The following is a 288,358-nucleotide window of genomic DNA, read 5'->3' as shown; positions in this document are numbered from 1 at the left end:
TCAGAGCTGGTGTCTCTGGAAGCAGAAGAGCCGCTCACCTTCCTCATCTATCACTGTTTGTCACATTTCCTAAAGAAGATCTCTGTAGATCATGCGCCAGTTTGTTGGGGGCAGCTATCCATCAAGGTGGAACCTGGGTCATTCATCTTTACACCTGGCAGCTGCCACCGACACAAAGCAGATGCTGCCTGAAGGGCTAAGAAGTGACAGGAACAGCTCCTCTGGGAGGGAGCCACAGCTCCCCGTGACTCGTAGTGTGTACGTTTCGGGAAGAAATTCCAAAGAGAGGATGTGTGTTTGAAATTATTGCCCTCCCAAACCCCTGTCCTGTTTCATGTGTTTCTTGCCCACATCTGACACCCAAGAAGGAAGGAATGGTCTCAGGAGACTCTGGTTCCATTTCCAGGTATCTTCATGTTGACATTACGATTAGTATTCAGTTCACAGAATGTATGGAAAGGTCAGGTGAGACCTTTGTGGCCACTCACACTTTGAGGAATTAGACATCATTTGTGCAGTGAATATCTGAGCTTGCGCTCTGCTCCAGGAGTACAATCATGAGCAAGCCAGACGGAGCCTTTGTTCCCGAGATCTGACAGTCTGGGGGAGGACAGGATGACCGGTAACAGGCAGTCACTGTGTAATGTGACATGGAGATGTAGGGGGGCTCGAGGGGCCTCTGGCGAGGCGACTCTCTGGACATGGAGCCTCAGGGAAGCTGCATAGATGTTAACCAGGTTGGGTGGGAACTGTGGAGGCAGAATAGGGTTCAGGGCAATGGGAGAGCAGGTGTAAGGCCCAAAGTGGAGGGGAGGCTGCACTAGAGCAGCGGTCCAGGACCAGCATCACGAGCATCACCTGGGAACTTGTTAGAAATGCGAAGTCTTGGGCCCCATCAAAGGCCTACATAATCAGAAACTCTCTGGGTGGGGCCCAGAAGCTGTTTTTTTTTTTTTTTTTTTTTTTTTTTTTGCAGTACGCGGGCCTCTCACTGTTGTGACCTCTCCCATTGCGGAGCACAGGCTCCGGATGCGCAGGCTCAGCAGCCATGGCTCACGGGCCCAGCCGCTCCGCGGCATGTGGGATCTTCCCAGACCAGGGCACGAACCCGTGTCCCCTGCATCGGCAGGCGGACTCTCAACCACTGCACCACCAGGGAAGCCCCAGAAGCCCATTTTAACAAGTTCTCAGTGATCCTGAGGCACATCCTAGTCTGAGAATCACCATGTTAGAGGAACTGTGAAGTGTTTAGACCAGAATTTAGCCCAACTGAGCATCTTTCCTTCTGGAGGAGACATTACCTCCATCTTTGGCAGTATGGTGGGGCCCCTCCTGGCACCCTGCTCTCCTGTAGACTCTCAAGCCACTGCCCTTCCCTGACATGGTCAACTATGGGGTTTTATTCTCAGCTTCTGGTGGGAGTGGTACTCAACCTTCTCACCTCCACATCCCCCTCCCCCAAAGAAGTACAGAGAGAAATAGACATCCACAGTTACAGTTAGCAATTTCATCAGCCATCTCTCAATTACTGAAAGAAGAAGAAAAAACAGAAAATCAATAAGGATATAAAAGACTTGCACAACAATATCACGCTGCTTGACCTAGTTGACTTTTATAAAACATTCTACCCCCAAACAGGAAAATACACATTTTTTTTCAAGTATGCAAGGAAAATTTACCAAGATAGACTACATTCTGAGTTACAAAACGGGCCTCAATAAATGCAAAAGGATTCAAGTCACACAAAGTATCTCTCTGACCACAGTGAAATTAAATTAGAAATCAATTACAGACCTATATCTGGAAAATTCCAAAATATTTGGAAACTAAATAATACACATCTAAATATCATATGACCAGGAAGAAATCAAAAGGAAAATTAGAAAATACTTTGAACTGAATGAAAATGAAAACACAATGTACCAAAATTTGTGGAATACAGCTAACGTGGTATTTAAAAGGACACTTTTAGCATGAAACGCCTATATATGAGAAGAAGAAAAAAATCTAAAATAAGTGACCTTAGTTTCCACCCTAAGGAACTAGAAAAAGAAAATCAAATTAAACCAAAAGTAAGCAAAAGAAATGAAATAAAGACCAAAGTGAAAATCAGTGAGGTAGGAAACAAAATAGAAAGACTGGACTAAAGCCAAAATCTAGTTCTTTGAGAACGTCAGTAAAATTAATAAGCCTCCAGCCAGATTAATCAGGAAAAGAGAAAGAGAGAGAAAAGACACAAATTACTAATATCAGGAATGAGAGAGGTAATTTTACCACAGATTCTACAGATATTGCAAGAATAGCAGGGTATAATGTGAACAAATTCATGCCAATAAATGGAACACCTTTATGCCAATAAATGTAAAATCTTGGATGAATGGACACATTTCTTGAAAGACACAAACTGCAAAAGCTCAGTCAAGAAGAAATAGGTAACCTGCATAACCTTATAGCTTTAAAAAAAACTGAATTCATTTAAATTTTAAATAACTTTAAAACGTACCCATAAAACCAAACCAAACAAAACTCCAGACCAAGATGGCTTCACTGGTGAATTACAACTGAACATTTAAGGAACAAATGATATCAATTCTATACAAACTCTCCCAGATAATGGAAGTGGATGGAATACTTCCCAAGTCTTTCTGTGAGACCAGCATTACTCTGATACCAAAACTAGACACATATTGCAAGGAAACAACAGACCAATATCCCTCATGAACATATATGTAAAAATTCTTAACAAAATTTTAGCAAATAGAATTAAACAGTATATCAAAAGAAAAATACACCATAACAAGTGGGGTTTATACTAGGAGTACAAGACTGGTTTAACATTCAAAAATCAATCAATTTATTTCACTTTAACAGAATAAAAGAGAAAAATGATACAGTCCTCTCAATAGATGCAAAAAGAGAGAAAGAAAGAAAAGGAAGGAGGAAGAAAGGAAAAGAAAGGAAAGAAGGAAAAAAGGAAGAAAAAAAAGTATTTGACAAAATCAGTATCTATTCCTAGTAGAAGATGTTGGCAAACTAGGTAGATAAAGCCATCTGAAAAACACAGCTCCTGGTGTGTTCTGAGACTCAGTTTCAGCACTGGGGTGGGGTAGATTTCCCCACACATACAACAAGCAATTCTTAGATACTAGTAGGGTATCCTAGAATGCAACTAAATTCTGACACTGTCTACCAGGAGACAGCATCAGATTCCATAGGTCAAGGGTTCAGTCCTACCAGACTGCTGCCTCAGACCCCCACCCACTTCAGAAGCTAGTCGCAGGCTCAAGCTGTTATCTGTGTTTCTGACTAACTGGCTATAAATCAGAGGTTCCCATGACCCCCTCCTCAGGTCTGATTAACTTGTTAGAGTGGCTCACAGACTCAGAGAAACGTTATACTTCCTAGATCTCCATTTTATTATAAAAGGCTATGACTCAGGGACAGCCAGATGGAAGAACTACATAGGGCAAGGCATGAGGAAGGGGCTTGGAGCTCCCATGGCCTCTCCGGGTGCATCACTCTCCCAGCACCTCCAAGTGATCACCAACCTGGAAGCTCTTCAAGCCCTCTCCTTTGGGGTTTTTATAGAGGCCTCATTACATAGGCATGATTGATTAAACCATTGCCCATTGGTGATTGAACTCAATCTCCAGCCCGTCTCCCCTCCCTAGAGGTCTGGGGGTGGGACTGGACGTTTCAATTCTCTAATCACATGGTTGGCTCCCCTGACAATCAGTCCTCTTCCTTTGGTTATACCTATGGCTTTCCAAAACTCACTTCACTAACACAACAAAAGACACTTCTATAGCTCTCTTCATCAAGGAAATCCCAAGGGTTTTGGAATTCTGTGCCAGAAAAGGGGAGGAAGATCAAACGTATATTTCTTATTATACATCAGAATATCACAACAGTTAACATCATATAAAACAGTGACAGATTGCTTTGCACCTAACATCTGAACAAGGCAAAGATTTCTGCTCTCAGCACTTCTACTCAAAACTGGGAGATGCTAGCCAGTGCAATAATGCAAGAAAAAAGTATAAAAGACATCCAGATTGGAAATAAAGAAGTGAAACACTCTTTATTCACAGTCAATGTCATTGTCTGCATAAGAAATCTACCAAAACAAAGACAAAACTGAAAATCTATAAGAACCAATAAGTTACTATAGCAAGGTTGCAGAAGGCAAGATCAATATAAAAAAATCAGTTTTATTTTTAATTACCAGAAACAAACAATTGAAAATTGAAACAAAAATATCACTTAAAATAGCATCCCAAAATATGAAACATAGGGGTTGATCTAACAAAAAGATAGCTGTTCTTAGGGCAGCTGGTGAAAGATTAAGTGGGTCTGTGGATTGGATTATAATGTGGAAACCATAATTCCCCACTGGGAGGTTATATGCTGGTTCCCTGGAATAGTGTCCCTGTTTTGGGTATAACACTCTGGAGTATTTTGTGTGAAGTGGCAAGCACAATCAAGCAAAGATGTGTACACTGAAAATCCAGACATTGCTAAGAGAAATTAAAGAAATCCTAAGGAAAAGGAGAGGTTCTCTGTTGCTTTCCTGAGGCCATGAACTGACTGTTAGCCTAGAACACTAGCTCCTCATAGTTCTGGAGGCCAGAAGTCCAAAATGGAGGTGTCAGCAGGGTCATACTCCCGCTGAAGGCTCTAGGGGAGGGTCCTTCCATGCCCATTCTAGCTGCTGGTGCTTGCCAGCAATCCTTGGTGCTCCCTGGCTTGTGGTAGCACAATTCCCAGTTCCTGCCTCCTTCACATGGCTGCCGTCCCTCTGTATGTATCTGTGTCTCCACATAGCTCTTTTATGAGAACACCAGTCATTGGATCAGGGTCCACTCTAATCCAGTATGACTTTGTCTTATTGAATTACATCTGCAAAGACTCTATTTTCAAATAAGGTCACATTCTGATGTTCTGGAAAGAAGCGAATTTGGGGTGGGGGGACACTAACCTGTCCAGGCTCTGTAAAGGGTGCATCAAAGAAATGAGAGTATAGCAAGTGATAAAGCTGGAATTTTAATTTAGTGCTCAATCATGCAGATTTATGAAGAAAGTTTTGGAATTATTCTAAAGGCAATGGGTTGGCTTTCAATGCTTCTGAAGAGGTGATAGAGGGGGGTCAGATCACTGCCTTTAGACACTGTGTGGTATCCACATAGTAGAGAATTTCAGAGGGAAGAGCTTATACAAAGCATCCTAAATCCAGGGCTATTATGATTTTTCTCCTTATCTGCAAAGAGAAGAGCCCACAGAGAGGGGCAGGAGCATGACTGAATTATGGGGAAGGGCACCGGTTGGATGCAGTAAAATAAAGGAAAAGAAGAATTGCAGGGGAACATGAGGTTTTCAGCCTGGAAAGAAGGAAACCTTTACAGAAGGAATTACAGAACACTGACAGGAGGAATAGTGACAACATTAACCAACAGAGATGACAGAGGAGCAGCTAGTTGTTTCAGGGGCCGTGGGCTCAGAAGGTGGGAGTTGAGTTTGGTTGTAAAAATGGAATCCTAGCATGAGTCATGTGGATCAACCCAATAGATGAACAGTTTCAGAAAGGTTAGGAGACGACACTTCTCCTGAATGCCAGCCCATGGCTTTTCCCGAGGCACCCAGCTGGGACTTCTGTAAGCAGCTGGAAACAGGGATGGGGTGCCTAGGAGAGACATGGTGACTGAAAATGTAGCAGGGATGTCTTCTTTCACCAGGGTGGAGATTTGGACACTTCTGCTAAACAGAGGAAGGAAAGTCCTTCTTCCAAACGTTTCTCTTTCCCTCAAATTGTGTCGGCTTGGATTGGGCTGCAAGCCGATGCCTACATCAGTCAACAGCAAGGGGAACGGAATCAGCTGTCTTGAACCAATCATTTTGAATGGGGGAGAGGGGTTGGAATAATTGTCTGGATGTCAACCAATCTGCCCAGAGCGTGAAAGCACTAATGGGGCTGGTGGGTCTCCAAGAGAAGGTGCATACTTCCCCACTCTGATGTAAACACAGAACCATTTTTCTACACCCAGTTTGAGGAAGGCTGTCCTACAGAGCAGTAGCAGAAGAGTCTCCACATAAAGACTGAGCAGGAATAGCCAGACAGGTAGGAGAAGAACAGGCACCCAAGGCCTCAGGCACATCAGGCCCGGAGGAGTTTCTAGAAGGTAAACACTTTCTCTAAAGATTATCTTAACCTTCACCCAAAAGGTAGTTTGCCTGTGTTGGCCTCAGGTAATAAACATCCATGTTTCGAAAAACCCTCTTCCACTTCTCGCCCCCCATCTCCCACCGAGGCCCCATCTGTTCTGCTCTAACAGATTCCACAAGCCAAGAGATTCCACTCAGTGTGTTGTCAAGATGGAGAGCAGCTCCCATGGTCCAGAGCAGCAAATGTCCCAGCGACCGATGACCGTTTTCTGGAGCAGGACTGGGTGTGCTTCCCATCACAGATGTCATTCTTCTGAAGAAAAAGAGAGAGTAAAGATTTCCAACCAGAAAGTTAATGGCCAAGGCCGTGCCATTGCCCCTCCCCGCCGCACACACACACGCTACCAGAGTTCGGCAAGTTCACAGATGGAGCCCACTTAAGGCAAACGGTACCTCTTAAGAACCACTGTGGCGTCCACATTAATTGCTAGTGCAGGAGTGGTGGGTGTTACACAGCAGAAGGGATCCATGGTCTCTCGACTGAATGAAAGCTGCTTCCGGTCTGTCCTGCTCCACTCAACTATAGACACATGCCGAGGAGGAAGGTGCTCCCTGGGGCATTCAGCATCCAGTCCTCGGGCCTGATGCACCCTGTCCGTTGCTCACTGACCCTGGTGGCCCAGTTACACAGGCTCATTTGTGTGCTCACCCAGCTGTCTCGGTTTAGAAACCTGAGGGAGTTCATGATGGGAAAATGAACTTGGTGCATGCACTCCTGATAGGTGTGGTGTCTGCTGCCTGCAGATACACGAACTGCATTGTTGCTAGCTGGGTTTTCTCCCGGTGAGACAGAGATTAATTACAGGAGGTGAGCGAAGACTCCCATTCATGAATATGGGAGCGTGCAGCAGTAAAGACAGAGACAAATTAGGAGTGCCTGCACCCCTGGTGCCTGTCAGAGGAGGACTCCCACAGACGGGCTTTAGGTACAAGTACTTCAGAGGATTGTTTCCTCCTTCATGGCAGCAGAAGCTTTCTAAGGAGGGTATCCGGATACAGAACAATAATGTCCGCCATCTGCATTTCACAATCAGTGCAGACATGCAGATGATGGCTCAGAGATTGAAAGAGACGTTTGAATAACTACCTCACGGAAGTCACTTTTAATCATTGCTCTTGGAGGCTGGCTCATCAGTCAAAGCAACAACTGCTGCTGACAAGCAGCTTTCATACATCTGATACTAAGGTGTAGCCAAGAGACCCCAATCGCTTTGAATTCTCTTCAGCCCATTAAGCTACTCCCCGTGAGTCAGAACTGGTGACCTTGAATGGAGAAAATGATGAGTCTAATGAAGGATCTGCAGTGAACTTGTCAAAGTGGGGCATTGGAACAGTGGTGGGGCTGTGACTTTCTGAGAGAAGTTTCCTCCCCGATAGGTAGGTGTGTGTTGACAAAGGTCTACTCCTTTCCAAGGCATCTATCTCTAAAGAATGCTGGGATTGTGGAGTCTGAGGTTCCTGTTCTCTGCGACTCCCACAGCAAGATGATGGCGGGGCCAAAGGGCCGAGCACATCCCCTGTCCCCTCTCGGGTCAGGGGCTTAGCTCCTATGGGCCACCTGAGCCAAGTCCAGCCCTTCTCTGGGGAGGAAGGTCCTATAGTAAGCCTAGGTGGGGTGCGGGATAGAGTCAAGCAGGGTGAGTGGGAAAGGGGAAACCAGCCACGCTTTAAAATACTTTCTTTCCAATAAATCTTAAATTCTGCATCTGGTTGGTTTATCACTCTTTCCCTGGCACCCAGAGCAGAGACTGGCTCACAGTAGGTTGTTTCATGAACACTCTTGCTTATCTCCCCAAAGTCTTTCCACGTGACGCAGGAGATAGATGGGTCCCAGGCTGAGCAGCTGGAGTTCGTCCCCTGTGGACAGATACTCCAAGATATCAGGAGGGAGGAGAAGCTAAGCCCTGCCCAGAGCACATATGTCTCATTCTTGAGGTCAAGGAGGCCTTCCTGACTGCGCACACGCACAAAGCCTCCTTGAAGGTCAAAAGGGGGGGGGGGCGCCACCCCATAGTAGGTGATGTCAACCTACTCATAAAACTCTTCGCTAGAATCCATTTTGGCTAAGAGATGCACGTGCACACAGGGGAGAACCCTGAGATATACCGAATAGGGACTCAGAACCAGGCAAAGCAAGATGACTGGCCAAAGGAAACCCACGTGTCTATCCACACATAGCCTTCTTCCTCCCAATAAACACTTGACTTGTTTCACTACTTTCTGTCTCTATGCGGAAATTCATTTCTGCACAGCTGATGGACCAGGGCCTTGTCACTGGCCATTGGTCCCTAGTGGTCTAGTGGCTTGGATTCAGCACGCTCACTGCTGCTGCCTGACTTCCATCTCTGGCTGGAAACCAAAATCCTGCTTCAAGCCACTGTAGGCTGAGGCCACCCGAGATCACACAGAGGGCTGGGTCTTAAAATTTAGTGCTGATTTTATGGACCTTACCGCCAACCTACTGGACTGGAATCTGAGGGTGGGGTTGGGATGGGATGAAAATCTGCATGTGCGCAAATTCCAAGCCCCACAGGGTGGTGTGCCTTGTGTAGGATCTTGAAAGACAGCCTTTGCTTGTGGAATTCAAATGTAACGAGACCCTTGGGAGCAGGGACCTTCTCAGAGTCCTGCAAGCAGAGCATCTTTTTCTTGGTTTTGATCTGTCTCATCCATAAGCCCGTCCGTCATTATTTACTCATCAGAACAGACAGAAGGAAGGGAGGCATTAGACTGTCTCTGTCTTGTACTGTGAATAAGCTCTTGTATATCCTAGTTTTGACTCTAACTGAAATTAATCAAAGACAGGACGTCCTGTTTGATTATAGAAGCCTTCCTCGAATGCGATCCCTTGCACGAAACATTGACTCCAAGCAGTGCTGTGCTCTGGCCGGCTCAGCGCGGCCGATGGTGCCCACCTCTTCCCAATCCCTGCTCAGAAGTCCTATCGGTAGCTTAAAATTAAATATGCAGGGAGCCCACTGACTCTGGGCCAGCCAGTCATATCCAGTCTGAAGATACAAAATCTTACTTTTGAATTCAAGGGAGTGTGAAAGAAGGAACACCTGCCAGAATGAGAGCCACGTGTAGCCCTACAGGGCGCCACACTGGGAGGGCCAATGTGACCTCTGGACTATACTGTAGAGCCCTCTGGGCACCCCTTCCCCACACCCTTCTGCCTACAATGGTTCTCTGTTCTGACCCCACCCACACTTGCCTTCTTGTTTATCCTGCTGGTCAGTAACACTAACCAACGTGCATTTCCTGAGCATTTAATGTGACTATCCCTGTGCCTGGCACTGAGGGGCATGCAGAGGTGTTTGAGGCCCTGCCCCAAAAGAAATTAGGATGGAAGAGGGGCTGTGGAAGAGAGGTAGAACCTGTGAACACATTCATGAATGATGAAGTGAAAAGCCGGCAGTGAACTGAAGTTCAGAGACTACAGAAATGGGGGTGTGCTGGGGGCTTCCGAATGAGGTCCTAGCTTCCCTATGATCCTGCAGGTGACTGTGCCTAGGGAGGCACAGCTTGTGCTGTGACCTCACTGCCTTTGAACGCCTGCTTACACCTGTCTTCCCTGCCCCCCGCCCTTGGGTGCCCCACAGGACACGGCTGTGGTCTGCTGTCTTAATAGCCGGGCTGTACATGGCAGTGTCCGGCAGATGCCTGACACCCAGCAAGCAATAGTGGGTGGAGGGTGAGTGGATGGACTTGAACCTGAAGAATGGGCGGGGTTCGAAATCTAGGGATTGTTGAGATTCCAGGCAGGGGTGCAGCATACCCAAAACACCTGAAAAAGACTTAACCAGGGGTCCTGAGATGTCAGCCGTCCTGAGGATGGAAGTGCCCACCATTGTAGGAGCAAAGGGAATGAGGTTGAAGGGGAAAGTGAAATGCGTGTGAGCTTGGCCCTGACTGAGTAGGTCAGAGGTTTTCTAATTCTGCTCTTCCAAGAAGCCCCAAGGCAAGCAGAGGTGCTCTTGGAGCTCTGAAAATAATTTAAATTTAATTTTCCAAATTACATATTTTAAACAGTAATACAATTACGTCGGCACACACAAATTTGGTTTACCCTAAATTTTAACACGTTGTTGACCTCCAGTCAATTAACTTATGCTACTGATCAATTCTCTGAATAAAATTCTGGCCATCGCTATTTAATTGAAGATTATTCTGAGATTGCCATGTGCTATTAAGCTGTAAAGGGTGTTGGTTTTACTGATGCGAATCAAGATTTTCTCCATTTTATGCAACTTAAATCACATACAGAAATAAATTACATGCTGAGGCTGATATAAAATTACTGTTTTCTTCCATAAACCCAGATTTTAAATTTCTATGTTGCTCAAAACAGTTTCATTATTGTCACTCATTGAGTGACTTCATTGTATTCACAAATGTTTAATCATTTAGACTTATGAAATAAATTTATATTAATGTTGCAGGGTACCTAAGCAGAGAAGTAGACCTTAAGATTTTTGAAATCTTATTGAGCAGAAGCTAAAAAAAAGCAACCAGGAAAACCCAACCTGCCTTTTAACAAACTAAAACTGATCATCTTATAAGTGGTGATGTCAGACCTCCTTTGGGGTAAATGGTTTCTTTGTTTTGAGAAAAACATCCAACTGGGGTGTTTAATTATGGAAACGTAGAAAAGACCCTTTTCTAAATAGAGGTATTTGAGATTCAAGGCATGGCTCTAAGAAGCTAAAAACTGCTGTGGGAGTGGGGAGGGAAGTTAGCTAATGTTGAGGGACAGAAGCAAAGACGATGGGTTGAATTGTGTCCCCAAAAAAGGGTGTGTTGCGTTCCTAACCTACAGTAATTCAGAATGTAGGTTACAGAATGTAGGGGCCACATTACTCAATTTGGAGACAGGGTCTTGGCAGAGGTAATCAAGTTCAAATGAGTTTATTAGGGCGGGCCCTAATCCAATATGACTGGTGTCCTTATAAAAAAAGGGAAATTACGGTCACAGAGACAGGCTCCCACACAGGGAGAATGCCATGTCACCACAAGCCAGAGAACTACAGAAGCTAGAAGAGAGGCCTGGAACAGAGCATCCTCTACGAGCCTTCAGACAGACCATGGCCCTGCAGCACCTTGATCTCAGACCGCTGGCTTCCAGAGCTGTGAGAGAATACGTTTCTATTGTTTAAGCCACTCAGTTTGTGGTACTTGTTATGGCGGCCCTAGGAAACTGTACAGCAGGCTAGGGCTTCTCTTGCAGAAGATGATGGAGTATATCATGGCATCTGCTGCTCACCTACCCCCTATAGGAGTTGAGCCCCTGTGGCTAAAAGGAGAAAGACGGTCAGCACCTGAGGGGACCTTCTGAAGAACATAGCACAAGGCCAATACCTCAGGGCCCAATTCCATCATATACTGGGATTCAACATGAAGCTGTTTGAAAAGGGAATTCTGGTATTAAAAAGAATTCATGTGGTAGACCATAGAGAAAATTTGAGCTCAGGGTGGCAAAACAAAAGAGGTATTTTTAGGAAATCTATTTATTGGTGTTATTTAATGTCACCTAACAGCTGCAGCCCACCAGGACATGGGGAGACATTCCAGGCAGCTCAAGTCTCCCAACCCAGACCAAGGTGGGGACACCTCCAGCCACTTGGTGTGTGCCCTTGCTCAGAGCACAAAATCGCCTAGAAAGGTGACTGGACTCCAAGCAGGAGCTCTCAGGAGCCACAGGTTATCATCCAGGGTCAAGTCTGAACCTTTTTCTGAGCTCTTGCACACTCACTAGTGAGCGGATGGGAGGCGGTGACCAGACGGGGCTTCTGACCAGAGCTAGTAAGGCTTTCTACACCAGCTTCTCTCTGGCTGCTGACCTGGTCAAAGGGAAACCATGCTGCTCTGAGTACCTTGTTCCTGACTTAGTCTGTTCCCTTTAATCTATAAATTGAGAGGGAAGGGGCAAGGAAGACAGAGCAGGGCAGGCTGGACATCTGGTCTGAAGAGGTAGGTTGCTCTAATGGCCTTTGGAAGACCTCTCCCCAAGCATCTGGGTCCCCCTGAGCCTTTGGGGACGGTTCGGAGAGTCACCGTTTAACAAGTTCACCCACCCTCAGACATGAGGTCACCTGACTCCTCATCAGGGCTGCTGCCTGGGCAGATGGCCACGTGATACGCCGTGGCATCATTGCACACCATTTAATGAGTTGAGTTTAACTTGGTCGCTTTGCTTGATTTGAGCATTTGGTTACTTCACGTCCTCCTGGTCTTTGTAGTTGATTGCTGGTGAGGCACTATTGTTCGTTCAGAAGTTGTATAAATTCAAGAGACCCCCCAAAGAAGGAAAGTGATGCTTAAGCTGCTAGATATGGAGCAGGATGAATGCCTACCTGATGGCCTAGCAGGGCCGCTCAGAGTAGCAGACCGTGGGACGGGACTGGAGTGTCTTCCTGGCCCCAAACATCTCACCCACAGACCTATGCTAGAGCCAAAGTTCCCAGTAATGTGATGAGCTTGGGTTAATTAGTGGGCTGTCACTTTTGTAGAGGGGGCTCATCCTGCTGAGGGCAAATATATTTTCTTATATCTGGGGTAGCTGCCGAAGTCATTGGTCCTTCAAACTACACTGCCAAGGACGCGACCCAGCGTGGGGCTGGGACAGGTGAGTCTTGGTCAAAGGAGAGAGGATGGCAAGGGGCTCCCAACACAAGTAGCTTTTCCCTGCCTCTCCCCACAAACCTCAGAGGTGAAATTTCCTGGAGTCCTGCAGCCCTACCTGATCCCACCCTCTACTGGCTACAGCCCTCTGCTTTGACCAAGCTTAATTAGAGATTGATTGTTTCATGTGTAAAGAATGTTGGCCTTGGGCTCTCTTTCCTCCCTTAACTAAGTCCCTTCCCTTCTCCAGCTCTATTTTTTTTATGTCTTTAATAGAAATGTCCACAGTTCTTTAACTCTGTCATCCAATAGTCTGAAAGTTTCTTGCAGGAAGGGATGGCAGATTTTCCTGGCATAGATATACTTTGCCCTGTAAGACCCAGCTGGGGGCGAAGCACATGAGGGGAGCCTTGTAAGTCCTTGCAGGCTGACTTCTGGGTGGGTGGGCTTCACCTTGTCTCAGTGCAGCCAGAATCACAAAGGAAGAAAGTCTTGACTCCACTGGCCACATTTCCCTGAGTAGATGTGTTAATGACATCATAGTGACCAGCATTTATTGACCGCTCTCTATGTGTCTGGGCTTGTGTTGGCTTATTTAACTCCCAGAGCCCCACTGTCCTGCATGTATGACTACTGAGCTCTTGAAAAGTGGCCAGTCTGAGCTGAATGGGCTGTAAGTATAAAATGCACACTGGATTTAACAGACTTAGTGTGACAAAAAGATTATAAAACATCTCATTAACACCATTAATATTTTATATTGATTATTTATATTGATTATATGTTGCAAAGCTACTATTTCAGATCTACTAGATTAAATAAAAAATAGTTAAAATTAATTCCACCTGTTTTCTTTTTACTTATTTTTAAGTAGCTACTAGAAAATTTTGAATCATATCCGTGGCTTGTATCTGTGGCTCTCAGTAGATTTCTGCTGGACAGCACTGCATCAGAGGTACGATCACAAGGGCTATTATTTTCATTTTCACGTGAGGACAGTAGGGCTCATAAAGGTTAATAAATGACTCAAGGTCACATGGGCAGTAATTGAAGGAGCTCGGTTTTGACCCCAGGTCTGTCTGGCTTTAAACACTGTACACGTGACCGTTTCATTTTACTGTCTCCCGAATTCATGACTCACTAAGTGTATTTTGATTCTCAGTAAGAGATTAAAGCCCACCCATGGGCTAATGAAAGAAGAAGTGTTTATGTGTTTTGCACACCAGCATCACATTTGATGAAAGTCTCATCACTCCTTGGACCATTCTAAGCTGGCAGCCCATGGTGTTCAAGTTCAACCACTGAGCCCCAGCCTGCATGCTCTCCGGAACTTGGCTGGCTTGTTCAGTGTTGTCTTTTAGGAGCATGGCATAGTCCTAACTCTGCATGGGTTTGTTGATTGATGAAGGACTGGCGGAGTGAATTTTGCTCTGATATAATCTTGAGGTCAGACAGAGGTCGGAGCGACAACTGTCCTGGGCAGACAGAACAACAAAACCAGGGACACACTCGGATTTGTGAATCCTATCCAGACCTTCCGACCTGTCACTCTGCTCTATCAGCATTTAATAAAAGGCATTTCCTTCTCCCTGACAGCTAGAAGAGCAATATTATATATCTGTGGTTTGGGATCTGACGGGAAATTAGAATTTACCCAGGGAGGCTGGGCAGGGGGAGGGGAGAGAGAACCAGAACAGCACCTGGAATTTGTGAGCGTTTTCTAGGAGTTTTTTTCAAGAACACTTTTATTTCAAGAGAAGGCAAGAACAAAGCAGCCTTGAAAGACAGAGCTTTTGTTTCTCATCTCAAAAAATATCCAAACGCAGTGGGGTTGTACAAGTGTCACAAAAGAAATTAGGTTTCTCCTTTTTCCTGCAAGAACAAATGTTTATATGTGCGTCACTTGCTGGGTCTCACGGTAAGGAACATAAATAAACGATTTTGCTTTGCTTTCCAATCAGAGCAAAAGCAAGTGAAGATTGTGAGCGTGTGTGTTTTGGGGGTTGGGACCTAGAGGCTGGAAGTAGCTTATAGGAGAAAATAAAAAATTTAAAAAAAGGCAAAAAAGCTTTCTTTCCCCTTTTTTTCTGCCCAGCTAAAATCCCAAGTAAAACTTTCCTGTCCATTTGTGGGACTGCGACTGCAGGTTCCACGTCCCTGAACTTTGGCTGCTGTCCTGCTCCCACAAAATAATATGAGATTTCTAAACTGGCCTCAGTGTTAATCAGGGCCTCAGGGGATAAAGCTGTACAGACTGCTAGGGGCTCTGATCCAGTGTGTTCATTCATTTATCTTGCTTTTCCCTGACATGTTTGCTGTCAGCTGCAGAGCTAAATACTGAGGCATTCTGAGGTGGTTAACTTCTGCTGAAGCTAAGAAAATAGCTTTCAGAGCCCTTTATCACCAAATCAATCTATCTGGTAAACCCCTGCAACTAAAGTAATACGTTTTCGCAAATTTTCTTCTGGTGTTTGACGGCCCGAGAAGTTTTTTTTTTCAATTTAATTTAATTTCTGTCTCTCCCCCTCTCTCTTCTATTTTTGCGAATTGAGTTTTTATTTCCCCTGCTCATTATTTAAAACTCCTTTGGAGGCAAAGTTCGTAAGAGCCTCATGTGGATTTTTCTGGGTTTTAACCCAATGCTGCCCTGCCCCTGGCTCCCCTCTGGTCCTGTGTGCTGACTGGGAAACAGCGAAGCCAAGTGTGCCTAGAGGCTGACCCCAGAGGGCACTTCTGGGCATCTCCCTGGCTCTAGGGACCTGTCACCTGGCAGTCTGTGCCCTTGAGCTCCCAAGGGAGGGGGTGGCCTAAGTCAGAGCTGTCCAGCTGAAAAATAACATGAGCCACCTATGAAATGATAACTTTTTAAAGAGCTACATGAAAAAAAGTAAAAAAGAAATAGATGAAATTATTTTAATAATGTATTTTATTTTACTTGACATATTCAAAATGTTATTTCAACGTGGAATAAATACAAACAAATTATTAATGGATCGTTTTCAGTGCTAAGGCTGGGAAATCCCGTGTACCTGGCACAGCACGCCTCAGTTCAGCCAGGCCGCATCTCAGGTGCTCAAAAGCCACATGTGGCTGGTGGTACCATAATGGGCAGCTCAGGTCTAAGTTAACAGGCTCCGCCCTCTCAGTGCCTGCCAGCTGTTTGGGAACAGCCATGTGATGGTTTACGGAAGACTGTGCCAAGTCAGCGTGGGAAGTGGGCACCATGCCTCTGTACTGAGTTACTAGGAAGAAATGAATGGGGGTGGGGGACGGGGACTGGAATCTCCAAGAAAGCCTCTAGAGGAGGCAGGACACAGGAGATGCCATGATGCCAAGGACAGAGGAACCTGTAAGCTGGGCTGAGAGCATCCGCATCTCCAGAGGCAGAGAAGCTGAGGCAGGACTTTTCCCTTCCCTCTCCCAAACCCCCTTCCCTGAGTCAACCTCCTGGCAGCCCAGGGACACATGGTCGGAGGGCAGTCTCTCCATTCGCAGTGTTGCGGAGGACATGGACCATGTGGCAACGGCCCTCAGAGACACTCCCCGTACGTGGCACAGCAAGGTGGATCGAGCAGGGGCTTCCATGCCAGCCATCCTGGCTTTGTCACTTAGCAGCTGTGGGCTTGGGGCAAATGGTTTATCCTCTCTGAGTCCGTTTACCTCATCTGGAAGATGAGAACAATGGGAGCACCTACGTCATAGGGTAGTTGACAGAGTTAAGTGGAGTCCTTGGCTCAGGGGCTGGTACCCCCAAAGGTAGCTCTTCTATGTTGTTCAGAACTGTAAAAAGTTGGTCAAGTGTGGGTTTGTGTTACAAGCAGCATCAGCAGGAACCATGTGTGTCTGGTCACAGGTCATGGGCTTTCAAGACTCGGATGATAGGACAGAAGGAGGAGGCCAGGTTCCGGGTGGCTCCATTGCTTCCTGTTGGTCGTTCGCATGTACTAACGCTCTACCTGGTACATTAAGCTGAGACATGACTTTCTTCCTTTCAAACTCCAACATGTTGTACCACATTTTTGATCACTTGTGTTCTGATCAGGAAGTCCCTTTGTCACATTGCCCTCTTCGAACATCGAGGAAATGTATTTCCTCTTTTTGGAAGGGGAAAGGGGTGTTGGGAATGATCATTCTGGTATGATCGGTGTACATGTGTGCACGTGTGTGTATGTGTGTGTGTTTCTGACTCTAAAACAAGAGCCCACCCCTAGGGTCCTGATATCTGCCACAATCCTCATGTTTCTTTTGTATTTCTTTGAATTAATTTTCCATTTGTGTGTGTGGCCTCTGACTGCACTGCAAGCTTCATCTGGCCTCATGTCTCCACCTGCAACATCACCTACTCCCAGTCCCTGGGTGGGAAGAGGATTGGGGCAGGTCCCGTCTCCTCTGGATCTTCTTTCCATGGCTTGGCCGCTGCTCCCAGGACTGTGGCCCAATGTCCATGAGGCAGGCTTGGCACAACCCCTCAAAGCCAGGGTCTACTTCTCCAGAGCCATAGGCCAAAAAGGCCCTGACCACTCCATTGCCAAGTCTCTGGAAGCTTCACTGTCATTGTCATCTCCACCATTTATTAAGCTTTTATTATGCTCCAAGCAGTTACATGCATTTTCTCTAATCGTCAGAATAGTTGTACAAGGTGGGGAGAGTTAAGCCGTTTACCCACGTCTCGGACACAAGACCAACTCATCGTCCTCCAGGGCCACTCGCTTCTAAGCCTTTGAGTTACACTTACCCCCAAGAGAAATAAGTTTTGTTAAGACACAGTCCTGTGGGGGAATTGACTGCTTCCATGCTTTTATCTGCTCTGGGCACTATAATTTTGACTGCAAAGTCAGGCAGGGTGTGCTCAGTTAAGATAATTATCTGTAAGTATCTTAATTGTTCTTTCACTCGGGGACTTTATAAAGACAGCCAACAAATTAGTTGACAACAACTGAAAACACAGTGTGGAGGGAAAACTATACACATGTTACCATAGTCAACTGGGTTATTTACTTCAACTACTATTCTTAGTTTCTCCTTTTTCTCCACCTTACTATTAGTAGTAGTAGTAGTAGTAGCAGTAGTTAGTATTTAGTGAGGTTCTGATTCATTTCTAGTTCTTTTTTTTTTTTTTTAACTGAACAACTAGTAAACCTTTCAGTAAAAATGGGTAAAAAGAGGAGAGACTTCATGGTCCAAGAGCGATACGGCTTTTCAGGCATTGTCCAAATCGTCAGATTCTCTCTATGCACGTCACCCTGCCCTTCTGTTTTCCTACCTGGCACTCAGATTTTTCTTCATCACACTAAGCACCTTTCACTCAGTCTGTGCTTTTGGACTTGCTCATACTGAAGCACAGACCTATCAATTCCATTGCACAAGAGACTGTGTTTTCTTCTAAACACCCACCAAAATGCTGCTGCCTGCTTTGCTCAGAACCCCAAGCCCAGCTTCTCACTCTCTTGGCTTGATGCGCAAATCTGGGTCCTCTTGGGTTGCAGTTTTGTTTACATGCAGTACAATGCCATGATTGGTGGAGTGTATTAAACAATGTTTGGGGTTTAAACTGAAAAGGAAGCCTGCCATTGGACAAAAATATAAAGACCATACGTGACACGAGTCACCATTTTTCGCCCTAGACATAGAAGCTCAGGGAAGTCTTCTCATCTTAGCATTTCATGCTCATTTACACATCGTCGTGGTCGGTGTGAATTGAAGTGTGAGCATATGGTCTCACTGTGGTCATCTGTTCACTGCGCAGCTGTCCCGTAACTGTGCTCTGATTGTGGATTATGAGTAAGGCATTGGAAGAGCTGGAGGTGGGGGAAAAGGAGTAGGACAAAATGTTTTAATCAAGATTTCACAATCTAGAAGTCTAGGAGTCTAGATGAACCCAGAGGACACCATTTCTTCAAGAGCAGAGCTTCACTGGGCACCAGAGCGTGCACCACAGGTGAAGTCTTCTGGGACCTGAGCAAGGAAGACAGCACTGTTGACTGGACCAATAGTAAAACTCCTGGGAGAAAGCGGGATGGAGGTTGGACCTGGAGTGATGGGTAGGCTTTGATAAGTAGAGGAGTGTAGGAATGGCAGTCAGAGCAAAGGATGAAAATCTTCAGTGACATAACCCATTCAAAAGAGACCAGCCTGGGCTTCCCTGGTGGCGCAGTGGTTGAGAGTCTGCCTGCCGATGCAGGGGACACGGGTTCATGTCCCTGTCCGGGAAGATCCCACATGCCGTGGAGCGGCTGGGCCCGTGAGCCATGGCCGCTGAGCCTGCGCATCCGGAGCCTGTGCTCTGCAATGAGAGAGGCCACAACAGTGAGAGGCCCGTGTACCACCAAAAAAAAAAAAAAAAAGAGACCAGCCTGGCTGGGGAAAATAAAAGTTCATGTTGGGGACAAGCAGGAGAAATGGTAGGAAGGAAAGACCAGTGTTCAACAGATGGTCTAGGACTGTGCTGTCCACTACGCTTGTCAGTAGCCATGTGTGGCTACTTAAAGTCTAAATTAATTAAAGTGAAAGACATGAAAAATTAAGTTCATTGGTTGCACTAGTCACATTGCAAATGCCCGACAGTCACATATGTCTAGTGGCTACTGTATTGGACAGTGCAATTATAGAACAGCCATTTCCATCCCTATAGAAAGTTCTAATGGACATTCTAGGATACTAAATACGAAGCTGAAGAATATGGATTTTTTCACGAGGGCATCGGGGAATCGTTTATGGTATTTAAGCAGCTTACATGAGGGAAAATTAGCTTAATTTTTAAAAAATGAACACACATTGAAGATTTTATTTAACTCATTAATTAATGAGGGAACCAGTATGATGTTTCAACAGTTCAGTAATTGAATTTTTTTTAATTGAGGTGAAATTCACATAGCCTAAAATGAACCATTTTAAAGCGAGTACCTTAATTTCTAGTTGTGGTTGGGAAAGAGCTTTTTACATATTAATGTGGTGGCCGTATGAAGGACATATTAGTAGGGCAAGAGATAGGAGACCGGGAGGCCAGTTGGAAGTCTGGGCAGGGCACTGGGTTCGAGGAGCTGAGGCTTGTACCAGGGAATCGGGAGTGGAGAGAGTGGGCGAGGAAGAGAAAGCAACATTTACAGGCAGAGCTGGTCAGATTGCTGACTGGATAAATAGATGAGAACTAACAATACAAAATTCCTGAAAATTGGAGAGGTTACTGGCTTGGAGGAGCAGATAAGTTCAGACCAGCTCTTACTCTGAATTGAAGAGCCATCCAAGGAATGGCTTCTACAAAGCACTGGAGGTGGAGCTGTAGAGGGACCAACATGCGGGGCCAGCACATCCCTGGTTACGTTGGGGAAAGGTGTGCAGATGTCTTGCCATAGAGAAGGGCAGAAGGGCAAAGCCTGAGCACTGAGGAATATCCACAGTGAGGGATATTCTGCAGAAGAAACGGAGCAGGTGGTTAAGTAGGAGGGGGAAGGAGGGCTTGGTTCTTTTAGCAAGTATTCATTGAGCACCTGCTGTATGCAAAGCATCTTGCTGACACCGAGGATGTTGTGGTGACGATGATGCTCAAAACCCAAACATCTCCCAGACTCATGGGACATACGGTCCAGTGAGGGAAGAAGAAGATAGAAGTTCAGAAACAGGGACGTGGTCATTGCCGAATGCTGCCAGGAAGTCAGTGAGGGAAGGGAGCCCTGAATAAAGCTTTTGGGTTTGGCAAGAAGGCAGCTGTCACCAGGGGCTTGGAGAGACAGCAGCTGCAGGAGATCAAGAGAGCAGAAGCCAGATTGCAGGAGACTGTGCAGTGACTGGCAGGTGAGGAAATGGAGACAGCAGCCAACACCACCACTTCAGGAAGCTTATCAGTGAGAGGAAGACGAGAAAGCCCATCTCTAGAGGAGGGAGCAGGTCTGAGTAGAGGCTTTTGTGGGGAACGGTGCTCTTCTGAGGGCAGGTGACAAGAAGCTGGTGAGGAGCAAGCTGGGGAAATTACTAGAGGGAGGTGCTAAGTGTGGGAAGAAGGCTCCTCAGGAGCTGTGAAAGCATGAAATCTACAGTGCAGGTGACAATTTTTTTAAATTAACTCTTCTTAAATGAAAAAGCTATGCATGCTCCTGGTAAAAATTCAGAGAATGAGGGCTTCCCTGGTGGCGCAGCGGTTGGGAGTATCCCACATGCTGCGGAGCGACTGGGCCCGTGAGCCACAACTACTGAGCCTGCGCGTCTGGAGCCTGTGCTCGGCAGCATGAGGGGCCCGCGCACTGCGATGAAGAGTGGCCCCCGCTCGCCGCAACTGGAGAAAGCCCTCGCACAGAAACGAAGACCCAACGCAGCCAAATAAATAATAATGAAAAATGAATATCTGGTAAAAAAAAAAAAATTCTTTTTTTAAATTCAGAGAATGAAAAAGTGTCTCTCCCACCCTTCCCAGAGGTAACTGGTACCAGTTCCTTATGTATCCTTGTAGATAACGTTTCCACATGCAGCTATGTGTGTGTCCAAGTTTGTGTGTAAAATCCCAGCCCCTCTTTTTAATTTATATAATTGGGAGGGAGCACACACTATTTTCTTGATTTTTTCCCCTTTTACAAGGAAGGTTTGGAGATCATCTGCTATCATATAGAGAGCCATCTAATTACTTTTAATGGCTACATTTTCTTAAATGTGATTTTATTTTGTACTAGGTCCCAATTCACAGGCACTTAGGTTGTTGCTGGTATTTTGCTGTTATATACAACATTGCAGGGAATATCTTATATTAACATTTTTTTCTATTTTTATTATGATAAAATATACGTAAAATAAAAATTTTAAATGTGCAGTTCAGTGGTATTAAGTACATTCACATTGTTGTGCAAACATCATCATTCATCTCCAAAACTTTTGATCTTATAAAGCTAAAATTCCGCACCCATTAAACAGTAATTTCCCCTTCTCTGTCCCAGTCCCACCGCACTACACCCTTGCCTCCTCCTATCCTCTTGACAACCACCATTCTATTGATACTTTCGGTCTCTATGAATTTAACTACTCTAAGTATCTCATATAAGTGGAATCAGACAGTATTTGTCCTTTTTGTGACTGGCTTATTTCACTTAGCCTACTGTCCTCAAGGCTCATCCATGTTGTGGCATGTGTCAGAATTTCCTTCCTTTTTAGGGTTGAATAATATTCCACTGTGTGTATACATACCACATTTTGTTTATCCATTCATCCATCAGTGGACATTTGGGTTGCGTCTACCTTGGCTATTGTGAATAATGCTGCTGTGAACATGAGTGTACAAATATCTGTTTGAGTCCTTGCTTTTCGTTCTTTTAGGTATATACCCAGAAATGGAATTGCTGGATCGTACAGTAATTCTATGTTTAGTTTGTTGAGGAACTGCCATCCTATTTTCCAGGGACTGTTCCATTTTACATTCTCATCAGCAACGAACAAGGGCTCTAATTTCTCCATATCCTTGCCAACACTTGTTATTTTCTTTTTTTTTTTTTTTTGGTTTGGTTTTCTTCATAATAGCCATCCCAGTGGGAGTGAAATAGTATCTTATTATAGTTTTGATTTGCATTTTCCTAATCTTGAGCGATGTGGAGCTGCTTCTCATGTGCTAATTGGCCGTCTGTATATCTTCTTTGGACAGATAGCTATTTAAGTCCTTTGCCCATTTTTAAATTAGGTTGTTTGTATACTAATATCTTATAGACATTTATAAGATAAATTCATATTTGTAGAGTTGTCAGAGTAAAGGGTAGGTGCATTTGAATACTTTCACATATTGCAAGTTGCTGTCCAAAGAGGTGGTATGGACTGAATGTAGTGGTGGTATGCATGCATTCTCAAAAATTTGAAATGAGTAGAATCATACAGTAGGCACTCTTGATTTTCTGTCTCCTTTTGCTCAGCATAACTATTCTGAGATTCATCTATGTTGTATGCATCAATAGTTCATTCCTTTTTATTAATGGTAGTATCCCATTGGATAGCTATACCACAATTTGATGGACATTTGGTTTATTTCCAGTTTGGGACTATTACAAATAAAGCTGCCATAAACATTAATTTACAGGTCTGTATGTAAACACATGCTTACATTTCTCTTGAATAAATACCTAGCAGTGGAATGACTGGGTCGTATGGTAGCTGTACACTTTAATTTTAAAGAAAGGGTCAAACTATTCTCCAAAGTGGTTGTACTATTTTACATTCCAGAGAGCAGCATATCTGAGTTCTAGTTGCTCCCCATCCTGGCCAATACTTGCTTTGGTCAGGCTTTGTAATTTTAATCATTCCAGTTAGTGTATAATTGTATATCAATGTGGTTTTAATTTGTATTTCCTAATAACTAATAATGTCGAGTATCTTTCCATGAGCTTATTTGCCGTCTGTATATATTCTCTGATGAAGTAGCTTGCTTGTATTATTATTGTGTTGTAAGAGATTCTATATAATCTATTGATAAGTCTTTTTTAGGGTATATGTTTTACAAATATTCTCTACCATGCTGTGGTTTGCATTTCTGTATTCATAATAGTGCCTTTTAAATAGAGTTTAGATGCGATAAAGCCCAATTTATTGATTTTGTTTCTTTATTACTTTGTGTCCTATTTAATAAACCTCTGTGAAATCCAGGATGGATTAGATTTTTTCCCCTATATTTTCCCCTAAAAGTCTTATAGTTTTAACATTTACATTTAAGTCTATGATCCATTCTGAGTTAATTTTTGCATATCACATGAGGTAAGGGTTGAGGTACTTTTTCTTCTTTCAATCCAATTATTCTTTTTGACTTTATTTAGTTATTTATTTATTGGCTATTCAGTTATTCCAGCACCATTTGTTTAAAAGACTGTACAATTTTCACTGAATTGCTTTGGCACCTTTGTCATAATCAAAAAGACCAAAGTAGGCGTATGTGTGGACTCTATCCTTTTACAATGATATATATGTTTACCTTACACCAATGCAATACTGTCGTAATCACTGTAACTTTGTAATATCATGAAATCATTTAGTGCAAGCCCTCCAAATTTGTTCTTTTTATTCACGTTTGTTTGGGCTTTCTAGGTTCTTTGCTTTTCCATATGACTTTTGGAGATAGCTTGTCAATTTTGGATAAAGAAAAACATGCTGGGATTTTCGTTGGGATTGTGTTGTGTCAAACCTATAGATCAACTTGAGGAGAATTGACAGTTGCCTTTCCAAGTTTATTTCCTCAACTTCAAAAGTAGAAAACAGGGCTTCCCTGGTGGCACAGTGGTTATGAATCCGCCTGCCAATGCTAGGGGACATGGGTTCAAGCCCTGGTTTGGGAAGATCCCACGTGCCACAGAGCAACTAAGCCAATGTGCCACAACTACTGAGCCTGTGCTCTAGAGCCCACGAGTCACAACTACTGAGCCCATGTGCCACAACTACTGAAGCCCACGTGCCTAGAGCCCGTGCTCCGCAACAAGAGAAGCCACCACAATGAGAAGCCCACGCACCGCAATGGAGAGCAGCCCCCACTCGCCACAACTAGAGAAAGCCCATGTGCAGCAATGAAGACCCAACACAGCCAAAAATAAATAAATTAATAAATAAATTTATATTAAAAAAAAAAGTAGAAAACAGTTGTGAAGCCAGAAAATGTAAGATGATGAGCTGACTTAGCTTCTCATCTTCATTTTTGGGAGATACTTTTTCTGGCTGTAGAATTCTAGGTTGAGAGCCTAAACCCTCCCCCACAAAAAACCAAAAACCAACCAAACAAAAACCCTTTAACAATGTCACACCACTATGTTCTAGCTTGCATTACTTCTGAGAAGAAATTTTCTGTCATTCTTATCTTTATGCCTCTGTACAATTTTTCCTCTGCCTGGTTTTAAGGGTTTTCTTTTTGTTACTTGTCTTAAACAACCTGATTATGATGTATCTTGGTGTAGTTTATATATGTATTTCTTGTGCTTGAGGGTCCTTGAGATTCTTTGGTCTGTGGATTTATAGTTTTCATCAAGTTTGGGAAAAATTTAGCCGTTATTTTTAAAATATTTTATCTGCCCCTTCCTCCCCATCAAGAGGACCTGATGTTGGCTCATGGACCACTGTTTTTTGTTTTGTTTCCTTTTTAGTCTTTTTTCTCCCCCTCTCTGTGCTTCATTTTGGGTATTTTTTATTGCTCTGTCTTCATGTTCAATTTTCTTTTGTATTGTCTTATATGCTGTTAATACTATCCAGTGTATTTTCCATCTCTTTTAACTTTCATCTCTAGAAGCTTGGTTTGAGTCTTTTTTACTATCTTCCATGTCATGGAATATAGTTATAAATGCTTTAATGTCCTTGCCTGCTAATTCTAGCATCTGTGTCGTTTCTTGGTCCGTTTCTATTACTGACTTTTCTCCTCTTCCTGGGTTGTTTCTTCCTGGTTCTTTACATGCCTGGTAATTTTTGATTAGATGCCAAACATTGCGAATTTTACATTGTCTGGTGCTGGCTCTTTTGTGCACCTTCCACAGCATCCTAGTCTTTACCCTCTGTGGCCCCCATCGTGGTTATAACGGCTTGTTTGATGGTCACGGCTATCTCTGCTGCTGAGCTGGAGGCTCCAAGGGTTCAGAAATCGGGTATGTCCTGGCCCTGCTGATTCTCCAGCAACTAAAAGCGTGCCTGGTATATTTCAGGTACTCAGCAAGTATGTGTCAAATAGACAAATACACGAATGAACCAATGGCTGGATGAAAAAACAACACTCAGATGTCCTTGTGTTTCAGTTTTTCATTGTTGTGTAACAAATAACCCCTAAAGTTAGCAGCTTAAAATGACAACCATTTTATTATGTCTCACAGTTCTGTGGGTTGAGTGGGTTCAACCTGGAAAATCTTTGGGTGGTCTTCCTTGAGTCTTGCAGGAGACTGCCATAAAATGGGGCTGGAGTCATCCGGAGGCCGACTGGGAGGCCAGAATGTCTGGGCCTCTCTCCCTTTCCATGTAGCCTCAGGACCTCCTTCTGTGTAGTCTCTTGCTATGTTCTCTCCAGCAGGGTAGCCAAATTTCGTGCTTCGGGGCTCAGTCTCCCTGAGACATATGTATTCCAGGAGGAAGAAATCTGAGGCTGCCAGTCCTCTGAAAGGCCAGGTTCAGAAATTGCTCAGTGTCACTTCCACAGCCTTCTGCTGGCTAAGCAGCCACAGAACCAGCCCCGACGCAGGCAAAGAAATTGAACTTCACCTTCTGATGTAGCACCTTAAACGCACCTGCTCCGTGAAGAGGTCCTAATGTCACATGTTCTTTTCCTCTGAAGGACTTGTCTGACTTAGATTTAGCTGCAGCCCCAGTGGGAAGGCCAGGAGGTCCCCTGGTCTCAGTTCTTTCTCCTCTGAGACCCTTAACCTGCTGGAGGAATGTCCTCAGGGACAGCTTCAGATCTAGACACAGAGTTGCTGGTCAACGTATCAGCCTAGTCCTGATTTTATCTAGTATTCTGAGTGGAGGGCAGGTTTACTGCAAACCCGGGACAGTGATTTGTTTTCTTACCACCACTTTTTTTTTTTTTCCGTGCCACTACTTTTAGAATTCCTAATATTCGGAACTAATTTCTTTCTTTCTTCTTTGAACTTTCATTTGCCTCTTGAATTTGCCTTGGACCTGGAATAGTTTTCATTTTTGCCAAAAATGGCCTTTTCTTTTTGACTAGTGTTTGCTTCTTAAATCCTAACACGATTTGGAGAGTAGGCCAATTGAGAAAAAAGTGGCAAGTATCGGTCTTGTAGGATTGGAAGAGTCTTTCCCTCGCTCTTTGCCAAATCTTAATTCAGGGAAAAATAAACTCCAGTGAAAACCCCAGTAGGTGTTTTTCTAACACTATAATCTCCAAGAGGGCAGGAATGAAAGCCATGAAGTTCTGTTTTCACAGCACCTCGTTCCATAGGCATTTAAGAACTTGAGACATGCTTGTCAGAGCTGATGTTAAACAGAGGCTTGACAACCTCCAGGAGTTTTGATTCTCTGGTTTTATTTCCTCATTGGCTGCCCCTGAAGATCACAGTCCCCTCAGACCCAGATGTTATGACGATCCTGACCCGCGGCCTTTCTCTCTGAGGTCACCAGAAGTTCAGCTGAACTGAACATCACACATTTCCAAGTTTTAGATTCCACAGCAGACATTCTTACGAAGAGCTGGACTTTTCAAGTTATATTTCTCTACCTGGAACTTCTGACTCCCTCCGTCGGCAATGGAAATGCATGTTTATTTTCCACTAGAAGAAAGGAGAAAAGCTGCTTGCTCCCGTGCACAGATTTATACACCGTCAGTCAAGCCCTCTTCCCTGGAGATTATCTGATGAATAAATTAGCCTTCTATAAATATACTTTGCAAGCACTCTTGTACCATTCAGAACCATTATTGTAATTCATCAAAGCAAACCTATAAATGGCACAACTACATCCAGGAGGGAAGAATTAGAACATAAGGATTTACTCATATTTTTGAGCAGATCTGTGCCTTCAATTTGGTATCCACATTATTGGGACCTTACCAATATCCTTGGAAAACAAGCAGCCCCATACCTGGCCACCTTCCCACCTTTTTGACCTTTTCACTTGGGATACAACACTTTGCAAACGATGTCTGATATTTTCTGCTAGATAATACTTTGGGCTATTTTTTAAGCCAAGCACCTGAGCTGATAAGAGTCATATTTTTCCCATCTGTATTTCCAACATATTGCCAGAGGTTCTGGGCAATAGATATGTTTTTGAGTAAATAGAATACTAAATCGAAGCAATGGATCATAAGTTTAAGGCAACAAGGCTCTCCCTTCACCATCCAATAAAAAAGGTCACTAGACAATGAGAAAGAAATGGAATGATGGGAGATAGAAAGTTTTAATAATGCTGTCATCAGAAAGATCAGTCAAGCTTTTCTTCCTCTTCCTGGACCTAAGAAGATAAAGTCCTCATCAGAGCACAGGAAACACACCTGTCTTCCATCCCAAAGATGGGTGGTTCTGGGGAATCGATCACAGCAGTCCCTGCTCTAATCTCCGGAAAATTCATCAAACTTGTCTCTCCTGGGTTTGGGGTTGAGATATTGCCCTGAGGAGGTACAGGGAGGCACTCATTTATTGGCCTTTTGTGTGATTTTTAAAGGAAATAGGAGCCACTTCATCTCTCCCAGGCAGGCTGGGCTTTCCTTCAGTTTTGAGACCTTTACTTCTAAGTGCCCTCTTGTCATTGGTGGAAGTGGGAGCAGAACGGGGTAAAAGAAATGCCCTCTCCTTTAGTGGCTGCTTAGCTGAAAGTGTGTGTGTAGAAGCTAGAGGCTAGAAAGCCTCTCACCTCGCTTCCATCCAACCCCACGCCAAAGCCTTTGCTATGGTGCATGTTTAGACTGCCCTGGAGAGCAGGAGGGGTGACGGGTTAGTGGGGGATGAAAGGATAAAGCTGACACCTGGTGTTCTCTACTCTCTACCCTTCCCTCTTTGAGGAGCCATTATCACCCCATCTCAAAGGCTTGCAATGCTGAACCTTGGCCTTGTTTTCTCAGAAGAAGTTGACAAAAGGAGTTGACTTATTTTAATGTTTAATAAATTCGGCAACAGTGCCAAGTGATGGTCGATTGTGAATTACCTCTTGCAGAGCAGCTGCTGCTGTTGGAGAGTTCTGCTGGGCACATAAACAAATCACTTTTTCCTATAATCGTTCCTAGCTCTATGGTGGCTGAATTGCTTGTGTTGTTTATGCATTGTTTTAGAAGCAATAGGCCGTCATACAGTGTTTTGGGAAGGGAGCTTCTGTCCTGGGTTTAACTGGCATCTGTGACTCTGCTAAATTTTTTCAAACGTTTTTTTCTCCCTCCTACTTCTTCTAAGCCGTATGTGATGTTTTATTTAATATGGCATGCAAGATATTGGTCTTCAGTCCAAATTGCAATTTCACATCAAAACCGATTCTCCTGACAATTGGATGTGGATGGTCCATTTCTGAAGTTTACATGTGCCCTGATTCTTGAGGGAAAAATAGAACAGTTCATCTAGCCTGAGACTTTGTCCACAATAAAACAAAGATTCCCCCCACCCGCCTCAGCCAGCGTGATGTCATTTACAGTCTCCTGCAGCTGCTTTGGTGCAATAAGGGATCGTGGTAAAATACTGCAGCCATTTCCCAAGAAACAGTCCCATGAGCACTTTAAATCTGCACTGGCATGCACCTCTAACATTAGCAAGAATCTGGGGTGACTGAGGCAATTATCTATGAATTTTTGAGTTTCTCCTTCACAAGATCTAGGCACTGCCTGGCCTTCCATCTCTTGTGGAACGTACAACGTGATCACAAGCTTTTATAGACCAATCTTGTTAATGACAGTTGGGCCAAAGCCCCTGAAAGAAAAACTTTAAACTCATGTGCTTAATATTTTTCAGTTCTAGTAGCCTAGACAATGCATTCAAAATGGTTGCCTATGAAAAATAAGATTGCAATTTACACAGTACATTAATCATTGTTCTTAAGGTTGAGATGAACAGAAATGCCCTAATTCTCTACCGAATGCTGTAGGGTGGCATTCAGCTCTCTCTAAAGAATGACCCCAATTAGCCTCCGTGTTTTATCTCCCACTGCTTCCCTGTTTGGTGATTAATTTATTCAGTCTGTGCAACCAATGTTCATGGAGTATCTTCTATGTGCCAGGCACCGCCCTTTTTCTCTAGACCTATAGGACTCCTGCTATCCTTCAAGGTCAAAGAACGTTTCCACTTCCTCCTATACCTTCTCAAGTGCTCCCAGGCCACAGGGATCTCTCCTGACTCCTTTACATTCTCCTTTAGCTCATTTTGCATTATTCTCTCGTTTCCCCCAGGAATTCTTCCATGATTCTGTGTCCTGAGTCGCCAGTGGGTGTGTTTCTTCCTGCAAGGCTGGGATTGCCTCTTGATGTTTCTCCCTTGGCTGCACAGCTCACAGGAGGTGCTCAGCGTGTGTTTGAGTGAGTGAGTGGTCATAGGGTCCCACTGTCCTGCCTTCTCTAACCGCAGTCCTGCCGTCCTTCTCTGATGTTCCTCCGAGCACACTGCTGCTCAGAGGCTTGGCGCTCACTGTTCCCAACTGTCTGGAACACGCTGCTCTCCGTCATCTGCCTGACTTTCTCCCTCACTCCCTCCAGGCCTTTGCTCAGTGTCTCCTCCTCAGAGAGGACCTCTCTGACCACTTTGTATGAAATACCACCACCCCCCCAGTCGACTTTGTTTTTTGTTATCACTAACCACTGGCCATATTCTTTGCTCATTGGTCTGTCTCTCACTCCTCACTAGAATATAAGCTTCTTGACTTAATGGAATTTCCTTTTTTTTTTCACTGCTATATCTTGAGTATCCAGAGCAGTGTCTAGTTCATGGGAGATGCTCATATCTTTATAGAGTCAATGAATGGAATAGTATGTTTTTCAGGGCAACTCTGCCCTTGGGGTGGGTCCCTCCTGAAGGATTTGTACAGCACAGTGGTGGGTGTCAGTACCACACTAGGAGCCCAACTTCAGGTGGATTTGACAATATGAGCTCTGGGGTTTACTACCCTGCCAGTCTCAGGCCTGGTCTACCTATGTGCTTCCTTGGTTTCCTCGCCTGTAAAATGGGAATCTTTACTGTTGTAAAGAAAAACTACCTTAATTCAGCAAAGTTGCTAGCACAGTGCCTGGCACAGTAAGAGACTGGGCAATGTCAGTTATCACTGAACCAGATAGGATGGCTCTGGTCAGCTCCCTTAAGTGTTAGCCACGAGAAAGACAGTGTAGACAAGGAGGTTAGTGTGGGCTCTATGAATGTCCTTCATTCATGAATCGTTGAGAATGCAGATGTCAGCGGCTGCGCTGAATGGGAATGGGCTTGCTTTCTTTTCTTTTTTTTTAGCTGTGCCACACGGCTCACGGGATCTTAGTTCCCCAACCAGAGATTGAACCTGGGCCCTCGGCAGTGAAAGTGCAGAGTCCTAACCACTGGACGGCCAGGGAATTCTCAGGAATGGGCTTTTCAATGACAAGTCTAGAGGGTGTTAGTCAGCTGCCCTGATGAGACGTGCTCGGGCCATAAACTTGGCTGTGCCCTTCACTGAAGCCCCTCCATCTGGTTGCCCCACAAAATCCAGGCTCTAAGTGAGGGTGGTGGATCTGGTTTTGCCATTGGTTGGTACTGGTCTGACATAGAGATAATAGAAGGAAAGAAAGAAGAAAATGGGAGAAAATTCTGATGTCAGAACCTAGGTGAATCTTGATGATTGTCTTTGGGGAGTTCTCTCCAAGTGTTTTAAATACACAGACAGTTTGACTTTCTTTTTTTTTTTTTAAGTGTTCCTTTCATACCTTTGTTCAGACGAGGAGAAGGAGATAAGAGCTTCTAGATGGCTTTTTGTCTTGTCCCCGTGGTAAGCACAAGTGTGTTTCTTGCAACCTAACCTAACAGGTTTATTGTAACCTGAAAATACCCCAGGGCTTTGGTCTAGCACCTTCCGCATGTGTGTGTCAGAAACTTGGCATTGACCATCATCAGTGCCAAAGCAGAACTAACTCACAGTCCACTGCCTGCCCATCTCAAACGGTGTGTGTCTATCTTCACACAGTGCACATCTTTCTTACTACCTAAGTTTGGCATTTGGTGAATTCTCATAACTCGACAAAGGGGCCGGAGTTCTCTTTCTATTACCTGTCATTAGGATGCCTAAGAGTAATTTTCCTTCACTGATCCTAAGTATTCTTCAAAGGCTAATTTGACCTTGAGAAGAAGAGTCGTTTTCATAGGCAATTTGACAGCAGAGTTGAAAAATTACCTCTATGCACCCTAACAGGCGCTCTTTTTGGGAAAAGCCACGGAAAGCTGAGAAATGATGTGTAGATGCTCTTCAATCATGTTTTCTCAAAAGGCATAGCTGATCCTGAAATGATGGAGTCTGGAAGAGAAGATCAAGTTTAAAAAAAACTGAAGGTGTTTCATTTTTCTAATACAGCTGAGACATAGTGGTCAGACTATTTTTCCATCCTGCTACCACAATTTTAAATTTCTTACTTACCATAAATTTAAACACAAAGAAAGAAAATAATTACCTATCCGTTTCTTGCAAACATCCCCTCTTACTGACAGCACCTCTACTCTTTTCTTGAAAAATGCAGATCGGCCAAGGCCACAGCCTTCAGGAGGGACAGACAATTGGTTGAATAGGTTGTGCGTCAGCGACCTCCGCGGTCTTGGCTCAGGAGATCTGGACTTGGGCCTCGCAGTGGATTTCACATTTCAGAGCACCTGATGAGGGGAGAGCACTGAGTGATAGAAAATTTGAGGCATTTATAACACTTGTGATGGTTACCAGGGCAGGTTCTGGACCTGAGTTCACATCCAGGTTCTTCCATGTACAAGGGGTTAACTCTCTGTGCCTCAGCTTCTGCATCTTTAAAAAGGGACTAACGACCCCGCCCTGGGAGTGATGGCGGCTGGGATGAGATAATTCCAGCTAAGGACCTAGAGCAGGGCCTGCCCCCGTACAGCTCAGACGTTGTTGCTGCAGCTGCAGGTCTAAGTGTTTCTATAATAGATTGAGTCTCTGCATCCGGGAGGTTAAGATTTCCTGGAAGCAGGGCTTGGGAGACTTTTAAGGCATAGAATTCAAAGACGCACACGTTGTTTTGCTTCTGCTTTTCCCATTTCGATGCCAAAATCGAAGTCCGGATTGTAATTTTGAGGACCACGTGTTGACAACCCTGGCAACGCGAACAGGTGTTGTTTTTAAGCCCACTAGAGACCACTGACATATCTGAATTCAGAAGGCCTAACATGGCGTCATTTTAATTCACCGTGTGTAGGCTTGGTATGTGTGGCTATTTAATTTTTGGCCTAAGAATTTCACCAGTTGTAAAATTCCCTGATATCTGTTTATGGGATTACCTTTGCAGAATCATAATTCAGCAACCCTTTATCACCAATGAGATTTGTAGAACCTGCCCAGAAACTTATAGGATTTATTCTGCAAAGTGTCACCCTGCTCCACTTACATGTCTGTTGCAAGTGATCTGCTTACCAACATATTAAGAAATTCCCCTTAGGAAACAGCAGTGGTCTCAGGCCAACACACGTAGGCCTGCTACTGCTGGAACGCCCTTTGTTCCTACCTACTTACACACCATTGTCTGAGATTGCTGCAGCCATCCTTGTGTTAGTTACTGTGGGACTTCTCTCCTCAAGCTTTATGAAAACCTTCACTTATTCTTCCTTGAATGACAGGTCTGTCTTGTCTGTCATGGGAACAGTTCTGCCAATTCAAATGTGAATATGGTAATAAACAGTAAAATGATTAAAAAAAAAAGTGTTGAGTGTCCAAAAGTTGAGTGTTGGACACATGCAATCTAAACACCCTCCCACCATCCCAGCTCTGTCTCCCAGGGAAAGGAGTGAGGACTTCCTTTTTTTATGTTTGGGGAGAAACAAAGTTTCACAGCAGTGGTTTCCAAACCTCAGTCATTCTCCAACCATCTTCATGTCTCCTGCCATGTCTAAGTAATGCCTGTCTTATAATTTACTTATTGTTATTTGCATTTACCTAAACATACTGACTTTTGTTACTTTGCCTCATTCTGAGTAATCCTACCTCTGAAATTACATTTGGGTGTGCTGATTGTATTTTCAATAATACACAGGAAAGTAACTACATAGATATTAAAATGAAATCTACATCTGTCTCGCCTAAAATGATTTCATCCACCAACTTTGGAACACAAAGCATCCTCTGGGGAATACGGCCCCAAGAGTCTGGTGGAAGAGTGAGTTTCTAAGGAGGGAATATTTATTTGAGGCAGAACCATGACCAAAGGCCCCTGCAAAACTGTGGCCCTGGGCCCTCAATGGCTTGCTCAACTGTCAGCCCAAAGCCGAGGACTGCAGAAGGACAGACACAGAGGAGCCGTTTTCTGTCAGTGACAAGGGAATATGTCTCAGACAGCTGTCACTGAACAATTAATCTTCAAAATGAGATCTCAATTACCAAACATGTGTTCTCATGAGCAAGACCCTCGTCTCATCATCCGAAGCTGCTATTAGACACAAATAATATATATTTTTTCCATTCATAATTATCTCCTCTTACCGCAGTCTCGATGATTATGATGGATGTTATAACTGGTTGACTCCTCGCTGTTGGAATTGTTAACATATTGGGAAAATATGCACAAAATCATTCTTTCCAAGCTGACTTTTGCCGTTAAAATTAGAAAGACTAATATGAGTTTAAACAGCATGAAGAGGAAGAGTAGGTGATCAATTCTTGTGCTTGGAAATGCAATTGCCTCTCTGGAGCCAGGATTTCTTGCTTTTGTGTCTTATTTCTTCTTGTGCTTACTATAATAAAGACAATAAAGTAAAGGGAAAGGGGGTGGAAGCTGAGAGGGAATAATGGGATATTTTAGTATAAAGTGATTTTGATTTTCATATTTTTCTATTTGTATTGACAGACTTAGCTATTAGAATTTTGACACAAATAAAATGCACTTGGTTTTTCGAGGGGTTTTGCAGTAAATTTTTTATTCTAATATCTCTTGATTTGCTGTTCATCCAGAAGAGAGAAAAAGTATTGAAAATTAGAAGGAAAAATCCAGATAATAAACATATTTTTAAAGCATTTGTCACTAAAATTACACACACATCTATTGAACTGACAAAAACCAAGCCGACTTGTTCAGATCTGAAATGGCAATGGTGTCTCCAAAGAGAACAATGAATCCTTTGATTTTTTTTAATGGCAATTGTGATTTTTGTTTTATTAGTCATAACTGGATGAAAAATACTTTCTTGCTCCATTAGGAAAATAACTTTCCATTCTTTCTTCCATCCCCTTTGAGAATATCACTTGTTTCCTGCCCAGGATTGGTTTTCCTTCTGCCAATGTTCCATGGGTGTTTTGTTGCATGAAACCATTGGGAGAAACAGGTCAGTCACTCACGGAAGCTGAAGTTAATTGTGTTTTTGGCCTTTCATTCCAGAAACATTCTGTGAGCTGCAAGTCCCAGAACTGAGGTCCAAAACTCACTCCCCAACCCCACCCTCTCACCAAAACAACCGTGTCATTTTTCCCTGAGCCTACAAAGACCTTCCCTTACTCTGGGTCACAACAGTGCCATCTTCCTTGGGGTGGCGGGGGGGGGGGGGGGGGCGGGACTCCAGCATGTGTAGGAGAGCCCCTTGTCCTGGGCATCTAGTGGGTCTGACATCTAGAAACCAGAAGCCTGCCTTGGTGAACCCCCCAAACTTGTTTTGAAATATCAACACTTTCCCTGTTTTGAATAGTAAGCACAGATTTGTTCAACAAAGAGCTGTCTGTCCCTCCTGCCTCAAAGGATTATTTCAAAACTTGAGTATTTTCCTCACACCCAGCACTAATGAGAAGTGGAGGGTGATGGGAAGAGAGTAAGTTCTTATAGACACATATTATGAAAAATTAATGTCATCCCAAAGCAGACCACCCAGACAGAAAACACATCTCCTGTACAAAATGAGGGGTGAGGGACACACTTCTAATTAAAGTTTCAGTCTTCATCCAGATCTGTGTTAAAGCACAGAGTAATTTTTTTGCAATGTTTGGTGTCACTGTGGATAGTTTGCAAAGACAACATGAGATTTAGCTTAGCACCAGAATCTCAATTAATATTTATTTCCACACAGTCTGTGTTCGGGGCCTAGATCTCTTTGTGGGAAAGGAGCTACCAAAATCCCAGCTACAACGTTCTCTTTGGATAACGTCTTAAATTGTACATAAAAGTTTATTATTCAAAATTGCACAGGGTGCTTTAAGGAAGCATACTTTCAAAGTTAGGATAACCTGATAATAAACATTTGCAAAATAGCACATATGTTTTAAGGAAACACACCTTCGAAGTTAGGATGACCTGGTTATAAACATCTGTTTCTGTGTTTTATCAGAAATCTCTGGAGCTTCAAATTTTAGGGAGTGAGAAGAGTGAAGGTCTGCAACTTTCTTGAGAGAGCCTTGGTCGGGTTGATGGGTAAGTCATCTTTGCTTAAGCATTTCCCTTGGTGGGGTATCGATCAGAAGCTGCATATATGGTTTTACTTGATGTCCTGACCATTCCAATAGATTAAATGTATTTCAAATAGATAAGCTAGGAGACGGGTTTAAATATGCCGAACAGCAGAGCAGGAAGTCCATATGGCATGGAATAAAGACACATACACTTCTGAAAACTTCAAAGTCTGTCATCTGCTAAGCCTGCCCGTAATAGCCACTCTCAAAGATAATTGCCACCCATGTGTCCTTGATGAAAAGTGCACCATACTACTTAGGAAATTGGCTTAAACTGCAACAAGGAAGAGGTAGATTAGCTGAGGCAGGACTTCCTGCCTGAGCAACCCTGGGTTATGAGAATAAAAGGCTGGAAGTGGACTCTGAGATGGGCCTTTATGTCCTCGGACTTCCATCCCATCTCCTTCTCTTTGGACTTCGAACTTCTCCTTGAGCTGCAGAGTAGACAGGTTGTAAGTGTCTCCAGCATAATTGGAAATGTGGGAGAGTGAATTTTAAGAAACTTAGCTTGTTTCCTCACTTCCCATGTGCGCGACTGTGATGGATTCTGATGGAGCTAACCTGCGAAGGATGACTGAGACCAGCTTCATGATCTTGGGCACTGCTCTGGGTGCTGGGTGGCTGCCCTCAACATCTTATCATCTGGCCAATGAGGCAAGCCATGGGCACTCAGCAACCTCACCCACAGGCAGAGCTGCAGGAAAGTGAGAAAGGAGAAAGGGCAGGGAGTGGGGACCATCCAGGAAACGGTTTCACCCACAGAGTCGGACAACTTCAAAGCTGGGAGGCAGGGGAACCAAGGGGAAGCTAGGGCAGTGGATCAGTGGGAGAGTAGCCAGACTTGAATTCATGAGCTCCCCATACAAGTCTGCATGGATGGGGACTGGCGACAGGAAAAGCCAAAGAGGGAAACAGCCCACGTGCAAGAGCTCACATCCTGAGCGTGGTGGGAGGTGCCACTAGCCTGGCAGACCCACGGGATTACCGGGAAAACCAGTGATTTGTATTCCATTCGAGGTTGAAGCTTTCGAGTCTTAAGTTTTCTTGAATCTCTTGCAACTGTGAAAGTCAAGAACATGCTGGCCACCAATGGGTTTGCACTTCTGTACACAGTTAATTAAACCTACTGTGGGATCCCTTGAACATATGAAGGGACAGAGCAGATGCCGGTGACTTGTTGATGCCTCCGAGTCCACGTCTATGGGGTCACTTCTGACTCTAGAGCACGTTCATCCTGGGAGCACTCTCATCTGTCGCAGCAGCTCACAGAGGCCCGAGAGGGGCTGCTGGGGCCGGGAGGGGGTGGCCAGCACTGGAACTTGCAGGTCTGGAACGGACACAGTAGCGCGTCTCCTCTCATGAGCCACAGGGGCTTCTCGTGCTGCACGTTCCTCGGTGCCTGCCCACGTCTTCTGTGGTGGGCGGGAGGTGGGGACAGCCCTGGCATCTGCTCCTCCCTGGCCCTATTTCCACACGCGCAGGCAGGGAATGCAGACGGAACCCGGGCAAGACTCCCGCCGTCCAGGCATCAGGAGTCAGGCCCTACACCCGCCCGCGCCTGTGTGCCGGGCTTGGGTACATCTGGTTAGTCCTGGAAATGCCCTTGAGCTGCTTAATTTGCACTCCTGCTTCAGAGACAGAGTATTAGAGAGAATCACAAACACTCTTTTCTTTGGATTCCAGGTTATTTTGGGGTAATAATTCTCATTATGCTTTGTGGTCCTTTTTAATAAAAATGACATTCCCCTTATCTTTAAAGGTTGAAATCTCAGCCTAATGTATGACCCACACTATCCTTGGAGAGTTATAAAAATTAGATTGTATAACCTCACATTTCCTGATAATGAACATGGTAATGCTCTTTGCCCAACGAGAGGGAGACAAGAGATGGGGATTTATGCTTTAATAATCCTGTTTAGATTGGTGTGTATGGCTGTAGGCAGTGGGCCACTGTAGGGCGCAGCAGGCATGCAGCTTTGCTGGCCAGCAGGGCAATGTTTTTATGGCCGTCAATCTCTCTCGAGTAAGGGCTTTGTATGCTGTATCAGGGGATGGCTCTGGCAGTGGCTTAGTATATGCAATTGCTCTGAAAATAAGACTATTCTTATCATCTAGAAAAATACTACTTAGAACTGTTGCTCTTTGGTTCTTAATTTGTCGATGCCGCTCTGGGCACCCGCTGCTGCCAGACATGGTGCTGGTTGCCACACATACCATTTTTCCAGTTATTCTTCACGCTCTTCCTATGAGGTAGGCAGTGAGAATGTCCCTGTTTTACACTGTGACCTTTCTGAGGGCAGGGACCATGTCTTCATTTCTGTACCCGCAGTGCCTGTGGCAGCTCGTAAGAGGTAGGTAGTCAGTGTTACTAAACAAGGAATGACAAACCTGTGATAGTTAATTTTATGTGTCAACTACGCCAGGCCACTGTACTGAGGTATTTGATTCAACATTATTTAGATGTTTCTGTGAAGGTATTGTTTTGGATGAGATTAATGTTTATATTGGTAGACTCTGAGTAAAGCAGATTATCTGCTATAATGTTGGTGGGCCTCATCTAATCAGTTGAAGGTCTTAATAGAAAAAGCCTGATCTCCCCAAACAAAAGAAATTCTGCCAGCAGACTGCCTTTGGACTAGAACTGCAACTCTTCCCTGGGCCTCCAGCCTGCTGGCTTACCCTGCAGATGGTGGATTTGCCAAGCCTCTGCAATCATGGGAGCCAATTCTTTAAAATAAATCTCTCGGACGGATGAAGGTCAAGGGGGGAAAGTGGCGGGGGGGCCGGGGTGGTGGTGTGATGAATTGGGAGATTGGGATTGACATGTATACATTAATATGTATAAAATGGATGACTAATAAGAACCTGCTGTATAAACAATAAATAAATTAAATTTAAAAGATAATAAATCTTTTGGATAGATAGACAGACATCTGACTATATCTATTATCTATCTCTATCTCTGTCTCTATCTGTATATCTCCTGTTGGTTATGTCTCTCTGGAGAACCTTAACTAATACAAGACCCAACAGATTTTCAAACATGAACCTCATGAGAAGCCTTAAGGACTTTAAAAAAATACTGATTTTCTGGGCCCCATCATCAGATATTCTGATTTAATTGGTCAGGGTATAGATAGGAAATCAGTATTCATGCAACACTATACACAATAGCCAAATGTAGAAACAACACAAATGCATATCGGCTGATGAAGGGATAAATAAAATGTGGTATATCCTGCAATGGACTATCATTTGGCAACAAAAAGAAATGAAGTGGGCTTCCCTGGTGGCGCAGTCGTTGAGAGTCCGCCTGCCGATGCAGGGGACACGGGTTCGTGCCCTGGTCTGGGAAGATCCCACATGCCGCGGAGCGGCTAAGGCAGTGAGCCATGGCCGCTGAGCCTGCGCATCCGGAGCCTGTGCTCCGCAACGGGAGAGGCCACAACAGTGAGAGGCCCGCGTACCGCAAAAAATAAAAATAAAAAAAAAAGAAATGAAGTATCGTTATATGCTACAACATGGCTGACCTTTAGAAACGTTATGCTTAGAAGCCAGATACAAAGGACACACATTGTATGATTCCATTTATGTGAAATGGCCAGAAGAGGAAAATCTAGAGAGGCAGAAAGTAGATTAGTGGTTGTCTAAGGCTTGGGGGAGATGGGGGAGAACTGAGAAATGACTATTTAATGGATATGGGGGTTCTTTTTGGTAAGATGAAAATGTTCTAAAATCAATTAGGTGTTGGTTGCATAACACTGTGAATATAACAAAACCACCGAATCGTACGCTTTAAATGGGCGAATTGTATAGTGTGTGAATTATGGCTCAACATGTTTAAAAAATTCCCCAGGTGATTCTCCTGTGGCCTCGATTTGAGAAACACATGCCACTTGAAGAATGGTCCAGAGAGGCAGCACGGGTCTCACCTGGAGCTTCTTAGAAGTACAGATCCTCAGCCACCCCCCCAGACCTGCTGGATCAGAGGCTGCATTTTGACGAGTGTCATTGGCTTCCTGCGCACATTCAAGTTTGGGAAGCAGCTGCTGTAATAGACCTCCCCAGGCCTCTGGAGTCACCCACAGCCTCTGACCTCTCTGAGAGCCTCATCCTGCAGCTTCCTGGGTCTGTTGGGAAGGTTCTCCAAGACAGAAGTCTCTGCAGCAGCTTCCCTGGAGTATCATTTGCAGGAAAGATTTATATTGTACTTGGGCAATTTTCATTCATAAAAAGTCATGACCCTTCTGCCAGTTTTCAAGTTTTGAGTGGATGAACAGTGAGGGAACAAAGGCGAAAGACAGCGAAGGAGGCACCCCCACACGAGGGCGGCGTCTGTTCTTCCTGCTTCGGGAGCGAGGACAGCTCAGGCTTGAATTTACAGGATGGCCTTCCTTGGGCGTCGCTGAGGTGTAGGAGCTCTTCCTAAATCAGCTGCTCTGTGACTCATTTATTCATTCGTTCATTCACTCAGAGGAATCCTTCAGGAGCCGCACCTGATATGCCCCCTAACTCTGGCCCACAGCGGATGCCCGGTGGGTATTCGAGCACTGAAAATGACAGCTGCTCTCACAGAGGCTGAGTTTCCTCTGTGCCGGGCCCTGTGCCGAGCGCATGCCCTCAGTTGTCCTGTTCAGTCCTCACCTCAGCCCCAGGGGGTGGAGGGAGCGCCATCTTCAGATCCATGGGGCAGATGGGGAAAACAGGAGAGTAACTTGCCCGGTGTCACTCGGCTAATATCTGGCAGGGCCAGGATTCAAAGCCAGTGTGTCTGACTCCAGTGGAGGGCCTGGTATCCGGTACATGTGGTTGATTGGGGGTTCTTGGTGTCTGGGAGTGGGGCGGTGTTATGATGGAGGGGATCCCCACGGGGCTGGCTGTCCACGAGGGGATTCGGGGAGCTGGGAAGCTGAGGCTGGTACCCGTGGAAGGTTAGCTAACCCCACTCTCCGTACTTCCAGCCCCAGCAGCCACTGGCTGGGGACAAGTGAGGGACCTGGGGGGGGGGGTCTTTCCACCTGCTCGTCAGGGCTGTACCTGTTCACCACCTCGCCCTCTAACTCCTGACTGACCCAGCCTACTGCCTGCACTAAATCATAAATACATTGCAAGTTCAATGCCATTCCGATGCTTCTTTTTTGTAACCCCTTTTGTTGGAATGCTGGGCCCCTGAGAAGAACACCTGCAAAGGGCAGACCTCCTTCTCGATCCAGCTGATTGTTAGTAGCACATTTCCGTTTCACTAATTGCAGGAAAAGTGTCCCCAGGTGAGTGGCTGGCGGTGCCCCCGGCTCTCTGCAGGAGCTTAGTGAAGACACTTTGCAGGCCCTTGGCCCAGGGTTTGGATCTGATCTGAGTCTGCGTCCAGGGCGTCAAGTCTGAGTCGGCTGCCTCTGGCACATCTGGAAAGCCTGCCCACCCCCCTCTGGGGCCCCCATCCATATCGTCCCCTGTTTCCTGTGCCAAGTACTCTTATTTCCTGAGCATTACAGACCGGCATGAGAGCTGGGTCTGTGTATCTCGGAGAGGCCCTCAGCTCCCCCAAGTCCCTCCGGTTGGAAGAAATGTGCCCCCGACACTGCTCTTCCCTGCACCTCCGCAGAACCGTCAGCCGCAGGGCTGTGTGCCCAGCCTCACGCAGGGCCTCAGTCTGTGCCTGACCTGCTTGCCTTCAGCCTGGCCCAGGCTTCCCGGCCACTGCTGCACTCACCCATTTCCCAGCCTGGTTCACCGCTAACCCAATCGGACAGCTCTTGCTGTGTTACAATCCGCTCCACAGTTGTAGCTGAAAACAACCACAATTTACTGATCTTCCTCGACTTATGATGGGGATAAACCCATCGTAAGTTGAAATTATCATGTCAAAAATGCCAAGGGCTTCCCTGGTGGCGCAGTGGTTGAGAGTCCGCCTGCCGATGCAGGGGACATGCGTTCGTGCCCCGGTCCGGGAAGATCCCACATGCCGCGGAGCGGCTGGGCCTGTGAGCCATGGCCGCTGAGCCTGCGCATCACGGAGCCTGTGCTCCGCAACGGGAGAGGCCACAACAGTGAGAGGCCCGCGTACCACCACCACCACCACCACCACAACAACAAAAAATGCCTTAAATACACTTAACCTACTGAACATCATTGTTTAGCCTCACCTACCTTAAATATCCTCAGAACAGTTACATGAGCCCACAGTTGGGCAAAATCATCTAACACAAAGCCTGTTTTATGCTAAAGTGTTGAAGGTCTAGTGTAATTTACGGAGTACTGTACTGAAAATGAAAAGCAGCATGGTTGCCTGGGAGCAGAATGGCCGTCAGTGTGGGTCGTTCACCCTCGTGATTGCAGGGCTGACTGGGAGCTGGGGCTTCTGCCCAGCATCATGAGAGAGCGTCCCAGGGAATCTTACTAGCCCAGGAAAAAATTAAAATTTGAAGTTTGGTTTCTACTGAGCCCATATAGCTTTCACGCCATTGTAAAGTCGAAAAGTCCCGAGTCAAACCATGGTCAGGTAGAGGCCATCGGGATACGGGTCACAATTCTAGGAGCTGATCATTTGGGCTGGTCCGGACCGTATGGCTCTGGTCTCGGCTGGGCCCACCCATGCAGTGAGATGCCGGGCCGGCTGGGGCCTCGCTGGTCTAAGGGGGCCTCAGCTAGGACGACTGGGCTCTGCTCACACGGTGTCTCACCTGCCATCTGGCCAGCTGAGCTCACTCACAGGGCGGTGCCAGGGTTCTGGGACAGGGGAAGGGCTCAAGGCCTCTAGAAACCCGGGCTCAGGACTGGCCTCACTGGCAGATCACTCCCACTGTGCTCTGCTGGGCAAAGCAGGTCACAAGCCAGTCCCAATTCACGGGTGGAAAAATAGATGCCATTCCTTGAGGGAGGAGACGCAAAGGCACTTGACAAAGGGCATAGGTACAGGGAGCCATGGGGCCATTCCTGAAATCAATCTATGCCACTAGACCCCACCTCTGTGTTGGCCCTACCCTTAACCTTCAAAGCTCAAAACGGATACAGCCCTTATAAATTTTGTCTGCCCCCAAAAGACAGAATTTTACACCCACTCTCTGGCTCAATCCACTTCAAGCTGCCACTAACTGTGCCAGGGCTCCTTGCTACACTGGACCTGGCCATCTGGGAGCGACAGGGTCCTGGAGTGGTGGAAAGCAAACCTAAATAGGTACCAGTTTAATATTAGTCTTTAAGAATATCTCTAAGTTGTCTTAAAAAGAAAAAACAAACAAAAAACACCCCAGGGGTAGGAATCTGAAAACACATTCTGGAATAGTAAAATTTCAGGCATAGTGTAGAACTCAAAAGCATGAGCTCTAGAGTCAGCGTGTCTGGATTCAGATGCCACGTTCACCACTGCTTAGCCACGAGCACCTTACTTCACCTCTCTGTGCCTCAGCTTCCACACGTGTAGATAGTTACAAGAATAGTGTCCAGCTCCTAGGGCTGTTTTAACGGTTGCATGAGTTAGTATTTGTAAATTGCTTCGGACAGTTTGGGGCACATAGCACATCCTCAAATGGGAGCTACGGTTAGGCATAGGGTAGGGGATTTCTTAGGGAAGGGCGATGGAAGGAGGGGCAGTTTTCCCAGGAATCCTCAAATCTGACCCTGCATTGCACTCACGTGGTAATTATTTCAGCTGCCCATGGTGAGAGACTCATCAATAAAGGCACAAACCTGCCCAGTGGGACCTTCTCTCACAGGAGGATCAGAGGCCTCCTGAAAAGTACCCTACGTGGCCGGCCCCATCCTCCGCGCCCGTGTGCTGAGATCAGGGGAAGGAAACTTCTGGACTCTCTGGCTGGTCATCTGCTGGCGGTTTGTCCCTGCAGACTGTGTGGTTTGTTCTGCTCTGGCCCAGCTGCCACCTCACTCACTTGCCCCCAGGATCCAGACGGAGGTTAGGCAGGTTCTTTCCTTAAGTCCCTGAAGGTGGTGAAGATTCTGAAGAACTAAGTGTGCAGCCCTGGGGCTTTATTTAGCCCTCCACCACCAGCCCGCTCTGCTCTGGCTACAGTGACCATCCCTCTGTGTCATAAGCACACCAAGGCCCGGCTTTGGGTCTCGGCACAAGTTGTCCTCCCTGCCTGGGATGCCCTTCCTCCAGAACTTCTTGTCACTCAGGTCTCGGCTCAAATGTCGCCTCCTCAGGGAAGTCATCCAAGCCAAAGTAGTCCTCCAGTTTCCCCAGCACTGCTCCCTGTTTTAAGATTCTACATAGCACTTACCATAATCTTATTTCTCTTTTTTTTTGTTGCTTGTTTATTCATGTATCTGTTTGTTTGCATCTCTACCACTTTTCCCACTCTGCCATTGGAATGTCAGTATCGAGATGACAGGGACATTTTCTCATTCACTACTGTATTCCTGGTGCCTAGTTCGATTAGCATAGTAGGTGCTTAATAAATATCTTTTGGGTGGGTAGATGGATAGAAGGATGGATGGATGGATAATCCAGAGTATTTGTTAGCAGGGCAAGGCATCCTGTTTTCCTGTTTTTGAAACCAGGATGAGGATTACTTAGTCTCTCTGTGTCTCAGCTTCCACACCTGTAAATTGGAATGGGGTGAAGTCAGATCAAATTATGCATATAAAATACTCAGCTCTGTGGTTGGCACATTACAAATAAGTGTTCAGGAAATCTTAGATGATGATATATTTGTTATTTACATACACATCGTACCTTTCTTATTCAATTGTAAACTTAACCCAGAAAATGTGTAAGCGAGTGCGTATTATGGGGCCTGACACATAAGTGTTTGCTCAGTGAGAATATTGACTCCCTATATAGTTTTATAGAATTGTGGCTTTGGGCTTCTAGATCATTATTTCCTAAAGTGTGGGTCAGAGACCATCTGTATCAGAATAAACCTGAGTGTATGCAGATACCTAGACCTTATTTCAGACTTACTGGGGGGCAGAGCCCAGGAATATGCATTTCAACATAATCATCTAGGGATTCTTAAGCGCCCTTCAGAGAACTGCTGTTGTGGGTGTTGAAGGCTTGCCTCTGGTTCTATCTTAGGCTCACCAGACCTCTGTCAGCTTTGAGACAGTAATTCTTTGATCCCAATTCCATCAGTCCATGTGTATCAACATTTAATTTTATTTCAGAATCCTCCTCCTGTCTCATACTGTCATATAATCAGCCCCATGCCAGAAATATTGACTTCAACACAAGAAATTCTCTTTTTTTATAAACTTATTTATTTATTTATTTATTTATTTTGGCGTGTTGAGTCTCCGTTTCTGTGCGAGGGCTTTTTCTAGTTGCGGCGAGCGGGGACCACTCTTCATCGCGGTGCGCGGGCCTCTCACTATCGCGGCCTCTCCTGTTGCAGAGCACAGGCTCCAGACGCGCAGGCTCAGTAGTTGTGGCTCATGGACCCAGTTGCTCCGCGGCATGTGGGAACTTCCCAGACTAGGGCTCGAACCTGTATCCCCTGCATTGGCAGGCAGATTCTCAACCACTGCGCCACCAGGGAAGCCCAACACAAGAAATTCTTGCAAAGTTATTTCTCCTCCGGCTTAAGTCAAGATACCATTTTGGGGGGATTGGGTCTTTTTGAGTGGCTAGGTCCCGCTGTTTAGCAGTTCACTAATAACAGCAGAAGGCTCTTCATTTCTCTTTCATTTACCTCTATGGTAAAGACTTATTTTGGTTTCATGGAGGCAACTAATTAATTACTTAATGTTCTTTTTCATTTTTACCAACATTAGGCCAAATTGACATCGTGGAACAAGCCATCCATACAATATGTGTCATAATTACTGCTTTGCAATTTCACAGCAGCAAAAATTTATTAAAACTTCACGACTCATTAATAGTAAGCCATCATAATTGCTTAATAGAAAAGGAAACTGTGCTAATGATGACGGCTTTGATTAACATATTTGACCTTAAGTCATGAAGTCAAGTGAAATTAATATCGCTGAGTGTTGAACGTAAGGTTTTTTACAGTGTGCATCATTTCAATCATCATAAAAGGCAAATAAACTAGTTTTCAGTTTGACTAGATTTGAAACTCTTTTAACTCTTCACAAAAGATTAAGGGAACATCAATGAACTCTTATATAATGTCAATTAAGTGACAGGAAATGAGTAGATGCACAAGTGGCTCTTTTCTGTCAAGTCCTGGAGCAATGCCATCCAACTGGCTGGGTAAACGTGCAGACACATCACTAGGGTAGGACCCTGTCTCAGAAGAATCTAGCGTATGGTAGGAAAGGACTCAGATGTCCTTTGAAGACTTCACCCTCTCTTAGCAAGATAAATGGAGGGGGTATATGAGGCATTGTAACCCAGAAGACTCTAAATCCCATTAATAAGAACCAGCTGTCCTGTTGGATGTCATAGACTCTGTTGTGAGTTCCAAATGTAGATCTGATGGAATGGCCTCTCTGGTGTGAACCAGGCTCTCTCCTGCCTCTGTGAAGTCTGCATGCTTCAGGCCAGGACAGAGGGAAGAAAGAAAAGAACCTAAACACCCAGGAGGGGAGGGATTATATTTCTTTGTTTCCCAAAGATAGTGTCCACCACATGGCAGGCTTTCAGAATTTGATAAGTAAGGGTAGGAAGGAAGGAGCCTGGGGGAAACTCAGTTCATACATCCTTTCAAGACCAAGTCTACATGGGCTCAGATCCCCACTGTGTGCCTAGCCTGGGTCCCAGTGTCACCTTCATTTTTGACTGTCAGTGTCATCACTAATTTTTGTTGTCATTATCTTTATGGCAGGAGCCATTGTCAACACGGGAACTTGACAGCAACCCCCTGAGGTAGGTTCTATTATTTATCCCACTTGACAGCTGGGGAAACCAAGGCTCAGAGAGGTCAAGAACTTTAGTTCTAGAGTTTATACTCTCCAGCACCCATTCGTGATACAAGAGGAGCCTATCCTCACTTTTGGGGGGTGTTTAAAGCCTTGCTGGGGAGGGGAGGTTCATGTACACAGAACTAAGAGACCATGCAAGGTCACACGTGAGCACAGGAGTGAGTGAGGTGGGCTGTGAGAGCTGTGGGCGCCCCAAAGGTGGAGAACTCCTTGTAAATTGAAGTGACTTGGAAGGCTTCCCGGGGCAGCGGCGGGATGGGTAAGAGGCAGCAGTAGGTGCAGGTGGGAGGTGGAGGGATAGAAGGCAGTGAGGGGGCTCTGCTTAATCAGGACAGCAGGGGAGAAAATTGAGAGGTAGCTGGAGCCAGTGGCTGGTTACAGTGGAGTTTCGGAGAAACTGTCCAGGCTGGACAGGGAACCTCTGGAGGCTCAAGGCAAGTGAGATCCCTCCCCCGCGGTGGGGGGGGGGGGGAGGCAGCAGGAACAGAACAGCAGGGTGGACAAAGGGAAGGCAAAGCCGGGCTGGCCAATCAGGTATGGAGGCCGGCGGGGAAGGAGAGGGACGGCCATCACCGAGAGTGCTGGGCTTTGAGGCCAGTCACCACACATAACAGGAGAAGTTTGGATGCCTTTCTCCCCCCCCTCTGGGAACCTGTGACTCCCTCACACGTCCTCTGCAAAGGGGCCGCCATTCACCCCACTGCTTAAGCCCAACCTGGGAGCTATGCTTGTTCACCTTTCATTACAGGTATCGAGTCCCATCACTCCTACCTCCCAATCCCTTCCACTCCTCTTACCCACTGAACGTGCCCCACCCTCTCTTGCACAGGCCCTGTACCGTCCCTGACTGTTCTCTCTGTCCCTTTGCTGGCCGCGTGGGTATGCGGAGCCCTCCTGCCTACAGCGCTGTGCCCTCTCCCGGTGCATGGGTCCCTACCCCCTCCAGCCTCCCCATCTCTCCACAGTCCCTCCACGCCAGCCTCCAGCCTCCCTGGACTGACTTTTCTTTCTTGAATGAATGCACCACATTCATCCCCACCTCCCGACCTTGACACCGCTGTCCCCCTGCCTGGTGCACTCCTTCCACACTTCTGGTGCCTTCTTAACATTTAGGCTTTATATCTGAGGACACCTCCTCAAAGAGCCATCCTCTGGGGCTTCCCTGGTGGCACAGTGGTTGAGAGTCTGCCTGCCGATGCAGGGGACACGGGTTCGTGCCCCGGTCCGGGAAGATCCCACATGCCGCGGAGCGACTGGGCCCGTGAGCCACGGCCGCTGAGCCTGCGCGTCTGGAGCCTGTGCTCTGCAATGCGAGAGGCCACAACAGTGAGAGGCCCGCGTACCGCAAAAAAAAAAAAAAAAAAAAAAGAGCCATCCTCTGGTCACCCAGGTTAAAGCCACGCCCCAGTCCCTTTCATCATCACACCCTATTTATTTCAAAGTAATAACCACTTCCCATGTATTTAGTGCTTTACTGCGTGCCCACACCATAGGCACCTTGCCTGAATTAGCTCACATGATCCTCAGACCCACCCTGTGACACACGTGCCGTTATCATCCTCATTTCACAGATGAGTAGACCGAGAGCACTGGCCAGCTCACATTTTATTTGTTCACCGTCATAAATTCTCCTCCCACGACTGTGTAAGCCCAATGAGAAGAAAGGCATGTCCTCTCCCATCCCCCACCCCATCCCCTCTGCCGAGAAGGATGCTTGGCACAGAGTAAGTGCTGACCTATGTTAGGAAACCCAGTGGGTCAGAGGAGGTGGAGGGAGGAGGACTCCTTTGTGGGCAGGCTGGCTGAGGAGGGGGCTGGCTCTTCCCAGGGAGGTGGGAAATACTGGAAGCGAGTGGGGATGTAGGGAAGACAGCCCTGGGTCATCACTCCAGGTGGCAACTGAAGCCTGGCAATGAAGGAGCTCTCCAAAGAAGGCAGGGCAGCAAGAAAGAGCAGAGGAACAGAGACCGAGCCTTCCCCAGCAGGGAAGCCACCATCCTCTGCCTCTGCTGCATTTGTTGGTCCATCACAGCTGAGGCTTCTGAACCAGTGAACAGCACAGAGCAAGGCCGCCCAGCAGACAGGCGCGAAGGATCTGGATCTGGCTATCCCTAGATTACAGAAGGCATTATTCAAAGAACACTTAATACCCTCTAAAAACTGCCTTGAAAAACTCAGTGGAATTAAAAAAAAAAGACACTCTAGATGCACTCGGCAAAAGCTGAGAGTCCATTAAAATAGTTTGCAATTTCCCAGTGAGCAGGAAGATGCCGGCAAAGAGACAGGAAGCTAAGGAGAAGGTCACACGGTGGGGGGATGAGTGAGAGCTGCCGAGCTGCAGGGGCTCCTCTGCCACTCACCCGATAAGGGCCTTCCTGGGCCTCCATTTCCACATCCATAAAATGGGGGTGATCAACTAGTTCCCCACCCGCCAGTGGGAGAATGGAAGGAGAACGTGTGTGAAGGAGCTTGGCAAACTGTAAAGCCCTTGCAAGTTAAGGAGATATTGTCTGAATACCCTAAGGATCTTCCAGGGACAGAAATGTTTTGGAAGAATGAAAACAAAGGGGCTTTGCATCAAAGTGTGGTCGCTTTCCTGTTCTGATACTGGTACCCACAGACAGAGGGAGGGGGTCAGGGATTTATCCTCAATGGACTGGAAGGGAAGCAAACTTAGATGAGGAACATGCATTGCAGGAAACACCCTTTTCTTTCTGCCTGTTGTCCATTTTCTTCTCAATTTGGTAACATTTTCTTTCTGAAGATCCTTTCCCGGAGTTTGGAATGAAATCCTGGCAAACCAAGGAATAAAACACACTTTCCATCACCGATCTTGGTCTGGCCACTTCAAAAGTAGTTGCCCCGGTCCTGAGATAAGATGAGAGCAACAGTTTGACAGAAGTTCTCCAGGTGAGGGCTGCCAAAGCGATGTGCTCTCTTCCCCTACATCTTCCAGCTGTCGGGCAGAAGTGGGAGAGGTCAGCATTTAGGGCAAGATGGGTACGAAGGACTAAATGGTTTTCCTGAGCCAACCCCCCTGCCAGGGGTCTGCTTCCTGCCCTCACCACGTCCCCAGTGGCAAGAGTTCCGGTTCTCTGGGGCCACCATCATTGTACTGAAGACAGAGGAGGCCCAGGAGTGACAGCTGCCAGGGCGGGGGGAGGTTCTGAGGAGGGTGACGGGACACCCCTCAGAGTTGGAGCTGAGTCAAGTGCTTCCAAAGTTGCACAGTAACAGGCCAGCCATGTTTTTCTGGGCACAGTCTGTGGGTAAATTAGATCTTTAAAGCAGTTAGGCAGGCTTTTGTCACTTGGTGTTAACTGTGTATGTTGCAACGACTTTAATTGGTTTCATGTCTAGAGTGAGGGACTGAGATGGAAGTGGGACTCTCAGGGGAGCGGTCCTGGCACTCAGATGGCTTGTCACATTTCTTTTTTAATCTGCTGTTCTTTTCCTTAAGGCAAGGGAGGTAATGTAATTATCTTTTGAAGACAAACGCACGCTGCAATATGTCAGCTTGGGCTGCTCTCATAACACAGCCCCAAGTGTGGGTAGAGGGAAATGAAGTGGGGATGCGGGTGGGTCTGTGAGCTTTCCAACTCAGAAGCCAGGAGAGTTTTCCCCATAAGGCTGCAGGGCAGAGTTTGAATGGGCACTGGCATCAAAAAACTGAATTCCAGTCCCGCTCTGCCGCCCTTAGCTGTGTGACTTTGCATCAGTCACTTGCCCTCTCTGCCCTCTCTTGCCTCAGTTGCTTTCATTGCAAAATTAGATTAATTCTACCTGGGAGTTGTGAGGGCTGAATGAGATCATGTACGCAGAGCCCATCCATCCTGGTGTGGGGGGCATGTGGTGAGCACCCCGTACTACCAGCTCTTATGGTCATGAGTGTTCTGAGGGCGCAATCCACAGGGTGGGCTAACCCTTGACACACCTGCCACCAAAGGAGCTGACCCAGTCTCCCCTTGGGCTGTGTGGGCCCTGCGTAGAGAGGACTCATCCTGTGTCACCAGCCACAGAGTAAGCAATTATTTAAAAATCCTCCTATGCACACAGTGCACACAGAGCCCGTGAGGTGCTTCTTCCCCAAATTGCAGCAATTCATCTCTGAAGAGGTTCTGCGGGGCAGACAGTTACTCTGCGGGGCTTTGCTGGACTCAGTAGGAACCTTTAGTCCTGCGCGTGCACTGAGCCATGGCCACATCTGCCTCTTTCTTCCAAAGAGCAGGGGCCAAACCCTGAGCTGGGTTCCAGCCATTGCACAGTTCAGCTTACTTTATTTTTTATTCTCTAAAATGATTGGTAAAAAAAAAAAGTTGCATAATATTCCCTTATCCAGATGCACCATGAGTTCTTTCACCAGTTCACTGTGGATGGACATTCAAGTCGTTTCAAGTGTTTTGCTATTGCAAACTATTCCGCCATGAAAATCCTTTTGCATGGATCTTGCCACACTGTGTAAGAATGCAGGGTAAATTCCTTACAGTGGAATTGTTGGCTCAAAAGGGATGAAGATTTAAAATTATGATACATATTGTCGAACAGTTTTCTAAAAAAGATTGCCCTTTTTTTTTTGCGGTACGCGGGGCTCTCACTGCTGTGGCCTCTCCCGTTGTGGAGCACAGGTTCCGGACGCGCAGGCCCAGTGGCCATGGCTCACGGGCCCAGCCGCTCCGCGGCATGTGGGATCTTCCCAGACCGGGGCACGAACCCGCGTCCCCTGCATCGGCAGACAGACTCCCAACCACTGCGCCATCAGGGAAGCCCAAGATTGCCGTTTTTAATGTACCCGCCCAAGGTTTTCTCAGGCCAAGCGCTCACTTTATCTTTGAAAAATGGTGAATTCTTTGCCTACCAGCCTGGATGGGAGAACTCGTCACGAGGATAAAACCCATCAGTGCAGCCAGCGCTGCCAGTTTATGTGACTTTTATGGGTACTCCTGCTCGTATCTTTCACATCATTGTGTTTTCGTTTATGCTTTATTTATATCATCACACACAAGCAGTCCTGTATCTGGTTTCTGCCACAGTTTTTATTCACTTTCTTGGCATTCCTCTCAGGGTTTTATTAGTCATTTCTTGTTCCAGCTCCTAAAATTTCTATCACCTGCATGCTGAGATTTGGTTGTATTAGGGAGGCGATCAGAATACTGAGGACTGTGGGAGGAAATTCCAGGTCCCCAGAGTACTACTCCCTCCCCCTTTCTGTTTGATGGTTCAGGGGACATCAGAGTCCTTCCCTTCCTGGGGCCAGCCCACTGCTGTTGGCAGGAGACGTTCACTTCCCTGCGACTAAGCTTAGAGATTTCTGCTCAGCGACCCAGAGCCGGGTAAGATGTTGGGATCTAGGGTTTTGCTATACCTTTGAAATACCAAGCTCAGTTCCAAAGGCTCACAAACTTTGGATCCAAGCTGTGGAGTTTGGCAGAAGTCATCCTAAACTTGGTCAACTGAAAGCAGCTCAGAAAGCAAGGGAGTAGGAAAACCCAGTTGAATGAAAAAGAACAAAAGTGTTCTACAGAATCTCAAGTGAAACACAAGCTTCTGTCCTACAAAACAGCAAGGTCTTCTTGGGGTTGAGTGGGCTGCGATTTTCAGACTGAAGCAAACGACAATGGTGAAGTTAATTACTGCGATTTGGGTTTTAATAATTCGCCTTAAAGATCCTGGAGGTGATAAGGTGCCAGAAATGATAACTTCCACAGGGAAGTGGGGGAGTCATATTTTGAGCAACCATGATTATGATGCTAATTCTAAAAGAGAAAATCTGGCCTCATGTGATATAAAGTGATTCTTCCTTTTTTTTTTTTTATTGGAGTATAATTGCTTTACAATGGTATGTTAGTTTCAGCTTCACAACAAAATGGATCAGTTATATATATACATATGTTCCCATATCTCTTCCCGCTTGCGTCTCCCTCCCTCCCACCCTCCCTATTCCACCCCTCCAGGCGGTCACAAAGCACCGAGCTGATCTCCCTGTGCTATGCGGCTGCTTCCCACTAGCTATCTACCTTACGTTTGGTAGTGTATATATGTCCATGCCTCTTTATTGCTTTGTCACCGTTTACCCTTCCCCCTCCCCATAGCCTCAAGTCCATTCTCTAGTAAGTCTGTGTCTTTATTCCTGTTTCACCCCTAGGTTTTTCATGACATTTTTTTTTCCTTAAATTCCATATATATGTGTTAGCATACGGTATTTGTCTCTCTCTTTCTGACTTACTTCACTCTGTATGACAGACTCTAGGTCTATCCACCTCATTACAAATAGCTCAATTTCGTCTCTTTTTATGGCTGAGTAATATTCCATTGTATATATGTGCCTTGCCAGCCACTGAGCTGGATGCTGGAAGTAAGAAAATGGCTCACTCTGTCTTTACTTTTGATCAAAACACTTACTATTTCTAAGTTTATACAAATAATTCAATACACATATGAGAGTAACGAGAGAACCCACCCACTCTATCCTCTCAATATAAAACTGCATGCTGAAGACATGAGATAGCTATCAGCCGTGGCCCTACACTAGAACCTAGTTCCTTTTGGTATTGCACGTATGGGCTGTTCGGCTGGGTCTAAACAGTGGCCTCAACAAGGCGGGCCTCGTTGCTGCCTCCCCCTCCTAGGGATTTGACATTGTCTTTGGCAGAGGGGAGACGTTGCCACTGGCATCTAGTGGGTAGGGACCAGGGACCCACAGGACCAGACACCCCTCAGTGTCTTGACACTGGGGATTTCTAGTATTTGGAGATCTCAATATCACTTTCCAGTGAATTAAGATAAAAGAAGAAGACACAATAATCATTTTTTTTAAGAAAGAAAACAACGTTTATTAGGATATTCTGGGGTGAGGGAGACGGCTGAAGGGACTACGTACATACATTCTGCAATGCTTAGGCAATATGCTAACAGAAAATTTAAACCTCACAAAACTACTTCCAAAGTCCAAAGAACAAAACGTGTACTTCTGCGTGGAGATGGTCTTCCGTGGGTGACGGCAAAACAGCTGTGTGAGGAAGCCGCGAGGGAAGGACCCCAGGAGAACATCCAGGTTCCTCAGGAAGCAGGTACACGAGACGGTGAAATAAACGCGTTATCTTCTACATGTGGAAAACTCAGGCAACACACAATATAAAATGGCGACCGGAAAGAAAGCTGCTCACCCGTATCCTCTCCTAACTGGGGGCTTCAGCGGGGCTCCCTCCACCCCTCACCCCAGCTCTGGCGAGGCTGAGGGTCTGAACCCCTCGCCCGGGACAGAATTCTAAAAAGATCCTAAACACCAGAATCCTTCTTCTCTTCCACCTGTGTTGTGAACTTGCATGAAACAGAACGAACGCAACTGAGACGTACCCTCGGGTTAAGAGTAAGAATGCAACACCGTCCAAAAGATACAGCAAAACAATCCCACTTCCTACAGCTCACACAGCTTCTCAGCAGGAGCTGGATTAAACAAGAGAAAATAATTTCAATATCAAGGGAAAAGGCACAGAGGATGAGAAAACTCTTTAAAGCAAACTCTGGTAAAAAGCGTTTCCCCACCTCCTCTGGGGGAGAGAAGGGAGAAAAAGAGAAAAGACAGATAATTAGGAGAACTGTAAGGCCCTGCATTTCAGGTTTCTGAAATCATTTCTTCAACCCTCTGAGGACAATCTGCTATTTCTGAATCCAGAAAAGCGCATCAGAAGTGTCTGATTACTGGGAGACCACACCAAATAAGGCAGGGCAATCTGTGATTTGGTTCTATGGCTTCCATTCTCCTTCCCCCCGCCCCGCCCCCATTTCAGAAATGCCTTCAGCTAAAGCTAAAAGATAGAAAAACCAAATTCCGGATCAAGCATGCTTTGCGTGCCAGGAAGGTAAAGCTGGATCACACAGCCCTGCAGCAGCTGCGGCACAGAAAGAGAGAGGGAGCTTTATCGATAGAGCTTTAAGCGCCACTGGTGTCAAGAAAGCCGAGTACCTTCCCCTGGACCTGCAGACGCCCGGCCGGCTGGCTGACAGATGACAGGCCTTTACCGACTCCTAACAGCCTGCGTTTCCTACACCCGGGCATCTACTGGGTGTTCCAATTCCTCATCCTACTTTACTCTGGTTCTAAGATCTGTGTTATGTTTGGCGGACAGCTCTGGTGTCTCCCATTCCCACCAGCACCATGGCTGGTCCCTGACAGCTGGGACTTCCACTGGCCTACAGGCCTGGCCGTGCTCACGGCCCTCTGAGGATCAGAGGGGTGACCCCACTGGGCTCTCCATGGCGGCCTTGCGGGCACAGGCTGAGGGTGGGTGTATCTGCCTGCTTCACGATGGGTAGGCTGGGTGGGTTGTACGCATGTGGACTGGGACTTACCTCTTAGAGACTGAGTCTGAAAAACAGCTTCACGGACTATATATAAAGAGAATTTAGATTCTCCGAAGGATATCAAAGTGAAGGATTCTGCCAATCTGGAAACGACGGTTGTTCCCCTAAGCTGCTGTCAAAGGGCCCTAGATTCTCAAGTTACTCGTGCGGGAGCTTCGGCTCCAAATGAAGCTTCATTCAAGTACAGTAGATGTTCCCTAAGTGTGCTGAATTGTTAAGCACCTGAGTTCACTTCTCAGGATGCTGGCGGAGGCTGCATCTCTGGGGTTGGTCAGGACTGGCAGGGTGGTCCATCTTTCTTGCCAGCATCCTGCACTTGAGGCAGATTAAAACATCATCAGACTCACCGGCTAATTTCCCACAAAGTCTACCCCATTTGGGGTCCTGTCCTTCCTGGTGGACGCCGTGAGCCTGCTGGGACTGGCTGGTCATGCTCAGCTCTTCTGGGGACAAATGCTAGTTTTCCACCTCTCGGCAGGGAATGCATCAGACAAAGCCGCTTTGATCCTAACGCTTTTTTTCACCCTTTCTCCCAAGTCACCCTCAATAACCTCAGGAGGACACCTTCAGCACCAATGCATAACAGCTCAGTGCCATGAGATGATGCAAATGGGCCAGTCCTTGCTACTGGATTTCAGAATGAAACCCTTCAATGTCCTAAAGTTTTTCATTCACCCAGAAGTGTTTAATTTCCTACTATGGGTCATGCTTTCTGCTAGGGAAGCTGTTAGGGTGAGCGGGAAGAGAGGTTCAAAAGAAGAAAGGGACTGATGGTCTCCGGCCAGTCTTTTGGCACGTCCTGCAAAACGAAAAGTGGGGATTGGTAAGACAGCCGGACCTGGGATGAAGAGAAGAAAATCAGAGAAAACCTTCTATTGATGCTGGTGCTGGGTTTGGCAGCTGCCCTTGAGCAAAAATAAATTCCCTGTGGCAGTGGAACAAGATGCTGCTATGGGCACCTGCCAGAGGCAGACCGCCGAAGTCGCAGCTGCGCTGGTCAAATGAGCCTGGGGACCTCAGGGGGCTGGGAGCTCGATGACTGTTACAGGCTGCGGTTCTCTGCAGGCAGTTTATTGAAACAGGGCTGGCGTGCCTTCCCCACCCCTCTGGGCTGGGTCTCAGAACAATCAGGAGTGCAGGTGGTGCATCCCGCTGAAAGACCCAGGCTGTCTCCGGGAGGGAGGAGAAGCTCGTCAGAGAGCTCTGGGAACTACAAAGGGATGCTTGGCGAGGAGGCAGGAGACAAGACAATCCCAGAGCTAAGAAGGGGGAGCTCAGGGGAGGGCTGGATGGATGAACTTTCTACTCTGGGATTAGCATCCTCTTCAGATCGCCTGGCTCCTTGGAGACTTCTCTGTCTTCAAAAAGCCAGGGTTGCGTGCAGGATGGGCATCTGACAGAACAAGAATGAATTTGGGTAGGACTAAATTTAGAATGATTACGATGGAGAATTGATGGGAAGGGACTCCGTTAAATACTTGGGCAACAAGAAACAAGGGTGGGGACCGGGGTTATCAATAATCGATACGCGAGAGAAGGGAATCCGCCAATGTCTTAAGATAATGACCCTTGGGAAATGAAAGTGTCCCACTGAATACATCCCAGGATGGAGGCGGTGGCAAAACCCACAGATTTAAGGCCTCTGCAGTGAGAATATATTTCAGAGGTACAGTCGTCTTGAAGAATTCTAGACAACAGAATTCAAATAAATGGTCACTTGAGAATAAAAGCTGTGTCAAAGTCAAGAGGTATCAGATCTACACACGAGATGCTTATCTCAGGGATGAGCGAAAAACATAGCTTGTAAGGATATCTAACCAAATTCCCAGCTGCTTTGCTGTTTTAGAATTTCTGAAAAGAAACTCCTTCCTCTGCCCTCCAGATATTAGCTCTGGCATGCTTCCTACAAAGGCGCTGCTGTCTAATTCAAGGAACTCTGGGTGTTTTGTTGGGACAAGTTTTCTGTTTGGACCAGACTGCATGCTCCATTCACCAAGGGCACGTGGTCTCTTGCGGTACCTTGATTTTGCTTCATCTCTTCAAACTCCCCGAACTCAGTGCAGACAGGCACTTTGGCCAACAACATGTTCAGGCCATTGGTAACTGACTCTTGTGTGTTGTCATTGCTTTTCGGTCTTTCTTGAAACGATGGGTCTGACATGGTCTCGTTTGTTTTATCAAAGAGCAGAAGCAACAAAGATCGCGGGGGTATGAATCCAAGAGCTCAAGAACAGCTTGAAAGAGAATGAGAAAATGTGCATTCATTTAAGCAGGTCATTTTCTGGCCCGCAGTTTATTGACTCAAATAAGTCGTGCATGCCTGACGACATGAATGAAAACTTATTTTCCAAAAGACAGCTCCTCCGAGGCCACTGTTTTGTAAATAATAACAACAGAAATACATTTTTGCTGGATTCTAAGAACAGAATTTGCTAATTATATAAACTCTCACTGCTCTTACATGTCTTTTTCCCAAGCACTTAACACTGATTTAGAAATGCTTCCTCTCTCCCACTTTCCTAGCTCAGCAGATGGAGTGTTTGGGAGTGTCTGATTCAGAGTACAAAGAGGCAGGTGGGAAATGGGGATGCAGCTGGAGACAACCCATCCTCGGAGCATGTGCAAGATAGAAACAATCTTAACATAGACTAGATCAAAGGCCACAGCAGCTCTGGAGGAGCCCTGTCCTATATTTGTTTTCCTTGAAGAAGTAGCTTCTAAAACATTTTTTACTACAGAATAAAGAATCGTTTAAAAAAATTTTTTTAATGGAAAACCACGCTCCTTTCACACTTTGCATACAGTTTGCTATACTTAATGTAAAATAATCTATGTCATTCTCAACTTACACTTTTTTTTTACTAGAGGCTTGAAAAAAACGAGATATGGAAAAATATATTCAGGTGGCATTCTGAATTCCCTCTCTTTACTGTGCCCTTCTTCCTTCGTGTGCTCTATTTAAAAAGATCCTCAAACACCTCTCGGTCAAATATTCAACATCAAGGGGACTGAAAATGTGCTTCTAATCAGTTTGGCAATCTTGCCTTTTTTTCTCTGAAATGGGTAGAGCATAGCCAGACTTGATTTGGGAGCCACGGTCTCCAGGGATGTGAGTTACTGTTTTTGTTTGCCAGAATCAACTACAAGGAGATGCCTTCTCCAACAGGCCCAAACCTCAGCAGGCAGCCCTTGTATTTTGGTGACACTTTCCATGCAGGGCCTGCAGGACCGGAAGTAGTGAACCATTTTTTGCTTTTAGCACTGCCAGAGGAAGCTGGGTAGGTAAAAGGTTTTGCCTGCTCCAGTACTGGGGCAAATGATGGTGTTTCTGGGGCACCGTGTTCAACTGAGATCACCCCAAATGGCAGAAACACTTGCTTGGCATGATTTTATAAGAATCTCTCTAACAAGTTGTCATGGAACATCCTTCCCTCTGTTTACTTAAGCAGTAATTTATTTTCAAATGGACGATTTGGTCACTCTCCTATGCTTCTATCTCTGAAGAAAAATGAGATCTGTGTTGGTGAAAAGATGAGGCTTTTCACAATTTAATTTATGTGCTGCACATCCATGGTTCTTCACTGAAAGCCACTCTTGTTAGCTCTGATAACTCCTATTTCCTCTTTGGTCATCTGAAGCTAATTAGAGCTGCTGTTTATTACAGAAGTAATCAATAGCTTTCTACAGTAGATTACATAGAATCAGACCTCTATGCAGTTAGTCCAATGTAGATACATAGAGATACCTTAATTAAAACAAAATATGCTCTGTAAGAGATATGCTTTCACAGATGACTGGAATTCCAAGTATTTCGACATGTTGAATGTGTTTATTCAAAGGAAGAGTCTTTAGGAAACCTTTCACTAATTGAATTTGTTTGATGAGTTCCCCTTGAAAACATTTTGAAGTGAAAAAACTCGGTACTTAGTATATACATTTATGTTTATTAACATTTGGGTATAAATGTACTTCAAACACCAATAGAGCTGAAAGGCTATGCCTTCATCTTGGGTTTAATAGATTTCCCACCCTAGTAATCTGATTAATTCTTACAAGGCAAACATCCGTGGGCAAAGGGAATCAGGATGAAATGTGCACTGTGGGTCTCCCCCCTCCACCCCTCTATTGATATGGGAAGAAAGCGAACGCTTCCAATACTCTATTGGGTGGAATCTCCTCGCCTCTATTCAGTTTCAAAGAAACATGGCTACTAGCACTCGATCCTTGTAGATTTCGAATCTCACCATTTCAACCAGACTTCAAAAGTGCACTTTTGAGTCTATTCGTTTAAGGAAAAGAACGATAGAAGAGGACGTGCAGCAACAAGCCAAATGCCTTATATCCAGAGTCCTGTTCTGTTCTGTGTCTCTGTGCCAATCAACTCAGCTCCACAGACCTTATTCGTGACCCTCTGGATCCACAAACCTTTTTTCTTTGTTGCAGAATCAGTCACAGTCTGTCATGGAGGACACAGAACACAGTGCAAGCAGACTCCCCATGACCTTCAGACCAAATTGCTCTACGCAGCGGCCAAGCCATGACAGATGGGAGTCAAGACAATCCTTAGGAAAAGAACCGTGTACCCTGGCATGGATCTGCTTCCGAAGAAAGGGCAGCAAGTCCCAACCCCCGTCCCAGTCAAGTAACATGAACACCAAGGTACCGGTCTGTGTCAACTGGCAAGGGTGCCCCTGGACAATGTAGAACATTTACGAGTGGCTGCTGGTTTCCTCACAGGTATGCACGCTTGCGTTTCAAGAAATGATAAGACAACGCTTGGCTGCTCTGTGTCCTCCTGCCTGTCCACAATCACGTGATGCAGAGCCCGCTTTTGAAGAGCTGTCTTCGTGAACATCGGAGTTAACGCTACTTATGAGAGGAAAACAAGCTCCGTGTATTTTGTATTAAACCACCAGTAAAAAAAATGAAGACTATGTCATTACTTTCAAAATACAGAAAGCCAGTAGTTGAAATCATTTAGTAGTAAAATTTTTTTCTACATATAACCTGATATGTGTAAAGAGTATTGGAATGGTGCTTCAGCTGTATTTGACTCTTGTTAGTTTAAGGGCTTCTCACTCAGGTAAGGCTTAGGAAAATGTCTCAGTGGTCAAGGTTCTGTGAAGTCTCATGCCCACTCTCACTCTCTATTTTGACTAGAAGACAGACACTACACTGGGATGTGACAGGTATTTTTTGTTTTTGTAGGAGAGTGCAGAACTGTTTACAGCACATAAACTTAGCACGGAAAATACTAGTACATATAGAAAAGTGAACATTGGTACAAGCCTGTTTGCACAAAGTCCATCAAGATTGTCTTGATGAGGATCTTCACTTTGTGACCAAAAAACCCTGGCATCCATGTACCGCTGCAGTCATGTCATCAGAAATAAAACCTATTACATGAGATATGGAAGATTCTTTAGAAATACTAACTCCTTCTCTAGCTAGTGAAGGCCAGAGTTAAATTGTTAAAATCACCATCCTCATCGTCCTCTTGAAAAACATGGCCCCAGTTTGCTTTACAGCCAAATCAACAAACTGTCCCCTTACAATACAGCATGCCCCAAAGCCTTCTGAGTTTGGAATGTAGCACTGTATCGGGGATCCCATATAAGCCCTAAGGATCACAAGAAGCTTTCTTAGAAAAAAAAAAGAAAAAAGAAAGAAAAAAGTTCCAGTTGGATGAAACTGTTTTAGCAGTGTCTCAACTGAGTTCCTAAAACTGGAATTTCAGATATACAAGAGGACAGGAAACAGATAACTTGGTTTTTGTCTTTTTACATGTCCATATTGTTTTTTAAATGCAGCTACGATGTGTCAGCCAAAGATAAAGATAATAGGGTGGACAGGGCAGTTACCACCAGGACCAGCAGTGGGCTCAGACTGCAGCTTGGAGAGGCAGCCATTGATTTTGTGGTTATGTGGCTGGAAGCCCCAGCAAGACCATCCTTTTCGTAATCACGCTGTAAGAAAGAATGTTTTCATTATCACCCACTGCACGTGTTCGTTCCATCAAGGCATATTTTAACCGCACTCTTTCTCTCTCACTGCTCACCAAAGCTGACCCGAGATTTTACCCCCACTCCCAAGGTCCCCCAGCAACTGTGCAACATGGAACCATTCTCCTTCTGGGTACCAGGGACCGAGGAGGGATGCTTGCTGTCTCTCTCCATCATGAAGGAGGGCAGGAAGAATCATCTTGGGAAACTTGCCCAAGCAAGTATGAGTTCATGCAGAGATGGGTCACAAATCGCATTGGAGACTGGCAGAGAAGGCAGTAGCCTTTCCCTCCACTGGCTGGTTCAACCACGGACTTCATAGATGAAGGATCTCGCCCTGCTTTTCAGAGAGTCCCGACCAAAGCCCAGGCTCCCAAATTCCCAGTCAGCACAGCTGTCCTTCCCCAGGATTGATTCCTTCATCCCCATCCCTAGCACCTGCTCAATCCCATAATGCCACATCCCGCCACAATGAGCTATGATTGTGACAGAATCAACCACCCTCTCACTTGTAGATCGGGGAGTGTAATGCGGCCCGCCTTGGCTACTTCTGGGTTGCTGTGGAGGTCAAAGGACATCTGGTAAGGAGTGAGAGTTGTTATGTATCTTCTCTGTGCCAGATGAATTTATGTGACTGTGACCACAGAGATTATCATGGTACTGGGACAATGGTATTTGTGCTGGTCCAGTTCTGAGATTAGGATCCTGGGGTCCACACTTGGTTCTCACTTTGGGCACTAGGATCTGAAGACTGCACCTGGCTCAAACGGCAGAGGGACATTGAGGGTGACTTAGATTTTTTCTGGACCTGAAACCTTGTTGTCTTTGAGCCCTTCACATCATATCCTGTTCCAGGGTCCCAAAGGCTCTGTTTCTATAAATGCAGGGAGACTCAGAAAGAAACAACTTACATCAGAAAGACAGAGGTGTGGACTTCCCGACATATTGGATTTCAGCTTCTGTGCCTGGAAAGAGACAAAAACGCACACACACAAAATCACTCATACATACTATGGAAGAGTAATTACTGATGATTAACTGTCTAGGACCGTGCCGTTTACAGAAATATGTGAGCCACAACTGTGAGCCCATATATAACTTAAATTTTTCTCCTAACCACGTAAGTGATAACAGGTGAAGAAAATTTTAATCACATTTTCTTTAACTCAATATATTACCATTTCAACATGTAATCAATATAAAAGATGATTAATGAGATACTTTACATTCTTTTATTTTCATACTAAATCTTCCAAATTTGGTGTGTTTGACATAGTACATCTCAGTTTGTACCCACCTCATTTCAAAGTCACTGCACAAAGTCATTTACATTTTGAACTCATTTATAGTTCTGAAAGTTAATGTTTAGGAACTGCCTTCTAGGTAAAAATGGTGCAATAAAAATCCACATTTATTAATAATATAAAGATAGGTCTTCCTGAAGCTTGTGTGCTTGTTCATTTGTTTATTAGTTGTTCCAGTCCACAAACACTTACCGAGCTATTTTCCAGCGCTGGGCATACGGTGATATGACAAAAACGGATGTGGTCCTGGGCTCATGTGGCTGCCCTCTAGTGGGAAAACCACTCAGTGCTTGGGGGCTAAGGCACAGGGCAGGGACTCTTTCAGACAGGTCCCCTTCAGGAATCGTGAAGGGCATTACGGACCCCAGATCCATCCATCTTAAAACTGCTTTAGGTGGTCACAAAGCACCGAGCTGATCTCCCTGTGCTATGTGGCTGCTTCCCACTGGCTATCTATTTTACGTTTGGTAGTGTATATATGTCCATGCCACTCTCTCACTTTGTCCCAGCTTACCCTTCCCCCTCCCCGTACCCTCAAGTCCATTCTCTAGTAGGTCTGTGTCTTTATTCCTGTCTTGCCCCTAGGTTCTTCATGACCTTTTTTTTTTAGATTCCGTATATATGTGTTAGCATATGGTATTTGTTTCTCTCTTTCTGACTTACTTCACTCTGTAGGACAGACTCTAGGTCCATCTACCTCACTACAAATAACTCAATTTCGTTTCTTTTTATGGCTGAGTAATACTCCATTGTATGTATGTGCCACATCTTCTTTATCCATTCATCTGTTGATGGACACTTAGGTTGCTTCCATGTCCTGGCTATTGTAAATAGAGCTGCAATGAACATTTTGGTACATGACTCTTTTTGAATTATGGTTTTCTCAGGATATATGCCCAGTAGTGGGATTGCTGGGTCATATGGTAGTTCTATTTTTAGTTTTTTAAGGAACCTCCATACTGTTCACCTAAAGGGGTGGGATAGGGAGGGTGGGAGGGAGGGAGATGCAAGAGGGAAGAGATATGGGGACATATGTATATGTATAACTGTTTCACTTTGTTATAAAGCAGAAACTAACACACCATTGTAAAGCAATTATACTCCAATAAAGATGTTTTAAAAAAATAAAAAAATACAATTATACTCCAATAAAGATGTTTTAAAAAAATACATGTACATTACCTATGCAATACAAATAAATACATATTTTATTGAAAACTGCTTTAGGGCAGTTACAAGTTCCTGAGCTGTGAGGGCTTTAAGACCCCTATTTCCTCACAAATGAAGCAAGTTTCCACTGGGTTTCTACCTGAGAACTGAGGTGGAGGGAAGGTTCCATTGCTCAAACAATTACAATAAAAACTGCTAACCCAGTGCAGCTCTCTTGTTTTGTAAAGGAAAACAAATTAGAGTGCAGAGAGGTTAAGTGACTTATCCAAGGGCACACAGTGAACTACTTTAGAGTCAAGATTTAGATAAGTCTCTGAAACTCCTGAATGGAACTGTGCTCTTTCCTGCTTTACAGTTTCTCCCAGGCAACCCTGGCATGCTTGGGTCTTCATGCTCCCCCTGCCCCCAAAAGCCACACAAAGAATCCCTCCCATAGCCCCCTCCCCCTGAAACTAGGAGCCCTTTGGCGTCGAAAGACCAAGAACTCATTTGTCGACAGGATGACCCTGGTTAAGCAAAACACCTGAATCTAGGAGTATCTGGGCAACCAGCTCTGTGGGAATGCCCTGGCAGGCTGCCTACTGCGGGACAACGTTTGCAACTTGTTGAAGACGTGCTAGCCTGAAATGATAGCATGTTCACCCAAGGAGTAATTTATTGACCATAATGCTACGTGGGAGGTGTCATAACCTTTACCTCTATTTGCATATGCCCGCTGTGAATATGAAATAGAAACCTTTAAACAGGCGTCAAGAAAAAGACACTGTGAAGCATCCCTGGGCTATTCAAAGGTCACTAAATGTTATGTATAAGAAGATCAGAGGGCAAATCAGAAGAGGAATTGAGCCTTACTCAAAAGCCTACTTTTAATCCATATTAATAGCAAATCTGGTCCATTGCATTGTAACCTGTAGAGAATAATATGTAGAACTTTGCACGTTTTATTTCTGTTCAAGGTTGGAATTGTGCCAGACACCAAAATGGCCCTAAAACATCACATTCTGTCGTTTCTAGGCGGTAATCTACAAAAGACAACCCTCATTAAGGGCTTTTGCATAACTAAGAAGTTCACTAAAACGTGCAGAGAAGGCAGCCTGACTTCTAGTCTGGGCCACATTATTTCTTCAGGTTGTTTCTGTTCTGTGCTGTGGTCACAGCTAAGCTCCACCTCAGTGTCCTAGACTGCAGTGCCCTCTAAGAGATCCAAGGGCTGGTAGGCCTCCTCCTCCTTTGTTCTATATGATTAGCACCAGCATGCAGTGTATCACTCATCACCTATAGCATCTGAGAGACTCACTAGCTACACTTAGTCACTTCAGGGACCTGTTAATGTACTAGTAAAATGCCCATCTATTACATGATTGTAAAGGGGGCTTCCACCAATGGACTAGAAAAGGTCTCTATCTTAACCAATTTTCTTAACTGGACTCTACCTCAACATAGGTGGATTCTGGTCCTCAGTGGTCACTGAGAGCTCGACTTTGTACAGGATTAGAGTCATACAACCGGGTAGACATGCTCTTGCCTCCCATCTGAGAATGGCTGGGATGACTGTTTGATCACACAAGAAAATACATTGAGACCAGCTCCAAGTCTGTGAAGGCTCTGGGATCTTCTTCCCCCAAAGCAGGCATCTTGTTGGCCTGTATCTAAAGCAAATAATCAACCTCTGGCTTTGTCTCCCTGTATCTCCACTGGCTTTACTTAAGGTGGAGGCAGCAGCTCCAAGCTCATCTGGCCTTGAGAGCCATTCTGGTGGGCAGAACAGGACGAACCGCTGAGTGAATATAACCGTGCGCCACCAGGCCTCTGCAAAGGCTCTGAGAAAATGCCTTCTCTCCTGTCCAACCTTTTCCTAACCCAGCAGAAGCACCTAGCGCTCCAGAGGCTTAGCGGTCCACGCACACTGGCCTCAACAGCCTCTGCCTACATAGCGTATTAACACTGCTTCCCATTGAGAGGTCTGGGGGGCCGGGAACCCCCCAGAACTGCAGAGGCAAAGAAGAGCAGCCCCCCAGTTCCGCCAGAACTTTGCATGAACCACACTAACACCTGTGAGTGTGATTAGAAGGCAAAGAACAGATGTTAGTGGTTGTTGGACTAGCAGGCAGCACCTGGGTAGAATAATCGAAGGGCTGCACATAGACATGAGATCTTTAAAAATCCTACACCAAACCTGGGGTATATATTACAGAGGGCCAGTGGGTCTGCTGCTTGGACTGAGTGGCATCAACTGGGCGTCCAGTGACTCTAAGGGCTCGTAAGCTGCAGATGGAGGGGCAGAGCCTGGGGATTCAGACCTACGTATGTCTAGCTGGCGGCATGCTTATAAGTCCTGTATTCAGTCTGAACCCCTCGGGTGACCACCGAGGGTCAGAAATCTACCTATGCAGATCCAAAGTCCACTTAGGAAAATCTGGCTCTTAAAGCCCCTTGTAGAAGCCTGAACAACCTGCTGTTTCCACATTTTAAAGGCTTTTATCCTGAGCCTTTTTTAAAACATCAAGCTATCGCTGTCTTGCTAGTCAGGTTTGATAAACGCAAGAAGATAAAATTATAGGGCATCTCTCACCTTCAACTATTGCAAAGAGTATTTACATATTTTAAACATTGCCTCCGTTGATGAAAATTGGGACCGTCCCAGGAAAATTAAAGAAACAAAAAGAAAACCAAAACTTCTGAGATCTTGCAAGTTAGAAACTGGAAGAGCACCATTGCCGAGCCCTAAACGGGTAAAACCAGGGATGTAATAATGGAACAAGTCCTGTCTGCAAGCTCGACAGCCCTGCTCATTAAGAGGATAGGCAGGGGCCCAACATAGAGCCTGGCCAGCCCAGACCTATCTAGGCACCAAACCTTACAGTTTGTGGCTTTAAAATATCGTATCTCTTAAAAAGGAGACAGGGATAAAGAAGAAAAGAGAATGGATTTCAATTTTTCTAAAAGTCAATTTTAACCATTGTTACAGCATGTTGAAAAACGAATTATTTAATCCCTTTTATGAAAGCGGGTTTCGTAACAGCTCACTCATAGTTATGCGGTTATGGGAGAAGCTGCCTGACTCGGAGTTTGGGGAAACAACACCACCAAAACACAGTACCACGAGGTTTTCATCGTGAGAAGGTGAAGAGGATACTGGAGACACCATCCACAAACCAGTAGCTTTGCTGTCGTTCTGGAAAACCAGGGGACTTGCTCTTTAGGCTCTTCATAAGCCTTGTCCCTGCAGCAGTCTCATAAAACTGTCGCTGGCAGTAATCCCCAAGTCCAGGAATGTCGCATAATAGAATCTCCATGGCACCGTAATTGTGGCCAGACCTCCCCAGGCCCTGGCACTAAAGGGTTAATAAATGCATCAGATGCCGTTAACCTCTGTTACTCCCTTGCTTTTTACCCCTGTGATTAGCATTTGGAAAGCCTGCCTGGTGCCGACTGCTCTCCGGTACAGGATGCCCAGGCACACATACAGTTCATAGCTCTCAGTCAAGCCAGCTCGTCGGGCACCGTGTACACAACACGTTCTGCCCGCGGTGGGTTCTCCCCGAGCCTCGGGTCAGATCAGGCTTTGGAGCTGCACGCTTGCTCTGCTTATGGAATTGGAGACTTAATAGCATACCCACTTGCAGTCTGGCCTTTGCTGCCCCAGGACTCCATTTCTGTAGAGAAGCCAGTGTTTAATCTTGGGTTTTTAGGCAGCTGTCAGCCAGCAGGGCATGGAACATTTCTCTACTCTCCTCCATGTATAAGAAAAGCCAGTTTCTGCTCTACCTCCAGAAAATAAAACCAGAGGAAGTTGCTCAATCCAATAGCAACAGATTGTCCAGGCCGCAGCCAAATGGTCATAATTAATGATGCTTCTGCTTCTCTTTTCCCTTGCTTTACTGATTAGAGAGATTTGCTATATTAAGAACCTGTTTGCTTAATGACAGAATACAAGCAATAAACAGAAATACACAGACTGTAAAACGCCATCAACATTGCTCTCCAGTACTAAGTACCGAGCTGCATCTATCACCCTTGTCAATATCAGTTTATCAGCATACCAGCCTCTTCTGCAGCATAAATTGGACCTTTGCTAGGGAAAACCATTGCATGAGTTCTTTCCAAAATAGTCCAGGACTCAAAGCCATTTCTCCGTTTAAATCTACGCATCTTACATTTTCTTGTAAGGCAAAACATAAGAAGGCTGTCTACCTAATTTGAAGGATAACTTATTACTTTCTCATTTTTCACTTTGCATTTTAATCGAATGGATTCACCAGATTATAGACTTTTATGAGTAGAACTTACTACATAACAATTCTGTTGTGCACTAGACACATATTTGCCCAAATTAATTTCTACGCACACAAAAAAGACAGAAAAAAGAAGTTGCCTGCTTAGTGAATCCAAGCTAAGGAATGGTCGTATGCTCAGTGCGCTGTAGTCTTATACTCTTTTCAGCTTTTTGGATTTCGCCTGTTGGATTTGGGAGAGCCAGGGGAGGTTTTATTTCTGGTCTGGTCACAAGCAATTGGCCAGTCCTTCTAAAATCCTTGTCACTGTCTATTTTGAAACTCACCTTCCCGGTGAGTTCTGCTTTCCTATGAACTTGGTAGCAACCACTGGTCTGAATAATGTGTAGTCAAGTCAGTGCTTAAAACAAGTGGACACATAAATAAGGTCTACTCTGAGCTGCTGGGCGTGGGCGTTTGTCTCTCAGAGCCTGTGTTCAGCTCTGTTTCCTCTAAGCCGATTTCTGCCAGCCCCATGGGCTCTGGCACAGGTTGGGGAGGGGCTGAGGGGCTATGAGGAGGGACAGAGCGAGATGTGGGTGGTGATAATTCTTGGGCAGCTTTCCTACCATGTCTCATCTACCTTCTCCCACCAAGACACTGTGTCTACATATTACCTGAACCTCAGCCCAAAGGCTTTCATTACATTAAGCTCTAAGAAGACCTTGTAAAGATGTTTCACCCTGCACAGGTTTAGGAAGGCCCACTGGGTGCCAAGTTTAGTTAGTCTGGCAGGCTCTGGGCAGGTCGAGCCTGGTCATAAAAAGGGGTGGGGAGAGGACTGGAGGCCTGAAGTCACGCTTCCTTAGCCCAAGGAAGCACAGGCTCAGATCCCAGATGTGCTGTTTAGACAAGGCCCCCATGAAGTGAGGCCAGATTGTGTGTGTGTGTGTATATGTGTGTGTGTGTGTGTGTGTGTGTGTGTGTGGTGGTCGTAGCCTTAAAGGTGATATGGTTTCCTGTCTTAGGGCCAAGCCTAGAGTAGAAACTCTTTTACCTGATGGCACTGGGGGCTGGGGGTTGGGCCCTTAGGTCATTGGTCAATTGAGAAATGACGTTAAAGAGCAAAATCATTAAATCACTTAAAAATTACACATTTGTATCTAATTTTTTAATTTAGAAGCTTTTTTTTTTTTTTTTTTTGCGGTACGCGGGCCTCTCACTGCCGCGGCCCCTCCCGTTGCGGAACACAGGCTCCGGACGCGCAGGCTCGGCGGCCATGGCTCACGGGCCCAGCCGCTCCGCGGCATGTGGGATCCTCCCGGACCGGGGCACGAACCGGCGTCCCCTGCATCGGCAGGCAGAGTCTCAACCACTGCGCCACCAGGAAAGCCCCAAGAAGCTTCTTTTTTTAATGATTGTGGTAAGAATACTTAACATGAGGTCTACCCTCTTAAATTTTGAAGTGTACAACACAGCACTATTATCTACGGGCACAATGTTGTACAGCAGACCCAGCACTTACTCATCTTGCATAACTGAACCTACATACCTGTTGAACAGCAACTCCTCGTGTCCCCCTCCCCCAGCCCCTGGAAACCAAAATTCTGTTCTTTGCTTCCACGAGTTTGACTATTTTAAATACCTCATATGAACGGAATCATGCAGTGTTTGTCCTTCTGACTGGATTACTTCACTAAACATAATGTCCTCCAGATTCATTCATGTTGTTGCATATTACAGCATTTTCTCCTTTTCAAGGTGAATGATATTCCCTTGTATGTATTGTATCAAACGTTTTAATTTAGAATTTGAATGTCATTCACTGATTTTTGGATACATGATCAAGGCCACTTTCTTAAAAAGGTTTTTTAAAGGAAGAGTTTGCTGATTGGAATTCCCTGGCTTACGTTCTGCACAAGCTACGCCTATCATTTACAAGCTACAATTTCCAGTTTTCGTTTCATTAAAACAGGAATGGCATTTGTTTGACACCCACCGAGGGATCTCAGTGCAGAACCTTTCTACATTTTTACAATTTTTCTCAGTCTTTTAGAATTGTCTGGGCCACACCTAATCAAAGGCATTTTTTAAAGGAATTTGAACTTTTCTAATGTATTCAACCTAGTTTTCATTGAAACAATTTTCTTTCTTTTGTGCTCCTATTTCAATCATTCATGTAATATTTAATTAAATTATGTAAGCAAAATACCAAATACAGCAGCACCCAAAGGTTTGAGAACAAATGCTCCTGAATCTTTTAAACCTGCGCCTCCACTGGAGAGAGCAAGGGGCCCAGGTAAGCAGAAGGAGAGAATGCCCACTAGCTTGGGGCATTCAGCCTGCCTTGGGCATTGGATGTTTACAGGAGAATGGCAGAGAGGTTGGCTTCTGTGGTGAGTTGGTGAAATGAGGGTCAGTTAAGAGAGCTTCTACTATGATTTAGAACTTGCTCTTGGTACCAGATTGACTGATAAGGTATGCTAAAAAGAGCACAGGTTAGGAAGGTCCTGGTCCTAGCTTTTCAACCATCACCTCTAATGACAATAACCCCCGCCCTACTACGGCCTACCTCACGAGTTGTTGTGCGAATCAAACGTGATACTCGGGGTGGAAATCCTTTTAAAATCCAAGTTGCTGTTGATGATCTCTTAGCCTCTCTGCGGTCCCTATACTGGATGTTCTTGGATTCAAGCAGGGGTGTGAAAAATACAAAGGATTAAGCTAATTTGGCTTGTGATAATGTGATACTGAATAGAACTGGCTCATGATCTTCTTTCCTCGGATTTAAAAATGAATGCAATGAAAGAGATACAGTCCTGTAAGATATATCAACGGTCCTCCATTAGCTAAGCAGTCCCTCGGGCTTGCCTGTCAGTCTCCCGCACACCATAAAAGGATGTCTGCAGCCCTGCGCTTGTAATTTAACACTAATGGCAGGATGGCAAGCAGCGCTGTGCGCAGACACTGTCTACAGCAGGGAGCTTACCAGGGCGCTTGGGCTGGCCTTTCTTCCTTCCCTTTACTCCACAGGATCATCTTACATCTATTTTGCTTTTCCCCAAGTTGGGGCGAACACAGGTTGCCAACTACATTAGAGAACTGTGTGTTTTTGTTCATGGTTAACTTGCTTGATTAGTAAACTATTCAGACAAGAAGCAATTACGAGCTGCATTTTAGAAAATTATGCCCAATTAACAATAAGATTATGCCAAACACTGTGTGAAAGATGTTTTAGTTTGGGGTGGGGGAGGGGTTTTGTAGAGCAAGCATTCAGTGATCATGGTGTAATGGTAACTAGGGGGATGGCCCTAAAAGGAAACATTTGTTTTCTCAAAACGTGCATTTGGAAACGCAAGTGTGCAGAGAGCAGCAGCAAAGATTCATCGTGGTCCCTGACGAGAAGTGCATGAAGCCGATCTCATCAGACACGTGCCCTCATCACCATCAGATAATATTTATTAAGCCTCTCATTCTCTTGTGCATTTATGTGCAGCTGAGAGCAGCCCTGTAATGGCTCTGTGACTTATGGTGGTAACTAAGGTTTGATATAAAATGCCAGGTCTGGAGACAGCACGGACCCAGGGCTTTTGTTCACTCTCTGGGTGGGAAGACGGAGCACTGGTGGTGCTGCAAGAAACAAGGGGAAAGCAAAAAATTTAAAAACTTCAAAAAAATGTACTTTTAGTAGACAGAGAAAAATATTGAAGAAAATAGAGGAAAACCAAATAGACTAATAGTGATAATGACTGTGACGATTACTCTTAAGAAAAGCCTCCATTGGTAATGATCTCATCCGCATTTTACTGCATACTCCCCAAGGACTCATATGACTTTCGGAGGGGGGCTACTCCCCTTTTGTACAGATCAGGAAGCAGAGGTTTCAGAGAGGTCGGGACCTGCCCAAGTTTCCACAGCCCCGAGTGGCTGCGCTGAGATTTGAATCTCTTTGACTTCAGCCTCTTCGACTCTCAAGCCCACGCATACTGGCTCTGCCAGACACGGTACCATTATCTCTCGTAATCCTTAGATCAACCCTTAGCATAATAAGGGTGCTAAGCCCGGGGTCACACAGCCAGCACGCACAGAGCCAGCGCGGCAGCCTAGAATCAACCCAAGGAGTCAGAGGTCAGGCCAGCGCTGGTGATTTTCACTCCCCCGACAGCCTCCACAGAGGAGCACCCCGCGTGTCATATCTGAGGTCCCTGCAGCCCTCAGGGTGGCAGGGGACAGCCACCCTGGGGAAAATTCCCACAACGTCTTCCCAGTGCCCCCCATCCTGCGTTTCCCCTCTAGCCTTGTCCACGACGTGACTCCTCTTGGGCCTTGAATCTGAGGAGCACACGGGAGGGGAGCCCTTCACTGAACCTCACCCCCAAGAGAACCAGAGCCATTTTCCTCCCACAATTGTGCTCCACGGCTCAAGCGCACGGCAGAGTCTATTATGCAGGGAAGCACGGTTGGTTAGAAGTCCTAAGGATAAAAGGTCAGTAGGGGATACAAGAAATTGGATTTATTTATAGTATATGATCTAAGTGTGCTCAGAGGTATTCTCGTAGGTTGCCCAGAACGAGAGCATGTTTATAGCCAAGATGGTGCAGACGTCCTATTCCTTTTTATTAAGCATGTTTATTATGCAGCAATTGGGTTACACAATTGTCTGACTGCTGAATTACTATCCTTCTGATGGGCCAGCCTCACTACCCTCTGGACCACAGGGGCGGGTGGACTAATGGCTTTTCCCGAAATGCACTGAGGGGGCCTGGTCTTCCCGTCCCTATCCTTAAGTGGTTATTCTCACTTTTTGAGAAAAGTAGAAGAAAAAAAAAAAAGTTTAGGAGAAGACATCAAAAAAGGGTGACAATAAAAATTGTTTCAACCACAGGGTCCACACCCTATACAGAACCCAAGTTCATTTTCCAGATGAATTTTGGGATAAAAGTCACCAAATTGTCCCTCAGTGCTCAGGCTCCTTCTGTCTCACGGTCAGCAGAGACGAACCAGGAGGATAAAATAATGATAAAAAGTTACTGTGCTGGAGGCTCAGTTACTATGCTGCAGAATTTTAATTTGTTTAATTATCACAACCCTCCCAGGTGGCTGTGCTCATTATTCCCACATTACAGACAACAAACCCAAGGATTAAGGAGATGCGACTACTCTCCATTGTAGACCACAGGAAGGCTTGATTTTATTGTAGAGAGAAGCCTGGTCCTTCAGTATTTTCCACTCTTAAGCACAACAGCCTTTTTCCTGAAAAAGCAACTTTGAGCAATTACCATGCCACTGTTTGCCTACTGTCTGCACGATCCCTTGTCAAGAATCGGAACAGCAAGGCTTGAGTTACATTACCTGAAAGTGAGCTTGGTTTTGGAGTAAAACAAATGATGGCGCTGCCTTGAGTCTCCAAAGGAACTCAGAATCACTAAGTGCTACCCTCACCCTGATATAACGTAGGGGGTGCCGTGTGCTGGGGCCGGAAACAGCTGAAGCCTGGAGCAAATGCCTGTCCCTGGGCAGCAAGAATACCCTCCAGCTGTGGCCTCATGGCTGAGATGACCGTGACCTGGCAAAAGATACCCAAATGCTGTTGGGATGCACAGCCTTATGTTGTTCTCAAGCAACACCAAACTTCAGCTAGAAATTCTCTGGAGCTGACTAAGACGGGTGAGGCAACTAGAACACTGAGTGGGAGACAGAAAAGGAGGGAAACTCGTGTCATCTCGGGGTGATGCAGGAGAGGGGCTGCAGCCCCTGCCGGTGACCTCTCCCGTGCTTCCTTCTCAGGCGGCCAGCTCAGAGCCAGCCTCCCCGCCACCCGCATCACAGACACAGCTGCATGTAACACAAAGCAGAAATGGACTGTGGGCCCCGAGTCCCTGGACTGCACCTTAAAGAGGAAGGAGCCCAGCCACATGGGACTTCCTCTGACTGTTGCCATTCCTCTGTAACAGAAACAGGGCTCCGAGCCAGGGCCGGCTCGCTCAAGAATCTCACTGCACCCAAGGATCCTGGGACCGCATCCCCAAGGTATGCTCCGTAAGTTCCATGGTTACTGTGTTTGTGTACCTGGCTCAGGGCCTCCTATTTATCGACTTTAGTGGTCTGACAATACACCCCGGAAAATCCCAGAAATATAATAACGTGAATTACAATTCCAGTGACAAGATGACACAGTGCCTTCTCCCTGATGCTATCTGCCAACACTTTTATTAAGCGTAATGATAGTGTACAATTATATGATAATGTAGGCCTCCCCATTTTGCCACTTACTTCACAGAATGGTGAAGTAGGGGTTATTTGGAGGCATAGATAAGAGACCTGATTAGAGTTAAGAGTTGGGGTTGAAGTGGTGAGATCAAGGGGCCATTTGTAAAATAAAGAACCTTCTTAAGAGAAAACCAATTCACTCCCTGTTCCTACTGAAGCTCTTCTGACCCGGCTGCTGTTCACCCTGTGGGGGCAATAGGCTTATTCCAGCTCTAGGAGATTAGGGATAAAAGAGGAAAAAAGAAAAATTATAACTCAGAGATACTGCACTCTACGTGCTTAATTTGCAGGGCTTTGTGGTTGAGAAAAATAGATGCCGCGATCTGCCTTTGTTGAAAAGGTGACATTTGGGTTCATTAAAGGTGTACAATAGATTTTCAGAAAGGCTATTTTTCTAAGTCACTAAATTGGTTTTTAGGAACTTTACACTCTCCTTCATTTGAACAATTATTAAACTATATAATAGAATTGTACAATTGCTAAAATTTTACAGCCGGGTATAAAATGCTGTATTATTAAACTATAATGAAGATGCTCAAGCCCATTACAACTTTTTAAATGAATTATAAAACCCTTTGCTGCTGGTAAAATATCTTAAATTACAGTATTGTGTATTCTAACAATATGTTGAACCAAAGTTTGCTACAATGCAAATATGCCACTCACAAAGAAACCATTACTTGAATTAAGTTTGCAGAAGCCCGAAATCTGATAGCATCTGATTCAGCAAAGCAGACAACACCTGATGTTTGCAGGCTGGGTGAGATAGCTGGTCCCCTGAGGGAGGTGCCTTTCGTCACATTCCTTTGACCACAGAACCAGCCAACAGTCAGAGCCTCTCATATTCAAAGGCTGTACAGGTGACACTTAGCAGGGCCCTGGGGATTGAGGAAATGCTTGTGGTAATAGCAGTCTTCTCCCCTTAAAGTCACCCCATAGGTGAGATTTTTTAAATGTCAGATGTTTAGTTGCTGAGTACCTGCCACTTACATGTATGTTACGGGCTGTATGGTGTCCCTCAAAAATTCATATGTTGAAGTCCTAACCTTTAGTACCGCAGGGTGTGACCGACTATGGATGGAGACAGGGTCTTTAAAGAGGTGATTAAGTTATAATGAGGTCATTAGGGCGGGCCCTCATCCAATCTGACTGGTATCCTTATACAGAGAGGAAATTTGGACACACAGACACCAGGGTGCACACACACAGAAGAAAGGCCATGTGAGGACACAGCAAGAAGGCAGCCATCTGCAAGCCAGGGAGAGAGGCCTCAGGAGAAACCAGACCTGTTGACACCTTGACCTTGGATTTCCAGCCTCCCAAACTGTGAGAAATACATTTCTGTCGTTTCAGCCACCCAGTCTATGGTCCTTTGTTACGGCAGCCCCAGCAAACGAATATGATGTATGACACTGCACTCTGTGATATAGGGTGATATGCATATGTACCTGCCAGGAAGCTGGGCCTCCGAGATGAAATTCCTGTTTTTTGGTACCAGTTATACCCTGCAAGTTTCCATTTCCAATAGGGTTTGAATACACAGCTGAAAATGCCTTTTGCATCCTGGATTGTATGGCAGCCTTAACAGAGTAATACCCAATTTTGAGCTCTGAATTCAAGCACTCTCCTGGATGAAGGGCTTTGAAAACACTCTATAAGCAGTTATTTCAAAAAGTGTTTTTACAACAGCCTATTTCCTCCCAGGGCTACCATGGGTGGATGCTGGGCTGTAGCTTCCCTCTGAGCTCATCCGCTGGCACCTGAAGCCAGGAAGATTAAATCCCAGGAGGCCACTGTCAGCCTCTCCATTGCTGCGAGTAGCCGGGCCCATCACACAGGGCCCCAGGGCCGCTTGGCAGGCTGGTCCTGAGCTCCGTCAGGAGGCTGCCAGGGGAGCCCAGAAGCAGCCTGGGTGGTGTGCCCTGTGGCTTCACACTTCTGCTAACGTAAGACCCTCCCACAGCTCATTTCTCCCAGGACTTAAACTCGCTCTAAGCAGGAGAGCATTATGCGAAGGAAATGCTAGGTAGAGCCAAGATTTGGAATTTTCTTTATGAAACGAAAACAACAGTGGGTGCTAGAAAACACTGTGGATTACACAGAAATGATGGCAACTCACAGAAACCATAAACCAAATGCCACAAACAACATGCTGCACCAAGACCGTTTTCTTCAACAAAAGGCCCAGGAAATGGCACCTAGAAGCCACAATCATTTAGATTCAGTGCACGTGCTGAAGGCTCAGTGCTGACCTGTCTGGTCAGCAGTCAATGTCAGCCCCTCCTAAAACTCCCCCATCCTCAAAGTCCATGCATGAGAACCCCAGCTGTGGTTTGGTATAAGCACTTCCATCTACTGTGGTGGTCCAGCGAAAGTCTCCTTTGACATGTCACCTGCAGGGTACTCATCTGGGATGCTGGATGGGGGAAAGCATCACTCAGACAGGGTGAGGGTGGGAGGTCCTAAAGGCCGCGGACTCCTGCGGGCCCCTGGATGATGGGAACCTGGTCAAGAGCCTCGGTTAACACCACATGAGTCTACCCCGGGGGTCACTCTGAGGGGAGTGCTGCCTTGGGGAAATTAATTTAAGTGTCCCCAGTTGGGCATCACGTGGTCACCAGAGCCCCGTTTCATTGTTCGCGCTGGCACGGATTAGGAAAGATTTGGTCCAATGCACCCGTCTACTCTTCGATCTCCTGAAGCCCCTCACCACACAAGGAGAAGGAAACCTGAAAAGACTCTTACATGCCTCCATTTTCCATGTTGACAGAAAGAAAAGGGGGTTTTTGAGGCAGCCCTCATTTCCCAGGCAGTGGTCTTCAACCAGGGGCGATTTTGTCCTGCAGGGGACGTTTGCTGTGTGGCGGGACATCTTTGGTTATCACAGTCGGGGAAAGGGGCTCCTGGCATCTAGAGGGCAGAGGCCGGGGCGCTGATCAACATCCTACAAGGCACAGGGCAGCCCCACAACAAAGAATCACCAGGCCAAAGGGCAGTGGGGCTGCGGTTGAGGAAGCCTGACCTGGAGAACCGTTCAGTTCATAGCCGAGAAGTCACTAAACAACCTTTATTGAAGTTTCCACGATGGGTAGTGAGGTGTGTAGCCCATCTTCAGCAAAGATGCCAGGGAAGCAAGTGACTTCCCCTGGAGAGGCATTTGACACTAAACCATATTTCAAAACCATCACTGTGACAAGGCCTCACATTTTCTCATTTACTCTACAGGTGCAAAGCCCCACAGGCCACCAATATCAAAAAAAGCCACTGGAAAACAGGACCCACAAGCAATGCATAGTTTAGCCTGGCCCCTTGGAGCACTTCTCTGCTACTAAAGACGGGACAAAGGGGGCCAGTGATACCCAAGTGCTAAAAGTCCTTTGAAGCTTACAGCTCATAAAAACTTCCTTAGGGCAGAGCACTGCCCTGAGAACGCATGACAAGTAGGATCACATATAATCCTCATAATACCCGAGGAGGCACTCTTACTGCCGTCCTCATTGCACAGGCGATAAAACTGAGGCAGAGAGGATAAGTGATTTGCCCAAGGTTTCATGGCTGGTAAGTGGTGAAGGGAGCCCATGCTCAAAATTTCAACTCCAGCTTCCTTGTGAGAAGTTTCACAGTGTGTCCCTAGAATTAAAATTAAAATTCTGCTAACTTTTATTCCCGGTTCCTAGGAGATAAGTTCTAAATCCTTGGAAGTTCATGAATGATAGGAGTGTTTTGACTATGGTGATGGTTATGGCTCTGTTTAGACCAACCGTGGGTCAGGGGGTTGGGGTTTTGAGCCACATGAGGTCAGCCTGATCTCCTGACCTCCAGGGAGCAAACAGGAATCAAATACTGCGTTCAATCCCATGCCCAGTGGATCAGTCAACCATGCCTATATAATGAACCCCAATAAAAACTGGTCACTGAGGCTCAGTGGGGCACCCTGGATGATGAACACACTGATGTGCTGGGAGGGTGGCATGCCTGAATTCCACAGGCATTTCACAGGGAGAGGGCATGGAAGCTCTCCTCGCAGGCTCCAGCTTAAGTGTCTCTTCATTTGGCATATCCTGATTTGTACCCTTTCAAATAAAACTGTACTTGTAAGTATAGTGCTTTCCTGAGTTCTGAGTCATTCTAGTGAATTGAACCTGAGGGCATCACGGGAACACCTAAGTTTGTAGCCAGTTCGTCAGAAGAGCCTGGGAACTCCTGAAGTACGGTTGGCCTCTGCAGTGGGCAGTCTTGTTGGGGACCGTGCCCTTAACCTGCGGTATCTGTGCTAACCGGGGGCCGGTGTCAGAAGTGAGTTGTACTGCAGGATGCCAGCTGGTGTTAGACTAGGCATCATTCGTTTCCTTTATGCTCGTTTATGAACCGGCCTGGCACCTCAATTTGCCAGATGGTCGACAAGAATTTAGGGACTGATTTAGTCTCTACTGAATGAATAATGTTATCCAGAAACAAAAAGGTCAATTGCTCCGTTTTAGGTATTACAGTGTAGCCAGTTAAAATGCATAGAGGAGAAACATGCTGCTGTTCTATTTCTCTTCTGATCAAGCCTCTCTGTGTCTCAGGTCTATTGTCGGAGAAATGGGAATAATAATAGTACTGACCTCATGAAGTTACTGTCAAAATTAGTTTATATATATACGTATATATGCACACATACATATATGTATGTATTTATATAATGTGCTTAGAATAGCACTTGACCCATGGAAAGTACTATTTGCATATTTGCTTTATTAATACAAAACCACAAAAAGCAGAGGTGATGCAAGTTACCGCAGAAAATAGCTCTAGGATCCGTCATACGATTAGATCGTTTGTAATGTTTCCCAAAGTGGGGTTTGGGAACCAGTGGTGTATATGACTTTATTTAGGTGGCATAAAAACATTTTTATTGCTTTCATTTTAATATTTATATAATGACTTTTTAATATAGAGAGAGCTATTGCATTGATTCACGTTTCACAAATGTTATTAACAGTATATTTCGATACTGAGTTTAAAGATGAATATTAAGCAAACAATAGCACTGGTGGAATGCAGTATGGGAAAGCCTGCGAATTCCTGGTCTTTGAGGCTAAGAGGCAGGGCTAGCTCTCAAATACCATCTTTTCTGCAAATAAGAGTGTTTCCTGTTTACAATTGTGTCACCTCTTCCCACTGTCAGCACTAGTTAAAGAGATATGGCAATGGCCTCTGGCAGGTGGTCATACTCTAACACCCAGGCTGGACCAAGACCTGACTACTGTCACAGCTCCAAGTTCACAGCACCAAGAATCTGATGGTTAGGAGGATCTCTTGAGAGACTCCTGCGCATGGAGAGATGGAATCTGAAACAGTTCTAAGCCCAGTTCAAGACCTGATCCTTTCTTTATTGTCTTGTGGTTTCCTTCTCTTCCTGGCCTGGTGTCCATAGAATATCCCACACCTTCCCCTCCTTCCTTGGGACTTTCTACAATGACCGCATCTTAGAACCAGCAGGATATCACTCGGTTCAAAGCCTTCTTACAAATGAAGGAAGCAAAACCTAAAGAGCTCCATCTTTTTCCATCCATGTGCCCCTACCCCCACCCCAATCCCTGGGAACAACCTTCCTATATGGCCCCAGGGTCCACAGTTAAAGCTCTAACATGTGTCACCAACCACGATAACGGTGGTGTCCACTTCCAAGGGCAGAGGGTTGGCCAGTCGTGCTAGGCCCTCTGCATACTGGCACTAGTTCTTTAATCCTCACAACAAACCCCAGAGGTGGGTGATAGCTTAAAGGAGACATTCAGAGACGGTAAGAAACATGACCCAGGTCATGACAGAGCAATAGGAAGTGAGCTGGGAACCTCGCTCCAGTTCAACCAACTCCAAAGCTCATGCTCCCCCCCAGCAAAGCAACTCCTAGGCTGTCAGCCACAGGGTGAAATGGAGGTACCGGAGGGGGGCTTTAACCACTGGCAAGGGTGGCGTGAGTACAGGGGATGAGTGTCCCCGCGCTAGGGGCCTGGTGTGGAAATAAGCGCCTCTCTCCATCTCCTTCCAGCTTCCCACCTTCCCACCAGTCAGCCTGTGCAAAATCCCACCACCCTGGCCTTGCTCTCAAGTATTCTTCTCCGGAAGATTAACAGGACGCCAAAGCTCCCCATTGCTCTGCTAGCATCAATTGCAAGAAAAACATTTAGAATATTGATTAAGTGCTTCATGCTAGAAGATTTAAATTTACCTCCTGTATTTCCAGGATTAGCTGACACATGGGGTCAGCCTGCTGGCACAAATGATTTACAAAACACCCATTGGCAGCTTTCCTTTTTAAACTCAACACTTAAAATGTTCACTTGGTCACAGCCAGTGGAGTCCTGGGTGTTCAGCAGGTTTGGATAATCACCTTCTTGCCACATTGAGACTTGTGGGGTTTGGCCCTGGGAAGAGCTTCAAAATCATTTCCAGTCTGGTCTGGCCCTATCCAGTACAGATGGACTCCGTTTAGGTCTGAAGAGGTACCGGGGCAGTGAGGGGGTAACACATACTGTTCCTCCGGGATGGAAGGTCTTGTTTCAGAGAGAGATTTTTGCAGTATTCTAATATCCAGTGTTCTAATCCAATATTCAAATATTCTTCACATGTAGGAGTTAAACGGGTTATAAGCAGGTGTTAAGGAGGCAAAGTGCATCTGCCCCCTGCCCCTACTACCAATCTGTAAACGTTGTGCTGCAACATACAAGCGCCCAGTGCGTTTCTATAGCTTCAGACTGTACTTGGCCAAGAGAGGGATTGTACTGAGGCTTTCCTGGGAGGCCAGGGAGGTACAGACCTAGACTGAAATCCACTGAATCCAGGTTCTCTGCTCCAGGAAAGATGCCCACCTCAAGGCGTTTGCCCCCATGGCCCACGGACGGCCAGCCCTGTTCCTCTTAGGGCTAGCATAGTCTGACTGCCAAAGTAGGTGACACGATTGCTAAGGCGGGTAAAGGGACAGGGAGCCTTTGCATTGCTCACTTTAGCAGTAAGCATTCTTGCAAAAGCTATTCATTTGGACCCTGCTCACATCTCTTTTATGAATGAGAAAGCTGCTTTGCGAAGTCCTTTTTCTATAGAACGCTGCTTAAAAGTTCCATTAAGATGAGGGGAGGAGACTTGAGATCCACAATTGCTGTACCTCCATGTCTCACTCATAGATATGTTTTATTCGGTTCCCAAAAAAACTGACTTTGGATGTGGCTCGCCCTGTTCCCTGGAGCCCCGAGTAAGTGTTCACAGCTTCCTACACCCTTCTGCCTGCCCTGCTCTGAGTGTGCGCCCCCCGTCCATCAGACTTTCTCCTCTCGGTCACACGTCACGTCTCTTCCTGAGGAAAAGCACAGAGACAGTGAAAACTTCTCAGGGGTCCTCAGCCTTAGTCCCAAGGCTGTATTCCCCAAGTTTCTACAACCCTATTTGACCATGGAAATCAAGGGCCTAAAGTCCACTTTAAGAGGTCTTCACTTCAAGCCACCAGAGTTTAGTGATGTATAATAATGCAAAACAGAGATTTTTCCAACACCTACACTTCCCAAATTTACTTTAAATAAGTGACAAGTACAGTCCATTTGATTTAAACATTCTGAGCTTTTCCAGCTACCAGACCACTCAAGTGCACAGAAGATGAAATAATTGGTAGGATTCTTAATGTTTCTTTGTCACGTGACCACTTTGTGCAAGTCAAAGGGATATGCCAGCAACAGCACAGCCTGCGTCATGCTCGTTGCTAATATGCCTGCCAATTAATCCTGACATGGGAGCTTGGCTGGTTACCCAAAACCTGGTATTTTATCATCTCAGGGGGTTAGCGCTTGGACTTTTCTATGACATTTTATACTAATCAACCAACTTTCCTTTTTTTAAAGCTGAGCCTTTCATAGGAACTGCAGATGAGTCCTATATACACCACACGCAAGGCCACTCATTTTCCCCAAACAGAATTGTGTTTGGTTTGTTGATAATTACACTCTGAAGCCGATTTTTGAAAATGTTTATTCTTCCCTTCCGAGGGGAAATCTATCTCAAATGTTAAGACAGAAACCCAAGTCCCTCAGAGTTTTCTCATATTATTGTATATTTAAAAATATTACAAGAGGGTGCTTCTCGAGGGTAGTGAACTTTAGAGCTGCCAAAGATAGTTGACTTGCTCCAAATCTGTTACCAATGGATCCCAAGCTGGTTTAACTCAGTTCTATTCTGAGTAATGACACATATGGCTGGGACAAACGCCACTCTAAGATATTTCTAGGACCCCCGGCAAGTGGTAATTTATCTGAAGATAGCCAGGCAAAGGAAGGACAGATGGGAAGAATAAGTCTCCTGGGAGCCCTACGTGGAAGCAAGAGTCCTAAATCAACGCCAGGGACCACGTTCTCATAGGCTAAGTCCCCTCTCATCATTCACCCACTCACCCCCAATCCTCTGGCTTCCAGTGATTCTTTCAACCATTCTTAATATAGGTCATTCTAAAGAGATAATCGAGCTACAACAAGTTTTAGTGGCAAACTTTCAGTCTTTCCCCTGTACCCTGTCTGCTGGGATTTCAGCATGAAGCATCCCAGCCTACAAGCTTTCTGTTTTTCCCATCATTCGAAGCACCCCCTTCAGGAAGCACTGGGACATATGGGTCTCTCAAATCCAGCTTCTCCCTTCCTCTTTTACTATTATTCACCGCCCCCAGATTTATTGAGGTATAATTGACAAATAAAAATTGTATTTACTTCAGGCATACAACTTGATGATTTGATATATGTATACATTGTGACAGGTTTATGGCAATCAAGCTAATTAACATATTCATCACCTCACACAGTTACCATTTTGGGGGGTGGGGTGAGAACAGCTAAGATGTACTCTCTTGGCGAATTTCAAGTATATAATATGGTACTGCTAACTATAGTCACCGTGCTCTATGTATCCAGATCTTGTTCAACTTGCATGTCTGAAAGTTTGTACCCTATAACCAACAACTCCCCATTTCCCCACCCCCAGCCCCTGGTAACCACAATTCTAGTCTCTGCTTTAACAAGTTCAACTTTTTGAGAATCCACATATAAATAACATCACAAACCTGGAGGACATTATACAAAGTGAAATAAGCCAGACACAGAAAGACAAATACTGCATGACCTCCTTTACTATTTTTTTTTTGGTATGCGGGCCTCTCACTGTTGTGGCCTCTCCCGTTATGGAGCACAGGCTCCGGACGCGCAGGCTCAGCGGCCCTGGCTCACGGGCCCAGCCGCTCCATGGCATGTGGGATCCTCCCGGACCGGGGCACGGACCCGTGTCCCCTGCATCGGCAGGCGGACTCTCAACCACTGGCGCCACCAGGGAAGCCCTCCTTTACTATTTTTTTACTTCTTACTCTCTGCCAATTCCTAATTCAAAGAAAGAGCCCAGGTTGTCCAAGGTCATGGAACAAGGCAAAAAGTACACTGGGCTCAGAGTCGGAAATCCTAGCCCCACTACAGAATTACTGTGTGATCTCAGTTATGTTCCTAGCCTGTCCCTGCCTCATTTGCCTCATCTGTAAAAGAGAAGGATGTTTATCATACCTGACTCATGGGCTGTTGTGAGGACTAGAGGGCACAATGCATGCAAAATGTTTTGCAAAATGAGACACACTATATACCTGTTAGTGCAACTCACACCAATGTTCCCTAGTGTAACACCCCAAGCAAGGCACAACGCCACCATCCATCTCTTGCAAAGGGCCAAATGGCCAACTGACTTGGGATTAAGCATCGCATGTGGCATTCTGGAGCATTCACTCTGCCCCAGGCACTGAAACATTACCCCCATTTAATCCTCTTAATCTAGCAGCTGGGCAGTCGTAACATTTTGTAGCTGAGGAAGCAGAGGCTTGGAGAGGTCATGATGCTGGTAAGGGCAAGAGCCTGGGTCTGCACACAGGCTTGGCTGTAAAACCCAAGCCCTCACCCCCTGCCTCATGGGTGCAAAAATGGGCTCAGACAGGTAGTCGTCGCAGGAGGTAAGGTGAGGTTTTGTGGAACCCTTAAGAGCTCCCTAGAAGTAAAATGCTGTTTAGCTCCAAGATGTGTGGATTGCGTGTGTGTCATCGGGGAGAGAGGTGTGGCCGCCCCTCCTTCCTTGGTGTTCCCACGTCTCCATTCCCCCCTCTGCTGAGAAGTTAAATGGCAGCCCTGAGAGAAACATCATGCTTTCATTTTTACTTTAATTTTACTTTGTCCCGCTGTTTATGAGGCAGAGTTCCTATCACTAATACAGCAGAAGGAAAGGCTGTTTCTTGGGAAAAGAGCTCATGTCTCCCCTGACATTGCCAGGGTGACCTTGCAGTGGCACAGAGTCCCCCTGACGGGGAGGGGTGGTCGGGCAGATCTTGCTGGAGGTAAACACCATGTGGCCAAGCCAAGCACTGTACCCCGAGAAGCAGAAGCCAGGTGATTTGGTGGGGCCGGGGGAAGGGAGACGGGGAGAACACCTCCGCATGGCTGTCAGACTCCTCTCTCATGGGGGAAACTAATTTCACGGAGTTTCCAGTGATGAGTATTCTTCTGAGTTGCCATCTATTAACTTAGTCTGACCTTCCAAAAATGCTGACGAGCTGCATCTTGCCCGCTATTTGTACGTTCACTGAGGACGGCATTTGTTTTGAATGCCCATCTCCATGAAGTTTCCAGAACACAAAAGGAGCTCAATAAACAGGGTGAACACTGCCTCTGCCATCATGCTCTGTGCACTTAGACACGAGCAGAGAAGAAACCGGTTTTGCTGCAGCCAAAGCTTGCCTCTTCTTGTGGTCAGGAACCACCTCTGGCCACTGTCATCACCTCATCCTAACAGGGTCCTACCCTCCTCTGGCCACCTGTCTTTACAGATGCTGGAAGCTGAGCGGACCCGACAAGAACAGAAGGCTGACCTGAGAGGAAGCAGGACGCTGAGGCCTGGCCAGAGATAAAAAAGAAACTGTGCTCCGTGGTGCTGTGTCTGCGTCTAGACCCACCTCTAACCAGCTGGGGGACTTAGTGCAAGTCACTTCCCCTCCCTGAACCGCAGGGCTGTACTGCAGGATGGGGCAGTTAGATGCCATAATATTCCCCAAGCTTCCTCCTAGTTCTGGCATTTCCTGCACAGTGCACTGGAGATGGGAAGGGCTCAGGAAACACTTTAGAAGTATGAAGAACATCTGGTTGACCTTAGCTTGTGTCTTCCCTCCCCGCCTTCTCCTCAGGCTTGTGTGTGGGTGTAGATGATGGTGTGTGTTGGTAGGGACCCAGGAGGACGAAGACAGAGACTAAAGCTCAGCTGAACGGCAGGTAGATATCTAAGAAAAAGAGGGGAGTGTTGGGGGTGAGAAGAGAGCAAGCAAGTCACAAGTGGAAAAACTGCCCGAGTACGTTCTAGGACACAGACTGGGTTGTGAGTCAAGAAGGTATTTGGCAGAGAAGTTTCCGGTGAGTGTTCTGGTGAGGATGATCTCGGCAGGGCCTGGGCTGGGGGTGGTGGGGAGATGGGAGGATGGATTCCTGTGACAAGTGTGAACACACACAGTGCCTGGCACAGGTCCCCTCCCCTGGCACGGCAGCAGGCGGAAGTCACCACGTGGTCACTGCTGCCTCTCATATCGAGGAAGAACTGTGGAGAGAACACAAGCCTCTAGATTCCAGGGCTGGTTCTGTGACTCGCTAGTTCTGCAGGCTCAAGCCAAAGCGTCCCCTTGCTGAGCCCCACGTCCTCCAAGGCTCCAGTAACAACACAATCAAGGCATCTCTCTAGCAGCTGTCAGGAGGGTAACATCCAAAGAGGTGAAGTGTGTGAAAATACTTGGTGAGTATATGAAGATGTTCCAAAATAGCTGAATACTCATTATGATGAAAAAAATCAACAAAAAGGCAGAATCAACACTCTGCTTTGACTAAAGTTAGGAAATGACTATTTGTAAGTCATTGTGGTTCTTTCCCTTGGAGATCTGAATCAACTCCAAAGAATTCTTTGGGCCGTTCTCACTGGACTCTATTCACACGAGGGGTTTTCAGTGCAGTGCCTCACAGCTCCTCAAACCACGAAAGAGCATCTCCTTCTGCTTCCTGAAGAATGAACCCAAGTAGGACGCTACAGTTGCCTTAACACTTTGATAGGAACACTGTCTCTGGCTTACCTTTAGATAGAGTTAAATATTCCACATTCAGTCTAAATGGCAATGATGTTGACAAAGCCAAGAGCCCCCAAGACAACCCACTGAATGGGAGAAAATGTTTGCAAATGATATGACTGATAAGGGATTCATATCCAACATATATAAACAGCTCATACAACTCAACATCAAAGAAACCGACAGTCCGATCAAAAAATGGGCAGAAGAGGGAGAACTGGTTCAAGATGGCAGAGTAGAAGGACGTGCTCTCACTCCCTCTTGAGAGAACACCAGAATCACAACTAACTGCTGAACAATCATCGACACAAAGACACTGGAATTCACCAAAAAAGATACCCCACATCCAAAGACAAAAGAGAAGCCACAATGAGATGGTAGGAGGGGCACAATCACAATAAAATCAAGTCCCATAACTGCTGGGTGGGTGACTCACAAACTGGAGAACACTTATACCACAGAAGTCCACCCACTGGAGTGAAGGTTCTCAGCCCCACGTCAGGCTTCCAACCCTGGGGGTCCGGAAACAGGACGAGGAATTCCTAGAGAATCAGACTTTGAAGGCTAATGGGATTTGATTGCAGGACTTTGACAGGACTGGGGGAAACAGAGACTCCACTCTTGGAGTGCACACACAAAGTAGTGTGCGCATCAGGACCCAGGGGAAGGAGCAGTGACCCCATAGGAGACTGAACCTACCAAAGCCCCAGCCCTCGTCAATGGCAGAGTCAGTTCCAGAGCCCATCCTTCTCTCCACTCTAGAGAACATCACGGTCTCCATCTCTCATGGTTAAAATGCACTTTTGAGACTCAAACCTGAGCAGCATTCTATCATTCTCCCTCCATCTCTAAATGCATTTCAGAAAATGCATCTGTGTTCCCCTCAGAAGTAAAGCACCGACAGGGCGTTCAAGCCCCTGCTCTTACCTGTAAATTTGCACAAGGTGGTAAAACATGAGTGGGGATTTCGTTCTCAGAGCCTGCTGGCCCCAGGGGCTTGTTCTTGACCCGGAAGGCTGTGGTGGTGGTGGCAGTGGTGGTCTGAACTGGGAGGGCTGGCTGCCACACGGTCACATCTGAGCCATTGCCAAAGGCTTGAATTGCATTTTCTGCAGTAAAACAGGAGGAAATCCAATTTTAAAATCAAGCAGCAAATGTAACAGACAGTCTACATGAAGGCAGAGAGGCACACTAGAAATTCTGATGAGAGCACTGGACTTCTGTGAACCAACCCCATCTATCCATCCACCCTCCATACGCTGAAAGCCAGCCGTGGGTCAGGTGCTCAAAAATTAATTCATTCATTAGACCCTGAGCTGGACACTTAGCTATGCTCTAAGTGCAACAAATATGTATTGTGTCCCTATTCACGTATCAGGTGTGGAGCAAGATCCTTGCCCTGAAACACCCATCAGTCGAGCCTTTTGAAAGCCAGGCTCAGACCTGTTATTTGGGATCACAGTCACTGTTCCATCTTCCAAGAAAATGCTTGTGTCAAAATTCTATACTAAAAGCAAACTATTTAGTGTTTTTGTTTGTTTTTTGTATTTTCTTTTTAAAATTTAATTTATTCTTTTATACAGCAGGCTCTTATTATTCATCCATTTTATACACATCAGTGTATACATGTCACTCCCAATCTCCCAATTCATCAAACCACCACCCCCACCCCCGCCGCTTTCACCCCCTGGCGTCCATACGTTTTTTTCTCTACTTCTGTGTCTCAATTTCTGCTCTGCAAACCGGTTCATCTGTACCATTTTCTTGGTTCCACATATATGTGTTAATATCTTTGTTTTTCTCTTTCTGACTTACTTCATTCTGTATGACACTCTATAGATGCATCCACGTCTTTACAAATGACCCAATTTCGTTCCTTCTTATGGCTAAGTAATATTCCATTGTATATATGTACCACATCTTCTTTATCCATTCATCTGTCGATGGGCATTAGGTTGCTCCCATGACCTGGCTATTGTAAATAGCGCTGCAATGAACATTGGGCTGCATGTGTCTTTTTGAATTATGGTTTTCTCTGGGTATATGCCCAGTAGTGGGATTGCTGGGTCATATGGTAGTTCTATTTTTAGTTTTTTAAGGAACCTCCATACTGTTCTCCATTGTTGCTGTATCCATTTACATTCCCACCAACAGTGCAAGAAGGTTCCCGTTTCTCCACACCCTCTCCAGCATTTGTTTGTAGAATTTCTGATGATGCCCATTCTAACTTGTGGAGGTGATACCTCATTGTAGTTTTGATTTGCATTTCTCTAACAATTAGTGATATTGAGCATCTTTTCATTTGCCTCTTGGCCATCTGTATGTCTTCTTTGGAGAAATGTCTATTTAGGACTTCTGCCCATTTTTGGATTCGGTTGTTTGTTTTTTTAATATTGAGCTACATGAGCTGTTTATATATTTTGGAGACTAATCCTTTGTCCATTGATTCCTTTGCAAATATTTTCTCCCATTCTGAGGGTTTTCCTTTTGTCTTGTTTATGTTTTCCTTTGCTGTGCAAAATCTTTTAAGTTTCATTAGGTTCCATTTGTTTATTTTTGTTTTTATTTCCATTACTCTAGGAGGTGGATCAAAAAAGATCTTGCTGTGATTTATGACAAAGAGTGTTCTTCCTATGTTTTCCTCTAAGAGTTTTATAGTGCCCAGTCTTACATTTAGGTCTCTAATCCATTTTGAGTTTATTTTTGTATATGGTGCTGGGGAGTGTTCTAATTTCATTCTTTTACATGTAGCTGTCCAGTTTTCCCAGCACCACTTATTGAAGAGACTGTCTTTTCTCCACTGTATACCCTTGTCTCCTTTGTCATAGATTAGTTGACCACAGGTGCGTGGGTTTATCTCTGGGCTTTGTATCCTGCTCTATTGAACTATATTTCTGTTTTTGTGCCAGCATCATATTGCCTTGATTACTGTAGATTTGTAGTATAGTCTGAAGTCAGGGAGTCTGATTCCTCCACCTCCGTTTTTTCCCTCAAAACTGCTTTGGCTATTCGGGGTCTTTTTTGTCTCCATACAAATTTTAAGATTTTTTGTTCTAGTTCTGTAAAAAATGCCATTGGTAATTTGATAGGGATTGCATTGAATCTGTAGATTGCTTTGGGTAGTAGAGTCATTTTCACAATATTAATTCTTCCAATCCAAGAACATAGTATATCCCTCCATCTGTTGGTATCATCTTTAATTTCTTTCATCAGTGTCTTATAGTTTTCTGCATACAGGTCTTTTATCTCCCTAGGTAGGTTTATTCCTAGGTATTTTATTCTTTTTGTTGCAATGGTAAATGGGAGTGTTTCCTTAATTTCTCTTTCAGATTTTTCATCATTAGTGTATAGGAATGCAAGAGATTTCTGTGCATTAATTTTGTATCCTGCAACTTCACCAAATTCTTTGATTAGCTCTAGTAGTTTTCTGGTGGCATCTTTAGGATTCTCTACGTATAGTATCATGTCATCTGGAAGCAGTGACAGTTTTACTTCTTCTTTTCCTATCTGGATTCCTTTTATTTCTTTTTCTTCTCTGATTGCCGTGGCTAGGACTTCCAAAACTATGTTGAATAATAGTGGTGAAAGTGAACATCCTTGTCTTGTTCCTGATCTTCGAGGAAATGCTTTCAGTTTTTCACCATTGAGAATGATGTTTGCTGTGAGTTTGTCATATATGGCCTTTATTATGTTGAGGTAGCTTCCCTCTATGCCCACTTTCTGGAGACTTTTTATCATAAATGGGTGTTGAATTTTGTCAAAAGCTTTTTCTGCATTTTTTGAGATAATCATATGGCTTTTCTCCTTCAGTTTATTAATATGTTGTATCACATTGATTGATTTGCATATATTGAAGCATCCTTGCATTCCTGGAATAAACCCCACTTGATCATGGTGTATAATCCTTTTAATGTGCTGTTAGATTCTGTTTACTAGTATTTTGTTGAGGATTTTTGCATCTATGTTCATCAGTGATATTGGCCTGTAGTTTTCTTTCTTTGTGACATCCTTGTCTGGTTTTGGTATCAAGGTGATGGTGGCCTCGTAGAATGAGTTTGGGAGTGTTCCTCCCTCTGCTATATTTTGGAAGAGTTTGAGAAGGATAGGTGTTAGCTTTTCTCTAAATATTTGATAGAATTCGCCTGTGAAGCCAGCTGGTCCTGGACTTTTGTTTGTTGGAAACTTTTAAATCACAGTTTCAATTTCATTACTTGTGACTGGTCTGTTCATATTTTCTATTTCTTCCTGGTTCAGTCTTGGAAGTTTATACCTTTCTAAGAATTTGTCCATTTCTTCCAGGTTGTCCATTTTATTGGCATAGAGTTGCTTCTGCAGTGTCTGTTGTAACTTCTCCTTTTTCATTTCTAATTGTATTGAGTCCTCTTCCTCTTTTTCTTGATGAGTTTGGCTAATGGTTTATCACTTTTGTTTATCTTCTCAAAGAAACAGCTTTTAGTTTTATTGATCTTTGCTATTGTTTTCTTTGTTTCTATTTCATTTATTTCTGCTCTGATCTTGATGATTTCTTTCCTTCTGCTAACTTTGGGTTTTGTTTATTCATCTTTCTCTAGTTCCTTTAGGTGTAACATTAGATTGTTTATTTGAGATTTTTCTTGTTTCTTGAAGTAGGCTTGAATAGCTATAAGCTTCCCTCTTTGAACTGATTTTGCTGCATCCCATAGGTTTTGGATCATCGTGTTTTCATTATCATTTGTCTCTAGGTATTTTTTGATTTCCTCTTTGATTTCTTCAGTGATCTCTTGGTTATTTAGTAACGTATTGTTTAGCCTCCATGTGTTTGTGTTTTTTACATTTTTTTCCCCAGTAATTGATTTCTAATCTCATAGCATTGTGGTCAGAAAAGGTGCCTGATATGATTTCAATTTTCTTAAATTTACCGAGGCTTGATTTGTGACCCAAGATGTGATCTATCCTGGAGAATGTGCTGTGTGCACTGGAGAAGAAAGTATAATCTGTTGTTTCTGGATGGAGTCTCCTATAAATATCAATTAAATCTATCTGGTCTATTGTGTTATTTAAAGCTTGTGTTTCCTTATTTATTTTCATCTTGGATGAGCTGTCCATTGGTGTAAGTGAGGTATTAAAGTCCCCCACTATTATTGTGCTACTGTCGATTTCCTCTTTTAGAGCTGTTAGCAGTTGCCTTATGTATTGAGGTGCTCCTATGTTGGGTGCATATATATTTATAATTGTTATGTCTTCTTCTTGGATTGATCCCTTGATCATTACACAGTGTCCTTCCTTGTCTCTTGTAATAGTCTTTATTTTAAAGTCTATTTTATCTGATATGAGTATTGCTACTCCAGGTTTCTTTTGATTTCCATTTGCATGGAATATCTTTTTCCATCCCCTCACTTTCAGTCTGTATGTATCCCTAGGTCTGAAGTGGGTCTCTTGTAGATAGCATATATGTGGGTCTTGTTTTTGTATCCATTCAGCAAGCCTGTGTCTTGTGGTTGTGGCATTTAATCCATTCACGGTTAAGGTAATTATCGATATGTATGTTCCTATTACCATTTTCTTAATTGTTTTGGGTTTGTTTTTGAAGGTCCTTTTCTTCTCTTGTGTTTCCCACTTAGAGAAGTTCCTTTAGCATTTGTTGTAGAGCTGGTTTGGTGGTGCTGAATTCTCTTAGGTTTTGCTTTTCTGTAAAGCTTTTGATTTCTCCGTCAAATCTGAGTGATATCCTTGCTGGGTAATTTGGTTGTAGGTTCTTCCCTTTCATCGCTTTAAGTATATCATGCCACTCCCTTCTGGCTTGCAGAGTTTCTACTGAGAAATCAGCCGTTAGCCTTATGGGAGTTCCCTTGTATGTTATTTGTCATTTTTCCCTTGCTGCTTTCAATAATTTTTCTTTGTCTAATTTTTGCCAATTTGATTACTATGTGTCTTGGCGTGTTTCTTCTTGGGTTTATCCTGTATGGGACTCTCTGTGCTTCTTGGACTTGGGTGGCTATTTCCTTTCCATGTTAGGGAAGTTTTTGACTATAATATCTTCAAATATTTTCTTGGGTCCTTTCTCTCTCTCTTCTCCTACTGGGACCCCTATAACGTGAATGTTGTTGCGTTTAAGATTGTCCCAGAGGTCTCTTAGGCTGTCTTCATTTCTTTTCATTCTTTTTTCTTTATTCTGTTTGGTGGCAGTGAATTCCACCATTCTGTCTTCCAGGTCACTTATCCGTTCTTCTTCCTCAGTTATTCTGCTATTGATTCCTTCTAGTGTATTTTTCATTTCAGTTATTGTATTGCTCATCTCTGTTTGTTTGTTCTTTAATTCTTCTAGATCTTTGTTAAACATTTCTTGCATCTTCTCGATCTTTGCTTCCATTTTTTTTTCGAGGTCCTGGGTCATCTTCACTATCATTGTTCTGAATTCTCTTTCTGGAAGATTGCCTATGTCCACTTCATTCAGTTGTTTTTCTGGGGTTTTATCTTGTTCCTTCATGTGGTGCATAGCCCTCTGCCTTTTCATCTTGTCTATCTTTCTGTGAATGTGGTTTTTGTTCCACAGGCTGCAGGACTGTAGTTCTTCTTGCTTCGCTTTTTGCTCTCTGGTGGATGAGGCTGTCTAAGAGGCTTGTGGAAGGTTCCTGATGGGAGGGACTGGTGGTGGGTAGAGCTGGCTGTTGCTCTGGTGGGCAGAGCTCAGTAAAACTTTAATCCACTTGTCTACTGATGGGTGGGGCTGGGTTCCCTCCCTGTTGGTTGTTTGGCCTGAGGCGACCCAACACTGGAGCCTACCCAGGCTCTTTGGTGGGGCTAATGGTGGACTCTGGGAGGGCTCACATGAAGGAGTACTTCCCAGAACTTTTGCTGCCAGTGTCCTTGTTTTAATGGTGAGGCACAGCCACCCCCCACCTCTGCAGTAGACCCTCCAACACTAGCAGGTAGGTCTGCTTCAGTCTCCGATGGGATCAATGTTCCTTCCCCTGGGTCCCAATGCACACACTACTTAGTGTGTGCCCCCCAAGCATGGAGTCTCTGTTTCCCCCAGTCCTGTCGAAGTTCTGCAATCAAAGCCCACTAGCCTTCAAAGTCTGATTCTCTAGGAATTCCTCGTCCTGTTTCCGGACCCCCAGGGTTGGAAGCCTGACGTGGGGCTGAGAACCTTCACTCCAGTGGGCGGACTTCTGTGGTATAAGTGTTCTGCAGTTTGTGAGTCACCCACCCAGCAGTTATGGGAGTTGATTTTATTGTGATTGCACCCCTCCTACCGTCTCATTGTGGCTTCTCCTTTGTCTTTGGATGTGGGGTTTCTATTTTGGTGAATTCCAGTGTCTTCGTGTCGATGATTGTTCAGCAGTTAGTTGTGATTCTGGTGTTCTCAAAAGAGGGAGTCTATTTAGTGTTTTTTTTAAGTACCACATCCGTAATTATGATACTGGGGCAACTCAGTGGCATTCATAGAAATTTGGCAGCCAGTAAAATCAAACAGCAAAAAAGTGTGATTCGCTACCACAGAGCACCTACTATGAGCCCAGCATTGCTCAAGGTACAAACGCAACCAGTTTCTTTAAAAGAAAAATCTATCCCAAACCTCATCAATAATATATAGTGAAAATTTAAGTAAGATTATTTTTTCCCTTTTTGCTCCCAGTTGTCCAAACAAAATCTGCATAATTAGGAAGGAGCAGCCCTGTTAAATGAAAAGTTTAAAATGTAAAACTTTAAAATCCTATTACAATTTCATGGGATTAGATTGTTTTTATGTCACAAGTAAATTGGATGTGTGTTGTTCTCCTCCCTAAGATGAATAAAAAACAGTTTTTAATCAGGTCCTTGGGGATTTGGCGTGGATTTAGGAATTTTTTATTTCATATTCATTGTATAAGATATCAAACTCTTCCATTTGGGACCTGAATGTGTAAATTTTTAATATATGACTCTTAGCTGGCATTTTTCGATATACAAGACAGAATAATTTAAGCCTAGTCTTCCTCTTAGAAGGGACATTTTGTTCTAAAATTGTTGTCCTTTAAGTTTAGCAAATTGGAAGCCTGTTCTCTAAAACGACATTTTTTAGGCCTAAGAAACCGCTTCAAATTAATATCAATGCTTCTAATGCTCCCATCCATGTGACATGGCTTAACGGGTGGGAGGAAGGTAAAGAAAGAGGTACTTGGGGGACCAGTTTCCTTAAATGACCCAGGATAACAACAAGAAAACAGCAAAACCTTCCTTTTTCTTGTTAAGGCATGTAGATTCAGGAAACCCATGTCACTTGTTGAAACTGTCTGTGATTTCTAGCGTGTTTGCCTTGCCATTTGGGAAGACCGTTTGTCCACCTGCTCATTCATTCATTCAAGTGTCAATGGAACATCTATTGAGTGCCAGTCACCGCTCTGTGCTGGGTATCGGCAGGGGACAACAATGACAGCAACAAGAGACAAAAGTCCCTGTCCTTGTGGAGGTCACATTCTGGTTGGGGAGGCAAATAAGTAAAGTATATAATACATTAGGTGGTGAGAAATGCTTGGAGGAAGATGACACAGAGGTGGGGTTCAGGGAGCACCAGGATGGGAACGGGGAGCTGGAGTTTCGATGGCGTGGCCCAGGAAGGCGAAGGTGGCACCTGAAAAAGGACTTGAGTGACAGTAACTGATGTCTCATCTCTGCCCCCAGACCATTCCGCTCTCTTCCCTTCACCTCGGCCATGTACTTTGGCTTGAAAATAACTGTCTCCTCCCCAATTACCAGAAGTACACAACAGGCTGGAATCACGCTCACGATAAGAGAACTGGAGGGTTTTGGTTAATTTGCAGGGAGCAGAATTGGGTTATTGCGTTTGGGTTGGAATCTACATATTCCAATTCCTTCTACTCTAGGGCCTGTTGCAAGAGACTGAATTTACAGCCCTGTGTCTTTGATAGGCTGTGCTCCATCTAATCAAAGTATAAATGGAATGACTATGAAAAATTCTGGCTGGCTTTGGTCACCGGTGAAGACCAAACGCATTTATTTTTATTGAAAAGTCATTAACAATAAGATACCATTATCCCCTTCACCAAAATATTATTAAGCAGGGACAACTTTAATTTCTCTATGAGGCAGTGGTTTTCCAGCCCAAGTGAGTATAATCTTTTTTGTCACACTGACCTCTGTTGTCATTGCTTTATCTTCATTAAAACTTGGATTCTGCCAGAACAGTGTGCAGGATGTGAAAAAGAGGATGTGTGTGTGTGTGTGTGTGTGTGTGTGTGTGTGTGTGCACGCGCTTATATATATTTATTTTTTTTTAGTCAAGACCAAATAAAAGGCTTAAGGTGTAGTTCCCCGGTGTGCCCAATGTCTTGGCAAATGTCTCCATACTTTCGACTAGTTTTATGGGTTTTAATTTCACTTTAGTGTCCAAAAGCTTGTTTTAGTTTTAAGATGATCAAAGCATTGGGTTATAGCCAAGCACCTACTGAGCAAATCACTAAGATTTGTCTTTTCAACAGAAGAAACAATTGAGGAGGTTTTAGAAGTAACACTTAAAAGCTTTCCCACGCGTGCAGTAAATAGTTTGCTAATTCTTTAGAAATCACTCAGAGCACCATGGAGAAATTGTCACCTGAGGGCACAGTGCTCAGAGGGGTAGGTGAAGCTTGGTCCGCACTTCCCACTGGGAAGTCATACCTGGTCCCCGACGTGCAGGCACGAGTTCTTGTCCATCAGGCCCTTCAATATCAGGCCTGACACAGAAGCCCTCAGGTCACAGTGGGCCGCAGAGGAAGGAACTCGGGCTTTGGATCCTATCTCTGGCATGGCTGGTTTAGGTGAATACCAGCCATTTATTCAACTGTGAAATGGAGGTAACACCCGCATCTCCTAGGTGCAGGTTACAGTCAGTGCGACAATGTATACGGTACAATTCTCACAGACTGAATTTGCACATAGAGCAGGCACCCGATAAGTTAATGGTGGCTGCACCGCAAAATGCGAATAAGGTATTCAAGCATCTCAGCTGGATCATCGCCTAGAGCGTGCACATCTCGGTGGACAGAAGGGAGACCTGGCACAGTGCTTACAGAGTTCATCTGATGAGGCCCATCGCTCACACCCATACATTTCTCTCTATCCCTCTCCCTTTGGGAAACATGCTTCCAAGTTGCCTAAAGGACCCTGCAATAATAACCAGTACTGTTCCCAAGCAGAGCCCACCGCCCGCCCCCCATCCCCGGCTCAGCTCATCTCCAGAGATAACCGACCTCCTGAAGCTCCTGGCTGCATCACCAGCCGATCTCGCTCAAGAACCGTTGCTTCTCCTCGGAGCCAACCCTGAACATCCAGGGGGCTATTGATGTTAACATTCTAATTTTTCTCAGAAAGCCCTTGGAGGCCTACCCCCATCTAACTCGTCTGAGCGTCTCACATTGTATATTCTGACCAGGTTTTAAGAACTGCTGGAACTGACTTGGGGTTGGTTGCCAAGATCAAAATCTCAACTGTGGGTAGAAATGTTCTTTCCCACACAATGTACCCTTGGTTATTTGCATCTCTCACTCTCCCGGGCCTCTGGACTCGCCGTCTTAGCAGCACCTAGTTCATCACTTGCTCCGGCCCCGCTGCATTACGTAGTGAGGCCAAAAGGAGCTGGATTCACTGGCAGCGATCAGGAAAAAAAGGGACACAGAGACAGAGAGAGAGAGAGAGAGAGAGAGAGAGAGAGAGAGAGAGAGAGAAGGCAGACACAAGAAACACAAAGGGCCAGCTTAAACTTAGAGGGGAAAACACGTTTGTGTGTTTGTTGCCTGTTGTTTTTGAAACTCACTAAGACATGTGTTGTCCTTGAAGAAATTCAGAAATTTCAAGCACTCCTCCAGGTCGTTTCCACTGTTGTTGCAGTCACACCAGGGGGCCACGCTGAGGCTACTGGAGTCTATGTAGTTGGGGGTCATGACTGTACCTAGAAGAGTAAAAAACAAGGCGTTTTATTCTTGTGTGATGGTATAACCTTTCCTAGAGCCTAAAAAGAAACAAATGTTTCTCTGACAGTGGATGCACCCGTGGAGAATTACAGACATTGTGTTTGCTGAGTGGAAAACTAGGTTAAACAGTGCATTTTCTTGGCAATTTATCTTGAGCACGTAAAATAATTTACACATTTACTTAAAAAATTCTAACGGAACTCCTTGAGCTGCGCTTAGGGTGTGTTTCGCCGCACAAACGGTGCGGATGCCATGGAGTAGCGGAGAAGTAACTTAGAACGCGTGAGCTGCCAAGTCCCTTGCATTTTCTTGAAAATGTCATTAATCTTCATAAATAGATAGAGCTGGTCTGACACATCTTAAAAAACCCTTTCAGGACTTTGCCTCTACCTCCCTCGGAAGCAATAGGTTCCTTCAGAGTAACCCAGAGAAGCTTAGAAGCTACCCTTATGGGTTACCCCACATGCTGGATGTATACAAGGCAGCCTCTGCTCACTAGACTCTCAACTGATTCAGCGTTCCACGTTGTGATGGAATTGGAACTAAACAAAGGAAATTCTCTAAGCCAATGGCTCCTCGAGTATTGTGTTAGGAGTCCTCAAAGAAATGCTGGGTGGTCACTCTTGCCTACCTCTTCCTGTGTATTCATTGTTCTTCTGATGAGTTCTGTACTGGTACAAATAAACAATGTGTGTATACTTAGCATGACCCAAGTGTCTTCTCCTGGGTGGCTCACACCAGGCAAGGCCTACTCATGCCAAGAAGCCTTCTGTTTTTATACAGTTTGTGGAATTAAGAAGTAGTAGGCAGTCCAGTGAGCCACAGGATATATTTGGTTCAGAAACAGAAAAAAAATTCTTTTTAAGCTCTTCTGGGTCAAGGGCATATCTTCTTTGCCCTACATTCCTTACTGACTTGAACTAAATAATGTCCCATTATACCTTGGGATGAAAACGTCAACCCACAGCAGAGAGAAGCTTCTAACTTTGGGTGAGAAAGGAACGGGCACCCCAAACGCTGAGTGAAGAGGCTAGAGTATGTCTACTAAGCATCTGCTGTATGCCTGGCACCAGAATGGATCCCTGCCATTTGGAAGAAGTAGGAACAAGCTTTGTCCTGAGAGAAGTTAGAACCCAATGACCAGAGTGGAGGGAAAGAGTTGGACCCAAGAGAGAAATAAATTTTGGTGCACAGAATGCATTGTCTCAACCAGTTATTCCCTTAAATAATGAGGATTTCATCATCCTCAGGCCAGAAACACCTGGCAGCCCTGAGGCTTGGCGCCGTATGGAGTATTTCATGAGCGTGTGCACCTAGAAGGTACGGACTGAGGTGTAAAGAGTGATTATATCCTGGAGTGGGGCTGTACGTCTTTAACATTGTCTCCTTTGCGTTCTCTGTATTTAAAAAAAAAAAACTCTTTACAATGAGCACTCCTTACTTAATTCAGTTATTTCTTAAACCTGTAATTCCATAGTTGATAAATAATCCTACTAGGGACTACTTCATTTAAGAAAAGGGGAGAGTGGATGCGAATTTGGAGAGCTGACTTAAGGGAGATAAGCTCATGGGACCTATCCATGAGAATGGTCAATAGCTGGTGAATGGTATTACCCAAGAGAGCACAGGTATCCTTGCAAAAAAAAAGTTGGGATGAGTGTGCAGGCACCTGCAATATCCCTGCATTAAGTACAGTCAGTGATTTTCCCAGTGGCTCTTGCTGAAGACACTCTGGTGACAAAGAATTTGGTCTGTGCTGTCACTCTTGGTGGGACTTTCTTTCTGCCTGGTGACATGTGTGATCCTGGCAGGCGCTCGCACCCTGGCTGAGCCGTCAGGCTCTGACAACCGTGATTTCCCTCATCCTTCCCCAGCCTTCATTACCTGTTGCTTCTCAAACGACAATCGTGAGCGAGTCCTGCCACCAAGGCTTCTGCAGCCCTGGCACCCAGAGCCCTTCCTTTTCTCCTGCTGCCCCTGTTTATCCTTGGGTACAGATCTGCCTCTTTCTGTCCCTCTTCCGACTCGCACTGGTGCCTCATTTATTTGCACTGTTCCCCTGAATGCCAAGAACCTGGTTCCTCTAACGCCTTAGGTCTTGAAGGACAGAAAACACTATTTATGCTATGTCTGTTCTCAGGGGAAAAAATTAGGCAAAACACCCCCTACCCACCAGGAGCTGAATTACCCAGAATATTAATGGCGAGCAGGACCCCCAGTATTCAGGGATTTTCTTTCCAAAGGGCCATTTCTGGAAAACAGCCTTTCTGACTTCCCCAGACTGAATGACTTCCAAGTTCCCTCTCTCCAAAGTTCCCCAATTCAATTAACTTGGTTTGACTTGCTCTCCTCTTCCATAACCACGCTTTCCCCCCTACTTTTTTTTTTTTTTTTTGCAGTACGCGGGCCTGTCACTGTTGTGGCCTCTCCCTTTGTGGAGCACAAGCTCTGGACCTGCAGGCCCAGTGGCCAGGGCTCACGGGCCCAGCCGCTCCGCGACATGTGGGATCTTCCCGGACCAGGGCACGAACCCGTGTCCCCTGCATCGGCAGGCGGACTCTCAACCACTGCGCCACCAGGGAAGCCCTCCCCCCTACTTTTGTTTTGTGCGGTCAGTTCTCCAACTGAGACGCTTCCCAGGTCTTCACACTGGCTGCCTTCCAGTTCTTTAATAATCCCTGCTTCCTGCCTTTGCGCATCCATTGCATGCATTTTCCTCCTTTTTCTTCCCCCCTTCTTCAGAGGCGAGTCCTGAAGGACCCAACATCAAAACACCAGCACAGAGCATTCCTAGGAGATTTTTACATCCATGGGGAGCGGCAGGCTACAATGGAAGGAGTCTGAGTATTTGTAAACCAGCATTTTCTCCCATCCCATGTCTCCCCAGTCTTACCAATAAGCCCCGAGTAGGCGAGGAGGCAGTCAGCGTAGTTTTCCTTTAGGCAGCTGCTGACAGACCTTGACTCCGGCTGGCAGTTGGTAAAAAAATCCGCCAGGCGAGATCTGCAACAGGAAGAAAGCAGGGGGTGGGGAATAGGCTTTAAAATAGCCTAAGCTTCTGGACAGACATAACTTTTCTTTACTCCTTCCTTGATAGGCCTTTTTCCACACCAAAAAATACAGAGAACGTGAACTCTTACAATATTAGCATCCTCTCTTATGCGCGCCCCTAACCGTCCCCTCGCCCTCCTGTGTGGGCGCCTTGCAGAGAAGACTTCAGGGCCTATAACTGGAGAAATCTAGATGCTTTGAAGTTTCCATTCAATATTTATTTCTGACTAGACTTATTTGCATCTTTAGGAAATGTGCTTCTCCACACACTCACCGGAGGTCCACACTGGGAAAATATTTACTTTATACAGAAACATATCCCTGGCATCAAAACAGGATCCTATAGCCCAACTGCTCCTGTAATTACTAGTGGCTTTAAAAATACGTGTATCTGTCATCTAAGTCATCTCTCAGCCACCACCCCAGGGAGGGGGCAGTGGTTTATTCCAGCCAAGTGATACTGAGGAAGAGCTCGCCTTTCCAGAACTGAAGGGAAAGGCAAAAGGGACAGGGCGATGCTGGCTCAGGGTGCAATTTCACTGTCTGACTGGGAGTAGGGGGTCCACTGATCAAAGCGAAGCATCTGTCTGCAGTTTGCTAAGCCTCCAGGGGCCAGCGCAGTCCACCCAGAAGACCTGGGTGGTGGTGAAGGTGCAGAAGTGAAGACAGGGCCGTAGACAACACCGGTCTGGGGAGGAAAAGGGCTCTTTGTGGCCAACTGGCTCTTTTTCAGTCTAAAGGGGATATTGTTGCAGAAATCCTGAATGAAAGCTGGGGCACCTCTGAGGTCATCCGAGCAGACCACAGCTCTGTTTCTATGTGAATAACACAATGGACTTCAAGAGAATTTAAATTATCTGATAATTATGGGACACAATGGACGTTTGTCTTAGCTTTCTTCCCTTCAGCTCACCCGAGTTGCCAGCCAACATACCCAGAGCTGTTTTTACTTCTATCCACCCAAGAAACTGTATTTACTTAGCATCCTTGATGATATAAGCAAGCTTGCCTGGGTGGAGCTGAACAAGGGAGGATGTCTGGAGAACACAGAGGTTTGTAAAAGGCCTGTAGGATGCACATTCCGGGTCCCTTTCCTACAACTTTAACTGGAAGGGGATTAAAAGGCCTGATGAAATTATCTAAGTTCACAGCACATTGAAAAGGATGGTTCATATGGGATTGGTCTCTCCTTGAACCCTTGTAAACAAGGCGTGTCTGAGCTTCCCTACCTGTGCCAATCTGTACATCCCGTATGTCGTGTGCCTGGTTCCATCACGGTGACTCCCCGGGGCAGGTGTTGAAGCTCTGCTTCATTTTCTTTGCACAGCACCTGACACTCCTCAGACAGGCCCTTTAGAACGCTTCCCAAGCAGGGCCATGTGCTGAAGCTAAGTGGCTTGGTAAACTCCTCCAGATGAGGCTCGTGCGTATGCCTGTGTACGCGCCTGGATCTCTCTCACGGTCTAAGCCTAGTTGGCGTTTTCTGACTCGAACTGAACACACTGAAAGGCATAAAACCTGTCCATTTTCTGTAGCCTGGTTAAAGGATTTATCTTTCAGAGGAAATCCCTGAAGGTGACTCAGGCTTACTCAACTGGCACCGATGGCATCCAGCTTGGATTGAGTGTTAATTTCAGAAGAGTTTCCCTGGTCATGAAAGTTAATGATCTCATGGCATTGGGCTACTAACTTTGCAAAGGCCAACTGTGGTTCAGGCAGCTGCGACTCCAGTTCTGCACACAACCTGATCAGCTCTCTGACCTGGCAGCCTCGCGCTCCCAGCTGCCCCGCAGAGACGGTGGAAAGGTCTCACTCTCTCCGAGTCTCCTGTTTCTCGTAGCCTCTTGAGCAGACTATTAACTGAACAGCACCGTGATGCGGAATACTATCCTCCAGCGCAAGGCTAATGCCACCAGATTCATTTTACTTAACAACCTCAGAACGGACTCACAATTGGACTCTGGAATGAAAGGCTAATTGAGTCAGTCTGCTGCAGAGAACATCACCCTGATTGGGAGGATAAAACTAGATATACTGCTCTGAGCATCACCCCAGACAGGGTGGTTTTGGAGAGAAGATCGTCAGCACAGATCCCGGTCCTAAGACAAAACCAAGCCAGTGGACAGCAAGAGTTTCAAAATAATCGTGAGCACATGCAGCACAGCTAAAGCACGAACATTTCCCTGTCTCCTTCACCTTTGACCCACCTCCCCTGCCATTTACACTTGGAGACAGGATGGCCACTTTCTGTGATTCACATTTTACAGATAGAAAAACTGACGTCAGAAGAAGTTTATACAGTGGCTCCTGGAGTCAGCTCATTACGGGCAGACTGGTACCTTTTCGCGAATTTTGCGAGTTGGTTAACATCACAGTGGTAGCTTGAAAGTGGCCTTGGTGGGAATATTTACACAATGGTAATCAGCAAGTGCTACAAATCAGGGTCTTGTGCTGTTCTTGGAGAACCAGTTGCTACATATTTACTGGCACAGTGCTCTTTAAAAGCCAGCATGATGTAGTCAATCGCAGAGATGAAGGATGTGTCAGGTCTTGGGAGTTGAGTCCCAGCTCTTCCAGGACAGGCTTCCTCTCCCTTTGTGTCAAATGGCATGTGAAATGGTGTCGTAAATTAACCTCCAGTCTCCAGTATTTTCCAAAGAGAGAAAACAGTCCTCCCCAAAGATCCTCACATCCCAGCAGCACAGTCCTCTGAAATCTCTCAAAGCAACGTGTGCAAATGATTACATGTATTGACAAAGGCTCTGACTTCCTGCCCGTTCCATTCACTGAATGACGGGTCAAGTGCTCGTGATAATAACGATGAATAAGTTCCCTGTCCCTGAACTCAAATAACCTGCCATCTAGAAGCTAAGAGAAACAAGTAAAAAGATTATAATACTACAGTGGCTAGCTCTTGATAAAAGGTAAGAAAAGCTGCTAATAAAAATAACACAACGTGAATGAAGTATTTAGTATATATTAGGTATGCCTTCATACACTTTGTATTTTTCCCTGACAACTCTAATAAGGTAAGGGCTATTACTTCATTTTCCTAATTTTACAGAGGGGGAAACCACAGCCTGAGAGGCTGTAATATTGAGACTGAGACTTGGAGGATAGCTAGGATCCTTCAGGAAAAGGTGGAAGAGGGTACTCCGGGCAGAAGGAAGCAGTATGTGATAAAGTAACCATATTCTTAATAATTACGGAGTGTTTCTACCTGCCAGGCACTGATCTAAGTGTCTGGCATGTATTCACATATTTAATTTTCACAACAACCTTAGTAGGTGATACTATCAGCCCCATTTAACAGATGGAGACACTGAGGGAAAGAGAGGTTAAGTAACTCCTTCCAGGTTGTAGAGCTCTGTGCCGGAGCTGGAATGTGACCACAATCAGTGGGACTCCGGAGCTGGAGGACATTCTCAACCACTACACCTAACACATGCATCATCCAGAAAATTGTCAGTCGATCACTTGAGATGGTGGGACCATGGGAGGCAAACGGCTGAGTGACAGAGATGGTGCTGGCAAGATCACCAAGGGCCTTGAATGACCTAAGAGTTTGGATTTTATCCTGAAAGCAGTGGGAGTCACAGAAGGATTTTAAACAGAGAAGTAACATGAGCAGATCTGCAGAGGAGGAAGACTCTTGGGTGTCTCAGTTATTAAGCAAAGATTTGCTTGAGACCTCTTCTGTGTCCCCCCTGCTCTAACAGCGATGAGAAGAGCAGGATCAGGAAACTGGCCAAAGGCAGGAGGGACAATGGTGCTGGAGGCTGCAGCCAGCGGAGAATTGAGGGCCAGAAGGGGAGGAGGGAAGGAGGATGCCCTGAACGGTGGGTGTTGCTAGAATGAAGGTCAAGACTGCAAAAAGGAGGGGGCAGAATCAGGGTGTGAACAGCTCAGTAGACAGTGGTGCCATGGAATGTGGAGGGGGACCCAGGAGAGGACAGTCTGCAAGGAAGACAGTGAGGTGGGCTGTGGGCGTGCTAAGGTCATGGCGCCTTGGGAGTCAAGCGTCTAGTAGGTTGTGCGAGCCCCGGACCTTCATCTGTCCAGTAGCCAACCAGCCCCAGCATCCCAGGACCGCCCCCTGCCCACGACCTCCTGCCCACCCTGGGTTAAGAATCACGCCGTAACCTTTTTCAGTGGCTTCCTCCGCCTGGGCTGCAGTGATGCAAACAGAAAAGCTTACATGGCCAGTGTGGGATTAACAAAGAAATTCCACAACTGCATTTCTTCTGGAGACATGAAATCTCCATGACGACAGCAGTGATGAACCTGATTGTTTTTCTCTAAGAAAATGAATAGGCACTAAAGTAGAAATGTATCTCCCTGCGAAAGAGAAATTTCCCACCCTTAAAGGGAAGGAAAAGGCCGGCAAATGCCAAGTTGGCCTTAGGAAATCTGCTGAAGAGAAAACAGTGGTTTATGCAGAAAATATCATATTAAAGGAAGCATGCTGTTAACTGGAAATAGAAAAATGATTATAATGATAAAATCTAGGCGCGTCTTAAACAGCAGATGGTCTTTTGACAGTGGGGGGAAAATCATTTACCTACTTTTTCTGTTACCATTTTTAGGAAAATAGTGTCATGGCGAACAGGTAAAAAACATACTAGGGATACCCAGTTTCACTCATCGTGGATTATTCTAATCCTTTAAATGTTTGTTTGTTTGTTTTTTTCCCCCAGGGAAAATCCCATACTTGGACACAAGCTGTGTGGTTGCTGGAATGGAGACCTGGACAAAGAATTGTGAGATCCTGAAAGAGATCCAGGCTCTGACACTAATAAGCCAGAGTTCCTGAACACGATGCTTGACTACTTAGCTCTTGGATTTCCCTTCCACTTCAGAAAGACAGTCTATTGGACACTTGAAGCTACTTGCGGGAAAAAAATCCACTTGTTTCTGAAGCATTCTTATTTTCATCCATGGTCCCGTTCCACCATTACACATGATTTAGTGCCAAGGCATTTGGTTTCCTTTGAGTACAGAGACCAGATCTTTTTAGTGGATCCCCTCGTGTCACATGCGAGAAAGCTGAGGGCCAAAGAGGTTAAGGTCCTGTTCACTGTCACATGGTAAGTGGTGGCAGAGGGGCCTTCACTGGAAGAGGAATCGCCAACTGCCTGTAACAGCCCTGGAAGGAGAGAGTGAGGAGGGTGCTGGACTTTACCCTGGGATTGAATGAAAGTCGTCAAGTGTCTAATTGCTCCGTGCCTCCCACTGTCTGACCAGCTTTTCTTCAGAGCCTTCTTCCTAAGGTTCCACTGATTTCACAGCCTCAGTGAGTGCTTTGCCTGCAGTGCTGGGGCTCAGGAGGGGCCAGAGGGTGCAGACAGACTCTGCCCAAGAGGGTGGTGAGTTTCTCAATGAATGAGGCTCCCCTTCCTTAAGGAGCCTTTGGGACAACACCACTGCCCATACAGGACTGCAAGACTTGCCGATCCACTAGCAACTCAAACTTGGAACAGGATCCATTGATTAATCTGCTCAGGTAAGAAATCACTGGCATTTTTCTCTGAATCCAACGTGAATGTTAGGGCTTTAAAGTCTTGGTTTTCAACTCAAGCCATTTAGTTTCTGAAAGCTTTCTCAATGGGTCAGTTTAGAGGAGCCCCAAAATGACAGGCCTGGGAGTGACACGCATCTGTTTCTAATCCCAGCCCTACCTTCCATGGTTAAATACCTTAGTAAGGTACTTAACATCTCCAATCCTCAGTTTTTTCACCTGGAAAATGGGGCCAATGGTATCTAGAGGTGCCTTAAATGGTTGCTGTGACACCTAAGTGACAATTATATAAAGCACCTCGCTCAGAACCTGGAATACACGTTGCCCAATACACTTTTACTTCACATCCCTTCATCTTTTCTCCCCCATTTCTGGTCCATTCTAATGTGAAGCCCTTGCAACGAAAACATCTAGCAAGCTCGACACAGAGAAACATATATCTTTATCTTCTGCTGGCCCTTATATTACATACAGGCAGACCTCCTCTGAGACATTGCGGGTTCGGTTCCAGACCACTGCAATAAAGTGGATATTGCTTTAAAGCAAGTCACATGAAATTTTTGGTTTCCCGGAGCGTAAAAAAGTTATGCTTCACTAAATCACAGTCCATTAAGTGAGCAATAGCATTATGCCTAAAAAAATGTATGTACCTTAATTAAAAATACCTTATTGCTAAAAATGCCAAAACAATTGCAATAATAACATCACAGATCACAGTAACAAATACAGCAATAATTTAAAAGTTTTAAATATTACAAGGATTACCAAAATGTGACACAGAGACGCAAAGTGAGCAAATACTGTTGGAAAAATGGTGCTGATAGACTTGCTCAATGCAGGGTTGTCGCAAACCTTCAATTTGTACAAAACACAGTTTCTGCAAAGTGCAATAAAATGAAGTATGTATTTAGAACAGGTTAATCAGTGTAACTGAGGGCTGTAAGTCTGACCAAAACAAATTTGATGAGTCCGAAGCCAGGAATCCTGAGGTGTTACTTAAAACCTCTCAGTCATATGAGCTTATAGAATAAAAGCATTTTAAGAAAAGCTACGTTTTCCCAGGCATTTATAGGGGGAAAAAACCTATTTTTTTAAATGACTCAATATCAGTAAGTTTGTTAATACTGCTAACGTTTTATGCAGAATAAAATCAATTAGAAAAACATGCTGCCCAAGTCAGCCCTGGGATGACAAAGCAAGAGCACTGGAATGGTAATTTTCTGGAACAGCGACACAAAACAGATTTTTCCTCTTTCTGTTTTTAGAAAATTACCTTAGCCCTGCTTCTCCGGCAACCTACTGGAGAGCACATCTGGAAAGCATCCTTCAGCAAATCAGAGCCTATGTTAAACATATTTTGCAGGGGGTGTCTTCTTGCTTTGCTGTTTCCCACTTTGGATTGTACATTCTGGCTTCCCAAAGCAGAGGCCCAGTGTTTGCCAGGGGCAGGCTGTGAAGCCGGGGGGCTCGGGCTGCTCTTCAGAAAGATCAGGTCCTCCCGCTGCCTGGGAGCAAATGTGACCTCTCTGGAGCACCGGCCCTGGGGCAGGTTTGCATGCCCCAGGCACAGATGCTCAAAGCTCCACTGTGTTCCTCAGTCCCTTAATGTGGGTCCCCACTCCTGGCGGCATGAGGAAAGCCTCAGCCAACGATGTGCTTCTTGGTGACTTAGCCAGACCGTGGCCACAAGTTGTTGGGAAATAGAGCCGTGAGGTCCTAGAAGCCCTCAAGACTTGCCTAATGCTTTTGTTTCCTGGGACAGGAAGGCCCCTGTGACCAAGGCGAAATCAATGCGTGTTCCCCCCAGATCCCTGCTCAGCCTCATTCAGATTCTTAGGGAGGTTGCAGCCCGTTTAACCAAATGCCCCACACCTGTGCCCCTCCCCCTGGGGAGTCCCGGCTCATCTGGCTCCTTGGCAGCTCCCGGCTTAGCACGTGGGTCACAGGAGGCTGCGGTCACTGTCCTCTGAGCTTGACCCACAGGAAGATGGAATGCAGGTGGAGCCACGCCTCAGTTTAGCCCATGTGTCCTGCTTGGGGTCTATCTCTAAGGGTGAGGGCTCAATGAAAGCAAGCTGCAGGGCAGAGATGCGATGCCTCCTTAGCCTTTCTGATCACATCAAACTGCAGCAGCCCCGCCCCCCCCCCCACCACCACCAAGGGAAGCCCAGGTCAGCATCAGATCAATCTCAGCATCCCTCAGGAAGTCACCTTGCATGAACACTGACAGCCATCAATCAACATCTGCAGAGCAGCTGACACAGCTTGACAACTAACCTCTACGTGGCAAATCTGGAAAGCAAGTTATGGTAGTTGGCAACGGAATCCATCCCAACCTAGCAGAGGCTCTCTGCAGCGCCTGATGGGATGCCCCAGAGCTGCCCTTCAGCTGGGACTCCTCCCTTCCCCTCCCTCAGCAAATTTCTCCAATGCACACACTGATGGCCACACTCTAAGCAGACTGTAAGTCATCATGGGAGCACAGACACATTGCGAACAACCCTATGCTTCGTGGCCAAGTCAAATAAGTTGTTTTGTATTATCTGTGCTACAGCACGTCTCTAGCGCAGAAAATGTAGCTTTGGTGGTACTTGCTTTTACAGGAAGAAACTGAGGGAGAAGAGAAATAGGGGGTTTTTCTGGGTGATGAAATTATCATTAAGCTTTCAGGTATCCAACAGCTGTCTGTGACAAAGATGCTAAAACTCTTTGAGTAAATCGTATCCAATAAGTTTTCTATATTTCTGCAGGGAATCTTAATAATCAGTTTTGTGACTTTTGGCCATGAGGAGAAAAAGAAATAGAAATCTAGATGTTCAACCAATCCTTCGCCAGTAGAACCACACCTTAAAACTCCAGACCAACACCTTGTGAATTTACTTCATGTAGAATTGTGCAGGTACCTCCACCTTCAGGAGTGAATTACAGAAGTTGCCTTACATTCATCCTGAAATCTAAGAAGCTCTAAGTCAACTGCTCAGGTACCCAGGGCAGGAAAGGTCACCCACCATGCTTCCATTTACTTATGCCCACTCTTGCTTCAGAAAAAATCTTGAGATGAATTCGAATGTAGCTTTGATGCAACAGAATAAATGTAAAAATTAGAGAGGGTATTTGGGGCCAAAGAAAGGTAAGACAGAGGTAGAGGTGCAGTCAGTACAAAACGCACACATACACCTGGCTAGATGAAAGCTAAGTACTTGGCTCTGTGCTTTCTAAAAACCACTGGGAAGAGGAGGGAAGTAACTAGTTCCACAATTCACGATATACCGAAAATCAGAAACAAGATAGATTCTCAGAAGAAAATCTACTGTGGGAGGCGGAACAATGACCCATGAAGGTGTGTACACTCTAGGCCCTGGAACCTGAGACCTAAGGCTATGTCACCTGACATGGTAATAGCACCTTTGCAGATGTGATTAAAGTTGTGGGCCTTGAGGGGGGTAGATTATCCTGCACTATCCAGGTGGGCCCAATGTAATCCCAAGGGTCCTTAAAAGTGGAAGCGGGAGACAGATAAGGAGGTGAGAGCAATACAACGGGAGAAAGACTGGACCAGCTTTTGCTGATTTGGAAGATGGAGGGAGGGGCCATGAGCCAAGGAATGAGGGCAAAAGACAATAAAGTATATTTGCCCCTAAAGCTTCTGGAAGGAACTCAGCCCTGCGGATGCCTTGAGTTCAGCTCAGTGGAATTGGGGCAGTACTCCTGACTTCCAGAACTGGAAGAGAATATGTCTGTGTCACTTAAAGCCACCACGTTTGTGGTAATCTGTTACAGCAGCAACAGAAAATGAAAACACTATGAAACGGCAGTAAAGGTTTTGCAGATGCAATCTGAAAATGGGCCAGGACTTAAATTTCAATTCAACCATTTACTAACCATGACATTTTGGGCACGTACCTTAACTTTTCTGAAGCTTAATTTACTCTGGTAGAATGACAGGAAGTCCTTCCAATGGTTCCTGAAGGATTATGCACGTGTACCTGGCACCTAGCACCTGTTTACAACTGTTCCAGATTCCTAGATGAGGACAGAGCTCATCAGTGCTGTTGTTTCCCGTTCTGCTCTGACCTTGAGACCTCTATGAAGCCCTAGGGTAGAGATGAAATACACTGGTATTTTCCTTAGAATCCATCTGCTAATAACTTGACAGATGAAATGCTTTTGTCCTGCGGTCACTAATTCACCTATTCAAGGTCTGTATGTGCTCAATAATCTCACAATTAACATCGGGCTTACACCTTCCATTAGGACCGAAGAGAGATTTCTCCTGTGAGTCCTCTACATCTTCAAGCAGAAAAATGAGTTTTACAGGACAATGGACTCAAACCCATGGAAAAACAGTTCAAGGCAATTCTACAGGTCACTACATATGATCCCTATACGATGTCCTCTGCTGGCCTGGCTGGCATCAAGCCTGTGTAAATTTAAGGAGGTGCTGTCTGCAGCCTCAGAAGCAAATGTCAAACCATGATGTTTATAGCTCGAGAAATTGAACTCTAATTACTTCAGGGAAACACAGGTAAATTCTAGAAATTATCCCAAATGCTGCCTGGCCTCCTTCAGTCAAACCTTGCTTCTTCAAGGGTTCCCAGAAGATGAAAAATTAAAATTACACAGGCTCTCTTGACTTTACTAATTTGCAAAACTCCCCCCTTTGCCCCTACCCTCAAAGGACAGCCCTGTGGTACCTGAGCCCCAAGCTTCAAGCTCTGCTCAGCCGAATATTAATTTATCTTCCACACATTGAAGGAGCCTAGTTTCTGTGCCCTGGGAGGGGGGGTGGGGATGGCGGAAGACACATGGATGTCTGAATGGTAACAGCCTGCACTTGCACAAACAGACTTCAAGCAGAAACATATGAAAAGAAGATCTCCTATTAATCCTTAATAGGGTTTCAGGCTTCCTAAGGAAAATTATGTTCAATAGTAAATACACACTAGGTCATTTTTCTTCCAGGCAAGTTGTTTTAAGGTCAACAGAGACTTTGAGCTCAGCAAATAACTAGTCCCTAATATCTTCCTTCCTAGATGGGGCATCGCTCGGGAGATGGAATTGTGGTGTTACATGTCAAAAGAATAAATCACTTATTCCACCGCTATCAGATGATAATTCCCCCCTTTTTTCAGAAAATCCCTACTCTTGGTAGTGATCCATTCTCATGTTTAACATCCTCTTGTCCACAGTACCCTTCCACCCCACTCCATACCCCATTGCACCCCACCATCCCAGTTTCTACATTTTACCTAAAGCTCTCAGCTACATTTAAAACTACATTCCTCCTTTTTTTTCCCTGTAGGGCAGAGCAGCTGTTTTCCATGGCTCGCATAAGCCATTTTCTAATAAACTGTCCCCTCAACCACTCCACTCAAACAGGGCTTATTTTGACCCATTCACAGTGAACTCAAGGGTCTCCTCTGAGCCCTCCCACCAATCCCCTCCCTGGCTCTGAGCCCCATGGAGGGCGTGGCTTTGGCCTTTCGGCCCACACCTCCCCTCCATCACTTTCTTTTTCCCATCTTCACTTTGATGATACACTGCTTGCACCATAAGAAGGTGAGCACCTGGGATTATGCCTGGCACAGAGCAGATGTTCAGAAAATATGTGTTGAATGAGTGAGTGAATAAATGAATGAATGAATCCAGTGCCACACACTATGGCTCCAATCACCTAGAGACCAATACTCATCATGGACATCTTGGCGTTACACTTGGGCACAGGTGAGCAGAAACAGCAGCCCCCGTCTAATTCCTCCAGACACTGCACTAACAGCTATGTTCGTCTAGAGCCGGTCACTGTGCCTGACGCTTCATAAGCCTGGGTCACTTAATACCCAATAACCTGACCAGCCAGGTTAGTCTTATTTTACAGTGGAGGACCCTGGGGTTCAGAAAGGCCAACATCCAGCCAAAATCACGGAGCTGGTAAGAGTTAGAGCCCGATTTTGAAGAGAAGACCACAGACTCTCCAGCTCACGCTCACCCCCACAGCAATGAAAGAATTGATGCTCCGTCTTTTATTTTAGTTCTGGGGCATTTGCCGCCATTTTGCTGTGAACCGTGCACACAAGAAGCCGAAATCTGATTTAGGGGGATATAAGGGATCTTTACTAGGCCCAGTAAAGTGTAATGACAGAATCAGTGGGCATTCTTTCGGTTTAATAGTGCTTGCAGTTTAAAAGCATAAAAAAAATAATATCTGTTGTTACTGTTCAGTAAGGCCCAAATGCAATCCTACGACACAGCCGTGTTCATCTCGGCCCAGGCTGGGCATCCCACCTCCCCAGGCTGTGTACACCATCACCCCTCATCGAGAAGTGAGGGGGGCAAAAAGTGGGGCTCCCCAGACCCACAGGGAGAAGCCAGCAGCCCCTCAAGCACCCTTTCCTGGCTGCAGGGACCGCTCCTAAGGCTGGGGACAGGAGGCACCAGGCAGCAGCTGGCCTGGCCAGGATCATCTCCTCAAGTGCCTTCCCACTGTGCCCGGCACCCATCGGCTCCGGGAAGGGCAGACACACATGTGGGCCCCTTCCCGGAGCTGATGGGTGCCGGGCACAGTGGGAAAGGGAGTGAGCCCTGAAGTCAGACCAGGGGTTCCAATCCCAAGAGCCCCTGCTGCTGTTTCAGCTCTGCATTTCCCCAAGTATGAAACACAAGCACCAACAGCAGGGCTGTGGGCAGATTAAGGCCCAGAACCCAGTGCCTGGCACAGAGTTCAGTGCTCAATGAAGGGCCGATATGAGTGTTGCCATTACTACTCTCAGGGTGCTCTCAACGCCGGCCCTCTCTCTCCAATCATAGCTTTGTGAGGCAGGTAATGGGGCAGGTCATGTCTCTCCTCTTTCACACGAAGGGACAGGTGTATGGGAAGCAAGTGCCAAGGAGGGTCACAACTTCAGCTGGGCTCTGGAGGCACCTGAGGCCAGCACACCCTGCCCCAATGTGGACAAGGACACTACGCCTGGCTCCCTCAAGAGGGCGCTCTCCCACGCAGCCTGGAATAGAGTCCCGTGGACAGGCAGCATTTCGTGGCACCTCTTGTATACCCAGAAAACACCCCTTCCTGCTTCCTCTGAGCCGAGGGATGTTGGGGAGCAGCCTAGAGAGAGCCCCGGGCCTGAGGCTTGTGGAGTGGACTCGTAAAGGTGCCTCGGCAACCAGTCGCCCGGGACCAAGGGTGCTGACCTCCAACTTGGTCATCCAGCACCTAGCTCAGTGCCTGGAGCACTGGGTTCAACAAGGACACCAACCTTCCAAGGACCAGGGTCACTAAGCACCTACAATGCAAGATGCTGTGTGGGGGGCTTCCCTGGTGGCGCAGGGGTTGGGAGTCGGCCTGCCGATGCAGGGGACACGGGTTCGTGCCCCGGTCCGGGAAGATCCCACATGCTGCGGAGCGGCTGGGCCCGTGAGCCATGGCCGCTGAGCCTGCGTGTCCGGAGCCTGTGCTCCTCAACGGGAGAGGCCGCAGCAGTGAGAGGCCCGCGTACCACAAAAAAACAAACAAACAACAAAACAAAACAAAACAAAACAACAAACAAGATGCTGTGTGTGAAGCAGTGGCTGTAGCGGGACAAGGACAAAGATGGAGATGCAGCCCCGCTGGGACACTGCATCTGACCTCCCACCAGCTGCACCCATCACCTGCCCTCTCCTGCGACCAGCAATGAGCTGGGAGTGAAACAGCCTCTGCATATGTATTTGTGCAGGTCAAGGCTCACGGTGATCTTGGCTCACGGGATCACAGCACTTCTGAATCTTGAACGTCCGTGTGCGGTTGAGTAACCCACATCATAGCCCCACCATAGGCGCTGCCCGTCCCACACTCCCTCCTGAGAACCCAAGATGCTTCCACTTGGAAAAAGTGACAAGAAAAGCAGAGTAAAGCATGTCAGCTTTCCTTATTTGAATAGCTCAGGTCAAAGATTGCTCCGAAGGTCATTTTAGAAGGAGGATTTCTATTCAAATAATTGCTTTAAAACACTGCTTTGCTTTGCATTTTTTTCCAGCATAACTCAGACAAATGAATTCCAATCTCAGGCCAAGCTCAGCCTATGGACAACAGGCTGTCTACTTCCTCTGCACACTGAGGGCGAGGTTCCGCCCGGCAGTGGGGCCAGTAAATAGATACATGCTGGTCATGGCTCAGCAGCCTCTGTTTCTGAGGAGCTATCACCTGGGCAGACCTTAAGAGTCCTTCACAGTGGATCCCACAGCCCTCCCAACAGAGCCCGACCTTAGTGCAGCCGAGAAACTGCCCAGGTGTTTTCTTCTCCCCTTCCCCAACCTGGGCTAACAGTCACCTGTCACAGCTGTGAGGCCTCTCCTAGGTCCCCTGCTGAGTCTCAGTGCCCCACAGGGCCCACCTGGCTGCTCACTCCTCATCCTCAGCTTGCAGAGCCCTCAAGCAGGGCGAAGCTCAATAGCCTAGGTCATCACCTGGTCAACATACCTTAAGGCGGTGGGTTTCCAGGTGTGGACCCCAGACCAGCAGCAGCATCACTGGGACTGATCTAGAAATGCAAATTATCCAGCCCCACCCGGACCTCATAGATCAGAAACTGATCTTGACTGCAGGCTAAAATTGGAGAACCACTGCCCTGGAGCAACGGCACCTGGGAGAAGTCCGGAACCCCCTCTTCCAGGAGGTGTGCGCATACACTCCATGTTGATGCCCTGGGCCCTGCAAAGCCCCCGGCACTCCAGTCCTGCTGAGCCAGTGAACGGACCAACCACCCACCAGAACGCTGAGCAGAAAACTTTCTCAAACCATATCTGTAGCTAAAAATGTTTCACCTCGATTTTTTTTTTTTTTTTTTTTGCGGTACGCAGGCCTCTCACTGTTGTGGCCTCTCCCGTTGCGGAGCACAGGCTCCGGACGCGCAGGCTCAGTGGCCATGGCTCACGGGCCCAGCCGCCCCGTGGCATGTGGGATCTTCCCGGACCGGGGCACGAACCCATGTCCCCTGCATCGGCAGGCAGACTCTCAACCGCTGCGCCACCAGGGAAGCCCTCAACTCGAATTTTTGAACTTGGAACATGGAAGAGGCATTTCCCATTTGCTTTGGTCTACTTCCACAGAAAGGTTTTCTAGCATGACAATATCAAGATCCTTTGCTGGAGTGAACATCCACAGAGAGATGACATTCTCTCTCCCCAGCCCCCATCCTAAGAAGTTTAAGGCTGTTAGATGGAGCCAGCTAGCCGTCCAATAGGAATTCCAACTGCTGGATGCTCACAGAACTCTCCATGCTTCCCGGCATTTCCGATTCTAAGGGTTATCCCAGGCCCGAGGTCACTACAATGTTTTAGTTTCCGTCATGGCAAATGATGATGGAGTTGGGAGAGCAGAGAGGGGCTGCACTGAGATGGCCCACATTCCAAGGACCAGACATTTACCTGTGACACTCTGACCAAGCCCCTACCACGGAGTCTTGGGCACAAAGTGCTTTTACAAGTCATTACAGAGTTCTGCCTGAGCTGAATACGAGGCTGAAATGCTTTGTTGAGCTAGAAACCAGAAGGAAGGTGTTGTCAGGAGGGCATCTCTCAGGGCAGGAAACCAAGCTGAGCCAGATCCCCTTGCCACACAGGCCCAGGGTGACAGCTGATGGGAAGCTCAGCAGCTTTCTGGTTACTGATACCCATTTCCAACTGGAAGGGCTATGGCCCCGGCTCCCATCCCCACCTCCCCCAGCCTCACCATCCTGACATACTGCAGTGAACAGGTTGGGCACGAGGCAGCCACACACCCACCCAGACTGTCTTAGTTCCAGGAGGCCACGGAGACGCTTGTGCACACACGTCTTCCAGCCCAAGATGATTCTGGTCCTAGGGTAGCAGTTCTCAAAGAGAGGTCTGGGGACCCTGGCAATCTCAGAGAGCCTTTTAGGGTCTTGAGGTCAAAACTGCCTTCCCAGCCATACTGAGTTCTGATTTATCTTTCTAACTCTCAGGCTCTCAAGAGAGTACCATGGAGTTTTTCCAGAGGCCACGTGACGTGGGATACTGCAAAAGTCTGAGGCAGGTAGAAGAATCAAGGCGTCTTCCGGTCCGACATTAGATTTATAAAAGTGTAAAATGATGCCATGCCTCTCCCTAAATTTTTTTGTTCTGGAAAAGGTAATGATTTTTAAAAATAAAACGATGTTGTTATTTATGGTAACATGTAACGGGCATCTTGGTGTTACTTTTAAATGAAGTGATAAATACGTAAACACTTCTTCAGCTTTGATTCCCAGTATGATAAGTATAGATAGACTTAGCCCACAGATGCAAAAGTCCTTTGGGATCCTCAGTAATTTTAACAATACAAAGGAGTTCTGAAACTGAAAGGTTTGAAAACTACTGTTCTAAACAGAAGTGAAATACTTTTTTTTTTTTTAATTTGCGGTACGCGGGCCTCTCACTGTTGTGGCCTCTCCCGTTGTGGAGCACAGGCTCCGGACGCGCAGGCTCAGCGGCCATGGCTCACGGGCCCAGCCACTCTGTGGCATGTGGGATCTTCCCAGACCGGGGCACGAACCCGTGTCCCCTGCATCAGAGGCGGACTCTCAGCCACTGCGCCACCAGGGAAGCCCTGAGAAGTGAAATACTTTTGATGAGGGGCACTTAAGTCTTACTTTGACAAGATCCAAAGTTCTCTTACTTACAATTTTTGTTTTAAAATGAATAAATAGAGAGTTAAAAACAAAATCACCTCCAGTCTCCAATTCCACACACTCTGAGGAAGGTGATGTGGGTGGTTTTCAAGAGACGCACACATTGCATCTGAAGCAGGGGCACAGCGGACAGAAGCCGGGCTCTGCAGCCCTGCAGACTCTCCGGGTGCTCGTTCCAGCGGCACCACGTGGGTGACTGCAGAAGTTGCTCAAGATTGCACCTCCTCATCTGCGAACGGGGGACGAGGACAGCCCTCACTTCCGGGGTCGCTGTGAAGTGCTCAGCACAGTGCCTGGCGCACTGCGAATGTCACATAAATGTTACCCTCTTCGTCATCATGTTCATCACCATCATTGTCACCCACAGCTTCCTGCAATAATGTCCCTGGCTCTGCAGATTCTGGGCCCCTGAGTCCTGTACAACGAGCCACCCTGCCCCCCCCTTGTGGCTTGCTTCCTAACAGGATGATCGGATGATTCATGGCACAGAACCACCCAGACGAGAGGAAGGTTCAGACTCAGCGGCACTGAGTCAGTGACTGCCCTTTGCTGGATGGCTCACATCACTGACTCAGACACAAGCACCTCTAAGGACCCTTTATTCACAGTTACTCTGGGTCACTGAAGCAGCACGTGTCCCCATGAGGCTGCCAGGGGTGCCCCCACTGCGTATTCAGTTTAAACAATAGTGAATCTAGGACTCCAGGCCCAACAAACTCGTGGCCAGCTCCATCCACGTCTCAGTGGGTATCTTTGTATGCTGATAACTGTTTATTCTAGACAGAAATGCTCTTGAGATGACACACGGTCCAAACACCTCTGGACTTTGTCTACCACCGCCTCTGCCCCCCACTTTTCCCTAATGGTGCCGACTGAAAAGATGGTGATGTACAAAGCTTAGCAACACAGCTTCACATAATGGAGTTGGAATTTCCATGCGCCGCTTAATGCTGTGGGTGCATAAAAGTGTAAAGCAGTAAAAATCTACCGCTTCCACCCACAAATCCTGCCTTAAAGGTCTCTGTCTGCTACTGGAGCAGGGATGGCGGGGGGATGCTGTATTTGGAATCATAAGCTTTCTTTGTCCTCTGTGATCAAAACTTGTGGAAGGTGTGAGGGAGAAAGAAAAGCATTTATTGAGTCTTTGCTTTGTTAGGTGGCTAGCACTGTGATGATGCTGTTGCAGAGACATTGCATTTAATCCTCATGGCTGCCCTGTGAAGATGGAGTCGTTACCTCCCTTTGTAGATGCAAAACTGAGGCCACGAGCTGCCCATGTTCTACAACTATCATAACCAGGATGCGAGCCCAGGGTCGCCTCACTCACAAACACATCGACAGTTACTGGGGAAGGAAAAAAAAAGTCCCAACTCCAGCTTGGTGTGGTACTTTTCACATTGATGGTTCTTTTAAATTCTTGTTTTCCTTGGATGTAAAATTTTCTGCGTAATTAATTGCTTTCGGAAATCACAGAGCAATTTCCCATTCACTGAGGTGGAAATGCCTCGTAGAAATATAAGTGTCAACGTGACTGCAGGATATCTAACTTGGGGTAGTGCCTGAGTGGGGATCTGGGGTTTCCTTGGGTGGAGCAGGACCCCAAGGCTGGCTGTGAGACCCGGGCTCTAGTCATACACGACAGCCACCCGGTGACGGGGGGCAGATTTCCCCGCACAAAAATGAGACAGCTCTGGGTCACAGGCTATGGGAACTTATGTCAACTGCAAACCATGCATGATCAAAAGAAGTCTTGTGTCCTGTGGAGGCCGGGACAGTGAGGTAACAGCCTCAGCTTAAGGGGTCATCATGCCAGCCAGCATGGGATGCCCTTGGACCCCAAAGGATGTTGATCTGGATAAGGGGGCAGCCCTCTAGGAATACTGGGGTCTCCCTTTCCCCCACTCTTTGCTCCGTGGATAAAGCACATTTGAAAAAGAGAACGATATAAAACGGAGGCATCCCCTTCCCTTGAAAGAAAAAAAAGAGACTGTAAATCTGTATGGTTGGGTTTCGGTCCAGACTTGAGCGGGGAGCTAGTTTACGCTGCCTAGGAACTTCACAGGTCCTAGTGCGTGAAATGCTCACTGGGCAGAGCAGAAGGGTCCCCTTTGAAGAGGAACAGGCTGCACAAAGCAGCAGAGGGGATCAATTGGGTTCTTAGACAAAGTGGCCTGAAATCTGGGTTCCAGAAACTCCCTTCAAGTCCCCACCCACTCCCACTTCAGCATATCTGGGAACAATTCCAGGCTTCTCCGCCCCACCCCCCCACCCCCACCACCCGCACGTTTTATCAGCACTGCATTCAAGATGCAATCACAGAATGGAAGTTCTCCTATGATAATGAAATGGCCAGAGGGCAAGGAGAAGGCAGGAAGGCAAACACCTGGATGACCCCCCCCCCCCCCCCCCGCCCCACCCTGGTGACATAACCATGGGTTGTTTAGAGCTGGTTGTAGCTCTGTGACAGCAGAGAATTCATCACCCATGAGATACACAGCCAGGTCCCTGACATCTGCTGCCTGGGGGGAAGTGAGGGTCAAGGACTCTAAACTCCAGTGACACTTCAGCAGGGAGTTAAGAGTCCAAGCAACCAGGTCCCTGGGAGCTCCTGGGTGACGGTCACATGACTTACACACCTAGGACCCTCGGGTCAGACAGACTGTGCTCAGTGAAGAAGAAAACCAGTGTGGTCTGGAAAGATTTTTTTCCTGTTTGTAGAAATGATTTGCAATCAGTAAGCCGTCACAGAGAAAGCACTCTATAATAAGCAATGAATGCTCAAAAGGAAATTAAAGTGAGAACTTAATGACCACATATTACCTGAGTAGCTTCTTTTCTTTTGTAATGTTTTAAGTGATGCTAGGAGGCTGTGATGGACATTATGTCCTAACGCTCTGTGAAAACTATCTTTAAAACTGATGCTGTCTTAGTTACTGAGCCATAAAGAGCATCCAGACCCGAGGCTGGATGGGATTATCATTCTGCCCGTCTGGAACTAAAGGTGGTAAGGCTGAATGGTATAAGAACATTGTATTCTTGTCATGAAAGACAATCATTTGGAAAGAATGACAGAAGCCAGATTTTGGAGTTGGCAAGATCAGGCTGGTTCCTAGCTCCTCCACGTGGGCTGAGATCATGGGGCCCAGTGCCTCTCATCGTTAAAACCCAGTAAACGGGTTGTTGTTCCCACATCTTCCTCAAATCCACAGCCCTGGGCCTCTGTCCCGTTTCTACCCCTGGTGGTCTCTCCCGTGCCTCTCGTCCTTCCAGCCCAGCTCAGATGACAGCTTCTCCAGGAAGCCTTGCTGACCCTCCAGGCCAAGGCCAAGTTGGCTGTTCCTACCTCTGTCCTCCCGCAGCACTTTGCACCTTCCTGACCACAGACTCCACGCCAGGCTGTAATGATCGTATGTGCACCTGCCTTCTTTTCCGCACGGCCAGTGAGGAGCCAGGTCTTTACTCCTGGCACAGTAACTGCAGACCAGCTGGTTGGATGGATGGATGGGTGGGTGGGGGGGTGGATGGATGAATGGACAGATTTCCTATGTGCTGACTCTATCCTCCTGGTCACCCCTCATCTGGTCCACTGCAAGCACATCCTATCTGGCCTCCTGGCCTCTCCCCACCCCAATCCTTGCCCCACACTGCCACCTGGGCACTCTCTGAAGTCCAGCTGATCATATCTTACTTCCCCTGCCCCTTGTAGGATAAAATCCAACACTTCAACATGGCACCGGAGGCCCTCAACCTCTTGCCTTTGTATCACACTAATTTTTCTCCCTCCGCCTCCAGGACAGACCCTAGACCGCCTCCCACTCCCTTCACTATGTCCTCCCAAACCCGAGTGCCTTCTTTCTGCTTGATGTTCCCTACTTCTCACCTGCTGAGGCCCAGTCTGAATATGGGTCCTGAGACCCTCCACTATGACACCTCCTCCCCCAAAGAAATATGGGGCTCTCTTTGGGCTTTCTGGGTGGATACAGTTCCATTCCTTTTCCCTCCACTTTCATACTCAAAGGCAGCAAAAGACAGTCCTGCGGTCAAAATTCCATCTGTCCATGTGGTTCTAATAACTGGCAGAATGTACAAATGTAAAGGAGTGTCTGAATCTCTCTGTCTCAGGGCTAAGAGTGGCCAATGTGACTCTGGTGAGGACGTGGGCAGGTGAGGGAAGGGGTGAGGGGAAGCAAGTGGAGCCCCTGAGCTTGGGCAGGCACCGGGAGGGGCTGGCTGGGGAGAGTGAGAACGCTGAGTAAATCTGGACGGGCGTTTTTTAGCAACAGGCTCCAGCAGGAACAGACAAATGGCTTCACACCCGTCCCTGCCAAAGGAGAGATAAGGAAAGAGATAGAAGGCAACAAGATAGAGCAAATTGCAGCGGTTTCCCGCCTGATTCACAGCTCAGGTTACCCCTGTTAGCCAGGGATGCAGTGAGCTCAGACCCTGCTTAGCCAGCGCTGCGTGGATGCACAGGCTGGGGGTGGAGGTTTGGAAGATCCACCAGGAGGTGTGTTCCTCCCCGCATCCAGCAGGTGCTGGAGGACGTCCGTGCTTTTTGCTTAATAAATCACCGTACACACACAGGAGCCCCCTACCTCACCAGGAGTCCAGGGGGCCTCCAGCCAAGAGATGGGGGGGCCGGAGCGGGGCAGGCAGCTCGCGCAGGTGGGGCGCATTAAAAAACAAGCTATTCTAGGCTTCCCTGGTGGCACAGTGGTTGAGAATCCGCCTGCCGATGCAGGGGACACGGGTTCGTGCCCCGGTCCGGGAAGATCCCACATGCCGTGGAGCGGCTGGGCCCGTGAGCCATGGCCACTGAGCCTGCGCGTCCGGAGCCTGTGCTCCACAACGGGAGAGGCCACAACAGTGAGAGGCCCGCGTACCACCAAAAAAAAAAAAACAAAAAAAAAACGAGTGATTCGGCACTCTGCATCGCTAAAGACACCCATGTAATCATTTGAAATGAAAACTGCTCAAATGAACTAGAAAATGTTCTACTTGTATTTTCTCATATTCCCGAACCTTTCTTTCCATGGTTCAGAAGTTTGCATTGTCTAACTGCTGATTTCCATTTGTGAATGAATCAGCGTAAAATAAAATTGAGTGCCAAATTAATCTACCCTTCTAGTTTTAGGCATTAATTATCCTCTGAGCCATTTTCTCCTGCACTTTGCCACATGTCAAGACAGGCCCGGATACAGTGGTGTAGAATCCAGTTTTCAGCTCAGGAATGTGGCCCAAACAGCAGAGGATGTCCCTGATTTCTAAGAGCCACAGTTTACTGTGCAAAACAGGACTGATTCCAAGCAAAGGAAATACATTCCTCACCTTTCAAAGGTGCACTAACACTGTCAGACCAAGTAAGTTACTGGAGAAGAAATCTGCTGCATGGTCTTGTGACATGTTTCCCCAGTTGTCCCAGTTAACAAATTAACAACATATTTCCTCTAAGTATAACAGGGTCAGCCTCAGTGTGGAAAATGCGGTGCTGGCTAGGGCAGAATTTTGAAAATTACATATGCTGTTCTTCTGGAGCTATACCAAGGGAGATCTTCTTGGCTGTGCTAAAAACAAACAAAAAAACCCCCCAAAAACCAAACAAACAAAAAAGAAAACCAAAAAACCCACCACCAACAACGAAAAAAACAGGTCTCCAGGATACAATTATAGGATCCTTAGTCCCTGGGGAAAGGTAGAACCATATGTACTTGGTCACTTGGTAAAAGCTACCGCTCTTGGGAACAATGAGGATACAGAGCCTGGGCACCGGGAAGAGCAAGTATATCTTGGTGGGGGAGGGGCTAGGCAAAAAGCCTTGGAGACAGAGGGCAGAGGTCCTGATCCCTTCCCTTCTGAAGTTCAGCATTATCAGAATCTTTCCAAAAGCTATGAGGTACCCTTGACCAAGCACTGTTGAAGCCTTAAAAAGGCAATGTGGAACAACATGGATTGACCTGAAGGACATTATGTTAAGTGAAATAAAACAGTCACAGAAGGACAAATACTGCATGATTCCACTTTACATGAGGTATCTAAAATCATCAAACTCGTGGAAGCAAAGAACAGAATTGTAGCTGCCAGGAACTAGGGGGAGGGGTAAGCAGGTAGTTTCTTTTTTTTTTTTTTTCATTTTTATTGGAGTAGAGTTGATTTATAATATTGTGTTAGTTTCAGGTGTACAGCAAATGAATCAGTTATACAGGTACATATATCCACTCTTTTTTAGATTCTTTTCTCATATAGGCCATTACAGAATACTGAGTAGAGTTCCCTGTGCTATACGGCAGGTTCTTATTAATTATCTATTTTATATATAGTAGTATGCATATGTCAGTCCCAATCTCCCAACTTATTCCTCCCCCCCCTCCTTATCCCCTGGTAAGGTAGTTTCTGATGAGTGGGAATAAAACTTTAGTTATACAAGATGAATAAGTCCTAGAGATCTACTGTACAATATTGTGCCTATAGATAATACCATATCGTGCACTTAGAAACCTGTTAAAAGAGTAGACTTCACGTTGTGTTCTTACCACAATAAAACAAGAAAAGAGAGAAAATGCAAATACAACACTCAAATCCATCTAGGCTACATTGCCAGGAAAGGGAGAGTTTGAGATACTGTGTGCTCAAGTTGGAGGGCTGGCTCTGGTGGGAACCCCTTAGGACCCAGCCCCCAGGGCAATATGTCACGCTTTGGGAAATAGTGGCTGCATGCTGAGTATGAACTAAGAGTTGTTACTCTGCACCCAAGATGCAGCACCTCTGCTGCAGGTGCAGAATGACCAAGAAGGGCACAGTCACCAAACCACAAAGCAACCTCTGGGCTGTCCACAACAGCGACACCGTGTGGCAGCAGCTAAACCCACAGGTCAGGCCGGCTGGCCAGTAGCCTCAGACTCCCTCTTTTCCTGGCATTGGAAGCAGAACAGGTTTTGGAAAATAACTGTATAATTCTTAGATGAAAACAGGAGGGGGCATGCTCAAGAGAAAGATGCTAGCCCTTTGGGTAATGAAGAGCAGCAGAGGCGCCTGAGTGATTAATGAGAAAAATTAAAGAGCTATGAACATATTTGTAGCACCCTGAGTCAGAGACCAAGGGCTGAGCTTAGCTTGGAGGTCAGAATTTGAGGGAAAGGAGGAGAGGCACAACTTTAAACTTTGTATATATAACCGCTTTCATCGGGAATAAAGGAATATGCTTCCTTTAGGACCAAACCCCAACCTGACATCCTTCCAGGCACTAAGGAAAGCAACCGGAGGACAATGAGTATGGGAGACACTGTGCTTCAGGGGAAGAACTGGAGGCTCTTAATCTCATCACATCCTTCTAATAACACCTCCGCGTTTGCTTTTCTGCAGGCAAGCTTGGAGGCCTAAACAGTCAAGCTCTCGCCTGTCCCCAACCACCCTAAGAGGAAAGAAACCTGTCAGCTTCCCTAAAAGGGAAAAGGAGAAAAGAAAACAAAGTCAAAAGGAAAAGCTAAAGTTGCATCTCCTCTGTTTGAAGGCAAAACGCAGGAGAGAGGTTTTGCACAGAGGCACCGCTGGACCCTGGGGAAGGAAACCTGTGTGCTTCGAGTTGGAAATCATTAAGCGCAGGGAGGTTTCAATGAGCTTCAGCAGCTCTTTGATAGTCCCTGATGTTGAGATGGCAATGGAGCATTTGCAATGTGAGCTTTCAAAGAATATGCTTTTTAGGAAGCGATTTTCCCTCTTGCTATCCCTTCGCTTTGGGGATATTCAAATTAGGCCTTTAGTCATCCCATTGGGGGTACCTCCATTCCTCCAAACGGGTCTGGGTCAGAGCAGCTTTAACATGAAACCCTGCCGAAGCCCCAGCTGCTGTTCCACGTAGTAGTAACTCCAAGGGCTTTGCCGAGATGGATTGAGATGAGATGCAATAAAAGGCATAAAATTAAAGACAAGACTAATAAAACCTGATGAAAGAAAACACCGCTAGCCTACCTAGCAGCTTAAATTACATTTACCACATCTGACAGGGAGGGGGTAATCATGAGTAATAAGCTCAGGCTCTGGAAAGAAATTACGGGATAAATAACTTAAGGACAGGTAACACCAGGGGAAGTCACTGATTCACCTTCCCAGAGAAGACTCGAGACGGTTTAAAACCCACCAATCACATGCAGGCAAATTTCACTTGGGAGGGCCCTAGAGAGTCTAGGATTTGGATTCCCAAACATCCCAGAGCCAGGAACCTGGCAGCAGCACCGAGACTGCTTCTGGTTGCAGTTTCCAGTCCAGCCCGACTTCACCCCACTGCCTGGTGGCTGTTGTCAGCACAGCCCGACCTCGGTGTGACCAGGCACAGTCAGTCATTAGGTGAGGGCTGTCCCATTGTCCCCTGTTCCTTTCTGCCCCATCAGCTGAGGCCACGCTATGCTACTTGGGCTGCCTCAACACAACCAGTTCCTGGAACCAGGCTGGTCCCCAGACAGGACCCAAACCATCCCATTATCTGCAGATTCCTCCTGCCACCTCCTTGGAACACAACAAGTTCCCAAACTTCCAGCTGTTTCTCACCACAGCTTAGCAGGGAAGCAATCTGATTCACACCAACTAACTGACTAATTCACACCAACTCTCCGAGGATTCTCTCTTTTTAGAGAGCAGGCCAGGTAATGCAAATGGACCCCTCACGGTGGGCTTTGAGCCTGCACAGGAGGTGTCAGGAGCCTCCTCTGGACCTCACGTGCAAGACAGACCGCGTGAGAAGAGAAGGAAAGGCTCCATCACCATGCTCTCTCCGCCTGCCAGCCATGGTCCAGTGGACGGAAGGCTCATGCACTGCTCCATTCCCTCCCCTGACAGCAGCCTCCCATCTCCAGGCTTCCTGGCTTGGACCCATCAGTGAACAGGATAATGTCTCCTGTAGAGACAGGGAGGGGCTGTCTGGCTTCAAGCCAAGGAAGACCCTGGAAAGTCCTGCTTTTAGCAGAGGGATTCCTCTGCTCAAAGACTAAAGGGACACAGGAACTTGGGATCTTCAGAGGACAGGTCTTCAGATTCTCTGTCCCCTGGCATCCTAATGCCAGGCTGAGCTCCCACAGCTTCTCCCTTGGTCCTGTCCTCACCACATTCATCTCGAGCAGGGCGTTCTTAGAGTCCCTGGCTGATTGCCTTCCCCAGGTTATAGCTGCGAGGAGGTCCTGCCTCTTCCTCAGGATCCTTAGAGCACAGTGATCCCTGATCCTAGCCCTCAGTTAAGAGGGTCTCAATGGAAGAGGGGCGTGAAGGTGAGGAAGAGTCTTTGGAGAAGTTGCATTGCCTGAGCACCTGACTCCTCCCAAGACAAGCTCGGCCATCTGAGTTCTTCCTCAGATAGCTTCCAACTTGGAAAAAAATGGAGGGATATTACTCCCCGAAAGTCTTCAGCATGAGGGAGTTCTACAGATAACAAGGACTTTTATTTTTCCTTGGTCACTATTAGAGCTAGTCTAAGGAAAGAATGGGACTCCATTCTATCAGAATAAAACTTAAACTGACAAAACTCAGCTTACCAGAATCCTCAAACTATCAGTTTTTTCCCTGCCCTCTGCTCTAGAAACGGGAAACTTACAAGAAAACAAACACAAAGTCACACCCTCATCTACTTGTCCACCTGTGAACATTTATCAAGTGCACAGGATTTTGTCAGCGGTGGCATTTGAAGATTCCTGGCTCTATCCTGGGGGCAAAGTACAGGTGTTGTCCGATGATGCCCCGTCTGCATCTCTATCCTGTGCTCTGAATCTAGCACCAGCATTGCCTCAGGCGGCAAAGAGTCAAGTCTCTGCTTATCAAAATCTACTTGCTTTCTGATCAGCAATGAATTCAACCCAAAGTTCTGGAAGGACTCACATCAAATTGTTGACAGTGATGGCTGGGAGCAAGAGGAAACTTCCCTTTCCCTCTACTAATTCTATATTGCTTTTTTGCTTTAAAAACACACACACACACACACACATAGAATATATTCATGGAGTCCTTCAAACATTAAAATAAATTAATAAATGGCCAAAAAGGAAAAGGAAGTGACTCTTCAACAACACTGCCAGGTTTCGATGGGGGCTGAGATCCGGAAGCACGGAAGGCATCTATTCTCAGCCACATCGTTGACTGAATGGCCCAGAGCAGACCCAGGCATTCTGGAAGTTCTCCTCTTAGGGGCTGGACACGGCTCCATCCCTCCCTCTCGCTGCTCTCTTCCAGTTTTCTGACCTTGATGACAAGAGCCCCCGTATTTCCAGCACCTGCTACCCCACTTACTTAACGCTTTTGACCCCTGGCAGCTCTCAGGTCTAACAGAGGGGGCACATGCCTTCAAGCTCACCTGGGCTCAGGTGACCCTCTGCGCTTACGAAGTCCTATTGACCTCATTCCAGCACCTCTCAAAGCTTCCCTCAGGTTAAAGACGGGAACCTTCCTCAGCACAAAAGGCTGATCAGCTGCTGAAGAACCTCGTGCTGGAGGCAGAGGTCAGGTTTTGGCCCATCCATCCCAATGACTCCCCTCCCCCACCCCCCTGCAGAAATTCAGAAAATAGAAGCCTGGCCACTGAAGCAGCATAAAGGTTCTCTCCACCACCTCCTTAATCACCAGGCTGCTGGCATGCGCTTACCTGCAGATGTAATTCGTCTTGCAGGAGTCCTGCAAATTCAGGCAGTTGGGCTTCTCCCTCTCCTCGTAGGAGCACACCGGCACGATGGTCTGCCGTCTCCTCTCGGTGCAGGCGATGTCCCGGCAGGAGCAGAAGAGCATCCCGTAGCTATGCTTGGCCGGGACTTTGTCGAAGAACTGCCGGAGGGCCTTGTGGCATTTGCGCCGGTTGCAGACATCGTTGGACATGCTGGTGGTGCACGGCGTGATGTACGCGGACCTGTACTTCTTACAGGTGTCGTCTAGGTTGCAGGCCTTGGCGGCGTCCAGGCAGTTGTTCCCTTTCGGGATGTGCTCCACTGCAAAAGGAGAGAAAGGCGGGCATGATCACAGGGCTGTGTGCTGGGGCTGCTCTGCTTTCCTTGAGATCTGGCCATTCACCTGGCAGTGCTGGCAGCTCTGATCAACTCTGTGTCTTGAAGCTAATAACTTAATGAGTTCATGACAATGAGGAAGTATCAGGGGCACAGAGGCTGGGAGCCCACGGCAGCACACAAGCTCCTAGCGTTGTCTCAGATATATGATTAGGAGGTGTTGAGTAAGGCCAAAGGAGCTCAGGCACCTGCCTGACTACATACAAACAAGGCAACAGAAGAACAAGTTTCCAGCTCCTGGTTGGTAAATTGAAATTAGGATAAAAGAAAAAAGCAACAAATTATATACTTGTTTATTACATAATATATAAAATGATATACTGAATGTAAGTATAATTGCCATGCAATCCTCCAGGAATATAATTATGTAATAAATGCCCATAGTACATGTTAATTACTATATGATTACAGAGTAATTGCATGGTTATTTGAGCCCAGAAGACAGAATATTATGCTAGCTCTCTAAACAGGAAGAAGCAACTACATCGAAGCTGTAGTTCTAGCTCACAGGCCACTGGAAGAGAACCAGAATAAATTACATAAAAATTTGCAAACCTCAATTACCATTTAACTTACCGCATAGAAAATTTGGGATCTATGAGTACTGAGGTTGCAGATTAGAAAAATTCAGTTAGTATTTTGGATAGAATTTCAATGGGCTTACAAACCATACGCCTTAGGCATCTCACAAAACATATGTTGCCTTCTGTCCAAGCCCTCTGTGCTCATGCTGTCAGAGAAACCAGTGCTGTCCACTGCCAGGCTGCCCACTGAGAGGCCTGGAGAGAAAGCACGGAAGAGGCAGGGCTCACTGGGGTGGGCTGGCAGCGCCAAGGCTAATGGGAAAAGTTAAAAGATGAATGGACAAGGGAAATTAAGCTCATTTCCCATAATATAGGTCTTCGCCAAGCAAGGCGAAGTGATGGAAAAACCTCCTAGAGCCAGGTTATGAGATGGTCCATGGAAAATTGATGATTAGGTGTAGCAGGGACCCTCCAGAGACAGCAAGAAGGCAGCAGACAAGCACCACACAATCGTGGGATTCAATCCCCAGCAAGTTCCTGCTCAGGCCTCAGCCCCTTCATGGGTTCTGAAACCCCCTTTCATTCTCTTTATGCACCCAGTTGGTGGGGACCATGAAAGCCTTTGCGAATTAGCAAAAGAGGAGACAGAGTCTAGCTGGGTTGGGTGGGACCAAAAGACAGGGCAGTGCATTTGGTATCTAAAAGGCACATGGGATATTCAGCCTTAAATAAAAGAAGGAAACCTGCCATGGGGAACAACATGGATGAGCCTTGAGGACATTATGCTAAGTGAGATAAGCCAGTCCCAGGAGGACAAATACTGAGTGGTTCCACGTATGTGAGGCATCTAAAACTCCCAAACTCACAGAAGCAGAGAGTTGAATGGTAGTTGCCAGAGGCTGAGGTGAGGGAGAAATGGGGAGTTGTTATTCAAGAGGTATAACGTTTCAGTGATGCAAGATGAATAAGTTCTAGAGATAGGCCTTACAACATCACACCTACACTTAACAATACTGTATTGTGCACTTAAAAATCTGTTAAGTGGCATCATTTCACTCTTTTGGATGGCTGAGTAATATTCCATTGTATATATAAACCACATCTTCTTTATCCATTAATCTGTCAATGGACATTTAGGTTGTTTCCAGTCTTGGCTATTGTAAACAGTGTTGCTATGAACATAGGGGCGCATGCATCTTTTCAAATTATAGTTCTGTCTGGGTATATGCCCAGGAGTGGGATCACTGGACCATATGGCAGGTCTATTTTTAGTTTTTTGAAGAACCTCCATACTGTTTTCCACAGTGGCTGCACCAATTGACATTCCCACCAATGGTGTAAGAGGCTTCCCTTTTCTCCACACCCTCTCCAGCATTTGTTATTCATAGACTTTTTAATGATGGCCATTCTGTCTGGTATGAGGTGGTACCTCATTATATAGTTGCAAATTCTGATTTGCATTTCTCTGATTTGCATATATAGTTGCAAATTCTGATTTGCATTTCTCTAATACTTAGCCATGTTGAGCATCTTTTTATGTGCCTCTTGGCCATCTGTATGTCTTCTTTGGAGAAATGCCTATTTAGGTCTTCTGCCCACTGGGACCTAGAGATTATCATACTAAGTGAACTAAGTCAGAAAGAGAAAGACAAATACCACATGATATCACTTATATGTGGAATCTAAAATATAATACAAATCAACATATCTACAAAACAAAATCAGACTCACAGATATAGAGAACAGATTTGTGGTTGCCAAGGGGGAGCGGGGGTAGGGGAGAGAAGATATGGGAGTTCGGGATCAGCAGATGAAAACTATTATCATATAGGATGGATAAACAACAAGGTCCTACTGTACAGCACAGGGAACTATATTCAGTATCCTGTGACAAACCATGGTGGAGAAGAATATGGAAAAGAATGTACATACGTGTAAGGCTGAGTCACTTTTCCATACAGAGGAAATAGACACAACATTGTAAATCAACTATACTTCAATAAAATTAAAAAAGAAACCTGTTAAGAATGTAGATCTCACGTTAAACGTTCTACTAAAATAAAATAAAATTTTGTACAAGAAAAGAAGAACAGACACAAGTTCAACATTTCAGGAAATGAAAAACTCTCCCTGGTCTAGTGATGGTGTGTCTTGCTTTAAGAAAACCCAACATGCTGGAATCACAAAGATATACCCTGGTACCATAAGCAGTATTTTATGATGCCCCAGGTCTGTGCTTCTGCCTATGACATCTGAATTCAACAATTTCATGGGGAAGGCAATAAACAAGACATTCAGCCCTTCTTAGGTGAGCAGTGCAGGAAGCCAGAAGCTGCACGTACATCCTGCTGGTTTAACAAGCACCCCTGGTGCATTTTCTCCAACATGACTTTCCCAAAGTGGCTTCTCTCCTCTGTTTTCCCACTCAGGCACTTCAGGACTCAAGGAGTGAAATATTCACCATGTGTCCTGACAGATCACCAGGGCCTCCACCAGGCTTTGGTGACACTTCTAGCCTTTTTCTCTTTTGAGACTTTCTAATGATGTGCTGTTGGGCCCACTGGCAACAGTGATTGATATTCCTGAAGGTCTACAGCTAGCTAGGAGATTTCTAAATTATGCATTTGGGGATGATAATCTAAAATAAATTAATATGACCAGATTCTGGATCATCTGGATTAGGCCCTTAAGGTTGGACATCCGAACACAATTTCCAATAACTTGCATTGGTGTTCAATGGTATTTTATGATCTCTGGCTAAAAAGAAAATAGAGGCACACGGGTTGACTTAATACTTAAATGATGTAGCCAGGGATATATGAACAAACAGCTCATGTAAGTTCAAATGGAGAAAAATGTCAGAAAAATTAAGTCATCCCATGGCACACAGTAATGTAGGCCTGTCAAACTCAAAAGAACTCATGCTGAAACAGAGAACTACATCCTGACTGTAAGCACCAATTTAGTTTCAGCGAAACAATACCATTCCTCATATTAAATCTGTTATTGATTTGTATTTCATTGTTTTAAAAGTTTTGCTCATATCTAATTGGTGTGTGTTGCCTTTATAATTGTATAAAAGTAAAGAAGAGCTGATAGTTTTATGTTTATAAACTTCAAATAAAATTATAATAAGAATAAACTTAACACATGAGGTCCAGAACATTTATTTCTCTCTGAAAGTTCTCCGTATAATACATAAGTTTTAAAAAATTGGCCTGGAACAAAGCTCCTTGACATGGGTCTTGGCAATGACTTTTTGGATATGACACAAGCAATAACAACAAAAAATAAACAAGCAGAATTACGTCAAACTAGAGAGCTTCTGCACAGCAAAGCAAACCATCAACAGAAGGAAAAGGTGACGAATGGAATAGGAGAAAATATTGCAAATCATGTTCTGATAAGGGGTTAATTTCCAAAATATATAAAGAACTCATACAACTCAATAGTAAAAGTAACAGTAATGATAATAACCTAAGTAAAAAAATGGGCAAAGGACCTGAAGAGACATTTTACCAAAGAAGGTATATGAAAGGCCAACAGGTACATGAAAAGATGCTGATTGGTAGGGAAATGCAAATCAAACCACAATGAGGTATCACTTCAGGCCTGTTAGAACAATTGTCATCAAAGGAGACAATAAATGCTGGTGAGATGGTGGAGAAAAGGGAATCCTTGTGCACAGCTGCTGGGATTGTAAATTGGTACAGTCACTATAGAAAACAGTATGGAGGTTCCTCAAAAAATTAAAAACAGAGCTACCATATGATCCAGCAATTCCGCTCCTGGGTTTTTGTTTTCAAAGGAAACAAAATCACTTTATCAAAGAAATATCTGCACTCCCATGTTCATTAAAGCATTATTTACAATAGCCAAGTATTCACCAAGGAATAAACAAGGAAAATGTGGTATATATTTTTCAATGGAACACTATTCAGCCATAAAAGGAAGGAAATACTGGCGTTTGCAACAACATGGATGGACTCGGAGGGCATTATGCTAAGTAAAGTAAGTCAGACAGAGGAACACAAATACTGTATGATCTTACTTATATGTGAAACCCCCAAAAACAAAAATAAAAAACAAACTCATAGGAAAAAAAGCCTCATATTTGTGGTTATCAGAGGCAAGGGGAGAGGGTGGGGGAATTGGATGAAGGTAGTTAAAATGTACAAACTTCCAGTTATAAGATAATTAAGTACTGGGGATGTAATGTACAACATATAACTATAGTTAACACTGCTGTATGATATATTTGAAAATTGCTGAGAGAGTAAACCCTAAAAGTTCTCATCACAAGGAAAAAGACATTTTTTTCTTCTTTTTCTGTATCTGTATAAGGTGATGGATGTAAACTTATCGTGGTAATCATTTCAAAATATATATAAGTCAAGTCATTATGCTGTATACCTTAAACTTATACAGTGCTGTATGCCAATTATATCTCAAGAAAACTGAAAGAAAAAAAATTGACCTAGTGTATGCCTGCTTTGTTAAATAATGTTTACTTCCTTTTCAAAGTTGTTAAAACTCCATAAAATACTAAATAATTGTTTTCCTCTTGGTATTATCAAAAAAGAAAAGCAACATATCAAAGGAAAAGTTTTGCATGAAGTGGGAATAGGCTGAACGATTTAATGTCCAAACCAATTGCTCTGAGTTCGCTCCATTTAGCACCTGGTGTACCTCAGCCTCACTTTGAGTTGATTCTGTTTTCATCAATAAATGACGCTGCCAGAGCACCATCTCTTTATCATGATTTCCGAGCCTGTGACAAATTCCAGAATGCACGACCTGGCACATTCAGAGAGGCGAGAAACGACGAACTGATTCCCAGATTACAGGGAAATGTGTGACTTCCTTTTTGCTTACGATTCTCATTCACACACAACATTGTCATAACCATTCCCAACTTGATATACGAGGCCAGCATTACCCAAATAGCAGAATATGATGAAGAAAAAAGAAGAAAATTACAGACTAATATTCCTTACAAATATAGATTCAAAAAGTTTAGTAAATAGAATTTAGCAATATGTTAAAAGGATAATGTACGACGACCAATTAAGGTTTATCCCAAAATGCAAGGTTGGTTTAATATTTAAAAATCAGGGGATTCCCTGGTGGCGCAGTGGTTGAGAGTCCGCCTGTCGATGCAGGGGACGCGGGTTCGTGCCCCGGTCCGGGAGGATCCCACGTGCCGCGGAGCGGCTGGGCCCGTGAGCCATGGCCGCTGAGCCTGCGCGTCCGGAGCCTGTGCTCCGCAACGGGAGAGGCCACAGCAGTGAGAGGCCCGCGTAACGCAAAAAAAAAAAAAAAAAAAAAAAAAAAAGTCTCACATGCACAGAATATATAAAACCACTCTTAGCACCAATTTCACCTCCCTTCTTAGTGTCCTCACAAATTCACCTCCAACTCTCTCTCAGGTATCCTGCTTAATGAAGTTCAAAATAAACACTCCTGAAATCACAGGACAGATAAATTAGAGTTGAGTTTTTACTTGGTAAGAAGATTGATCCCCCGTATGTATTAAATGCGTCCGCCAGTGCACAAAACTGCTACGTCAGTGACTTGAGGGCAGAGGGAGGAATGGGCAGAAGGATTCAGTTTAGGCCACTGAGTCACACCCAACTCCCCATCAACTCACACACGGCCTGGAGGAGAGCTCTCATGCCCCTGGTTTATGGTCTGGGCACGCAAGCCTTCTGGGCTGCGTGGGAAGGCTTCTGAACAGCTTTACCGTAACTCTGAGTGCCATCCTCTCCACAGCTCATTTTAGAGCTCAGCATTAAAATGCTGCCCCCCCCCCCCACCTCCTCCACCTGTAATCTCTCCCTCCATCTGTTGTTATGTTTTTGTTTTTTTTTGCGGTACGCGGGCCTCTCACTGTTGTGGCCTTTCCCGTTGCCGAGCACAGGCTCCAGACGGGCAGGCCCAGCGGCCATGGCTCACGGGCCTAGCCGCTCCGCGGCATGTGGGATCTTCCCGGACCGGGGCACGAACCCATGTCCTCTGCATCGGCAGGCGGACTCTCGACCACGGCGCCACCAGGGAAGCCCACCTCAAGGTTTTTGATTTGATGATTACAATGTAAACTGCCTTTTCTGATTATAAAATCAAGTATTTAGGATAAAACTTGATCAGGGACAGAATGTAAAAAACAAAAAGCAAGAACAACCCAGGGCTCGATGGCGCTGACCTCTCAGCTGTTTGCTGCTCCAAAGAGTATACACGGACCAACGATCTCAACCCTGACCTACAGGCAGAGCAAATGTAAAACATCCCTCCAACGACAGGGAGACGTGGAGGTGTCAAGGATGAGTTATGCACTGGGAGAAGCTTTCACATTCTAAATTCCTCTGCAGCAAGGAACTGCCTTTATCCCAAGTACAATCCTCACACTGTCCCAAATCAAAGAGGCTATCGCTGTGGCTGGCAGCCCCTCATTATTTACACTTAGTAAACGCCACTGTTATTGGCAAATGCCGGGGCCAGCTAACCAGTCAAAATGATTTAGGATGAAACACAGATGCAAGGGTCTAGAAATCCATTTCTACAGATTAGGAGGTAGAATAGAACAGTAACTATATTAAAATTTGCATGGCCCACATGAAGATGTGCTTCATTAAGCAGAAAGTTCACAAGAGACAGTGAGAGACCATTGTTTACAAATGCTTGCCAATTTCCGGGTATCTTTCTGTCTTTCTTTTTAGGGCTGCAGAATTGAGTTCACAACCCATTTTCCCTTTCTTTCTGACTTGATTAATTGCCATGTTAACATAACTACTGTTCTTCTCCTAATAGGCTCCCTCTAACGTGTTATCCCAGCAAATAAAAAAATGGATAAAAAGCTCCAAGATCTTCACAGGGGGTAGGTAGGGCAAGCTTTTCTGGAAGGTCACATTTACAGTCTGGTCTTCTGCTATCCATGTGGATCAGATGGCAAATCTGATCATACAGGTTGTGACCCTTGTAATCGATCCTTCAAGAGCTTGGCCTTTTCCAGCCGGGGTGCTAAAAATTACATTTAAAAGGCACATGTTGGCTCTTTGGAGCCCATTTTGTCATTCATACACCATTTCAGACACATTGTATTACACGATGATGAATTTCCTCCTCACCGTTTTTTTTTATACCTTCCACAACTACATTAAGCCTCAAGCCGTACCCAAGTTTTCTCTGGGGTTCACAGTGACTGAATTATTTTGAATACCTGTGAATCTGGAAAAAATTCTTCTGTCTGGTGAAGACAGCATCCAGTGTTCACCACAAGTCATGGGCTCACCCCATGCTCACTCACCCCAAGTTCACCCATGAGAGCTTCCGTTTCCATAAAGTACACACTGTGCCCCCCCACCCCCCCACCATCCATACCTTAAAAAATGAGATGCCTCCTATAAGTGGTAAGTCACATGCTTGCTGCTGCAAAATGATTAATAGTGCTGTCTCAGCAAATGGGATCATTACATTTTTAATTAACCTTTCCAACCTCCTCTACCTTTTCCTTTTGTTATACATTGGATCTCTGAAGTTTCCTACTTGTTTATGTTCATCTAGGTTTGAAACAAAGGCATGAAAAATGATAGCAGGTGATGCAGGAGCTGGTGCCCAGGTGAGATGCCTGGTGAGGTGCGGTACCTCACTGTACACAGGATAAAGGGACAGGCGCTCAGAACTCGATGGCTGGGTTCCCACCTAATTTTTGTCTTGGGAGCTTAGCGTTGTTTAATGGCCTTGGCTACCAAGAGCCTGGCTTTTTAAAATCTCTTTCAACCTAATTATAATTACTGTGTATAAATCATACAATGATCAATTATAAAAATGCCGGGTTCATAAATATTTAACTTAGCATTTAAATCCACACTGCAGGAGTGAATGAAATTTCCAAGCTCATCTCTTTGCAAACAACTGCTTTATTGCAGTTCCAATGCCAGTTACTGAGAACTGAACCAAGTCTGTCTTGCAGCACACTCGGGCTCATAATTGAGCATAATGCCTTTCCGTGTATTAAGACAGCACAATTTAGTTATTTCTAAAATAGGCATGCCTCTCATTAAAAAGATATTTTGCAAAGTCTTCTATCGCCATCTTTTAATTCCTCAAGTATGGAGAGGCACAATTACAATATTAGACACAAAAACACTCATTAAAATATATTTTATCTCATGTAAGATTGATTCAAGATAATTGAGGTCAGATTTGTTTGGAAAATATATTGTGACAAGTGCAAATGCTGATGCAAAGAGGAAATGATCTTCTACGAAGACTCAAGCAAAACAGCTAAATATTTTCCAGCAAAATCATAAAGCCATAATTAGATTTCAATTTAGTAATATTCAGCCTAAGACAGGCCATTTTTAATAATCTAATTATGTGTTCGGGGGCCTACCCCAGAACTCAACCACTGCTTCAGAACTATTAATTGTACCCCATGCTGTCGCATCTTCAAGCATGAAATGTGCCATTACATGTAGGACTGACTCTCATTTATGAGTATTTTTTTCCCAGTCTCAGATCATCTTTAAAACATCCCCAAATGCCTACTCCTTTAATTTTCCAAAAGCGAAATCTTTTAATGACTTTCTCTGGACCAGAACACTTGATCCTAACTAGCTCAGATTTGTGGCCCTCCTACAGACAAAAGTTACAATGAGATAGATCTACAAACTATCTTTATGAAGACACAAAGAGCAGCCCTCGCTTTTGTCTGATTTTCATTAATTAAAGGTATTTAATTACTAACATCTCATTAGCAATAAAATAAATGAGTACTTCAACTACAGGAAAAGATCTGCATGATAATGTAAACCTCATTCATTTTATGGGGTACAAACTAATCCACTAATATTCAGCCTGTGCAAGCTTCACTGATATTTAGTCATTTCAACAGTACTGTGCTAAACACATCTTCAAAACGGATACTCCTTCTTCCCAGAGAAAACAATAAAGGTGGGCCAACCAAGTAACCAAGAACCTAAGTTCCCTGTCACTTTTCCACCAACATATCACCAACTGGAAGGGAAATATGGAGTGGTTTGTTTTTAACAGTTTTCTAAGTTACCATAAAGATTAAAAGGTAGCTTTAAAATAATGTGCCTGAACTTTTAAACTAGCATACCTAAATTTAGAAATTTCTAAGTGTGTGCCATGCAAAGTCATTGCTCTGAGAAGCTGGACACTTATCCCAAAGAGGCTGCCAACACTCTAGACGTTTCATGGAACTCTTCCCTAGAAGCCCAAGGCATGTTCTTTGGAATACTCTGAACAGCAGCAAACCTCTGTATCAGGGATGGATTTTCAAAGTCAAATGTCATTTAGCACTAAGTGTGGTCATGAAAAAGGCAATGATGTTGGGCAGTGTTTAGGGGTAGAAAATAAGTGATGAATATACATAAGGATTTTTTCATATGGGGCACCTACAAATTGGCCCTGAAAGTAACCAATGAAGTGGTTCTCCTAAAAAGGTTTTGAGCCAATGATCTCTCTGGAATAAGCGTTTAGTTTCTCAAGGTGACTACTTTGAAGGACAATATGCATTTGGATGTATGTGCTCTTGGTAGTCTTATTATCCATACTCATACTGTACATGTGCTGTGTTTCTCCAATGAGCCAGAGCACAAGGATGCTACCAGAAGGCAGGATACAGGCTGAAGTGTCACCTCCACTATACAGTCTACAAAAATTGTTCTGACCCATGATATATATATACAGAGAAGAAGTATGCATTCTAAAGCCAAAGAATCAGCTGAAACAATGAAAAATGAAGAGGTTGAAGATCCTATTAAGTAGCCTGGCTGATGCTGAGATAATAATGAATCATTGATGATGTTGACGGTTGTCAGGGCCCTCACAGTGCAGGATTTCAGCAAAGATAAGCTAAATATCAGGCCTTTATTTTTAGTTAAAGAGCATAAAATTCAATGCCTTTCTTCCCACGAGCCTATTTACATACCTGCTGTGCTACCTATTTGCCTTCACCTGCTTCCCAATTAATACCCCATTAAGCCACTCCACCTGCAGTGGCTTTTACCTTCGCCATAGCCCTGCAACCATCACTCATCTGCTACAGCTCAATTGTTTCTTTTGGGAAGATAAACAAAAGCTGCATAAATAATAATGGCAGGGCTTTGTATTTACAGCGTGCGCATTCTCAAAAGACAGTAGCCAGAAGCTGGGGCAGATTTCAGGGCGAGAAAGCCACCAGCTGGGCAGAATGTCTACAGTGAGTGTAGCCACGTTCCAGAAGATGAGGGGGAGAAGGAATGCGCATCTTAATTAGCCAGATTTGTGAATCTGGATTTTATATATATGTATATATTTTTTAAATGATGTGTCTGCTTCATGCAAGAAGGTATTTCATATCAAGTTGGGTTAATAAAATTTTGTTTGGTTAAAGGTTCTTAGGTGACCTATTTTAATGAAGATTCGCATATTATTTCTCTATTTTTGCAAACAGGTTTTTTTTTTAACATCTTTATTGGAGTATAATTGCTTTACAATGGTGTGTTAGTTTCTGCTTTATAACAAAGTGAATCAGCTATACATATACATATATCCCCATATCTCCTCCCTCTTGCATCTCCGTCCCACCCTCCCTATCCCACCCCTCTAGGTGGTCACAAAGCAAGGAGCTGATCTCCCTGTGCTATGCGGCTTGCAAACAGGTTTTAAGTGTTTGAAAAGTTGGTTCCTTCGAGCAGTGACCAAACCCAGGGGGCATCAGAATCCCTTGGAGAAGAAAGTTTTAAAACGTAAATAAAAACCCAAAAAACACAGATTCCTGGGTTCTTTCTGTCCTACCCTCTGAGAATCTGTATTTTTACAAAGCTCCCAGGTACTACCAATGATAAGACTTGGAATTCCCGGGTCTTCAGTCAGTTAAGTCATTCTTTTTACTATCTACCTGCACACCCACTTATCTTCCTGATAAATCTAGGCTTTCTGGTCACATTTTCTGGAGTGCAGTCCCTAAGAGGTGCCTTCTGGTGGGTGGTTCATTCCGGCCTCACTCCATGAAGATCTTGCTGAGAAGAAGACTTTCTTCGCCTGTGTTCCCAGTGCAACTTCATAATTCAGCCCAGACTAGATCTGCCAGGTAGTCCCAGCCCAGGCTCTTCTGAGGTGGGCTAAGACAAGGCCCCTCCCCCATCAACCTGCCATGGCCTCCTGTGAGCTGCAGAGGAAGCAGACGGCAGGACAGGCGTGTGTGCGCCCCTCAACGTGCACCTCAGTGAACCTCTGGGTTTTATTTTAATGGTGTGTTGCCAAGTATCCCTGCTCATTTCATCTCTAGCTTTAAGTTTGTTTCAAATGCATTCGCACATTTACCCTCCTGAGCCCCAGTATAACTCTAGTTAGATCCCCATCTGAAGGACTACACCAGTTAGCTCAAGGATTAAGTTTAAAACCCCAGAATTTTTACATTAAAATTCCTTAGCCAGGACCTCCATTGTGTCTGTGCAACTTAATCTGCGGCTGTGTCTCCGGCAGGATTTGCAGTGTAAATATAGCTATCTCCGCATGGTGTTCGGTGGGCACCAAGCCACATCTCCTCCCCGGAGGCGTTCTCCCACCTGGCTCCTGTCCACCGGATGCTCTAAGGCTGCTGAAGCAGGCTGAGGCAGTGGGTAACCCAGCACTCTTAAGACTGCTTCTGGAATGTTTCTTTCCTCAGTTTCTCACAGAAGCATATCAGCTACAAAGTGGTTGTGTCACTGATGTACGTGGTGTGTCCCTGAAGTACACATAAATTAAGAACCCTGGGCTAAATGAGAACAATCCCAGCTCCTAGAGCCTGATATTTCCACTTAGCTATTTGCTTAATAAAAACAGGTATAGTTTAGGCAAAATGTATGTGTTCTACCCCAAAACTTCTTCAAACTTCAGAGTGCCTTTTCTGTTAGAGATCTGGACTTGCACGTTAGCTAGTTTCTTTGAGAAATGGCCACTTGACCGGTTACATTAAACCATTGGCTGAAGCTGGATATGAGCGTTGGGGGTCAAGACGATTCCATCAGCTTTATGCCTAGCGAGATCAGAATGACATTCAGCACAAGTGCCAGGACGCAGGCCAGCTGCTAATGCTACTCTCAGCACCCCTGGACATGCCAGAGGTACAGAGTCACCGTTTTGCTAGGGCATTCAGGGACAACAGAAGTGAGCAAGCTAGCCTCAGAATGGCCAGCCACGCTGCCCTTGGGTGGGGAAGGGATGGAGGGGAAAAAAGCAGCTATGAATTTCTGCCCTACAGGAAGAAGACCCGGGTCCCCAAACACCCCTGCATTCGTGCAAGAGGCTCTATGTTGCAGAAAATCCTGTTTCAAGACACAGGAAGAACCACAGAAAGCCAGACCTTATGTCTCTGTGATTTAGCCTTCGTACCATGATATTGTCAAACACAGGTATTAGCCTTTGACTCTTTGGGCTTAAAAAATGAATAATGAACAGCTCCTAAGAATTTCCCTTGATGTGTCTAGAGCTGCCTCTCTTACCAGGAAAGACTGGATGGTCTCCTCTCTGTGGTGTTAGCTAATGAAAGGCCCCAGAGAGTTGAGAACGTTCCTAAGGCAAAAAGTATGGTAGAACTATAGTTCCTAGAGTAGAAATGGGGACTGCTTTGAATCAGTGAGAAAGCTGGCATCCCCAGGGCCATAGGGTACCCTCCAAGGAGCTCTTGAAAGAAAACAAAACAAAATGGAAGCTCACTTGGCCGTCTGTTGGGGAACAAGTTTCTCCCAGTTCCTACTTTATTTATTACATGGGACGGATGTTAGATTTAAGAGCTATTAGTTTTAACTGAAAGGAGACCCATCGCCTAGAGTCTTCTATGAGCCCTTCAAGGATTTCACATAAGAAGTTCTGTTCAATATTAAAAGTGGGAACATATTTAGTGATGTTTGAGGGTTATAGTGGTGGGTTATGCAGTTCAGAGATTTGACTTAGAAATACATTTGTAAAAAGAAAAGCAAAAATTAAACGTAGCTTTAAGAAAGATAGGTCAAATAGCATAATAACAGAGAATCAAAGTTTTGGAAGTCTAACCTATACCCTGAAATTGGGAATTAATTTCTAGTATGGTGTCTGCATACTAGGAAGTTAAAAGAAAAGCAGCTGTCTACATCTATTTCTGGACACCAATGAGAGGTCCTCTTAGTGTGGTGAAGACTTTTTTAAAGTACCAATAACTCAGGAGTGCTTCTCACTGGAGAGAGAATAGAAATTATAAATGTGACTACGAACCCCACACAGTCTTCTGAGGAAAGTGATCACAATCGTCTGCTAAAACTGAACATCACAGAGGGGAAAAGGTATCCGCAAGAGACGTGTGTGTCAGTAAATACATAAAGTACAGAAGTCTCACATATTTGACATTTGAAGAACAAAGCTATCCATCAATGTCCTGGCACAGATCGATCACACAGAATGCTACTGCTGAAAACCTAATCGTATGATGGTGATAATGTAGCCACAAAACCTCTGGTCTATAATTGACTGCTTCCACTTGAAGCTAACATGTCTAAAGCAGTGACTAATGTTCAACTGAAGATTTCCCTTGCGTTGAATGACAATCAGTTACACCTAACACTAGTCTGGTGGATGACTTGTGCTGGATAATGGCCCAGGTGCAAGCGCCAAGGGGCGGGGGGAGAGCATATCCCCAAACAAGCAATGCAGGTACGTGATGCTTAAATGTGGATCTCATATCTAAATGCCGCCTCCTTTAGATCTGATGAAGCTGCCACTTTCTGACAAAGTCATTAGAAATGTACGAGGCTGTAGCATCCAGTCCCATTATAGCAAGTTCCTCAGGGCATCCAGGTCTTAGCTGTTGAGTTTTGGTTAGTGAGCATATTACTGTAAATCCCATTCCTGGACCATAAGGGCTTATGCTCCGTCTCTCTCCTTGAAATAGGTAACCAGATGCACAGAACCCAAGTGTGGGGGACTGAGCGGGGGGGGGAGGACAGCATTCACATTTGGCCTTCTCTTTTTCTTTAAGCTCCTGGACCGTCTGTGATTCTGGGGTCGGTCTGATAAATAGTTTGGTTAAATGAGTCTTCTCAGACGAGAGATGTGGCTGGGCTGTTGGCAAGTGAGAACTGAAGTTTGAAAGGAAAGCTTATTGGTATTGCTGGATGACAGAACAAAAGATTATTTACCTCTCGGCACAAATTCAGAGCCTTCCATTAGTACAAATAGCTATTGAAGGGGCAGAGACCATGCAGTGGGGATCATTCATTGTGGGCTTCTACCACAACCAGATTGATCAAGTTCAACGATGCCCAGCCACACAGCAGGATCAGAAAGGGCTGTATTAGACACGTCTTAGTGTTTTGTTTCGTCTTTAAACTCCAGTGAAGTTTTTCCTGCACCACTACCACTTTGGTAACGCTTAATTTCAAATTATGAGAATTTCTCCCTTCCCCTCAACACACACACACAGGAGAGAAGCCTGCATCTTCCCATTCACAGTCCTGAGTAATAGCCCTTTATATGTTGGATTCAAGTAAGATAAAGTCATCCCAGACTTTATTTTCAAAAAACCCCAAGACGCTCCCATGTCCCCAAATAGATTTGCAAGCTTCAGCTTCTCGGTTAGCCTGTAACCATTTGTCACCCAAAGCAGAAATCTTTATGCACACTGTGAAGTTCATTGTAACTAGAAATTTTAATTAATATGCCTGGCAACTTCTAATGGACTTTTAGTATACGTCAGATTGCTTTGTGCCCTTTGATAGATACTTAAAGGTAATTGGGTAGTCCTACTGATGTATTTTTAAACAGCAAAATATTGATTAATAATGTTTCAGTATTAATATAACCACTTTGTGTGGATCAAGAAACGTCAATGGTAGAAAACGCGTATGTATCTACAAATTAACAAGTCTATATAGATCTGTTACTTTAAGCTAAATGGGGGGCAGCCACTCATTACATTCCAACAGGGACTAGCCTCCTCATAATAAAGATTAAAGCGGAAGTTGGCCTTATTTTCCCACTGCATGAAATGAATGCTTTTCACCACTTCATGCCCTGGTGCAGCTGAAGAATAGCTGCAGTAAAGCACGGGTCCGCTGCCCCCTCTGACAGGCCGATATTTTTAATGCCTGACTTGATGAAAACATTTCATACTTTGGGAGCTTTAATTGCCACCACTGCCGAGCAGAATGACATAATAAATGATTGTACCATTCAGGCTGGAGGTGGGGATGATCCCAGCTTTATCTCTGCTTAAAACCAGTTGTACGGTTCATATACTCCGAGTGTATGTTCATTCAAACTGAATTACTGCAAAGAGAAAAAGCTGGAGAACTTTGGAGACTGGTGAGGAACCAGTTCCTGAGGCTGGATTTTAGGACACTGGGCAAAGCACTTCTCAAACAAACAGGAACTGTCAGTTCTCTTTTATTTATTCTTTTAATACCTAGAAGTCCTAATGACTCTACTAAAAAGGCTGGTTTGAATAAAATTCTTCAGTTGTCTTTAGCATAGCATGACGGGTCCACCAACCCTCAGGCAGTCTGTGTAAACAGTTGTTTGAGTGGCCGACAACCTACAAATGGCAGTGACGGCAGTTTCCAGGCTGGGACCCCAAAGCCAAATTTCAGAAAGGGTCACTTTGCTCTGAGCTGATGACACAATATCTGTACATTGCAACTGCTACCTGGATGCTATTCAGATTTATGGGGAGAGAACAAGAGAGCTGCTGGCAGGGCTTCTGGTCTGGGTTTAATTCTCTCTCTCTCCCCTACCAACGAACATGGCCAATTTAATTGTACCTCTCCAACAAGCAGGAAGAGCCACAGATGGGGAAATTAATACACAAGGAAGTAAAAACATGCACGAGGAGGTCACATGACCTCCAAAGAAGCCTGGAATATGGGACTCCAGGATCCAATCCCAGGCCAATGTTCTCTCCCCTCTAATGTGTTTTGACCTGCAAGTGTGATGGCTTTGCTAGAAGAGGTGAGGCAGCCTACATGACACTGCTCTGCTGGGTACAACACCTGAATAGGGGCTCTGAATGACATTTCATTAAACCGGTGACTCTTAAATTTTGATGAGCATAAGAATCTCCTGGAGAGCTCAGATCTCACTCCCACAGTGTCTGATTCAGTGGATCTGGGGTAAGATCCAGGAATCTGCATTTTAATACACTTCCCATGTGATTCTGCTAGACCACATTTTGAGAAATACTGCTCTGCTAAAAGAAAATGGCTTCCTAGAAAGCTAAATCCATTAATGAGATCAATTTCCTGCATCCTACAGGACAAGATAAGCCAGTAATAATCTAAGCTATAACAAGCATCCTTCAACAATTCTATCACATAACTCATTCATCAATTCATTCATTCATTCACTCATATTTTAACATTAAGATTTATAGTGTTTACTATGAGGCTAAGCCATATAAATTTTGCCAAGACAAACCTATCCACTCACATTCAGGTCAAGTTTGTGAAATATTAACTAAACAAATTGCGTGGGTATAACTGTAGTGCTGGTTACCAGTGAGGTATACATAATAATGTAAGCTAAGCAAAAAAAGCCCCTGCTTGTTCAAAATCTCAAGGAACAAGTACACGCAAGGAATAAAATAGAGCTAGGTAGATACAGGAATCCGGCAGAAACCATCAGCTGGCAAAGGATGAACTACCTAGAAACAGTCCTATGACAACTGGGTATTCCCGTGGAAAAAAAATAAAATTAGATTTCTCTAAGACATCCATACACAAAAATAAATTCTAAACAAATGAAAGAAATATGAATACAAAACTTTGTATTGAAAACAAAACTTTAAAATATGAAACAAACATGAAACTTTATGAAAACAAAACTTTAAAACCTTTGGGAGAAAACATAGGAGATTATCTTTATGACTTTAAGATAAGAAAGAAAATTTTAAACAAGACACACAAACCCCCAAGCCATAAAGGAAATATTAATAAATTGCATTAAAATTAAAAACCTAGTACAACAAAAAACATCCAAAAACACAGAACAAAGATAAGCCACAACTAGTAAAAGATACTAAACTCACAAAACAGGAGCATGATATCCAGAAATCACTTAGAACTCCTCTGAATCAGTAAGAGAGAAATTTGATGAGATTATCAATAAAAGACTGTCAAGCATAAAAATATATTGCATTAAGATAAAATTCTGAGAATGGAAAAGAACATAATTTCAAGTTCAAAGGGCAAAGGGAGTAATATAAACTATTAAGGAATATCTTAGTAGTATATTCTTTAAATGGATGCCAGTGAGAGTCAAATCACTATAGTATTTTCATTTCACTGAATTCTTTTTCAATCTTCAGTTTTATCTTTAAATATCTATATTACAATGTATGCAAATTAAATCCTTTCCAACTACATAAACTTGGGTTGAAATAGTTTAGATGCCAATTAAAGAATGTATGAAGATGTACACAGTTTTTCAAAATTCTTTCAGGGAATACCTGAGCAAAAAGAGTTTGCAGACCACAGCTATAAAGAATCTCTCACTCAGATGAATAAGATTTTCACTCTATGCTGTTCACTTCCATTTAGTCATTATTATAACCCAGCGTCCACTGACAGAGGATGGGACAAATAAATTATGGCACGGTCACACCATGAAATACTATAAATGGCAATGAAAATGAATAAACAAGAGCTACATGCATCAAAACGGATAAATCTCAAAACAACTTCTGAAAATAAGGCAAGTTGTAGAAGTACATGTACTGAATTAATAACAGTTATATAAAGAAATAGCTAGAAAACAAGTGTACACACACACATATGGTAAAAACAACATGCAAGAGAATGAGAAACACCAAATCAAGAGGGGAACAGAATCCAATATCTAAGCAGGCCCCAGGTTTGTGGGGTCACAGCAGATACAATAGGAGGCGCTCTGTGAAACATGAACACAGAGTTTTGAACAGAAAATACTATGTGTTTATCACTGCACATGCTACATTATCAAGTATATTCCTAATAGGAGAGCACTTCCAATTTGAGTTGGGGTTGATAAGAGTAGAATAAATTGCTTATAATTTTACTTGTTGAATGACGTGACATTTTTTCCATAGACTAGTTTCTGGCTCTATACCTTTCAAACTGTTTCTCCTCTACCACCCACTGACATCACGTGTGGGCACCACAGGACACATCCATGTTACTCCATGACCTCCGGTCCTGTGCCTGTGTGTCATGTTGCTGGTGAGCGGGAACAGTGGGCGGGGAGGGTGTTCCTGGAAGCTGTGCCTCCACCGGGACGTCTAGCGGTAACTTAAAAATACAGTGAAGTAACTGGGAGGCATGTAAATGTATCCTGCTAAACCCAACCTAAATGCATGCCCAATGTCAGCCTCCCCTTATCCAGATGCTCGAGTATCTGAGGACAGTCCAATCCTCTGGACACAGGCGGGAACGTGTGATGGAAGAAAGGTCAGAGTGGAAAGAGATGGTGATTTCACCAATTGCAGCTAAAATCTCTTACTTTTGCGCATTTTACAAATTTTTACTAAAACACATAATCATGGAAACACTTTGCTAGGGCCTCTCCTAGGGATTGTGGAAGGAAGGGACCAACATCTTAAGTTTCATTAGCTTCACAGTAAACCCATCCCTGGGGAACTGGGAATGATGAGGGGGTCTGCAATGATTTATTTATCTGCGTGTGTGTGTGTGTGTGTGTGTGTGTGTGTGTGTGTGAGAGAGAGAGAGAGAGAGAGAGAGAGAGAGACAGAGACAGAGATCAGATGCAAATACGGCAAAATGTTAAGATTTGATCAAGTTGGGTTGGTGGGTGCTTGTATGTATATCTATGTTACTGTTTACATTTGTTCGTATATTCGAAATGTTCCATTAAGAGATAGAAACAGGGAACACAGAACCCGCTGAGCGCGCCCGCATCCTCAAGTCTCCCGGGAAACAGCGGTGGAGGGTTCTGTAGATATGGTTGTGAGAGAGCTGCTTGGCTGCAGGGGCAGGGACAGCCCGACAGATTTTGTGACAGCTGTCAATCACCAAAGGTCAAGCTCATGTGCACAACTGGCTGGAGGTGGTGGTTCACACCACACCTTTGCCTCTAAAAACACATGCGGTGACACATCCTTTCTTCCAGAAGAGGCCAGCCCATGCCCCCGCTCCTGACTCTCCACAGAAAGGCTACCTGTTTTATCAGCACAAAAGCAAGCGCTGGCCCCCAGCGTGACTCTGTCACCACATGTCACTTCACATCAGCTGGCACATGTCAAAGATTGACACAAGAAGCTGCCACATGCCATCCTCTCACAGAGCACATCGAACCTCTTTTTGTAAAACACGTCAACAGCAACCAAGAGAAAATTTCCTTTATGAACCACGATGCCACGTCGGTGAATGAGAGCGAAGTGAAATCTCATTTCCTACCACTGAAGACAACAGAGGAGGAAGCAACTCTACAAAGGGTCTCAAGTTAAAAACAGACCCTCCACTCTCCCCCTGACGAACGTTCCTCCCCCCAGATACCCGTTTCCTGGGGACCACCGTGGAGGTGTCAAAAAGCCACACAGAGCCTTTTTTGGAATATGAGTGGTAACCAATTCTTCATGAAACGATGGATATTATTGGATGTGACTGCTGGAATTCTTTCCATTGTGCTCTCATCGAGTGTGATAACAATGAAAATTATTTGGTGGGAGGAGGGACGGAGGATGTTTTGAGAATTTTGCCTTTTGTCTGCTGGCATAAACTTCAAACACTTTATTACAATTACGAAGAATTATAAAACTTTAGGGCTAAATGTGAACTCAGAGATGATCTAGTCCAATATTCTAGTTTAAAGGTGAGAAAAAGCCACACAGCTAAGCTATGAGCACTCAATCTTCCCACAGCAAGTACATGAGCGGCTATGGGCACAGACCCTCAAACCAGACCCCTACAGTCATGGGACTTTGGACACGTTACTTAACCTCTATTCTTCTTCATCTGTTAAATGGGGATATGGTATCATAGTAAGAATCTCATAGAGTTGTTATGACGATTAAATGAGATAATATATGCCTCACACATAGACGGGCCAACAGTGTTGGTTGTTTTAGTTTTATGATTAACCAGTTCACTTCTTCCATACTGCCATGATTCCACTATCACAGGACTTGTTCCAGAAAGAGCTTTACTGGGGGGTCCTACTGACAGCCTAATAAACAGAAAATGAGCACTTCCATACGGTGACTTCTGTAAAATAATTGGCTTTGATCTTAAGAAAAGAATATTAACCACGAGGAGGCAGCTTATTCAGGACATGGAGGAAAGAGGATGAGAGAACGAGGAGGTGGGTGAACTAGAAATAAGACACATGAGAAAAATGCATTTGAATATTCTCATGGGGTCAATTTTTAGCTTGATTCCAATTTAATCTCAAACACAGTATTTTTTTAAAGGAAAGAAATTGCTCTAATAACAAGAGCACACCGGGTCTAAGGGTGGCTACACACATCTGGACAAGGGACTGGCTGGGCACTGTCACCACGCAAGCTCCCCACAAGCCTGGGGGGTCACCAGTAAATTATATGGATTAACTGTCTCCAACGTTATGTGTATCTTTAAAATATGCTTCCAGGATGTTCCTGGAAAACAGTCACTGTCACATTGGAGAAGTTATAGCACATTAACAAGGATCTCAACATGCTTGAGAATACCACTGCGCCACCAGGGAAGCCCTACTGGAATAGTTAATATTTATTGAGGGTTTAGTATATGTCTAGCATGGCGCCAACTAAGTGCCTTACCCACATTATCTTACTCTGTTCTCCCCATTTTAGAGCTGAGGAAATGGAAGCCCAGAAAGGCTAAGTGGTGGGGCTGGGCTTTGAATTCAGGCAGATGCCTGACCTCTGGGTCCACTGCATTCCTGAAGGCCTGCTATTCCTCCCGTCTCCCTGACTCGCTCTCCCCGGCCCAGGCCACCACGTTCCAAGTCCTCCTCCTCCCTCCACCCTGGTGGGCAAGATTACTCTAACCTTCTTAGCTATCCCACTGCTCTTCATTAAAGAAAAACCCTGGTGCCGTGGTTGAGAGTCCGCCTGCCGATGCAGGAGACACGGGTTCGTGCCCTGGTCCGGGAAGATCCCACATGCCATGGAGCGGCTGGACCCGTGAGCCATGGCCGCTGAGCCTGCGTGTCCGGAACCTGTGCTCCGCAACGGGAGAGGCCACAACAGTGAGAGGCCCACGTACAGCAAAAAAAGAAAAAGAAAAAGAAAAAGAAAAACCCTGGCCATACTGCATTTCCTCCAGGAAGCTTCCCAGATCGGGGCTGATCAGCCTTTCCTGACATGTGATCTCCTAGGCAAGGGACAGGGAAATGTCTCTGAGGGGTTCCAGCGTAGGGGTCCCCCCTGGGTGTCTGCACAGTCCACATCTCCATAAGAACTGTTCTTACATTCAAAAAGCACCCCCCTGGAAGTTCCCCACCCTGACCACATCTGATTGAACCAGAGGTCACCACCTGGATCAATCAAAGAGTGTCTCCCAGAAATCTGGTGCTGGTGCTCTCTGCTGACCTCTTAAACCAAGAAAGAATATCAAGGTAAGGCCCCTTATAAGCCCCGAATATGCTTTTGGCGCCTAGGTTTCCATAAGACACATCTGAGTTCTTATTTCCCTCTGTGAATTCAGCAGGTTGAGTTGGTTTCTGTTATCCCCAATCAAGAGACCACTGACTGAGAAACATTCCAAAGGGGAGCCTTGACAGTTTATGCTACTGATGAGGAAGTGCCTCCCCAGGCAGGGATGCTATGAACTCCCACACCTGCCACAAGGCCAAACGCGGAGTTGGGAGGGGGGCGGGCACCCATTACTTCAAAACCACTAACTCTTCAGGGGGAGGTAGCCGATGATCATTAACAGGGGATTGGAGTAGTAACTTGTCACTGCATAAAATGGGATTTAAGAATATACTTGAATGGAACCGATGAATCTGCCAGGCAGGTGAGAGGTTGCAAGCTCCTCTGGCAAGATGGAAGGAAAAGGGCCCATCTGGAATCTGTTAATGACACTGAAGGGGGAAAAGAGCAGGCCTGGTGGTGGGTGAGGGGAGCATGCAGGAAAATAAATATATGATGAAGACCTGGCAGGCTGGTGTGGTGGTCTTAAAATCCAGGATGTGGAGAGGCTGGTAACAAATGGTCATTCACTTATTTATTTGATTATTGAGCATCTACTGTGTTCCAGAAGTGAACCACAGCTTCGATTCCAGTGAGGGAGAGAAGCAAGAAAAATAAACAAATAAACAAGACATGTATTATGGAGGGAATAATATCATGGTTAAGATGAAGAGTCAATTCTACCACCTACTTTTAGGGGGAGAAGTCAAGGAAGAGCTTTCCCAGAAGTTGAGGGTTGAGCCAAGCCTGGTGATTTGGAGACACCAGGAAGGAGACTATTGTGTCTAGAACACAATGTGAGAGGGAGAAGTGGCAGGAAATAAGATAGAAAAGCTGGCAAGAGTCAGGTATGCACCGATTCATAAGCATGGAGAAACCTGTGGATATTGTCCTAAGTGCAGTGAGAAATCACTGAAGGGTTCTCAGCAGGGAAGTGACAAGACCCAATTCACAGTGGATGGGCATGGTGGTGTCAGGTGGACCAGAGAGGAAGCAGGAATACCAGTTTGGAGGCTATTGCAATAATTCAGTACCCCACGCTGTGTAATATCACAACATCTTCTTCATGACCACCATTTAAAAATCACCCAAAGGACCTCTCTAATAGCATATTCACCTACTCAGTAGCAGTCAGGTACACTCCTATTTAAACACTTTAAGGCAGTGTCTTTTATGTATTTATTTATTCGGATATTATTTCAAAATCACACACATTTGCTACAATGATCGTATGGCAAAGCTGCACTGCGGACTTCTTAACATAATTTAAACTTGTTTTAGTGTCTGCTGCACTAGATTAGCTAAGCTGATGACATTTTACTATTTAGCAAATAATTATTGCTGAAGTTAGGCAGGGAGTAGAAGACAAATCCTTTTATTGAATGCTGAACTGTGTGTCCACACTGGACTGAGTACTTTATAAACCTAGTCTTATTTAATGGACAGCACAATAGATCAACCAACCATCCATCCATCCATCCATCCAACCAACAAATAAATACTCTAAGTGGTCCCAATTTTACAAATCAAGAAACAGACTCAGGACAGTTAAGTGATTTGTTTAACACTACAAAGCCAGCAATCTATGGGGTTCCTGAGCCAGGAGAGCTGGTTAGAAGGTGGACACAAGGATTTTCAAAGGATGCAGAGACAGGGTGAGGAAGGGAAGTTCTGAAAAGAGGATGAAGCCTTTCTCAGAGCCCCCAGGGCTACCATTTCACCATGCCGCCTCCCTTTATACATCTCTCTGGAACTTCTAGAACAGAAGCAGGTTACTACATAGGAGGACTAGGATATTTGTGAAAAGTGAGCAATGTCCTATGACTACCTGGTCAGGGTCAGGCCCTTCGTGGAGCAACAGGGCTTTGTCAAATCCATCCCAACTAAACAACGCTAGAGGTCCTGCCAAGTTGGGTGTTATCTGCTGCTTTGGAAATTCAACAGCCATCACCTTAAGACATCACTTTGGATAGCTTCCTATTATTTGAGAGTTCTTTAAAAAGTAGCCACTCTACTACCTGTGAAAGTAAAACAACTTCTAGAGAATAGGAAAATATATTAATGACTTGAGACGGGCAAAGATTTCTTAAACAAAACACAAAGAGCACTTACCATAGAGAAAACTATGTTGGACTACACGAAATAAACAAACTTCTATTCATCAATCGATACCATTTCAAAAATGGGAGGCAATCTACAGTGTGGACTGCAATATATTTATCTGACAAAGGGCTGGTATCAGGATTTTATAAGTACTCTACAAATGAATCACAAAATGACAACCTAGTAGAAAAACGGGCAAAGCACTCAAACATGCATTCACAAAAGAGAATAAATACGGCAAGTGCTCAACATCATTAGTCATCAGGGAAATGCAAAATAAAACCGTAATGAGATCACACTGCACACCCACCAAGATGACTAAAATGAAGGGACAAAATTTAAGAAAAGTACGTGAGGGAGAATATGGAGCTTCTAGTACTCTTTTTTTTTGTTTTTTTGGGGGTACGCAGGCCTCTCACTGTTGTGGCCTCTCCCGTTGCGGAGCACAGGCTCCGGACGCGCAGGCTCAGCGGCCATGACTCACGGGCCCAGCCGCTCCGCGGCATGTGGGATCTTCCCGGACCGGGGCACGAACCCGCGTCCCCTGCATGGGCAGGTGGACTCTCAACCACTGCGCCACCAGGGAAACCCTCTAGTACTCTTATAGTCTGCTGGTGGGAGTGTCAACTGGTACAACCACTTCGGAAAAAGAAACGGGTAGTGTTAAGCTGAATGTAAGCATTCTCTTAGGACCTAACAATTTTACTCAGCAGAAATGTACATACATGTTCACCAAAAGAAACGTACAAGAATTTTCACTGGAGAATTATCTGCAGCCCCAAACTGGATATGACCAAATGTCTAACAACTATAGAGCAGATAAACTGTGATACAGTCACAGGATGGAATACTATACAGCAATGAAATGTACAGACTGTCACTCCATGCAGCAACATGGATAAATCTCATGAACATAATAAACTTGTGCAAAAGAAAGCAGCCTCCAAAAGTGCATATCACTTCCATTTATGAAACGTGCGAATGGGCAAACCTAATGCATGCTGACGGGATGCAGAATGGGGTGGCTGCCTCTGGGGGGGAGAGTGACTAGGAGGGGAAAGGAGGGTGTTCCTGGATCCTGGCAACGCCGTATTTCTCCATCGGTGGTGCTTCCATGGCTGTGTTCACTCTGTAAAGCTGCATCTGGCTGTAGAGTTATGGTTCGTTCACTCCTCCGCTAACTTCAATAAAACGTTAACTTCAAAAATACCGACTCCTGACACCTGCATCGCAAACACTTATTAAGCACCTACAATATACGAGGTCCTGGCCTGAGGCAGAGGGGAGAGGGGATCTGCCCATGCATAAGACCAGGTTCCCACCCAAGTGGCCCTCCAGCTTTGAAGTCCCTGGGCCCCTCCCCCTCCCCCTGGCTGCTGCTGAGTAATCGGTAGAGACTATTAAATCCATAGATTATAAATAGACACTAATCAGGGGAGACCCTATAGAAAGTCACTCTACCAGTTCTTCAGAAAATGGAATCACCTTGAGTAACACAATCAACAGTGCAGGACCTTACCTGTGTTCCGGGTGGGAATTTATATACCAGATATAGTAATGCTGAAAATACTTGTTATTTTCAGCCTCCTCTTAAAGTTATACTATTGTAAGAGCTTCTCAGAACTCTTACATGTCAAGAACTTGATGTCATTTAATCCTCACAGTAATCCTATGAGCTATATCTTACTATTCCCATATTTAAAATACGGAAATAGACTTAAAGCAGGTTAAGTAACTTGCCCCAGGTCACAAAGCTGGGGACTGGAAGAGCAAAACGAATTAAATGCACCCTTTAAGAACTGGTGATGCTGTTCCCAACACAGTGACACACTCTCCCTCTAAATCCTCCACCCTCTAGTGGAGGGAGGGAAGAGGTAAACAACAGAGGCCACCTGTCACCTGCCTGTCACTCACGGAGTGCAGACAGGCAGCCCCAAGATGAGAGTGATTTGCTCCGAGTCACCTGCAAACATCTAGAGAAGGCCCCGATGGGCTTTCTTCCAGAGCCCAGAAATTGATAAAACATTAATGGAATATAAAATGATAAAATATGATTATATTTCACCCCCAGATTCACTGATTTGCTGGGAAATTTTTATCAACAGTCAGATTCAAGGAAACACGGTTAACAAAGGCAAGCTCTGAAGGCAATGTGCTGGGGAAAATGCGGGAAGGCACAATTAGTCCTCTAGCACCTAATGAAAAATTTAAGGTTTGGCTATCAGGGTGTAAACAGCCCTGCTTCTGTGCCACCAAGTCATCACGCTAGATGCATGCTGGAGTCGCGGGCAGTGCCAGCGCCATAGAGCTTTATGGACTTCGTAAAAAATAGATGGTTGTAAAGACCAGCTCTGCTCTGGGTTATGAATCTGGCCGGGTAGAAAGGGAGAAGCCCTCTGTGAACAGGAAAGAAAATGCTAGAAAACCAAGAAGGCCACCATTCCACGCAGGCCTGGGTGGCCCAGGCAAATCGGTTTCTCGTGAAGCAGGTACTGAATGAGACTATTTCCATCTACAAATGGGTCTCTTCAGTCACCCAAGGAAGCAGTGGAGGGCTCCACAACAAACCAAAGTGCGGGGTGGAAACATAGCTTTCTGAACTGTTCCTGGTTCGAGGATTTAGATGGTAGATGGGAAAGGGCCACAAAAGAATATTCCTTTTAATGAGAATAATCTATCACCACTACATCAATCGGATTAATGTAATGGGACCATTTCAAAAGGAGGAAATTACAGGTCATTAGGAGTAATTTCAAATTAAGTTACGGGTTTAAATGATTCCCTTCAGTTTTCTGAAGAATTTACCAAAAATTTTATCTTGCAGGTTTCATTCAGAAGACAAATAATATTTACATGACTTTATAAACCTTTCATGTGCAAAGAACCGTGTGGAGGCCTGAATGCTGAAATACAACCAAAATTGTCTCAGATCTCTGTCTTGCTCCCACCCACCCCCCGTGCAGTGTTTTTCTGGTTCAATCGATCATGCATTCCATCCCAACCTATTCTTTATTTATTTTATTCAGTGATAAAACAAACACCTCAATTTCAGGTTGTTTACAAAACGGTTTGATAATCTGCTCCCAATTAAACGGCTAAGAACTACAATAAGAACAAAAATATAAATCATGTTAACCATCTGTCTTTGGCTGACAAAGGCGGCAAATGGAAAGGTTACGTTGATACCGTGCATTTAATCTGTGCTATTGTGGAAGGAAACCCCAATTAGGGATGATATTTCATTGCAGGCTTTACACTGTTTCCCTTTTGTTCTTTAATTTGAGTTGTACCAATTGTGTTACCAAACTAGGGGAGGGTTCATTATCTCCTCCTCCGACATGTTGCACTGGGCTGCCCTCATTTATAAATTTAATGTCGCCAATGCCGGCTAATTATAACCAGCAACTCTCAACCGCCAAATGACTCCTTGGCAGAGTTTAGCAGCAGGACTGTCTTCAAACCATCAGACAACAACAGACTCGACTGCAACCCGCGTTGCTCTCTCAGGTAGAATGAATAAGGCGGGAACTCAATGAAAAGGTGCTTTCAAAGATTACAAATTTAAGGCGAAGATTAATCCAAACATTTCCCCTGGCGTTAGCTCTCTGGGCGCCATTTGTGAGTGGACAGGGAAATCTGGAGGTGGAACATTCCGAAGTTTTTTGTTTTGGTTTGTTTTTTTTTTTTGCGGTACGCAGGCCTCTTACTGTTGTGGCCTCTCCCGTTGCGGAACACAGGCTCCGGACGCGCAGGCTCAGCAGCCGTGGCTCACGGGCCCCGCCTCGCCGCGGCATGTGGGATCTTCCCAGACCGGGGCACGAACCCGTGTCCCCTGCATCGGCAGGCGGACTCTCAACCACTGCGCCACCAGGGAAGCCCATTCCGAAGTATTTTATCGAGGAAATCCTGCTGCCTGACCTGAATGCAAACTGCTCTCCCTGTGGATTCTAAAGTAGGGTTTTAGTGACTTCTTCTGAAGGTCCGATACTCAAAAGCTGCGAGATCGGGGTGTCAAACGCCCAGGAGGGACAGAGATGCTGTTTCTTGCATGTTTCTGAACTAGCCACCTGGGGAATACCCAGCACTCCAGCATCTGGTCACTAATGGCAATGGAAGGCGCCACCGGAGTCACCACTCTCCCTAGAATCTAGAGTTCTGCTCGGCCAAGCCTTCATTCTTCTGAACACACTGCTCCTATGCCTTGAGCATCTCCTTTTCCTCCTGCCGATTTCCTCCTTGTCCCTGAAGAAAAAGCCTTCCCCGCCAACCTCACCATCCTGCCTTTGCCTCCAAGGAGGCTCGTCTTCCTCCTGGCCCTGCCACACCCTCACAGAGTCAATGACACTTGTCCCAGCACCTGTTTGCATGTCTGTCTGTCCTGCTACATTGGGAGTTCTTTACTACAAAACTACCTTAATAAGCTTTGTATTCCCAGAACCATATACAATGCTGATTCCTGATGAAGGACTGAATGAACTGACGGACTGCCACACACACAGTCCGGTTCTTCTTTGTGTTTTCTTTAACATCTTTATTGGAGTATAATTGCTTTACAATGGTGTGTTAGTTTCTGCTTTATAACAAAGTGAATCAGCTATACATATACATATGTTCCCATATCTCTTTCCTCTTGTGTCTCCCTCCCTTCCACCCTCCCTATCCCACCCCTATAGGTGGTCACAGAGCACTGAGCTGATCTCCCTGTGCTATGCGGCTGCTTCCCACTAGCTCTCTGTCTTACATTTGGTAGTGTATATATGTCCATGCCACTCTCTCAGTTTGTCCCAGCTTAAGTCCAGTTCTTGTCTTGAATCTCAGGGGTGGTGATGAGGGGCATCTCTGCTGTGCTCTGATGTTCTCCTGGCTTTGCACAAGCACAGCGGTTTGAACAGACCCGAGCCTTCCATTCCTCACTGGGTAAGCTTGGCAGGTCTGAAAACCTCCGTAATAGGAAGGTCCCCAATCTCTGGGTTACTCTCACTGACTAGTCCTGGTGGTGTATGACTTGTCATTCCCACTTCACTAGGGACTGTCCCTGAGTTGTGTTGATGCAGAATTCCTATCAGATCCATCTGCCGCCCACCCCCCAACCACCAGTGGAGGCAGTAAGTATACTCTGCAAGGAGTCAATGGCCATGGGCTGGAAGGTGAGATCATCCCTCCCGGTCAGCCTGCTGCCCAGAGAGCAATGGAGTGAGAGTGACCCCATGACTGAAGAGCTCCTTTGTGCCAGTGATCAAGTGCATTCAGAAATTCCATGACCAGACTGCTGGAATGTAAGCTCCACAAGGGCTGCGACCAATGATAGGCATGGTGCCAGGCTTGAAAGATGCTTGTTGGAGGAATGATTCAGGCAAAAACTTGGATGGTGGGCAAAACAGGTGGTTTTCTCTCCATTTTATTCATGAGGAAATTCTCAGACCCGAAGAGGTTGCTCTGTACGAGTTAGAGTTGAACTTGAGGCTTCCAATGCAAGGCAGGCGCGTGGCTTAAGGTCCTGCAGTGGGACCAGGCCACCAGACAGGAGACCATTACTTCTAGAGGAGAAGCCAGAAGTGCTGGGAGGACAGAGTCAGCATGAAGACAGTGGTGTCTAGCCAATGCTCAGCGGATGCTGGGGGCACCAAAAGCAAGGGAGGGAAGAGAAATCTGCTCCTCTTGCCCCCAGGGAGAACCTAAAAAAGAGGGTTCCCATACAAAGCTGGAGCCCAGAGTCCAGGGGGCTACCCTGGTGCAAAGGCAGTGGGTGCCCTGGGGCGAGCTCACAGGCGTGCAGGGAGCCCCAAGCTTGGTACTAGTGCTGAAGGCCCCCCACTGACACACAGGCTCGGGCCCTGTGTGTCGGGCGATGCACGTGGTCCTTCCAAACAGGCACATACCTTGGACACCTTGATACCACCAAACACAGCGGCTGCCCGTCCTCCACACCAGAACATTGCACTTGAAGGAAACAGTGCACTGCATACCCTGAGATACGGAGTATGATACAGCTAGTTCAAAACCAACGCCAACATGTATCCTGACTGTATTCAACTATGGACGATGTAGCCGTGGACCCACATCGGTAAGTGTAGGTCAAAATGGTGCCGGGGACTTCCCTGGTGGCGCAGTAGTTGTGAGTCCGCCTGCCGACGCAGGGGCCACGGGTTCGTGCCCCGGTCCGGGAGGATCCCACGTGCCGCGGTGCGGCTGGGCCCGTGAGCCAGGGCCGCTGAGCTTGCGCGTCCGGAGCCTGTGCTCCACAATGGGAGAGGCCACAACAGTGAGAGGCCCATGCATCGCAAAAAAAAAAAAAAAATGGTGCCGGAAAAATAAATCTGTCTCCATCATGACCTCAAGTCACTAAAATCAGGGCCCCAGGTTACCTTCTGACCCAGCCTCTCTGCAGAGGGCAGAGTAACCTGGAACCCCACTCCACCTGGCTCCTTCTAGCCCCACGGATCTTCCAACACAGCACTTCCCAAATGTGCTCCTCAGAACTGGAGGAAGGGGCACATGAAGAAGCTTTCCTCAGTCCAATAAACTCGGACCATCCTGCTTTAAAAGAAGTGGAGCACGATTGTTTTTGTTTGTTTTTGCCACATTGGGAGTTCTTTACTACAAAGCTACCTTAATAAGCTTTGTATTCCCAGAACCATATACAATGCTGATTCCTGATGAAGGACAGGAAACTTCCCCACAGGACCGTGCTCCTTTCAGGGTCTAAAGCTCCACATTGCCTGGGCCCTCGGTCTGGCTGGCGGGAAGCGAGAGCTCGGAAAGCTCACTTGAGCTTGCCCTGCTTTTGTGTGGTTCACCTTCTCCACGGACAAGTGAGGTGAGAGAGCGTGGCTGCCGGGGAGGCTGGGGCTCCAAGCCCGCTCTGCTGACCACCAGGTGCCCCCCTGCAGCACGCGGGCCACAGGTGACCACATACAGAGGGCCAGAGGGTAGCACGTCCACCCCCCACCCCACCACCCCCAGAGCTGCTCTTAGACAGAGTCAGAAAGCAAAAAGTGAAGAGCACCAATAATTTTGCAATTTCCAAATCATATGTAATTAATCCCACCTCCCACTGATAACTGAACCCTAAAGATTTCAATATGCAGAATCGTTTTCTTTACCAAACAGAATGGGGTGAATGTTTTTTTTTCACCAGCCAGTATATCAAGGACACCTTTCCTGGTCGACACAAGGAACCTCCTCATCTATGCCATCAACTTCACTTTACACACCTGTAAGAACTGTCACTTATTCCCCAGTCCCCTGGGGCTGAACATAAAAGACTTTCCGTTTCTTTTTCTTTTGGCTTTTATTATTTGTTGCTACAAATAATACTGCAGTAAGTATGCTGGAATTTATGTCTTTATGTACCACGTTTGTACCCTAAATTCCTAGAGACGGGATTGCAGAGTCAAAGGAAAGGATATTTTTAATTTTAAAAGTCTGTCAAATTATTCTCCCCAGACTGCTGTAACCATTTTACATTCCTGCCTACACTAAAGAAGGGTGCTTAGCACTTTCCCATGATAGTTATTTGGGTATATGTCTTATTTTCACAACCAGTCAGAAAATGCCTGGATGGCAGCAAACATCACTTATCCATCTCTGTGTAGCACATGCTTGGTGTTTCATTTCACTCACAGTAGATGCTCAAGGAACATTTGCTGGATGAATGTCAGTAAGAAATCATTAGACATCATTCAAGTGCCTGGGATGAAACCATAATCCACAAGCAATAAACTAAGACCTAGTGTTATACAACATGACAAAGGCATGCAATTATCTGTAAGAGTAACTGGCCTAAATGGGCCGGAGATCAATGACCAATTAATGGGCAATATAAGTTTCACAAAAGGATGTATTGCCTTTAACAAATCATGCCTTTAGACAACCCCCAAGTGGCAGGGACCACCAGGCACACAGCCATGAACAGATCGGAATCTCCACTCACATGCCACATTCAATGCTACGCAAGCCACCGTGGGTTCCTGAACTACTTGGAAAGGAGGACACCTGTCAATAACAACAATGAACGATTAATTCTACGGTTGCAGAATCTTAATTTACTGCTCACTTCCTCATAGGAAATCCATGCAAGAGTAGAAACCAGGACGTACCCGGGACAGTGTCTCCTCAGCAGGTAAGCAGAGAGACAGGCTGGTTTTCAGCCTGTAGGATGGACCTGGGAGGGAGAACTCAGAATTGGCATGAGAGCTGTGATGCCAACTGGGAGAAGAGAGGTGACCCCCAGTGCCCCGTGTTCATCCATAAGACTATCCAGATTGGGCGGGGGGGTGGGGGTGGGGGGTGCATCTCTCAGCACAGTCTGGGAAACTTTCTACTAGAAAACACACTGTCCATGGGCTTCTGAAACTCTAAGTTTTCTTCAGTGAGGTCACTGGAAGATCAATTTTCTAACCTGATGCTTCTGCCCCGACTCACAGCATCTGATGTGCTGTATTTCCTGTTGGTTCTGAATCCAAGACTCTCACCTTCTAACTCCCAAACATGCAGATTCTCATTTATGATGAATCCCACCATCTTTTACAAGAATAAATGTGGAAGTAGTGGCATTTCTGTAATACAGCCTGGAAACTTCCTGTGTCAAGAAGGAAGCTGGGGCTTCCTTGGTGGCACAGTGGTTGAGAGTCCGCCTGCCGATGCAGGGGACACGGGTTCATGCCCCGGTCTGGGAAGATCCCACATGCCGTGGAGCGGCTGGGCCCATGAGCCATGGCCGCTAAGCCTGCGCATCCGGAGCCTGTGCTCCGCAATGGGAGAGGCGACAACAGTGAGAGGCCCACATACCACAAAAAAAAAAAAAACCTAGCAAACAGAATCCAACAGCACATTAAAAGGACCATACACCATGATCAAGTGGGGTTTATCCCAGGAATGCAAGGAGTCTTCAATATACACAAATCAATCAATGTGATACACCATATTAAGAAATTGAAGGATAAAAAGCATATGATCATCTCAACAGATGCAGAAAAAGCTTTTGACATAATTCAACACCCATTTCTGATAAAAACTCTCCAGAAAGTGGGCATAGAGGGAACCTACCTCAACATAATAAAGGCCATATATGACAAACCCACAGCCAACATCGTTCTCAATGGTGAAAAACTGAAACCATTTCCTCTAAGATCAGGAACAAGACAAGGTTGCCCACTCTCACCACTATTATTCAACATAGTTTTGGAAGTTTTAGCTACAGCAGTCAGAGAAGATAAAGAAATAAAAGGAATCCAAATCGGAAAAGAAGAAGTAAAGCTGTCACTGTTTGCAGATGATGTGATACTACATATAGAGAGTCCTAAAGATGCCACCAGAAGATTACTAGAGCTAATCAATGAATTTGGTAAAGTTGCAGGATACAAAATTAATGCACAAAAATCTCTTGCATTCCGATACACTAATGATGAAAAACCTGAAAGAGAAATTAAGGAAACACTCCCACTTACCACCGCAACAAAAAGAATAAAAATACATAGGAATAAACCTACCTAAGGAGAAAAAAGACCTGTGTGCAGAAAATTATAAGACACTGATGAAAGAAATTAAAGATGACACAAACAGATGGAGAGATATACTATGTTCTTGGATTGGAAGAATCAATATTGTGAAAATGACTCTACTACCCAAAGCAATCTACAGATTCAGTGCAATCCCTACCAAACTACCAATGGCATTTTTCACAGAACTAGAACAAAAAATTGCACAATTTGTATGGAAACACAAAAGACCCCGAATAGCCAAAACAATCTTGAGAAAGAAAAATGGAGCTGGAGGAATCAGGCTTCCTGACTTCAGACTATACTACAAAGCTACAGTAATCAAGACAGTATGGTACTGGCACAAAAACAGAAATATGGATCAATGGAACAGGATAAATAGCCCAGAGATAAACCCATGCACATATGGTCACCTTATCTTTGCTAAAGTAGGAAAGAGTATACAATGGAAAAAAGATAGTCTCTTCAGTAAGTGGTGCTGGGAAAACTGGACAGCTGCATGTAAAAGAATGAAATTACAACACTTCCTAACACCATACACAAAAATTAAGTCAAGATGGATTAAAGACCTAAATGTAAGGCCAGACACTATAAAACTCTTAGAGGAAAACATAGGCAGAACACTCTATGACATAAATCACATCAAGATCCTTTTTGACCCACCTCCTAGAGAAATGGAAATAAAAACAAAAATAAACAAATGGGACCTAATGAAACTTAAAAGCTTTGGCACAGCAAAAGAAAACATAAAGAAGACAAAAAGACAACCCTCAGAATGGGAGAAAATATTTGCAAATGAAGTAACTGACAAAGCATTCATCTCGAAAATTTACAAGCAGCTCATGCAGCTCAATAGCAAAAAAAACAAACAACACAATCCAAAAATGGGCAGAAGACCTAAATAGACATTTCTCCAAAGAAAATATACAGACTGCCAACAAACACATGAAAGGATGCTCAACATCACTAATCATTAGAGAAATGCAACTCAAAACTACAATGAGGTATCACCTCACGCCGGTCAGAATGGCCATCATCAAAAAATCTACAAACAATAAATGTTGGAGAGGGTGTGGAGAAAAGGGAACCCTCTTGCACTGTTGGTGGGAATGTAAATTGATACAGCCACTATGGAGAACAGTATGGAGGTTCCTTAAAAAGCTAAAAATAGAACTACCATATGACCCAGAAATCCCACTACTGGACATATACCCTGAGAAAATCATAATTCACAAAGAGTCATGTACCACAATGTTCACTGCAGCACTATTTACAATAGCCAGGACATGGAAGCAACCTAAGTGTCCATCGACAGATGAATGGATAAAGAAGACGTGGCACATATATGCAATGGAATATTACTCAGCTGTAAAAAGAAACAAAATTGAGTTATTTGTAGTGAGGTGGATGGACCTAAAGTCTGTCATACAGAGTGAAATAAGTCAGAAAGAGAAAAACAAATACCGTGCGCTAACACATATATATGGAATCTAAAAAAAAAAATGGTTCTGATGAACATAGGGGCAGGACAGGAATAAAGACACAGACATAGAGAATGGACTTGAGGACACAGGGAGGGGGAAGGGTAAGCTGGGACGAAGTAAGAGAGTAACAGTGACATATATACACTACCAAATGTAAAATAGGTAGCTAGTGGGAAGCAGCTGCATGGCACAGGGAGATCAGCTCAGTGCTCTGCAACCACCTAGAGGGGTGGGATAATGAGGGTGGGTGGGAGACGCAAGAGGGAGGGGATATGGGGATATACGTATGCATATAGCTGATTCACTTTGTTCTACAGCAGAAACTAACACAACACTGTAAAGCAATTATACTCCAATAAAGATGTTAAAAAAAAATGAGGGCAGAAATCAGCATAAAACCTAAAAAAAAACAACAACAAAAGGCTTTCAACCAACAGAAAAGATTTTTAAAAAGACAATTATTCCATTGTTCAAAGGACCCTGTGCTGTGATGGTTGCACAGCTCTGGAACACACTAGAAAGCGCTCTGAAGGGCGATGATGTCTATGGTATGTAAATTATATCCCAATTGTTTAAAAAAAGACACTGACTTAGAAAAGATGTTATTTGCCAGAGCTGTGCATGCCTTGAGTGGATGGACAATGTGACTAGATTCACAACATCTGGATACGGATCTCCTGTCTTACAAAAGGCAAGATATACCTGCATGTGGAACAGGATAGGAAGATAGCCACGTCCTCATCATAATGGTCACAAGGCCGCTGACCACTCTAAAGTCACACGCTGCTGCTGGCAGGCGACCCCTGGTCACAGGGTGGGAAAGGCCAAGTGCCCCACTCTTAATCGACCCAGGCCTGGATGGGGAAATCAATGTAATGACCCGTAAGAGGAACACGCTCGTAAAGAAGGTCACTAAACACCTCTGGTTATTTGCTGGCTCTTTAGGAAAGAGAATATCATAAAAGTCTATGAAGAGGGCATAACCCCACGCTCTATTAACACACGTGATTTGGGGAGGAAAAGGACTCGTGGGCACTTCAGCTAACATTTTTCCTCCTCTGTACAGCCCACGGCCCTTGTTTGGGTCCAGCATTTGCTAAGTACCTCCATGCCAGACACTTGCTGCAGAAACACCAGAGGCCAAAGCACAGGCCAACACCACAGACGAGCTCTTCGTTCTCAACTCACTGAAGACAGATGTTGTTCGAAAACAACCTATCCACAGACCAAGATGTCCAGCATCACTATGGTACCTTCAAGGCCCATTTCATTTTGGGTTGTCACTTGCTACGTGCAAACATCCAGTAGCATCCTAAAATTCATGTGAATTCATGAATAAATACAATTTGCTCCTTGGGAACAGGCCTTGGCCTTTCCCACGAGGCCTCCCTCCCCGCTGGGCTGGGTTGCCTCCCTCCCTCCCGCCCCCTGTAACAGATGGCCTGAGGCAGGTCCACAGAACACAAAGCACATGGCCTCCACTTGGGGGTTCTGGGTCCCCCACCTTCTGTTTTCAGCCTGGAAGGCACATGGTAACTGTGAGGGTCGCGGAGGCAGGGGGACTTAGGTGAGCCACAACCTCACACCCTCCTCCAACGCTGGCCGCAGACCTCCTTCATGTGGCCCTACTCGTTTAGGAACTGGAACTCAAGTGAACCTTCAAGGGTCTGTGTCATCAAGTTTAATCTGTCTCTCCAGCACCAGGGAGATGGCAGACGTCCAAAGCCCCTGGACCCTATGCAACGTCAACAGTCCTGGCTGTGGATGTTCCATAGATGCTCCCACTGAACCCACTGGTGCTTTTTCAGCTGACACCATTCCTACCCCTGAAGAGGTCTGCACAGCACTAGATCCCCTGAGGGTATCGACAGAGGACAGCCGCTCTTCTCGGCCCCTCTTGTCACACGGGTTCTGTATGCCACCGACAGAACGCCGGCTAATTCAGACTGACAAAGCCCGAAGATCAGACTCTCCTGGACGGCCTGTCACACCCCAGCTCATCACGGGATGTCTGAATGCACCGTATCCGTGAACAGCAAGACACAACCTGGGGCTGGGTACCACTCACCGGGCTTCAAAATTTACAGCACCTCTCCAATTCTGCATTTCCCTTTAAATAAAAATCTAACGCTGACCCCCCCAAAACATCTCAGATTGTTTTGTTCTTTGGTAGGTTTTGTATCACCAATTAGTCTCTTTTGTGCTCTTGGCCCTGCTTGGGTTTGGGCCAGAGTGAACAGCATTTAAAATGAAGGCATTGTGTATTCACAAATCAAATAAGTTCCTGACAGCTGCCCCAGTGGCTTCCTCATTCAGTTAAATTAATGCCCAAGGCCTCAGGGTGAATGGTCTTCTGGGGAGAATGCGGGCATTTATTTTCAGATTCCCATTTGGTGTTGGGCCTTTCAACGCCAAATCCTGTTTAATGTACTCGTGTTCTGTTAAACTGTGAGCAAATTTATTCTATGGACTACTTGACAGAATTCATACGATTAAAGTCAAATACGATTTGCACTTGAAAAAATAAGATCTTTGCTTCACTTTCAAACAGGAGCAACCCAGTGTTGCCCTTGGCAAGTGTAAGCCCGACCAGACCTGTCCTCCCTCCAAAAACCACCCCTCGTTTTCTTCCCAATGACCACTGTCAGAAAGGTCTTTTAAAAGGACTGCAGGCATTTTGCTCCTCACTCATGAAATCATTTATACAAAATTTTTGTAAGATTTCTTATAAAAACTACTGTCCTTTTTAAGTATGTTACCAGCACTGTTTTCCAATACTGTGTTTCTCATTGTACCTTGCAAGGGACAGACAGTTCTTAATAATGGGTTATTGAATTTTATATCTGTCCTTCAGACTCTATTCTCTGGAAACACCAAGCTTCTCAGAGCTTTTAGTCCTCAAATCTCTGAGTCTGAGGTGAGTTTTGAATAAACTAGTCTCAGTTTTTTTGGCAGTTCTATCTTAAGCACCTTGGCATGCCTTCAACACCTCGTAGTGCTCAAGAACATCTTAGGAATGCTCAAAGTAGCAGACGTATAAAGACTGCATTGCGATATTTTGTTTTTATCACTCGAGTATGGGTCTCCTGTCATGAATAAGAAATTACTTTAAATATCCCTGAAATGGTTGGTCCACTCCTCTCCTTACAACACTGAGGAAATCGCAAGAGAGAAACTCTTAGTCACAGTACCAGGCTGTAACTCACAAGAAATTATACTTTCTGCTCTCTCAGTGGTAATTCAGATCAACTCTCCAGCCACAGCCACTAACAGCATTTTCTTTGGTCCCTGAAATCACTTCTAACCAGGATAAGTCTGGGGGATTATTGTTACCCTCCCAGCCCACGAAACAATTCTGGAAGTCACTGTGCACCTGTGAAGTTTCCAGTTCCTGCATTGGTCTCGGTTTGTCTATCTGTCTCTATCTCATCGATCTCTTTATCTCTCTCTTACACACATACACATACACACACACACACACACCCTCATATACACATGAGAGAGACAGAGACGACAGAGACAGGAACAGGACCTCATGCTACTTAAACCCACCGCACTAACGCTCCCAAATCTATCCTTGTTTTGTGGGACCACTTCCCTTCTCGCTTGCATCTTCAATAAATCGCTCTCTCTCCATGAAGTCCTTTTCTGTGCATAAACATATTCAGACCTCCTTCTCCTAAAAACACCTCCCCTCAGCTCCTCAAATTGCCATCCTACTGCTGACTATCCAGCTCCCACCCTGGAGTAGGGAAGAGTGGAGTTGACACTTCAATCTCCTTTTCTTATCCGCCAGTTCCACCCATTCCTTGAACTCTGATTTCAGCCAAAACGTGCCATGGAACTTCCTCCCTTGAAAGATTCCAACGATCTCCTTAATCTCAAATCCAACAGCGTGTTCTCAGACATATTTTCTTTAACCTTTAAATAGGAGACTGTCAACTGTTCCCTTTATGGACTTCCCTGACACCAGACTCTCAAGGTCTTCTTAATTTGCCATCTGCTCTGCAAGCCTTTCTTACATCAATACTTAGGCTAAAAAATTCCTCAAACTTGAACTTTGTCCTCCCTGCCGTCACCCCCTGTCTGATTCCCACCTTTCATCACAGGTCCAGCCCCACGAGGCCTTGCCTTTGCCCCCCTCCGTCTTTCTCTCCCTTGAACAACTGTAACACTTGTTTTTTTTAATATTTTATTTAATTGATTGATTTATTTTTGGCTGTGTTGGGTCTTCATTGCTGTGCACGGGTCCAGCTGCTCTGCAGCGTGTGGGATCCTTCCGGACCAGGGTTCGAACCCATGTCCCTACATTGGCAAGTGGATTCCCAACCACTGTGCCAGCAGGGAAGTCCCAACAACTGTAACACTTTATCTGACACAGCCCTCTTACTCTCTACCTCAAGGTCATCTCTATTCGCATCGTCCCTCCCTGGCCAGATCCTAAACTTGGTGCTGGTGGAGACTGCCTCAATCTTCTAGAAATTTCTGTGCATTTGGCCCAATGCCTAGTACATAACCCCTGCTGAGTGCTGAAGGAGTTCATTTTCAAAATGAGTTGTGACCAAAGTCGTTTTTTTCCTTTCCAGTTTCTTTGTTAGACTCTCATTTGGCATCCCTGGAAGACCAAAGTTCTGTGCAGACAATCCAGAGAACCTGGGGCTTAAAACGGAGATTCCCCAGGCTCCACCCTCATAGCAGCTGAAGTGGTGGGTCTAGGGGGGATTCCAAGAATCTGCATCTTTGTCAAGCACTCCATGAGACCAGACCACACTTTGAGGAAGCTGGCTTTATATTCATAATTTCAATATAACCATTCCTACAAAATACCCATGAGAGTTAACCTCTGGATCAAGTGCAAAATTCAGTTCTGATTCATGAAATTCTTAATTCTTAGTAAGAGTCCATGGTCAAAGCCTTTTAGGTCAGGCAGGCAAGTGTGATTGTCCATCAACAATTACTCACTGAGAGCTTACTAGGTCCAAAGAACTATTCTAGGTACTTGGACTATGGCAATGAGTTAAACAGACAAAGCAAAAAACACCTGTCCTCCCGAGGCCTCAGTTCTGGAGGAGCCTGGGTGCCGGTGGACGCCCCACCGTGTTTGTCACCAGGTCTCAAAAGAGAACAAGGCGGGGGAAAACTGGCTCCTGAGGTTTCCAGTAGGGTCAAACCACAAGTGTGTCCACAGCCTGTGTAACCAGTTTCCACACTGGGCAGCCCTGGCCCAACGTCCTTGTGGACCGGCTACTTCCTTCCCCAAATGTCTAGCTGCTGTTGCATCACCCTTGGTCCTGGTCTGGTCCCACCTGCTCAGCAGGCCTTTGAAGGAAGGGCAGGGGTGCTGGCCCATGGAAGTAAATGCTCAGTCCCCCTTCAGGTGACTACGGCCATGGGGGGCGGAGGGTGGTCAGGGCAAGCCTGAGGGGTCTGGGCAAGGGGTTTTCCGAAGGTCCCCAGAGCCTCCCTTCCACTGTCTGGCAGGCAGAGGCGGTGGGGCTGGTGCGGAATCTTTCATGTGTACCGGCTGCTGCTAGAGCTGTTTTATTCATCGTTACCTTTATTTGATCCAACTGTTTCTTGACGCCATCCGCATCCGGCATGCAGATTACATGCGTACCAGAATTTCTTTCAAAAATAAAACCCACCATGACTCTGCTACGTAAACAATCTCTTAGTACTTCTGAGCACTTCAATAGCTTCCCTTCGAAAACAAAACCCTAAGTGGTACTTAGAGGTGGGTTCCAGAAGGGACAGTCAAGTGTGTCCTGCCCCTGGGAAATGAGCAGCCGTTTCTCGCTACAGGCCGAGGGCTGGGTCCCATTCCCTGTTCTCCTCCTTCCTTTACTCACCTCGCACCCATTCCCTGCACTGGTTTTCCCTCGCCACCAAGGAGTCCTGCCTCCAAATTCAGGACACAGGACTAACTCCAGGTCCACTATCATACTCACCCAGCACCCCTGCGATCATTAAGATTCTCCTCGACTTGACTGTTATAGTTCATTCTTTGCTTTCCAAAGGCTCACCTGGACCCTAAACTTTAAAAAGTGAAATAAAAAGCTCCTTCCCCCAAAGCTGATCCCAGCCACCCACTAATCAAAGGCCTCCAATGAACTCACTTTAAGGTTAGGATCAAGAGGTAAACGACCAAGGTTATCCACAATGTGACACCAAGCTGGTCGAGTCTATTAGGTAAAGAAGACACTTCAAGAAGAATCCTTAACTATTTCTTAGCATCTACTAGGTGTGTGGCGTTGCAAAGGAAGGGGGAGGTCAACCTCCTCTCTCCGGGCTACACGGTTCACACGTGTCTCACTCTTTACTTTCAACTTCTCAACTGACATAATTCACACTGAACGCCTGGAATATGACCTGGACATTATAACTACTCAACAGACGCTGCTCCACTCACCCGGCTAAACTCCTGGCTTTGGGGCCAAATCAAAGGAAACCTATACCCTCTTTGTTATCGACTGCAATAGCAGAAGTCTCTCCCACTCTCTCCTCCCCCACCCCGGTCCTTAAACATTTAAAATGCAGGCTCCAACCCAGTGCCCCCGGGGTGCTCAATAAATATTTGATGACAACTTATTCCTGTTGTTCAAGGCTTTGGGAAGTTTGAGGTAAAGACTCAGGGAGGCTCAGGATTCTCTTCTCCAAGAGGCCCCTGCTTTTTCCAACCTGATCGTAATAAATCAAATGAAACAAACTACACTTTATGTAAATTTAAACCTATCGGTTAATAAAGCTGGGCTCAGATAAGCAAGAAAACCCCCAAGAGTTCAGACGAGAAGGCACCAGACAAAGAGCTTCTCCCGAAAGCTTATCTGTTCTCCAGGGACCTTGATTTCCATAGCTCCTGTTAACCTGATGTCTAAACGTCCTGGAAGAATTCATTTTCAATGTTAAATACTCACAGGACACCTCCTCTTGCTAACACACCCTGGCCAGCGCTCTAAAGTCATCTGCACAGTATTTGCAGGCTAATCTTTCTATGCTTAGTTGTAAAAGCTGTCAGTTAGGAAAACCTCTCTCTCTTGACAGTCAGGACCTGCCTCCTATTTTCATGCACATAGACACACAATGAATCACAGGCTTCACTAATCCTTTAAGAGTGTTAGAGGTCCCAGGAGACTGTTGGGATGCAGGCAAACCCTGCCCTGTATTATGCTATTTCCTACTAATCCTAGAAAAATGAATGTTAATTTATCACAAAAAAGGGTTAATTATGCATTTATTTCCAACATAGGTACGTAAGATCAGGCTCAGAAATAATACTGAGTATAATTTTCTTTTGAATGAGGATTCCATTTTGAGCATTTTTACCAAACAGAGGCTAAACTCGGAGCAACTGTGCAGAAGAAAAAGAGTGGCTGGGTAATGACAAGACCCAACTATAATTTTAATTAACCTTCTGATCCTGCTTAAATATAGTTTGCCTTGTAAAAAATCTGTAATAACATCTATTTCAATCTCCTCTGCTATTAGTTATTAAATTGAAAATGGATGCCTAGACTGATTTGGCAAAGATATTCAAGAAATTTGAATTCTTTATTCTCTCTTTATTAAAGTAATAATTGGTAGCATTAAAAAACTTCTCTGATTAAGTCATTCAGTGTAATTAAATCACCAGATTTATTAGGCTTCCTGAAGCCGCATACACACAGCTGGAACGATGTTGATTGTTGGCAGGTGCTGAACCACAAGCACATCTTGGCAGTAGCTTCCCTTGAACTTCCCTGCTGCTCAGACCAAGTGTGCATCGGTTTCACATGCCCTCTCCCACGGCCTCTAGGGTTCTGAAGGCCCCTGCCTACTGACTCCCTCCTGCTCACAATGAAAGAAGAGTCCTCAGGAAGGGTCACTCTGTATGTGTTGGTGTGGAAAGAAGGAGAGAGAGGTGCGCCAGGGAAAAAACACTCAGATTAGCCCAAACGCAAATGTTCCACGCCCCGGTTTGGTGGTTTCGCCTCTTCCGTTCCCCTGAATCTCCAGCAGCTCCATTCTGAATGCCTTCCTTGTCCTGAGGTTACACTTCGGGACTTTAGCCTCGGCTATCCTCAGCCCTGAGAACCCCTTGGAAGATGAGACCAGGTCAACTGTTTCTGAGCCAGACGCTGCCATCTTTACAAAGCCTTTGGGTTTTACTGGAGCGAGAGCAGAAAGAATCTGGGATGACTCACAAACTTAATAGCATATGCAGTCCCTAATCTCTCTGTGGGGCCGTTCCCTCCTAACAATTGATACACTAGAAGTTACCAGCTAAGACATGGGAGCTTTCATACCTCCATCCATCCATCCACCCACCCACCCACCCAACAAATATTTATTGAGAATCTATGATGCGTTTCCTGCTGAGGTGGTATGGAGGAGAAATAAAGGCCCAGGAATCCTCCTCTCGGTAAGTCCAGAGTCTAGTAAGGAAGGTAGACACGGATCCTAAAAATGAAAGTACAACACGGTGAGGTAAGTCTGTGGGAAACAGGAGGAAGCCCAGACTTAGCTGGAAGAGAGGATGCAAAGGTTTTCAAGGGAAAGTGGCACGTGAGTCCCTTCTTGAAGGGGAACAGATTCAGAGAGGGCATGCCAGAAAGAAAGGGGAGCAGGTGTGAAAGCAGGAGGCCACAGAGGGACTGGCACTTTGGGGATATTCGAGTAGTTCCAGCTGGCCTGGAGGGAAGACTGCATATGAGGAGGCTGGAGACTTGGCCGGAGTCAGAAAGTACAGGGCCGTGTGTCTCAGGCCGAGGTGCGGGGATCCTATTCCAACAGGGCTGGGCAGCCACCACCTGAGGGTTTCAACCCCCCACCCCCTTGCTCACAGGACAGACCCACTTGCTCAGCTCGGTGCTGGAGGAGGACATCTCTAGCAGCTGTGAGAAGACAGTATTAAGAAAAGGCATACTCAGAAGCCAAGAGCCCCTTGGTTAGCTGCTGCCGACATCCAGGACTGTAAGGACAAAATGCTGATATGAAAACATCCTCAGTGGACTGAGAGCTGCACCTTTCAGGGGTCTACTTTGAAGGAGCCAATATCAATTTTGATATATAAATTCGTTCACTAACACTAATATATATATATATACCTATTTGTGGAATATATTCTGTGTCTGGTATTGGATACATTACTCTTTTAAAACTGGAAGTTGTTACATGCTCAGTTTCTTACATCAATACACTTTGAAAAGCACTTCCATACAGATGATTCGGTCTCATCCTCACCCACACAGCCCTGGGTACCAAGCACACCTCAGTTCCTGGGGTGGGTGCTAAGGGGCTGGTGCTTTTGCTGATTGCTGAGCCATGCTGTCTTTGATTCCTTTATAGGAGAGGCTGGATTACAGTTCTGAGGATGTATCTGATGGAGGCATGATGGGTGTCATGGCTCCCATCTTACAGATAAAGAAACTGAGGTTCAGAGTGTCCAGTGTCACCATGGCTCAGTGATGGAGCTGAGACAAGATGCCCCTTTCAAACCTTCCCTGTGCAATGATTTCTCCTGTACTACACTGCCCCTGGTACAAGGCACATTTTATATTCCAACCCATGTACGACGAAGAGTACACCTATGGCTTTCACAGAACTGCCTTTTCAATAACTCTACACACTCCCTCTGAAGGGCACAAGATAGACTAGTACCCCCAAAAGATTCAGAAAGATTCCCCCATTCTAAACTGAGGCATAGAATTTGATAGTTTTAAAACAAAACATTGCATTAAATACCACCCTAAACTAGAAAAAGCGTTCTGTAATGCGTCTGTTTAGTTTGGGCCGAACAGGTATTTTTGCAGGTGAAAAAAGTCCGCCAGTGGCCATATCTGCCAACCCTGATCTTTTCGAATTAAGCTTCTTTAAAAAGTCACTTTGCTTTTTCTTTGCAAACCTCCAAAGAGTGATTGTGTCCTTGTGGGCTAAAATATGATTCCAGTGTATTTCTGATCCATATAAATTTACCACGTAACCAAGAAGCCCTTTCCAGACTCAGATATATCTATATCTCAGGAAAGAGCGCTAAGTGAATTCTAAAAAACAAAATGAGCTAATTTTGTGAATCTTCCAACTAGTCTTTTCCTGCATTTTTCTCCTTAATAACCTATAAATTTTAGTCATGAGAATCATTCTTCAGTGTCTGGGGCAGTAAAACTCTTGCTAAAAATCAATAGTCTGCCTACTTTTAAGACTTCAACATGTTGTTAGGCTTGAGCGGAGGAGGCCTTTCTTTATAAAACGCCATAATGACCTAAAACAGATTTGATTCTAGAAATCAGAATTCTCACACTAATAGACTTTCATTTAAGAAGGCTCTCTTAACTGAGAACAGACTACCAAATGGGTTAGATATTTCAATTTTATTCCTTAGTCCATAAGTGCTAATTTCTCAGTGGAACGGTCAGATAACATACTACTAGAGATTACTGAAAACTCTAGTCACAGTACTGAATTATCAATTTAAAAGGCTATGCACCAGTGCTAATATAAATTATCTTTTAAAACTATCTATAAGGGTAACATTTTAATAAGCTTTAAAACATGATTTTTCTCTCTCGATGTTGAAAGCAAAATATAATATGTAAATGGCTCTGAGAGAGGTATGGATTTATTGTATTCTTTTCCAAAAGATCCGCACAACCACTTCCCATAACTGATGAGAAAGCCCCAACTGCGGGTCCTGCCTGCAAATGTACCGTCCTAATCAATCTCAGGTGGCAGGTGCACCTCGCTCCCTCTGTCCTAGGACTCTAAAATGAAATCTCGTTCTTCCACAACCTGTTAGAAAACCTGCACACAGCATTCAAGCTTCACCTGAGCACATCACAGCGAAGAGGCAGGATACCGCCAGGCCCCAAGGGAAGCAAATAAAATACCAGCACTGCGGCAGCCTGCAGAAATGTCAGCTTTCCTCCAGGTTAATAGCATTTGTTCTGTGCCGAGTGCAGAATGTGCACTGGGTTTTATCCTCAACATGGAGCCTCATCCTTGGGAGAAAGGGTGACTTGGAGGAAACGTGTGACTTCTTAGCTGTCTAACTACATGCCAGCTCCAAAAGATAGGCTTGACATTTATCAGAAAAGCCTGAGCAAGCGGGAGCCCAGCAGGCTGCCTTCCGCCAAGGACGGAGAAGGAAAAAAATGCAGTGTTAGATTACCATGCATAGATCATTAAAGGGCCAGATGAATGCTGGTTGATTTTATGCTCATTACAATTCTTGGCCGGGAACCTCATCTTAGAATTTCCTTGCTTAGCTTTACTTTGTGAGCTAAATTAGGAACTTCAGAAAAATCAGTAAAGGTAACCGCCCAGACTTCACCAATCCTCAGGGTCCCTATGTTTCGCCATTGTCCTACCACGGGGAACCGCTTACCCCACATGCCTCACCATAGGGCTGCTCCATTCTACCCTAGGTACAAAACGTAAACATCAATACAGTAATAAAAGGAAAGAATTCAGTTGCATTGCTGTCCACATTCAGGAGGAAATGGATATTTTCTTGATTTTTCTCTTTTTATTAAGTTCATTGCCTTATTTTCCAAAGGGACCTGGCCGTTTCAACTTTGCAGGGCCTAAGCATTAAGTCAAAAAAGCAGGCCCAGGGCTTCCCTGGTGGCGCAGTGGTTGAGAGCCCGCCTGCCGATGCAGGGGACACGGGTTCGTGCCCTGGTCTGGGAAGATCCCACATGCCGCGGAGCGGCTGGGCCCGTGAGCCGTGGCCGCTGAGCCTGCGCGTCTGGAGCCTATGCTCTGCAACGGGAGAGGCCACAACAGTGAGAGGCCCGTGTACCACAAGAAAGAAAAAAAAAAGCAGGCCCGCATGGGAGATGGAGTTTCCTGCTGGTTACCAAATGCCCTTCCTTTAGCTTTGTCCTAAGTGGATGCTTTAAAAAATATAGGGGCTACTAATGTCTGATGCAGGCAGACAGTTTCCACCACAAATAACCCGGCAAATGCACTATTTTTAAAAAATATGACAAACAAAATATTTAATTTATAAGCAGAAAAAATACCAACCAGTTGCCTGTTTTTTTTTGTTTGTTGTTTTTTTACAGCCCAAGAGTTTTAAAGCACATTTTCCACAGACATGTCAGTCGGTAAATACATACTAAAAGCCTGCTATGTGCCAGTGCTCCTGGTTTTATATGGAGCAGGAAACAAAAGTACATGACATCCTTAGGCATCAGGGAGATGGGACAGAAGGCCTGCATGGAGAATAGGATTCTAAATGGAATTCATTGCTTTCTTCCATCTTTCCCCCTCTTTCCTTCTTTTCTTCCTTCCTTCCTGTCTTCCCTCCCTCCTTCCTTCCTTCCTTCCTTCCATCTAGCAGCCATCCCTCCTTCCATCTTTCTAACCATCCCTGCAGCAATAAAATCAAGGCTACAATGGACCGGACACTGGAGATACAAAGATAAGGTTCAGTGTCAGCCACCTCCTAGAGAAATGGAAATAAAAACAAAAATAACAAATGGGACCTAATGAAACTTCAAAACTTTTGCACAGCAAAGGAAAACATAAACAAGACGAAAAGACAACCCTCAGAATGGGAGAAAATATTTGCAAATGAAACAACACACAAAGGATTAATCTCCAAAGTATACAAACAGCTTATGGAGCTCAATATCAAAAGAACAAACAATCCAATTAAAAAATGGGCAGAAGACCTAAACAGACATTTCTCCAAAGAAGACATACAGACTGCCAACAAACACATGAAAGAATGCTCAACATCACTAATCATTAGAGAAATGCAAATCAAAACTACAATGAGGTATCACCTCATACCAGTCAGAATGGCCATCATCAAAAAATCTAGAAACAATAAATGCTGGCGAGGGTGTGGAGAAAAGGGAACCCTCTTGCACTGTTGGTGGGAATGTAAATTGAAACAGCCACTATGGAGAACAGTATGGAGGTTCCTTAAAAAACTAAAAATAGAACTACCATACGACCCAGCTATCCCACTACTGGGCATATACCCTGAGAAAATCGTAATTCATAAAGAGTCATGGGGCTTCCCTGGTGGTGCAGTGGTTAAGAATCTGCCTGCCGATGCAGGGGACACGGGTTCGAGCCCTGGTCTGGGAAGATCCCACATGCCGCAGAGCAACTAAGCCCGTGAGCCACAACTACTGAGCCTGCGCGTCTGGAGCCTGTGCTCCACAACGGGAGAGGCCGTGACAGTGAGAGGCCCACGCACCGCGATGAAGAGTGGCCCCCGCTCGCCGCAACTGGAGAAAGCCCTCGCACAGAAACGAAGACCCGACACAGCCAAAAATAAATAAATAAATTTTTAAAAAAGAATCATGTACCACAATGTTCATTGCAGCTCTATTTACAATAGCCAGGACATGGAAGCAATGTAAGTGTCCATCAACAGATGAATGGGTAAAGAAGATGTGGCACATATATGCAATGGAATATTACTCAGCTGTAAAAAGAAATGAAATTGAGTTATCTGTAGTGAGATGGATGGACCTAGAGTCTGTCCTACAGAGTGAAGTAAGTCAGAAAGAGAAAAACAAATACCGTACACTAACAGATATATATGGAATCAAAAAAAAAAAAAAAAAGAAAATGGTTCTGAAGAACCTAGCGGCAGGATAGGAATAAAGATGCAGACATAGAGAATGGACTTTAGGACACGGGGAGGGGGAAGGGTAAGCTGGGATGAAGTGAGAGAGTGGCATGGACATATATACACTACCAAATGGAAAATAAGTAGCTAGTGGGAAGCAGCCACATAGCACAGGGAGATCAGCTCGGTGCTCTGTGACCACCTAGGGGGTGGGATAGGGAGGGTGGGAGGGAGACGCAACAGGGAGGAGATATGGGGATATATGTATTTGTATAGCTGATTCATTTTGTTATACAGCAGAAGCTAACACACCATTGTAAAGCAATTATACTCCAATAAAGATGTTAAAAAAAAAGATTCAGTGTCATCCCTCAAGAAGTTACCTGCCATAACGCACCAATAGCCAAGCAGGAGACTGCCAGGCAGTGCGGCAGGTGATGTGGAGGTGTGGTCTGGGTGCAGAGCTTCACGGAGAAGAGACTTTTGAGCCCGGGCTTGAAGGTTGAGCTGTCATTCATGAGGGAAACAAGGTAGACAGAGGCGAAAAGACAGCATGATCGAAAAAACGGAGGCTGTACCAAATCTGGCTTGTCTGGGAAATGGTAAAAGTCATAGAAAATAGAGGATGCTAGAGGAAATGAGGTGGAAAGGAAAGTGGAGGACTGACTGTGAAGAACATCAAAGGCTTATAAGAGATGTAAGTTTCCTCCTCCCGCAACAAGGAGTCACCCAGGTTTCTTGAATTAGACAATTACAGGGACATATCTATGTGTGATGGCGGTAACCGTAGTGACAGTGTGGAGGACAGAGAGACCGTGGCCCATCAAGAGGCTTGTGCGATGGTGCAGGGAAAACACCTAGGGCCTGGGCTAGGAGAGGAGACACGGGAATGGGAAAGAGGGGAAGGACTTGAGATTGACCCAGAAGGTGGAATCCCGGCTTCTAACGAGCAGCCGTGAGATGAGTGGAGTTGTGGGGGGGGGGTGGGGGGTGGGGAGGAGGTACACAGGCTGAGTCCAGGCTCAGGGCAGAGGAGGTGCTGCCATCTGTGACAGGAAACAGGAAGACGGCAGGCCTGGGCTTGGGGGCAACAATGAGGCCGAGGAGGCCAAGGGAAAAGCATCAGAAATAAGGATTGGCAGGTGTTGGCAGGTGTCGGGATCCAGGTGGGTAACTGAAACCAGGGTGGCAGACGGCACCACGCATCCACTCCCGGTCTCCGTAGGAACGTGAGGTACCATCAAGGAGAGGAGGATTTAGGCTGGAAAATGAATCACATGGGCAACAAACAATAAAATTGCCTGCTGAATATCTGAGTGCTGTCACTATAAATATGAAACACCTCTACCCAGCCCCTGCTATTTCTTCCTCCTGACAAATAAGTCATACACCTGTACATCTGGGAGCATCGAGGACAAAGCCAAATGTCCCGACTCCTGAGCTACCACGAAACAGTGTCCACCAAGGAGCCCAGGATCGTGGCAGCCAGAGGCAGGAGGCCCTAGAGACCCCAGTCTGAGCCCGTTCTGCCACATCCGCTAACAACAGGGTCCAACTAGTGCCACGACTGCATTTTCCAAATCTGTACTTTGGTACGTCTTTATAAGTAGGCACATTGGACTTATAAGATGCACACTTTCAGAAGCAGGGGCAGTTCTGCTGAGGTGGAACTGCATACAGATCTTGTCTGGCCTTGGTTTCTTCCCAACTGGTAAATCGTGAAGTTTTCCAATAAAGCAGAAGTATAAACACAGGGACGTTTGCTGTGCCAGGAGCCCTTCCCTGGAACACTCCAGCCCACAAGGTGTGTGTGGGGTGGGCTGGGGGGGGCTTTCTCTCCCCCAAGACTCTTACAGAATATATTGTTAATTAACTACTTCTTGATTTATTATTATTTAATTGTCATTTACCCACATGTCAGGCTTCTTAAGAACGGGCAGATTTACACTATTCTATGGGTTACCAAGCCAGAGTGTACTCAACGACTTCAACACTTCACGAATCTAATTCACTTGTTTGGGGAAGCAATCCAAGGTTTCAAAATTGGGTGGAGGAGACAGATTCATATCCGATGAGTAACTGTACCAAGTTCTAGAAGAGGTAGAAATGGTGGGCAGTGGACGCCCAGAAGAAGGCAGGGATTAATTCCCACCTCTGATCTGATGGGCGTCCCCCATGGTACGTGTCTTTGCTCAAGTCAGTAAATACACTCAAACCAAGGGCGCCCTGAGTGGGACCAAAGAAAGACCGTCCCAGAAGGAAGAGAGGTGCGCAAATAGAACAGCATCACCCTGTGCTTTCCGCAGACTAAGGGCTTTCTCTCCTGTGCTCTTCTAGGGCCCTTCCCTTTTTTTTTTTTTTTTTTTGCGGTACGCGGGCCTCTCACTGTTGTGGACTCTCCCGTTGCGGAGCACAGGCTCCGGACGCGCAGGCTCAGCGGCCATGGCTCACGGGCCCAGCCACTCCGTGGCATGTGGGATCTTCCCGGACCAGGGCACGAACCCGTGTCCCCTGCATCGGCAGGCGGACTCTCAACCACTGCGCCACCAGGGAAGCCCGGGCCCTTCCCTTGATGGAGTCATCCTCTCGGGGTCACTGAAAGGAATCTTGGGTCCATCCTTTGAAGCTTCCGTGTGCACTGGAGCAGTCTGTATGTAGGTGAAGCACCCCTGTTTGCAGGAGTCAGGGCTCTCCCCAGCCAGGGCCCTGCTCCCGTCTACTCCCCCGCTTAACCATGCCGATGTGCACCGGACAGTGATAGATGCAGAGGGAATTACTCAGAAGCATGGGGTTGGCTGGCCCCCAAGAAGCTTACAGTCAGGATGAGAAGACCAAATGCAACCCCAGCCTAATCAGCTAGGCCCTCAGTACCAAACAGCTATACTCTCGGGACTTAATTTAACACATTACGCCTACGGTAATATGTCAGGCGCTGATATAAGCACTTTATAAATGGTAACTAATTAACTCTTCATCAAAACCTTATGAGGTAACTACTGTCATCACCGTCTTACCAATGAGAAAACTGAGGCATGGAGGCTATGTGACTAGCTGGTGGTCACATGGCTGGTAAATGGTAGAGCAGGGATTTGAACCCACACTCTTCACCATCACAATACATTGCCTTTATTCATGGAGACACCAGAGCTGGACCCTGGAGACAGTAGACACAGCCAACCCTTTGGGGCCAGTGGTCTGAGAGAATGGTCTGAGATGGAGAGGCATGGCGTGGGTCTGGAATAATAAGCAGGATTTAGACAGAAAGAGAGGGCTGGGAACAGGCCACTCCGTGCAGTAGAGGGGTCGGAAGGAGTCGGGAAAGCACTGAGGGACCCTGAGTAAACTGACTTGGCTGGAGAGTTGGGAGCATGGAGAGAGTCATGGGAAAGAAGGCAGGATGTGTCCTGTGCTCCCCACGGAGCAAAGGCTGCCTGTACGTGGCAGCTGGAGACAACTAATCCCAGTCCTGAAGGCTCTGGAGAGCCACTAGGGTTTGGAAGTGAGCAGACGCTCTAGAGAGATGCATGTTCCGTGGCAACAGAAGAGCAGGGTGCAGATTCTAGAGTTCCAGGGGTCGCTGGCCCAGAGAGAATGGCCCTGTGCACTGTCCCCTAGAAATGAAACACAGACTCTAGGTCACCCACCAAGCCGACCTTGCAAAGGTTGTTTCCTGTGCTGTGACTCCTGTAACTCTGGTAATCTGCAATTTGCCAAATGAATTAGATTCCCCAATAATCGTTATTCCTATCCATGACAGTCAGCAAATATTTCTTCCCAAACAAATACATAATTAAATCAGACAACACCTTTTTGACTCATAGGTTTTAAAGTGCCTGGCTGAGGTGAACATTCAGGAAAAATAATGGTATTTCCAAAGGAAAATTCATACATAGCTCAATTTACAATATTGTAATAAGAATCTGTAGCATAAATTCCAGCACTGGACAGAAAACCTATTTGTGTAGCATGTGAGAACATAAATAAAGCCAAACACTTATACTGTCCTCACAAATAGGAAATTTTCTTTTGTGAATCTATGCTCCCTGACACATATTCCAAGAAAGTAGGGTGCCGTGATAAATATTTTGGCGTAAAGGTCTTCATCAATATCAACTCTCTCATTATTCAGTTACTAAATAATAAGGGTGGTAATAATAGAGTAACAAATGACAGAAAGATATAATTAAAGTTATGTATCAACTTTCATTCAATATTCAGTCACTACAAATTTTGTCACCTTCTTAACTTTTTCTCCCAACAAAACTAATTACAGGCAGACCTCGTTTGACTGCACTTCACTTTATTGTGCTTCACAGATATTGCATTTTTTACAAATTTCAAGGTTTGTGGCAACCTGTGTCTATTGGTGTCATTTTTCCAATGCTCACTTTGTCTCTGTGTCACATTTTGGTAATTCTCGCCATATTTCACACCTTTTCATTATTACTATATTTGTTATGGTGGATCTGTGATCAGTGATCTTTGATGTTACCACTAAGACTCAGTGAAGGTTCAGATGATAGTCAGATGATGGTTTTTAGCAATAAAGTATTTTAATTAAGGTATGTACATATTTTTAGACATAATGCTATTGCACACCTAACAGACTGCAGTACAGAGTAAACATAACCTTTACATGCACTGGGAAACCAAAAAATTTGTGTGACTCACTTTATTGCAGGGGTCTGGAACCCAACCTGCAGTATCTCTGAGGTCTGCCTGTCCCTCATCCTTACTTTCTAGCTTCTATACCCAACAATGGACAACCACTGGCCTCTTTTTACCTGTTTTACTGCTCCTTCTGTCTTCTTTTAAGGGTTCTAAGTGCTCTGTTTTGGTTTTGAATTCTGGAGTTGAAGCTTCTCTTTTTGTTCCAATTGAAAAGCTCCATCCCTTCTGGGCTTCCATAGCCCCACCACCACCCCCTCCAAATAATATTCTTTCTAGACCCTTCTATAATTTGTATCTGCAGTCTCTTTTGAGAAAGCATCCCTTTTCTAAGATCTTTATTCCATTTCTGAACAGTGTTTATAAGCCTTTTATGGATCCACAATTTTAACAGGGAAAGGCCTTGGGTTCAGAAGCCCAATCTTTTCCCTGCTTCTAAATCATCACATGCAACTACTGTCATCCATAAATAATGTGTTTCCTGGTAGAGAGTCGATTTTGATGAAGCTCTTGAGGTGGATGATAATAATGAACTGAAATAAGCCCATTGGACTCCATTTGTGAGAATCTAGGAACAAAGACACTATTATTCTTATGCCCACAAGAATCATCACATGCTCGGGATACTACCTTTGTACTAGTATGGGGGAGGCACTGCTCTCTTGTTGAGTAGCTAAGAGCAGAAAACATGGGTAGGAATGGTCTGTGAGCACAGCCATTTTGAGAATAAGAGAACAGGGCTGGGAGAGAGGCCAAAGGCCTGGGTGCCCAGCCTCTGCGCCAGGGCTTGATAAGGATGTAACCATCGAGATGACCAAGGCCAAAAGCTTTTACAGGCTCAACTCACCAAGGGGCTTGAAAAAACTGAGGTCACTGGCCCAGTGGTGGAAAGGGCACCGGCCGGGAGTAGGAGTAAGGCCTAGCTCTGCCGTGTGCCTTCATATATGTCCTTGTGCTAGAAGTCTCAGTTTCGTTATCTGTAAAATGGCCATAATAACACACTTTTTCATAAACTCCTAAGAATTTATTTATTCTAACTTCTGCAGCAGAAGTTATGAACTAGCTCTACCTCCAAAAACATGGGTTGATCTTTAAAAGTTTTGTGTGGAGATATAAGAAACTGAGCAAGCTCTGAAGTGCAATATCATTTGTATTAAAAAAAAAAGGGCACATAAAAATATCTTTTTCAAGGATACACATATTTTCAAGGATACACATATATTCAAGAACACACACATACTCAAGAACACAGACTAAACACACGTGAGTGGGGGTCAGGAGCAGACAGCAGGGCAGAGATGGGAAGTAAAGGGGAGAAACCTAGATAAACCAAAGAGAGGGGCTGCCCCTTTGACAATGCAATGACAAGTGTCTTCCATAAATCATGGAGGATGACTGACCGAATGATGATATTAATAATAACACAATAACTCTCTTGCTGGCTCTGTATTTTATTTAAGAACCATAGAAAGAAAACATGTCTTAAATATTTAGTTAAAAAGTAAACGTGTTTTAAGTGGCAGAGTCTGGACTGAACATTGCTCTGTCTGTACTCACTCCCCTGCCTCAAACCCCCAAAAGTCAAAGCTTCACTAAACAAGAACCTCAGAAAGTTGCCGAGTAAGCAGATCTGGAGAGCTCTTGATTCTGTGGCCAGTAGCAGTTACTATACTACATTCACGAACACCCTAGATGCTAAGGCCGGTTCCAAAACAGATCAAGTTGTTCCCCACCTCCTGAATTGGAGATGACCCAGAAGGAGCTCAGTGACTCGGGAGCCAACAAACTACCAGTTACCTCATGTCCAACTTCTGGGAGCACTAGGAATCCTACTCATCCTGTTCCCAAGTACCACAAAAGTAAAGAAATGCAAAGGACTCATTGCTATCACTTTGCCAGTTGTGAGAGCTTCCCCAGGCCCAAGCTTGGAGGGCCGCAGGAAGCAAGCCAAGTCTAGGTCTGAAGGCTGCAGTCACTCAAGTAATGACCTCCACCTTCAAGTCTCACCAAGGGGTGAACCCGCCAGGAAGACACTTCACAGGAATCTTGAGATCCTGTTTCCCCATGCTTCCAGCCTAAAGTAGCCCAGTAGTTTGTGATGACCCAACACCGGGCAATTTATCTGTTGGAATCCAGGTCACCCAAGGGCTTTCCCGAACATTTCGCCCTCTTCATTTTTCTTTACTTCTTGACTCTTTCCAAGTCTTTAGTAGTGAAGGGAAAAATGTATTCTTTTCCTCTGAAAGAACAAGCATGGCATTTGTTGATCAATTTCCTTTTCTTTCACCATTTCAATATCATCTCATCAGTACATTCCAGAAAGATGAGGAAGAGGCTTTGCTCACTGGGACTGGGGTTCAATGCTGATTGATCCCCTTAGGTGAGATAAAGCCTGGTGGGCGAGAACAGCAGCTCACACTGGGAGGTTACCCCCCATTCAAGGAGCACACCAATTGATCCAACCTAATTCTAATAGCTCATACTCACTGCTTGCAGTGCGTGTCATGTGTCAATGTCCACTAAGGACTTTAAATGTATTATGTTATGGAAGTGTCTCAATAGCCCATGAGCTGCCCTTTATTATACCCATTCAATGGAGGAGCTCAGGCTCAGAGACGTTAAGTTGCTCAAGATCAAGAGGCTGGATGTGAACACTGTTGGGTCTGAAGTCAGGCTACTTCACCCCACTTTCACACCAAGTGGGCTGAGCCCAGTGGATGTAGGACAAGGTGCTCATATGCCATCAACTGATAAAGGCATGAGGAGCAGGTAGAGAAAAGCATGACCGGGCTTTTCCTCCTCCCACCCCCCTCCTCTTTGGGAAAGGCCCAGGGCTCCTGCAGGCTGGGAGGAGATATCTAGTTTTTGGTCCTCCATCTTCTTTCACCTTGTCCCCCTCTCTTCCTTTGCTCATTCATCTATTCTTTCTCTATGTTCACTGGGGTCTCTTACTCAGACAGGGCAACAACAGCTGATACTGCTTGACCGGGCATTTTGGTGCCAAGCTCCTCTGTGTTTGGTGACCCACCAGGGCCACTGATCTGAGCATCACTGCCCACCTATCAGTCCAATTTCTGCTCGAGATCCCTGAAGGCTGGGAGAGTGTTTCCTCCATCTCAGCACCCCCAGGGACATGCTCCAGTTTCACTATCAGGACCTGGGACAGATCTCCAGATCACCAGATGAATGTTCTTCACATCATACCACTGCCTCCCTTGGGAAATTTATTGGAGTAAAGGTTACTGCCTGGGCCAGTGCTTGGGAGCATTCCAGGGCACCGGCTGCTAAAAGTGTTTCCTGAGGTTGCATGGATCATTTCCACAAGGTGTGGTGCCCACCACACCTGGAAGCCTTCTAAGAAAGTCACTTGCTTTTGCCTAAGCCCAACTACTCATGAAATGCACACTGTTAACAGACCCTTTGATTCTCCTTATGCTGTAAAGATAGGCCCGGCGGGCGGGGGGGGGGGGGGGGGGGCAGATTTCCTGACCTTCTATTAGCCAGTTTGTGGAATTTCCAGGCATACGAAGAGCTGCCCACCAAAGCCCCCAGATGGCTTGGGGAGCCCCAGAAAATCGTGGGCTGCCAGGACCTCCTTGCAGGCTGTTAGCAGAGAGGTCCACACAGCTTGGATGGCAGCCTTCTGTCTGGATGGCAGCCTTCTCTCTAGGCCCATTTGCCAGCATCCATCAGCTTCACCAGTTTTCAGAAATGCCCTCACTCACCAAGCTGACAATGAAAGACAGCATTCCCCAGAGGAGCAATGTGTTCCCTTACTGGGCTTGGCAGGGACCCGCAGCTCCTGGATACAATGCCAAATCAATCTCCCAACAGGCCAGGGGTGGCTTTTGGCCACCAGAGAAGGCTGCCTCTCTCACAGGCCCTGATCTCCAAGGGAAGGTGGCACTGCAGCTGGGCTCCCTGGCTGGCTGCCCCAGGACTAATTGAAATGTCGCCTCAGAGGTCACAGCAGAGACATGAGGCCCTATCAGTGCATCTTCTCTGCCCTGGTGTGAGGCTGGCTTGAGTTCTCAAAACAGGAGGCTCAGGGAAAACTGGCCACATCAGTTACCCCAGGGTCTCGGCTGTTTAACCAGAGCCCTGGCCGTTGAACTGGGAGCTTCTTGGCCCTGGAGCCAGGACCAATGCGGAGAGCACCCCTGGTGGGACACCCCTTCCACCGGAAGCCCACATGCCCCCAAGAGGCCTTCATCTGAACCTTCATTGGCTTCTTCTACTTCTCTGTCCTGCCTCCCCTGCTCCCTTCCTAATTTCCTCAGGGAGCTCTTCCTGAAGGAATCATTTGCACACGCATTCTCATCTCAGAGTCTGCTGAACGCTAGCAGGACAGTAAAGGCTGGGCACCATTATTATTGTAACTATTATTGTGCCTTTCACAGTGTCTTACAGGACTGCATTGCCTTAGCTGATATCCGGGCATGGTCTCTGTGTACCTCCAGGAAAGCTGCAGTTTTGAGCCTTTGAAATTTATTTTCCTTTATTCTTTTTTTTTTTTTTTTTGGCAGTGGAGGGGGTGGTGGTGGAGGAAGTACCATGGGGGAATTTCTCAGGGCCTTAGAACACTGGGTCAGCCAGCAGCAGCTATTCTGGGGTTTGACCACGCCCTCGACACAGGACCCCAAAATGACACCACAGGCATGAAAACCGCTGGCGCTAACTGGAGTGGCAGCAGGCACTCCTGTCCCGGTGACAGTCCCCAGGAAAGAGAGACACTGCTGAGGGTTCAAATGCAGTTAAAACAGTCCGGGACCACCTTGTCATTTTCCAAATCGGTTTGCATTTTACCAGTGATGAAATGTGACTCTCCACAACCCCCCGAGGAGCTAAGTGACAAGAGAAGAAAGCCACGTTACTTCACACAGAGGTGGTGGCGGTTCCTAATTACTGATGCACCACTAAGCAAGGTCTTGCCAACAGCCAAATGAGCGGGGCACTTACAAAATGAGGGCACGTGGCACAGCTGATCGGTTTACACATGAGTCGGTGACACTACATCACGCTGAAAGGCCAGATTCTTTATCTATATAAGTCAAAGGGGAAAGGCTCTTTAAAAAAAAAATCCACACTTAAATGCCATATCGTTTCCCATCCAATTAACTCTGTACTCTGTATACAGACAGGAGAAAATGCTGAATGTTCATTTTAAGCGCCATGTATCATCTGCTTAATTAATCGCAAGTAAACTCCAATTTGCATTTCGGGTGAACAGAACATAAAAGAAATCAGATTTTCCCAGTAAATGAAAGTATGGTATTTATAAGGAGTATGTCTTCCCCCTCAAAGAAACAGAACAATTTTTTTTTTTTTTTTGTGGTATGCGAGCCTCTCACTGTTATGTCCTCTCCCGCTGCGGAGCACAGGCTCCGGACGTGCAGGCTCAGCGGCCATGGCTCACGGGCCCAGCCGCTCCGCGGCATGTGGGATCCTCCTGGACCGGGGCACGAACCCGCGTCTACTGCATCGGCAGGCGTACTCCCAACCACTGCGCCACCAGGGAAGCCCGAAACAGAACAATTTTAACAGCAGTTCATGTCTCAAGCCCCTGTGAGCTATAAGCAAACTTCAAGTGCTTCTTCTGCTCACCAGCCAGGCTCAATCTAATGCCCCTTCAAGCTATTAACCCAAAAACTAGAGATGACCTGTTCATACAGGGTCACATCTCCGTTCTTTTCTCAAGAACCAGTAATGTTCCTGGGAGCTTTACCGTGAGAAGGTGCATTCAGATAACTGCTATTTAAATGATCAAAGCATTGCATTTCAATGGAAGATGAGGTTTCAAGGCAGCAAGGGTATAAAAAACAATGAGGGCAATACTTACATTAGTTTAAAAAAAGCACCAAGTATTCTAGAAAAAGACTTAACTCTTCCTGAATATAAATATTCTGTGAATATTTTGTATTTGCACATTATTTTTTTCATTCAAAAATGCCCATTTGGGGTCATGAGGCCAGAACCCTGGTCCAGTGTTTGCCTGGCCAGCATTTCTGGAGAACTCAGGGAGTCCCCTGATGTCACCTGCCTGCGATTTTCTCCTCCGTACAATGAGTGAGCCGGACTAGGTGTTCAGTGAGGCCCCTCCAAGACTTCAGCCTTCTTCAAGGAGTTATATTCTAATTCCCCAGGCCTGAAAACTGCTATCTTATTTTCAATATTAATAAAGTCAATTAACATAATAACCTAGGAGTCAGTGGCTTGAAGAATCCAATGAAAGAGCTCCTCCAGAGGCGTTTTATCGGGCACAAGAACACAGGGATTGACTTTCCTGTAGCAGTTTTAGCTTTTGTGTTTTATTTAGGTTGGTACTAAAATATGTTTACCTTCTGTGAGCACACACCCGTGGAGGGGCTAGAGCAAAGCAGTCCACAACCTTGTCGGGCTAGGAGAGGGGGCAATTTGAAATCTCAGCATTTGTCCTATAAACTCTACGTGAAGGCTGTGCAGACTCTAAGGAGAATGGCAGCATTGAGTTAGCGTTTATCTCTGAGGCACTCAAAACACAGCCACACATACGACATCATAAGGGTTCACAGCCAAGGCTAGAGACAGAGATGCCTTCCTTCACCCTCTGACCACATTACAAGTGTTTACTGAGCACTTACCATGTGATAAGTAAGCACTGGGTTACGCTCCAGATAGATATCTAGATGGTAGACGTCCCAGCCCTCTCAGATCTTATAAGCTGGTGGACCAGTCAGCCAATGAGAAGGAAACCATAAACCTATATATAATTACAAGCAGACTGGAAAAATCAGGGCAACAAGCAGAACATGGGGACCAAGAAGGGGAAAGGGAACCTCTTACAACAGGATGGTTGGGGTGGGGGAGGCTTTTGAGGCAACACCATTTAAGCCAAAATCTGCAGACTGAGGGGTCCAGACATATGAAGAGACGCCCACGGGAGCTGAGGTCCAGAAGAACAAATACCAGCATCCCTGCTACAAAGGCTCCTGCCTATGATAAACAAGGATCCAAAAAGGTAGGCAACAGTGAAATAAGCCAGGCACAAAAATGACAAATACGGTGTGATTCCACGTGTACGAGGTACATAGAATTGTCAAACTCATGGAGACAGAAAGTAGAATGCTGGCTCTCAGGGGCTGGGGTAGGGGGGAATGAGGAGTCATTGTATGAGGGGTACAGAGTTTCAGTTTAGGAAGATGAAAAAGTGGTAGAGGTGGACAGTGGTGACGGCTGCACAACAATGTGAATATATTGAATGCCCCTGAACTGTACACACAAAAATGGTTAAAATGGTAAATTTTATGTTAGGCATATATTACCACAGTTACAAGAAAAAGACAGGTGGGCGAGCCATTGGGCATTTGCAATGCACCTAAGCACACTTCCTGGACCAGTTAATGAATCCACCTGCAGTCAGAGACTTGGTTCTGCCTCTTCACTGACTCACAGGTTCTGTGACGCAGGTTCTGAAATTCATTCATACAGCCATTCATTGATACTTCTTGAGTGAAACATCTCTTAGGCAAGAGAAATAAGGAAAGTAGGTTGAAAACCACTGACTTCCCCAATTTTATTCAACGCTTTGAGTTTCATTTTCTATTACAGCTTACAGTTCCAATTTTATCCAGTACAATGCTTTTTTTCTAAGTCAAAGACAGAATTTTCTATGAACTAGAGATATATAAAAGTTATCCAATTCTCCATTTATAGCACTCATCATTTTAGAAGGTCAAGACAAAAGCATTAGTCCAGAGGGTTTTAAGAACTTTTTTCCTGATGAAGGTGAAGATGGGCATAGCTCTCTAGGAGAAGACAAATGCCCCCCCCCCCCCCACCAGGGAGGCATTTCAAACATAATGAGAGCCCCAGGCAAGGCAAAAAGAGAAACCAGAGCTCCGGAGGGCTCCCATGTGTCAACTGGGATGCAGCTGGGGGAAGCAGTCAGGAGTCAGGCCCAGAGCTGACAGAGAAATGAACACAACAGCAGGTTCCCATCCAGTAAGAGAAGAATTGTTCATTCTCCGTGAAGTACCCAGTGCCCACCACGACACACAGCAGGGGTACCCAAAACTTGATGGGTGTCTGAAATCAAACTTCTAGAACTTAATCGTCACCAGACTGCTCTTCTCTCAACCTAGACAAAAGAGGTGAGCAGTACACCCCTCTTGTGCAAGTTCAAGAAGAGCAATGGGCTCCCAGGAGGCCAGGTCCACCCGGGGCCAATACTCCCAGACAGGAAGTGGGAGGAAGCCATTTCTCCCCACTGCGGGCTCTCTTCCTGCAGAGTGCTGCCTGGATCCCACCCCGTGCTCCACTTCCTATGTGGGAAAATGGCAGAATCTGTGTTTCATTCAATCCTTCCCCAGAAGTCTCAAAAATTCTTCCCCCAAACACAGAATCAGGATCTACCAATTCCCAAAAGCCATTTACAAGAGGTTCTGAAAGAGAAAAAAAGGCAAGGAGCTGGGACGGAAGGAAGAAAGAAGGAAGGAAGCTGGATCTGACTCTGCCTAAGGAAAAAAAAAACACACAAAGCCTTTCCCTTCCTTCCCTTTGGGCCACCAATGTGCATCATTTATTTGGTGACAAAGCTCTGAATGTTAATTGAATGCATTAAAGGTATAATAACACAGTCCAGAGAACTGTTCTGCTGTATTTTTAAACTTCCATGTGCCTGGCTACCTACAGCTGAACAAGAACAGGTAAAAGATTTCCCTGAAATAAAACACAAGGGAACTCGAGAAGGGGAGCAGGTACCTACCTGAGAGTTCGCCGGGCTCCCATGGAGAAAAGGGCAACTGCCTGGTGCAAGGCAGTTTGGTATCAATGCAATAATTTCTGGATAGCTGTCAGTGCTAAGGTTAAAAAACAATATTTGAAGGCTTCTATGATGACTGCCTACTGGGAGACATTTGTTGAAAATTGCTTTGCCTATCATTTAGTCAGCAAAAACCCCCCACAGGACTAGTTATGCTAGAACTCTGTTGAGTGTGCATCTATAAATGATTCAAATTGTAAGCACATAAAGCCCCCATACAGGTAGATGTAATCACCATAAAAGCCTAGAGCCTCAGCTCTGTTCTTTTATATTCATAGGCTGTATAAATTTTCACCATGTGTTGCCAAATAAGAAGCATAATTATAAAGAAAGTATATTCTGAGTTTTAAATTCAACTTTCAAAAATGAAATCAGAATGACTTTTTTCGGCACAAGGCGATAAACTTTTCAGCAGCCACACGTATTCTAAACCATCCAGCATCCTACAGCCTGACTTAATTTTAATTGTTTCCACCTTGTAAGAAGGGCTAACTCACACACTGCCAGGGAAACATGACAAGGTTTTTACTAGACTGTCTCCTCCAAAAACAGTTGGCCCCTGTATCCACAGGTTCCACACCGTGGATTCAACCAACTGCGGGTCAAAAGTACTCAGAAAAAATGAAATAAAATTCCAGAAAAGTTCCGAAAAGTAAAACATAGCATTTACAACTATTTACATTGTATTAGGTATTAGAAATAACCTAGAGATAATTTAAAGTATATGGAAGGATGTGCGTAGGTTATATGCAAATACTGTCATTTTATATAAGGGGCCTGAGCACCCTCGAGTTCTGGTATCCAAGGGGAGGTCCTGGAACGGATCCTCTACGAATACGGAGGGGGGACTGTACTTGAAAACACGTTCAAATGAGCTGAAGCATTTAAAAGAAAAAGAAAGGCCTGGTATTTCAGCGATCAGGACAATGTGAACAAATCCAAGTTAGTTTGCAGTCACCAGGAGGTTAGGAGTTGTCTGGATAGCAGTGCAGAATTCAAATGAATCCTTTCTTTTGTTCCTCACCATGAGTTAAGGAGTAATTTCATTCCTTAGTGGTTTGGGGCTTTTTGCCTGCACTGATAAAAAAATAACCTTGTTTTGAATGCCCTGCCCCGGACCAATTCCTCTTCCCCATGGGCCAGGAATATCTATCTTAATGCAAACAAATAAATTCTCATTCCTACCAGAGACTGGGAGTTGGGGTTTGCAGGTTGGGTGTCTTGAGGCCTCTCATCTAGAAAAGGAGCTGAGGTAGGCCTCTGCGTGCACCCCGGCCCCGGGGCCCCAGATGTTAGCGGTAGGTCTGCCCAGGAACCACCATTCAATTACCTGCCCTCGGCACCAGCACCAGCTCCTGAAAACTCTGCTAGGATGGTCCTCCCTGGGAGTCCCTACTTCCAGGGCATCCCAAGTCCGACCAACGCAATGGTCTAGTGAAGGGTAAGTGAATTGTCCAAAGCAAATACAGAGCTGGCTTTGTTTGGAGGCTGAATCTACAAAGAGTCAAACTGCAGCATCTGAGAATCCGAAGGAGCTGCCTAGTGCACCTTCACCCCAGGGGAAGACCCCTCTCTCAAAGCTGACAGGCTCTTGTCCACCCAGCCTCAGGCTGCGCGCATCCTCTTAGAAGCATGGCTTATAAAAACACAGAAAACTCCATATGAATGTGGCCGGGTCCTCCACAGTGCTGAAGATCCAAGGTGGCTGTCCCAGCAACCAGTTGTGGGCACCAAGAACAGTCAAGGAATAAGAGATGCTTCCTTTCATTCCCAGCCAAGCCTGGAGAAACAGAGGCAGTCCCAGGGGAGTGTTAGAAAGTACGCTTTCTATCTTTACGTTTTCTTTTAAGTGGTCAAGTGAAGGCAGAAACAGCTGCCGCCTAGGAATCAAATCCTACACCCTTTTTACAACTCCGCCCCCTCCATCTCTGCACAGCTCCCCTCCACACACACAGCCAACCCCCGTGACAAAGAGCCGTTCTTCCATCAAGCTGGGAAACCATATTCACCAGGCTAATTTTCAGAAGTTACTAAAGTGGCCTAGAAAAATGGAAGCCAAGGAGCATCAAGATTACGAAATAAAAATAGATTTTTTTTTTTATTACCAAGGCATTTTAAGAGCAATTATCTTGCTGCAGTCATAACAGCCACTTGTGCAAACAGCAGGTTTAGAAAGTACAAAGGACTCCTGCTACCTCCACACCCACTCCAGGGGCTATTAAAATTTGGGGAGGGGCAGGAAACAGAAAGGATTTTTAAGACTTTGGGGTTTTTTGAGTTGATTCCTAAAAATCTATTAACATATTCTTTACCATTCAAAGGAAATTAAAACCAAATACACTTTGGGGAGAGGAGGTGGAAAAAAACAATACTTTGGGGATAAAAGATAAAGGGCTTCGTTAAGTTCCAAGTTCATGGAAATGTCACCAATCCCTCACCATCAATTACATCTGTTTTGTATTTTCCGATGTAGGCAGCAGAGAAGGACCGGTCTCCTAAGAGACACAAATCCTGTCTTTGTTGGGAAAATTCTGTGCTCTGCTACCTGAGAAGACAGGCAGAGGGGATGCAGACAGTCTCTAAGCCAAGCCTAGTGGGGGTCCTCTTGCATTTGGACCTGCTTCCAGGTAGCCCTCCCCCACGTCCATTTACCTGTGCCGGCCCTGTCCCAAAGCCAACCAGAGTCAACAATCTCTGAAAAGGAAGCTCATTATAAACTCTTAAATGAGAAGCCTTAGGATGGCGAACGAGTTACTAATAATTTTCTGTCTCTCAACCTGCTGTATATGCAGAAATTAGTTTCTAAATATTCCCATGAATTTATTTTACTATTTACAAGTTAGGTCTGTTAGGTAAATCGATGTTGCCAAAGTTGACTGATAAATGAGAATAGAAAATCTAAAACTAACCACATGAATTCTTTCCCACCAGAAGGTCAAGAAAACAAAGCCATCTCCAGTGAATCATTCCTGACCCAGCTCACCTTTCTGGGTCAACTTTAAACTACCCCTCACTTCGGATGAACCCAGTAGACACTCTATGCTTTCTAATTTATCTTGAAGAAATCGAAAGGGAGTTTAAAAGGTTAATTAAAATTTCTAGTATAGCTCTTGTCCATATCTAACTAAGTACACAATATTTAGCTGGATCCAGGACCAGTTTCCTGAATAATTAAGTATTCTGGTTAACAGAGAATTACCCTATATCCATGGATTACCAATGCTCAACAATTAGAACAGAAACAAAACCACTGAGAAACTCTTTTTTTTATGACCGACCTTTAACCTACTGATTGACACACAGCAGAGCATCAATAATTTTTTGCTATATGAATGAATTAAGAAGATACTCCAACACTTAGGAGCCCTTCTGAGACACTGGTAAGCTCACTTCATCACTCTATCGATATCTTCATCTTCATTCCCTCAACAGATTGAGAACTGTCTCTGAAACTTCTGACTCATTATGTCTGCTGACCAAATACCTGCTGTGCAGGCAAAGGAGAGCAGGGGTCAGCAAACTCTTTCTGTAAAGGGCCGGATAATAAATGTTTTCAGTCTGCAGACCATATAGTCTTTGTGGAAACCATTCAACTGCCACTATGGCGCAAAAGCAGCCATAAACAACATTTAAATGAAGGGCCTCGGCTGGGTTCCAATATAACTTTATTTACAAAAATAGGCAGCCAGCCAGCAGCCACGGTTTGTTAACCCCTGCACTAAAATCATGTTTTTGTTTCCTTCTTGCCCAAGTTTAGAAAGCTCATCTCCCACTGAGCCTTCTTTAGTGCCTTCTGAGAGAACTCCTTCTCTATTTTAAATCGATTTACTGATTTAGTTCTATCTTTTTTTGGTTATACTTCCACAGCCAAGTTTAGAAAAAACATCCCCCATTGAGTCTTCCTTAGTGCCTTCTAGGAGAACTTTTTCTCTACTTTAAATTGACCTACTGATTTGGTTCTATCTTTTTTGTCATACTTCCATATGGTCAAACTGAGACACATGGCACGCCAGGCAGAGCGCTGATTCTGTGTCTTTCAAACTGATAGCCTTTAAATAGTTGCTCAGTATTCTTGCAGAAGGCAAACTAAGTGCTGTCTCAGGGAAGGGTAACAAGGACCATCAGTGGGGCACTCATATTCCCCTACCTAGTTCCAAGCAATTCTGCTTAGACTCAAACTTGCCAACACTAGGCAATGAAACCTAAGCCTCACCAAGGAAGGGGCTCCTTTAGGGCTCCACTTCTTATCACAAACTACTTATCAAACAACCTTTTCCATATACAGCCCATGCTCTTTTTAAGAAGCCGTATTTGATGATGTTTTAGCGCCCTCACCCCTGCGTAGATGGGTGCAAATGTCTACAAAGTCCTTTTTACCATGTGCATCATAACATATTCGCAAGTTTCAAGGATTTGGACGCACAGATCTTTGGTGGGCCACTGTTCTGTCTACCATCCTATCTTTAAAGTCTAAGAGAATGAGGAAAGTAGAGACAAAGAGACAGGCATTAGTTTCTGAAGGAGAGCTGTGCTGCCCGCTGAGCTGTTCCCCACTGGGAATCCTCACCAGACACAAAGAAGGGCAAGGACCAGCACGCTTAGCTTAGAAACCTTTTGAATAAGGCTTCGAAATCTCCCTGAAAATTCGGATTGACTTTTCAGAAAGCTTCATACCACTATTTCAAACAAGAAGCAAGTTCACAGAAATGACACAGTCCTAAGCTGCTCCAAAACCCACGGCAGTCTCAGGGTGATTAACACTTAGTCCAGAGTGAGATGAAATACATGTGCCAGCCTCAGCTCACCATGCCCCTGGGGATGCCATGATGGAGGAGAGGCCTAAAAGCTAGTTAAGAAGGAAAGATCCAAATTGGGGGGGGGGGGGGGCAGGGGGGGAGCTAGACAAGGTAAACAGTTTAGAGTATCAAAGCAGAAGCGGTTGACGTCATCATTTCTCAGAATAATAGACTATACAGGATGAGTCTTCAAGATGATGTCTAATCCCCTCATCTTATAGATGAGAAAATTCAAGCAGCAAAACTAACTTTCGTGATATCACACAGTAGTTAGGTATGGCGCCCCAAAAAGTCCCCAAGTCCCCTCAATGCCAGTCTACTATGACGTGAATTTTCTACTTTGTATCTATACTTTTTCTAGATTATAGAGCAACCACACTTTGGTGGCCATAAGAAAACATAAGACAAGAATTTAATATACCGTTGATCCACTCAAATACATAAGCCATGACCATACAGCCAGGGGCCTCCTTGAACAGAACAGAATGCTGACATGTACCTTCAGAGTACATGTGTACTCTGAAGTACATGTGTAAACATTTTTCTAAATGCTATAGAAAATTATTTTTCAGAATAAGGCTCACCGTAAGGCTATTAGTCATCCATTCACCCATCCACTCATTCAAACATCCATTAAATACCGACTGTGTGTGAGGCCTGGTGATAAAAAGATGACTAAGATAGATCCCACCAACAAGAAGACTGTAGTCTAGTGGGGGCGGACAGGAAAACCATTCTGCTAACCCTAACACTACATCCTATTTCAGACCCAGACTGGCAATACCACACCTGATGATTTGCTCACTTTATTTAGCAAAATGAACTTTGAATGACCTTGAACTTATTTCCAAAAGCCAGAGTCATCCTCATATAACCAGCACATGCACTAGGAAAGGATATTAGAAAACCTATACTCTATATACTATTCTTTTTCTTAAGAACCAAGTTTTATTTATTTACAAAAAAAAAGAGAAAAAGTTGGAGTAAGGGGCAAGACAAGCTTTACACCAAAGTCCTACAACGTAACTCCCTTTGCTTCAAAAGTGTAAAAAATGTGGGCTTCCCTGGTGGTGCAGTGGTTAAGAGTCCGCCTGCCGATGCAGGGGACGTGGGTTCGTGCCCCAGTCCAGGAAGATCCTACATGCCGCAGAGCGGCTGGGCCCGTGAGCCATGGCCGCTAGGCCTGCGCGTCCAGAGCCTGTGCTCTGCAACGGGAGAGGCCACAACAGTGAGAGGCCCGCGTACCGCAAAAAAAAAAAAAAAAAGAATGACCAGTCATTGAATTTAGGGCCCACTCTAAATCAAGGAACATTTCATCTCAAGATCCTTCACTAACAGTATTTCCAAATGAGGTCCCATCCTGAGGTTCCGGGGTTCATGAATTTCAGAAGCATTCTATTCAACCCATTCCCCATTTTGCACAAGTGCTGTAAGGAAATAAATGAGGCAATGGGCAAAGTGTCTAGAGGTAAATCTTCAGCAAAGATGGCCAGGGAAGGCACCTCTGAGGAGGTGATTGCCTGACTCTAAGAGTAGCCCGCTACAGGAGGAATGTTCCGGGGTCCAAGTGTCCAAATGGAGGCCTGAGGAGGCGACTGAGCTGATGTGAGAACTGAAGGTGGTAAAAGATCTCAAGAACTACGATGCATTACCTCCCTCCCCCAGAGAGCTCGAAGGACTGAACTTGTAATCCCCTCACCAAAGAGAGTGGGTGGTCCAAGCTCAGGAAGCCCCAAACCACAGCCAGCCTCCCTTCTGAGAGCACATTAATTTATAGACCTCCCCTTGCGATGCAGGTGGTTTCCTGATGCAGGATATTAACTTTCAGCTGCTGGAGGTCCCTAACCTCCATGCTGGCCTAAAAGGTTTCGTCAGGTTTGGATAAGCCTCAGATAAGGAGCTGAACTTTTGCAGGCTTATAAGAACTGCACCTCCAATCCTTCAGAGATTCGCTCATCACTAGCCTTAATCCATCTCAAATAAATTCTGTGCATACAGACGTGGTTTCCCACCATGGCTGTTTCACAAGGAAAAAGAACAGCTTTGTCTGTTCTGCAAAAGCCTCCTCTGTTTACACTATGCCCATGGATTTAATTTCCGAGATTTACATTTTAATTCTTTAAGATATTCAGGAGAGGGGCTTCCCTGGTGGCACAGTGGTTGAGAGTCTGCCTGCTGATGCAGGGGACACGGGTTCATGCCCCGGTCCGGGAGGATCCCACATGCCACGGAGCGGCTGGGCCCGTGAGTCATGGCTGCTGAGCCTGCGTGTCCGGAGCCTGTGCTCCACAACGGGAGAGGCCACAATAGTCAGAGGACCGCGTACCGCAAAAAAAAAAAGAATTCGGACTAAGTCCAATTGTGTGAATTCAGACTCTATCCTTTACTAGATGGGAGACCCTCTGCAAAGTAAAACTAGGTAAGCTTTATGAATCTATTTCAGCATCTGAAAAATGGGGATAAAAATGGAGACAATCGGTATGTGAAACTCAAAGGGTTATTTTGGGGAAGAAGGGAGTTAAAGTATGTGCCTGGCACACTGTACTTAAGTAAGCAGAGCCCATCTTTATCCTCTGCCACCCAACACACAGCACTTTTATCGTGTGCACAGTGCATGCTATTTCTCTGCTCAAAAAGTTACAATGGCTTCCCTGTGCTTCCTAGAACAAGTCTAAATTTTGCTGCCTAGATGTTAAAATAACCAAGAAAACCATTGTTCAAGCTATCTAAAATATCAAGCTGGTTTTTTTTATGGATTGGAATTCCATCAACTCAGGGGCATAACTAATTCACTGTAAAGATCAACAACACTGATTGGTCATCCTTAAATAGCAAAAGGAGTAATAGAATGAATAATAAAAAATGGGATAACTCAATAACAATACTATGCATGTGATAGACCAAATCTTTTCAGTCACACTGGGAGTGTTGGGGGCACAAGAAGACAAAGTTGTTTTGGCTATGGACAGGCTGTGAAGGCTCCATAGCTGGTCCCATCCGATCCCAACCTTGAGCCTGGAGGGTTCACTGCCCTCTCGAAATTCCATAAACGCAACACCATGCTTGTCTTTGTCTCCACCTCCATTCAGACTGTCCTCTCTCCAAGCCACCCACCCACAGGCCTACCCTGGTCCTGCCCACTCAGGCCTTCTACCTCCTTCAAAACCATCTCCAGCCCCACTCTTTCAGCAGTTCTGCCCCTTTCCCAGGGACCCCCGTCCTCTACGACTTCCTCCAGCACTGGGAAAGGACAGAGCCCACCAGCCCACACACTGGCTGGCTGTGAGTTTCTAGTGAAGCCGTCAGCATTTGGAGGTAGGAACAGTGTCTGCTAAATATCCCATGTTCCGGCTCATACCCGCACAGACAGAAGCTGGTAAATGTCTGCTGATTCATTCTAAGTCCAAATACCGCCCCCTCAAAAAACAAATAAATAAATAGTGGTGAAGGAAGAGAATGGAAAAAGACTGTTGGACTCACGGACGGGAAAATGATTTGGCTTGGCTGTCAACATGACCAGCTGCTACACTGCCAACATCCCTCTCAACTTTATTAAAGAACCTAGGGCTTCCCTGTGGCGCAGTGGTTGGGAATCTGCCTGCCAATGCAGGGGGCACGGGTTCGAGCCCTGGTCCGGGAAGATCCCGCGTGCCGCGGAGCAGCTAGGCCCGTGCGCCACAACTGATGAGCCTGCGCTCCGGAGTCTGTGAGCCACAATTCCTGAAGCCCGGGTACCTAGAGCCCGTGCTCTGAAACAAGAGAAGCCGCCGCAATGAGAAGCCCGAGCGCCACAGCGAACAGAAGCCCCCGCTCACCGCAACTAGAGAAGGCCTGCGCGCAGCAACGGAGACCCAACACTGCCAAAAATAAATAAATTAGATAATTAAAAAAAAAGAACCTAAACTGTCAAACATAAAAGAAGTCTGTGTACAGGCTCACACGTGCACATGCACAGATGTGTGCGCACGCACGCACACCAGCGACACACAAAATACCGGTTCCTCTGAGCATTGTTGTTTTGTTCCACTGTCATTCGTCAAACATCTATCGAGCACCTACTCTGTGCTAAGCACTGCATCTGGTGCTAGGAGCTCAAATTAGAAGACACAATTCCTTCTGTCCCGGAGTGGGATGGGGAGGCTTAGACGGATCATTACGACAATGTGAGGGAAGCTCTGCCAGAGGCGGGAGGAGGCGATGGGTAACTCCAGAGTGGAGGGACGAATCCCCCACCGGCTGGGGTGGGAGTGAGTCAGGATCACCCAGCACAGGAGACTCCGGCTGAGTTTTACAGAGTGAGCAGAAGGGGCATCTCTAGGAGGGGGGCTGCGAGGGGAGCTGAAATCTCCACCATTTCCAGGTAAACTGTCATCACAGTGGCTGTACACACTGTCCTAACAAGACAGCAGAGGACCGCGTGGAAACGAGAGTCTGCTTCTCACACACACACTGGAAGCATTAGCATCAGGCTGAAGACCTACAGCACCCACTATGGTGGCAGAACCTGGGGACCCCCCTGAGGCCAGGGTGCAGAACAGAACAAGGGTTGCTGAAAAGAGGAGAAAGCATTCCAAATAAAGCAATCAGTTGATCCAAAGGCACAGAGGTGTGGACGAGCATTTTTAAGACTCGGGATCAATCGGGTAGAGCCTTCTGGGGATAAACAGGACGAGATGGGGGAGGGATGCCAGAAATTAAGGTGAGCATGGCTTGAGGAGGCCTGGCCTAGTGTCTCCTAGAAGAAAGCAGCATGTCAATGAGCGTCCACATCCAGCCATCACTGTGAGAACGCGTTGCCAAACCTATTGTCAAGTATAAAGAACACATTTCTATCAACTGGCAAAATGCTTCCCAAAAGATTGCTTCAGCTAAGATCAAAAAATTTGAATGAATCAGCTAGGATTGTTTGTAATGTTCTCCGGCTTCCAGCAAGCCAAGCTCCAGAGAGGATGGAAATGGAGTTCCCTAACATCATGGGGTTCAAGAGCCCCATCCCTGACTGCTGGGCTAGAGGGGACCAAGTGCACCACAGGTAGCAGAGGACATGGGCAAATGGGCACCACCTGTCTCCACAGGTGCTCCCATCAGCGGGCCTGATGAACGCAGCTGTCACAGGCAGGCCTCCAAGTCAGAACATCCCCTCTGCCTGGAGGGGAGAGTGTACCAGCCTGGGCATCTGGAAAGGGGCGTCAGAGAGAGAAAGCTGGGGAAAACTGGCAGGTGGGTGACAGTCCAAAGAGACAAACACGCTCGGCCTCTCATGCTCCCACCTGCCTAAGCTGGAAACACTCACAGCCTCATAATCTGTCTCCAGGACAAACTCGGTGACTTAAACGATGGTCTGTCTTGGACTCCAGTGAGCAGCACTCAATCTAAGGAAGGTGCAGGGAGCTTAAGCACTCAACAGCTGGGATATTATAAATAGGCCAGTTGCCTTCTCCCTAGCCTGCCCAGGCTATGGAGGAAGTACAAATGCCTTCGCTCAGAAACAAGGCACTATGCAATCTGCCTGAGATAAGGCAAACCCACTTAGAAGCTTCTGGAGCTAGAACTGGCTGAGCAGTCGCGAGAGCAAGCCTAGGTGTGACGTGTAGGCAGAGGAGCACTGCGATGGACCGAATGTCTGTGTCCTCCCAGCATGCATATGTTGAAATCACATCCCCCAACACGATGCTATTAGGAGGCGAGGGCCTCCGGGAAATGATTATATCATGAGGGTAGAGCCGTCATGTGGGATGAGTACCCTTATAACAGGGACCCCAGAGCGATCCTTTCCCTCCTTCTGCCTCATGAGGACACAGAGAAAAGACAGCTTTCTATGGACCAGGAAACAGCCCTTAGCAGACGTGGAAACTCCCAGCACCTTGATCTTAGACTTGAAGGGTCCAGAACCATAAGAAATAAATGTTTGCTGTTTGACACCCCGCCCCACCCCCCTGTTTATGGTATTTTGTTATAGCAGCCAGAACTGACTAAGATAGGTACCTAATAAACTCACTCCTCTGCACCAGGTGGTTCTGTGGGGGCTGGTGTGGGTCAAGGATCTGTGATCGTGTTTCACCAGGAGTAGAAGAAAGTCCTCCAATGGGAGTAGAAGAAAGTCCTCCAATGGGAATCAAGACATTGTATTGCAAACCCTGAAGTCAGACTACCTGCGTTCAAACTCCTGGCTCAGGTGTCACACCTTGGGAGCGGGAAAGTACAGATAAGCAAGAGGAGGAGGCTAAGCTGATCTATGAGTTAATGGATAAGAGTTACAGACACCAGTAAGAACTCACACTTAATATAGATACAACTGGTTACATATAGAAATAGACATGCATATATACATGGGTTAGTATACACACACATATTTTTCCTTGCTCTGCCAGCTGAGAGGGCCTAAAAGAAATGACACCCCAATAACAACAAGCACACCTAGCACCCAGATGTTGGTTTCTAACATCATTCTCCAATAAAAGAAACCAGTGCTCCTTAAAGAAATGACAATCTAGGACAGAGGTGGGAAATATACAAGACGAACTTGGAGCATCTTACACAATAGTATCAGAAAGTATTGAGGAAGGGCTCAAAAAATAATTGACAAGGATATATCAAAGAGACACAAGGAGCCCACTGAAAGAACTCCTGATGGACAAGGCAAGAAAATAAAATTTGTATTGCTTTATAGCCCAAGGTATAGAATAAATATCATGAGTCCACACTGATCTAAATAAATGATTGAATAAATTAATAAATGAAGGATAAGGGCCAAATCTCCTTTGCAGAAAAGTAACTTACGTAGATACCCTCCCCTCAATGAGATGGAACATAACTCCGCACTCCTTAAGAGTAGGCTACGCACAGATTTCCTTCCAAAGAGTACAGTATGGAAAGGAGGAGGGAAAGTAACTTTGCAGTGGAGAAACTTGACAAACACGACTTCAGCCAAGTGTTAAAGATCAACATCGATAGTCATAGATCACGTTGACAGTAAATGCCTTTGATATGATGTCATGCAAATGGAGCTTTACCTCTGTGATCTTCCCCAAAACCCATAACCTCAGTCTAATCATGGGAAAAACATCATTCAAATTCCAAGAGAGGGGCATCTACAGTACAGACTCAAAATACCAGGACTCCTCAGAACTGTCAAGGTCATCAAAAACAAGGTAAGTCTTAGAAACTGTCACAGCCAAGAGGAGCCTAAGGAGACATGCAACTAAATGTAATGTGGTGTCCTGGATGGGATCCCAGAAGAGGGAAAGGACATTAGGTAAAAACTAAGGGAATCTAAGTAAGCTATGGACTTTAGCTAATAATAATGGATCAATATTGGGTCATTAGTTGTAACAAATGAACCACACTAATGTAAGATGTTAGTAACAGGGGAAATGGGATGTGGGGTATATGAGAACTCTCTGTACCACCTTCACAATTTTTCCAAAAATCTATATCCGTTCTGTAGAATAAGGTCTTTCAACTAAAAAAACACCCAGGCTCTACCACTCACGAGTTATATAAACATCACTAGATGGATTCTACTCTGTGCCTCAGTTTTCTCATCTGTACGGTGGGATTATTGGTTATAATACCTACTTCATAAACTATGGGGGCAGATTCAATGAGACAGTGTGTGTAAAGCACCTGCCCCAATGTCTGGAATACAGGAGGTGCACAAATGTTGGCAACATCATTATCATCCTCATCACCCCTATAAAATAAAATTTAAAAAAGAAAAACTGTTCTTCTTATTAGTGACCATCTCAACAATAAAACTTTCCCCCTTTATTTATTTATTTTTTGCGGTATCCGGGCCTCTCACCGCCGCGGCCTCTCCCATTGCGGAGCACAGGCTCTGGACGCGCAGGCTCAGCGGCCACGGCTCACGGGCCCAGCCACTCCACGGCATGTGGGATCTTCCCGGACCGGGGCACGAACCCGTGTCCCCTGCATCGGCAGGCGGACTCTCAACCACTGCGCCACTAGGGAAGCCCTCCCCCTTTATTGATCTGGCAGTCTTGAAACTCAAGTACGTGGGAGGAGAGGCTCTGAAACTTCACCTGAAACTCATATCACGGGATTGGAGTGAGGACACTGAATCTGCTACAAGGAAAAGCCCACCCGAGGCCACCTGGCAGGGAACAGGCCACCCTGCACAGCCCATGCAGAATGTGATTATTTAAATATGCCTATCATTTTCCTACCACAAACACACAAAGTGAGTCAACATGAAATGAAATGGTAATGTTGTTCAGTTTGTTCCGGAAAGATGGATGCATTTCCTACATGACTTGGATATTCTACTGATTCTGGACAGAATGGGGGATGATATATATACACGGTAAAGATTAGCATATAGGAAGTGTGACCAGGGAACCAACCACTTTCCACCATAAAAAATGTTCATGCATTTTTCTCATTTACTAGTTAGCATCATATGACAACTTGGAGTTTTTCCCTGGAAGTGGTAACAACAGTTTTAATTTATTCACCCAAATCCCACACTCATAAAGCAAACAATATTTCATAATGTGTAACGTTACCAGGGGGACCGTAATTCATGGCTAAAGGATCAGAGCTTTATAACAGATGGGTTTTCTTTTTTTCTTTTTCTTTTTATTTATTTATTTAGTTAGTTCGTTAGTTACTTTTGTCTGCATTGGGTCTTTGTTGCCACGCGCGGGCTTTCTCTAGTTGCTGTGAGCCGGGGCTACTCCTTGTTGCAGTGCGCGGGCTCCTCGTTGAGGTGGCTTCTCTTGTTGCAGAGCAAGGCTCTAGGTGCGGCGGGCTTCAGTAGTTGCGGCACACGGGCTCAGTAGTTGTGGTTCGTGGGTTTAGAGCACAGGCTCAGTAGTTGTGGTGCACAGGCTTAGTTGTTCCACAGCATGTGGGATCTTCCCGGACCAGGGCTCGAACCCATGTCCCCTGCAATGGCAGGAGGATTCTCAACCACCGAGCCACCAAGGAAGTTCCCACATGGGTTTTCTGAAGTGGTTGGGGAAACCTAAGATCCAGCCCCAGCAGTTTGACCAATACATTTGAAATACGCAAAAGAGCTTAAGTCAAGCACATTATAAATGGCAGTGGTTGCTGTCACCACAAGCCCACCTCAACAATTAATGGGCTGGGCTGGGCTGCCAGAAAGCAAACTATGATTTATTGTTCTCTTCAGATTAGTAAAAGCAATGCTATCCAGTGTGAATTCCAGTATTAATCCACGTGGGAAAGAACTGATGTTTCCAAATGGCCATGAGAGTAGGTTACACTTCTGAAACCACATTTCTTTTCACCTTAATTCTCAGCCACTCAGAAATCTCTGCTTTTACCCAAGTTCTCTGGATAATACTCAAAACCTGCAGCATGGGACATTTTGTACTCTATTAACTCAAATCCACTTAAAACTGATCAAGATAGAGCATCAGCAGAAAGCCACGTTGGGTCAGGGTTATCCCCAAGTCTCTCATTTTACAGATGGGAAAACTGAGGCTACAGGGCAAAGCAGCTGGCCCAAGTTCCTCAATAAAGGCAGCAACACTGCTGGGAGCAAAACTGGGATCTCCTAGGTATAGCAATATATATACATTAATGATGTATCAGTATATGTAATACAGATGATATACACTTCAGTATGTATTGGAGAAAAGTGGCTTTTTAAAATCTGAAGACACACAGAGGAATATTTTAATGATGAGCATAATTTTCCAGCCTTAAGTCATGGCACAAGACTCGACACATGCAGAAAGTGTGGCGCTCAGTAGAGGGGAGCTGGCTGGGAAGGGGGCCATCCGTTCCCACTGCCCAGGGGCACAGAGACCCACTAAGGGAGCAGCTAGGGTCTGTGGGCAGGGTCCCATCTCAGCCCGGCCTGAGCCTGCTCAGCAATCAGCCTTGGTCCTGGTTTTAACTTCTCACACATTCTGGTGCATTTTCACAGCAGCCGGTGTGGCGACTTTAAATGTAAATAAGACCAGGTGACTCTTCTGCTTAAAACCCACCACTGACTTCCTTCCTCTGATCCCGAGACTACACGCCTGCTCTCCTCTCCTCATTCATTTCATACAACTTCCTCTCTCACTCCAGCTTCCTTCTGATCCTGGAACACTGGGGTGTTCCTGCCCACCAGGCCACTCCCTTGCAAGTTCCGCAGCTGGTCCCCCAGATTCTCCAATAGCTCGTCTTCCTTGTCGTTCTCTGGCCACCCCATCTAAAACGGCCCTCCCAGCCTCTATCGCAACCACCATTATATTTTCTTCACTGCTTGTACCCCTCTTGGAATTTGCCTTGTTTATTAATTTGCACGCTTGGCACCGAATGTTCCCGAAGCTAGACTGTGAATTCCAAGAGCACAGGGGTCTTTGCCGTCTCGGTCACTCCTTTATCCTCAAGGCCTAGAAAGTGCCTGGCACACGGTTACTGGTTACAAAATAAACGAGCACACTATGTTTGAAAGGTATCAAAAAGTACTTGAGCTGGAAGAAACATTTCTCTAATAGCAAGATCCCAGCCCCGGGTGAGCACCGAGGAGGAGGGAAGGCTATGCCTCTCGGGCACAGAGTCTATAAGGGACTTCAGTTCACTGAGCAGAGAATCAACTCAATGGTGAAACCTTTACACGGTGCTCACTGATGCTCTCAAATGCCCAGCTGAGAGGTCGTGTTCTCAATTCCAAGCCACCCTCTTGGTTTCTGTTCGACTTCAGAATCAAGGCTAAGCCTATTGGTGAGCATTCAAAGGTGCTTCAGTAACTTCAAATGAGCTGTGTGTGCGTGTGTCTGTGTTTGTGGTCTTGACTTATTAAATAATCGGTATAGAAGTGCTCTAAAACTCGAGATTCTAGACACGTGTGCACGTACAGCATTTCCAATTGCATTTGACGTGGTGAAGAGCAATTCTGTGGCTCTTCAGAATTCCTGAGAGCCATCCAATGGCTCATGAGCTCTGTGGACAACAGAGAATGTGGGTCAATTAAGGCTCCTTGGAAACGTGGCCCTGGATCTCATACATACAGAAGGCCCAGCTGTGGGCCCACGGGTCCCTGACCGTCCGCATGCCCTGTGGTCTAACAGCCACAGCAAGGGGCAATTTACAGATGAAAGAACCTAGATGAGCTCGAAAATGGCACAGGGTAGAAATCCACTCCCACGTGCACACACCACAGATACAGCAGAGAAAGGCCCGGCAGTAGCTGCTGCGCTGTCACCTGCTGTAACAAGATTCATTTGTAGGGAAGTTAAAGATAATGCGATCCAGAGGAAAGAACTTCGGTTTCCTCTGAGAACGTCTGATGTTGTCAACTTGCAAGCCTGCTTCCCTCTTCTGCCCGCCCCGGTGCACGGCAGCCCAAACACGCAGGGACTCCTCTGGGCAAAGAGGCCTCAGTCACTCACCGCCAGAAGTACACATTACAAAGCAGCATCCCCAGGCTGCCCGTGAGTCCCTGGGCAGCAGGGCCTGGGTGCCCACAGCGTGGTCAGTCCAGAGCCCCTCAGAGCTGTCCTGTGTGGATGGGCTGCAGAACCGACCCTGTGGCTTCTGTTCATCTGAAGCCACACAGCTTTCTACTGTTTATTGCTAGCACAATTCATGGCCCCTCTGTTTCAAGTTAACGGCACAATTCTGGAACAAGAGTTTAACCCCAGAAGATGCTGTGCAGTCATGTTTCAGATTCTGTCTGTAAGACGCAACACCTTTGTTTTGGTCTGATGTTACTGTCACTGGCACATTTTTTTTTAACATCTTTATTGGAGTATAATTGCTTTACAGTGTTGTGTTAGTTTCTGCTGTATAACAAAGTTCATCAGCTATACGCGTATGTATATCCCCATATCCCCTCCCTCTTGCGTCCCCCACCCACCCTCCTTATCCCACCCGTCTAGGTCACAAAGCACCGAGCTGATCTCCCTGTGCTATGCGGCTGCTTCCCACTAGCTATCTATTTTACATTTGGTAGCATATATATGTCAGTGTTACTCTCTCACTTCGTCCCAGCTTACCCTTCCCCCTCCCCGTGTCCTCAAGTCCATTCTCTACATCTGCACTGGCACATTTTTACTGTCACGTTTTACTGAGCATTCATTTCACAGGCAGAATGGTCAGAAGCAAAGGTAAGGAGGGGGTACCAGCTGGCGATTCTTTGCCATCATTTTAGAGAACGTCTCTCTCCGTACAAAATGGTCCTGCAAGGCCAGAGCCATGTAAATAATTCACAAAACCAAGTTCAGTTCTCCCCATCTGAAACCCTAGTAACATCTTATGAGGGAGCTGCCGCCCGCCATCTCACAGGGCCACGGGTAGCTAGCAGCTTCCGTCTCTGGAAGATGCTATTAAGTCTCGATAGTCTGTGATTTGCAGATGATTATAACTTTTGCTCTGCATATCATTTTTCCTGACAGGCAAATCCCATCAATCGAATAGCATGACTGATTAAAAAGGAGGCAAACTTGACATAAGCAGTCTGATAAGCCGTTTTTCATACCGACTACAACAGCCGTGAACGCTCACGGTTGTGGGTAGAAAAGCCAGATTTGATACCAACCTTTTCTCTCCCCATCCTCCAGGGGCCTCGGCACACGTGCTCCAGCAAGACTTTCCTAACTCGAGCATTTTATGTATCAAAAGGAGAAATGCAATTCAGTGTTGGGGGTAGGGGCGCTTGCTCTCTAGTTCATTGAAAAAAATTGTCCTCCCAGAGCATCCCACTGAACTCCCAATCTGTCAGGGGAGAAAACGCACCGCAGCCAGTGCCCTGACAGCAGCACGTGCGTTACACCCACAGTCACGGCACCTTCTCAATTTTGCTCATGGCTTCGTCTCTAGCCAAATGGAACTTATTACTTACGGCTTGTTGGGATTTATGAATTATTTATAAAAGTAGGTCTATGACTCCAGACTCTTAAAAGACAACACAAGTCCCCTCATTGTTACCCGCAACTGCGCTTCTATCAGAGAGAGCAGACCGACTTTCTCCATAACACGCTGCATGTTTAGGATGAAACAATCGTTGTGGAAATAGCCAGCCTGTTAAGATTTCTTTGGAAGCTATCTATGGGATGCCTGGATGTATTTTTAAACCGGTCTCTTTTATTCTAAGCCAGCCTGGGATTCAAGAAAGATGTGGCGGACGTGGGCGACAAACGTATTTCCCAACTTGAATATAAACAGGCAGGTCCTGCCACTTTCTCCTGGTGGTTTCAGGCTGCCATAAAGAAAGGGAAAGAGGCAGTTGCCCCTGAATGTGTATCTAGCAGGTTCAATAAGACCATGCCTGTGAGTCTTCCAGAGCACAGTGGCTGTGTATCCTGAGTGGGGACTAAAACACGCACTGGAAGACACAGTCTAGGTTACACTTTCCCTCTCCAGCTCCCCCACACATGTGAACGTGGCTGGCAAAACACCTAAGACAGTGCACACCCTCGCCAGGCTCTTCTCAGTCACTGGACCAACTGGAGGGGTTGTGAGGCGTCCCTGGGTTGAAGAGCAGAAAGCGACCAGCCAGCCATGGTCTGGGCCACACCTCCAGGTCAGCGACACTTTTGCTTGACAAAGAAAGCCCCAGGTGGAGGTGGCCTATGGGGGCCCTGACCAAGCTGCAGCTGGCCTTGATGCAGGAGCCCTGAGGGACAGGGGCCTCCACCCAATCCCCTCCAGAGACATGAGCTCCCACCACTCTCACAAGCCCACAGCAGCCCTGCCCTTGGAGAGGCACCCGGCCATGAGCCCCTCCCCAGTGGCTCTGTCTCAACTGTCCAGCCCCGACTCTTCCCCCAAGCAAGGTCCAGAGGAAGAAGCAGAGACTGGACAGTGGAGGCCCGGGAATGCTGATGACACTTCAGGCCGCCTCAGGCCATCATCCTCACGGTACCTCCTAAGGCTCCCATGATACGTCCACAGAAGAATGTAAAGCCCCACAACCCTCTGCACGCAGATGATACTCTCCCAAAAGAGCACAACCAAAGGAAAAGCAGGCAGGAGACAGTGGGCTTACCTTGCTGGAAAACATCTGCCAGGAGGAAGGAAAAACAGAGGCGGAGAGAGGGAGAGAGAAGCGAGAAAAATAAAATTAATAATAATGTTGAAAATGACAGTGATACTCATCATAGCTAACACACACTGACTATGCTAAACACTCCTGGTACAATATTCCCTCTACTCAGAGACAGTGGTTAAGAGCTTGAGCTCTGGAAGGCGGCTGCCTGGGTTTAAATTCTGGCTGCACACTTATTAACTCTGTGGCTTACAGGTCCCTAAACCACGAATAGATTTGTACTGCAAAGATTAAACAAATGATGTCCCATGTTTTAAAGGTTTAGATCGGTGCCCGGGACATAGTAAACATACAAAAGTTGCCAGTTATTATTCATGTTAATATTATTATTTTCACAACAATGCTATCAAGCAAGTTGTAATATTATCCTCACTTTATAGATAGGTAAACTGAGCTTCTGGAAGGTTAAGTAACTCGTCCAAGGTCACAGGGGAATAAGCTCAGGATTGAACTCAAGTCAGTCTGATTCCCAAGACCATCATCTTACCCCCTACTACGCTGCCTGGCTGGTTTATAAATAACAACAAAAGCAACAAAAGCACACAACAGGATAAACAGAGGAAGGGCCTATGAGTAAAGTTCCATATTTAAATCATAATAAGCACATTTGTATGAATTCTCCAAATTTTAACTCACAACTAATTAACACTATGTCTTCATATTAAATCCTAGGTCAAAATCTGTTAAAAGGTGAAAAAACATTAATTCATCTTTTTCAATAAATATTTGAGAAGCTACCATATGCCAAGCACTAGGTCTGGCACCAGGAAACATGCCTATTAGCGAAAAGCATAAACGAATAAGCAGTGGCCAACACCTGCCGAGGGGAACCGCTAGCATGACTTACAACGCTTCACATTTGTTCTGCCTGTTTCTGAGCTTTACATAAATGGACTGAATTTGTTCTGTCTGCCTTCTTTGCTCCATAGTGATTATGGGAGCCATCCATGCTGTAGCATGCAGTAGGTCATTCATTCTCACTGCTGGATAGTATTCCACCACATGATTTTATCATAATTTATTTCTCCATCCTAACGTGGATGGATATTTGGATTGTTTGCAGTGTTGAGCAATTAGGAATCGTGATACTTTGTCCGTATCTTTTGGTGAACATATGTGCATATGCAAGGTACTTTTTGACATAAGGCTCACCCTGCTTCTACCGACTTTCAATCACCCCCAAAGTATTCTTATCTCCTCCTATTTTCTCATCCATAACTTAAAGATGGAAGATAGCACTGGCAAGAATACAGACAGCACCACCCAGATGTGAGCCGGTTCCTGCCCTGCTCATGAGGTTGTAAATAGGTATAAAACTTCTACAAGATAGTTTGACAGTATGTATGGCAATGTTAAATATACGTCCTTACCCTAACAATACCACTGCTAGGAATTTCATTTAATGAAATACCTAAAGGTCTTCAAGTACCTAAAGTCTACAAAGATGTTCATTACAGCATTGTGTATAATGGACAAACACCACAGATTGCCTATTTGTTTGTCTACAGAGAATCAAACCAAAAATAATACATTCCATACAATGGATTATGGTTCAACCACTGAAAATGGTTCAAGTTTTTTATTATTTTTGAGTGAAGAAATCAGACATGGAACATGTATCCTGAACCCGTGTATGTGCATGTATGAACATGCCTCACATTCATAATCTGAATTAAAACTTATCTGCATCTTAAAAACTAAATGAGAATTATATCATCAACATCTAAATCTGCTGTCAGTCTTCAGCTAAAACGTCAGTTCCTACAAGGTCACAAAGAGCCAAGGGGTCACAAATGGTGTGGATGAAACATGTACCTGGTGGGTTAAACAGACGCAAGGAAAGAACACCAGTGAGAGCAGTTTTCATTCCACTAGTGCACCCGTGACCCCCGTGAGGGGGTGTCATTCACGTGCAATACACATGCTCCCCAGGGCATACCCAGGCCGATGGCTGTGGGACAGATAAGACAGATGCAGGCTCACAACTCCCAGGGAATTGGCTAAATCACCACCCCTTCTCTCACACTCAAGAAAGCCAGATGGGATGTAAATGGGCAATACTGGTGTCATTATGGGAAAACTTTAACCCTGCTTTAATTTATATATGCTATACATTATTCTCTAACCTCAGTAATTCATCACCGGCATAAGTTCTGACGCAGCAGTGTGTAGAATGCCACTCAGCTCCCATGCCCTGACTGTCCAGAGACGGTGAAAAGGACCACGTGCAGCTCCCTAAATATACCATGGTGATCACGCGCATCTGCTGCCTGCAACGCACAGTCTGAACCACCCACCCTCTAACCAGCTCGCACACCTGGAGGAGCCCTCCTCCGCCGCCTTCAAGTGTCACAGCCCCACCGTGAAGTTTCTCAGAGCCTATCCCCACGAGAGGAAAGTCACTCTTTCCGCCTCTGTGCTCCCAGAGTAACTTGTGCATGTTCCAAGTATACATCATATTATAATTAGTTATTTATGTAGACCACAAGCTCCTGAGAACAACAGCTATGTGTCTTGATCACCTTTGTGGAACCTAACTGCCTGGCATGGTGTGCTCCCACACAGGAGGGAAGGACAGAGGGGCTGGGCTGTCTCAACACCCATTTGGTCCAACTCCCTCATTTTATGGACGAGGAAACTGAGTCCCAGAGAAGTAAGAGATTTTTCCCCAGGTCACACATGGCGTCTGTTAAAGGCTGAGCCGGGACTACATGAGATTCATTTAACCTTAATGAAGCACAAAAGCTCATCCTTATTATTAGCAAAGTACAAATTAGAGACTTATCATTCTCCTCTAATGAATACAGACAAAAATTTCCAACATTGAAAACATCATTTAAATGAGATTAGTCTTTCAAATACGAATCTAGTCTCGACATCCATCCAGAAACCTCAACCTCCTCTCCATGGCTTTTGACAGGGTGCACTTCCTTTGAAACTCCGTACTGATTTGAGTCACTGCAAAGTATCAGTGGTCAGGGAGGGAGGAAATTCAGGCAGGGATTCAGGAATAAGATACCTTATTCCTTCCAATTCCACTGCATATATCATGGTTTAGCAGACAAATCTGCATAGAGTACTATTCATATCTTTTATTCCAGAAAACTCTCCTGATTTTCATATAAGCTCTTTTAGATTTTTTAAAAACCCCTTTTCAGCTTCACTTACATTTTGCACCTTTTTATTCAAATGTAAATGTTAATAAACACTAGTATAAATATTACAACAATTTGGCACGAGTTATCTTGTAATTTACACTCTAAATTTATGTCTTTTGTAGTCTATGGCATAATTCATTCCATTCTCAGCATTATTTAGCTCTTTGCTCTGAATTATAACTGCTTGGGTACCTTCTTTAAAATTTCACTTTTCCACACTGAAACAGCCATCCAGGCTCACGCTCAAATGATTCATGGACAGAAGAATGGAAAATAAGCGAGAAGAAGGCAGAGTCTGTGCTGTTTTACCCCCCACCCCGCCCCGAACTGTAGACCTCAGAGGACATTAGCCATAGAAATAGTCTCATCATCTTCTATTCTGGTGTACACAGCCACGACCCCCAGCTCCCAACCCACAGGGACTAGTCACTTATAAAAATCAAATGGCGTCAAATTTGAGCGCAATCATCTCCTTCCGGTCTAACCAACCACTAAGAATTATTTGGGAGTCAATCACTTATAATCTCTGAACTTGAACTGACCTGGAGATACTTAATACCACGGTGTTGGGAAGGTTAAGTTAGATGATTCACACAAACATTTCCCCGTCCCCCCATCCAGGGCTAAGGAGAATCACTCTGAGAGTAAGACTCAGCAACGTCTTCCCTGCTCCCCCAGAAATCAGAAATCATTGAAGTAAGGAGTTGGGAGTTGCCAGCGCCCAGCCAAGCCTCAGTCAGGTTGAGTCCAAAGGACACCAGAGACACTTGTGCGGAGGAAATGAACTCCTTCAGACAAAGCTCCACTCACACTCACTTCCCAAGGGAAAAAACCTCAACCCCAATCATTCAAATAAACAAAGAAAGCCTGTTCTCCAGACCCACACGCACCCCCTGGAGCCATTCTGGTCCTATGTATAGATGAAAGGGCATCTTCATCCCCATCAGATGTGGGGAGAAGAAAATAAGAAAGAAAGAACTCAGATTTGCCTTTCTTAGCCTCAATGTCCAATTTCTACTGTTAGGGACGAGCATCCAGGATATTTGCCCACCTCCTCCAGAGCTACCGAGAGCTTCACACCCCAGAGATCATTAATGCACTGAGTCCTCCAGAGACAGGAGCCATAAAGAGACTAGATTATTTATTATTATTAATAAGTTATGGCAATTAGGCTGGGTGATTCCTAAATGTTGCTGATTAAAAACTTTCTTGAGTGCTACTCATCCACATGGCTAGTGTTTACCTCTATTAAAAATGATTTAACCACACTCTGGGTGAACCCATCTCTTGTGCCTGGGTTAATAATTAGCAGTGCACAGAGCCACGTGGGTTAAGTGGGTTGGCTCTTCTTTATTTATCTATTGCTTTGTTTTATGAGGAGAACTTATTGCCCATTCAGTCTGCTAGGAATAATTTACTATTTCAATCCACAGCTCGTAACTACGGTTAGAGAAACCCTCACTATTATTACAATATCACATCTAGCCCACACCCCACAGCATTAAAGATATGCCAAACAGTGAAAGCGTGCATGACTTCCATAAGACTGGGGAAGGTAAAGTTACTAGTCCTCAAACAATGTAATCATACTACTCTCTCAATTTTGCTTCCTTTTCTAGGTTAAATTATATATGAGGGGAGTTTAGTTTCTTGAAAATGCATGCACTTAACTCCCATTTAAGAAGTCTCATCTGGGGAGATAGCTGTCTTGCGAGTCCTCCTGTGGTTTGAGCTACAGAAAGAAAATTCTCTTTCAAGTACAAGTGCCGTTACAGTAAAGCACTATAAATGTCACTGGGACCCAACTAACCAGGGACAAGAGAAAGGATGTAGGGAGCAGCTGGAATGAACGCTGCTTCCTTGAATGGGGTCAAGTTCACCATTAACCAAAGTCAATTCAAGATCAGTTGAGCTGCCCCTCACCAAATTTCAAAAACCGGCAAGCTCTGTGCATGGCTATGAGGATTTCTAGAATTCAGTCTGTATACTTCTGCACATCTCTGTAAATCAAGTGAATTATTTCTTTTCAAGGTTGAAAAGTGGGGCCCACCAAAGCCTCCCCAGTACTCCAGAGTAGTTCTGCTTCAAATTGAGGAAGTCTAGGTCCAAAAATGGCAGGTGGGCTTCCCAGGGAGGGCAGGGTTCATTCCTTCTCTCCCCAATACAGTCCAGTGCCGGGTCACTACATGATTGTGGCCACCGGATCCCAGGACCTAAGATTGGGTCCCAGCCCCTCACCAGGTGGAAACTCGAGGTGAAACTTCTTGCAGCCTATGTTCTCATCCATAAAAATGGGATGATACAGATAAGCTCTCACCCTGCCACAGGAATACCATGAGGATCAAGTTAGATCATTTAATCAGTGTGAAGCACATGGACTTTGGGGTCACATAATACCAGGTTCAAATTCTTGCTAGTCCACTGGACAGCCATCTTGGGCAACTATTTAACCTCTTTGAGTCTCAGTTTCTACATTTATAAAATGAGAATAATACAACTTCTTTCAAAATTCATAAGGAGAATCTAGATCATACCCATAAAGCAGTTAGCACATGTAACTGGTTTATGGTACATGCTCAACAAGTGAAAGTTAATGTTATTATAATAATAAGCAATAGAAGAGGGTAGCAAAGAGCTCAGGTCCTGACGTCAGAGCTGGTCCCATTTCTTGCTGTGTGATCTTAGGCAAATTACTTAACCTTCCCAAGCCTTGCTTTTCTCATCAGCAACACACAGATAATAAGAATAATTAATTTTTGTGCTGTCTCATAAATTGCTATGGAGATTAAATGAGGTAAAGCATATAAGACTGCACAATAACTAGTATTCAGAAAAACTTCTATAATTGTAGCATCATTAGTCAACAAATATTTATCGATTGCCTACTATTTGAAAATATCGCCAATTGTGACTTGTACAGGACTGTAAAATATCATAAGAGGAAAATCCATTAAAATTAAATGATTGTTTTGATTCCTTCTTTTTTTTTTTTTTGCGGTACGCGGGCCTCTCACTGTTGTGGTCTCTCCCGTTGCGGAGCACAGGCTCCAGACGCGCAGGCTCAGCAGCCATGGCTCACGGGCCCAGCCGCTCTGCGGCATGTGGGATCCTCCCGGACCGGGGCATGAACCTGTGTCCCCTGCATCGGCAGGCGGACTCTCAACCATTGCGCCACCAGGGAAGCCCTGATTCCTTCTTGTCATCATGTAGCTACATGCCATTAAGAAACTCTAAAGCAATTATCAAATATTATTTTATGAATGAATTATTTTTAATCTTTAAAATCAGAGGTCCAATGACATCCTATCTCCAAACACCAAAGATCTAAGGGGTTGTGATTAGTACCCAGATGTTCAAGAAACCCAGAGCCCAGCCTTCATTTTGGGCACCACTCACCTCTCTGACATTGCCTGTCTCCTCTGGACCTGTCGTTATTTCTCAAGGCCACCACATAAGGAGCTCACCCATCCCCACCCTGGGGTGTGATGAGTGGAGACCCAGGGTTTACAAGAGGTAGGGACTGCACGGGGCAGCGGAACTGAGAACCACTCTGCTCAGCACTGTGGGGTGCTACGAAGAATTTGCCTGAGGAAAGGGTTCTGCTGCTCCATTAAGTAAATTAGTGAAAGTCTGAACCCAACAAACCACTTAAGTGGAACCCCTTCCTGTCCGAGCGCAGGTCTGTGCTCTCTTGGAGCACGGCCAGAGTCAAGGGCTCCTCCAGAGCCCGTGCTTGGCTTCAATGGCACCGTACGGGGACTGTGATTAGTTTTCTGTGTCTCCAAAGCCAGACAGCTCAGGCAGCTCAGGCAGCCGCGTGCCTCATCTCCCCGCCCCTCCTGCCTCCCCCAGGCGCACCCAGGCAGCTCCAACTGCACGCAGCCCGCACCAACCGGAAGGCCTCACTCCCGGTCTCCAGCCCTCCGTGCCAAATACCACCGTTCTTTAATGTGGATCTGTATCTCTCTCTCCTTTTTCTTCTCTGTCCCGTTTTGGATGCAGGCCAGGGAAAGTTTTCCTTGCTCCTGGCCTCCCCTCACCTTTTACCGTGTTAGAAATGAAGACCGATACTTTGCATGTCATTGTTGTTCCTCTGAAGGCACATGGCGCTCTGTAAATGTCTCTTATTTGTGAGTAAGAAAAAATTTTTTAAAGCCCCGAAGTCTCTTCCTGCTCCATTTTCTAGGGAATGTACGACCAACATCAATCTGAGGCCCTGTGCTTGTGACCCAGCAGCCGACAGGGACTTGGGAAGGCAGCGCAAAGCCCATGAGTTGGTAAGTCCCTAACATTTTTATGACATTCTATCCAGAGTATATCTCATTCCTGGCACAGAAGAACAATGCTCTTAACTACTGAAAGAACATAAAAAAATAGATTTAGGAATAATACTTTTTATGACTGCATTCTGTGTACTGTGAAAGTTATGTACAAATCTGCTAGTACTTTATGGAGCTGATAAAGTAGAACAGTATGGCTTCCCAGCTAACAGGGTATTTTATATCCATTTAAAATATTTTCTCTTAAATTGAATTACTTTTTGAGTAATTATAATAAGACTAATCTGGGCTTAATGAATTCATGTACAAATACTTCAGACTGCATTATTAAAACCTCTATGATATGAAACTATATTAAGCTCAATTCCTCTAGCAACCAGTGCTTTTCTTTGAAAAGAACAGCATACACGACTTTCTCCGAATTCTTTTAAATCAGCTAACTGAGAAATCATAAGAAGCCGCATTAACAGGTCAAACTAAAGAAGAGGTTGACAAACAGTATTGTTCTAATTTCCCTGAACTTCTTTAATTGAGCATTCATTAGAAGTCATAGAAAATACTTTTATTAAGCATCCTCATATACCAAGGGCTGAAGAATTCGTTCATCTTCCAGAAGAAATCAATTAACTATGATTAGCCATGCTATAAAACCACTATGGGTAAAAATACTAAAAGTGAGCCTGTGGGTATCAAGTCTTATGTTCTAAAAAGTCTCCAAACTGAATCATCTCAATATCTGGATTCTAGTCCACACTATAGGCAAAGCCACTCATCGCCTCTGGGATTTGGTTCCCCCATCTGCAAAGTAGTTTGCGCCAGATGATCTCCAAGGTCCGTTACAGTTCTTAAAGATGATGGTTTTAAGTTTAAATTACACACATTATATATATCAAACGGGCTTTACTGCATATAGCTTATTTGTCACCTCATCCACGTTAAATTACATTCACAGAAAAAGAATTCATTCCCTACAATTCACATACATCCACAAACATCCATAATACAGCTGGTTATTTCAAATTTATCCCAAGATATTATCTCGATGGTAAAGTATTTTTCCCATTACAGATAAATTATAAACCATCTGAAAGCTTTAAGGTTATAGTTCCTTGAATCTGTTTCTATCCAACCCCCCACTCCTGCCCAACGTATACTTTCCGAAAGATGCTCTTTCGTCTCCATTTCCAAGTCAACTGATTAGTTTTATCATATATGTATTTGTTGGGCAGATCTGTGAGATCCTAGTTTTAGTTGGATTGGTTACCCAGTCTCCTAACTTCAAACTAGATATTTACAAATGTCCAGCAGAATAAATCTCTGTTTTCCAGGTGATCATTACCAGTATGGACAACTTTAAAGTAAACATAAAACAGTGGCCATCATAATTATTCTGATGGTTTGGCACAAATTACCGTCAGGAAAGCTCCCAGGAGCCAGAGATAATTAAAGTCTGAGTTCGGAGAAGCTGCCCCCAACATCAAGCATTGCTGATGAGAATGATGTGGGAGTAAATATGTTTCAGCAAATTGGCCCAAGTCTTCAAGGAGGAGGTTTGGCCATGTGATACTCGTCGGCCTGACCTCAGTTTCAGGAGGTACAGGTTCTGTCCTGGCTCTTCTATAAATCCCCTGTATAAATGGGGACAAGTCATTGAAGTTCTCTAGGTTCCAAAGAAGGTGTGACTAGAAAACCTCTGCAGTTCTTTCCAGCTCTAAAGTTCTTTAATGAACACAACCAGGATCTTTCATTAGGAACCTCTGCTACACACCTGCACCTCACCTGTATGTCTCCTTGGTGCACAGATACACACTTGTAATTTTCTCTCTCTCTCTCCAACTAAGCTGAAAGCACTATGATTCCAGGGATATTCTGTCCATTGTAGTCCCAAAGTCCAGGGCAGAATATCAGAGCACAGCAGGCACATTTTAACATTAATGATAACCATACATCAGGCACTATTTTAAGTGTATTACAGACACTGCCTTAATCCTCTCAATCCAAACTCTTAACCACTACACATACTGTCTTTCAATGAATGCCCAGTTGGTAGGTGTGTGGAAGGATGAATAAGCAAACATACACATTCTTTCCAAAATCCCCCAGAGAGTTAACTTGAGCCGTGCCCATAACATTTTTAATATCATAATCCCTATAAATCTAGAACTCCAACCTTCATTACCTGTGAATTTGGAGTCCAATTGCAGAAAACACCTAGATGTGCCTTTACTTTTTAAAAACCTTACAAATTCTCTTTTTTTAAAAAATGCAACTATCTCAGTAGGTTTATGGCAACCGCTAAGGTAAGGTAGAGCATGGGGAAAGGATAAAAAGATGAGAATTCCAAGAAGAGGGTCCGGAAAAGGAGAACAATACAAGGACACATGGCTGAGCTACAAAGATCTGTGCAGCTGCCCCTGATCCAGCTGTCATCCTGCTGGAATTCATGGAAAGGAGGGTGTGAGAGGTGGTGGGAAGGAAAGAACCAAGGTGATTGGTAACTCAGTACAGGCAATACACATGCAGGCTCTGGAGTCAGAGTGCTTGCATTTTGATCCTGGCTCTGCCACTGACAAAGTTAGATGCCCTCTCTAAGTCTCAGCATCTCCATATGAAACAGTGGGAGTGACAGAGGCTGTTGTGAGGATTAAAGGATATCAAGCGCCTAAAGACTTGACACAGTGTCTGACACATGTAAGGTACTTAACGGAAGCAGGTAATTTGGACAGAGACTTGGGAGAAATTAAGTTCCAGGATATCATTAAGATCAATGAAATTCTTTGGCACCCTGGCCACTGTGCTTGTTGTGATGAATAAAATGTATTTGCATGGATTCTAAAACCAAAAACATCAGACTCCAGTAAAATATCACAAAGTCTACTCCCATGCCCCCCAGCCTCCGGCGTGGAGTAATGCAGCTGCGGGGAAGATATGAGAAAACATCTCTAGCACAGGAGCACCCATTCTCTCCTAGTCATATGTGTTCTTGGGAAGCAAGATCAATGTTTATCACGTGAACAAACATTAAACCCTAAAAGTATTACCCCACACTCTAGAACACATAAGTGCCAGTATTTTCCAGAGGTAGCTGGGAGCAAGTAATTAAAGGGGAACTATAGATACATCATGAGTTTGTCAGAGCACAAGCCTTTCTTCTGGAAGACAGTACATTTTTTAAAGTCACCCACTCACAGGCTCAGCAGCTAACACAGCTCCTCTCCTTCCATCGTTCCACATCAGTCACGGCTGTGCATGGTAGGACCTCACACGGGACTGGGCTCTGCTACAGTGAAGCCAGGCATTTCGGAGGGGCAGGGAAGGGAGAATGCTGAGGACCCCTTACAAACAACCTCTGTAGTTGTAAATGTTCATTCTTGTGAAGAAGAGTCAGCAGGCAGTAAATGTGATTACCAGAGATCATACCCCACTGAGCGCCTTTTCAAAGACAGAAGGGGAAGTTCACTTGGTGGTTTAAGATACTTTTAAACCTGTATGATATTATTCACTGGCTCAACACAGTCATGAAATGTCAATGTCATTTTCATGAAGGATTTGTGCAGCTGGCTTGCCCTGAAAAAAGGGATTCCAGCATCTCACAGAGCTTAAGAAATTTTCATATATATATAAAAAATGTATATAGTATACTGTATATACATACTATATATTACATATATAATATGCACATAATATATAATATGTAACATAATAAAATGTGCACATATACAATAGAATATATAATATATACATAAATATAATATAATACATAAATAATATATAATATAGTAAAACATCATAGCTATTATTCTTCAAGTCCAGAGAGCCAGGTTCTAGTTCTAGCTCTGTCCCTAACTGGTTATGGCTAGTGGCTTAGCCTCTCATGGGGAGCCTCAGTTTCCTCATCTGTAATTGAGAATAAAGCCTGCCTTAACTATTTCTTCAAGGAAAAAGTAAGACAGTGGATGGGATCACACTAAGAAAAAATAAACTTAAAATTCTTGATACTTTTTTAGTGTCCACTGGAGCTGACACACTATAATGAGCAATTAATGGACCCAAAAGAAGCTAAAATTCAGACTCTACAGTCAAAGAGCTTACAGTGATAAGGAGAGTCAGACACGCTCAAGGAAAAGGCACTAAATTCTACACAGGGAGGAAAACAACACACTGAGGAAAAGAGACGTTTCAGGGTTGGGACTCTGCGCAGTGTTCAAGGACCAGGTACAATCTACGCTAGATACTGAAGGGCAGTCCTAAACAAGGCCAATATCTAGAGCGCCCTCACTCCTAAAGGCTTTTCTTAAACATTTCACATCATGCTCCCCCAAACTCTATGAAGTAACTATCATTCTCATCCCCATTTTCCCAGTCAGGTTAATTTTCCAAAGATCCTACAGGCAACCTGACTGTAGGGTACTTCCTTGCCACCACTCCCCTTAGGACTCAAAAGGTGGAAATGAGAGAAAAAGAAGCAGCAGGATAAATGAGTCAGAAAACATGCCAGTATTCACAAACTGGAAGACTCAATATTATTAAGATACTGATTCTCCCCAAATTGATCTATGGATTCAACATAATCCCAAGAGTAATTCTACCAGACTTCTTGTGGGAAATGATAAGCCAATTCTAAAATTTATAGGAAACATAAGAATCTAGAATAGCCAAAAACATCTTTAAAGAGAAGAGCAAAGTCAGAGGACTGACACCCCTTGACTTTAAAACTTATAATAAAGCTATAATAATCAAGATAGAGTGTTGCTGGCATTAGGACAGACAAGTAGATCAATGGAGCAGAACAGAAAGTCTGGAAACAGAACTTCAGTTTTACAATCATTTGATTTTTGACAAAGGAGACAATGCAATCCAATGGGGAAAGGCAAGTCTCTTCAACAAATGGTACTGGAACATCCATACAGAGAAAAAAAAAATTTAGACCCCTACTTCACACCATACACAAAAAATTCATGATAGGTCATAGACCTGTAGATAAATGCTAAAACTATAACGTTTCTAGAAAAAAATAACAAAATACTCTAGTGACTTTGGAATAGGTAAATTTCTTAGACCATATACTGATAACAATAAAAGAAAAAAATAAGTTAACTTTAAAATTAAAAACTCATTAGGAAAACGAATCAATAAGATATTTGGGGGAGAAAATATTCACAAAATCTACATCTAACAAAGGCCTGGTATCCAGAATAGGTAAAGAACTCCTTCAACTCACTAACAGAAAGACAAACAACCCAATATTTAAACGGGGAAAATATCTGAACAGGTACTTCACAAAGGAAGATATACAAGCGACCAATAAGCACATTAAAAAAGTGTCCAACATCATTCGTCATAAAGAAAATGCAAATTAAAACCACAATAATATATCACTATACATTCAACAGGATGGCTAAACTTAAACAGACTCACAACACCAAATGTTGGTGAAGATAAATAGCAGCTAAAACTCTCATTCACTGCTAGGGTTGAAGTAGAATTGCACTACTTTGGGAATAGGTCTAGCAATTTCTTATAAAACTAAAAATACACCTACACCATGATCCTGAAATTCTGCTCCTAAGTATTCACTCTAGAGAAATGAAAACAAATTCCTCAAAAACAACTTGTATGTAAATCTTCTTCATAACAGAAATAGCCCAGATGTCCAACAACAGAAGAATGGATAAACAACCATAAGTACAATATATTCATCAAATAGAACACTACTCAACAATATAAAGGAACAGAAATAGTAACAATACACAACATGAATGAATGTCATTAATATTATGCTAAGTGGAAGAGGCATTACATAAAAGTACATACTGTGTGGTTTCACTAATATGAAATTCTAGAACAGGCAAATTAATCTATGGTTAAAAAAAAAATAGGCAATACTCCCCAAACTGATATACAGATTCAACAAATCCTATCAAAATTCCAGATTTCTTTGCATAAATTGGCAAGCTGATCCTAAAATTCATAGGAAATCATAAGGGATCTTGAATAGCCAAAATAATCTTGAAAAAAAAGGACAAAGTTGGAAGACTCATATTTCCCAACTTCAAAACTTACTACAAAGCTACAGTAATCAAGAAACTGTGGTATGGTTATAAAGTTTAGGCACATAGATCGATGGAATAGAATTGAGAGTCCATAAAATGAACCCTTACATTTATGATCAACTGAAGTTTGACAAGACAATTCAATGGGAGGAAAATAATCTTTTCAACTAATAGTGCTGGAACAACTAGATATCTACATGCAAATAATTAAATTGGAACCTTATCTCATACCATACACAAAAATCAACTCAAAACAGATCAAAGAGGTAAAACTATAAAACCCTTAAAAGGAAACACAGGCATAAATCTTTGTGACTTTGGATTAGGCAATAGTTTCTTAAATATGACATCAAAAGCACAAGCAACAAAAAAAAAAACACAGATAAACAGATAATCTTCAAAATTAAAAACTTTTGTGCCGCAAAGAGCACCATCAAGAAAGTGAAAAAACCCACAGAATTAAAGAAAATAATTGCAAATCATGTATCTGATAAGACACTTGTACCTAGACTATATAAAGAAGTATTACAACTGAAAAATAAAAAGACAACCCGATTAAAAAATGGGCAAAGAATCTGAATAGACATTTCTCCAGAGAAGATACATAAATGGCCAATAAGCACATGGAAAGATGTTCAACATCATTAGGCACCAGGGAGAAGCAAATCAAAACCACAGTGAAGTACCACTTCGCACCACTAGGATGGCTATATGCAAAAAGGTAATACCTGTTGGCAAAGATCTGGGGAACCTGGAACACTGCTGGTGGGAATGTAAAATGGTGTAGCCATTTTGGAAAACAGTCTGGCAGGTCCTCAAATGGCTAAATAGAGAGTTTACCGTATGATCTGGCCATCCCACTCCCAGGTATTTAACCCCCCAAAAGGAATACATACATCCACAAAAAACTGGCACACGAATGTTCATAGCAGCATGAGTCATGATAGCCAAAAAAGTGGAAACAATCCAAATGGCCGTCAACTGGTAAACATTTTTTTTAAATGTGGTAGATCCATACAATGGGATATTATTCAGCAACACAAAGAAATGAGGTACTAATACATGCTACAATAAGGATGAATCTTGAAGACAGTATGCTAAGTGAAATACACCAGTCATAAGGGACCACATATTACATGGTTTCATTTATATGAAATGTCTAGGATAGGCAAATCTAGAGACAGAAAATAAATAGTTTCCTAGGGCTACAGGGAAAGAGGGGATGAGGGTAATGACAGCTCAGGGGTGCAGGGTTTTTTTCGGGATAATGAAAACATTCTAAAATTGATTGTCTGATGGATACACAACTCTGTGAATATACTAAAAGCCACTGAACTGTACACTTTAAGTGACTGAATTGTATGGTATGTGAATTATATCTCAATAAAACTGATTTTTTGGGGGGAGAAAAAGAGTCCTGGGTTGTTGACTACATTTCTAACGACTGGCGACGTCAACCTCCACTTCTCTGGGCCACAGTGGGGCAAGCCAATCTTGTAACTGCATCCAGCTCTTCATCCTATGACCACATCTAAAGAACCATGCTCGGGTACTGGGTACCACGCTGGGCACGGAGAAAGCTGTGCACAGATGAAAGACAGCATCCCCTCTTCTCAAGGTATCACCACCTGGTGCTTCAGCCTACACCTAGCCACGCGTGGCTACTGAGCATTTAAACGTGGTGAGTCTGAATTAAAAGTGTAAAAGGGACACTGAGTTTCAAGAACTTGGTCAGTGAAAAAAGTAAAACAGCTCAATAATTGTTTACATTGAATCACATGCTGAAATGGTATTTTGGATAAACTGGGTGAGAGTAAATGTTACAATTAATTTCACCTGTGCTTTTTGATTTTTGGAATGTGGTACTAGGAAATTTCAAGTTACTTCTGTAGCTCACATTCTATTTCTCTTGGGTAATACCAGTTTAGGTTTTTAAATATAAATAAATCACTGAAACTTTCCTGATCCCCAGTGTTTTGGAAGATTATCTTATGCAGACTTCTAAATGGTAATTAACTTTGAAGTCCACTCAGCAGTTATAAAATGCCCACTGCTCTACAATTATGGAGGCACAAAAGGTTTCTTGTTTGCTGCCCTCTGCCAATTGGTCCCTTGATCTAGAGATGAAGATGCTCGGATTGGCCTTTTCATACTGGCGTGCCTGAGTCTTTACAAAGCACAAATGTTTCCCAAATAAGGCAGGCCCAGAAAACTTCATCTGAACTCTTTAAGACTCATGATCAAAAGAGTTGCCTTTTGAAAACGATTAAAGATCAGACTGAGATGACAGACCCCCTATTCACAGAAAGAAAACTTCTTCTGAAAGGAGTTTCATCTAAAAGGGGCTTTGCATGTCATCTGTGAGGGTTTCCCCCTTCACCCCTCACTTGTGAACCCTGAATTGTTAAGAGAGATTTCTGCTTCTCCTTCTTCGAATTCCTCTTTGATCCACATGTCCAGGGTAATAAGAACTGGGCCTGTGGGGCAGAGGCAAAAGCTCCAAACTTCTGGCTCTGCTGACACTTTATAAGAAATCCAGAGGTATGTCTGTGCCCCGAGAGAGGACACAGAAATGGACCTCAGATGTGGGAGGCTCTGGAGATAAAAGTGTTATCACAGAGTAGCAGAGACCCTACCAATGCGTCTCGTTGCTCCTTCTTTACTCAGCCAACGCCCAAGGAACTGTGCCAACTGACCCCTTCATTTCCTGGCTCTCTAGAGTTAAAAGAGCAGGTCTGGAGGTGAAGTAAGGTGTCCAGAGTTACAGTCCTGGTAAGTGGCACAGCCATGATTCCAAGTTGGGACTGCCTAACTCCAAAGCTAATATCCTTCTTAAGCACTGAACAATACTGTCACCCTTTCACTCCACAAACACTACTCCCTGCTGCGTGCTGTGGGAGTAGAAGGTTAGGGTGACTCTTTTGAAAAGATATATGCACTAGAATCCTGCCTCCTCAAGTGAGATGCTACTTTTGTTCAGAATCTCTAGTACACTGAAATGGAAGACAGTTTCATTGGCTTAATTGCTTCCATTCTGTGCATAATGGAAGCAGAGAAAAAATATCTCAGGGTCCTTAATCTCCTCCGGGCGTGCAGTGGGTAGAAGTGGGGGACATAGTGCTTCATTCCATGTCCTGTCACATTAGACCTGTTTCTTCCACACGCTGCCAAATGCAGAGCACACTGTACCGTGCCCGTTCTAGCACCCAGGGCTCACCATGCACCGTGTGCAGCAGTGGGCACATACGAAGATGAATACAACGCGCTCTCTGCCCTCTAGGATGTTCCTCAGTTTTAAGTGCCTATCGAGTTAGTTTCAAGGATCTGTGTTTGGGGCAAAGTGTGTCATCAAGAACAAAGCTCATTTCTGGAACTGCTTTGTGGCTCGAGATGTCTCACATTATAGCAGTTGTTACAAAATGTACCTGACTTCGAGTTTCAAAAGAACTGGCTGTAACGTGGCTATTTCTAGATGGCCTGTTTCAGGGCCTGGGTAATCAAAGTCCTCATTAACCACTCTCCTCCCACCACTCCCATTATCTCCCAGGCCTGGTAGTAAGTAAGCAATTGGCTGCCTCAGAAAACCCTGGGTGGTGTGATTTGGAAAGTTAAGTGAATTATGATGGAAATGTCACTGCAGGCCACCATAAGTCTGGAGTCCTCTATTTAAAGGTGCCTCAATCATCTCCAGCTGGTGACTCCTAGGAGGCCAGATGGCTCCAAAGGATGGCCAGGGCCAACACCCCCTTCTTTATCTCTGGGTACACTGGGCAGAATAATGCCCCTGCAAAGATGTCCATGTTCTAATCCCTGGAACCTGTGCTATCTTGCCTTATATGGCAAAGGGGACTTCGCAGATGTGATGAAACTAAGGGTCTTGAGATGCGAAGATGATCTTGGATTATCTGGTGGGCCCAATATAATAATCACATGAATCCCTAAAAGTAGAGAGCCTTTGCCTAGAGAGATGTTCAGACAGAAAAAGGATCAGAGAGATGCTATGAGGCTGATTTTGAAGATGGAGGAAGGCAGCCACGAGCCAAGGCCTCTAGAAGTTGGAAGAGGCGAGGGAAGGTATTCTCCCTTAGCGGCTCCAGAAGGAATACAGCCCTGTTAACACCTTGACTTTGTTCCAGTAAGACCCATACTAGACTTCTGATCTACAGAGCTATAAGATGACAACTTTCGGGCTTCCCTGGTGGCGCAGTGGTTGAGAGTCCGCCTGCCGATGCAGGGGACGCAGGTTCGTGCCCCGGTCCGGGAAGATCCCACGTGCCGCGGAGTGGCTGGGCCCGTGAGCCATGGCCACTGAGCCTGCGCGTCCGGAGCCTGTGCTCTGCAACGGGAGAGGCCACAGCAGTGAGAGGCCCGCGTACCGCAAAAAAAAAAAAAAAAAGATGAAACAGAAAGTACAAATTGAATCAGAGCACTGGACCACAGAGAAGGAGCCAGCACCTTGGGTTGATTCTGTATGCTCCTGTCGGTCCCAAAGAACCCTCAATCCTTATTCATCTGGAACCTGTTCACACCAACAACAGCATCACACAGACCTCTTCTCGTGTGCAAGAAGATTAGGGAAAACAAGGGTAGTATTCTCAGAGTCTTGTTCCTAAGACTTTGACCCTCCCCGACCCTCCTTAAGTACTGCATGATGTGTTCAATGCAGGATAGATAGCTGGAGTGACTAATGAAGATGAGGAAGTTGCTCCTCTCCTGGCCTAAACCATAGACCCATGAGGCTTCTATACAGACAATCAGCTGTAGGATTGCCTTTCCCCCCAGTACATACATGTTTCAAGGAAATATGTTAGTTCCTGGACACTGTTGGGGCTTAGTTCATGATGGAGGGCTATGAGGTCAGAGGGACTGGTGGGCACCCTTCTCCCTCTTCCTTTTTTCCTTAAGGAGGAGATGATAGTTTATCTTAAGCAGTTCTCACTGATAGAAATATCTGTGTTGGAGCTTCTTTGAGCCATTTTGTACTTTACCAAATCATCCATCCAAGGAAGCAGTCATCACCTATTTGACAACATTCTGGAGGTCTCAGTGTTTAATCTCATCAAACCAAAGAGCATCACTGAATAGCAAATAGGGTAACTGAGAACATACAGACTTGTCTAAAGTATGGTTCCTAACCAAAGGGGTCCCTGATGCATCGTGATGATTCTTACCACCATTTCCTGAGTGCCTACTCTATTCCAAGCACTAAATATGTATTTTCTGATTTAATCCCAATAGCATCCCTGAAAGATGAGTTTATTATCCCATTTTAGAGATGAGGAAACTGAGATTGATAACGTGTTCAAGGTCACACTGATATTACATGAAGGAGCTGAATTCAAAATCAGTTTCTCTCATGCCAACGTCCAAGTTCTTCCCACTATGTTGTGCAGCCTTCCAAGATGGAAACTATTTGTTCTCCAGAAATTTCTTTAAAAGTGCTACAATGAATATACACACAGAAAGGCCGATTCTCAGTTGAAATCTAGCTTCTCTAGCTAGTTCAGGGAAGGGTTCTTGGTGATATAAACAAGACTGGTTTCAACCCTAGAGATATTTATTGAGCAACTACTAGACAGAGGCCATGCATATAAACAGGCCAGAGCCCCTACCCTCTACTAAAGAAATCAGGCCTGCACACACATGTGCGCACATACACACAATTATAAGACAGAAAACAAGAACTTTATCAAAGCTGTCAGCTAGAGAGGTGTTAGAGAAATACATGGCAGCCACAGAAATTAATTCAGTAAGCATCAAAGAGAAGGTACACTCCAAGCAGAAGCAGAAGGAAAACAAGGGGATGTGGAAATACACAGCATCTCTGGATGAATGGAGCACCTTAGTGTTCTTAGGGGAGAAGAGAATGGAGAGGAAGCTGGAAAGGTAGGACAAGGCTAGATTCCAGCTTGGGAAAGAAAGACTTTGAATATGGTGTTAAGGAAAATTTGGATTTTATTTTCTATCATTAAGATATTGTTTTATATATATATTTTTTTAATTCATTTCATGGGGAGCCATGAAGACTTCTGAGCAAGGAAATGATCTGTTTACAGCTGTGCTTTCAGGGAATTCCTGAAAGAAGTATAGGGATTAGCAATGGCAGATGGGTCCCTGTACAGTCTTCAGGACTCCTCCAAGAGTCTGTGAGGTCTGAGAGCATAGATTTCCAGTCCCAGCTTGTTCACTAGCTGACTCTGCGACATGAGTCAAGTTATCAAAACTTCCTGAGACTCAGTCCTCTCATACCTAAAATGATGAGGTTGAACTATGTCACTGCTAAAACTACATCTACCTCTAAAATGTTATGATTCAAAGTTATAAATTTGTACACACCACAGCAAATGTGCCTTTGCATCATAAAAAGCATGGAGATAACTAGTCCTAAGATCACTTGGATCTCATTGTGGCGTAAAAAGACATAATTTATATAAAGTATTTTTTTCAGTGTATATATGTTAAGTAAAATCCAGGTGAAACCTTCTTATTCTGAATGCTACCTTGCTTAAATAATGTTTTCCTTTCCCAGACTTAAAAAGTAGTATTACCCTTTTCCCTTTTCAAACCTAGACCTTTGTCTTAACTAAAAAGAGCTGCTAACTTTTTCTCAACTCACTGCTTAGTGAAGAAAAATAATCTGTTGGAATATACCCATAAATTTAAATTTTAACTCCAATATAAAAGCTAATGCTCTGTGGCAGGCATTACTGAACATTTCCCCAACACCCTAAATCAAGACCTGGGCACACAAGCTTATTTAAAATGAATTCAACCTAGTTATGAATCAACTGCACTTCCTTCTGCAAAAAAAGACCATTTCAGAGGGATTTTCTTAAAATGTGGCTGTGTCTACAGTGGACGAGCAGATGTTATTACTGGGATCGAATCGGGACCCCGGTATGAAGAGGACGAGGGTGGCCAAGGAGAAGAGAGAGAACGCAAACCTCTCTCCTGTTCAATGGCTGACGTTCTCTTCTTGCCGACAAATATCTGATGATTCAAACTGGCAGGAGTTTCAGTAACAGGGCTGCCCCTTTACGTCAAACTATCAAAATCTGCTATTGGACTCTGGAAACTGTTAAAATAGACAGGTTAAAAATTAAACACAGTCCATACTATTCAGAAATACCATGAGCAAAAACACCAGTGATTTCACCCTCCCGGGGAATATACGTTACAGAGTGTAATTTGGCCACCCTCCAGGATCTTGTCTTAAATAGCTGTTGGGTGATTGAAAGAGATGAGTATTTTAGTTCCTTGACTTCTCTTGAAATATACACCATTTGAACGAATCCATTTATTGTAAATATCAAGACATTGTGCTTAAAATTTCATATCTCAAGAAAAGTTCTCTGCGATTTTTCTTCAAACGTTTTAAGATAGTTAAATGAGTCCTGATTTAAAAAAAAAAAAAACGAATCCTGGTGTTTAATGATGATAAAGGACTTGTCTATTTTTGTAACAAATCACCAGAACAAAAAGCTATTATGGAGTAATTAAACACCACATTCGGCATAGATATGGAGAAAGGAAGAATTGCAAATACATTTCACAGCTTGTTCTGAAGTTGTCGGAAGTGGAACACATTTTAATCATTAAACTCCTCAAAGGTGTTGAAAAAATAGTTATCCGGAGGATTATGGGACCACCTCCAATTCTGGGGCGCCAAAGGCTCAGATGTTGCCAGGACCTCCACCTAAGGGGTGTCACTAGTGTGAAGCCCCATCTTGATCTTGATAAGCCGGTTCAAAGGGAGCTGCTGGAAAGCCCACTTCTCATGTATTTTGCTGCTCAGGGGGCTCTCTGACCTTTCATTAAATACAGTTTGCTTGTTTCAGGTCAAAGGACAAGTTACTTTAAGCTCAGGCCTAAACCAGAATTCTAAGAAGCCCTCTTCAGCTCTTTCTTGTGATCGTTTGAAAGGTGTACTTACTTTGAATTGAGTTAGTCAGATTTCTGAGTATACCTGGCAGTGTGTGAGCATATTAAATTATAAGGATTCCCTGCCTTAGGGAGTTCCCAGGATTAATCCCCAGCATCTCAGAGCAATCCAGATTTCCCCGCACAGACACCCTGGGCAGATACTACCGCAACCTGGCCTGGCCCAGCCTCGATGCTGAGTCCCCTTGGTTTAAGGACCCAGGGCTCATTCTCCTCTCTGGTGACTCTCCTCTCTCTCCCTGCTCAGCCCTGTTAGACCAGGAGCTCCACGGATGCACTGCCTGCCTGCTCGCCTTGCTCACCCGGCCCTCTCACCATCTCACCCAGAGCCATGACCCATCAGACGCTCCCAATCTATTAGCATCTTCCTCCTTCAAGGGCATCTGTCTGGCCCAGCTGGCTTCCTCTTTGAAAACTGAACGATCTAAATACTTTGCCTGGTTTCTTTTAACAAAACACACTTGATTTTTCATTTTTCCCCTAACACAAATTATGTATAAATCTTACATAAAAGGGGAAAAAAAAGAATTATCTTCCTTAGACCTCACTGAACATGGCTTTGGGGAAGAGTCTGTTATGTACTATAATCGATGCCTGGAATGGGCAGCTGCAGATCGATTCATTTTTGGATATGGTTCCTTTTGTCTCGCTCCTCAGCCCCTGGGTTAAATGAGCATTTTAGATCTCCTTACTCTTTGGAAGAAGGTAGAAGTGTACTTATATTTACAACCCTGATGAATGCAGACTCTTTGTGCTAATCCAGAACAGAGCTCTGATTACCCCACTGTCACTGATTTTGGTTACCTTTCGAGAAAAATGCCCACATTGGCTTACCTTGTTCCCTGTCCAGTAAAACTTTTAAAGTGCTGGGAAGAACTTCCAGCTACGGGAACCCATTTAGTTCTCATTTGGCTAGCGTCAAACCACCTACTTTTAACTGGAGAGCATCTAGGGATCTAGTGAAATGAAGGGACAAACACAAAGAAGAAACGAGCTCCAACTGGTGTGGGGAAATAGAGGCTAGAATCCTAAAATTTAGCCAGCCTTTTCCCCCTGGGATGGGTATTTCTGAATCCTCAGAGTATAGCTTAAACTTAGGATACGCAGCAAAAGAGACTTCACTCAAGGGAGGTCCATTCATCCGGGTCCAGTTTAGCTAACTTCTCATAGACATGGGCCTGTAAACCTAGTCATGCCCTCCATTAGATTATGCATTTAATCTCTTAATGCCCCTCTTACATATACAAACATTCTGTAATATAAATTACACTACAGACATACAAAAACTGTATTAATCAGGGCCCCTGCATGGAGCCCCGAGGTTATGCAAGGACCTACACCACTAACCCAGACTAGCAGTAGGAAAATCACAACCTTCAAGCTCCAGACCCACTGAGTCAGGGTCATCTGTACTCCTCTCCGAGAGCAGACAACAAAACCACACCAAACCCTTGGAGCTGGTTTGCCAAGGCCAAAGGAAAGAGACATGTAACCGAAATGGCCACTGTAGCTTGTCTGAAAGCTTATCGTATCCAGAGTAGCCCCCAGCTGTTAATTATAGTTCCATTTTCTGATCCACACGTTTCTTTCCATAAGAAATGAGTCTCCAAGCCCTTCGGGTCACTGCACCTCCGAGCACCGAGAAACTCATGACCCACTTCCAGCACAGGGAACCCCAATCCAAACCAAGGAAACGGATCCAGCCAGTGGCTGCCCGACACTGAGTGAGGTGGGGGTAGTCCACCAGAATCAGCTCCAACAACTTTCCCTCCCCAAAGCTGACAGATGTCCATCTGTCACAGACTGAATGTTTATGAGCCCCCCCAAAATTCATCATGTCGATGCCCTACCTCCCAGTGTGACGGTACTGGGGCCTTTGGGAGGCAGTTAGGTAGAGGTGAGGTCCCTCATGCTGGGATTAGAGCTCTTAGAAGAAGTGACACCAGAGACAGCTCTCCTCCCACCCTGCCCTCTCTCTCTCTCTCTCTCTCTCCCCCGACCCTCCCTACCAGCATACACAAAGAGGTCATGTGAGCACACAGAGAGAAGGCAGCCACCTAGAAGCCAGGAGAAAAGGACTCAGAGTGAAACCTACACCTTGTTGGCCCCCTGATCTCAGATTTCCCAGCCTCCAGAAGAGAAACACATTTCTGTTGGGTAAGGCACCCAGTTTTTGTTATGGCAGCCCAAGCTAAGACACCACCTCCATGAGCTTTGTCACTGCCCTTCAGAACAGTGACAGAAGAGGAGTCCACTGAAGGGAGCGATGAAGGTCACCTCTGTTCTGACTAGAATCTATCTACGTTTGCTTTGACGTTTGTTACAAGCACATAACCAGCAGGCCATGAACATGGGTGCCCCCTAGTGTCTGCTGAGGATAACCACCCCCGCCCAATGTCCCCAGTGGGGAGGGGCACCATAACAATGGGGCTGCCACTCCCTTAACTGCTTCACCCAAATAACTCCCTAAGGACCCTGAAGGCAATGCCTTTGCCAGGAACCACAGAACTGGGAACAAAGTTACCCTTTAGCACAGAAAGGGGCCCCGGGGTGGAAAATTTTCCCTCCGTTCCCAAAAAGAAGGTTGCCAGGAACTTCTCAGATACAAAAGTAGACAAGTACATATTTTTTCATGTTTATAAAAAATTACCAAGTAAGAACAAATCACTATGAAGAAAACAAGCAAAATTCATATGGTTCCTGCCTTCCAAGAGGCAGTGATCTGAGGAAAAACAGACCCAGAGGTGGAAAAAAAAAATGATTAAAAGCAGGCAACTAATAAAAACTACTGAATAAATCCCTAATATATATACAAATTAAACATCGACTATGGGTATCCCATGTGAGGGAAGGACCAGCTGTTAAAATTAAATACCACACTTATTTAATCAAGAAAGGAGTTGGGGCTTCCCTGGTGGCGCAGTGGTTGAGAGTGCCTGCCGATGCCGGGGACACGGTTCGTATCCCGGTCTGGGAAGATCCCACGTGCCGCGGAGTGGCTGGGCCCGTGAGCCATGGCCGCTGAGCCTGCGCGTCCGGAGCCTGTGCTCCGCAACGGGAGAAGCCACAGCAGTGAGAGGCCCGCGTACCGCAAAAAAAAAAAAAAAAAGAAAGAAAGGAGTTGAAGGTATAGTCTTGTCACCACCTCTGGGAGGCTCCCTGTCTTTCCCCAAAAAACTGACGCATAACCTCATCTGTGCTTCCAGAACATTTTTTATACCGTCTCCCGGCACCACGTTGGTAATATCCTGTGATTATCTGTCTTCCCCACCACACAGGAAAGGTTTACTTCTTGTATGTAACTGTTTCAACACTACCAGCACAACAATGTTAGTAAAAACATAACTTGAGTGCTTATTTTGAGCCAGGCTTTGGGATAAGAACTTTACGTGCATTATTTCATTTAATCCTCACAACTAACTTACAAGGTTGTGCTATTATTATTTTGTGAGGCAATATATTTATATGGTCTAAAAATATAAAAATACCAGAAAAGGTATACAGTGCAGTCTCCCTCCCACTTCAGTCCCCCATATGTCAAGTTCCCACACCCCGTTCACATATAACTTATTATTATTCATGTCTCATGTATCCATCCAGAGTTTATATATAAGCCTCATGTTTTATATAAAGGTAGCACATTATACAAGTTGCTCCGCACTTTGAAATTTTTACTTATCTTCGAGATGTTTATGTAGAAAACTATCTCATACTTTTCTTAACAGCTGTATGTTATTCCACTCTGGTTGAACCAGAAAATATTTAACCACACTTCTACTGATAGACACATGGATGCTTCTATTATTATATTCTACAGATGAGAAAACTGAGGCTCAGAGAGGTTAAGTGACTTGTCCAAAGTCACACAGCTCCTATGTGGCAGAGGAAGGACTCAAGCTGGTTAGATTCAAGCCTGAACTCTCAAGCAATTTGCTGTATTTTTGGCCTAGCACAATGCCTGGTATGTAGCAGATATTCAATAAATACTTCATGAGTAGATTAATGAACCAACATACCAACAGGAAAAAACAAGAAAGAAAAAGTAAAAAGAAAAAATAGCAAGGGGAGCAACTCTGCTCTCTCTTTCCTTCATCTTCACTGCTATCATTGTTCTTTTTCACGCTCTAGATATCTGCCTCCACTCCTGTGTACAGCATCAGAGTAGTAGAACAAAGATTTTCAGCCATTCCTAGGTCCTGCAAAAACCTGAGTCCTGCCTGATCCCTGCACATTATTTATTCCTATTCAAGCTCTGGATGAAGGACATCCTAGAACAGATGCAACATCACCTCTGCTGGCCAAAAGCCCCAAAGGCATGCTCAAGAAGGTCACAAGGAGGTGGGAAAAGAGAGTTCCTGGGGGCAAACAACACCTGTGCCTAGATTCCCAGGGGTCACACTGACACATCTGAGCATCACTGCAGATTAGACGGTCAACTTCCAGACTTCACTCCTGGCCTTCGCAGCTGGTTTTCCTCCTCAGTGCAGACGTCCCGAAAACCTTCAACTCCTTCCACATGTGCCAGAAAGCTGACACATGTAGCCTTGTTTTTACACTGAGTTTTACACTTGGCTCAGCCGTCCAATAAATTTAACACCAGAATTATATACAACATTAAGTGTGTTCAGACACAGCTGATTTCTTCACAGGCTCTTTTGTGAGCAGCTGCTGGGAAGGTGCAGCATCTGACAACAGGAAAGCTGTGTCTTTCAACGTTACAGACCCCGGGGAACACTGTCCTGAAAGGTAACCTCCCTGTGACCTCACAAGGTATCAGAATGGTTTAATTTCTCTGACTTGTAAGTGTTAGGAGAACATGACAAACATGACCATCTGCACTCAGCCTCCCAGCCCCTCAAAAGATATGGAATGCCTGCCTTCACATGGGCCAGGCTTAAAATGACTCAGAATGTGACATATACCATTCCGTGTTCACATTCTCTGTACCTATTCCATATACATGTGAAATTTCTGGAAAGTGAGCGACGGCCTCGAGAAACACACACCCATCTTTCCTCTGATCCTTTGCTGTCGTGCTTGATAATAAGAGGTATTTATTCAACAAGGGCTCACAATTACAACTCAATTGGTTGTAATCTGCTCACTGAAGAAATAATGTCCTCTCCAATGATTCTAATCTAATCCATTTAATCTAAAATCTATGCGCCATTACAGATTTTTCTGACACAATATTTCAATCTCTTCCTCCGCATTTAATTTCAAACTATTGACACGCAATACAAATGGCCATTCCTTTTAAAGGCTGCAATACCAAAAAAAAAAAAAAATCTATCATTTTTGCCCATCTTGAAGGCTAGCTCGCTAGCTACGGGATTAGCATTTGCGAGTCCCCTAAAGTGAGCAACTTTTAAAGCTTATGTGTTAGCTTTTCATTTTCCTCAACTTTTTCCTGAAAAACTTTTTCCTGAAAAAGTTTTCCTGAAAAAGTTTCCTGAAAGCATTTTCCTGAAACATGCAGAATAGAAATCAAAGTAGGAATATCATGAGCCATGTCCAGCTACATTAGAAACAAATAGAAAAATGCATTTCATCAAGACGTCCAGAGAGAAAGAGAGCACGAGATATCAGCTAGCCAATCAATCAACAAACACGTTCATCTTCATCTGCGGGTTTCCATTAAAAATGTTTATATATATGGTTCTTCCTAACACATCGTGTTAATAAATTTTGTTCGAACGAAGCCTGTGTCTAAACACTGGTATGCTTTGCATGCCTTGTGTTTCTCAGGTTTCACATACAGTCAAAATGCAGATCACGACAGAACAGTTTCTTGACATTTTTGTCTTATTATTATCACAGTGCAATTCTAGCGCGTCTTTGCCAGATATATATCAGAGGTGAAAATCTTTTGAAAGTAAATCCTTATAGAATCCCTTTCCTTTATACCATGCTGGAAGTGCAGTGTCTAAAGGTCTTTTGGGAAAAGAAATAATGGAAATTTTGTTATTGATCTCATGCAGAGGCAGTGAATCTAATGAGTTATTGTTATTTTACCCACAGCAAATATTATATGGTCCAAAACAATAACATTCAATTAAAGAAAGAAGGCCAGATAGGCTGTAAGATAAAAACATAACTTAACAATGAATTCCTTTTAGTACTTCCTAAATGCTAATTTAGTCTGTCATACATTTAGAATGACATTCTTTTTAAAAAGTAGCTTCTCATGCCACTGTAATAATTAAAATGATTATCTTGTACTAGACAAGTATCATGGTCAACAAAAGAAGGTTACTGGTCTTCATTAAAAAATAATTTATACTTGGGTTTTTGTGGCTTTTTTTTAAATCTAACAACGGCAAAACCTTAAGCCGATAGTCAAGTCTCCCAGGATGTATCAAAACTTTTGTAGAGTTCAATCTGGGCAAAAGCAATCTTGAAAATGTTGCACAATGGAGCCCCATTAGCAGGGCTCCTCATTATATTAGTTGAGGGTCATCAGACTAAAAGGTTACAATGTGTCCCTTAGAGCTTTGCTGGATCCAGGAAATCAGAGCACTTCATCGAGGGAAAAAGGGCATTTACAGCAGGTGTTTGTCTCATTTCTCTATGGTATATTATCAAAAATGGAAAGCCAATGCATTTTAAAATTCTGTATCAGTTTCATCAAGCCACCAAGAAAATCCAAGTGACTTGAGTTAGGAAGCAGCTGCCGTAATCCTAAATCTTCAGGGCAAAGCTCCTACTGTTTTGCCATGGGCTGACCCAACACACTTGCTTTTCACTCCCATCCTTGTGACCTAACTGCTCCACAGCCTGTTCTTGCTGGATGGTGAGACCTCCCAACCCCAGGCTCACTTACTCCATTTCATCCTTGCATCACCCTTCCTGTGCTCAGACAATGCCCCACCCATCTCCCCAGGCAGCAAAAATTAAGACTGAAATCTTAGCACCCATGACTATTTTCTTTCCCATAAACAGTGACAAAACCACATTTACAAAGAGGTGTTTTCTAGAGATGGATTTCTCTTCAAGGGGTTGAGTCCTACCATCTCTCAAAAATCAAAAGAATCCAAAGAGTGAATGACTCACTTTGAACATCTGCCCTTTAGGAATACTTGGGTGGGACAAAAAGAGGGTCCTCAAATAGGTAGGAAACAACTAGAAAGGGTTTGTCTATCTACCCTCCACTCACCATAGAGTATCACAGGTAACTTTCACCTGCCTTTCAAACCCATTAGCCCTGAGCCACTTGGTAAAGGATGGAGACTAGATCTTATGCATCTCTGCACCCTGGCAGCCCACATGAATATGTGTAGACTGAAAGGAATAAATGAATGAAACCAGCTAACGGACAGAGCGCTCACTCTATGTCAGGGATGACACTAAGCTTTTAATCTTCAAGACAATCCCATGAGGTAGCACAGTTAAGATCAACCTATTTTGCAGATGATGAAACTGAGGCTTAGAAAGGTTAAGATTATCCAGCTAAGACTTAAAGGAGTTGGGATCTAATACCAACCCATCTGCTCCAGACCTTATGCTCTCAAGCACTGTGCTAAAGTACTTAAGAGATTACTAAAATGGCTCTCAGTCCTCAAAAACAATTCCTTACTTAAGATGCACCTATTTACATATAATGGATAATTTATAATTTCATAATACACTGGATTTCCAAAACATGTGTGTTTTGGAAAAACAATACTCTCAGACATTGTAATGACAGAGTGTCTTTTGCCAGGAGAACTTAAAGACCTTTTTAAATCAACAACAGTGGGATAAAACGAATTCACACATTTCCAAGAACCTGTCACCAAGAGGTTCATGGTCCCCACGCTTTGGTCCAACTCTCCTGTTGTGAGCATTTTAAATTGCCTGGAAGAGACTGAGAAAACAGAGACGCCGTGGAGAACCAAATCTGTCAAAACAAGTCTCAGCCACACAATTTCTCAGTTCTTATCCTACTTTCATTCCGATGCAAAAATGCAGAGTCTCGGAAGGTCTCCGAAGCCTCCCAGCTGAGAGTCTCAGCATTGTCCCCCTTCACCGTGTTACCATCCTCAGCTGATCCAAGCAGCAGCTCAATGGGTATTAATCCGAATTGGCACACGCTGCAGATGAGTTTGGGAATGGAATGAAAATGCATTGGCTAAGGTTCCACTTTGGCAGGAAACAGAGGCTCATCAGAAGTAGGTACCATCTGGAACTGATAGGATGGTCAAATTGGATATTCTTCTAAACGTGGGAGTATTTGCCATGCTATTTGTGATTGTTAGATACAGGTGAAGACTGAAGCTTTTCTAATGGGCAGGATTTGATAGCACTGGCTAGACATCTATTTTCTCTAAAGATTAGCTAGAAATATCACTAGATTCAGATTAGAAGTTTCTTCAGCATTAGAATTAGGAAAATCGACTTGCTACCCAGCCATTTTCCCTGGAAGGCAGAGAGTACTGTGCAAGTATCTGAAAAGTAGGCTCAAGTACACAATCCATAAGTAAGAGTTTTGATCTTGAAAAATGGTGCTTTCCAAAATGGAAATTGGAAAAAAAAAAGTCAATCATACAACAGCTGTTTACACATACAAAGTGAAGTAGAAAAACTGAGGCAATTACCCAGATGATTTCAATCAAAACATCCTCTCAACTGAAATATCCAGAAAAGTGAAGATATAATATGAGGGATTCTTATTTTTTAGCTTGAATTATCCAGATGATTGCTTCATCTCTCCACTATTCTTATGTACACATAGCCTAAAACCTATCCTGTGCATCGGCAATTGAAAATACAATTATTTGCAGATGTACATACTCAGGGCCACAAGTGTCTATGGTCACAATTATGTGCAGAGGTAACTCAACATAGACCAGACCAGTCAGGTCCAAAGTTTTGGAAACCTGTTTTGAAAATTTGACTAAAAACAGAGATGATTCCTTTTAAACTCCACCTCCTATAAAAAGTCACTTTAGCAGATGACGATTTATTCCCCCAAACTAATCCATATATGATAAAACAAATCCTTAAAACTGTCCTACTCTGATTCTTCGATTATTTGAGGAAAGTATTCATGAAAACAAATGTTTTAGTAACAAAGAACCCTTTCAAAAATTGCCCCCTTTTCACTTCAGAAATATATTTCTTAAATCAACTAGAAAAATGACCTCCTTTCTAAATATCATTTCTTTTCACCTCGATTTTTGAACTATCTGCTTTTCCCCCCTCATATGTCCATAATTTCCGCGTATACCCTCCCGAATCTAACTTATTTTGCAATGTATCTCCAAATACATAATATATTCAAATATTTGTATCACAAAGGAGCAGCAGAGAATGCCACGAACTCAAATGCAGCCCCAAACCATAAATTCATTTTAATTAAAGATATTTGATAAGCACACATGCTGGAAGAGATGAAGAGGGGAGCGTGCCAGAAAAAGACTTATCTTTTGCAGAGAAATTAAAAATCACAGGAAGAATTCAATAAGCCTGGGAGGCCTCTTGAGACCTGCTATTTAAGTCCTTTTATCTAAACACACTGGTGAAAACTTGGTGTTTCTCATTTCTGGCCAGTATGATAACCTGAACTAAGGCAGATATACAAACTCCCCCCAACTCCCCCAAAAAGATACCATACTAAATGTAATGTAACAGCAACAAAGACCCATGAAAACTAGAAAAAAACTGGGGAACTGGGCACATGCTTCTAAGGCAGTAATTTTCAACTTGGGCTGCACGTAGAGGCTTTAAAAAAATTTCTGGGGGTGGGGTACAGGTTTGGGGGATACTAGAGCTCCCAGGTGATTCCAATGTGCAACCCATCTTGAGAACAGTGTTACAGGGACCTGAGAGAGCAGCCACCCGTGGTCACAGGCCTTAGACCGGGAAACTCTGGAAGACCTCCCTGCATGAAACCAGAGGCCTGGAAGATGCAGAACTTGAAAACAGGCCCAGAGTATCTCTGCTCACTGGCCTGGGGACAAGACACAGAAAGAAGCTTGAATCTTATAAGAGTGTGGAGTCCCAAGGATACCCTTCACGTGATGTGTAAGTTCCAAGCCAAGGAGTTCACTTCAAGGCCCAAAACCCATGAAACCCATGAGGCCCAGACAAGCAATATTCGATTACTTGAGCACCTACGGCCTTGAATTCTGTTTCTGAAGCAAGGAGGCGGCAATTTTTGAAGGGGTTCTTTGTTATGAAAAACTCTGTCTTGTAAAACAACATTGTAAATCAACGATACCTCAATTTAAAAAAAAAAAAGCAAACTGTTGTCATGGATAACTTCGCTTCTCAAATAATGGAAAGAAACAAAGAAGGGCAGTTAAGGACATGTTTTATTTAATGTGGATTCATTTGGGGGGACAAATTGTCATTCTCTGCTTAAGTGACATTTTATAGATTGTGGAGTTTAAAAGAAATGATCTCTGTTTTTAGTCAAATTTTCAAAACAGGCTCCCAAAACTTCAGACTTGACTCTGTCTATACCAAGTTACACTGCCTTCAAGTCTTTCACAGGGCTCCTGGGGAAAGCCATTGTCACTGCAGATAAACTTATAGCTGAAATATTAAAACCTACACCAAAATAACAGGAAAAGGGAATGGTACATTTGTTAATAATAAGGTGTCAATAGTGGCTCATTAATTGTAACAAATGTGCCACATATGCAAGATGTTAATAATGGGAGAAACTGTGGAGGAGGAGGCTATACAGGACCTCTCGTACAATCTAGTCAATTTTTCTCTAGATCTAAAATTGTTCTAAAATATATTGTCTAGGATTTTAAAAAAGAAAAAAAAAGGACAGTAATTACTATGCATAGACACTTGATGAAATAACTATTAAATGATATGCATCAGCAAAAAGAACACTCAAAAGGGTTAGCAAATAAATCAGCTTAATATGTTAGTAAATCGAAAGATGTACCGACTACTTAAAAACAATGAAACTGGTTTTGGAGGATTTAAAATCAGGCAAAAATACACGTGCTCTTGTATGGTATATGAATTATGTCCCAATAAAACTGTTACCAAAAAAAAACCAAAAATGTACATGGTTGATAGCCCAGCAGCTCTATTTCCAAGTATAAATTCCGCCATATATGCACAGAAAGGCTAGAGTAAGAGTATTACTGTGGCATAATCTGTAATCTCAAAAACAAAGCAATAACCTAAGTACCCATCCAGAGTGGAATATTGTTCATGCAAATATATATGCAGTAAAGCATAAAACATGGACAAGATGAACAACAGCTCCGTGAACACGGAATTCCAGAGAGGAAGACATCTGCTCAGAAGACTAAAAGACACTTCACAGTTTAACGTGTCCAAAATGGAACTCTAAATCCTCACCTCCCAAAGCAAAACTAGCACTCACCCCTGGTCTTCCCCATCTCAGAAAATGGTGCGGTCATTCACCTAGGTAAATGACAGCGCCCAAACTGCCTAGAAGTCATCCCTGCCTTCTCTTTATCTCTCATTCCTTCTACCCAATCCATCAGTAAGTCCAGTGCATCCCTGAATCCAACTGCTTCCTATCACAAACCCAATGTGAGGCCCCATAGGCTCTGGAGTTGATGCTACACAGCCTTCTAACCGGGTTTTCTACTTCTCTACCAGAGACAAGATCTACAATCAAGAGAGATCTTTCGGGCTTCCCTGGTGGCGCAGTGGTTGAGAGTCCGCCTGCCGATGCAGGGGACACAAGTTCGTGCCCCGGTCTGGGAAGATCCCACGTGCCTCGGCGGAGCGGCTAGGCCCGTGAGCCATGGCCGCTGAGCCTGCGCGTCCGGAGCCTGTGCTCCGCAATGGGAGAGGCCCCAACAGTGAGAGGCCCGAGTACCGCAAAAAAAAAAAATAAAAAATAAAAGAAAAGAGAGCTCTTTCTCAAACATAAATAAGATCACGACTTCATCCTGCCCCAAACCCTTTACAGTCCTTCCAAGAGCTTCTCATCACACTTGGAACAAACCCAGAGTCCTTATCACAGCCCAGTGAGTCCTCTAAGCATGTCACCGGCCCTTGCTGGCTCTCCTACCCTCTTTCATTCCACTGTACTCCCACTTGTCACCATGTTCCCGGGACCCACCAGTCCCCCCACCATTGGGCCTGGGCACTGGCTGGTTCCTCAACCTCAAAGACTCTACTGTGGCTGTAGGTCAAACATCTCACCAGAGAAGGCTTCCTCTGTCTAAGAGAGTGCCCACCCTCTACTGCTCTCACCCCCCCACCCACCTCCCTCCTCTCTTTGTCTTCATCCTTTATCCCTTTATCGACTGTCCCTCCCTGGGTGGAATGTGGGCTCCTTGAGGCAAGGCCCTTTCCTGGCTTGTTCCTCACTTTATCCTCAACATACAGGACAGCCCCTTGGCCTAGAGAAGGTGCTCAGAAATTACTTGTAAAATTAATCAATTATTCAGTGACGTTTTTGTAGACTTCAGCTTTACCTCTAATAGTTCCTTTTTAAAAAGACAGGAGGCAAACTGAGGCGCCAATTATGTGTCCCATAGGCTGAATGAGACAGTTATGTGGTCCTGCACTCCTTCTAGAATGGGGCCGGGCTGGGGGTCGAGGGCGGGGGGGTGGGAACCAGAGCAGCCCCCTCAGAGCTGGAGAGCAGGAGGGCCGTTGGGCTTCCCGTTTCTCTCGCTGCGAGGCTGGGGGCGAGTCCCTTACCATCTCCAGACCTGAGCTCTGCCTACAACATGTCAGGTTTGCTCCAGTTGGGTGGCAAAAGGAGCAGCTGCTCCCTGCCCGGAGCCTTAAAGGGCATGGAGGGGCTGGGGTGCCGACCGGGGAGGGGAGGTGGCCGACCTTGAGATGACCTCAAATCCCCGACAGGCAGGCCGCCCCTACAGTTCACATCTCACCTTCCACGGTTCAACCAAAAGCTCCCTCAGGCTCCTTCCGGTCCCAAAGTTCTAGAACTCATGGTTTCAAACTGTCCTGAATCCATATCTCTCCCCACAGTTGAAGGAAAATCAAAAAACACCCAAAAACAACTTGGTTTTGACCTGTGCAATTCACAAAGCATCATGCCACGGGTCATCTCATGCCAGCCGGCCAGTGAGTCTATAAAGTACCCAGGGGGTAGGAGTACGACCCCAGTTCACTGCTGAGCAGACTGAGCTTGGGAGGGTAGAGGGGCATCTAAGAGAAGGGGGGGCTTTTCTCTTTGAAAAGCAAGTGAGTGAAATCCCTAGTAAGCCAGCACTTGTGCTCTGGGGCCTCTTTTTCCCAGATGGCTGTAGTTGGTCCTTCTCAAATGTGACAATGACGACAATGGGCTGAGAAAACCATGCAGGGCCCACAGTTCCTGCCACGGTGCATTCCGACATTTAGGCGCACAGGCTGAGCGTCCAGGCCTGCTCCACCCCAGCCCAGTCTAACCAGCCCGAGATGGCTTCTCCAGTCTCCGCTCGCACTGGCCTCCTTCACACCACACGGCCTCTTCCTTGCCCTGCCTGGAATGCTCTTCCCACCCCGAGAAGCCTGACCCTCATTACAGGCTCCTATAAAGCCCCACCTGCCTCTCCTTAAGAGCACTCTTTATACCTGGAGCTTTCTATGTACATGTTTATGTCTTTCTCCCCTGCTAGACTATAAACTCCATGAGGACAGGGCTAATCTGACTGTTCACCATTATACCACCACGTGCCCAGCCAGGGATGGCATGTGCGAGGCTGTGAGGTCTGGAAATGCTGAGGGCCTTCTGCGATCGTGAGGGAGGAGCAGGGAGCTGCTGGAAGATGTCGCCCTGTGGTCCCTGGAGGGGCTCCCTCAATGCAAGGGGCAGATCCAAGAGCCAGAGGTCAAGAAGCCATGTCCTTGGTGACAGTGTCTGCCATAAACCTGCCCCACCTCTGGGTATCTTACACACTCTAAGAGCTAACCACTTACCTTTATCATCCAAGCCTGTTAGAGGTGAGTTTCCCAACATTTATAAGAGAAAGAATCCCAACAGATGGACCTCTCTAACAAAATTGTAAGCTCCCAGCCCCATTCCGTACACTTCCGTCCTGTTCCACCTAAGTGGGCATCAGATAAGTACTTAATAATTTGTTTTCACCTACCTGGCTTAGGCTGGCTGCACATTCATTCACTCATTTATTCATTCAACACATATTTGCTAAGTGCCTACTACGTGGCTTCCTAGGATGGGGGAGAGAAAAGAGGACAAGCCAGATGGGGTCCCTTGCTTTTATGCAACTTAACATTCTAGTGAGAGAAGTGGACAAACAAGCGAATCAACAACATAATTTTGGACAGTGGTAAGACCTACGCAGACAATGAAACAGGGAGATGAGATAAAGAAGGAAGGAGAAGGGAAAGATTTATCTAGGTGGTTATGGAAGACCTCCGCGTTGAAAATGACAAGGAGTCAGCCAAGCGAAGATGACGCAGAAGAATATTCCAGACAACAGGGGAAGCAAGAGCAAAGGCTCTGAGACAGAACGAACTTGATGTGTTTGAGGAGCAGAAAAAAAGGCAGAGTGGCTTAAGAATCTATCCATCACCCTTCCTGCGGGGAGAACGGGACAAGATGAGGGACAAGATGAAGAGGACAGGGACCCGATTATTTAAGAATTCTTCTTCCAGGGATAGTCAGGTGCCTGCAGGGACAGAGTCATCATGCCTTCAATCTCCCCATCCTTCAGGCCTGACTTACTTGGACACACTGCGTATGTCAGCCGAGAGAGGAAAGAGTGTGGGACTTGGCCCCAGGACCAGTTTGCCCCCGAGCAAGCCCCTCAACCATTCTAGTCTCCAGTTCCATCACCCATCCATCCATCCATCCATCCATCCATCCATCCCAGCCAAGGGCCTGGACTTGGGGATCAGAAAAGACTCTTTCAGCTCCAATGTTCTCTAATTACTTTTCTTTGCATTGTCTTTTAAGAAAGAAACCAATCAATAGAAAACACGAACCCATCCCCAAAAGAGAACTCTCACTGAAGAATTACATTTTCAAAACATACGTCAGAAGGGCAACAAGACAAAGTCAGTAAGGCTCAAACACAAAATCTCTGTGTCTGACCCCAACAGCTGCTTTGCTCGCATCGCAGAATTCTAGAGTGGTAAAATGCAGCCACGGATGCTTTCCTGCATAAGGTGCATGGAGGCGCGCCCCTGCCCCCCACCAAAAGCAGGTACCACGGCACCAAAGTCTCCTCGTGCCCCCACGAGGACCTCCCCCACCACCGCCATAGTTCCCTCCTGACGCACAGTGGTGGCCTTGCCTCCATTGCTGGCCCCCTGCCCAGAGCAGCAGCAGTAGATCATCGCTGGCAAAAAAGTACAAGTCTCCCACCACACTGGCCTCCCTGTTTGTGAAGAGGGCACCTGGGGGCCTCTGCACTCTGCTAACAACGCCCTTCAGCCAGTGCTGAGAATGGGCAGTTCTTTGTCATTTAGGGCAAAGTCACCTCCTCAGAGATGCCCCCCTGACGTCCCTGTGCAGTGGGGTTTCCCTCTCCCCTCTATTTGCCGTCGTATTGGTTTATCTTCTTCAGATTACTTACTGCCATCGAAACCACTTACTTGTTTGCACTCATTATGTCTCCTCCACTGGACTGTAAGCTCCCTGAGTTCAGAGCCTCATCTGTCTTACCCATGCCGTGTCCTCAGGACCTCGCTCAGTGTCCAGCCCACAGAAGGTTGACCTGGTAGAACTTTGTTGATAAACAGAAGGAAGAAGTCATCCTAAGAGCCTTGACAAAGCATCAAAGACCACAGTGCAGGCCAGAACCGTAAAGCTCCCAAGGAAACCAGCTCGTTGTAGCCCATCAACTTTCAGCCAAGACAGCACGTCTGGGGTGGCTGTGAGGAGAGCCGTCAGGATATCATACACCTCCCCCACAGGGCCGTGACAGCTCAAAATGCTTAATGAATGATGCGCGGTTAGAACCAGCGGCCTGGCCCATTCACTCTGCTTTGCCGGAGAGGAACAGAAGGGTCTAGCAAAGGAATGTAACTTTAATGGGACATTCAGAGACTCAGACTCAGGTGTCTGACACGGGCAAAGAATTTCTCAAGCCCCCAGTGCTGGCCCTCTAGGAGTCTGAACACCTCAGTCCATAGAAGCTGGAAGCCGGTAGGGAGGGAAGTCTGCTGAAGCCAGCATCCCACACTTGGCACGTGGAGATTCATGAGGAGGGACAGGCGGGTTGGTGCCAGGTCCACATCAAGCAGAAAAGCAGAGTCACTGGGGTTGGGGGAGGGGTATGTGTATGAGAGGGGCACAGGGGTGAAGGTGGACTGAGAGAGGGAAGGTTCCAGAATGGGCAGGCCAGGGAGCACTGCTCTGCTGTCATTCCCTGTTACAAAAGGCAGCTCAGAGGAAAGGAAAAACAACAGTAGGTCTTATTTATTTATTTATTTTTTTTACAATTACCAAATATAAAACCCCGAGTGTAAATTTTTCTATTTCAGGGTTTCTAAACAACATTTAACTTAGTGAGTGTCTTACATCTAGGGTAAATATTTGCCAGTCACTTCTGGCCCACGTCAGAGTGCTTATCTAAAAAGCTGTTTGGTTCTGCTCCTGATAGGAAAAATCTGCATTCCACCCAGCATACCCACCCGGCATGTGACCCACGAGCACTCTCCTTCCCCCAGTCTCCCAGGTGCACCCAGGACGCCAGCAGCCGCTGGATCTGCGTAAGAGCACTTCCTGGAAGGTCTATCTGTGTGTGCTGCCCTTTCTCTTAATTAAGGGCAAGGGCGTGGAGGAACAAGTCCAGGACTGGCCCTATGCTTAGGGTGCTACTGCATCAGCTCCACCAGGCTGCGGCACGTTTGGGGAAATCAAGGAGCTGTGAGGCAGGACCGCAGATGACAGCGAGAGAAGCCTGCGGCTCGCGCACACCACGTGGCGCGGCAGCTCGGTTTTAGGGGCTGAACCAGGCATGTCAAGGTGACAACTACAAATGCACTAAGAGGGCTGCAGAAAGGAGCCACCAACGCTGAGAGAGGTCTAGAAGGATGAGCACAGGGCCCGCCGAGCCCACCCTCGGGGCAGTGCAGTGTCTTGAGGCTGATGAGTGAGTTCTTGTTTCTTTAGTAAGAACTTCCTTCATTTTTACTTAAACACTATGTCTCACAACTCAGATCCAGTTCTCACAGTGACGCTGTAGACATCATCCGTGCTGGACAAATCAAGAAATGGAGGCTTAAAGCAGTTAAATAACTTGCCAAAGTCATGAACCGATGAAGTCGGGATGCAAATGCAGGGCTGCCTCCAAACACTTCAGCACGACTCCCCCCAGCCTATAAAAACACCTCCCTAAATTTCTAAACAGGCCTCTTTCTGGTTCCCCAGGCTTAAGAGAGAAGGTGGGTTCAACATGAAGCATGTTTGAGTTACGGCCAGGATAACTCAAAACACTTGGGGGGCACTACCCAGCAGGCAGCTGGATGGACACAGGCTCAAAGAGGGTTCCTCAAACTCAGAGTCCAGAGACTCCAAGGGAAATACTGGTCAGAGCAAGGGACTCGGCGGGAAACCCAGAGGAGCGGCATCGGCACACAGGTGGAATCAGAGACGCTGTGAGCACCTGTGCGCTAGGCGCAGTCAGTCCAGCCCAGGCAGGTACGTAACAAACTAAACCAGAGTCAAGGGCACGGAAGCGTCTGGGAAAATTTCTGACCAAGTCCAGGGTATTCTTCCTAAGCCTCCCTAAAAGGTGCCATGGTTTCTATTCAAACACAAAACCATGCTTAGACCAGAGGTACCGGAGGGCCCCTCTTGCATTTGGTGGCTTTTGTTCTTGACCTAGCAATCAAAAAGGCTACAAGCAGAAGAGCACGCAAGGACCTAGGCCTTAGGAGCTGGACAAACCTGGCTTGAACTCGACATCTTCCAAAAACTAGCTGTGTGGCCTTAGGCATGTCACTCAACTTCTCTGAGTTTGGGTTTCCTCTTATATAAGATGTAAATAATGCCCCAATGCCACTCTGGGCCAACACGCAGGATTAAATGAAATAATCTGTGAAGGCATCTGGTATCCTACTGCTGGGCAGCCAGCAGGCGTTTCGCAAGCAATGTTTTCCACAATTGCTCTCTGGCAGTCATAGCCAGCTCTGACTCTGACCTCAGAGCTGGGAACTTGAGTTCCTGGGGACCATCACAGCTAAACCTTCAAGCCTGAAGAGGCTCTGCATGGACATCTCAATCCTCGCTGGCAATGCCTACTTTCCTAAGGAGGAATCTTGTCACACGCAAAAAAGGTATTTCAAAAAGCCGGATCTTCGGAAAAGATACACATGACCAACCAGCCAGCATTCAAGAAGCAGTTGCCGTGTTTCCCTGGTGGCGCAGTGGTTGAGAGTCCGCCTGCCGATGCAGGGGATGCGGGTTCGTGCCCCGGTCCGGGAAGATCCCACATGCCGTGGAGCAGCTGGGCCCGTGAGCCACGGCCGCTGAGCCTGCGCATCCGGAGCCTGTGCTCCGCGGCCGGAGAGGTCACAACAGTGAGAGGCCCGCGTACCGCAAAAAAAAAAAAAAAAAAAGAAGCAGTTGCCACTAAATCCAAAAGGAAGTCATTTCCAGGCAATGCCCTTCTGAAAGAGGATTCTAGAGGGATCTCAAACCCAGACAAAGGGGACTGAGATGAATGGGTAGTGCTCAAGAATTCTGACCCTCACCTGACCCCATGCACAATATAGTAGCAGTAAGTTCACGTTCTCTGCCCAGTGACATAGCCCCCAACAGCTGTGGAATGTCAAAAACAAGGCTGCTTGGGTCTAAAGTTACCCCTCCTCCACCATTAGAGGAAAGAAAACACATTTCTGAGTCTCTCCTTCTTTATGTTTTGCTTATGAGGAACAAATGTTGACAAGATATAGGATACACTGCTCCGTTTGCCACCAAAATGCACAGACCATAATTTTATATGAAGCTACACCCACTTAATTGTGATGCATTAAGTATTATGTTCATTGTTTCTGAAAGTGGGTAGAAATGAATAATTTATTTCAGACAAAGGAAACTCTTGAATATGAAATGCCTCATCTTTTAAAATTACAATTTGGAAGACAAGAATGAAAAAATACCCATAGCCAGTGAACCTTATACTGCTAATAGAAAACAATGCTTCAACTGTTTCTACTTTGTTTGCAAACATTACGTTTTTTTAAACATTCTTGAGAATGATCAGGAAAAAGACACACTAGGTTTTCACCATGCTAGCAGCCGCTCAACACAGGGCTAGCATATCTAATGTTAATTTTCTGTGCTGGGTTTCCTGCCAACGAGTGCCTTGGCTCACCTGGAGTCCGCTCCCCAAAGCCCTGCACCCCAGTCTCGGCCACCTCCTTCCAGAGCTTTCTTTTCTTTCCTGCATCCTAGTTCCCTTTTTGCTCCTTTTCCCACTCCCTCCTTGGCACTCCCTGTGCTCTGCACCCTCTTTCTGGTTTCACCATCCCCCCAACAACTAGCACAGTGCCAGGCGCAGAGTAGGTTCTCAGAGAATGTGACTACTGTTATTTTTAGAGAAGATAATTGATGTTTTGGACTGAACTGAATTGGTGATCATCATTTCCAGTATGGCTATTGCTGTCTTTTTTTTCTTTCAGAGCAGAAAAAACCTACATCCACTCAATCTAGTATTGCTGTTTCATGCTAATTAATTGGGAGAGGAGGGAGAAGGGAGTTAGGGTGCATATAAAAGGAAGCAACCGGCATTCGCCTACCATTTCCCAAGCACTTTCCAGTGCTCTTCCTAAGTGTTACCACCAATAACCTTATGAATTGGATACTATTATTATCCCCATTTACAGGCAGAGTCTCTATTAACCCAGGGTCCCACAGCTAGTAAGTGCTGGAATGTGGAACTCAAATCTGGGTGTGTTTAACCCCAAAACCCTACTCTTTACCGCTGCTATTCTGCATTTCATAATTTCCTAGCATCATTGGGCCCTCACCCCCTGTCCCTCTCCAGCCCCACCCCAATCTCTGGAATGAATACAGACAGTCTGCCTGGTGGCTCTTGAGGATAGAGCTGCCGAGCTCTGGGTGTGTTCTTACAGGAAACCGGCAGTAGCATCACCTCTCCCCTTTCCCACCCCAACAGTATCATTAAAACAATGTCATAAACACACCCTGGGCTCCAAGAAGGACAGAGAGGGTTTGCTTACTTCTTCGGAACTGCTCTGTGAGCTGTGGTAATTACTGGCTGCAGGCCCAAAGGCCCTCCTACCTCATCCTTCTCTCACCCGGCTTGCCCTGGGGTTAGTGGGCATCTCTTTCAATTAAGACACCTCCCTGCATTTAGAATCTTTGCGTTTTTATTCAGACGGTCTCTTGTGAAATGTTCTGAAGCAAGTCGAGAATGTAGTGCAGAAAACTGCCAAGTGAGGGCTTCCCCGGTGGCGCAGTGGTTGAGAGTCCGCCTGCCGATGCAGGGGACGCGGGTTCGTGACCAGGTCCGGGAGGATCCCACGTGCCGCGGAGCGGCTGGGCCCGTGAGCCATGGCCGCTGAGCCTGCGCGTCCGGAGCCTGCGCTCCTCAACGGGAGAGGCCACAACACTGAGAGGCCCGCATACCGCAAAAAAAAAGAAAAAAGAGAAAAAGAAAACTGCCAAGCGAGACCCAGGACTAGGGAGCCAGAAGAATAAAATAGTACATAGAAAAGAAACAAGCCATACATCGAGTCCTCCCAACAGGCGGACCACAGACAGGTAGGTCAGGGCCATCTCTCCCAGCCAAGAGGACAGCTCTGGCCTGGAGATCCAAACGCCCATGCCTGACCACTGTCCCCAGATCAGAAAGCAGAAGCCCATCCTGATTCCAGGCTAGAGGGCAGCCCTGGGGTTGGGACTGGGGCTTTGCAGAAGGCAGATGGGGAGCCATTCCTCTGGGGGGTCCAAGACTGTCCACATTCCCACTGACCTCCAGGCTGCCTCCTTTCACCAGCTAGGTCACTCAGTGTCTAAGGGGCCCCACTGAACAATTTGCAATGACACCCTTTCTCCTGTTACAAGCCAAGATGCCTCTAAGCATGAAGACTTTTCATGAGCTGGCTGCAGACCCCCCTGCTTCCCGCACTCACTCCTGCCGGCACCTCTCTGCTCTGTTGTCACCTGCTCTCCATGTGCCTCAGTCCCTTCCCAGGACCACCCTGTGAGGCCCAGGCGGCCTCACTGACTGCTGCTCCTCTGCCGACCCTGGGCCCCAAATGGGGAGCTGTGTGCACTGGGTGCCTTGTGCATCTTTTCCCCCCAAGGAGAAGGTGTGAGAGAGAGAAGCCATCAGAAGCTGAGGCAAACAGGTACCTTCTGAGGTGAGGAGTTACTAATCCTAACAGCAGACCTATGTCTTTCTCTAGTCTGGAAGCAGACCCCTGTGTGTGCTTTTATGACACAAATCTGTATAAAGTTGAGCCATATGAAATGTGTGCTATTCTACCACTATTACCTACAAAAACGGCAATTTCATATGATTCGACATAAAACTCCCAACAATGCTGAGTTTCATTAGCCATCATCCTTCCCTGGTTCTTCTGAGACAAAGGCCAAGCCCCTAAGCGTGGCACACCTGCCTCTCTGCCCAGCTCGTCTCCCACCACTGCTCATACCGAGGGCCCCTGCCATAGAAAGCAGCTTATTACAGCACCCTGGACACTCAGTGCCTTTGCCCATGCTGTTGCCGCTGCCTAGAATGCCCTCCCCAACCACCCCTCCTTATCAAACTCCTATCTACTCCTCAAAGCCCAGTTCAGAGTCCCCTTCAGCAAGCCCTCTCTGACCCATAACTCCATCTAGTCAGTTACTCCCGTCTTAGGGCTACATCTGAGCCTTGTATGGAGTTTTATTCATTCACCTACCACTTTGCAACAAAACTTATTTGTTTTATACCTAAAACAAACAAGAGAATTCTTAAAAGGCAATGGCAGGGTCCTATTTACCTCTGAATCACCTAAGGCCTCTCACTAGGCTCATAGTAAGTTCTCAATAAATACGTGATGAATGAATTTGGCAGAAATGCCATTCCATCACACCAAAATACTGAGAGATAAGAGATATCACAGAAACTGACCAATTCTTCTCTTCATTATATTATACTTATTTTATATATAATGTATATTACATATGTGTATATCATACACATACACACATATATAACTCAGCACAAAGCGTCTAAGACTTCTTCATGCAGTTTGTGCTCTTGACTTTCAGGGATCATCTCTCTGCTTATATGCATGCAAATGGACACTGCAGCATGGGTTCTGGAGCCAGACTTCCTGGGTGAGAATGTGGCTCTACCCATTCTTAGGCGTGTGCCCTCAGGCCAGCTCCTTACTTGGATCTCAGTTTCCTATCTACGAGTGGGGCTAAGAACACCTTCTACTAAACAAGGTTGACACAAGTTATTGCACGTAAAACACCTAGCTCATTGCCTCTCACCGCTGTTGTAATGACTATTTTTATTTCTTTTAAGGTCTCGTGGGGAGGGTAACCATTTTCAATTGGGAGAACATTTAGAGTTCCGGCCTGTTCACTCCTTCTCCCATTCAAATGCCACTTGCCATTCCTAAGCAAACAAGAATACAATGGTTCCATCAAGGACTCTCCAGAATTCTCCAATCTCCTGGTATCTTCTTATAAAGAGTGTATTTGAAACGCATACTAACAGGGATCAATGGAACATTTCATAAACATGGGCTTTAAGAAACCTGCTGGCCTATTCCTACAAAGAATGCAATCAATACCTATTTTCATACATAATTAACTGTACACAAAACAATCATGTACAAAAGGCAACAGAAATCACAGTTGGCACGGTGTTTCTTAGACCATTAGGAGGGACGTAAAGGAAAGTAGTACCAGCGTGACGGAAGACAAATGAATAACATATTAGGTCACCTTAAAGTGGGACTAAAGTGTGTATTCCTTTCTTTACCACTGTGTAATGCTATTTATATGACAACATGACAAAAAAAAAAATGGCCCTAGGCATTCTGCTCTACTTTAGAAACCTTCCATCTCACACTGAAATGAAAAAAGATACAATCCAGAAATCTCTTCTCTGGTTAATATTTCTGCAGTTCCGCAGGCATGGTTTTAATAGCGTGCATGTTCTGGATTTTGCTTGTCAATTAAGAACTGATCGGAATGCAAGGCTAAATATTAAAATAACAGATACTGGCTTATATTTCAACTTTAAAGGTTTTTTTGTCAAATAGTGTTTTAAGGTGGAAGACAGAGGAAGGGAAACTGGGAATTAAGGAGGTAGAGTAGGATCTAGACAGTTCCTCCTTAATAAAGGATCAGGTTGGTACTTAAAATTTCATCACATAACAGTAGAAAGAGCACAGGCTTTGGAGATGCAGAGATAAGATTCGAAACTTAACTCTTCCACTTACTGGCTGTGTGGCACTGAGAAAATTAATCAACCTCTCTGATCTCAGGTTTCCCTCTCAAAAATCAGAGATCATTATACCTACCTTTTAGCATGGTTGGGGACCAAAAGGAAATAATGGCCTTGAACAGGCAGCCCAGCCCGTGCAGGGCACTCAGGGGCTCCCCAGGGAACTCCTCTCCCCACACTTACCTCGTCTTTAAAGAGACTGCAGGTCTGGAGATAACACAGCTCTAGGACTACGGGCAGAGTCCCAGAGGCAACTGTGGTTTGACCAAAAATAGGCCATTTGACCAAATGATTAAAAGTCTGTCATATGCTAATGCTTGGACAGGGCGGACCGAGGGCCAATTTAGTAGGAGTAAATTGCAATTGATTTTCGAAGAAATTGCTTGTTCTCTTGCCTTTCCTCAGCTGTGTCACACTCTCTCACCCGTAGCTGCCTTTGTCACAGCCAGAACCAACTGAAACACGTGTCAAGGAAGATCTTTTTGAGGCAAAATGTTTAATAATACAGACATCCACAGTCACACACACTATAAATATACACACACATGAACAGGCAGATATATACATATATATCTGTGCATGTGTATATACATGTTTATATAGATGTTCTAGAGGGCTCAAATTCAGAAACAATTCTGTACCATGACCGTACCCTTCTGTGTGTTTTACAAATCCCTCTGTGGGTAGAGAGCTATCCTGAGTCATTTTTATTTTTACAACAGCCTACTATTTGAAGAAAGATCAGAAAAGAGCATACCCCTAAAATCTCCTCTCCATGCTTTCCCCAGCCCGATCTGTGCAAATCCCTGGCTATGAAAAGAAAATGGTTAAAAGATCAAAGAAGATAAAAAATCATAAGAATAAAGGTTAACAGTGGCTGCTTTCACCCCTAATTTCTGATATGGTGATAGACCCTCTTAGAACATTAATTAGAATGGGAAGAGAGATGAAAGAAATGCCCAGGGGACATAATAAATTAGCCCCTTATGCAAATTACCCATTCGATCTCATCACTGACCCAGCTAGTTGAGTCTCTAAATTACGGGAAGCGGTTAGCTTCTTTAACAAAAAATTCCAGACAAAAGATTAATTTTTTTTTTAATCTGAAGGCTGAGAGGGTGTAAAGCGACAAATAATTTCTCAGTTTTCCTTGCAGACAATTCTGAAGGGGGCCAAAAGATATGAAAATCAACATTCTGGCCACTGGCTCCTGTTACCAAACAGAGACCTATTAAATAATCCTTGTTCTGAAACAATTCCGAAACAATGGACAGCCACCTGCTTAACTAAAGTCGAAGGCTGTGCTTCTCACTCTAACTGTGTGAACAAAGTCTGGTATCCTAAAAGGGGCCGAGGGGCAGGTGAAGGACAATTTTAAAGGAGGTAGGGAAATGCCAGGAGATGGAGAGTTTCAAATATCCATTTAAAAACAAACACATACCTAATTTTACTTGTCATCACTGTCCTAGACAATTTATGTATTACTGTCCTAGAAATTTATGGAACTCTCAGTTTTCTTATCAGTAAAATAAGGGGATTGGACTAGAATGACCTCCAAAAGTCCTACGGCACCTACAATCCAGGGATTTTATTTACCCCTTTGTTTTCACACAGTACTTCTGATAATTTAATTTGTTTAAATATAATCTTATGACATGCATTTTGTCTTCTGAACTCACTCCTGGCTTCCTTTCCTCTCTCCTACTATCATTTTCCCCTTTTCCTTATTTTCTCTTCTTATTTCTTATTTTACCTTCTTCCATGTATTCAAATGAGATGCTTTAAATACATTCTGGTTCAAAGTAAGGTACATATTGAATAAATCATACTTTATAAATGTTATTAATATGAAAAATATATATGGCAAGATGATGAGTTTCTCTAGCATGAAGAAAAGACTAGAAAGAAAAACTGTAAGTCGCAGAATAATACAAGATTCACTATGCAAGCCCTTAGAGAAAAAAGGAAAATGTGTTACAGGTCATCCTCATCCTCTGCCCTCATTTTACAAAAGGAGGAGATGTCTCTAAGGAAGGGTAGACACTTGCCCAAGGTCACCAGCTAGTGAGAGGTAAAGCTGGAAGCAGAACACAGTCTCCTGACTCCTGGACCAGTGCTCTTTGGACCAAACAATCCCAGTAACTTCTCTAGAGAATTCGCCACTGTATCCCAAAGAACAAAAATGGACATCCTTTGGAAAGAATGAGCTTTGACAGCAGAAAAATTAAGAGATGGCACAAAGAAATACTTCAGAGGACTAAAGAAAAGGAATGAAGACAGACATATTGGCTATAAATAATTTTGCACCTTGTAATAATCTTCAGTTCATGCAATTACCTGTCACTCACTGATGTTTTATCTCCCCTCTTCTGGTAACAGGACCTACAGTAACTCTATGCAAAACATTCCACTGTCTCTAAGTTCACAGCCTGCACTGGAACATTCCGGCCTTTGCCAGAAGTATCTAGACAGTGGAATGACCTGATGCTTTACTCAAGAAACTTCTTGAGGTTGACAGTTAATCTAAATAATAAAATTTGCCTTTAGGAAGTGGCCAGTAACACAAGAAGACACAGATTCCTCAGGTCATAAGGCAGGTAATAAGAAAGCATGTGTAGACTACAACTCCATTTTTGTAAAAAAGGAAAAAAAAAAGATAAATATATACACACACACACACACACACACACACACATATATAGGAAAAAAATCTGAAAAGGCTTGTATCAAATGTTCACAGTGGTTATCTTTGAGAGCAGAGACTATGAGTGGTTTAAATTTGCTTTCCTTTTCTATCTGTTTGTAATTTCTTATTGTTGTACAATAAAAATGGGTCGCTGAGGGGCTGGAGAACGAGAGGATAAAAGCCAAAAGTAGTGGTGTGTGAAAGTGAAATGTAAGTGTACTTAGCAGAGCCTGTGGAGACGGAAGCCTCTCCCAGTTTTAAGGCATGCCCTTCTCAGGGAGCAGTAATTCTCCCTGCTATGAGGGGCGTTGCAAAGAAGATTTATGGGGAGAGGTTAGAAGAATGGGAATCAGTCAAGCTGAGAAGGGTAGGCTGATCACAAGAATCCTTAAGCACAGGAAGGGCTCCCACCCCGGGTGATAGCCAGCTGCAGCAGACTCACCTCCGACCAAAGAGCTTAAGGAAGGATAGGGCCCCAGAGGAACAGGGGGATTCAGAGCAGGAAAAAGGAAGACCTTCCCCAAAGGGGATTTAAGACTCAAACTGGGTTATTAAGAGATAGGGCTTCCTCCAGGGCCCTTTATATACTGGATAGATTTCTTATTTCTTGTCCAAGCTAGTTTATGAGCATCCTTCCTGAAAGCTTGGGGTTGCTATCCTTTTCAAGACATGGGATCCTTGTTCCCTGACCCGGGAATACGGTCTGCGGAAAAAGAGTCCCACTCTTGGAGTCAGGAGTAAGCCAACAGCTAACACGGCCTTGGTACAGCATTAAAAATGACTGAGATTTGGGCTTCCCCGGTGGCGCAGTGGTTGAGAGTCCGCCTGCCGATGCAGGGGACACGGGTTCGTGCCCTGGTCCGGGAAGATCCCACATGCCGCAGAGCGGCTGGGCCCGTGAGCCATGGCCGCTGAGCCTGCGCGTCCGGAGCCTGTGCTCCGCAACGGGGGAGGCCACAACAGTGAGAGGCCCGCGTACCGCAAAAAAAAAAAAAAAAAAAAAAATACTGAGATTTATTGAGAACCAATTATAGTTCAGGCACTAAGCAAAGCATTCTACATGTCGCCTTTTTAATTCCCAAGAACCTGTAAGCAAGGCATTATCATCATCTCAACTTACATCCAAGAAGTCTGAGGTACAATGAGATCAAATGACCTGCCCAAGACAAAGTAAGCGGCAGAGCTGGGGACGCACCCAGGTGAGTGGAATTCCAGAGCACATGTTCTTTCACCATCGCGTACAAAGATGAAGAGGCGTGAAGCTGCCCAGAGCACTGGTGGGACAGCAACTGGTCAACCTGGGTTGTTCAGACATGGGGTCGCTGGGGTGAGATAGAAGGTTGATTAATAGAAGAATCTATGAAGAGAGGGAGACTGAAACCAGATCATTCCTGGAAGCCACCAAGGTGTTAAGGTAATATCTGGCAATGGGTGGCCAGGTTGGACTGGGAGAGACTAGACACAAGGGTGGGGTCAGTAAGAAGGCCAATGCGAAGTTCAAGTAAAAGATAAGGTGGGTAGATTAAGGGAATGGAGAGAGAAGAGCAATCCAAAAGACAGCAGGCAATTTCAGCAGGACTTAGCGATGGGTCCCGTGGAAGGAGTGAGGAGGGTAGAGGAGATGCTGGAGATGATTCCAAAGCTTATGAGTTAGGCAGATGATGCCATTACATAAGACAGGAGACTCAGGAAGAGAAGGATGTAAGGAGAAAAGGGGAGGGATGATGAGATCCTTTTTGGATGTGCTGACTTTGAAGGAACTGAGATACATCCAGATGGAATCATCCAGGATTCAGCTGGAAATGCTGGTGTAGAGCTCAGGAGAGGATGGCGTAGGAGGGGAGGCTCTGAGTCATCGTTGTACATGGTAGCTGAGGTCCCAGAGATGGATGAGGTTTGTCCAGAGAGTATGCAGAAGAGAAAGAGGCTGGCACTGATCTCCCCAAAGGTAGTGCCAAGTGAAGGTTCTGGAGGTGACCCTCAAGCAGTGTGGCCCTGGCCAAATTGCTTCCCCTCTTTGAACTTCAGTTCTGTGAAAGCAGAGGATTAGACGATCTCTACGTCCTTTCTCTGATATTCAACCACTCATGGTTAATGAGACGCCTGCTCAGAACCAGGAAAGATGCTCGGTGCTGAGCGAACACCCGCCATTACAAGCAAATCCCCGACTTTCCAGTGGGAAAGACAGACACATAAATAAGTCCTCTCGATGGTCTGTGATTAACAGCTATCATAAAGGCAAGAGTGAATTGCAGCAAGAGAGAGTCCTGAGTGGAAGTGCCTGTCTGGGGGAATTCCAGCATGGCCCTCAGAGATGAAACCTGATCTTGGTCTTGAAGAACTAATAGAAACCTCCCCAACAAAGGCAAAGCCAAGTGTCAAGGCATGGGAAAGTGAACGCACATGAAATATCTGGGAATGGATTGCTCAGTGAGCTTGACCGGAGAGGTGATGTGGCTTAGAGAGGAAGGGCAGGGCCAAGCTAGCCTACAAAGGAATTTACCATAGGCCAGGATAGATAAAAAAGAACTTACAGGAGTTCTCAAATATAGTGACAACATGATTAGAGAGCTGAGTGGAAAGGAGAGGGCCACCATATACCCCTAGCAGCTGGTATTTACCAGCCCTTCTCTCTTATCATGATTTGACAAGACAGCAGATGATCTTATAAGGCTCTCCTTCAACATACAAACATTTTAAGAAAGTTTTTGTTTAACAGTTACACATATATGATGGTACATTAAAACAGAAATGCTAAACATGGCTCATTATTGATAGCATCATTCAAAAAGGGGACAGACTCAAAAGAGAGTTTAGGGGCATCTGATTCCGGGCAAAGCCATTTCCAATTACTTGGGGACCGATCTCAAGATCCTAAGGCTTCCTGGGAAGGTCTAAGCCACTCCTGGGACTTGGCAGGGAAATGGTGGCAAAGCCAGAGACCTAGAACTTTGTCGTTCACTAAATCAGATTTAGATGTTCAAATCCCAGCATCAGGACCAATAAAGATGTTAAAAAAAAAAAAATCCCAGCATCACTCTTTCCCCATGATCTCTCCACTTGACTCTTGTTTACAATACCATCAACTTTGATTACATTTGAGGAAGGTCTGGCATTTCTTGATTCTTCTCTACAAAAATCTAACCTCCCAATCAATACTTTTAAACATTGGAGCCCTTTTTTTAATCTCTCGCTGCCACAGAGGGCCTTACATTCTCCCTCTGATCCTCCATCTTCAGGCTTTTCTCTGCACCCATCACACTTTCCAAATTTCTCCTTCTTTGCTCTCGCCCTCCAGAGAGTCCAAAAACATTGCAGACAGGCTCATCTTCCTTTCAAATCACTATTTCTTGCTGCTTCTTGAACGTTTGTGAAGAAGAAAAGGTGAGGCAGAATGGAGGTTAAAGGGCAGAGTTGTGGCTGAGAGACACAGATGTGAAACACCACCTGATAGGTCCATCCTCTGAGCCTCTGAGCGCCCACAGAGCTCTGCCCTCTTGGCTCCCAAGACACTTTCCTTGTTCTCTCCTCTCCTCCAACGTCCTCGTGCACTGGCTCACTTTTTCCGTTGTGTCCTCTAGCCCACTGCCTGGTAAGGCCCCTAAAAACCGCACCAGCATCCGCGCACAGAAAAGGCACTTCCTAGAGCCCTTCAAAGCGCCTTAGAGGCCGACGCTTCTGCTTCCGCTATTGCGTTTCCAGGAGAGTAATCCCTCCGACCTCCCACTGCAATTCTCCCCAGACGAGGCTGCTTTATTTCCCTTCTGTAGCTCAGGCCTCAGATGACAGTTTTTAGATTCTACCTTATTCTTGTTCCCTTCCTTGTTCCTGCCATGGATAATACCTCCATATGGCCTTTTAACTGGTGATCAAGTAAACAATGGCAAAGGTGGCTGTGGGTTTGAAGAGTCCAAAAAAATGGAAACCCAAGAACGTCAAACATGTCTTGTTCGGTGAGAGGATTCAGCTCACACTTAGTGTATGTGGATAAACATCCTCTTCCCCTTGGGCAGAGAAATTCAAATATGGAAACTCAGATTACTACCCTATCTGTAAAAGGCAAAGGCCCTGCTGTCCTGGTTACCTCAGAGACTCTCAAGACAGAGAGATTCTCATCAACCGCCACACTCATCACCCTGAACCTCTGTCCCTCTCCGTCCTACAAATGCCAAACGGGATAATATGCATTACTCAGTGACTTAAAACCTCTCAAGGCTCCATTTGAGAGCCTTTCCTATACCCACTTAAGGCTTTCCTATACCCACTTAAGGAACACAGTCACTGTCAGAGGTCAAAGCTCATTACAGCTGGAACCTAAATTCAACGCCCTTGAGATACGAAATGTAGCTCTAGACAAGACCTTCCTGGCTCTGAGTAATTCATTATGGCTTCTGAGACCTCGGCAGGCTGGGTCTCACAAACCGAGGATCATATTTGCTATGAAAAGACACCGGTTTGAGAGAGGGATCCAAACAAATGAATGAGGGGGACTTGGTCCGTGCGGAAGAATTTCTGACACTCGTCAAAGAAATCCAGACAAGTCAGTGGTATCGGAGAATGACCAAGTCACTTTCAGTGGAGAATGAATGCAAGGACTGAAAAGAGCAAATGTAGGAGCACAGATGAGGGATTCTGAAGGTGTCCTCAATCTTCCCTCAGAATCATGGGCCGTTAGGACTGGAGATTCTTACTCCAATGACCTCATTATACCAAGAAAAGAGAGACCCAGAGAGGGGGAAATGAGTCTATTGCAGCCCTATAGCTCATAACAGTTTTGAAATTAAAACCCAAATGAACCTTCCTCCTTACCTACTTCCTCACTCCCACTGTCCCTGGGGAGGTTCGTATCCTTCCAGGCATCAGTACAAAGACTGAGGAGTAATGCTTCCATGGAGCAGGCAGCCAGCAAGAGGCATTGCCCCTCACGGTGCCAGGAAAGCCAGGTTGGTTTCTGGCACCCCATCCTAGTTCCTACTGACCTGCTCCCATGAGCGCTCAGAGGGTCATACACTCTTGTCTGTGCATCCCCGCTTCACTGCCTTCAGCCACTGTCCTGGCTGGGCCAAAGGGACAGACAGCATTAATAGGGATTTGCGGTAGAAGTTATCAGCATTATTCAGGATAATATATGAACACCTCTGATACTAAACTTGCCCCCTTATATTTTATCTTGAAACAGACCACACACACACACACACACACACACACACACACACACACACTCTTCCTCTGAACCAAAAGCATAATACAGAGGAGTGCTTCTCAAGCTTCATGTGCATACGAAGCACCCAGCCCAGGGATCTTCTTAAAATGCGAATTCTCATTCAGTAGCTCTGGGATGGAACCTGAGATTCCACACTTCTAACAAACTCCCAGGTGATGTCCGAGCTGCTGGTCTGAGAACCACATTCTGAGTAGCAAGGGGCAGATGTTACAAAGTCTTGCAAACAAATATAGGTTTAAATTCTCGTTCCACCAATTAGGAGCTCTGTGATCTTGGGCTGGTTTCCTAAGTTCACCCGGCCTCAATCATCTCATCTCTAAAATGGAAATAACAATATCTAGGATGCACTTGATGATGACTACATAAGTTAATGATGAAGAGATCTTAAACAGTACCTGGAACATAATAAGAGCTTAATAAATGTCAATTGCTGCCTGCCTCTAAGATTCACGAGGGCAGATATGACATCTGTCTGGCTCATTGCCAAAATCCCAAAGGCGAGAATGTATGTAGAATGGATGTCCGTGAATGAATGAATGAATGAATGTGTGTATAATACACCCACACATAATTTCAGTATTTACATACTTCCTTGGTTCTATGTCTTTCTGCAGGAAAACATAGAACATTTAGAACACCAGAACACTCTCACCAGTACCAAACCACCATATCTCACAGAAACAAATTCAACGTGAACCACCATGGTTAACCAAGAAACATACAATTTGTGATGGCTATATATACTTGAGAAAAAGTCTTAACTGTAAACAAAAAAAGTCAACATCAGTCTGGAATCTCTATGTCATTAAGGGAAATCACTGCCTTACTCATTATTTATGGGGTTGTCTGAATGCAGATGTTATGAAAAACTTAATTCGAAAACTAAGGTCACTTCCAAACCACATGTAGATTTGCAAAGAGAGACAAAACAGACTATGGGAATTGAGACCACTTTTGAAAGGTCAGTAATACATTCTCCTGTGTATGTACACACTTGCTCAGGAAAAATCAGAAACAAAACAAAAAACGGCTAACAAATGGTTGAGCTTAATCTTTTAAATCAAAGGCAGACAAGTGAGTCCAACCAAAATTCTTCAACAATCTAAGATTATCTTCAGGCGTCTCGTAAAGTAAAGTGGCACCATTTAAACATGTCCCATTTCCAGGGAGGCACTGTGTACAGTATGAAGCAAGAAGGGAATACGATTGCCACCTACAGACAGAAGTGGCACTCCCTTTGCAAGAGTTGGCCAATCATATTTTAACGTGGAAAAAAAAAATTCAACAAAGTCACCTCCTTCCAACCTCTCTCAAACCACCACACAACATTACTTCATTTAGAATTACTTTCAAGTCATACAATCATCTCTAGGCATTCTGCCTCTTCATTATCATCATCCTATTTCTAATTTCCCAGAAACACTGTGCCATTCAACTATCTACTTATACACTACTTGAGAGCCAAAGAGAATGTAAGCCAATAGATTTCAAGCAGGCGAAGGCATCAGAGTGGAAGTATAAATCTGCTTACCTGGTATGAATGGGACTACCCGGAATATATCAGACAATCTGCTGTTAACTGGTTCATACGGGGAATCTTCAAGCAGATCATTTCCTAAAAACAACAGAAAGATTGGACTCAGATCTGGAAAACAGATATATTTCAGTCAGTTTTCGTTACTGAATCTGAATTCTAATTATGTTATGATTGTGTAACAAAAAGATGCTGAAACTTTCAAAGATTTCAAATGCCTCTATTTGGCTCTGGTTATTTCTCTTCATTCCCTCTGCCTCTGTTGTCCTGGCTCTCCCCATAGTGCCATGAAAACATTGGAGAGCAACCCAGCCTGATCTTGCCAGAAAACTCTCCCACTCTTTGCAAAGGAATGAAATCAGAGAGGAAGGAACCAGTGACGTCACAAGCCCAGCTTGCCTCCAGGAGCCAATAGAAGAACAAAGCTGGCCCTTTTTCTTACTCCCAAAAAATGCCATGCAGTCAGAAAGCAGGTACCCTGGCTATTAAACACTACGTCTCTGAAACAGGTTTTCGTTAGTAGGTTCTGGAGGAAGTGGCAGCTGAGAGGTCAAATCTGTGTATTACAAACTTTGAGCCTCAGACTCAGTGGAGAATGAATGCACTGAATGTTTGAGTCAGATTTACAAACGTGACCCACCTCTGGCACACAAGGACCAAAAAACTGCCCCTGTAATGGATGGCTATGACAAGTAGACCTTGCCCTCTCTGAGCCACTTCTGCACTAACCAAGGCTGAACTACACCAGCTGGTTTAAGACTCAGCTAATCTAAGATGACAAAATTTTTTTCCCCACATCTGCCTTTGATTAGGTTTGAGGGGGGTAAAGATAGAATAGATTCCACTGGACCTTTCATTCTCAATTCTTTATCTTATGTCAGTATGGATAGAAGGAAAGAAGAGAGGGGGGAAATCCAGGCAAGATGCAGTGGAAGCCTTTGGATCATCCTGGGAAGCCAGGCCTTTAACGGATTCCTACTCCGATGTTCCGACCAAGTTTCAAAGAGGTCAGCGGGGTCCCTGGGATGTCCCTTCACCCCCTCACGGGTTTTCCAACAACCAGACCGGCAGCAAACACCAGCTGCCCACGTCCCTGGGGGCCAATGAAAGGTCCTCATTCTGCAGCTGGGGAGAAGTGAGTGGAGGATGAGGTCAGCTGGACCCCGGGCCTAGGGACCCGCCTGCCTTCAGGGGCTGGGGGAGGGGGAAAAGAAGACGGTCGCGTACCCTGCAGGCTCTGGTACATGCTCCAGTAGATGCGCAGACAGTTCTTCTCCTTCTTCATACCCCGCTTGCAGCGGCAGTTATAAAGCGACTTCTGTTTGAGGGCCTCCATGGCGCTGCGGCACTCGTCCTTGGCCTCCAGGCCCGATGTCAAGCTGAAGTTGGTCTCCTTGCCCGCCACGCACTGCCTGAGCGTGCGGTACTTGGTGCTGCAGCTCTGCTCTTTCAAGCACTGATCGCTGGCTTTCACGCAGTCCAGGCGGTCCCCGCCGCTGACCTCGGCCGACAGGAGCACGTCTTGTGGGGGGGAGGGGAGGGAGCGTGAGTGCGGCTGGGCTGGGGCGCGGTGCGCCAGCCGTGGGGGAGGACGCGCGCAGGAGCAGCCTTCTGCGGCTCCCGGCTCCCGGAGCGCGTCCGCCCCCCTACGCCTGGGGGGTCCATCTTCCCGCCCGGGCACCTCCTGCCGCTAGTCTCCCCCTACCCAACCCCCGGGGCGCCCCGAGGCTTTGCGGGCTTTTTCCGGTTTGCCCGCGAGCCAACGCTGCCCACCGCGCGTGCAGGCCCTGCCGCCCCGGGACCGACCAGCCTCAGCGGCTGCTCGGCCTCCAGGGCTGCCCTCCCGCAGTTCCCGGCTCCAGCCACTCTCTCGGCCCGGCCCGACTGAAGCCCGGGGGCTTTCGGCAGGGGAGAACGGCGGCGGGCTGGGCGTTGCACGCGGAGAGGGTGAGCCCTGATACCCGGCCCGCCCGGCGGGGAGCACCGAGATGCTATTCCGGGAAAAGTTTTCCCTTCCAAGTTTGCTCTCCTGGCCCGGTGCTCGCCCACACCTCACCTGCCCCCCCGCGCCTCCGCAAGCTCCCCGGGACTTGCAAGGGGCGTCGGGCTTGGGGCTGGAGGGCTCGGACGCTTTAATTTCCCGCCCGGCTAGGTCATTAAAAACGTAGGAAACAAAAACCAAAGAAGAAAAGCTGCGGGCAAGTGCCGCGCCACCCCTGCCCCACCCCCCAGCCCGGGGTGCTGAGGATTCAGGATCCCCTTCCCCAAAACGAAACTTCGCGGTCCCACACCGACCGCGCCCGCGCCGCAATTTTTTTTTTGGGGGGGGGAGGGGGTACTGGGGGGCTGCCTCTAGTACTCTCCAAGAAGACTCAGCGGATAAGAAAGCTAGCGGCGGCCTCGACTTACCCAGAAGCGGCAGTACGAAGTACAGGGTCGCCAAGAACATGGTGCCGGCGCGCAGCTGGTCCCCGCCCCCCCGAAAATCCAGAACTGCCGCTGGGTCTCGCCGAGGGAGCTCAGCACGCAGCGATTCCCGGACGGCCGCGCTGCTCTGGCCGCCCAAAGTTCAGCTCCATCCAATGCGAGAGGAAACTCCCCGGTCCGTCCGCCGCTACCGCCGCCGGCGACTCAGCTCCGAGCGGGCTGCTGGCTAGAGGGCGGGAGGCGGTTCCGCTTTTAGAGGTTCAGGTCCGACCCAACCTGGAAGGGAGAGCGCGCTTTGAAACGAGAGCGGAGAGCGCTGGAGCCTCCCCCGCCCCTCTGCCCTCCCCTGCTCCCGCCTAGGGGGACTTTTTAGCGCCCGGGTGAGGGCCCACCCCCTGCCCGGGTCGGGGCGCGGGGAGGGGGTGCCGGGGGTGCATGTGCGTGTATTCCGGGGAGCCGCCTGCACGGGCAGGGTGGAGGCTGGAGAGGTCGGAGGCGGGCTCCCGAAGTCCAAGGGGGTGTCTATTGGGTCCAACCCAAGAGGCTGAACGCAAGCAAATAAATAAATAACGTTACTTTCCGAGCGGGGCGAGTGGAGCCGGCCGCTGCCTGGAGTCTAAGCACTCGGCGGCGGCAGCTCTTTCTCGCGGAAAAAGCCCCTTCTCCCGGGAAAACCCCTTCTCCCGGGAAGTTCGCCACCCCCCTCGTCGCACCAGCTAGCTCGCTCAGCCAGCCCTCCCCACCCAAACCACCAATCGCTGCCCCCCATCGCTGTATCCCCTCCTCCCCGGGCTCGCCTCCGTTCCGAGGCAGCCTGGAGAGGGGGAACCTACGTCCCGGTTGGAGCCGAAACCCGGCTCCTGCGCCCCTATCCGCCGCTCGGTCCTCTGCTTGCTCCTTGGCGTCCGCGCCGCGCATACACACAAGCCCAGCGCCCTGGCGTCCGGCACATCAACGCTGCCACCCAGGCCGAACGCACGGGCCCGCAACCCCGGAGCGCCAGGGCAGGTGCAGCCCCGCGCCGCGCACGCCCCTGGGCCCCAAAGTTGAGGGGCGCCTACAAGGCGGGTAGAAGGGAGTGGGGGAGTGGCGGCGGGTTCCCAAGCCGACAGAATGAGAAAACTCTCTCCAAATGCCACCAACCTGGGCTCAATCGACCGTTTCCAGCTGCGGCGAGAAGCCAGTTTATTTATTTATTTATTTATTTGGGTGGGAGGTGTTGTCGCCCTCTCCTTCCCTTTCCAGGCTCACGTCTCTGCGCTACGAAGAAAGATGCAGTAATCTCCGAGAGCTCAGAAGATCGATTTGGGCCAGGATGATTTCCCAGCAGAGCCCCGGCTCGGATGCCCTTTAGGGATGTTAGTGTTTATTGGGAGATGCGCGGCGGGCAGCGGGTTCCGAGGCCAGAGTTCTTTGCCAGAAGCCCCTCCGCCTGCCCCTGCCACCCCGCAGCACACCGCCAGCCTCCTCTGATACTCGCCGGCAGGGACGCCGCAGATACACACACTAGCGGGCGGTGGGACCCGGGGCCAGATCCCGCCAGCGCGCACAGGACACACAGCGCTCTGCAGCCGGCCGCTAGCGCCGCTTAGTCTCTCTGTCTCTCTCTCTCTGTGTCTGTCTCTCTCACACACACGAGGGCACAATGCACAACGGCTCTTTCTTTCTCCGTCCTAGCGCAATCAAACCAGACCCTTCTTCCGAACATAAAGTTTTTCCCCACGTCACTCGCGGCTGTGACTCCAAGACTTGGCGTGTTAAAAACACACTCAGACCCAGGCCCTCGGAGCTGCGATCGCGGGATGCGCCCACCCAATCATCCACCAACGCGCTCACACTCACAGATGCACACGCAGCCTTTAACTCTCTCCTCGAGCTTGTACAAGGAGACAAAAGCGGAACCCCTGACCCACTGCATTTAAACCGCGTCAGACCTGGCTCTGGGAAATTTATAAACTGACCTCCATCTTGGCTGTTTCAAAAGTAAATTTTAAAATAATAATAAATTTAAAGGTTCAACACACGCACAGCCCTTCACCCCAATCCTTGGGACCACTCGTTCTCAGCCGGGCTGCCTACCCCCCTACCGCGCCCTGAACACACGCTCCCCTCCTCACACGCCGGGTGGGGAGGGGGGCGCCCGGGACACCGAAGTCTACGCTGTGTCCAGAGAGGGGTCTGGGAAACAGCCCGCAGTCGCAAGCTCGTCCAGCCGCTCAGGACTTGTATTGGGGATCTTTGCTGATGTCTAAGTTCATCTCTTAGGGAAACAGTTTGAATCAAGGGTGGGTGAGCCCAGCTGCCAAATATGCAAACCCATTGTACTAGACAATGGGCTGCCGAGGAGAGAGAAGATCGAGGGGTGGGGCTGGGGGTAATTGAAAAGGGCAAGTGCTTTGGTTGAAGTTTGAAAGCGGGGTGTAAGAGCGGGGAGAAAAGGAGAAGGAAAGGGGAGGGCTGGGTAGCTCTCCATTCAACTAGACATCAGCCGGGCGCGCCCCTTGCTGCTGCGGCGGCCGCTCTCTTGCGTGCGGCGCTTTGTTTGGAGTGTGTCTGCACGTCGACTGGCGCCCCAAACCCCGGGGACATCCCACGGATCTGCGCTCCTGTGCACGTGTTCCTCGGGGGCAGGTATGAGGAGACTGAAGCCCTCATCAAGCACCCCCTTCCTCACGCGCGCGAACACACACACACGTAGTCACACCACACACGGATTCCTTGTTCAGTGTATCAGTTTACACTTGGTTGTTGAGTAAACGAAGCAAACATATGTCACATTTTCGCGACAGATGGTTCAAACCAAGGGCTACTTAAGTTCTCTTCCTCTGGCAGTGGTAACAGTCTAAGTTACAGAGCGGACTAACGGAAATGTGATTGTCTTCCAATCAGCTTCTTCACGTTAAAGAAGTTTATTCCCATATTTTCACACACAAACTAGAGAAATCCTAGGGAGGTGGTTTTAGTGAGAGAAGTGTGGAAATGTGAATTAAGAGTTTATCTGAAGTCTGTTTCTCCGTGGACACCCAAAATATAAAATCCTCTTTCATCATTCCTTTTTATAAGCAGAGGTGAATGTCTCCCTTTGGAAAAATCAGTAACTGGAATCCCAATTTTCAGTGGATGGCCTATAGCTTATCATTGCTGACCATGTGGGATGGTTGGATGACAATGAGATTTCATTTAAAAACATCATCTGCATCTTTTTAAAGTGTTCTTTGTTTAGAAATGATCCTATGTTTTCCTACCATTCCACAGGCATCTTTTAAGTAAAATTTTAATAGCAAGCAGAAAGGGTGGAATAAAAGTTCTCCAAATGTAAAACATGGGACTTCTTTTAAAATATTTGTAGCTTCAAGATATTTCTGAACTATTCACTCACACTAGTCTTCATTAAGTTCTTACTGCTGATGAAAACAGACTTTTTTTTTAATAAACCACAAAGTATATACTGTGTTGTCCAATACAGTAGTAGTAGTCACCAGCCATGAGGCTATTTCAATGAAAATTAAATAAAAGAAAAATGCAGTTCTTCAGTAGCACTAGCTACATTTCAAGTGCTCAATAATCCCCTGTGGCTAGTGGATACCATATTGGACAGCACAGATATAGAACATTTCCATCATCACAGAAAGTTCTGTTGAACAGCACTCATCTATAATGTTGGTGTGAAATTAATGTGGTGTATTTCTAAAGTTCCTAGAATACTAGAACAGGGCAGGCATAAAGTGAGTGTTTTATAAGGAGCAGCAATAGTAGTTAAGGTTGTTGTGATGATGATGATGATGATGGTGATGTTAATCTTCTGAGAAAGTTGCAGAATCCATGAAAACACAGCACACTGCTGTGTCTCAGAAGGAGATCAGCAAGCAAAGAAGCTAAGGAAAGGGGAATGATCTCCCAAGGATAGCTGTGTATGGAAAGATGTGGCCCTTACTCCATGCTAAGACTTCTTGTAGTAGGAGCTAATAAAAAAAAAACGAAAAAGAAACCTCTTCTTTACAACTATATCCACCACCTTCTAAAAGTAAAAGTAAGAGAAATACATGGCTGGAAAGCTCTTGGAATATAGACGATAGAAATGCAGTGTGAATTACTGTATTAGTATTATCTCTGTTTCCTTGGAGCTTATCTGTTCCCATGTGTACAGGACTGATCTCGGGATGAAAGGTGACATTGAACTATCAAATATTGTTAATAATTAGAAAGGTTCATGCCATCCTCTGTGACATGTTTTCTCAGTGGGAAATTGGTTTTAATGCTACAAAATTAGGTTCAATCCACCCATAAGCACATGAAGTAAGCAATTTTCTTGCATTTCTTGATGTAAGTGTATTTTTGTAAGTTAACAGTTGAGTCATGGTGAGTATGACAGTTTTATTCCATGCAGTATTTTGTCTCCTACTTTCGTTGCCTTGGCCCTATACAGTATAATGCAAAATACATTCATTTTGTCAAATTATACTGCTCAAAAATCACTCAAGGTTTTTTTTTTAACTCAAACTAGTCTATCAGATGACATTAGACAGTTTGACAGGCTTACCTCCGTAGCTACACAAAACCACTCATCATTACCTAAACGTGCCGTGCTTTTTTTTTTTTTTTTCTGCAACATCTTTGCCCATGCCGTTCCATCTGCTTCGTATACACTTCATCCTGATAGATGAGTATGTGAAGCTCCAGCTCAGCTTGAACAGGCCACTAAGGATAGCGAGGACTCCTGTTTGAAGAATCATTCTCTGTAGTGTGTACTCTCACGGACCAGTCGGAATCTTTATTACAGCAGTTGTGACATTGCATTGTAGTTGGTTGCTATAACTGTATCTTCAAATGGAATGTGAGTTCCTTGAAGGCAGGAAGATGTTCTATTCATTTTATTTTTGCATCCCCAGCATCTAGATTGATGAATGACACACAGTCACCTCCAATAAATGTATACTGATTGCATGAATAATGAGTGATGCTGTATCTCATTTTCCTCTGACTCAATAATTCTACTGAAAGGTTTACATAAAATCCCTTTACTATAGGAATAGTACTAAATATAAGTACCTCATGCAGTTACTGGCATTGCTGTTCCAATGATAGTATCAAATATGTATTATTCCTTTGGGCATTTGACATTTACTTTTTTTAAAAAAAACAACACCCATTATTGTAATAGAATGCTCTTTTTCTGGTTCACTTTAATAGTAACATATGACATATTTCATTTCTGGGAAATGATAGCTTGCCTTAGGTCATATTTTAAGGCATAAAACCAGAGGCAGAGTAAAGTTCCCACCTGAAGTTCTCTAATCATCTACAAATGTGTCTCTCTCTGGGAGAGAAGGACTTAGAAGGGCCAGAGTGCAGCTACCCTGGAGCCTTCATCCTCGAAGGCAAATTTTTAAAAGCCAAGTTCACCCAAAAGTGTTAAAAAATCTTTTATAAACGCATAAGACCTTGTGTAATCTTTTAGGAAAATGAGAAAATAGTATTCATCCAAACCCAGAAGGCTGGTGTAACGGTCTATATGCTGACATGATCTAACTAACCTTCTAGGGCTGTACTTCAACATTTGTCCTTTGGCAATACAGGAAGAGCCAGTTGCTTTCAGATTTCAGAGCCCTTTTCCAGGCTGACTATATATTACGATGTGTCTTTTGAACATTATTTGCAAATGGAGGCTTCTTATTGGCTGTCAAGGTGCCTGACCCCTAGGACCCTATCTTAGGAAACCTCTCTTCCTCCTTAGTTTTCAAGTAATTTTCACTTCTTAGTAGTAATAAGCCAGTGCAAGGGTTTTAATGCATTTGTGAAAGAATATTGCATTTCGTGAGGGTTTAAGTCATCTGTACTTTGGCCTTATGCCACAAAATGCATTCAAGGTGTGCAGCCCTGATGAAATAAAGTGCTTGTCATGTCTTATTGCTTGCATAGTTGGCAAAAGATACCCCATCTGCAGGGGCCTTGCAAGGCTCTCTTGGTGATTGCCAAAGGTGCTGGATGAAAAGCCCTGTACATTTCATTCCTCTTCATCCAAAAAGGATGGGGAATGGCTGCACTGAGGAAACACCTTTTCTCTCCACTACTCTCCTAATAAGCCCTAAACCCTGTCCCAGTGGGACTGTTCCTTCATAAGGGCAAGAGGGAAGCTTAATCCCCAGCTTTGTCCAGTAATTAGCCTCTCTCTCCGGAGGCAGCAAACACAGACGCCGATCCGGATGAGCTTTGGGACGTGGAATGAAAACAGGACTGAAAACACGGACTCATTTCTTCAGAAGCCTTTTAGCAGGCTTTAAGACAGTAAAAACTTCTGACTTCTATTGCTACTTATTAGGTCTGAAGTGGTGGGATGGGGCCTCTCCAAGCAGTGATGAAGCAGGGAAGCGGCAAAGGTGACCAAAAACTTGGGAGTGAGTGGTTCAGAGGCCCTGCCTGCAACAAAGAAAAGCTCTGTAGTGAAGCACATCCTTGTCCTGCCACTTACCAGGCGTCTTTCAATAAATGCCATGGAAATGCACTGTTTACCAAAACCAAAACCTCTGGCAGCGCTGCAGTAGGAGCCCACTAACACAATTAGCTCGCAGTTAATGACGAAGCCCCCACCAGAACTAATTAAGCCAGCAGTGCTCGTGGCACAAAAGATTCGGGCCTGCTTTAAAGCATCTATTGTGACATCATTTAAAAGTCATCTCAAACTCATCCAAAACTGTTGCTCTGATAACAAACGTAGTATAATGTTCTTTGAGTTGTTGATTTTATTTCCCCCTGTCAAAAATCTACAAAAGTCAGTTGAAACTGTCAAGGAAAAAACATCACATGATCTGAGGTTTTCCCCAGATTTGAAGTAGACAGAAGGAATGACAAATCTGGTATATAGATTACTCTAGCACAAAAGTGAATTAAGATAGTCTGGGAGATACACTAGCACAATGAATATATGAGGCTGCCCTTGACACAGTTCATAAATTTGAGGCCATGACAAAGAATTAACGTGAGATCAATTTGGTTTTGATCTGAATTATCTGTTAAGCTTAAAATACAGAAGGATCAATAGGATGGATATTTGTGTGAGTGTTTTATCTACACATAACCCATATTAAGAGACAAAAAGAACTTCTTCTTTTCCCATCCCTAGAGGACCTCTTGGTGGAAAAGCCCCTCTAGCCTTCAATATTTCATCTCAAGTGTCAGTAGAGATTCACCTTTACTCTCTGAGATTTCATTGATTGCTCAATTGATCTGTGGTCTGATTACTTTGGTTGATTTATTTATTTTCTTGTATCTCTCCAGTACTGTGGATGGTACTGTGATGTACACTCCAAAGGATGCAGGTAAATGATCTCACCTAAGGTCAGACCCAAATGCTTCCTTCCCAATGGTAGAGAGCCCTAATTACCCCCTAGGAGTCTTCTCTCGTCCTTCTAAAATAGTGCCTTTCAGATTGCAGGCCACGCTCCATTCATTCCTCACAAAAAACATTTGTGAGATATAAAAATGCATTACACAAAGAAGGGGTAAAAATAGTCTCAAAACAGTTTTCATTTCTGTATGTGTATGACGCCTGTATTGTATTGTCATGTAGAATATATTTCTTATTGTGAATCATGGTTTAAAACCTTGAAAATCACTGCTTTGTATTAATCATACTCCGATGTTTATTTGGACATCTGGCCTGCCAGAATAAGGACCATACTTCTAAGCCTCAGCTGCAGCCAGTTGTGGTCCTGTGGCCTGGAACCGATGAATGAGATGTAACAGAAAGGATGTGAAGAATCTCTGAGGGCCAGTCTTACTCTACATTCTTCTGTTGTCTTCTGTGCTGCTGCTTGATGTGCTGTGTTTGACCAGGCAGGTGAGAATTGCAACTAGAGATAGCAGAGCAGCAAACAGAAGGGACCTGAGTCCCAGGATGACCTCCTGGAGCAAAGCTGTCTGCCTACCCTGGACCTTCCACCCCCATACTACTATGTGGGAGACAAATAAACTTGTCTTATTTAAGCCGCTGTTATACTGGGTCTCCAATACAAGCAGGCAATCTTCTGAAACTAGTACATCCAATTTTTAATGAAAGAAGTGAAAGAAGAAAAAATAAATTCAACAGTTATTGCCTGAGCCTCTATCATGGACCAGCCCCCTGCTAGGTTGCTGTGGGAAATACAGAAGAATGTTGGCACTGAGGGAGAGTGTAATCTCATTGATGAGCTGTATATCTGAAATAATCAATTCGGTAAAGGAGTGTAGGGCGAATTGTCAAGATGAATGGAAATAAAAAATAAAGCTCTACAGAGTCAGAAGAGATAGGTAGAAAAGTAGAAAATGAGTGGATGCATGGACTTGAGAAAAGGGGAAAAGAGAGGGTAATAGTCCTAAGAGGTTTTCAACTACTCCAAAGAACTGGAATGAAACTAAAGACCCCCAAATAGAAGTGGTATGTCCCTTTATCCCAGGTCTCCCCAGACCACCTCTCTACGGCGTTCAACCAAGGCTGTCAGCAGAAGTCCGTGCTATGGCCAAGCGGCCCATCAACAGACTTGCTCCTTATCTAGACACAGATTCACTCCCATTTGTCAAAAGCCTTTGTTACCATCATGACAGACCGAAGGCTCCCTTGTTTGTACCTCATGCAGGGACGGGATGTTATTCTTGTGGAAAGTTATTCTGGATTTGGTGAGAATGGCTTCCCTAGGGGGTCCCAACCATCCCACCCAGACGTACCTCCACTTTAGGAGGCATTGGTGTCGTTCTGCCTTATTCTACAAGATTTCGATGAGGTTCCTAATATTGCTTTAGGAAATTTGAGCTGCCAGCCATGTGCGTATTCTGGAATTCCGTTTTCTGCGTACCAACTCAAAGCCAGTTAATACTCTGGCTTCTCAACTTGGAAGATGCATGACTTGGAGATGCCTCACTGGCAAAGCTGGGACATATGAAAAGGAAAAGTGTTATTTCAGCAGACTTGCCACAGAGGTATGTGTTAATTAAGTTAATTGTACCATCAGCGATACAGACAGTGACAGTAACTGCTCTCCATAATGGGGCTGGGTTATTGCCAGATGTGCTGTTTTTCTTAAACGCAGTCACTTTTCCTTATTCTTTAAGTGCACACACACACACACACACACACACACACACACACATAAGTTATAGTTTACCTACCACTTCCCCATGAATTCAACTACATTATTTGATCCTGATATCTACTCTGTGATGGAGAGGTTATTTTCTCCACTGAGCAGATGAGGAAACTGAAGCTCAGAGCTGTCTAGTGACGTGCCAAAGAGTGAACTGCCCAAGGCCACTCAACTTCCTAGTCAAGGAGCCAAGCTCTAAGTCCAGTGTCCCTTCCCATATGCCACAGTGTTTATCAAAGGTAACACTTCATGATGTTCTGAAGGTCAAAACCCATATTTTTATATTCTACATTCCCCAGTACATTCAATGGGTGTGTTAAATACTAATATAGCTTTGAAAATGATCAGTGAATTGTCTAATTGCTCCTTTCGTGAAATACTAAGGTCGTAACCTCATGAGAATTGATCAAGACCAAACACAATCTGGACAAATAGAAATTTGGATTGTTACCCCAGACCCCTTCTCCTACATGCCTCTCCAAAAATATTAGAAGACAATTGGCTTAACCTGAGTCATTGCCACTGTAACTACTGTGAAGGCTAAGAAATGGTTAAGAATGTCAAGTCAGTGCAACCTTCCAGTGAACTAACTGGGACTTCTGTCAAATGCATCCAATTCTGATGCATCTGAGTGTGCAGGATGTTCATCAGGGGCTTCAGGATAGCTTCCTATCCTACCAAAATGATTCCCTGCTTTGCTGGCTGAGGAGCCATCTTTAAGGCTTTGACATACTTAGTGTCCTCTGTCAAACACCAACATCCTTGGGAGAGTTAACTTAGAAGTGTTTTCAGTCAGTTTCATTTTAGCGTGACTGAGTTTGCGGCCACTTGGTTGGAAGGAGAAAGGGCTGCAGCACCAAATGTCACCGTGTTCTGGAGCATATGAGCATCGAGCTCCCAAAAGAGACTCATTTCTGGAAACTGGCGGTCAGCTTGGAGTTGGTTTGTAACAGCACCCAAATGCTTGAGCGTAATGCTTCTTAAAAAGGTATGATAAATTCCCACTTTTACCTCATGCTCAAGTACGTTGTAGGAGTAGAGATGGAAAGATTTCTTTGCCAAATAGCCGAGACTCACTGTGTGTCATCTTCTACAGGCTTCTTGGAGGAGTCTTCTTAAATTGTTGAACAGAAGAAATCTGAATTCATTGACTAGTATATCAACTCACTATGAGTTGGAAAGAGTGTTCAGAGAAGCTGATTAGTGCCTGAAATCACTATTCCCTGTTAGTGTAAACACTTATTAGCAAAACCTAATGAGTTGTAGAAAACACACCTCGGGACTGTGCAGAAAAGAGGTAACGTGACAGGCCTGGAACCACTATCCTGAGAAAGGCCTGCTTACGAGGTTGGCCCTTGGCTGGAATTGGGGAACTTGGGTTTTAGGAGAGTTCCCAGCATCTCCTGACAGGAATGACTTGCCATGCCTAAACAGTTTGTGAAAACAATATGCTTTATCCTAAAGACTCCCTTTCCTTCTAGGAGTCTAGAATTTTGGATCATGCTGGGAAGAGTGTGACTATATGACCAGCCCCCCAGTAGAAACCTTGGTCACCAAGTCTCTAGTGAGCTTCCCTGGTAGACAGCATTTCACATGTTGCCACAACCCTTTGCTGGGGTAATTAAACGGGTCCTGCATGACTCCTCCGTGAGAGGACTCTGAAGCTTTTGCCTGGTTCCCTTGGACTTTGCCCCATGTGCCTCTTCCCATTCTGATCTTGCTTTGTCTCCCATCACTGTAATAAATCATGGCCGTGAGTACAACTAGATACTGAATCTTATGCATCTTTTTAGAGAATCATTGGACCTGGGGGTGGTATGGGGGACCTCCAATACAGAAATATTCTACATGTAATTCATGAAATGAATAGACAGCAGTATAAGATTATGAAGGATTAGGTTGGGTCCATCAAGGAAGGAGTGGCTTCATGAGCATGAGACGGGCCCCATGTTTACAAGGGGCCCGAGTTTGGCTTAAGGCTCTGCTGTCACTATTTTGCAATTCTTAATAATTTATGAACAAGGGATCCTGCATTTTCATTTTGCATTGGCCCCCACAAATTATACAACTGGACCTTGATCAGCCTGGTAGTTAAGAGAGAAAAGGATGGAATATCTTATCACCCCCAAATGCTTACCCTCTCACCCCTGGCAGTTTTTCACTCAGTTTTCCACAGGGCCTCAACGTCTACCAGTTAGGGATGCACTTTGTGGAGTAGAACGTACAGGAACGTTAAATGGCTGTTAGTTATTCACAACCCAGGGAGAACTTGTTTACTCATTCACTCACTGCATATTTGCCTCCTTAACCCTTAGCTAAGTTCAAAGTCCCGGGTCAGCATTTCCCAAAGCGTGTTCTTCAGACTACTGATTCCCATGAAGTGCACTGGGGGAGAAAAGCTTTGTTGTCAAATAAGTTTGGGATGCTCTATCCCCTCTTGGAGTTTAGGATATACATTAGCATATTAAAAACTCTGAAAAGTCTTGCGTTGAAATGAGCGGTTTACCTTTGCATTAGCTTCCTAGAGATGACATAACAAAGTGCCACATTGTGGGTGGATTAAACAACAGACATTTATTGTTTCACAGTTCTGGAGACTGGATGGCCAAGATCAAGTTGTCAGCAGCGTTGGTTCCTTCTGAGAGCTGCGAAGGAGAAGCTATTCCATGCCTCTCTCCAACGTCTGATGGTCCTGATGCAGGCGCTCTTTGACATTCTTTGACTTGAAGATACATCACTCCAATCTCTGCCTTCATGTTCACATTCTTCCCATGTGTGTTTGTCTCTGCGTCCAAAATTTTCTCTTTGTATAAGGACACTAATCATGCTGAATTAGAGCTCACCCTAATGACCTCATCTTAATTTGATTACCTCTGTAAAGACCCTATTGCCAAATAAGGTCACATTCTGAGGTACCAGGGGTTATGATTTCAACATAAATTTGGGGTGAGGGGACACAATTCAACTCATAACAAACTTTATCATTATTTCCCCAACATATTGAACTACTTGAGGGCCTAATTCCTGTTAACATCCCATGGAACCAGTGTTTCCCAGCATAGATTGAGAGATGAAGAGTGGAAAGCTTGTGTGGCTGCCTGGCTACGGCACAGAGCGCCCAGAGGTGAAGGGGAGGATGTGAAGAAGGGCAGAATGGCAGGAGGTCTGGCTGTTGAAGGGGATAAGGGCCAGAAACTTCTCTGGATTCTGCCCTCTGGGTAAAGCAGATGTATCAGAGGTTCATCTAGAGTTTCTCAGGGATTTCTAACCAGGAAAGTGACAGTATTAAACATGGCAGTGGAGATTGGAAAGGGAAGAGGCTGGAGGCAGGGAGACTGAATAATACAGCCTGAGGGGTGTGATGAACTAGAAACCTAAACTAAGGCAGCTGCAGTGGTGAGGGAGAAGGGCTCCACTGAAAAGGTAGTAAAATATAAAAGATATACTCACACATTCATATTCATGCATATATTTTCATATTCAAAAATATATTTGAACATATATATTACATATATTATATTACAATATACATATATTACATACATATGAATATCTATTATTTTATATATAGGATCTTTATAAAAAGATTTCAGAGGAGGTGTCTTTGCCCTTTGAGCCTTTTCTTTGCCTGGCTGGTGGCACTCAGTGGAACATCTCTCAGAGGGCTGGTCTGGGAGATGTGTCAGGCTGGGAGCATCCTGTTTTGTCCCTATCAGTGTGCCTGTACCATGAATTCTGAAAGGCAGATGGGGTAACAGGGTCCTGTGTGATCTGCCCCAGCCTCACCTTGCACCCCTCTCCCTCACTTTCCTAAGCTCCAACTGTATTGACCTTCCTTCTGTTCCGCCTCAGAGCTTTACAACTTGCTGGTCCCTTAGACTGGCTCTCGACGTGGCCCTTCTTTTGATTGGCTGAACATCATGGCTTCTAAGACCCTTCCTCTGGGAAGCCTTCTCTGCTATCCCCTGGCATTCTCTCATCAGACTTGCAATCCCTTGTTCAATATGTCTTTTTCCTCTAGACTCTGAGCTCTGTGAGGGCAGAAGCATGTCTGCCATATTCTTGTATCCCCAGCACCCGTCAAGGGCCTGGCTCTAGTAGGCACTCTAAATATAAGACGGGTGAATGAATGATTTACTATACACAGAGAATTTGAAACAATGTAATAATGGAAATAGTAAAAACAGTTGAGGGACTAGATGGTGTGATAGTTTTGAAGTGAGTTTGGAACCCACCCTTACCAAATGACTTTTAAATTTGAAGCCAAAGTCAAATCTTAAAGAGTTTCTATTAATTTAATCTTATCCAAAGAAACTTCCTCTTTCTTAGAAAAATAAAAGGTATCATGATTTATTTTAACAGCTTCATAGACTTCAAATTATTTTTATAAAGAAAAAAATAGAAACCTTTGTATAAATACATGTGAGTAGAAATGGCCAGAAACATGTGGATTGCATTTCCCTTAAACTCTCTTGGGTTTGCAAATCAGAAAGAGTGGTTTGGAATAAAATGCATTTTCTATTTTCCTGAAGTCAGTATATTTGGGAAACAGTGATGTTTGAGATGTTCAAGAAACTGAAAATATGTGTGGGCACTTGTTTAAGTACTGTTATTTCCAGAAGTAACTAAAGTGGCTGATAAGAAAGGGGAAGTGGGCATTTAACATCTGAAAAAAACCAATTCAAAAAAACATTTCTTTTTCTGTGTAGCTTTCACACAAGAGAAATCTCCCTCTGCCTCCCCCCTTGACCACATCAATATTTTTAGGGGGTGAAGGCAGAAGGAGGAGAGAGTTTACCCAGGCTTTTGTATGCGACTGAGCTGTGGAAACAGGATGAAGATTTTGCTAAATCTGTCCATTAAGTGCCTCTAAGTGCTTTTAAAACATGTCCTAGAGCAGAATGGAGGGCGCAAGAAAGGGAAACTGGGAATTAAGGCTAAATTATAACATTTAAGTGTCTTGATAGTGGAAATGTCAGAAGAAATAGCAGGAGTGACGAGCAGATAAAACTTCAGATGCTCCACTTAAATCTTCTTTTGTTGAGCAACCCTAAAAGCTGAAAAGTTGTTTTGGTTCTAAAATGGTCAAATTATATTTTTGTGGAGTGAGAGTTTATTTTTCTTGATTTCTATCACTATCCGTCTGTTTCGTTTTCTCCTGGATGTGCTAGACAAGAATTGAATTAAAATATACCAACCTAAATGCTTAATATGATTACCAGACATTTTAATAATCTACCACATCAATAGAAATTTACTTTCTAATTTAGATTTCTGGAGGAACGCTTTCAACATAAAATCAAGAAGCTCAATTACATATAGAAAAAAAAGTAATGGAAGGGAGAAAAAAGTTAAAAAAAAAAGGAAAGGATTTTTGATATAGAGTATTGGTAATTTTGCATATGGATTAAATAATGTGTAGGTAATATTAATCTATTGATATTTAGAGATGACATTTGAGAGTCATCCACTTTTAGATTTGAAACTTTTACAGCAAATCCATTTGCATCTGAAAGGTGGACTGCTAGAGCCCTCTAGCTGTTAGAAATAATTCTGTCCTTCTGGGTGTAGGTAAATAACCTAACTGCAAAGGCAGCAAATAATTCACCAAGAAACCTACTGGAAAACAAATAAAAGCATCTGGCATGTCCTCCATTATTGTCTTACCATTCGGGTTGGTAGTAATGTCCACACTGCTGTAAGCATCCATGGACATCCATTCTAGCCTGTCATAACCCTGAACTTCTTAACAGGTCAATTATAAAGACACCGCCCCCACCCTTTCCCCTATCGTCTTGATTGGTTTGAACTAGATAGTCTCCAAAACCCAGAGGTACAGTGAGCCCGATCAAGATGGATGTTTCCAGTTCCATTTTCATAAAGGGAGGGTCTATCCTAGGGACCTAAGGATACTCTGGACCTTGGGATGGATCAGGGGGTACATACTCATGGCCCATGAATCAATGCGTTTTGTTTGGTTTGCACAGAACTTTTAAAAACTTAAAAAAAAACAGGTGTCTTTTATAAATTGTGAAATTTCAGGTGGAAATTCGTATTACCAGCTTTTCTTCAAAAATCACAAGATCTGATAGCTCTGATAGTACCCATATAGTACCAACAGACAAAAACTAGGTAATGGTAACCTCCTTTACGTGGACTATACATGTTCAGAGCTCCGCAATTCCCACCGCTTTCTATTGGATGGTGTAAACCCAGCATGCTGAATGTAATTTCATTACCTGCTTGGAGGCTGTAGGTAACTAAGTCTGTAACTCCTGGTCTAAACCTTGAATAGTTATACTCTCCCCCTCCTAGTAATAATAATAACAACAAAATAATGCAATTAATAATAAAGCAAGCTTCTGGTAATTGAACTTTTACTATGAGTCAGGCACGGTGGGAGGTCCTTTACGTGTACTATCTCAAATCTTCATATCAAACATCTTAGGACAATTATTATATTTATTTATAAATAAGGAATATGAGATTCATGTTCAGATAAAGTAATTCAATCAATATCTAATGAGTGCTACTCTGAGCCAGGCATTGTGCTAAATGCTGGGGATGCAGTGTCGAACAAGAGAACCACAGTCCCTACCCTCGTGGAGTATATGGTCAAATTACAAGCATGATCTCAGAGTGAAAGTGTAGATTGCTTTGTTGGTATAAAACAGGGGGGATTTAATGTGGTCTGTATCAGTGTTCTCACATTTTTATAACAGTGTCACCTGGAGGGCTTGCAGGTTCCTGCTGCATTCCTGTCCCTTCCTCTCAATCTTCTGATTTAATAGACCAGAGTGGAAGCCAGGTATCTGCCCTTCCTTTTAAATTGTGGTAAAGTACAGATAACGAAATATTTACCTTTTTAATATTTAACATTTTAAAGTTACTTTTAACAGTTTAATAGCATTAATACATTCACATTGTTGTGCAACCATTAGCACTATCTTCAGAACTTTTTTCATCTTCCCAATCTGAAACTCCATATAATAACTCCCCATTCTCCTCTCTCCCCAGCAGCATGATGTCTTCAAGTTTTGTCCATGTGGTAGCATGTATCAGAATTTCCTTCCTTTCTGAGGCTGAATAATATTCTATTGTATATATATATATATATATACACACAATATATATATATTCTATTGTGTGTGCATATATACAATATTTTATTTATCAATTCATCTGTTAATGGACACTTGTGTTGCTTCCACCTTTGGTTATCACACATAAAGCTGCTATGAACATGGCTGTACAAGTATCTGTTTGATACTTGTAAGAATCTGCACTTTGATTAATAACCCAGATGAATCTGATACAGGTGGGTCATGAGCCAGACTTTGATAAATGCTGCTCTAGGAGTTAGGGAAAGGCTCCCTGAGAAACTGACATTCAAACGGAGTCTCAGAGCATGAGTAAGAGTTGATCAGGTCAAAGGGAGGTAACAACAATGACCCTGCACACTTGGAAGTGGGGCTCTGACATTCACTTGAAATACTGAGATTCTGGAGTTGACACAAGAACATTCATCAGCCATGAGGACTGTAGATTGGTGTCATAACTTAGTTTGGTACCTAAAACAAGAGTATTAGTCAATCATTCCTTTAACTAATATGTGTTAAGTGCCTTCTGTATGCCAGGCATCTTGCTAGGTACAAGAAGTATCATGTGCTCTTTTATCCGCTTACTAAGAATGAGCCAGCCACCATGTTAGGTGCTAGAAAGTTACAGAAAACTGTGGCTACATATAATGTTGATAATTGTTTCACAAAATCCACCTATATCGCTTATCATTATTAATAATTTCCCTCCATGCTGATCCCAGGGAATGTCAAAGGATTATTTAATACTTAAATGCCTCTCTGTAGGAACCTGAGCTGATGACATTAAATTTTTTTTCCTTAGGCATAAGGGAATTATCACTGGTGATAATTTCTGTGTTTTGGGGGCATTTTTTATTTCAATCATGAATCCATTCCTTCATTACTGATGAAATATTGGCATTGATTTCTTGGTTTCCTCATTTGAGAATGATTCTTCTCACATTTACCAGAGTTCACCAAAGCTATATGAGATTATCTTGACACATTGACTATAAAGCTTTTGTTCTTTGAGAGGAAAAATAGAGGAAGACTTTCATGGCTAAATTACTTTGAAAAGATCTGATATTATGAAAAAATGTCTAGTGGGACACGATTTTTTAGATGCTTGAGTCAGAGATAAAGGTTTTAGGCTGAGGGAGACTCAGAGAAATTCAGGAGAATGCTCTTCTGAATACTTAAATCATTTAACTTGGATGATATTTATTATAATATACCTTGTATTATAGGTTACTGTGTGTATTTCTTATTTTACTTCATCGGGTTGCAAGTTTCTTGGAGGTAGGAACTATTTCTTGATCATCTTTGAATACCTCTCAACAATAGCACTGAGTAACTCACAGTACTGAAAATTTTGAAAGAAGCAAAAATGGGTTACTATTTGATTAAAATTAACACATTTATATGTTAGAGAAGGTAGGCAGCAAAACAATTATGAAAACAAAAATGTTGCAAATAAAACTTCTGTTTTGTTTTGTTTTTTTAAAGAAAAGCAAGACTTTTAGCAGCTTGTGGTTTATCCTTCAAAAAGTGCCCTTCTCAGAAGTGGGAATACTCCCGTCTGGAAGGACAAATCAGACCAAATGCTAGAGCTGGAGAAGTTCAGGACCCCATTCTGCCTGGCATAAAGGGACCGGTCAGAGCGAGTCACAGAATATGACAGCACAGACAGACATATTTTGTAGTCTGTGCATCGAGGAATCCAGGGGCTCAGGCTGACATATGATCAGTTCTTTAGCCAGGGAAAGGGTAAGCAGAGAGAAAGGGATGGGGGACAAGCTGTGCAGAGGGAAAGGAAAGAGGAAGTTTTAACTTGAAGTTTGAAAGGCTCTTTCCCCCCTATTCCAGGGAGAGAGAAAGGTAACTAAATAAAGCAGTCATATACCATAGAATATTATTCAGCCTTTAAAAAAGGGGGAAATCCTGCAATTTGCAATCATGTGGATGGACCCGGAAGACATGATGCTAAGTGAAGTAAGCCAAGTGCAGAAAGACAAAAACTGCATGATCTCGCTTATATGTGGAATCTAAAAATGTCGAATTCACAGAAGCAGAGAGTTAAATGGTGGTTACCAGGGACTGGAGGGTGGGGGAAATGGGGAGACGTCCGTCAAATGGAATAGTTTCAGTTATGCAGGATGCGTAAGTTCTGGAGATCTAATGTGCAAGTTGATGACTATATAGTTAATAATACTATATTGTATACATGAAATGTGATAAGAGTAGATCTTAAGTGTTTTTACTACGCAAAGAAAAATTATAGCTAATAAATAAGTCAGCAAAACAAAGATGGAGCCTCGCCAGATTGTTTTCAGTGACTTTGAAACATCTTCTTCTGAAAGAATTGTTTCTAAAAAATATTTTCATATTTGGACATCTCCAGGGGAAAAATTACTGCAATCCAAGTTGTTTATGTTGAAGTTCACATAGGCCTGCTTATCTACCACCCACTATTTCAGAGCATTAATCGTGTCCCAGTTACTGCTTCACTGGTTTTAATGAAAAGTTCAAGAAAAATCTTGAATCTGTTTATTTCTATGGATTCTTGGTAACTGAATTCCTAAGCATTTCATAGGACTGCTGATGATTCCTGGGTTTGTTTGGGTTTTTTTTACCCCTATTTAACCAGAATACTTACTTTTAGGTAAAGTTCATTTGAGGCCAGATTCTATGTGAACTAGGGGAGGCTGAATTAGCCCACTGCGGGAAGAATCTAAGTCAATCGAGAAGACTTGGAAAGACAGAGGGAAGAGTTTGCAAATCCCTCCAGTTCTCTCCAGGTGCAAAAACGCAAAGGTCACCCTGGCTGACATACTGTAACTTAAACCACATTATTTCCGGAGGGTATAATGCTTATGCATTTTTATATCCTGTCTTCTCATGGGGATGACTTAGGGAGTCTGGGCAGAAGGGGTTCTCAGTATATGTCAGCAAATCAAAGTCAAGTGTGTAGGCTTCCTTTCAGCTTGTTCTGGGCTGTATCTTACAGAACTGGTAGTAAAGTCAGAACACCACCATCTGACACCATCTCATATATCATTCCTGATAACTTCACTGGCTCTGTTAAAAAGAGTGAATTTTTTGGGGAAAACTTGGCAATTATCAACATAGGGAAATGACCATGTGATGCAATTACTTACAGTAATATCTAGTGTCTAAAAGGACACAATCTGAGGTACAGCCTTAGTCTCCAGAACACTGAGCTCTGGAGAAAATCTACACTAGGGCAGGCATCTAGTCCTTTCAGTCATCTCCCAATACCTGACACATTGGGGAAGCTTCATAAATGTTTGTGGAAGGCAGTGGAATGCATGCGATAATACTCTGCAGATAATTGTATGGCATGTAATTAGGAAGAGCTTTCTAATTCATAAAGCAAGCAGTTGCCCATGTGAAGTGATTACCCAATACAACAATTGTTAATTGCTCAGCCCTTTGGATTAACTCAGCGTTGCCAACAATAGACTGTTTTTACTAGGTTGAACCATATGAAATTGCCAACACTTGACCATTTTTTGATCCCCCAAGTGGCATTTAATAGGGTTCAGTATATTCTAATTAACACAGTAGTAGTATTAGTAGTCAGTTGAATCATATGAGATTGTTATTTTTGTAGATCAAACACTATTGATTACCAACAATCTCAAACAGTTCAACCACAGTAATAAGTATATAATAATTTGTTATTAAATAGCAATAACAGCTCCTATTACCTACTATTTACCAGGTCCACACATTTTGCTAAGTAGTTTATATACATTATTTCATTTAATCTTATGAGGTAGGTTCTAATATTATCCCTCAAATTATGCAAATACTCCAGGAAATAGTAAGACCCTAAGCTGTTAGTCACTTTCACCTCCTGAGACTAGCTTATCATTGGCCCTAGTGGCATGTTTTTAGGGACATAAGGATTGAAAGTTGAGGGTACAAACTTATAGGGAAACAACTTCAGTGAGGTGGGGGCTTGGGGCCAGGTTCTAATTCCAGGTGGTGTTTTGTGGAACGAACTTGAATTTCATACATGGTTCCCAGTTGGTCTTGAGGTCACAGCTATGCCCTGGGAAAGGTAGTGTGTCCACTAGTGGGAGAAAAGACACACATGCACACACACGCACACGTGCACACACACACACACAAATAGAGAAGAGCTCTACAGATAGTGCACTGAAAGCTACTAGGGGGACTGTATGTCTCAGTGTGCCCAGGAAAGTATTGATTTCTGCCTGCTCTCCCTGTGTAATTATTGAAAGTCTCCCAAATCACCCTCAACAGCCGACCTAGAAGTAGGGGAATGAGGCGAGTGAGATATTTGCCAAGGGTGCGAAATTTAAGGGATGCCCAAAAACTCGGCAATCAAGATATATCGTATTTTACAGCAATTTTTTAAAAAAACCTTAAAAATGCAAAAAATCCATGACTAACAAATACCAAAAATTTAAATAAAAGAAGGATCAGTATTACTGATTTTTCCTTTCGCCTCAGGCTCCCATGTGGCTCCACGTGGCACTGCTCAAAAGCATCCGAGTTTGAACAATAAATTATATGGTTTCCTAATTTACAGTACTTCATAAAATAATGGCTAATGCTTACACAGTGATTCCACAATGCCAAGTACTATTCTAAGTGTTCTACATATATTAACTATAAGGCAAATACTGTTATTACCCCCATTTACAGCTGAGGACACAGGCTTGGAAAGGTTAAGTAGTCTGTGTAAAGTCATACAACTAGGAAGCAAAGGAGTCGAGTTTAGAATCCAGGCAATTTTGTCTCCAAAGTTCATAACCATGACTCTATACACGGCTCCGAGAAAGAGCTTAACAGATGTCGCTACTCTGAATGTTATTATAAGTGACAGAGATGGAGAGGACTGTCCGGGAAAGGGACGTGGGAGGACCAGGAAACATTTTACCTGCTTCTCAATCTGGACTCAGTACAGCCTGGAATACAGCTGTTTACCAGCTGTAATTTAACCTTTCTGAGCCTCTGCTTCCTGTCAAATGAAAAGATTGGACTGACTGAGTGCTAAAGTCTCTTTCATCTCCAAATAATAGCCTTTTATTCTATGAATCCTCATTACTATAGAGCGTTTCTCTGGCACTCTCCAGTCTTCCAAAGTACTTTTTTTTTTTGCGGTACGCGGGTCTCTCACTGCTGTGGCCTCTCCCGTTGTGGAGCACAGGTTCCAGACGCGCAGGCTCAGCAGCCATGGCTCACGGGCCCAGCTGCTCCGCGGCATGTGGGATCTTCCCGGACCGGGGCACGAACCCGCGTCCCCTGGGTTGGTCCCGCGTCGGCAGGTGGACTCTCAACCACTGCGCCACCAGGGAAGCCCCACAGTGATTTTTTTCCCATCCATTTTCAGTTTCCTCTGTGTTCATCCCAGTCCTCCCTCCATATGGTTTTTCCTTGGTCATCTAATCCATTCTCACAGTGTCAACTCTCACCTCTCTGTGGCTGACTCCCAAATCCTTATCTTAGCTCCATACTCTCTCCCGACCACATTTCCAGTTGTTGGCTGGACTCTTCTCCTAAGTCTCACACTAGAAATTTTAAGTCATCATGTCCAGAATCAAATTCATCACCTCCCACCATCCTCTCCTTACCCCGGCTCAGCTCTCCCCTTGTCTCTTGCATCCTCCACTCATGCAGCTGCTGGGACCTGATGGTCTTGCCTCTGCCATGTCTCCTCTATTGCTCCCCTTCTTTGCATTCCAGCTGCCATCACCCCAATCAGCCCCTCACTGCCTTCTTCCTGAATGTCTCCCTCCAGTCTCCCCAATTTTCATGACAATAAGAACAGTACCAGGTACTTCCTAGACTCTAATAGGATCCTGGCTCTCCTACCCAAGAACACAGTGGCCTCCCAGTGTCTGCAGAGGGAAGTCCAAACTCTGTTTTTGTCATTTAAGACCTGCCCTGCCATAGTTTGGCTCCAATCTGCTTTCCCAGGCTTAGCTTCCACTTCGCTACTCTTTATATTTTATATGCCATGTATACTGGATAATGTCCTGAATATACTATATATGCAATTTTTGCCTTTTTGCATGGATTCCCTTTGCTTAATGTTCTTCTCTCCCTTCAGGATTCAACTCAAATGTCCCCTCCTTCATGAAGTCTTAAATTCCCCAGGGCAGAGACAGTCTTTCCGCCTTGTAAATATTTATAGCACTATATCTGTACATATCTGCAGACACTTATCTCCTTCTACATTATCTTATAGTTCTATACATTTACTTTTTATCCCACCCTATTAGAGGCCTCTTAGCTTCAGGGGTCATGGCTTTCATCTCCCCCACCTGCATGCCCTCCGGGGTGCCTATCACATCATTCCACAGGAGGTGCTTGATAAAAATGCAAGTACTAAATCACTTGATGTAATTTTTAAATTACGTGCCTGCAAAATAAAGTAACTGACCTATACTTCTGAGTGAGTGAAAAGGACAGAATCCAGATTATCCCTCTCTCTCCCAGAGGGGAGTCATCCTGTCTGAAGAGTATTCCTCTCTTGCTGGCAATACTCCTCCAGGGACAAGCTTGCCTGCCCTGCAGCCTATATCCCGTAACCCTTTTAACAGCTTGAGAGCATCTCATACCTAGTGAGGAGTCTGAAATCTTCTCAGTCTGAAATGCTCCCAGGATTCTTGGGTGGCAGCTCTCTGACTTTTCTTGCCACATGTGCTGAATTCAGGTGTTCCTTGTAAGGGTCATGACTCAGCTATTTCCAAATCCAGACCTATCCCTGTGTGTTTGTGTGGGGTGGTATATTCAGAGAGGGCAGAGAAAGATTTTGAGATAGACTGCTCTTATGATTATTAACTGAAAACACTGGGGACACTTAAAAATGGCTAAAGATAACTTTCCACGCTACATTTATATTTGGGCTTAAGATCAAACACAAGAAATGAGTAAAGAAGAGCTAATGATCACAGAAGATCATTCGTTCTTAACCTAAGAGTTAAGAGACAACATTAAAAAAAAAATGAATTTCCTGTTCGAGTTTGTCCTTGAACTAACAACTGATTATGGAATTTTAATTT

The 288,358-nt window shown here is 45.0% G+C and overlaps 1 protein-coding gene across 2 annotated transcripts; it reads right to left on the bottom strand.

Moving 5' to 3' along the window:
* Positions 1-60,601: 60,601 nt before the first annotated feature.
* On the bottom strand, positions 60,602-265,278 carry GFRA1 (GDNF family receptor alpha 1). 2 transcript variants are annotated; one of them, XM_060033556.1, is made up of 10 exons: positions 265,085-265,278; positions 263,903-264,196; positions 262,673-262,756; positions 208,413-208,427; positions 126,950-127,286; positions 99,992-100,101; positions 96,942-97,076; positions 87,095-87,276; positions 61,976-62,029; positions 60,602-61,028 (listed from the first exon to the last, which is right to left on the bottom strand). In XM_060033556.1, exons 1-10 carry the CDS (start codon positions 265,122-265,124, stop codon positions 60,873-60,875), a joined length of 1,407 nt encoding a protein of 468 aa, XP_059889539.1. In that variant the 5' UTR covers positions 265,125-265,278; the 3' UTR covers positions 60,602-60,872. The 2 variants fall into 2 exon arrangements, with proteins under 2 accessions (XP_059889539.1, XP_059889538.1); XM_060033555.1 differs by lacking the exon at positions 208,413-208,427.
* Between the last annotated feature and the right edge of the window lie 23,080 nt (positions 265,279-288,358).

The sequence above is a fragment of the Delphinus delphis genome, chromosome 16 (genome assembly GCF_949987515.2).
Source record: "Delphinus delphis chromosome 16, mDelDel1.2, whole genome shotgun sequence".
NCBI lineage: Eukaryota > Metazoa > Chordata > Mammalia > Artiodactyla > Delphinidae > Delphinus > Delphinus delphis.
The sequence above is the reverse complement of the archived record's forward strand: the minus strand, read 5'-3'. Positions and strand labels throughout refer to the sequence as shown.

Bases quoted from the DNA above. Each gene is read 5' to 3' on its own strand.
- GFRA1 (XM_060033556.1), bottom strand. From the start codon at position 265,124: ATGTTCTTGGCGACCCTGTACTTCGTACTGCCGCTTCTGG. The intron at 262,757-263,902 runs GTACGCGACCGT...TGTTGTTTTTAG, and splicing joins CATGTACCAGAGCCTGCAGG to GAAATGATCTGCTTGAAGAT. The intron at 62,030-87,094 runs GTAAGAGCAGGG...GTCTCTTTCCAG, and splicing joins CACCTTGTGCAAATTTACAG to GCACAGAAGCTGAAATCCAA.